The 227,972-nt window shown below is 45.4% G+C and overlaps 2 protein-coding genes and 1 long non-coding RNA gene across 11 annotated transcripts; 1 reads left to right on the top strand and 2 right to left on the bottom strand.

Moving 5' to 3' along the window:
* Window positions 1-9,750: 9,750 nt before the first annotated feature.
* Window positions 9,751-98,176, bottom strand: KANK2 (KN motif and ankyrin repeat domains 2). 3 transcript variants are annotated; one of them, XM_072991610.2, is made up of 14 exons: window positions 98,037-98,176; window positions 97,732-97,833; window positions 61,651-61,777; window positions 34,193-34,307; window positions 30,977-32,542; window positions 24,303-24,434; window positions 24,119-24,215; window positions 23,401-23,631; window positions 22,445-22,532; window positions 21,844-22,063; window positions 20,941-21,083; window positions 19,495-19,695; window positions 14,491-14,589; window positions 9,751-11,834 (listed from the first exon to the last, which is right to left on the bottom strand). In XM_072991610.2, exons 4-14 carry the CDS (start codon window positions 34,227-34,229, stop codon window positions 11,775-11,777), a joined length of 2,874 nt encoding a protein of 957 aa, XP_072847711.2. In that variant the 5' UTR covers window positions 34,230-34,307; window positions 61,651-61,777; window positions 97,732-97,833; window positions 98,037-98,176; the 3' UTR covers window positions 9,751-11,774. The 3 variants fall into 3 exon arrangements, with proteins under 3 accessions (XP_072847711.2, XP_072847714.2, XP_072847712.2); XM_072991613.2 differs by having other exon boundaries at window positions 24,312-24,434; XM_072991611.2 differs by having other exon boundaries at window positions 97,776-97,833.
* Window positions 98,177-98,519: 343 nt separating this feature from the next.
* On the top strand, window positions 98,520-113,054 carry LOC144587140 (uncharacterized). Its single transcript, XR_013542331.1, has 3 exons — window positions 98,520-98,651; window positions 101,752-101,860; window positions 112,947-113,054. It is a non-coding gene; the product is annotated as an uncharacterized LOC144587140 (long non-coding RNA).
* On the bottom strand, window positions 108,935-226,258 carry DOCK6 (dedicator of cytokinesis 6). 7 transcript variants are annotated; one of them, XM_072991604.2, is made up of 50 exons: window positions 226,074-226,258; window positions 200,156-200,243; window positions 194,758-194,933; window positions 193,748-193,816; window positions 190,170-190,299; window positions 186,839-187,051; window positions 186,058-186,143; window positions 183,788-183,854; window positions 182,621-182,770; window positions 181,292-181,372; window positions 180,905-181,061; window positions 180,151-180,275; window positions 179,358-179,451; window positions 178,281-178,443; window positions 170,540-170,657; window positions 169,781-169,851; window positions 169,302-169,440; window positions 168,755-168,856; window positions 166,947-167,033; window positions 166,190-166,421; window positions 165,089-165,247; window positions 163,738-163,913; window positions 161,798-161,902; window positions 156,698-156,787; window positions 154,604-154,699; window positions 147,308-147,448; window positions 145,541-145,654; window positions 142,811-142,981; window positions 141,470-141,609; window positions 140,179-140,348; window positions 139,566-139,717; window positions 138,082-138,264; window positions 136,889-137,015; window positions 135,963-136,047; window positions 135,359-135,455; window positions 132,886-133,020; window positions 131,764-131,916; window positions 130,215-130,373; window positions 128,146-128,246; window positions 127,219-127,411; window positions 126,105-126,248; window positions 123,948-124,079; window positions 123,444-123,458; window positions 117,694-117,819; window positions 116,011-116,100; window positions 115,218-115,454; window positions 114,476-114,619; window positions 114,082-114,188; window positions 110,407-110,574; window positions 108,935-108,994 (listed from the first exon to the last, which is right to left on the bottom strand). In XM_072991604.2, exons 1-50 carry the CDS (start codon window positions 226,115-226,117, stop codon window positions 108,952-108,954), a joined length of 6,345 nt encoding a protein of 2,114 aa, XP_072847705.2. In that variant the 5' UTR covers window positions 226,118-226,258; the 3' UTR covers window positions 108,935-108,951. The 7 variants fall into 7 exon arrangements, 6 of the variants coding, with proteins under 6 accessions (XP_072847705.2, XP_072847706.2, XP_072847707.2 ...); XM_072991605.2 differs by lacking the exon at window positions 123,444-123,458 and having other exon boundaries at window positions 117,694-117,828; XM_072991606.2 differs by lacking the exon at window positions 123,444-123,458.
* Window positions 226,259-227,972: the final 1,714 nt, after the last annotated feature.

The raw sequence follows: 227,972 nt of genomic DNA, 5'->3' as shown, positions 1-227,972 counted from the left end.
TAGGGATGCCAAAGCTATGTACAGCCAGAGAATTGAGCAACATCTTGAGAGTTCTGACACTCGTCGAGTATGGCATGGCCTACGACAAATCACGGGGCAGAGTAACAAAAACAGTCTGTGTAGCAGCAGTGATTTGTTGGCTGAGCAGTTAAATCAATTTTTCAGCCGTTTTGAGGTGGAAACAGGAACAACCATTATTCCAGCACCTACTGTCTATAATACATCACTAGAATCTACCATCGACAGACAACCACTAGTACTGCAGATTTCAGATGTGAGATGCGCTTTCCAGAATATTAATGTTCGAAAGGCAGCTGGACCAGATGGAATCATGGGACGAGTTGTTAGGGGCTGTGCTGCAGAATTAGCTGGAGTTTTTACGGATATTTTCAATCTATCCTTGTTGCAGTGTTCTGTCCCCACTTGCCTGAAGACATCTATTATAGTGCCAGTCCCCAAGCAGTCAGCTATGGTATCTCTCAATGATTATAGACCAGTAGCTTTAACATTTGTTATTATGAAATGTTTTGAGAGATTGGTGCTGGATTACATTAAGGCTAGTCTTCCACCTTCTTTGGACCCATGGCAATTTGCATACAGGAGAAATAGATCTACTGATGATGCTGTGTCCATTGTACTCCATACTGTATTGAGCCACTTAGAACAACAGGGAACTTACGCGAGGCTGTTTGTGGATTATAGCTCTGCTTTTAATACCATTCTACCATATAGGTTGTTTTTTAAAATGATCAACCTGGGATTACCTCAGGAGATCTGCATGTGGATAAAGGATTTTCTGACAGATAGGCCACAGTAAGGATGGGATCTCACCATTCTTCAACCCTGGTACTAAGTACAGGAGCTCCCCAGGGCTGTGTGCTAAGTCCCTTCCTCTATTCCCTGTACACACATGATTGCACCCCACTATATAACACCAATGCAATTATTAAATTTGCGGATGATACGACAGTGGTGGGGCTCATAAATAAGAACAATGAGTCTGCTTATAGAAAGGAAGTACAAAGGTTGATACTTTGGTGTAAAGAAAATCATCTCACACTTAACATCAAAAAAACTAAAGAACTCATAATTGATTTTAGAAGGAAGAGAAATGTACATTTACCACTGTACATAAACGGTGAGGAAGTGGAGAGAGTTGGTAGTTTTAAATTTCTGGGTACTTACATCTCAGAGGAGGGACGTGGTGGCGCTGTGGGCTAAACCGCAGAAGCCTGTGCTGCAGGGTCAGAAGACCAAGCAGTCGTAAGATCGATTCCACGTGACGTAGTGAAGCGCCCGTTGCTTGTCCCAGCTCCCGCCAACCTAGCGGTTCGAAAGCATGCAAATGCGAGTAGATAAATAGGCACCACCTCGGTGGGAAGGTAAACAGCGTTCCGTGTCTAAATCACACTGGCCATGTGACCATGGAAAAGACTGTCTTCGGACAAACGCTGGCTCTATGGCTTGAAGAGCGGGATGAGCGCCGCCCCCTAGAGTCGGACACGACTGGACAAAAAATTGTCAAGGGGAACCTTTACCTTTACCTTACATCTCAGAGGACCTCTCATGAACTATAAATGCCAACATGCTAGTGAAGAAGGCACAGAAGAGGCTCTCTCAGGGTTTTCTAGGTGCAAAGTACCTGGAATGGATCTACCAGTCCCTCTCCGTATATGTGGTTCCAATCTTCAAAAAAAAGGGGGGGGAGTGGATACAGGAAACTACAGAACAGTGATGGTGAACCTTTTTGGGGCCTGAGAACCCAAATTGAAAAGAAAGGGGGAAAAAACCCCAGTGGGCAGTGGTGGCGGAACTGGAAGTGGTGCTGGAAGAGGGAATTCCAGGCATTGAGGTGCCTTAAGACCCCACTCCAGATCCAGTGTCAGCTGCTCTGGATCCTGGTCCACCGCCTGTTGGGATGCCAGCACCATGGCTGCAGCCGCCTCCTGATGTTTGGCTGCAGGGATGGAGGGGAGTAGTGATCTGGCGACTTATGGCTTGCATTCCCGCAGAGATGGCTCTGCATGCCAGCCGTGGCACTCGTGCCATAGATTTCCCATCACTGCTACAGAACAACCAGCTTGACATCAATATCTGGAAAATCCTGGAAGAAATAAGCAACAGATGTTTGAGCACCTAGAAAATAAGATGATTACTAGAAGCCACCATGCGTTTGTTAAGAACTGGTCATGCCAAACAAATCTTACTGCCACCTTTGATAAAGTGACTAAATTAGTGGACCAAGGAAACACAGTGGATATAGTATACTTAGACTTCAGTAAGGCATTTGATAAGGTAGACCACAACCTACTTCTGTGTAAGATAGTACAAAGTGGGATAGACAGCACAACTGCCTGATGGATTTGCAGCTGGCCGACCAACAGCACTCAGCGTGTGGTCCTCAATGGAACCACATCTATGTGGAGGGAAGTATGCAGTGGGGTCCCCAAAGGTTCTGTCTTGGGAGTGCTCTTCATTCTTAAATGACCTGGATTGAGGGGATTGAAGGGGCACTCATCAAATTTGCTGATGACACAAAGCTGGGGGAACTGCTCATACTTTGGAAGATAGACTCAACATTCAGAAGGATCTAGACAGACTTGAACATTAGAACCTATCCAATAAGATAAAGTGGTGGGAAAAGTAAGGTCCTGCACTTAGGCAGGAGAAACCAGATGCACAGGTACAGGATAGGTGGTCCCTGCCTGTGAGAGGGATTTGGGTGTCCTAGTGGACCACCGCCTAAGGATGAGTCAGCAGTGTGCTGCAGCTGCCAAGAAAGTCAATACAGTCCTTTGCTGCATCTACCAGGGGATAGGATCAAGATCACAGGAAGTGATAGTTCCACTCTGTACCTCGCTGGTGAGGCCGCACTTGGAGTGCTGTGTCCAGTTCTGGTCACCACAATACAAAAAAAGATGCTGAGGTCCTGGAAGGGGTGCAGAGAAGATCAACAAAGATGATAAGGTGACTGGAGGCTAAATCCTATGAAGAACAACTAAAAGAACTAGGCGTGTTTATCGAAACGTGATAGCTGTCTTCCAATATCTGAAAGGTTGCCACAGGGAAGAGGGCATCGATTTATTCCACATTGAGCCTGAGGGTAGGAGAAGAACCAATGGGCAGAAACTCATCAGAGGGAGATCCAACCTGGAAATAAGGAGGAATTTCCTGATGGTGAGAACCATTAAGCAGTGGAACAGAGAGAGTGAGAGAGCGAGAGAGAGAGAGAGAGAGAGAGAGAGAGAGAGAGAGAGAAATAAATCATTGAACACTCACTATCTATATCTGACAAAGCTGCTCCTCTGCCATTGATACCTGTCCAAATGACTGTCTGCCTTGACTCTCCTTCGGGAGAAGACGATTCTAATCTCCCACCATCAGGCCAACTGCTCGGGTGAGGTCATGGCGATAGCTCAGTCAGCACACACTATTTGAGCCCCAAATCTATGGGTTGCTCTGTCTCTGCTCCAGACTCAGATTCTCTGCTCCAGACTCAGATTCAGCTTCTACATTAGCTGATCCACCACTTCCTCGCAAATGACCTCGGAAGACCCGCTATACACCAGAGACTTGCCAACAACAATGGGGTTAATAGATCGCATGAAACTGTGCCCAAGCACAAAATAACCCTATAGTGTGAGTTCACAGACAGCCACTCGAAGGACTAGAGTTACAGGTTAAGTAACCTCTCCCCCCCCCCATTTTGTTTTTCCTGTAGCTAGGGAATCGTCGTCCATCCCCCCCTCCACCCATGTCCAATTCTTTCTGTTTTCCAAAAATAAAGCAAGGGGCTTTCTAGGTGGTGCCTTTTCCCCTGTCAGGCTAATGACATTGCACGGACAAATAGATGCCTGCAGGCTGCCTTGCTGTCATGTCAAACGGACGCTTCCTGGCTTCTGACTTCCTGCTCTGAATTGTTCTCCAGAAAAGCACTCTGGGAACTTCACAGAAAAAAAAACTCCAACTCTGGGCCACCTCTACCTCAGTCTACCACTTCTCTGTGGAAAGAGGTGGGTGGGCAGTGCTGAAGAGTTAGCGTAGCTTTCTCCAGCGGCTTTCCTTCGAGAGCAGTTCCCTGGGCTTGAGAACTGAGTTGCCACAGCCAGTCTGAATGCCAAGGCTGGGAACAATTCGGCGTTATTCAGCTGCTGCCAAGGCCTTGTGCCAACTCCTGAAGGCTCCAGAGTAGCTACTTAGTTACTCCTGCAGAAATAAGCCTCTCACTCAGCAGCATGAGACCACTTAGAGGCGCCTAGGAGCATGGTAAGTTTCATTCAGAGAAATTGGCAGCTTGTGTTCCTAAGTTGCTCTTTGCAAAGGGAATTCCTTAACTGATCAAAGCATCTGATCATGACAGCAGGAGCTTTTCACACTGCCTGAACTTTGCAGATCAATCTACTGGTTGTGCGATTGGTCTTCTGGATACCAATACGGGCTTTTACAGGTCTGCTGATCACATGCAGATGTGACGGAATCACGTATTTGAAACATAAACATCACTCCAGTTGGAATGATGGGTTATCCGTACAGCACAGTTTGATTCAGACCCGTATGCAGGCCCCAGAGGCCACGGCAAATCGTTCCCCTACTCCAGATGTCTCTTCCGTCTGCTGGGCTGGAGGTTTATGGCATCTTGGAGAAGGATTATCTTTTCTTTCTTCAGCTTTCAGAAAAAGAGACCAACATTTATTTCTTCAAGCTGGAACTGATTTATAGCAACCCTAGCTGGGTTTTCAAGGTAAGTGACATATTAAAGGAATGGTTTTACCAGTTCCGTGCCCCACAATGAGTTTCCATGGCTGAGCAGGGATTTGAACCCAGACCTCTTGAGTCTTTAGTTCACTTTGTATTATTCATAGAATACATGCATTATATGTATGTCACATGGTGGCCGACAGTATGGTGCAAAACTCATTATAAAATACAATATTATAGTGAGGTAGGTCAGAGAGCGAGGGACACACACATACTACAGTGACGGGTCCAAAGTTTAACCAGTGCTTCTCAATTATTTGGGACTCAAATATGGCTCTCCTACGTTCCAGCCAAGCACTCTTAATATGGATCAGGAGCTAACCCTGGCTTCAAGTCTGGGTGGGAGTCAATAACTCATAAACGGATTAAATCTTTTGAAAATAAGTCTGTATCTGATACTAATGCCATCTTGACAGCTTTAGAATGTAAATGTAAAAGGTCCAATTAATTAGAATTCTAGGGTTTAGATTTATATTGGTGGGTACAGTTTTTGATGCATTGGCCAAAATCTGTTCTGTTCTGTAACATTGGCAAAAGGGAAATGGTGTAATTTTCAGCAGCTTGTTAGGTAGTGTGTTCCTGCACAGATTCTTGGCCATTTTCCAAGCCACCCAATTGGCGGGCAATAATCAAGGCAAGTGGGGACTCAATAATTAGCAGCAAGTAGCCACTGTAAGGAATTGCTGTTTCTCTTCTCCCAGTGCCATGGAAGTACAGAAGAAAAAAATTGTTAACTAAGTTAAACCTTAGAATGTACATGGAGTTATTCATTACTGTTATGCAAATCCTAGAGAAAAAAATGGCATTTCTTACTGTAGGGGACACTGTTCCTCCATTTGGATTTTATTCCAGAGCCTTCAGATTGGTTCTTTCTGTATTTTAAGTTGGCTTCTCAAACCTGCTGTTTCCCAGATGAATCCCACAGTTCATTTACTAGCTGCAGATAATGGGGCTTTATAGTCCAACAGATCTTGACAGTGCCTTCTTTAGCCATTGTGAAAAATGCTGCTCCAAACCATGGATGTATCTGTTTGCCCTGCTCCTCCTCTTCCCCAATCCCCAAAATATACAGTATCCCAGTATCTAAACTGAGATAGTTTGTCATTAGTTACTTAAAGGGGTAACTTAACAAAGAATTGGGTTAAGTACAGAGGAGGCAGGAATTAGTTGCCAAAAATTGCAGAAGGAATCTCTCTCTCTCTATTATGGAGGTAAACAACAAATGTAAAGAAAAACATGTAAACCTTCATAAAATAAGTCAGGGGCTGTATTTATTTTTTAGTTCTTTAAATGACATCATTTAGTTCTTCTTAATTATTATTTTTGTGAAAGGCACGTTTTACGTTCTAAGGCTGATACCAAAAGAAATAATATGTTATTGACATCTGGATTTATTTATTTATTTAAATGTCTCTGATCATCATTACAAAAATGTATACTCTCCGAATGTGTTTTGGCCAAAACAATATCACCACCTCATTATGGATGTGCCTCTCTCTTCACGGTATTGCTCATCACTCCATGATGTTAAGCAGCTGATGATGCTCTCCCCCGTCTCTGAGGATGACCCTGCTGGTCTCCCGCAAGACCCAATCCTGCCCCATGCTCAGGCTGGAAACTGTGGCAACCCCTAGTCTTGGGGCTCCTTTCAAGGCTTCTTTTTTTAAAAAAACAGCTGGGGCCAGCCATGAGGCTGGGCTCATGCATGTGTGAAGAAGGACCAGCGTGACGAGCCCCTGCTGGCCCAAGGCCTTCTGAACTGGCAGAAGGAACCACTGGAGAGGGTGCCCGGCGTGCCCTTGGGGGCCTATGGAGCAGAGGTGACTGCTCTAGAGGCCTAATATCACACAAGGCCTAGCACCCCTGGCACTGGAGGAAAACATCCAGTCCCTATACAGTGGTGCCTCGCTAGACAGTTACCCCGCATGACAGTTTTTTTGCTAGACATTGACTTTTTGCGATCGCTATAGTGATTCGCAAAACAGTGATTCCTATGGGGGAATTTCACTGGCCAATGTTTGGTCCCTGCTTCGCAAACTGATTTTCGTTAGACAACGATCTTGACAGCTCCCTCCACGCTCGCAAAACAGGTGTTTGCTGGACCTAAGCTTTGCAAGACAGCGATTTAAACAGCTGATCGGCAGTTTGCAAAGCGGCTTTCCTATGGCCGATCTTCGCTAGACAACGACGATTCTTCCCCATTGGAATACATTAAACAGGTTTCAATGCATTCCAATGGGGAAATGCTTTTCGCTAGACAATGATTTCGCTAAACAACGATTTCAGTGGAACGGATTATCATAGTCTAGCGAGGCACCACTGTACTAGTCACAATAAACCCAAGCCGTAGCATAAGACCTGAAAAAGTCTCCCATGTGCCGTATGTCCTGTATATACATTACCTGTTGGAGCGTCCTTCCCCAGTGCCATCTTCCCAATCCATCAGATCTTCTCAGGCCAAGGTCCTCTATGTAGCCACCCCAAGAGTGGCCCCAAAGTCATCAACTAGAAGCGGGGCCTTCTTGGCGATGGCACCTACATTATGGAATCAACTCCCAGAGAAGCTATGCCTGGTCTCCTCCCTGTACACATTTAAGAGGCAATTAAAAACACTACTATTCAGGGAGGCCTTTCATGATGACCCGGGTTGAACGTCTCACCTCCAGTCTTGGCTCACTCTGAAAATTGGTTGCCCCACCATTTAAGTTTTTAAACTAAGTTTTTATTATTTATGTTATATATAACAGTGGTGCCTCGCACAACGATTGCTTCATACAACGATGAATTCACACAGCGATGGGTTTCTTTGAGGAATTTCCCCCATCGTTTAATGATGTTCTCTATGGGGGAATTTCACTTAACGATGTCCCTTTTTCGCTCCTGTAAAAGTGTCTTAAACTGTTTGAAGCCTGTTTTAAATGCTTGCAATCGTTAGCCCACCTCCTGAAACCTAAGCAAACTTAATTTAGTGTTGTTCTGAGTCTTCGTTAATTTTTGGTGATTTTTTTTCTGTCTCATTGAAAAGCATTGGACGGAGGGTCCAATGCTTTTCAATGAGAGAGAAAAAAAACACCAAAAATTAACGACGACTCAGAACAACACCAAATTAAGTTTGCATAGGTTTCAGGAGGTGAGCTAATGATTGCAAGCATTAATCTGTTCCAATTGGAACGGATTAACCGGTTTTCAATGCATTCCTATGGGAACTGGTGTTTCACTTAACGATGTTTTCACATAACGATTTTTTATGGAACCAATTAACATCGTTAAGCGAGGCACCACTTACTTCTGTGTAGTTTGTTTTACAGTAACTGTCTTTAAACTGCCTAGAATAGTGTTCAGGCACTAATGCGGAGGTACATAAATCAAAGGAAGGAAGGAAGGAAGGAAGGAAGGAAGGAAGGAAGGAAGGAAGGAGCGAGCGAGCGAACGAGCGAACGAACGAACGAACGAGCGAGCGAACGAACGAACGAACGAACGAGCGAGCGAACGAACGAACGAACGAACGAACGAACGAACGAACGAACGAACGAACGAACGAACGAACGAACGAACGAGCGGCCAGCTGGCCAGCCACTCAGCCAGCCAAACAGCTAGCTAGCTGCCCAGGATGTAAACTTGGTAGGAATGGTGATGGTGGCATTTTGTATCTGGAGTTTGTTGAAAAATGAGACTGCTCCATCCTTTGGCTCTAAGTTGCCATAATACTTGGCTAACTGGCTTTTACCAGAGGAGGAGGTGGGGCAGGGAAGACTGGGGTATGGCCTCTGAGTGGATGCCTGTGGGAGGAGGTGGGGTGGGGAAGCTTAAGGTGGGTCTGATTCACCAAGCAACCCCGATGTGCTGAACCACAGTTCGTGCCCATCTCTACAGAACAAGACTGAGACTAAGAAGGGCAACAATACAGGAATTAGAACAGATCCTCAAGTGCAAGGATGTGTCTCCAGAGACCAAGACCAAGATCACTTTGGTGATCTCTTGTATTTCTTATCACCATATACGGGTGTGAAAGCTGGACAGTTAAGAAAGCTGACAGGAAAAAAATTGATTTGTTGTTTGAAACGTGGTGCTGGAGGAGAAGCTTTCCAGATACCCCAGAGTGCCAGAAAGACAAACAAGTGGGTCCTAGATCAAATCAAGCCTGAACACTCTCTCAAGGCAAAAATGTTGAAGCTGAGGCTGTCCTACTTTGGGAAGGATTCTCTGGAAAAGACAAAAAAGCTGGGAAAGGTGGAAGACAGCAGGAAAAGAGGAAGACCAGATACGAGATCGACTGACTCACTGAAGGAATGAGTTTACAAGAGCTGAGCAGGGTAGTTGAGGACAGGAAATTTTGGACATCGCTCATATAGGGTAAATATAAGTCAGAGGCAACTTGATGGCACGTAACAGTAACAACATCCACCCCATTAAAATATAAAAAGTACCCCTGATCGATTTGGTTATATTTCCCCCTATCAGGGCATGACAGCCATTACACAGCTCGAAAAAGTGCTGTTTTAATTTTCACCCATTTTAACTTTTGGTATCTACATGGATAAAAACGCATATAGGGGCTCCTTACAGGGTTTATGTGGACTATTCCCTTATTCTGGAGGACAGGGATACAAGAAGCCCACATGTACCACTTGTCTATTACTCAAACTCCAAATAATTATTACAGTCTGCATAGTGTCTGCATCCAGTCAGAAGGAAATGAGGGATGGGGATATGGGGGGGGGGCGAGGAGCTGGAGACTAAATCTCCTGATTCCCATAACAAGTCATGAAGGCAAATGTGTTGAGAGGGGGTGTGTATCTCATAGAAACAGTGTTGTGAGCTCTGCTCTGTGTTTCCCCCCCTGCCAAAGCCATTTGGTGGCCTGTGAAAAACCAGAATGTCTTTCTGTGTGAGAAGGGATGTTCATATTAGTACAGACTCTCCCCCCCCCCGCTCCAAGTAACTTTTAATGCAAGACCTTTTTAACTTTAGCACCCACAGAAACAGAAGCAATTGTATCGGATAACTTCATTTTATTTTGGTTACGATTATAAATGGCATTAACTTCATTTAAATGTGTAGAAATATCATATGGCAATTGTATAAAGAGATTACACATATATGAGGCAATATCCCAAATATAAGATTCAGATGCTGTTCTAAAGACTTAGGAGGAAAAAAAGGCCCCCGTTGCCCATTTAAAATGCTTGCTTTGGAGGGCGCAACAGGGAAGAAGAAAAAGGTGTACCACTGGTTTGTTCAGCGGGAAACAAGAGCCACGTGGCTCCAAAAAAACAGTTTTTTAAAGCCCAACTGGTTTCTAATGGCTTTGACACAAGGCAGAGTACAAAAATGTGCAAAGACCCCAGCCATCAATGAAGGCAGCAGCCCCTTCCTTGTCCTGCTGCTTTTCGTCTTCCTCCTCTTCTTCATCATTTCCGACACTGGCTCCTTTAGGATCCCTAAAGCATGTGCGCTAAAATAATTTATATATAGTCCTTTTCTTGGTGTATATTAATATATATCTATATTTATATTTATATAAAAATACAATGTACCTTTTTGTTGTTTCAAATGATTGGTGGCTGAAACACCAATAACGTTATGGTTCCTCTTCCTTAGTATTCCTATTTAATTCCCTGGTTGGGGGCTCTCTGATGGTTAGGAGAAAGAGAAGAATGTTTTTGGCGTATAAAAACATAGAGAATTTAATGGCGAAAACCTTTCAACTTGTACTTTAAAGGGGATGTTAATGTTCTTTGAGGCGTATGAATGAATGAATGGATTTGGTGCTTTTTTTTTTTTTAAAGCAAGTGGTATACTTGGTTTTTTTACTATGGTTTTTCCTGTGTGTTTTCCCGAGATCTTAAGCATCCCAGATTTGCAGTTTTATAAAGAGACTGAAAGAAGGAAAGCGACATTCCAGGCAAAATGTCCAATAAACTGGGATAATCTCTCCTTCACAAACTACATAAATGAATAAAAATGAACAAGAGTTGTGGTCTTGAACTACTCTCTCTTCCCTTGTGCAAAAGAATTTTTTTCCAGGATCTCAGCAAACATTGTTAATTCTTTGGGCAGAAAAGAGAACGTGCATATCGAGAAATCAATTTTGCCAAATATGTAAAATCTACTCCCTTGAAACATGCCAGCAATGATTCATTTTAGTTCTACTGCAACATCACATTGTTTTTTTTCTTTTTCTTTTAAATTACTAAAACAATCCTGGAAATCTTTCTAACTCTCTCCTCAAATGAAGAAACAATCACACAGGACAGGGGCCCCCCAGGTGGTTTCAAAAAATCATTTCAAGTAAATGTATGCTTAAGCAGAGACTTCTTGCCCTACAAGGAACGGAATGTCTAGTTTCTTTGGAGTTGCATTAGAGAGAGACAACGCCTTCTTTGACCTCTTAGCAATAAATCACACCCTTGTTCTGGTGGGAGGAGAACTTAAAATGTAAAAGCAAAAAGCATGGGGGTGGGAAAAAGAGATTTGTCCCAGGATCACTGTGATATCTGAGTCAGAAGTGTACGCCTACAGTCCACTTTTGCTTCTCACAACCAATGGAATAGGACCTTCCTATGCCCAGAATTACCCAATCTGCCCCCCCCTCCCCTTAGTGGTCTTTGGGACAGACTGGAGGAGGAAAATGTCTCTGTGAAGCAAAAACACAGTGCCAACGGTTGCTAAGAAGCTGTATCCAGAGACCGTTCGCCGATCTTCTCTTTGGCTCACTGATGGGGACCCAGCTGATCAAGTTCAGTTGGGTATACTGCCACTGGTCCAGAACAACCGGCCAGGAACCCTATCCAGGGCAACTTCTTCTATTCCAAGATCATTTGCATCCCACGTGTAGCACGTTTAGGTGGGAAGGATTCCAGCTGATGAAGGAGAACAGGCAGCGTTTCTGAGGAAATGTCCACACTGGCAGGAAAAGCTTTTCTTCTTCTGCCCTTGACAAGACTTCATGCGCTTCTTCGAAATGGGAAAACGTCTAGGACTAGTAAAAAAAACTGACACTCCTGTCCTTGGGACTACTGAGTATCACTGGATGCCACAGCTCCATTCTCAGGCTTCGGTTGCTTTGGGGTCCCCTGGAAAAAGAAGCATTTCAGGGTCAATTAATTACAGTGCTCTGTCTTCCTCCTGCATCTTGGTGCATCTTTTCCCTTGTCTGACAGTGGCCACCTCAGACTAAAAGCTTGTGTGGGTCCCCGTGCATATTCTCTTCCCATTTACAGCCCCATGGGTGTAACAGCTGCGGGTGGATTATCAGAGCTTTGGAGGCCCTGTTTCCCCAAAGGGGCAAAATGCTGCACACCTCCATACCTTGTATTTGACTCCGAGCCAGTTTTTGAGCTCTTGAGGCATGAGGTGGGGGTGGGGGGCAACAGCACAAGCATATGTGGTTTGCTCATGCCAGTTTAAAAACCAGCCATCCAATATCAGCTTGAGGTGACACCGCAAAAAAACATCTCCTGTACTACTGCTGCAAAGTTCCGACAGTGATGTAAACAAGGATTGGCTGCAAGTTTAGGTCCCAAGGACACATGAGCAAGGATTTCTATATTATCTTGGCAGATCCTGAAATTATGCAACCTTAACCAGCCCCCCAATTACTTGCTGAAGGAATCGACAGCCTCGTCCCAAAGGAAGAAGGATGTTGTCATCCTCATCAGTCTCCTGCAGAGGAGGGCTGGTGGACTTGTAAGCACTTGTCCCAACGGTGTCATGTGGATCTCCAACAGTGTGGGAGACACGAGGGCACGCAGTGGCCCCCTGCTGAGAAGTTCTCATGCAGCAGAGAACCTTTCGCTGACATCTGCCTGTGAAGCAATGACTTGCTTCTCAGCAGCAGCTTGCACAGGCATGTGGAACAGAAGGACCCTTTGAGTCAGGGATACCGACAATTAATGAAAGCTCCAGCAGGACCCACAGGAGCACCTTCTCCCTGTCCCTCTCACCACACAGCTCTCAGCCCCACCAGCGTATCTTTTTATCCTCTCCTTGGTGTTATTATGCTTTAAGAAATAAAAGCTTGAGGTTGGACTTTGGTGAGAAATTTGCAGATGCATTCTGTTGGACACCAGCCTCTAGTTCAAATCACCTGTCATTTCTTGTGATTTCAGCAAAGATTTGATAAAGTTCCACATGATAGTTTTGATTAGCAAGCTGGTTAAATACAGTTTAGATTACAATATTGCTAGATGAATTAGGAGTGAGGCAGAAAAGGATATAGTCTCAAAACTTGTTTGCCAATAGTTCCTCATCGAAGTTTTATTTTGTTTTAATGAGGTGCAAGAGAGCAATTCTCTTCACCAATCTGATTATTAATTTTAGAGAGGTGTGCGGAGAGAAACTGGATCAGATTTGCAGATGACATAAAACTGAGAAACATCACCATAATCTCAGAAGAAAATATTAAAATACAAAATGATCTGGAGAGTTTTAGTCAACTTTTAATCACATTAAACAGAAGTAAGTGCAGTCCTGAACTGAGGGAAAACTCAAGCACCCAAAAAAAGAGGCTGGAAGTGACATAGCTTGGGAATTGTACTTGTAAAAAGGATTTTAGGATTGCAGTCGATCACCAACAGAACATAAGTCACAATGTGACAGAATCATAAAATCATAGCCTAAGGGAGTTGGAAGGGACCTATAAGGCCATTGAGTCCTACCCCTCCTGCTCAAGGAAGGAATCCAAATCAAAGCAGATCCAACAGATGGTTGTCTAGTTTTCTCTTGAATGCCTCCAATGTTGGAGCACTCACCAGTTTCCGAGGCAATTGGCTCCATTGTGCTACTGCTTTAACAGTTAGGAAGTCTTTTCTGATATTCATCCTAAATCTGGTTTCCTGTAGCTTCTGCTACATTGTCCTGCACTCTGGGATGATTGAGAAGAGATCCTGCCCCTCCTCCGTTTGACTACTTTTCAAGTATTTGAGAAGTGCTCTCATATCTCCCCTCAGTCTTCTTTTCTCAAGGCAAAACATGCCTGGTTCTTTTAGTCTTTCTTCAAAGGGCTTAGTTTCCAGTCCCCTGATCATCCTTGTTGCCTTCCTCTGAACTTGTTCCAACTTGTTGGCATCCTTCTTAGAGTCTGGTGTCCAGAAGTGGACACAGTACTCAAGGTGAGGCCTAACCAGTGCTGAATAGAGAGGGACTAGTACCTCACGGGATTTGGAAACTATACTTCTATTAACATATCCTAAAATATCATTTGCCTTTTTTTTTTTTGCAGCCACATCACAACTGTTGGCTCATATTCAGCTTGTGATCTATGACAATTCCAAGATCTTTCTCACTAGCGGTATAACTGAGCCAAGTATTCTCCATCTTGTAAGTGTGCATTTGGGTTTTTCCCCTAGATGTAGAACTTTGCACTTATCCCTATTAAATTTCATTCTCTTGTCTTCAGCCAAGCATCCAGTGATGTGGCTGTAAAAAAAAAAGTGCATGGAATTTTTAGACTGCATTAATAGAACCACGGTTTCCCATGTCCTGGGAAGTAATGGTTCCACTTTATGTTGCACTAGTCACACCTTATTTGGAGTCCTATGATCAGTTTTTGAACAACATATTTGAATAAGGCTTTAGATAGTTTGGAAAGTGTCCAGAATACGGCAACAATTATATGGTAACAATTATTCTACAATTCTAAGAACATTAGAGGTTCAGCTGCATGTCCTACATAAAAGAAGCCCCCCCAACTTTACAATTCTGCCATTCTTTGACTGTGTGTCAACTCACCGGAGATGTGGGTTTGGCAAAGTTCAGGTGAGCATACAGCATGATGGCAATATCATTTTGACCTGCTTCTAGTGCAATGGAGAGAGCTGTGCTGCCATCCTGCAGGAGAAGACAAGTAGACAAGATCACCAACCATAGTGATGGAAGCTCTTGCTGGAACAATCACTGGTTCTGTCAAACAGCTGGAAAGGGGCTAATTTTACCCTTTCACAGCCTTCCTCACCAGCATCATAGGAGACAAGCACCCGTAACTAGACCAAAGGGATCTAATTAACACCTGTTTGTCATGATTAGCTAAATAGGATATTCACGGACTTCTGAATGCTGATGACAAACAGGGAAGGTGCTCGTTTCCTTGTCCTGCTTTTACATGCCTTCTTTAAGCAAAAGGTCTCTAGAGACACCTGGCTGGCCAGTACTGGGCACAGAAGGCCCCTTGGGTCCTTCATCTGTTGCAGTTGGGCAACTATAATTCATTTACAGTCTATGATTCTAGGATTACATTCACTTTTATACTAGAATCTAGCACAAAGCTACATTCTCCTTCACTCTCTGGGCATAACTAAGCCTCAAGTATAGACCATTTCAGGATTTTAATGCTCAATTCCTTCCTTCCTTCTGGTATCAAGGCTAACATCTGCTAAATGAGGTTGAATGCAGTTACCCAATGGTGTGGAAGAGGCAATATTGCTTCAGATAGTCCAGTGCTGGAACCTGGCACAAACAATACATGTTAATTTTGCTGGGATACCATTGCTGCCTTGTCATGGTGAAAGGGCTTGACTAAGTCAGAGAAGCTATGGGCTATGCCGTGCAGGGACACCCAAGATGGATAGGTCATAGTGGAGAGTTCTGACTAAATGCGATCCACCTGGAGCAGGAACTGGCAAGCCACTCCAGTATTTTTGCCAAGAAAACTCCATGGACAGAAACAAAAGGCTAAAAGATATGATGCTGGAAGATGAGTCCCTCAGGTTGGAAGGCATCCAACATGTTACTGAGGAAGAGTGGAAGACAAGTACAATTAGCTCCAGAGCTAATGAAGTGGTTGGGCCAAAGCCGAAAGGACGCTCAGTCGTGGATGCGCCTGGAAGTGAAAGGAAAGTCAGATGCTGCAAATAAAAATACTGCATAGGAACCTGGAATGTAAGATCTATGAACCTTGGGAAGCTGGATGTGGTCAAACAGGAGATGGCAAGGATAAACATTGACATCCTGGGCATCAGTGAACTAAAATGGACGGGAATGGGCGAATTCAATTCAGACGATTATCGTATCTACTATTGTGGGCAAGAATCCCGTAGAAGGAATGGAGTAGCCCTGATAGTCAACAAAAGAGTGGGAAAAACTGTACTGAGATATAATCTCAAAAATGATAGAATGATTTCAATACGAATCCAAGGCAGATCTTTCAACATCACAATAATCCAAGTTTATGCACCAACCACCAATGCTGAATGGGCTGATACTGACCAATTCTATGAAGACTTACAACACCTTCTAGAACTGACACCAAAGAAAGATGTTCTTCTCATTCTAGGGGACTGGAATGCTAAAGTAGGGAGTCAAGAGATAAAAGGAACAACAGGTAAGTTTGGCCTTGGAATTCAAAATGAAGCAGGGCAAAGGCTAATAGAGTTTTGTCAAGAGAACAAGCTGGTCATCACAAACACTCTTTTCTAACAACACAAGAGGTGACTCCATACATGGACGTCACCAGACGGGCAACACCAAAATCAGATTGATTATGTTCTCTGCAGCCAAAGATGGAGAAGCTCTATACAGTCAGCAAAAACAAGACCTGGAGCTGATTGTGGCTCTGATCATCAGCTTCTTATAGCAAAATTCAAGCTTAAAGTGAAGAAAGTAGGAAAAATCACTGGGCTAGTCAGGTATAATCTAAACCAAATCCTTTAGGAATACACAGTGGAAGTAAAGAGCAGATTTAAGGAACTAGATTTGGTGGACAGAGTGCCTGAAAAACTATGGATGGAGGCTCGTAACATTGTACAGAGACAGCAATGAAAACCATCCCAAAGAAAAGGAAATGCAAGAAAACAAAGTCGCTGTCCAGCGAGGCCTTACAAATAGGAGAGAAGAGAAGGGAAACGAAATGCAAGGGAGATAGGGAAAGTTACAGAAAATTGAACACAGACTTCCAAAGTAAGGAGAGACAAGAGGGCGTTCTTAAATGAACAGTGCAAAGATATAGAGGAAAATAATAGAAAAGGAAACCCAGAGACCTGTTCAAGAAAATTGGAGATATTAAAGGAACATTTTGTGCAAAAATGGACATGCTAGAGGACAAAATGGGAGGGACCTAACAGAAGCAGAAGACATCAAGAAGAGGCGGCAAGAATACACAGAGGAATTATACCACAAAGATCTGGATGTCCCGGACAACCCAGATACTGTGGTTGCTGCCCTTGAGCCAGACATTCTGGAGAGTAAAGTCAAATGGGCCTTAGAAAGCATGGCTAACAACAAGGCCAGTGGAGGTGATGGCATTCCAGCCGAACTATTTAAAATATTAAAAGATGATGCTGTTAAGGTGCTACATTCAATATGCCAGCAGGTTTGGAAAACTCAGCAGTGGCCAGAGGATTGGAAAAGATCAGTCTACATCCCAATCCCAAACAAGGGCAGTGCCAAAGAATGCTCCAACTACCGTACAATTGCACTCATTTCACAAGTTAGCAAGGTTATGCTCAAAATCCTCCAAGGTAGGCTTCAGCAGTATGTGGACCGAGAACTCCCAGAAGTACAAGCTGGATTTCAAAGGGGCAGAGGAACTAGAGACCAAATTGCTAACATGCTCTGGATTATGGAGAAAGCCAGAGAGTTCGAGAAAAACATTTACTTCTGCTTCATTGACTACGCAAAAGCCTTTTATTGTGTGGACCACAGCAAACTATGGCAAGTCCTTAAAGAAATGGGAGTGCCTGACCACCTTATCTATCTCCTGAGAAATCTGTCTGTGGGACAGGAAGCAACAGTTAGAAATGGATATGGAACAACTGATTGGTTCAAAATTGGGAAAGGAGTACGACAAGGCTGTATATTGTCTCCCTGCTCATTTATATGCCGAATAGATCATGTGAAAGGCTGGACTGGAGGAATCCCAAGTCGGAATTGAGATTGCCCGAAGGAATATTAACAACCTCAGATATGGATACCACTTTGATGGCAGAAAGTGAGGAGGAATTAAAGAACCTCTTAATGAGGCTGAAAGAGGAGAGCGCAAAAATGGTCTAAAGCTCAACATGATAAAAACTAAGATCATGGCCACTGGTCCCATCACCTCCTGGCAAATAGAAGGGGAAGATATATGGAGGCAGTGACAGATTTTACTTTCTTGGGCTCCATGATCACTGCAGATGAAGACAGCAGCCACGAAATTAAAAGACACCTGCTTCTTGAGAGGAAAGTGATGACAAACCTAGACAGCATCTTAAAAAGTAGAGACATCACCTTGCTGACAAAAGTCCGCATAGTCAAAGCTATAGTTTTTCAAAACTATGGGCTTTTTTGAGGGGAGGGTCCAGGTGGATGAACTATGGATTTACACTAGTGAGAAAATAATTTAAAAATGTATACATACTTATTGGAATACAACTTCAAGGATGAGAGGGTGAAGGAGGCGATGGTAAAACGGGCAAAATTTTTTTGGGTACATTATTGATATTGATGAATGGACAAAGATGTGGAAAGGGAATCATAAAATGATTAAGCCAGTGAATCTTAGAGAAAATGTCCTTAAAATGTTTCATAGATGGCACTTTACCCCTGTAAGGTTGGCAAAAATGTCAGAAGGTAACAGTAATGTTTGTTGGAAGTGTAAAAAAATCCAGGGACTTATTATCATATGTGGTGGTCGTGTGAAAAAGCAAAAAAAAATTAAAAAAAATAAAAAATGGATACAGGTTTTGGAAATGGTAAAAGAGATTGTCCAACAAAAATTAAATTTTTAACCTGAAATGTTATTACTGAATATAATGCCAGAAATTAATGACAAGAAAATAAAATATAGTCTACTGTATATATTCACAGCAGCTAGGTTACTCTGGGCCCAAAAATGGAAGAATGGATGAGTTATTAAAAAAGCTATTGGACATTGCAGAACTAGACATGATTTCAGAGGCACTGGGGGATCAACCAAGCCACTTTGTAAAGCAAAGCTGGAAGCTGATATATAACCATGCCCAGAAAAGGACAGGAACTTAGGGGGGAAATTAGTTTATAGCAAACTAGTGCTCACCGGAATCCACTTGTGGATATGTCGATGACCAGACAACGGTGAAATCTCCGATCCATAGGGGAAGGACGATACAGTGGTGCCTCGCTTAACGAGCGCCTCGCTGAGTGATGAAATCGCTTAATGAGGCGCTCTGGGCCATCGCTGGAGCATTCGCTCAGCGATGGCCCCTATGGCGATTTTTCGCTTTGCGATATTCGCTAAGCGAATCGCTTAGCGAATATCGCATAACGAAGCGGGGGAGAACAGCTGATCAGCGGTTCCAAAATGGCCGCCGGAAAGTCCGCGCCGCATTTTCGCGCCCTGCCCTCACTTACCGAGGGCGCGAAAATGGCGGCGCTATGGAAGAACCTCGCACAGCGGTGAGTTTTCAAGCCATAGGAACGCTATGAAGCGTTCCTATGAAGTATGAAGGCAAGAGAAGAAGAGGATGACAGAGGATGAGATGGTTGGACAGTGTCACCGAAGCAACCAGCATGAATTTTACCCAACTCCGGGAGGCAGTGGAAGACAGGAGGGCCTGGCGTGCTCTGGTCCATGGGGTCATGAAGAGTCGGATACGACTTAACGACTAAACAACAAAATACTTGTAAAACATATGGGAACCTTGTTTGCATTAATTTTACTTCATTTCAGTCATACAGGGCAAGCAAAAGCCAAGTAGTGAGGCTGTGAGCATGCAGATGGAAAGAAAGCCCCCCACCCACCCCCCTTGCAAAACCCAGCCATTGCTACCAAGCAGGACTCACATTGTCAGAGAGGGCAACGTCACAACCAGGCGTGGCCAACAGCAGGCGGACAATCTCAGCGTGGCCGTGTTCGCAGGCGCACATCAGTGCCGTAGAACCATCATCGTCTTGCAAGTTGACGTCTGCTCCATTAGCCAAGAGAGCACGTACCATATCGAGACGGCCATGGCTGACAGCCAGCATCAGAGCCGTCTGACCAGCCTGCAGGAGTGGAGGCAAAGGAAGCAATGGGGTTACGTGAGAGCTAAATACCCGGGAAGGGCGGGCACAGCCCAAAGATCTGGCTCATAGACATGAGCATTAAGCACCAAAATGTGAAAGGAATGAATCCTGTGTTAAAGCATGATTCTGCCCCCAAAAAATCAGTATTTCATGTTCAACCTGCTTGGAATCTCCCCATCCCACCCACTCTGCTCCAAATGTGGTGTTAGAAAAAGGATATCGAGACTAGAATTGGGTGTGTTTAGCCTGGAGCAGAAAAGATTGGAAGATGACATGAAAGCCATCTTCCTTGCTTCCTTCCTTGCTTCCTTGCTTCCTTGCTTCCTTGCTTCCTTGCTTCCTTGCTTCCTTCCTTCCTTCCTTCCTTCCTTCCTTCCTTCCTTCCTTCCTTCCTTCCTTCCTTTTTTATACTGCCCATCTGAGTGAAGGCCACCCTGGGCGGTTCACAACAAGCACAGCAACAACATACCGTATTTTTCGCACCATAAAACACACTTTTTTCCCACAAAACAGGGGGGTGGAAAGTCTGTGCGTCTTATGGAGCGAAGAAAACAGATTATATTTTCCTGTTTTCTTCTCCTAAAAAATGGGTGCGTCTTATGGAAAGGTGCGTCTTATGGAGCAAAAAATACAGTAATTAAAAGTACCAACTTGACAGAAGAGAAAATAAAACCAGTAAACCACAAATAAGCCATTCAATCAAAACTTTTGAAATACATTTACAGAAATAAACATTTAAAAGGGCGGACTTGATCAAATTAGGCTTCAAACATTTGAAGGTTCAATCATTTCATGCAGAAGATGGGGCAAACATATTTTCTGCAGCTCCAGAGGGCAGGACCCAAAGCATGGGATCCAAATTCTGAGAGTCATTTGGCCAAACATTAGGAAGAATGCCCAAATAGTAAAATAGGGTTGACAGCTGAAAATATGCTGAAACTGTACTGGAAGGCCACTGGCCAGTGACGCTTCAGTTGTGGATGTCCTGCTAATGACCTCTGGGGTCCCTTTTAGCTGTGCAAATTCTACAATTCTGTGATTCTAAGAAAAACTGAAAATATTCTGTACAGTGTACATGCGTGTTTGTGTGTCTGTGCACTCACATATCAGCTCAGAGTGGAAGAGCTGATAGTTTTGGCCCTTCTCCCAGGCAATATCAGGAGCCTTTACCTTGCTTCCCACCCCTGACTTGCACCTCCACCTCCTTACTGGTGTTTTCGGTACCTGGCTAGCTTTGGCATTGACATTGCCCATTTTCAACAGCTGCATGATGGTCTCCATATCACTCTCTGAACGAGAGGCCGCCAGTGCCGTCAGCATGATGGCGGTGTAACCGGCCTTGTTCTGTTGGTCCACATGGCACAAACCTAGAACCACAAAAGAATCACTGGAGACGCCCCATGGGATCTAAAAGGCCCAGCAGTGCCAACAGCCACCCACCTACCTACCCTCTTTTTAGAAATCTTCAAGGAGATCTCACAGGTTTCCTGGAGAGCCAACGCTCACTATGAGCTCGTTCTTTATGCTCTTTTATGTCTTCTTTCCATTGCTTCTTGCTCGGAAGGTCCAAGTCCGTCCTTGAACCCACCTCCCCTTTCCTTAGCCTGGCGATAGGCAACTTTGCTCCTCCAGACACTACAGGATGGCACCTCCCGCCACCTGGCACCACCAACTGTGCTGATGAGAGTTGTAGGAGAAAAAGCACCCAGACGAGTTCTGCTTTAGCCCAGCCCCTTTGCCCACACTTCTGAAGACGGAAGATATCAGCTGCGATATAGGAGACCCAGATTCAAATCTCCACTCAGCCACGAGGCTCCACTGGGTAGTCTCCAGGGCATTTCTTTCCTCCCCTCATACACAACAGGGCCGCAATGAGGGCTGAAAGGCCACACCCAGTTCCTTAGAGGCGGGATGGATAGGAATAGAACCAATCACTGAACTTCCTCATTGGTTAATCCCAAATATGAGCTTCCTCTGGTGCACAGCACTTCGGAACCCAAGGTCACAAAGTGTCTCGGAGGCTGTGGGGAAAGTGCTGCTCTGGGTAACCAACCCCCCCTCCCCCCCCAGCCCTACTCAAACGAGACCGCCCAGGATTCAACCTCTCCTTCGTTCCTTTGCGCTCACCTGTTTCGAGAAGCTTTGTGACCACAGGGAAGTTGGAATGCGAGACGGTGTAGTGCAGGGCTGTGTTGCCGTTGGCGTCAGCCATATTGATGATGAACTCCAGCAGTGACGGGGAGATGGCCCGGAAAGCCTCCAAGTGCTGTGAGACCAACTCTGAATCGGCTTCGATGTGGCAGGAGAGTCTCAGCCAATAAGGGAGCACGGTGGTATATGCCACTTTCTACAACAACGTAGGGAAGGAAAGGCAGCATCTGTCAGGTAGGGAACGAGGACAACCTGGCTCAAATAACAGCACTTCTTATTTCTCCAGGGCGTGAGTACGTATGTCTTCAATGTGGGTTAACTAGCATGACTAGGACGAGTGGCTCTATGTATCGCAGAAGGTTCCTGTGCAGATATCAAAGAGCAAGAGATTTCATTCCCACCATTCCCACTCCTCTCCAAACCATCGCTTTAAAGGAACGAACCTCAGCCTATAAAACCAGGGACCTGCAGCATGACAGACACGCCGCATGGGGCTTCGCGAGCAAAAGCTATCTAACCTATTTAAGTTCTTATCCACACCCCCCCCATTGCCCAAGCTCTGGAAATGGAGGGATACCATCTCTTCGTCCATGTGCACACTGGGGCTCTCCAGGTATTTCTGAAGAACTTCACAAGCTGAGAGCAGTTCCTTGCTGAGTCCCATCCTAGTAATGGAAAGGAAAAGAAAAAAAGGCATGATATTAATTTTTGAAGAGAATCTATTGGCTGACAATGGCCATTTTTTGCACAATACAATGCTAATGAGCTTCTGTGAGCCTGTGAGAAGCAGCAGATTCAGGAGTAGCTTCTGGACCTTGTAGGGAGAGGGACAACTTAGTGTTTATATTGTGGGGGGAAGAGGGGGTTCCTTCCATGAGCTGCCTATGCTTAGGCTTGTGGGAAATCTTGATTCCCTCTTCCCTTCTTCTGAGGCCAGAAGGATCACCTAAGGACCTAGGTTCACTTTTTCTGATTTTTGGCTTGTTAACTGCAAACCAGAACTTATGGCTTACAATAAATTCAGCAAATAAAATAAAATGTTTCTGCTTCAAGCCACCATTCCTGATTCGTATCTAATGGAAAGCCAGAAACCGGGAAGACGAGAAGAGAATATTAGTTTATTCATCCTCCCAGACATAATATGGGAAGGGAAATGGAATGTGCAAACCTCAGGCATTGCTTAGTGATCTAAGACTTGTCAAGGTAATGCTAAAGGCATGCCAAGTTGGCACCAAATGCAAAACATGCCACGGAGCTTTTCCAAGCAGAAAGCCGACATCACCGAAAAACATCATACAGCAAAATCCTTCCTTCTGCCCACAGTGCCAGGCTCGAGGCCTGTCCCTTCTATCTCTTCTGACTACCTCAAGATCTTAGAATGTTAAAAAGATTTCTTTAAAAACAGCAATAGGTGACATGCATGGGTAGACACCCGGTTATCATTGATTCAGGGTGTTAAATTTGGCTTCTCCAGGGAAGCAAACGCAGAGCCCCCTTGACCCAGCACCGGAAGAGGCCCACAATCACGGTTACCCAGTCTGGCTTGCTGGTTCGCTCCTGGGACCTTCGGTGGTGGGTCCTTCGCTTCCTTCACTGGGAGGGCCCGGGTGAGACGTGGCAGCCCCTGAAGGCTTTGGGAGCTCTCCTCCAGCCGCCTGGGCTGCCGGCAGCCCCTCGCTAGCCTCGTGGTATTCGCTCTCCGTGCTCTCATTGTCAGAGACGTTCTCCGCTGTGCTGGAGTCCTCTGAGGAGGTGGATTCGTACCTTGGAAGGAGGAGGAGGAGGAGGAGCAAGAGTGGATGAGGAGAGGGAGGAGAAAGAGGAGCTGTGAACGATGCCCGCTCTCAGAGGGAAGGAGAATCTGGCTCCTTTCCCTTCTGTGTGAGTGAAGGACTTCAGAAAAGAGTATTGGGGGCACCTGTTTGGGAAACCTGCAGGTCACACAGGCATTGGAATTTAATTTTTCAGGAGACGATGAGTGATGTTAATGAGGGAAGGGCAGTCCCAATGAGGGATCACAGCCCACCTGCTGTGGAAAAATATCACAACCCCTCATTACTGTGGTGTACCTGGGGGTGGGGCAGGGATACAGCTTTCCTACATTCCAGATTCAAAGCTAAAGCAAAGAACCTGGGAGGTGGGGAGCTGCCTTCTGACTGTTGCTTTCCCGAGGGAGACTCAAGAGCGGACCAGTAGGCCAAAAGAGTCGCCTCCATTCCGCTGTCAACAAAGAAGGGGAGCTGTCGTGTACCCGCCATTGACGCCCACAAACTGGAGGCTTTTCTTGCTGGCCAGAAGCTCCGTAGGCTCCTCCTTCTTCTTCATGATCGACCGTATCCCTGGGGATGCTGTGGGGAAGCAGAGGGAGGCAGCAGCGGTCAGTGGAAAATGGCAGCACAGAGGGATCCCAGGGCCCCCTCTCTCTCGAGACCCACCTTTCTCACCTTGGTCCTTGCCCTCACTTTGTGCCTCTGACTGATGCTCCCGGGACGGGGAGGGAACTGCTGGGTCCACCTGGAGGGAGCCAGGAGCTGAGCATTCAGCTTCCTCTAGTAACACGTCTGGCTCTGAAACAGGAGGAGAAACAACAGCATTAGCTCTGGCCTCAGGCTCGTCACACACCCCTGTGTAGGTGTCTCATGGCTCCCGTGTGAAACCGAGCCAATTGCCCTGGCCTCCGTCTCAACCTTCAAACTTTTCTTCTGCGGAGAACATGGAGCTTTACCCACTTGCCCCACCTCCACCCTGTAGTCTTACGTTGCAACTGTGGAAAGTAAAAGGACCGAATTTTATTCTCACCGTTTTTTATTCGATTCATTTGGTGAGAGGGCAGTTTGCAAGGTTTGGGTGATGCAGATCTCTACCGAACGGAAAAGCCAACAGGCTATTCCAACAACAATGGGTTGGCAAATAAAAGGAAGGGAAAGCAGCCATTTCAAAGACTTTATTCACTGGCTTCTGCAAAGGTGACCCATCCAGGAGTACACCCACTTGTCAGCAGCCACTCTGAGCAACAGGCAGCTGGCGATGAAGGTGAGAAAGCTCCAGAGGTTGGAAAAGTGCTGCTACTTTTGGCCAACAATGTAGCTGTGCATCCTAGAGGATTCTGCATGTTCTAGTCCAGGGGTCAGGGAACTTTTTTACCATTTACCCCCCCCCCCAAATTTTTTTATATATGCCAACATTACCCCCTTGATTTGAAAGGAAGGAAATCATACATTATTTGAATTCAAAATCTTATTGAATCTATTCAAAATTACTTTGAAAGCTTCAACGTGCTTGAAAACTTCAGGTGTTGGAGAAATGATGTTGCTTCATCTTGGATATGAGAGCATCAATATTGGGGCTCTGCTCATTCTCATTACCCCCAGGATTTTCATTTTTACCCCATTTGGGGTAATTTACTCCTGTTCCCTGACCACTGTTCTAGTCCCAAAAACAAACCTCTAAATCTCTGGGAAGTTGCATGCTCAAGGGAATTGGCACCCCCAAATTTCCTGAGAAAATGAACCCCCCCATATCAAGCTCTAATTCTCCCGTCCCCTTAGATCCCACTCTCACAGCAACGATAAATGTCTCTCTGTAGGGACCAGACTGGAAGGTCAGGTGACCTCAGTACTTTCCCTCCTGCTTGGCCCCAGCTAGCCTGTTCTCCACCTGACCCCTGCCTTGCACACGCCACTCAGTGATGATGCAAAGGACCCAAGCCAGATGGAAGCTTAAGTGCCTGTACTATGGAAGTGCCCAAAGAGGGTAAAGTTGTCCTTCCTTCCTTCCTTCCTTCCTTCCTTCCTTCCTTCCTTCCTTCCTTCCTTCCTTCCTTCCTTCCTTCCTTCCTTCCTTCCTTCCTTCCTTCCTTCCTTCCTTCCTTCCTTCCTTCCTTCCTTCCTTCCTTCCTTCCTTCCTTCCTTCCTTCCTTCCTTCCTTCCTTCCTTCCTTCCTAACTCCTGTGATCCATGCACCTGAATTTTGCCTTTTGCGCCACATCCTGTTCCCCAGGGCAGCCTGAAGAGAAATGAGAGAATTCTACTTCTATAATGGGGGAGCCCACAGCCTTCCATCGAATGTGGGCTCCAGACGTCCATCTGCCTTAGCCAGCCTGCCCCCATGGCCAGTGAAGATGGGGGTTGCAGTCAAACAACATGAAGCCACGTGTTCTCTTCCCTGATTCTAATCCCTAAAGTAACACCAATGCTATATGAGAAATTGTCCTGCAGGTCCCATTCCCCTGGCACACTCAGGTCCAGGTAACCAAGGCAAGAAGGGTGCAACCTGTAGCCCTCAAGATGATGGCCATTGAATGCAGTTTCTTCCTCACTCCTAGCCAGCCTTGTGCATGGTAAAGCACAAGGGCAATCTCAGCTTATTAGCATCCCAAAGGAGGAAGGAGGAAAGAGAATGAAGGAGAATCCACTGCCTCCCCTGAGGCTGTCTATTTCTGCTGTTGAATAGCTTTTACTGTCAGTGAGTTCTTCCTAACATTTAGTGGAAATTGCTTCTCTTATCATTTGGACCCATGAGTTTTGAGCCATGTCTTCTGAAGCTAGAGAAAGCAAGCTTGCTCCATCTTCCACATGCCAACCTTTCAAATATCTGAAGATGCTACCTCTCAGTGTTCTCTTCTTTAGGTTAAACATGTCCAGCTACGTATGTCAAGTGTTCATCAAAGGTTTGGTTTCAAAGACCTTTTACCCTCCTCTGGACGCATTCTACCTTGTTAACATCCTTCTTAAATTAAGTGTCCTGAACCGAGCGCAGTATTCCCACTGAGGTCTAACGAAAGCAGAACTAAGCCCTACTATTGATTTGGACACGATGCTTCTGTTGATGCAACCTGGCATCGTCTGCATCAATACCAAGCTCTAGGTCACCAACTTCTAGCCAAGGACTTTTTTGGACCTGTAGCCCTTCAGATGGCACTGCACTAAACTTCTGCCTCAATCCTTGCCAGCCCCCTCAATGGTAAGGCAAGAAGGCAAGCACGCTCCTCTGCATTCTGAGGGCCAAAGCTCCCCCAGTCCTTCTCCAGGCCTTTATCCCAAGGTGGCTACCAGTTGGCCTGCAGCCTGGAGGGGGAGCCCTGCCATGATCTGCCCAGGCAGGGCGCAGAACACACCCAGCATCACGGCAGACCACTGGGAAAGACCACGGCTTCTCACTGGGTTCTCCGGAGCTCAGACTGGTTCCCGATTTGTGAGAGCTTCCCCATTTGTTCACTGGAGCTTCCAATAATGTTTTCACTCCAGAACCTTTGATCTCACCCTGGGAACTTCACAGGCTATTTTGAGAGTTTCTCTTCCCCCGGCTCTTGCTATAAACAGCTGGTAAAAATCAACATCTCGGATACACCATCTTTTAATAGAAGAGCTGCTGTGCAGGAGGGGGCGGGGGGAGAGAGGGAGAGCTTTGCCATAGATTTGCAGGTCATAGTATAAACACAAAGACAACTCTTTTTTTTTTTCTTTTTCTTTTTTTACGGTGGGCCCAGACGAGGGAGAGAAAAGGATACTGGTTGTAGCTTTTTTCTTTCCTTGTTGATTGGCCAAAACTTGAACTCTTCTTCCTGGGAGACCATTTGTTTGGCAGATTTTTGGCAGCAGGAATGAAGCCTGTATGGGTTTATTTTAACCTGATTTTACAGTTGTTGAGTGTTTAATTCTGTGGGTCAATTGTAAGCATACACCTAACATTCTTCAAGATAGTGCTGAGACTTCCAGTGCAAAGGCAAGCTTGTTGCCAGGTGTTTAAAGTTATGCCACATAGGTTCAAGGCCCCAAACTGACTAACAATTACAAATGCTAATTTGGATATCTAGGCAGAAAAAGATACTGGCACACTGAAAATTGCTAGAATTTACTTAAATCTGACAAAAACAAAAGAGCTACAGAGAGGGCCTCTGAGAATATACAGATTGCTTTCCCCTCATCACTGTGCGTTTACAGTTTTCTTTGTTCTCCATGTATGTGCCACATAGTATTACAGGCTTCAGTATTTCCACTTTAGAGACCAAGCATTGACCACACCTCTTGCGAGGCTACAGTATCACACACATTCTGTTCCCTTCTTATTTTTCCTTTCTGCAGCCACTCGTTGTAAGTTCTAGTATTTTGTGACTGTTTTGTAACTTTCCTATAATCCCTCCTTGTTATGAGCAAGCTTTCCTTGACCCCCTCCTCCCTTCAGCCTAACTTGTGCCAAGACTTCATCGACATTTAACGACAAAGTCTGTTTTCAATACTACTGTTTTCAAGGCAGAAAACACGCAGTTCAGTCTCTGGGCAGATCTTCGTGCTTGTCCGCCACTGCTGATGCTAGAGTCCATGCAAAACAGGGGAAACACAAATGACAAAATGTGCATATGAGAGAGGGGAAAGCACCAAGTCTGTGGTTGGAAAAGGGGTGTATATGTTTCCCTTGAATTGCACAGGTCTGAATGGCACAGTTTTGGTTATACACAGATTCTTTTTTTCAATAAATGAATATTCAATAAATACCGTGTCTTTGGTCACCCAGAACCAGGGACATGAGTTCAACACTGAAGGTGTCGTAATAGTGGTCTCCTTGCCCCCAAACACAACAGCTCTAATTCAGCCTCTAGAATAGATCGAGGGGTCATCAGGACCTTTAAGGCCCATGACATACAGTACTATATGGAAACTGCAGTACGGAAAAGATTGTCAGCGCAATGGAAGAGAACCTTGATAGAGAGAACTGGGGTGTGTGTGTGTGTGTGTGTGTGTACACAATTTAAACCCTAATGGCATGCACATACTGGAGGACTGACACCTGAGTAACCATGGAGCAGATCAGGCTGCAAACCACACTAAAATGCATCTTCAGCTGGAACACTACATGTATGATTTATTTATTTATTTATTTATTTATTTATTTATTTATTTATTTATTTATTTATTTATTTATTTATTTATTTATTTTGGAGTATGCCCTGCTGAACACAGCGTTGCAAACAGAAGCTGTACTCATCTCTCCCCTTCCCTGCATACTGATAATTAAGTCCCAGGTGGTGATGTTTAAGCTTGTAATTCCATTGCTGGAGAACTATGGCAAAAGAAGTAGCCAAGAACTCTTCCTCTGCAACTGCATGGAACCACTTTCATGGTTAAAGGCCTTTAACCATTCAGAGTTGGTCAAGGAGGAGGGTGGGGGGAAAGGGCTTCTTGCTTGCCTGTTGAAAGCCATGTAAAGCAGTTGTCCCCAACCTTGGGCCTCCAGATGTTCTTGGACTACAACTCTGTAGTCTGTTAGTGGGTGCTTCGCCGGACAGGTTGGAGGGCCACTTCCCTGTCCTGAATGGGGTTACACTCCCCCTAAGGGACAGGGTCCGCAGCCTGGGGGTGCTCCTGGACCCCAGTCTAACTTTGGAAGCTCAGGTGGACTCGGTGGCCAGGGGTGCCTTCCTTCAGCTGCGGAAATTATACCAGCTACGGCCCTACCTGGACGAGTGGAGTCTCATGACAGTTACACATGCACTGGTAACATCTCGTATTGATTATTGCAATGCACTCTACGTGGGGCTGCCTTTGAAGACGGTCTGGCACTGCAACTGGTTCAGAATCGAGCTGCGCGGCTGGTGAGTGGTGGGGCCGCCAGAGAGCACATCAAGCCGATTCTGTATAATTTACACTGGTTACCAGTTGCTGTCCGGGCCCAATTCAAAGTGCTTGTTTTGACATATAAAGCCCTAAACGGCTTGGGCCCTGGATACTTGAAGGACCGCCTCCTTCCATATGAGCCTACCCGGCTGTTAAGATCTAGCCAGGGGGCCCTTTTGAAAGAGCCATCCCTCAAGGAGGTAAGAGGGATGGCTTGTAGACAAAGGGCCTTCTCGGCAGCTGCCCCCAGACTATGGAACGCCCTCCCAACTGAAATTCGCCTGGCGCTGACACTGATGATATTTCGGCGCCAGGTCAAAACCTTCCTGTTCCAGAAGGCTTTTAATTGAAATAACATTAACTGTGGGTCTTAATGATGGCAATTTTAATTGTATTTTAATTGTATTTTAATTGTATTTTAATCATTTTATTTTATTGCATTGAATTTTAATTGTTGTAAGCCGCCCAGAGACCTTTGGGTAGAGTGGGCGGCATATAAATTAAATAAATAAATAAAATAAATAAATAAACTCCCAGAAGCCTTCACCACCACTTCTGCTGGCCAGGATTTCTGGGAATTGAAGTCCAAGAACATCTGGAGGCCCAAGGTTGGGGACCACTGATGTACAGCTCACAACTGCTCTTACTTGACGTTGTTCTCTCTTGAGCTACTACGTTCAGAGGTCTTCAGAGTAGGTGGCCATGCTAGTCTCCTGCAGCAAAAGCAACTAGGAGTCTCTTGGCACCTTAAAGACTACGTACTACGTTTTATTTGGCACAGGCTTCTCATATACCAGAATCCACTTCTGCGTGCATGCATGTATTTGAAGAAGCAAGCTACAGTCTGCAAAAACTAGTGACAAATGGGGGTTGGTTGTAAGATGCTACAAGACTCCATGTTGTTTAAGTTCAGAAGGTTGCATCAAAGCAGTTCTGTGGAAGAGTTTTGAAACTTTGGGGCAGGGATTCTGGCATGTATTTTTTTCCTTCCCCACCAGTAATGGTCATTCAACGGGACAGTAACATATCTAGGCCACATATAATAGATGGGGGAGCACAGACTTAGCAAGAGAAAGAGATGTTATTTCTTCTCCCCTCATGGCAAACTTTGTGTGTGTGCGTGTGTGTGTGCACATGTGTGTGCGTGTGTGTGTGCACATGTGTGTGCACATGTGTGTGCACATGTGCATGCGTGCGCGTGCACTCATGCAACATCTGCATGTCTGGCATAGGAGAAAGTTATTGAAAAGGCCATTAACCATTCAGATATTAAAATTTCAATTTTGGCCTACAACAACTCTCAAGTTCTACCTAATGCCATTATTTTGTTGTATCATTACCTCTCCTGAGTACTTGATGGAAACACAATTCTAAAAAGAAGTCGCCGTACCAAGCAGACACCCAAATATTCTCCTGCCAGTGGTGTGACTACATACTCCTCACCTCTAATTCCACCTGAGCAATACATGCTTCACACACCCAGACCACTGGCTTACCTGCCATTTCTTGTTTTCTATTCCCATCCTCTTCTGTGCCAGCGATGCTGATCTTCTTCACAGAGTGAAATGTGGAAACTGTACTGACTGGTCCAGCATGGAACGGGAACGTGGTCTCCATCACCTCATCACTGCGATAGGTGGCACAGAGTGGCATTTTCGCTTCCTCGGACACTGTATCTTTGCTGGCCAAAGCTCTGAGACTAGCATAGGGCTCCTTGTTCTCCAGGGTTTGAGCCCTCTGGGGTCTGTGGTCCACCCCTGTGGCCGTGCTGGCCGCGATCTCTGGCTCCCTTTCCACTTGGACCACCTTGACCGAGTCCACCAGAAGGGGGGCCTCTGGGGACCCCTGGAGAGCTGCATTACTCCATGGCTCGGGACCTTTCCCCCCTGCTCCCCATCCTATCAGGCCACTGTCCTCTGTGCACGTTTCTTTGTCTTCCTGCTCCCGGTGTTGGTGCTCCAGTTTCTGGTGGGCAGCCTGGAGTTCCTGGAGAGCCCTTTTCAGTTGCGTCTCCAATACAGCAATCTTGGTGGTCAGGGCCTGAACCGCCTGGCGCTGCCGCTCTTCCTCCGGGGAGGGCAATCCCAGCTCCTCCTCTCTCACCACCACCCCTATGTCGCACTTCCTCACTTCCTTGTTCGGCTCTCCATCCTCAGCCAACATCCCCACACCTACGGACCTCACTTCCTTCTTGTCGAGCTTGACCCCCGTGTCAGGCTTTGCGCTGCCCTCTCCTGCGTTCCCCCCTGCCCCCTCCTCGGGGATGTCTATATAGAGTTCCCCCCTAGATTTGCCCTTCCCCAAGCCCCCCGGATGCCCCAAGAACTTTTGGCTCTTGAGCTGAACGCTAAGCTGCCGCTTCTCCTCCTGGAGCACTGAGATCTTCACCTGAAGCACTGGGATCATCTTGACCTGCTCTTCCAGCTGGCGTAATTTCTTCAAGGCCACGGCCATCTGCTCCCGGACATGCTGGAGGTGCCCTGGGGTCGGTGAGACTGGGGTGGACAGCCCAGAACCAATGGGTGTGTATTGTCCAGAGACCCCTGGCTGCGAGCCATTGTAAGAGGTCTGGCGGGAAAGGCACTGACTTCCCACCAGGGAGCTGGTTGATCCAGATACGCTGCTGTGGAGGCTTCCGAGGCCACCTGCCCTGGACCTTTCCCCATCTCCTGAGTCGGCCTGGTCTTCTAGCTTCTTCCTGGCATCTAGCAAGGTCTTCTCCACGCGGGCATTGAAGTTGCCTGCTGTGGCGGCGGGGTACTGTGGGTAAAAGCTGCGTCCACAGTAGGAATAGGAAGAGTGCCGACTGTCCATGCTGATGTTAGAGCAAAGGGACTCCGTGGAGGTCCACCATGAGCCAGTATAGCCATAGCCCCGTGGCAGTGAGCTGTACCGTGGCCGGCGGTGGACTGGAATGCGCTTGATGGTGTGGCCCTTCTCAATGTCATCAACATACTTCAGAAAGTCCAGGTCCAGCCGATAGCCATAGGGAGTCTCTACTGAGTAAGGCAGGTCCTGTTCCTTCCCATGAAAGGCAGCAGCGGAAGTGGGATTGGGCTTCCCTGAAGAACACAGGAGAAAGCCATTAGTTCACTACATTCTCTTCCTGTGTAAATTTAACTGTCTTGTGAAGATACTGCTCATTTTCAAGGCTGGGGTCATTAGATCTTTACTTAACAAAAATGCTGGCAGTGTGTGCAGATCTATTTTCAGAGGGCCAGACCCATTTGCTCTGTGTCTTGTTCATGCACCAAATTCCCTTTGAAGCCGTTAGAATGTTTATGATTATCCTGTGGTATCACAGCAACTTTCCCAATGAAACAGCATAAATCAAGTGAAGCAGAAGTCTTGCAACATCATTCAAAGACTGCAACCTGCACTATCCCCATTTTAGAGCTAGTTTTTTGCTGCTTTCTTGGCAGATCACCCTTTAAAAATATATGTATATAGACTTTGCAAAGCTAAAATATTCAGAATTTCAGTTGATAAGCTTCATCTTCACCTTGAGTTCTACCATATATGCCTCACTTGGTTTTGAAATCTTCATGGAAGACCTTCTCTCTATCCAGACACCCTTAGAAATAAGATGTGGAACTCTCCTCCAAGAAAGGCCAGGCTGGACTCCTCCCTGCTGTCCTTCTGCTCGCAAGCAATAACCTTTGCACTGGCTAACTGCTAAGGATGAGCTGGCTAGATAGCTCAATGGGACAGGCATCTGGCTGTGGAGGCAGAGGCTGTGAGTTCAATTCCCCCATATGTAGCCCAGCACGGTCAGCCTATGTGGCCTTGGGCAAGCTTCACCATTCCAGGGTGCCCCCAGAGGAAGAGAATGGTAAACCTTGTCTTAGAACCATCTACAGCACTGGTTCTTAACCTTGGGCCTCCAGATGTTCTTGGACTTCAACTCCCAGAAAACCTGGCCAGCAGAGGTGGTGGTGAAGGCTTCTGGGAGTTGTAGTCCAAGAACACTTGGAGGCCCAAGGTTGGGGACCACTGATCTACAGTACCTAGAAAATCCTGGAAAGGCTCGCCATAAGTCGGAATTGACCTGACGGCATACAATTATTATTTACTGCCAAGCACAGACTTTTGGGACCGTGCATGCTTTTTAGTTTTTATTCATTTTAAGGTGACTTTAAGCTGTTTAAATTCATGTTTTAATGTTTTAATGCTTAATTGTGCTTTAATTTTATAGCTTACTTTGTTTTTATCAGCTTGTGATGCACCTTGGATCCCAGTTCTGGTGAACAGAATTAACTGATTGATTTGATGCATCAATTAAATCCCTCTAATTGGATGTCAAGTGCCAGAATAGCTTATTAGAGATAAACACCTATACAGACAGAATATAATACACTGTCAGCAGCTACTAAGGTCCCTTGATTTTATTATGGATTTGCCTTCATGTAGAAGCTTTGGAAAATACTAGACATCTTTCAAGAATGGCATAAAAGCTCAAGAAATTTTAAATGTGACAAAATGCACATTCAGCAGAAAAGTTCTGAAAATGTTTGCACAAACGTGGTTACACATTGCTAAAAATACAATCTTTCTTATTTAAAACCAGTACTTCTCTGAGTACTAGGTGCTAAAAGGGAAACAAGAAGAACAAGAATACTTTTTATGGTTAGCTGGCTGGCTACTGTTTGAGGAAATATGGAGACAGGCAGAACGTGCCACTTTTCGTCCAAAGGTACAGTCCACATGCTCACCTGGGAACGCAGTCTCCATGTGTAGAACCTGGGCCATTTTTAATCCTGGTTCCAAATCACAGGCACGTTCAAAACAGCCAAGAGATTCTCAAAGGACAGGCGCAATCAGCTTAGCCTGCAAAAAAGAGAATTACAGGACATGTTAGGCCAATTCGCACCTGCCTGAGGCAGAGAAGTCTGGACGAAGAAAGGGCCGTTGGCTTCCTGCATAAAATCTTGTCACGATGGGCTGCTATCAGGCAAGTTTTGACAGAAGCTCTGGCTAGTGCCCCTCTGTTATGACACTCAATAGATTCCCAAAACTGGGAAAAGTAATCCCTGCCCCTCCCAAGTTATAACTCCCGGAGTCTCCCACTAAGCATGGATGGCGTGGAGAGAAGGCAGGCTCAGAGTGGCAGCTTCAAAAGGCCTTTCTCTCAAGAACTGCCTTCCGTCAGGGCCAGGCTTGCCACCCGGCGCCACCCTGAATTGGGGGAGGGGAGACCTAACTATTCCCTTGTCTAGAGTGTTTTTTGCACACTTCCCAAGAAGCTTCCACTGGGTTAGTTCCCCCACCCACCCTGGTCACCATTTAGGTCCTTCTCTTTTACAAGGAACAAGAGCTGTCTAGGAGAAGCAGTGTAACCGGCTCCAGCCAGCTTCCTGGCCAAAGGATAACATGGATTTAGTTCCAAAGCAGAGCATGGAAAAGTTACCCTTTGGGGTTGCCAAGACCAAAACATTGCCTACAAGCTCTGGTCACTAGCTAGAGAGAGCAAAATAATCCTCACACTGTTTCTGACTCCACTGTCAGCACTCATCCACATGGAGAAGGGGGGGAGGATTTTAGCCCCCTAAACCAACAGGTAATTCGGCTGGCTGCATAAAATGTTGTTAGGAATGGTGAACAAACAAGCTTTGACAGTACTAACAGATGTTAGTCGCCTTCCCCATGTCATATGCTGTTACAAAACATGCACCAAAATACACATACCAGGTAGGCATTACACAGCACTGGTATTTGAAGAATTAGAAACAATGTCTGGAATTTTATTAAGTGTTCATGTAAGGTTTGTGTAACCTCTCATGGCTGATTGACAAGGTGCCAGGGTACATCTCAGGGCACTAATACACTGATGATAAAACTACTTTGGAATCAAGTTTTGCATAACTGAAATTGATTTGAAAAATCCCAGCTATCTGACACATGGCAAAGCCTGCTCTCTTTTTTTGGCCACAAAGCAAGTTTTTTTAAAAAGAGGCTGGCAGGGGCTTTTTAATTTAACAAACTTGTGAAATCAATTCTTTATTGTGGGTTTCAGAAGTAAAGCCACTTACAATTTATTTTTTAAAAAAGGAGAAAGAAAGCACGCCTTCCAAAGGATGCCCGAAAACTGAAGAAATACTTCACAACTTTGTAAACAAAATGGGAAAGAAAAGGTTGCAATCATTGGCAATGCTCCAGGATCAATGGCAATGGTAACCACAGGGTTCTGCAAACATGCAGGTTAATGAAACAATTTAAAACCTCACATGTAGTTTCCTGAAGTAGTTTTAAAGCCTCTACTGTACTTTATATTGAAGTAACAATTTTCAAAGTGAACACACACAGCGATACAAAAACCATGTGACTGAAAATCAATTTAAAATACATCAGAGCTGAAACCGATACCGATCACGCCCTCAGTTGGTACAATCAAGCACGTGACTGAGAACGTGACCCAGGAAATGTAACTGCGATGTGCTCCATCACTTAGCCGCAATTAGCTATGCCAAGATACACAAGACCCCATGTCACCAATAAGAATATGGCCACTCAGCCATTTGCCATGTATAGATTTTTCTCTTTAAATTAGACTAAAGGGGCTGTGACAAAACCTGTTTAAAAATACTTTGCTTTTTGCCACTAGGCTATGAGTAAAGAAGTGACACTCTGTATTTATCATCAGGTTTATCATCATTCTTCATCCCTGCTCAGACCTGGAAAAGTGTGTGTGTTTGTGTGTGTGTGTGAGTGAGAGAGAGAGAGTGAGAGAGAGAGTGAGTGAGAGAGAGAGAGAGAGAGAGTGAGAGAGAGAGAGATGGTAGAACCACTCCTTAAATAGCTCACATACTGGAAGAACCCTATGAATGAGGACCACTCAAAGTCAGATGTAACTTGATTGCACATAACAACTATCTTCAATATATGAGAATCCTGACTGTGTCCAAAAACAGAACACAGCTCAGTGCATTTGTTTAAAAAATAAAAATAAACCACCCAGATGAGTGTTAGAGAGTGTAAAGCCAGCTTAGGAAGACCAGGAGACATAACATGTCAGATATCTGTGAAGATTCTTAGTCATCCAGGTATGGTTATCTGGAAGCTGAGTCAAAGCAACTGGACTTCTTTCTTGTTAGGTTGAAATGTTTCGCTACTCATCCAAGAAGCTTCTAATGAGCCTATTTAGACCAAGGAGAAGTGAAACCAACATGGAGGATATACTGTATCAGGGATCTCCTACCAACTCTCCTCAGTCTGAAGAAGTTTCTTGGAGGAGTAGCAAAACATTTCAACCTAACAAGAAAGAAGTCCAGTTGCCTTGACTCAACTTCCAAATGGCCAGGAAGGTGCGTCGGCAAGGCAGAGGTGTTGCTGTGTTGATCCCATTTGCACCTCAGCGTCTGACCTCTAAGGTTGCTGCCTCACTCTGCCTCATGTTACGCCACCTCTACCACCTTATGTCAGCTCCACCACACTGCAGGACTTCAGTAATACTAAACTACTCTTTTAGGGCATGTTAAGAATAACATGACTAAACTAAGACCTTTCGTCAAGGGTACCTCACTTTCTGAGTTGAGGAAAGAATGACAGTACTAACATGGGGTGGAGGGCTCACTAAAATTTTGGGGGCCCCTTTCTTGTTCTGGCCACAAGTCACCTCGCCCTTTCATAACCAAGTAATAATCAAGCAACTATGTGAAACACTTCGAAAATAGACAGGAAATCTCTCTCTCCTCCTCCTCTGTAGACACACAACTATTGGTGGGAAGGAAAGAAGAGAGGTGCGTGGAGCAGTGGAGGCGTGAGAACAAGCGGCCCATCAGCATCCAGACAGGGCAAGGAGCCCAAGGCGTGGGACAAAAGAAAGGGGAGGAGGGGTCTTCAATGGTGGTCATTGTTTCCCACTAACTAGCCCTATCTTAGGTTGCATCTTGCTCGTATTCTTGCATTTGTGGGAAAATCACAGAAAGCCATGAAAATTCCTTGCCTCTTTATCCATGTTCTCATTTCTGACCTCACATTTTCTGGCTAGAAAGTACGACCACAAGGAAGGCTGAGGAAGGGGGTGGGGGTGGGCCAGGAGGATCCTTCTGCATTTTCTCTCCTCCCCTCCACCCCGTTTCTGAACCCGGCACTCCAGCCGTGCCGCTGGGTCAGCAGATAAAGTCTTGTGCTTTCTCCAGCTTCCTTCTGCGCCAAACCCTCAAAGCACCAGACAGTCCTGCTGCCTCAGCCTGTTCCAGCCGCCCCACTCCCTCAGCAATTCCAGCCAAGGCCTGGCAGATAGGAAGGCTGTGGGACCCCTTCCAGTCAGAATTCCTGTGTCAAAGGAGGAGTGCCTCAGAGTGAAGAAGAAGAAGAGCTGAGGCCTGGAGTGGGAGGCGCCCCGGGACTCCAATTCCAGGCAGCTGGCCAGGGATGAATCTCGAAAAAAGGAAGTGCTGGATCTCATGTTTGCATTGAAGTTACACAGCATATCCTCTGGAAGCTCTAATTTCCCCATATGAACATAATGTGTTGCAGAGTTTTTGAGTCACTGCTAAAATTCTCTTTTTACTACACTGTAGAAGTACAGAGTTCTAGAGAGAATACCCAGAGTCCACCCTTCTCTCATTAACTGGCACTTACAACTCTTAATGACTCACTCTGAGACATTTGTAGGCAAAAGAATAAAAAATGTTTCTTTACATATACAGTGGTGCCTCACATAACGAGTGCACCGTTTAACGACGAATTCGCATAGCGATCCGTTTTTTGGGATCGCTAATGCGATCGCATACCGATGCCTAGATAGGCAAAAACTCGCTTTGCGACGATCGGTAAGTGTTTCGCTTACCGATCTTCGCATAGCGATTTTTTAAAATCAGCTGTTCGGCGTTTCCAAAATGGCCGCCAGAACACCCAAAATGGCCGCGCGCAGCGTTTTCGCGCCCTGCCCTCGCTTACCGAGGGCGCAAAAATGCCTGCGCTATGGAGGGACATCGCATAACGGTGAGTTTTGGGCCCATTTGGAATGGGCTTTTCTGTTCCGTATAGCGATGTTTCTCCATAGCGATGGTTAATCCGGAACAGATTAACCTCGCTATGCGGGGCACCACTGTAGTTGCTTGAAATTACAGACTTGTGTATACTACTTTCTTTGCGGCGCACATACTAGCAACCGACTGAACAGATCAACAGTCACAAACAACTGCCACCTGTCAACCAAAGAGGGAGACAGAACACTCAGCAGATAGGCGGGGCTCTCTTCTGAATCCAAAACCTGGAAGGAACAATTGGTTAGTGCTCGATACACTCACCCTAGCCTAGAAAAAGTCCCTCCTAACCACTCAAACTACAGAGGATGTTCAAGGATGTAAATAAAATTCCAACAGGATGTTGAAGATGAAAGGGGACTCTTAAAAACAAATCTGCCAAATGATGTAACAAAAAATAATGCCAGTTGTACACATGGACGTGAATCCTGAATGTGTTTTTTGTTTTCTGCATTTTGTGCCCTTTCTCAAAATGTCAAATTATGAATTTGGGCAAGGTTGCTCAAAGCAGCCAAACCATCTGGATGAAAGGACATATGAATCCCATCAGCATAGCTCATGAGCAAGCAGCCTTTAGCTTCCTTGACCTTATTTATTACTAGAACCCTGAGATTCCAAAGTCAGAGCCAGGATGCAAAAATAATAGCTTAGGTGCACAAACATATGTGACAAATCAAGGAGCAGAGAGCCTCTGAGCATAGGTTCCGCCCAGAAATTTTAAAAATCTGTTTCAGCACCAAGTTTGCCAGTTGTTTTACAGAAGTGAAGTCAACTCACCATATGATTTTCGCTGAAAAATTTTAAGTGGAGTGTGTGTGTAATTTTCTGCTTGCTGCTGTGAGACATCAGAGATCAGAAGGCCTATCAGAGTGCTGTGTAAACCATTCATTACAAGTAGTGCTGGATATCCTGCACATGCCTGGCTGTCATTAGGAAAGATGCTTTTCCTCCCGCTTCTCAAATTCTTAGGAGCTATCCTTTCTACACTTGTCTGAATAGCTCAGGGAGTCAGGAGTTTAATTCCTCACTATGTGTCTCTTTCTAGAGGAAAGAGCCAGCCTGGATAGCCTTGGCCAAGCTGCACAGTCCCAGCACCACCCTTAAAAAAGGGAACAGTAAACTACTGAGAATAGTGTTGCACACTAAGTCAGTGCTACAGAAATACACATTTTTTTTTAAAAAAACTACCTACCTGCCTGCCTGCCTGCCTGCCTGCCTGCCTGCCTGCCTGCCTGCCTGCCTACCTAGAAAATTCTGGAAAAGATTGACCTAACTTGGAACCAACTAGGCATCACAAAATTAATTAATTGGCCATTATATCATCTGTTAGTCTTCAAGGCCCAACACAGCAGTGCTTAGCCCACCAGGCCAAACAGGACACTGCCCCACTTCAGCCTCAGGCCACCCCCAGCCAGTTGTGTCTCCAATCTGCCTCTTCACCTATGCAGGGCCTCACCTATATTCCCCATCCTTCTGAAATCCACACTTAAATCCTAAGCTTCTGTGTGCCTATTACTTACGCTATGCTTGGCAGGAAGAGGTGGAAGAAAAAGAAAAGCGGAAGGAAGGGATGTTGGTGACAAGTCCTGCCCAGCTTTGAAAGTGGCACTTGGGGGAAGCAGAAGGGAAAGGCGTGTTTTGCTGCTGCTCTGCTGATTCGTGGAGCACAAGGCAGCGTCTGAAGGAATACCTGCCCACGTAGAGAGAGACCGAGAAGGAGAAATTGCTCCTGTCCTTGACTTAGTGTCTATGTGTTTGTGGATATTTAACTTTTACCCCCTAGTTCTCTCTATCACCCCTGGCGCCATCCAGCATTGGGAAGTATCCTTTCAACCTCATAAACCATTGGGGGAAAATATTGATTGCTTTTTCCTGTAAAGAAGACTTACTTCTGAGTAAATATGCACCAGTTTACACTACCATTCTAATCCTATGAACACATTTCCTACTACTTAAGTAGTTAAGCCAACTGAAGACCTGGCTATTCAGACAGGCCTTCCCTCTGGGCACCACGTAATATCTTCTGATTTCTATCTTGAATAATTATTAATTTTCTGTAAATGGTGATATAACTGTTTTATATGTTAACTGTTTTATATTCTCTGTTGTGAGCCACCCAGAGTAGACCGTGTCTAGATGGGCGGCATATAAGTCCAATAAGTAAGTAAGTAAGTAAGTAAGTAAGTAAGTAAGTAAGTAAGTAAGTAAGTAAGTAAGTAAGTAAGTAAGTAAGTAAGTAAGTAAGTAAGTAAGTAAGTAAGTAAGTAAGTAAGTAAGTAAGTAAGTAAGTAAGTCTCATTGAACACATGAGTGAAAACCTGCTCTTCTTTATTTAATTAGACTTATAGGAGAAGTTTGAAAAGACTTTAAATCATAGAATCATAAAATAATGGAGTTGGAAGGGACCTATAAGGCCTTCGAGTCCAATCCCCTGCTCAAAGCAGGAATCCAAACCAAAGACAAAAGACTGTCTAATTTTCCCTTGAATTTCTCCAGCTTTGGAGTGCTCACTACCTCCTGAGGTAATTGGTTCCATTTTTGTAGTGCTGTAACAGTTAGGAAGTTTTTCTTAATCATCAGATGAAATCTGGCTTCCTGTAACTTGAGCCCATTATTACTTATCCTGAACTCTAGGATGATTGTGAACAGATCCTGCCGTTCCTCTGTATGGCAATCTTTCAAGTGTATCTCCCCTCAGTCTTCTTTTATCAAGGCCTGGTTCTTTCATTCTTTCCTCATCAGAATTGGTTTCCAGTTTCCTGATCATCCTTGTCGCCTTCCTCTGAACTTGCTCCAATTTGTTGGCATCCTTATTAAAGTGCGGTATCCAGAACTGGACACAGGACTCAAGATGAGGTCTGACCAGTGCCAAATAAATGGGGACTAGCACCTCATGGGATTTGGAGACGATATTTCTGTTAATGAACACTAAAATAGTATTTCCCTTTTTTCTTTCTTTTTTGGCAGCCTTATCACGCTGCAGGATCATACTCATATTCAGTTAGTGCCGCTTGGAAGGAGGGTGTCTATTGTGGCGGTCTGGTTGTGTTCTGTCCACGAGATGGCCCACAGAGGCGCCTCACCTGTCCTAGAAAACTCAGTGTTGACCCCCCACCCACCCACTCACCCCCCGGTTTATTCCTGGGGTGCCCATGGGAACCATTGTTAAAAGGGGGGAGGTAACTTAAGGCGTTGAGAATATAAGGGGAGGAGAGAAACATGAGAAGAGATTCAGTGGGAGTGATTGGCCAAAGAGGGTCTTCAAACAAGACTGCAATTGTTTGAAAGGGGCATATTCCCCACCCTGATAAGGTTTTTTTCGTAGACATCTATGTTCAACTGAAGTGGACATTTATCATCAGCTTCCTTGAGAGGGGCTGGACTCAAAAATTTATTTATTTATTTATTTATTTGATTTATACCCCGCCTATCTGGACCAGTACCATTCTTGGCGGATCCATGGGGTCCCTTTCCAGCTCCACAGTTCTAAGATTATTATTATATTATAATTTGCCACCTCCAGCTCTAACTAACGCCTCTCTATATTAGCTCAATAACAGTTGGCTAAACTCTCTTAACCCCCTTTCCTACTGACTCAGCCATCTTTGCAACTGCCTGCATGAACAGACCTCGGCATGTACCACTTTTTCACTCGGCTGCAGTGGATGCTTTTTAAAATGGACGGGGCATATTCCTGGGCCAGAACATGCTTCAGCCACAGTCATAAAGTTCAAGTCCAGCCTATGCTCATTAACAGAAGCAGGAGGAACTGCCTATAGTATGCAACGGTCAGCCACCTAAACGGATCCAAAGTTTTGATTCCGTAACTTTTCTTTTGTAAGCAGCAGCTGGTTTCTTTCATTCACACGGCAACAAAAACAGCCCACAGCATAAATTAACTACTCAGACACAGAAAGAAGCCAGATCCCACGCAGCTTTATGTTGGGAAGTGGGGGCCGGGGGGTGGTGGTATTATGATGTGGTGGAGGCTTTGCGTCTCAGGGTCTTCCTGCAAGATCTCCAATTGACCTTCTCTGCTGAAGTAACAACTGCATCTTGTCAAACAGCTCACCACCACCCCACCCCGCCACCCAATCTCTTCCTTAGTTTGGTTTCTGAGGCTAGTAGAAGACTCCCCCAGCAGTGGCTGGTGTGCTACGAAAGGCTGCCAGCCCTCACATTATAACCACACCTCTTGGGCCATTCAGACAAGATGCCTGGCTAGATGTGAGGTCTGTCAAACAAGAGGCCGCGTGAGCGTGAGAAAGACAAGGGGACAGGATGACTGTGTGTAGCCCGGAGAGCACCCAAGAACAACAGGAACCCCCATCTGCAGGGATTCTTTGGGCCTCTTCTCCAGATAAGGGCTTTCTGGAGAGAAATGTAGAAAACAAGTGCTCAGGAGACAAATGAGCTAAGCAAAGAGACCAAGGGTTTGAGATGGCTACTTAGGAAGAGGGAAGCTTTGTGCCACCCGCCATGTTTGGTTGTTCTATGGGAACGAGCAGAGACGTTTCACAGCATTAGGGACAGAATGAATCCAAGCTCAGATGACCTGGTTTATTCTCCGCTAGGGTGTTTTTTAAGAAGAGGATCCATCCTTGAGAAAACCTCACTTCCTACTTGCCATAGAACTGAAATGCTCGTGTGTGTAGTAGAACTGGAAAAGATTCCCATGACATCGATATGCAAGTGTAAATAAATCTGTCACAGAAAGGGAGATGAAAGATCCTGACATGCTTATTTCCTCCCAAGGGGCTCTCCCTGTCTGACAGGACTTAGGTTGCTGAGAAGCGTCTGCGCTAGAGTCAACAACTCTTATTGTTATAAAGACCTCTGAAGAAGGCTCTTAATATTTACCTTCTCTCAATGAACAATATCCTTTGAATAGGTGCTGCAGACTTAGGAGGATGCTGAGTGACAGGCAGCCCTCTGTCTACCAAGATTGAGAAGGACAGTGAAACCTATGTCCCCCGAGAGCAGTGGTTCTCAACTTGTGTCCCCAGATGTTCTTGGACTACAACTCCCAGAAATTATGGTCAGCACAGCTTGTAGTGAAGGCTTCTGGGAACTGCAGTCCAAGAACATCTGGAGGCCCAAGGTTGGGAACCACTGCCCTAAAGTAAAACCAGAAACCGAGCACCTCAAGCTGATTTTACACACTATCGTCTCCATTCTGGAACTTGTTTTGACCAAGATAGCCTGGCCTCAACATCTGGCCAAGATGTTTTGGGGGACTGTTCTCTTCCTTCTGTGTCCCCACTGCTCTGTATTGCTTGCCTGTTCATGAGATTTAGTGGTCTGATAAAGGCATTGTGTAACCTTGTTTTCAGAAATGCAAGCAGGACCATATGCGGGGGGGGGGGGGGGAAGAAAAAATCAGGAGGCGAATGCATGGTCACAGATATGAATTCCAGGACCGACTGTGCTCCCGGCCTTGTTTTTTAGAAACCAACAGCTGGAAAAGGGAAATACATAACTGGAATCAGTAAGAGAAGGATCCAGGAGTGTTGGATCACGTTATATATCCTTCTTGATCACTAGCCTTCAGCTGCCGTTCCAGACAATGGGGGTGGGGGGGGGGGAAGAGATTCAGTCGCAAATTCTCCCCTCTGCCAGCAATTGCTCTGCAGAGGCTGGGATAGTAGCCTGGTCGTCAGGCACACAGTGAACAAACCACACTTCCTTCATAGCAGAAGGGCATGCAAGGAATCTGGGCTTCAGTGGCATATTTAGTAATATGGACTAAATCTGTAGCCTGGAGCAGGGAGGAACGAGGCTTCTTCCTATGAAAGCCAAAAGAGGCAGAAGGTTTCCCACCCCCGCCCCAAAGCTGCAGCCAGGGAGACCTGCAACTCAGAGCAAAATTCCATGCGGTTCGGTCACATCCACGTCTCCCAGTGCCATTGCCAAGGCTCTTCTGGAAACTCTGAGGCAGAGCAGGCAGGCAGGCAGCGGCGGGAGACTGAGTCACGGTTATGGATTTCATGCTCCTAAACTATATTATATGAGATCAACAGGCATCCGACCTCATGCAAAAGGCTTCAGTCTGAGATGTCTGTGTGAAGGAAACCCGGCCTGCAGAGGTGGCTGAAAGGAGGGACAGGCCTGTCACGCCATGTGTGCATTCAGTGGTGGGAGAAAAGGTCTGCAAATGCAGCTGGGCAACTGGACAGAAGAAGAAGAAGAAGAAGAAGAAGAAGAAGAAGAAGAAGAAGAAGACCGCATTCAATCAGAGGAGATGGAGGCGAAGGATAAGAGTGAGTCCGGGTGAGTGTGCCTCTGTGTGATTCTGTATAACCGGGGGCTAAGCAAAAGTGAGCAAAAGGATTTTGCCTCCAGCGTAGAACTGGAGTGTTCGGCACACAAATCCTCCAGCAGCAGTCACTCCATCTGATGAAGAAGAAGTTCCACGTCTTTTTAACCTGTAATCACCACAACACCCTGGCAGCAGACTGGCGCCCTTGCACAGGCTTATTCCTCAGGAGCCAGACTTGTAAGAAAGATTCTGGGGCAAGATGCAGACTGGGAATGCAGTATATGAAAGGGTGCCTCTGAGTATACAGAGCAGACCTCCCTTCATCACTCAGTAAACGCTGCGAGATTTACCAAGGAAGCCAGGATTTTGAGGCTTGTTTGAGCCTTGGCGTGTTTGAATTAAGAACCTGTTCTATTGCTAGTATACTCCTGAAGCTGCCTGAGAGACCTTGGACAGGGTTGGGTCACTTCTGGCCCCTCCGTACATGGTTGGGCTGCAACTCCCATAAAGCCTAGATTACCAAGTCATTGGTGAGTGATGATGGAAGTTGCAGTCCAAGCACATCTAGAGGACGACGCATCACCTGTCCCTGATACTCAGTCCTCCATAGGAGGAGGAGAGGAACTCAACCATGATCGGTCCACCCTTCCTTCTCTAATTTGCTTCAATCGTCAAAAAGAGGTAAAAGAACAGATTTCCCTGTGAGCAATATGCGTGGCAAGTGAGCAAATAAATAAGCAAACAGTTATCTTGAATATGCAGAGTGCTACGTACATAAAATTCAGAAAGCAGCACAAGCTGACACAGAGCCAGGGGCTGCCACCTGGACTAACAAGAGTGCACCAGACTGATCCGGTGGGCCAGGAAAAGATGGTGGGCAGAAAGATAAAAACATAAAGATCTTGACAATGAGCACACAAGGAGAGTTGCGTTATGATAAAACCTCACTCACAGAGGGAATGTACTTTTTGGAAGAGGGGACCCTCCCCCCCTTCCAAATAATTTTTTTTAAAAAAAGTGGTTGGCTGAGATAGAATAAGGCCAACCAAAACATATACTAAAGAGCTTAGTAAAGTCTCTTTTTAAACTATGACTCAGAATCTGCCCGGCAGTTCGGCCTGTTGCTGGCTGTGGAATTCTGGGAGTTGTAGTTTTTTAAAAAACTTTTCCAAACTCTGGGACTCAGTAGCGTGTCCCTACAGTCCTACTTTGGGCACATCATGAGAAGGCAGGATTCTCCGGGGGGGGGAGGGAACCCAATAATGCTGGGAAAGGTGGAAGGCAGCTCCCTAAAAGAACCCACAGTTTACCAGAGCTGAGCAAGGTTGTTGAGGACAGGACATTTTGGAGATCCCTCATTCATAAGTTACCATAAGTCAGAGGTAACTTTACGGCACATTACAACAACAACTCTACAAGTCATGGAATCTTGTATTTAGCATAACACTTGGCATTCTAGCACTCTCAGGTTTTGTGTGTGTGTGTGTGTGTGTGTGTGTGTGTGTGTGTGTGTGTGTGTGTGTGTGTGTGTGTGTGTGTGTGTGTGTGTGTTTGGTGGGGGGGAGGTGTCTCTAGGGTGTATGGGAACAATGTGTTGCTATTCCTCTAAAAGGCAATCTCCTAGCTGTTAACTGTACATCTAAACTGTGCACGTACTGCAGTTAAGAGGGAACAGTAAACTTGCCTTACAGCAAAGGTTTGCGCTTTTTCTCTTCCTTTCTTGGTCTTGTATTGTATTACTCTCCAACGAAAGTCTGAAGCCACACGATGTTCTAGTCTGCCAGGCCTGTGCTGTGCTTCCCAGCCTCTGGTGGCTGATGGGATTGGCGTCAGGAAAGCGTTGGTTAAAAATCCCAAATCCAGGGCCAAGTCTTCGGTACCGCTGGTTCTTCTCAGGCTGGACACAAGCATTCCAAGCAAAGAATCATCCCCTGCTCTTGCAATGTTTTAACTCCGACAGAGATATCCTCTTTGTGATGCACGAGTGTGCAATCAGGTCTATAAAGAACGCCTGTGCTTACCTTTAACGACCTTGTGTGTGTGTGTGTGTGTGTGTGTGTGTGTGTGTGTGTGTGTGTGTGTGTGTGTGTGTGTGTGTGTGTGTGTGTGTGTGTGTGTGTGTGTGTGTGTGTGTGTGTGTGTTTAGGAGGACACGGATGCTTAGCTTCATCTGCCTCTTCTGTCCAATGCTCTCTCCAAAACACACTCTCTGGGCACCAAGGAGAGAATATTCCTTTCTTAATGCCACAATGAACAAAGGAGTGGGCGTGCATATATAGGTACACTGATGCTTTCTGACAGTGTCGTCTCTTTCAGGGGCGAGGAAGCGCAGGCTCATATAGTTGAAACAAATCTGGGGAAATGCAAGATACATAGCTGGGGAAACTAACATATGTTTACCATGACACTTCCAGAACCCGAGGGGAGACTTGCTTTCTAGGTACAGTATCGGCATAGCAATGTTTCGGTTGCTATGCTCTCCAGGTAGCTGATGAGTTCTGCGACATTTCCCAGATTTTTAAAAAAAAATTTAATGGTGATTCTGGCACAGTGAATGCACAGTAAAGCACACCCATAGGCAACCTGGGCTCCACGGTCCCAAAATTTCTACTCCACCTCCATGATTCAAAATAAATCAATCTTACATCCAAGTTAAAATAAACAGTCCTCTAGTGCAGTGGTTCTTAACCTTTGTTACTTGGATGTTTTTGAACTGCAACTCCCAGAAACCCCAGCCAGCACAGTTGGTGGTGAAGGCTTCTGGGAGTTGCAGTCCAAAACTCCTGAGTAACCCAAGGTTAAGAACCAGTGCGCTAGTGGAAGAGTAGAATACCTCGCTTTCCAACCAAAAACATGCTTCTCGGGGGGGGGGGGGGGAGGGGAATCTGCGCTTCTACATGTGTTGTGTAGTCACCTTTTAAAAAGTTGTTTTAAAACATGTTAAACCTGATTTAAATATGGTTTTTCCCCTTTGTGTAACTGGCCTCTATCTCTACTCTGTTTTATTCTGTGTTTGTAAATGAAGCAATGGCATTACTTCTCTTGCATCTGCATTTTTCTCATTGCTCTTTTTTGGAAGCATGCTTTTTCATCGCTTTGATGGTGATTCTGGAAATTTTGTGGCTGCAGATGTTTTATATCAAACTTAAACCTCTCATATTCTACTTCATTTAACAGAATGGATGTTTGCTTTAGCTCATGTTCCTAAGCATTTTTTAAAAATCTGTTCAGACTCCCCCCCCCCCCCGGATCAATATGGACTACTTCAAGGCTAGCGCCTCTTGTTTAAATAAGAGACCGCTGGCAATCTACCAATGCCTTAACAATTTTACTGAATTTTCAGAGTTTCAGTGTCTGCTGGAGGGAAAGAGATGAACCCCACAATATAAACATGTTGGTTTCCTGAATGCAAACATGATTAATGTTCATTAGCAAGGCAGACTCTGGTAGATCAGGTAGCTGCCAGGCATTTTTTGGCATTAAGCTAGAGAATATAAGCATGAGACCAAAGAACTAAGCAGCTGGGAATAACACCATCCTGAATCCTGGGGATTCACAGCCGAAGGCCAAATGCTGATCACTCGAGACAATGGTCCTTAGTTCAGCAGCTGTGGGAAAACACCCTTCTCGCCGTCGCAGAATAGCTTTTCCTGGGCTGGGTCTGTTCTCAGAACTCCACATTAGTCAGTGTGCAACAGAAGACCCTCCTGTGATTTGTTTTTTTTTAAACGATTCTCTTAGACTACAGAGCTCCTTCCTGACTGCCACTGTTGAGCAACATTCATCTGCCTCTCATATTGCAAGTACTGTATCCTTAATACAAAACCAAGGTCTCCTTGTTGCTTATTGCAGCCTCAAGAGCCATTTGCAGTCTTCTAAATTTAACTTTCCAGCCCAGTATTTGCAAGGAGATCAATTTCACCTTAGGGAACTTTCATTAGATTCAGACCAAGGAGACATATATAAAAAAGACAGGCACTGATTCTTCTCTATTTATTTGTTTATGGAAGTACTTAATTCTGCTCTGTGTAAAAGTTTTACTGACACGATTTGTGTGGGTTTCCAAATACATGCGTGATAGTTTCATGAAAACAATCCTGCCAGTTTTGAGACAAAGTCATTTTCAGCTCTTCCACCCCCCAAAAGAGTCTGGCTTTTAATGAAAGATGTGTTCTAACAATAAATAGTTTTACTTGCAATCCATTGAAACGTGAGTGTGTGTTTCATTTCAGTTATTCAAACACCTTCTTTACCCATGATCTCCACTCAAGAGCCTTTGCCTTACTCATAACATAACTTGCCGGGAAAGGAGAGAGCCCAGCGCAAGACACCTGGCTAGCTTTTTCATTTTTACTCCAATGTGCTCAACTCAACTTTCAGCCTGGAGAAACAGAAAAGCTGAGACCGCACTGAAGCAACACTGAAGAAGACGCACTGCACGCAGATGTATAAACCACAACTGCGAACAAAACAGAGGCAGTGATGATATTCACAGCAACCAAACTGCTGCCACCAATGACAGATGACTTGTGATAGCAAACCATGGGTGCTGTTTATTAAGCTTTCCCGGATGGAACAGTAAGTGATGAAGAAACAGATGTTTCAACCTCTGTCAGCTGCACAGGATGAGAGTCAGGTTAATCTGATACAGAAATCCCATTGGATTTCCTTTCTCAAAGATTCAGGCTTTGTGCTCGGAATTGATTCACTTTAAAAGTAAGGCAGGCCCTCCTGGCCAAGTGATCCCACAAGAAGAAATTTCAGTGCATACCTGCAGTCATGTTACTGTCTCTGATGAAAACAGGATATATGCAGAGCATTTCCCACAAATTCTACAACAAATGCACCATAAATGCATTTTATGGTGCATTTATGCACCATAAAATGCACCATATGGTGCATTTATGCACAATATGGTGCATTTATGGCACACATCATGAACTGTTGTACATGATGTGTGCCAGTGCATGTGCCAGATTACACCATCTCCCAGCTACAGTCCCACCTTTGCACATGTCTGCAGAAGTAGACTGGAATCCATGGAAGCTCAAACTGAAATTGAGTTGTCAAGTGGTAAAGGTGCCATAATACTTTGGCTTTTCTTTTGGTTTTATTGTTGCACTTTTGACTTTACATTAGGAAGTTCTGTTTTTTTTAAAATAAACATTTTATACTAAACAGGACACTACTGCTACCTTTGGGGTTTTTTGTGTGTGGTCTCTCTGTGGACACACAGATGCACAGCTATTGCTATATGAGAAATCTGCATTTCTTCATTGATTCCTATGGCTAACCCCCATGAATATCCCTGAGAACATTTAAAAATAATTTCTCAATGCAAAACAGGAAACGCCTGTCCAAGTAATAAGACAACTCCTGTTCTTTTCATATCTATACAGCTCTACCTTTTGTCTTCTTTGGACATTTCTCTTATTTTCTGTCCACAACATTCAATGCGAGCCAGACTTGCTTGACTGAGACCTACTCACAAGCAGCCAAAAGGCAGTTTTTGTGGGAGTTCATTCTTGGTTTCCAGCAGATATTCATTATGAGAAATAACACGCCACAGAGGACACTGCAAGTGCCACGGCTGGCAGAAATCAAGGGAATCTCAAAGGTACTTTGAAGACCGAGTGGGAGTCAAGCAGAGACGGAACAGTTGTGGTTATCATGTGGCTACATATAATCTTCAACCTCTTGGTTGCCCATAGTAGGGACAGTCATATCCAATATTGTCCAAAAAAAAGAGATGAGGGGAGGCAGAGACAGGCAGACACACATGCGCACCCGTACATACACATTCACTTACTTTGATGGTGAGCATTTTCAGCGTATAAGAAAGACCAACTCTTCCAAAGCTCTCCCCATTAGTGGCCCTTCCCCAGAGGATGCAGACTTCCATATTCATTCAGTGATGCTCTAAAAAGTCCGCAGCCCTTTGCTTGGACCTGCTCCTTTATTTCAGAAGTTGCAGTGTGGCAGGAAGTTCTGTGGAACCCCACAACCCAGAGTCGGTAGACTGTAGCACAGCTAGAACACAGCCACGGCGTCCTGTGTTGCCCTCCTCCATGTCTGTCTCAGGAGGTGGAAAAGTCTCTGCCGCTCTTTGGAGCACACAGATGATACAGCTCCATTGGGGGGGGGGGGAAAGGGGAGGGACAGCAGTTGCCGCCCCAGGGCTATTAGCCATGACCCATCGCCACATCGGATTTTCCATGTCATGTTCATGCGTAAACTCCCTCCCGCTGCCCCTGTTACAAGGGCACAGAGATCACTTTCTGCATCAAGACACACAGCATTGAGAGGCAGTGCTTGTGCTCTGCATGCGAGTCTCCGATTACTGGTTAGAAACGCCCTGTCCCAGATCCTTGATACATGCTCTGAGTTAATATATACACCATCAGATCTTAAATCTCTTTTGGGCCCCCAATGGATTTCAGTGTCTGCTTCTCTGTCTTCTTTCACCGTACATTTGCAGCAGTGCTGTTGCTGCAGCCCACTCTAGGTCAGGCTGTGGCCAAAGAGTAGCCTCAAGCACCAGCGGAAAGCCAGTGACATGCAAAGAAGACTGAGCTAGATGGTCAAAGTCATTGGACTTTGTCTGAGGCCAATTCCTTTGGGTAGGGAAGAGAACTAGGGTTCTCTCGGCAGCCCTCCACTCAATGTTCTTGAGAGGCAACATATGAGAAAGCTTTTAGCCATGGAACCCATCACTCTCACATACATACAAAGAGGAATTACTATGGCAAAAAGTAACAGCTAGGCTGTTGTTATCTCATGCATAATCTCCCCAGATTTGGGTCAAGTAATACTTCCCTATTGTATTGATCGTTCATAATTGGAATCATAGAATCACAGAATACTGGAGTTGGAAAAACCTTGATGCAGAAATCCAAGTTAAAGTATATCTGCCCGACGGCTGTCTACCTTACTCTTGAATGCCTCCAGTGTAGGAGAACACATCATCTCCTGAGGTAATTGGTACCACTTTTGTACCGCTCTGACAGCTACCGTGTTTTAGGAGCATCTTGGAATATCATGCTAGGGCTTATTTTCAGGTTAGGTCTTATTTTCGGGGAAACAGGGTATTTGCTTTGATTGCCAGCAGCTGGAAATTGTTTAAATGTTGTTTATTTTTGAGCCAGGGTCATAATGAAGCTATATATATGCAAAAAAAAAAAAAGAATAAGTGGGTGCAAAGTTATTTTATGGTATAATAAATAGGTAAAGGCTCCCCTTGACATTTAGTCAGTCGTGTTCGACTCTAGGGGGCGGTGCTCATCCCCGTTTCCAAGCCGTAGAGCCAGCATTTGTCCGAAGACAATCTTCCGTGGTCACATGGCCAGTGCAACTTAGACACGGAATGCTGTTACCTTCCCACTGAGGTGGTCCCTATTTATCTACTCGCATTTACATGCTTTCGAACTGCTAGGTTGGCGAGAAGCTGGGACAAAGCGACGGGAGCTCACTCCGTTGCATGGATTCGATCCTACGACTGCTGGTCTTCTGACCCTGCAGCGTACAAAGGCTTCTGGGGTTTAGCCCGCAGTGCCACCACGTCCCCGTCGGTATAATAAATAATGATTTGCAATTACTTCTGAAGGAAATTTCCAGGCATTTTAGAGCCATTCTGATAGGAATTTTTAAAATTTTCAGCCTAGTTGCTCCTGGGGACAAAAAAAAAATTAAAAAGAAATGCAATTAGCAACGGAAATCGTTGTTTTAAAAACATTTAACAAGTAATGGCAAAGAATTACTTTCTAGACCGATTGATGAATAATGGGAACACAATTACTTCTAAAAAGTAACTTCTCAAGCTTTATGCAAATGTGCAGCTCAGACAAGAGAGATAATTATAGCAGGCCAAAGCAATGACCAAATACAAATTCAATCCCAGATTGCTTGGGTCCAGGTTTAATATCTAACCACTGACACACACTGTCTCTTAAGTCTGGTTTCAAGGACTCCATACAATGTAGAGATGTTTCAGCCTGTCTGTGGCTGTTAGCTTTAAACAAGTAGCACGGGGGAAGAGATGTACCTGCCGTGCAAAGATAGTGAGAAGAGAAACTATAGAAGGTATAGAAGGTAAACATTACTAGGAACAAAATCCAGGTGTTTGCATTTTAAATAAACAGAGCTTAGCTGTCCGGTTCTGCCTTGTACAGGGCTCAGCACGACACTCTCCAGGGAGTTAGGTGGTTTGGGTGGAAAACTACTTGGATTGACATCACAGATGAAACAATGCTGGGAGAGAGACCGCCGCAAACGACCCAGATAAGGGAATGGGCTAAAAAATTCAAAGCAACAGCATCTTCCCAAAAAGAATCCCAGAACTGGAAGAAAATACACAAAAAAGGTCTCACTATTAGTGGGTTGCAGCCTGATCTAAAGTGGATGATTAGGACAGTACTAGCACTATATGACTATATGGAATTTTAAAAAGCAACAGCAAAATTTAAGGCTGCAGAGGGCCAAGCACCCAGCCCACAACTCATATTGAAGAGGCATCTGGCTGACCACTTCTGGAAATCCAGTGCTGGGCTAGAGGGAGGGCTGGTCTCATCCTGCAACCGAGGTGTTTTTGTTCTTACTCAAAATGGAGATTTGGAAGATAGAGGCAAACAAATGAATTTAACAAGGACCAATGGAGCGTTACTCACAGGAGAGGAGAATTACAACATGCTCAACAGGCAAGGCAGCCGCAGCATCTCCTGTGAAAATGCTGGCATTTACAGATACTGTACAAGTGAATGAATGTTAATGATGCCTCTTAAAAGGCATCCAGCTGGAGCCTTACTGCCAAGATGAAGGAAACGATATCATAGTGTTGTAACTCTGGGAAGACTTCTTAGGAGCGATGTGTTCAAAGGGTGGCATCCAAAAACGAAGGAGCCAAAGGGCTTCAAGAAGAGCTGCTCAGCAGATAGAAAAGGATCTAGACAGAGCACAAATTCTGTATGAATACTTTGAAAGAAATGGCTGTGCGGAGGAGACGCAAGTATTGAACTGTTACAGGGAGTTTTCAAAGCCTGAAAGTTAATAAAGAACCTTGCTGGATCAGACCACAATCTACTCTAGCGCAGCATCTCGTTTCCTACACTGCCTAATCAAAGGTCTCTAGGAAACAGGACACAAGGAGCAAAAGCTTTCTCTTGCCAAACAGTCCTCCACCATCCAGAGGCATATATCCTTTGACCCTGGAGGCAATGTAGGAACTTCATCGTGGGTGGTAATTTGATAGCTTTTACCCTCCATGGATTTTGTCTCATCCCTTTTCAAAACAACTAACCCAAATGTTGGGAAATCCACAGGATCTCAGGATGTGAACACTGAACTGCCTGCCACTGGTGGTTTCTTCTCCTCCTGAACACCAAGTGCCGTGGCAGCTTCTGGCACATTTCCTAAAACTCCTCTCAATGTGCTGGCTGGGATTCACCACACCATTTCAGGAATTCATCAATGGCCATGCACACTCAGCAGGAGACTGCCCTTCAAAATGATTCTGGAAATGGAATCAGCTCCAAAGACTGCTCCCCACCCCCACCCCATCCTATGGGCTTTGGCAGAAGGGAACAGATTCATCTACCTGGTGTCTGTATCAAATACCAGATGCCTGCAATCTTCCAGGGCCAATTTAAGAGGCTAGAGGGCTGCCTAAGGCTCTAAATACCTCTGGTACCTTTTTAGGCCAGGAATGGACAACGATTGTGGCTCTCAATATGATTTTGGATGCACTTCCCACAATTCCTCCCTTGCAGGCTAGAACTTGAAAAACTTGGGGTTTTTTTTGTACTATGACTCCCAGAATGCCTCAGCCACCATATCTGCTGGGGAATTCTGGGAATTGTGGCCTCCAAAAAAATAAATTTCCTAAGCTGTGATTGAATGCAAGTCCTTCCTACTATCTCAATTACAGTACTCTGTTCTGAAGACTGGGGGCAGATAGAGATTTAGCATACAGAGAGAGACCGCTCTGCCAAATATCACAACACAGCCAACACAGCAATACTTTTCCAGTCTAGATCCCAGCAAAAGGCCACGGCATCATGCAAACTATACCCCAGAGGCCATTAGCAGAGACAAACAAAAGCAGCTGATTAGGAGACAGGAAGGGTGGGTGGGCATCCTGACCCCAGGGGCTTCCTTCCCCGCTAAAATAAAGAAGTGTAATCCATGATCAACAAGCATCCAATGGAAAAGGAAAACAGAAACATGTAAAAATAGTAGCATGGGTTTGGAAGGGAGAACAGCTCGCCATTGGAGATGCAGAAGGGCAGAAGCAGCTGCAGCATCCCTGTGGCACACTGCAGCCGGGAGGGTCGGGCTTAGATTTAGTGTTTCAAGGAACAAGAAGATATGGGAAACCACAGATACAGCCCCTGCACCCCGTATCCAAAATGGAAAATAAGGAGCAAAGATAATAATAAAAAAACAACAACAGAGAGAGATAGCAAGGCTTAGCTCCCCTGTGCCTTTCCCAAACAGTTTCAAAGTACACACCAGCCATCCAACTCAGTCTTCTTGAAGCATGAAATATATGATCTGGTAGGGAATCAGTGGCTATCTTCAGCATAAACATTGCAGGGCCTGTGGCATGATTACAGGCTTACCCATCTCCCAGGCGAACTGCACTTTACTACAAGGAAATTCCTATCACTGCTTGCCTGCCACAGAAGCACCTTGCCACATGGTGGTGACCAATATTATGTCGGCTCATTTCACAAAGATCTCTGAGAGAGTCTGTCAAGCTGAGAAGGCACCCTCCCCATCTCAACCCCTCAGCCAGAAAATTCTAGAGCTGGCTCTGTTCTTGGGCAGAGTAGGTCTCTCTAGGGGTTGGGGTTGGTGGGATTCGCACCTGGGAGGATATCTTCCTCTCTTCCAATAGACTAAGTACCCATCGCATGCAGGACAGGCAAAGACAGAAGTCAAGTGGTAGCACGGGAGAGGTGGGCATTTGGAGTCAGCCTTCTCCCAGTAGACAAAGATCACGGTTGACTTGCACACAAGGAATTCAAAGTAAAATGGAAGGCCCATAATTTAGTGGGAGAATGCATGATTGGCATGTCTGTGGTCTTAGCTTCCTTCTCTCTCATCTTTAGTTAAAACAAGAATGGACAAAGCATGACCTCTGAGGGCATTTTTGCAGCCCCCCCATTGTCAAACACACACAGAGAGAGAGAGATTGTTTTTCCCCCAAGTTAACATGACTGGTAGGTTTTTGCTTCAGGTAGCCCAGGGAAGATTATTACCCATGGCCAGCCCCCAAACCTCAAGATCAAAACTAGAAGTGGCCATCTAGGTACTTCTGATGTAGACTCCTTGTTTTTTATTGCCATTTTGAGGCCGTTTCTAGAGTTGGTGCAACCCCTTGCAAGTGCTCAAGATGAAAATTTGGGCCCTGGGCCCTATCAAAGGTGTCTGTTTCTGAGTTAAAGGACCTTTTACCTGAGACCTTGTGGCCATGACTGGACCAAGCAAAGATGATACAGTATCACGATTTAATGCAATGCCTTCCAAAGACACCACTTCTGAATAAAGTTAAGGGCTGTGGAGACATGTTTTAGATCCACAACACAAATGAAAGGACGTGCTCCAATATGAGACTGGGTGAAGCATGCAGAGTGGGAACCCCATCATCGGCAGGATTCCCCATAGCTTTCAGGGAGAGCATCGGCTCTGTTTAGCAGAGCCCCAAGAAGTAAGCAGAATCTTTATTTACTGCAGCAAAGTGTCTCTGGAAAAACACAAGTGACTAGCAAACAGATCCATGGCTAGGCCGGAGATGAATAGTTGGGGTTTCTTGGACTACAACTGCCAGAATAAAAAAGCCAGCATGGCAATGGAATTCTGGGAAAGCGCCAAATGTTCCCCCATGTCTCAGTTAGACCTCGTTTTCATTGGGCTGGGAAAATCTGCACCTAGTTTGTACCACTCCAGACAGTAAGTGGGATGCTTTGGGTCAGAAAAGGAAAGAAGAAGAAGTAGGGATTAGGGTTTAAAACAAAACAAAATCCAAGAGTGGTAGCCACCAGTTTCAAATACTTCCACCCTGGGCTGGTTAAAATGGCAATGTTCACTCCACTTTCAAAAGAAAGTTGGATGTTGTTATTTTTTGTGTGTAGATGCACTGAATGAAACTTCAGGGGTTTGGTGTTGGCTTCAGATGAAGAGCTGAGCCCACACCCTTCTCAGGAAGTACGAGAAGATGTGGGAGTGGGGAAGGAGAAAACAAAAAAACCAGCTCGGAAAAAGCCCTGGCAGACTTGGAATTGAAAATAAAGTGCTGTATTGTTCAAAGGGCTAAACCGAATTTTGCCTAAGTTGGGAAATACAGATCCAAAGAAGGATGGGAACATTTTTAGACAACAGGCAGAGCTGGCACAAGGTAAATCCACCCCCATCATCTCCAGAGTCATCTGGCATGGTTTTGAAGAACCATGTGATAATGGCAGCTCAGGAGGAGGGCAGGGGACACCCTCCAAAACTATAGGTGCTCCCCAGTTGTTCATAAGTGTCATATGGGGTCCTTCGCAGTGCTGCATGAATGCTGGTCAGACAGAGTATTACATCCCAACATCTTTTTCTGCTTTGCATGGGATAAATATCCTTGCTTAAGTGACAGGCTTTCATTCTTGAATAAGCCCAAACCCTGTCTGATTTCAAAGAGCAAAGCCACAGGCTGCATAGATAGAAAGAGTAGGTCCTTGAGCTGGGGAGGGTGCATCTGAGCACAGTATGCAGACAGAACAGAGGAACACAAGAGATGAAATGAGGATATACGAAGATTTGGACATTCAGGAGAGCAATTTATTCGTTTCCATATCGATGGCATTCATATCTTGCTTTTTCAATGCCATCTCCAGCACAGTTTACAAATTTTATATGCTATATTTATATTATAAATGTAATTAAACAAAAGAGGCAAACTTTAGCAGGAGAACAGTAATAAAAGGAATGAAAGTCAAAGCAGTAGCACAGAACCAACAAATAACAACATATTGGCCTGAACCAAAAGAGAAGGCATTCCAGAGACTGGGTGCCATGATTAAAAAGGCCCCGTCCCTTCCGGTCACCTATTTGACCCACAGAAGGGCTTCTGAAGATGGCCAGTATGTTTTAAAACTGTTTTGTTTGTTGGTATCAAACCCTGAGACATATGGAGGGTTGTGAGCGTAAATATGTTGTATGTTATACCACTACTTTGAATTAAGTTTGGCAGCCGGTAAAGCTGTTATACAACAAGCAAACTATTGACCAGTCCTATTGAGTAACTGAGCAACTTGATTTAAGTGAGGTTCCATTTCTACATATTCTTCAAAGGCAGCCCTACCTGCAGTGGCTCAGGGCCTTCGTTACCAGAACATAGCTCACGTAATGTAACTGCAAGCCTATGAGCCAAGAGGGTGAAGACCGTGCAGACGGAAGGGGAGCTAGGCAAGGGAAGGAGGGAACGAAAAGCTTCAGCTCAGGGTGGAGGCGCCTGCTGTTTGTGAGAGCAGCATGAGACTGAGCTCCAGTCCTCCAAGAGACAGGAAGAAAAAGGCTCTGGCCCTCTCCCCCTAATATGGAAGCAATTTTCTCCAAAAATAAACAGTTTTGTAGGCTGCTACATGAGAACTTCCTCCTGCCGACTACGGAGAAATCTCAGCTGTGGTGATGGGGGTTGAGGAGGAAGAGGAGGAGGAGCGGAGGATGAAACATCAGCTCAGTGGGACAGCGAGGAGCAAGGAATCCAGCCACCAAGCCTTTCCTGGAGCAGGAAGGGGGGAGTGTGCCTCTCTCTCTCTCTCTCTCTCTCTCTCTCTCTCTCTCTCTCTCTCTCTCTCTCTCTCTGTGTGTGTGTGTGTGTGTGTGTGTGTGTGTGTGTGTGTGTGTGTGTGTGTGTGTGTGTGTGTGTGTGTGTGTGTGTGTGTGTGTGTGTGTGTGTGTGTGTGTGTGTGTGTGTGTGAGACAGAGAGAGAGAAGCGCAAAGGGTTCGCAGGCGGAATGGAAGCCAAGCAGCAAACGTTCAACTTGGGATAGTAGAAAGAGGATTTCCCTTCCCTTGAGGTCAGTAGGACAAAGGAGGATTGGCCAGCTGAGGAACAGGTCATAAAACCACTTGACTCTTCTAAGGGTCAGTCATGGAAAGCTACTAAATTTGGTACAACCGGGACCTGCCGCTCCACTCCTGTCCAGGATGCTGGCCAACCAGGGCCAGCCCTGTGGCAGCTGGAGGCTGGTCCCTTTATTTCGGCTCCTGAGGAAGAAGCCTCTGAAGGGTCTCTCTCCCGCCCTGGCAATGGAAACGCAGCCGTCATACATTCAACGTGCTGCCCTCACATGACTCTGAAAATCAGATGTCTCCACTGGCTGCCTCACTCAGAAAAACGGTAGCGCTGGCCCAACCGGCTGTTATTCCTTCTTCCAGAAAACTCCATACCAACGTTCCCCCACCTTAGCTGGTTTTCCACTCCCTCCCAACCCGTGAGTTGATGTTCTGTGTTCACTGGGCATGCTCAGGACTGCTTTTCTTATCCATGCAACCCTTTGTAACCCCTACTTCTGTTATACAGATGCTGCTATTTTGGTGACATATGAACGCGCGCTTCAGATCAGGGCCCAGTTCCTTATCAGAGGCCTCATTTTGATTTCTGGTCCTTCAAAGTACTGAGAGATTCTTCCCCCCTACCTTGACATGTGGGGCAACCACAAGCAAATGGCAGACTTGCAGAGTGCACAATTCCGTCAGAGCCGCTACATCAGGGCAAGAAAGAAAAGTTCTCCCTTCGGTTGCAGCATTATGGGCTCAGGCAAAAGCATGTAAAAGTTCAGTCGAATTGCTAGTCCCAGCTAGAAGAGACCTTTTGAAATGGGACTTGGTTCGCTAAGTTCTATGGATTCAAAGGGCCTACTCAGACCTAACCATGGGATATAGTTTCAAGACCCCAAACTGGAGAACTGTCGTGACTTTTGGTAAAGGCTACCTGAATGGCACTGTTTCTTGCACCCCTTAAAAGCTGGTGGAAGGGCAGGTGAAACTTCTGCAGCTGTTGGGGGGGGGAGAGAGGAAGTGACAGGTATGCAGACCTGGGCTTGTGGATTACTGCAGGAAGGAATTCTGCCATAGCAAGGAAAAATGTTGCCATAAAGGACCTGCTCTTAACCCTCTTTCAGCTCTACAACACTATGAACAAGCTCTTGACCGGGTTGTCAGGAAGCTGGAGTCTCAAGCACTGAATACTGGACCAGCAGGTGGAGTCAGAGACCTGCACCCACCTATTTCATCACTCAAAGCATCCTGGCTGAATACAGCCTCATGAGACTTGTGTGAGGGCATTGAGAGAGAGAGAGAGAGACAGGAACTGGGAAATTCTTGTGCCAACTGCATATCTTCAGCAGACACAGAAACTTTCAGGTTGCCCAACACGAAGCAGACCAGTCGCTAGAGCAGCTGGCCTCCTCTCCTCCATTCTCCACCTCATCTGCCCACGTTTACCGAACAGCTAGCAGCATTTGTGCAGAGCCCAGAACATGTAATTTTTTTGGACTGCAAATCCCAGAATCCTCCATGCCACTGACCATGCTTATTGGGAAGGGGGTAGATTTGGGGAACTGTAGTCCTAAGAAGGAAGTCTTCCAAATTCTGATTTTGTTTGGAAAATATACTGTAACATATCAGTACCCCAGCATTGCTATACTGTATATGGATCAGGCAGGGGGTTTGCTTTACAATTTAAGGATTACTTTCTTTCCAAATAGCTCCCACCCAACCCTATAAAATCACTAGGTCCAGAGTCTCGTGCTGACTAGCTGCACCACTGCTTTCTACCAGTGGCAGCACAGACAGGGGAATCTGAAGGGTCACAGTTGCCCATCTCTATGGTGCAGTACCTCTTGATCTGCAGAAAGAAAAGCCTTAGTCAACAGGCTGGTCAACACATAGTCATTTTCTCTAACCTGCTTTTTGTTCCCCCACAAGAGACTTCCTTGTCCTACGGTCTGGTCTTTCTTCAAGCTGGCTGCAACCCTCACACAAAGGTCAAATTCTCCAGAGTCCTGGGAATTCTTGGCCAACAATGGTAGTCAAGACATGACTTCCAGAATACTACTTGCCTGACAGATATTTTCAAGCCTTTGGCTTCTCTGACGGTTCCCCACTCTGCTCTAAAATGGCCTCCTCACGTACTGATCTTTGCTTTCCCTGACCTGACCATAGAATCCCTCTCCTCCTTAAGGGAATCATCTACAGAGAACTCATTAACCAAACACAACTCTTGACGCACACCCCACACCCCCAAACCACAGGCGGATGAATTCCTGCCATTAGCCCAGAAGCTGTGGGTGAGACTTCCACTTTTGATGCTGATATAGGCAAACATCATTTTAAAAAAAAAGGCTAAACAGGTTTCAGGAGGCCATGTCCCTCACTCCAGGTGTTGGCATTCAAGTTCTGCCACTTAATGATTTGAGGACTTTAGGTACATTGAAGCCTCAGCTGCAATATCCTGTTGACTGCATGCTCTCGGCCTTATGAATCCATAAACGCTCATCAATCTCGCCTTCTAAAGCGGTGACAGGACCTAAACGCGTCACAGTGGAATGGCAGATGCAGATCCCAAGGCAGTAGCCTTTCAACAACCCTATCTCACCCACCTCACTCCACTTAAAATATTATTACTGGAGTCAGACAGATAAGAAATCAGCTGCTGCCTCCTTGTTTCTTCCAGGAATTTCTCCCAACAGGGCAACAGAACAAGACTGACAGCCTGCCCTTTGAGATTTAGGCAGAACCAAACAATTGCCATCCACAGCCATGGGGGGTGGCAATTGTTTTCTTCTAATGCGGGCAAGAACAAATACACCCTTCACAGGAACAACAAGTGTGATGCAGAAGGAACTCCATAAACTTCTGGCATGGAACGTTTTCTCTCACCTCAGTCAGTGGTGCATTCCTATCTCTCTGCTGCCTGGAGGGAGAAAGCAGACCGCTCATCCCCACATGTTCCTCTCTCTTGTCCTCCCTTCTTTTCCAACCGACGGTCGTGCTGTTATCTCGGGTCCTGCAAAATAAAATAAGGAACGATCACCTGACCTCCTGCCACTGCTGCCGAATAGCCACCGTCTTCCACTCACATATTTATGCCTGCAGCTGCCCATTTATTCCAGCAACTGCAGCACCTGCAAAAATGCTCTGGGCTTCAGGTAAAGGTGGTCTTAGCAATCCGGGGGTCTTGTCTGCACAATAAAGTCTCCGTGGTTGGATTCTCAAGGTCAATGCTCCCAGCCTAGGATATTTCATTCACACCCACTAGACCAGTGGTTCTTAACCGTGGGTTACTCAAGTGTTTTTGGACTGCAACTCCCAGCAGCCTTCAGCACTAGCTGTGCTGGCTGGGGTTTCTGGGAGTTGCAGTTCAAAAACTCCTCAGTAACCCAAGGTGAAGAACCACTGCACTAGACCATGTACAGGCCACTGCAATGAGGGCTGGCAATTTTTTATTTTTATGTTTGTCAAAGATGTATCACTCCCGATTGTACCCTGAACTTTAAAGAAGCTATCCAAGGTATTGAAACCTATGTTAAGGCTAGGTTTCGGCACCCTGGGGTATACTACGAAAGTTTGGACTAAAACCCAGAGCAGAATCACTGCCTACCCGCCCCCCCCCAAAAAACCGAGTTGCCCCCACATCTCTCCAGAAAAACCTGCAAACTTTTCTCACCACGGACAGACACCTCGCTGTTGCTTAAACTTCATTTCCTGTACTAAAAGACAGCAACCTTCCTCCAAGAGATATTTTCCCCTTAGGATATAGACAGAGAAAACAAGTGCATAAATGCTGGCTATCTAGCCTGCTTGCTTTAGAGAAGTCTTTCACAGATTCCTGGATTTTCAAAACCATAAAGATATTTTTGCCACTAGGCCTTGTGCTGTTGTTATTCCTACCCACATAGCACTGTGTTGCCATAGGACGACTTATCCTGCGCAGCTTGTGTTTCTGTGACCTGGCACTGGCAGTTTTGAAAGCAATGTCACTGCTTTGCCATCCAGCTAGCTCTGCTGAAGGCGCTAGAGACCAGGAATTTGGAATTCATGTTCTCTCGCAGCTGGGTCAGAGCTTAGAAGTAACTAGTTACAAATAACCAGTGACTTGTAATGAGGTTCCCCCAACAATTAAGGTAGAACTACATCGTGACTGTAACTTGTGGAGTGGCAACTTTGCTCCTTCTGCAGAATAACAACTGGTACAGTGACAAGGTGTGGCTTCACTCAGTGATGGAGGAGGAATGTCAAATCATTTCAAGTGTAACTCAGTGCTGTCCTGTTGGTGCTAAGATAACAATTAACCAAATGGAACAAGAACACATTTTGCCCTACAAGCCGGGAGCACTCAGAGATGGGTTCTGTTTATTTGTTGGTTTAAACAAAGAATAACAATACAGGAATTATTTTAGGATAGTATCCTGTTGTCTAAACACAGAGTGGAAAGAAAAGCAGAGTAGCCCTCCCCTTCTTGCACTGTTTGTGAGATCCGTCACTCCCAGAGCAGGAGGTGAAGCGGTGAAGGTTATGTGACTTCCCCCCTCTGCTCTGCATCTGGCAACAGGATACTAGACAATAACTACAAATATTTTAGTTACTCTTGAGAACAGAAAAACAAAACATTTTTTAAAAATCTGCAGCCACAATGGTAACCAACTCGTCTCTAGGGATGGAGTTTGGAATTCGAACGGCAGCCGAACTGATTCAATGCAGCACATGCTGAGCCATTGTCACTGTTTGCAGGATTGCTGTGGCATTTGGGCTGGAGCAGAGACCCTTGACTGCATATAAAGACACAAGTCAAATGTGGTCAGGGTAGCAGATAGGCAATCACACCAATGCAGTGTGGTTTTTTTTTCAACATCAGATGACTTAAAATTATCCAGACTTTAACCAAACATGAAGCCAGCGGCAGATCAATGCAAATATGCTGAGCTGTACTTTTTTTTTTCTAAAGGCTGATGATCTTCCTGTCCCACTTGGACTCCTAACAAGGAGCGCAGAAGGCATTCTTGAGTCATGGTCAAAGCTGGCCTGCCTACTGTGTCCCAATCTCTTCCCCAACGGAGGCAAGGGAGTCCCACCACAGGATACGTTTGTGTACTTTCTGTGCTTGTTATTGTGCATGGCTGGAACGCAATAGCTCCCCAGACCAGACAGACTTTGATCATACAGGGAAATAGATTGTGTTTAGGACCACTTGCAGAAAGGTCCTGTCTTGTCTATTTCCCAGTGATCAGATGACAGGAGCTCCAGTCTGACCCCGATCTGTGCCTAAGCTCGAACTTTTGGATCCAGCTGTACAGCTACTACTTTGGGGGGCCAGACCAGAATGATAACCCAACAGACAGAGGATGGCTTCAAGGGAGATCACTCTTTGCAAAGTGACCCTTTCCATTATGATTGGAGGCATGCTTTTTCAGCTGTCTGATCACACCCTAAGTTAGCAAAACAAGCAAAAATTATTTGCAAGGCTTGAACACAACATAAACCATGCAGGGCAGACTGACTGTCAAACATTCAGCATTTGTCACAGTTGTGTCCCTTCTAACATTTCCCTGAACTCTCCTAATTGCTCCTTTGGCCTTCCTACCACACCACTCAACTCATCCACTCCCTCTTTCTCTCCCAACTCTCAACAGCCACTACAACAACTTCCTCAACCGCCTCCCACAAGCATTCCAAGGGCTGTGACAGGCTGATCCCTAGAGAGGGTGGATGTCAATGCCGTCCATCACTCTGGATAAAAATACTTCCTTTTGAAAACTAATCTTCTAAGTTGGACGAGGCTAGAGCAAAAGCTATCTTGAACCATGTGATTTTACCCTCTTGGCTCAGGCCAGGGGTGGACCCACGTAGTCAGCTGGCACAGCAACACTTTCTGAGCTGCCAACAAAGCAGTGTGTGTGAGTGAAGATGTGCCTGCCTGTGGATAAGGTGTCTACCTTGATGGCAGCGCCCTTTTTCTACACTCCTAAAGATGGCTTTTTTGGGGGAGAAGTCCAATTCCTCTTTTAAGTAAGGTGAGGCAGCCACCTCAGGGGGCACAGTAAAGGCAAAAAGTCAGAGAACAAAGTGACACAACCCACCCTACACACACACACACACACACATACACACAGAGAGAGACAGACAGACACACACACATGCTGCCCCCATGTATGTATGTATGTATGTATGTATGTATGTATGTATGTATGTATGTATGTATGTATGTATGTATGTGTGTGTGTGTGTGTGTGTGTGTGTGTGTGTGTGTATGTCTGTGTCTGTGTCTGTGTCTGTGTCTGTGTCTGTGTCTGTGTCTGTGTCTGTCTGTCTGTCTGTCTGTCTGTCTGTCTGTCTGTCTGTCTGTCTGTCTGTCTATGGTATGTAAAACAAATTTATCCCGCCTTTCTCCTTAAAAAGGACCCAAGGCAGCTTATGTCATTAAAAGACAATATCTGAAGTTAACAAAACAATAAGTATACAAATATTAAGGAACAAACAACTACAACTCCAAGAAATGGTAAGTACAAGCAAGGCAAAAAAAAAAAAAAAAGGAAAAACACGAATGTGTAACAATCCATCTAAATATCCCACTCAAGCAGCCAGCCGCTGAGGGAAAGCTTGCCTGAAGAGAAAGGTCTTGGCCTGCTTGTGGAAGGACAGCCAAGAGCCAAGGCTGTGTTGTCCTTAGGAAGGCCACTTTAGACATCACAAAGACCAAGGGCATGTGTCACCATAAAGGATGACAAAATGGGGGCTCTTGTTGGCATACATGTTTCTTTGTACAGTATGTATAGATGCAAAACCAGAAACAATTTTTATAATTTAAACAGCCATGTCGTGCATCTCCCTTGAATGGGGGAAAGACCGGCAGCCGTGACTTGCACCGCCTGTGGGCCTATTTTCCAGGTGCTCCCTGTGGACAGGCAGATTCTGTGTCCCTGTTCTCCCTCCTTAGGGTTCTTTGTCTTTCAGTCAGGCCTGGTCTGGCCAGCACTTCGAATTCAGGGCACCCGCAAAAGAATGTTTGCTCTCTGGTAACCTTTCCAGTGGAGGACCGTTCACTCTAAAAGAGGACATACAACCCACCTACCCACGATGTGTGCTGACACACAATTCAGCTGCCAGTCCAGTTGGCTTCTGTACATGGAAGGTGGGGGGACCTTTGTCTCAGGCAAGAAAATTTCTTGGACCAGCCATGCAAAATGGCATATGCCACAAAAAATGACTCAATGTCAGGCAGGCAGAAGGAAGGTGCAGGGCATGGGGCAATCGACAAAGAAGCAAAGTAGGCAGAAAGAGAGAAAGGGCCAAGAAAGAGGGGAGCGTCTCCGGCCATTCTCTCTTGGATGGCCTATTCGGGCTTGCATTACTCATGGCATGTGCAAGATTAGTAGACCTTGGGGAATACTGCTCATGGAGTATCCACCCCAGCAATCAAGCAAGTTGAAAACTGTAGTCCCAAATAATCTGATTGCCACAGCAACCAAAATAATATATCCAATAAGTGAGCCTTTTTAGATAAAAGGAAAACTCAGAAGCTGCCTTGGGAAGTTAACGCTGCAAAGAAAGAACCATACAACATTTCTGGTTTTCTTTAAACAATAACATAGTTTAGAATGCCTGAGATTTTACAAGCAGACAAAACATTAACAAACGATCACAACTTGAGTTGCCCATCCAGTCCTCTTCTTCTGACTGGGCAATTTAAAGGTTCTCTTATCGCCCATTTCAACGCTGAGCTTTGCCGGTCGTGCTAGCTGAAAAATGTACTGTGCTCTCAATAAATTCATCATTTTCAAATTCTAGCTAGTAGTTCTGGCATAGATGGGCATGAATGAATCGCACACAAGACTCTTTGTGAAGACATGAGATCAATGAAAGATTTTAGAGTCCAGGGGACAGATTTTCTTTGTTCATTTTGGAGTGTTGGTCTGCTGTTCCTGAAACATCCTCAGTTTAATTCTGCTGATCTTGTCAAATCATGCTAATTGACCAGTTGTTATTGAGGTTGATCTAAATATATTTTTTCTATTGATACCACAGTATATTATTTTGCCTTGGGCACAATGAATTGGAGGGAAGGATGTTATTTTCCACTCACTTAGAACAGTGGTTCTTAACCTTTGTTACTCGGATGCTTTTGAACTGCAGCTCCCAGAAACCCCAGTCAGGACAGCTGGTGGTGAAGGCTTCTGGGAGTTGCAGTCAAAAACTCCTGAGTAACCCAAGGTTAAGAACCAGTGACTTAGAAGACAGCTTGTTTAAACAGTAATGATGGATATTTAACGGATTCATCTATAGTAAAAGTAAGTAAGTAACTAGACATCCTGATTTAAATGCTAACATTGAGTTATTACTGCTAATACTGCACCAGTGCCATTTGTAATTGTTTTATTACAAGGGAGAAAAAGTTTCCATCAACAGTTTGGAATCCTCACTGCTTGCTATCCAGAAAAACAGAACAGTCACCTGGCTTTTCAATTTACAATGCAATGAGTGTGAGAGAAAGAAAGTATGATGTGGGTGGTGTCCCAACCCTAAAACAGGGTAGGGCTGAGATCTCTGAAGAACTCACAGAATGTCAACATTTCAAAATCCAGAAGAATGTAATGGCAGTTCATGTCCATGGGTAGGGCCAGCCTAAGATATTTTGCAGCCTGAAGTAGAACACCAAAAGATGTCCCCCTCCCTCAATCAAGAGGCGGAACACTCAAGGCTAGCCAAGCTATTTTGGCACCTGAAACTGGAAACCTCTCAAGAACCTCTTCCTGCCTGGCGGTAAAAAAAAAAGCTATAATAACCAATTAAATAGCAAACAATTTGCTGTCCATTTCATCTGCTGCTTGGGGCAGATGCCTCATTCACCATAATGGTTTGTTGTTGTTGTTTAGTCATTAAGTCGTGACCGACTCTTCGTGACCCCATGGACCAGAGCACGCCAGGCCCTCCTGTCTTCCACTGCCTCCAGGAGTTGGGTCAAATTCATGTTGGTAGCTTCGATGACACTGTCCAACCATCTTGTCCTCTGACGTTCCCTTCTCCTCTTGCCTTCACACTTTCCTAACATCAGGGTCTTTTCCAGAGAGTCTTCTCATGAGATGGCCAAAGTATTGGAGCCTCAGCTTCCGTATCTGTCCTTCCAGTGAGCACTCTGGGTTGAAGCATAATGGTAAGGCTAGCCCTAACTATGGGACAAGTGAAATCTGCCTTAAGCATTCCACCCTCAACCCCATGGAAGTACTATTCATGGTGACTCATGGATGCCAAATGTTTTTTTCCTTGATGTTATCTTGGAAGGGGACAGGTGAAAGAGGCCCGGAGTCTCCAGGCAGCTTCTCTATAGCCCTCCTATCCACAGCTCTGAAAAACCCCTAAACCAACAGCTGCAAGGTCTCAGTGCAGTGGGAGTCCCTGGAAATGCAGCAGGCTCCATTCATTCTGGACACAAATGGGACTTGGGCCATGCAGCTTTTAAACACTGATACCCAGCGCAGGGCAGTAGACAGAGCGAGGGACTAGGACTCAGGAGACCTGGGTCTGAATACCCACGTAAACTTGCGGGAGGGGATGGCGCTGGTAAACACACTCCTTAAATATCTTACTGATCTTGCAAACCCTATAAGGCCACTACAACTGGGATTCAACATGATGACATACACACCTTCGGAGCTGGAAAAGGGTAGGTAGAAGGGGGGGGGAGCTCCAGAACCCCATTCAGCCCCAAAAACAAGAGTCTACCTTAGCACAATCTGAAGTATTGTTTGTAAAAGTATGTTGTAAAGCACCCCAGAGAGTGCCTTAGCACTATGGGGTGGTAAATAAATCGAAATAACAACAGCAATGACAAAAGGAAGTAAGATTCATTCCTTTCTGAAGGTTGGTTAACGCTATTAAGTCTAACATTATCTAGTACACCATTGATTTTAGGCACTGTTGTATTTTGTTTCCTGTGGGGGAACAGCCAACCCATAGGATGCTTTTTGGCCAATGCCCATAGTATTTCCAGAACAAGAAAATGCTGAAGGATGATAATGAGAATGTTGCAGGTTGTTTTGAAGGGAGAAGTCTGAAAGCTACAATGCCTCTGTTCTTAAACTGCCCTCAAGAAATCATGAGAAACTTGCTTAATCTGTAAATAGTATCGGGGGGGGGGGGGGGGAGTAAATGGAACCATCTGAAGGCCAGAAACCTTCCTTATTTGCCACGCCAGCATGTGGTGATTTGACCAGATACTGCCCAGGTATTTCCGATCAAACCTAGGCAACCATAAGGGCTAGCAACTTGCTTTTAAAAAATAAAGTTAAAGCAGTAATTCACTTAAATTCTCACCGAATAAATGTCTAAATTGTGGAAGATAATAGATGTGTTAAACTAAAAGAGGTCTGAAAAAAATTCTGAAGAGGTTCTGGACATCCATCCTGATGCTTCAGATGTTGAGATGCTTCAGAGTGCCTTGTTTATTTCCTGTGATTATCATGTAATAATAATTTAATATAGTACACATAAATGCAGAAGTAATAATTGTAATACTAATACTGCCTCTAATATTGGCAATCATGAAGCACTGATTCATGACTCCTGCCTACACATTCATCTGTAATCTTTACAACATTGCTGTAGTATAGATCATAATGATCACTGTCCACATACTGCAGATGGTTGGCTAAAAGTTGAGAAAGGTCTTGCCTAAATCCATCTACCTGGTTTATGACCCAGGTTAAGAACTGTTCCCGGGAGGCAGTGGAAGACAGGAGGGCCTGGCACGAAGAGTCGGACACGACTAAACGACTAAACAACAAGAAGAACTGTTTCACAAGAGGCAGAAGAAGCCTGTAATATTTTCCCCTATCCCACTGTCCAGCACAAAAGTGGTTTTAGTGTGTGGAATACCTAGACGTCAGGTAGAGAAAGGACCTACCGACTACTGCTACTTCTCAGCATCTCCTTTTGGCTTCTGCCCAGCCATTACATGCATTGCACTGCCTTTGTTTCACGAGGATAACTAGAAAAGTCTTTAGACCTATTTTGTACTCTTCAAACAGATGCAAAGAAGATTCACTACACTTCCTTAGGTTCCACAAACTGACCACCCCCGTCATCCCACTTTTCAAACATAATGCAATTTGTCCATTGCTGCCTACTGTGATCCACTTTGGGCAGAGTGGCATATCCGTGCTTGACTGAGTTCAACAGGGTTGTCTATCCCACGCGAATGTGGGTACAGGGTTACGACAGCTTTATTTTCACCTTTGAGACACTACATGATCACAACTATTTCTTAGCTGACACGAACATGTCAAATAAAGAACTAGTGACCAGTTTTCTGCTTTAATTACCTTTGCTTTAAAAAAACAACAACAGGTCTGTGAATATATAACAAAGGTTGTTGTTGTTGACGCTACATGATCACAACAAAGCCTCTGGAGTGGTCTGGAAATAAATCTTTTTCAACCCCTTGTCAGACTAAGCAAGAGCAAAACTGCTTATAAGTAAAGATAAAGGTTCCCCTCGACATTTAGTCCAGTCGTGTCTGACTCTAGGGGGCGGTGCTCATCCCCGTCTGCAAGCTATAGAGCCAGCATTTGTCCATAGACAGTTTCCGTGGGCATGTGGCCAGCGCAACTAGACACGGAATGCTGTTAGCTTCCCACCGAGGTGGTACCTATTTATCTACTTGCATTTTTACATGCTTTCAAACTGCTAGGTTGACAGGAGCTGGGAGAAGCGACAGGAGCTCACTGCATCGCGTGGATTCGATCTTACGACTGCTTGGTCTTCTGACCCTGCAGCACAGAGGCTTCTGTGGTTTAACCCACAGCACCACCACATCCCTAAACGGCTTATACCTTGACATAAATTGCCTATGGCTGGGAGCTCAGTGAGCCTAGCTAAAGCCTCAATCAATTGTCAGAGCGTGCTTATTCCTTCGGTTATTAAGCCCTCAATATACGTGACTGTTTATATGATACAGATTAGTTGCAACTTGTCATGTGAAACATGAGAGAGTGTCCAATGGGTGTGTATCTTTCACTTTCTTAAAAAAAAACCCAATCAAGAATACAATTTTATAAGTAGCAGCTCTATTTCGTTAAAAAGAGGAGAGATTTACCCCCTTTAACTCCAATCCCCACCCATACGAGAGAGTGAGAAACTAACCTTGCTTTACAATACTGGGCTAAGCTATGAATACTGACACTCACCCCTGCAAAGAAAGTGGAACCATTTAAAAGATTCCAGAGTTGTAGTGTACCCTTTGGAGAAAGAATTCCCAGACTCCCAGCTTTAAAGGAAAAGGGACCCCAGCAGTATTTTATATAAAACAAAAAAAAGAAGATGAAGGGAAAGACAACCATGAAAGTCTGGAAAGACATTTCTTGATTTGTTTAGCTGTTGCCAACAGCAGGGCTGGGCAGTAAGTGGGCGGGATGCATTGGCGTACATGTGTTTGTTGCCGACAATAAACCAGATTTCTAAAGATTTCTGGCTTATTGTTATGTGCTAACTGATTCACCATATGTTTCCAAAACAGATAACATTTAAGAGACATCAAATGGGGCTCTTCCCTTCCTTTTCTTTCCTTTTTATTTCTACAAACTTCTCGCTTTATTTCTAGAAATTCAGAGTGGTTCCAGTTGTGTTAATCTTCCACTAATAACCCATCTTGTCTTCCCACCCTGCCTTCTTATCTTTTCTTTAACACACACACACACACACACACAGAGAGAGAGAGAGAGAGAGAGAGAGAGAGAGAGAGAGAGAGAGAGAGAGAGAGAGAGAGAGAGAGAGAGAGAGAGAACAACAACACAGAATAGCTGCACAAAACCTTCCATGCTTAGGAATTCTCTGCCTCAAAGCACTGTAGTAATTTAACAAAAAATTAAAAAGTAAAATAAAACATGATTCTGTGATAAAAGTACCCTTAACAATGTCAATAACTGTATAGAGATCTATATGAACAAACCAAAATTTGCTACATGGATTAGCTGTGATTTTATACTGTAATGGCTTTGAAGGAAGTTGCAACTTGTTAATTTAGGATTTGTGAGAACACACTCATAACACCAACACAGCTTTGGTTCTACTGTGTGCCTATTTAGAAATCCCTCCCTCTCTGTTGTTGCTCACTCCATCATCACAAATGTGCCTCACACCTGCATGGCAACAAAATGTGCCAGGTTAAACAGGAACAGGATGCAGCATGTGTATTTGGAGATATATGGTTTCACTCTACATTTTTCTTACACATTTTATCTGAGGAAACAGTGGTGAGACACGTAATGCGAGAGCAATTGTCACAAGCACTCTATAGCGACCAATAATTCTCTTTTGAGCAAATCTTTGTAAGTATTTCTCCCCTGGGACCAGCCAACATGCCAAGAGACCTGGTATGGTGAAATGTCTCTGTTTTTGAAGCTTCCCATAGATCAGCCTTATAATGAGATCTCTCTCTCTCTCTCTCTCTCTCTCTCTCTCTCTCTCTCTCTCACACACACACACACACACACACACACACACACACACACACACACACACACACCACACACACACACACACACACACACAGGTGGAGGATGCAGTCACATCTTCCTCTCCTCCAAACTGGTTGCTTCTATGCCTGCTGGACTCTAATTCCCATTATCCCTAGATAACTGCACTCATGGCTTTCAGAATGTGAATGACAAAAGGCACATTGGCATTGTTTCTCCTTGTCTCTCGCATGGGGCTGCAATCCCTACTGTTTGCCTTCGAGGGACATCTCAGCCAGGTCTGCCTTCCCAGGACGGAGGAGAGTCGATGGCAGCAGCTCAGAGCTATTCTTAGCATCTGAAGAGTGAAAGGCAGCCAGAATTTCGCAGGACAGAGGCCTGCTGGTAGGTGGAGGAAGAAGAGGAGATGAAAAGCAGCTTTCAAAGCTCGGTGTTAAGAGAGACATGGGAGAGGTTTGGCCTGGGGTGAAGGAGTGGGAGGCGTGCAGGAGCTTCTCGAAGAAAAACACATCAGGGAAAGAGGGAGAGGACAGAGAAAAACAAATCCTGAGCAAGGGATGTTTGTGGGATGTGGAGTGGCCACGCCCGAGAGGCAACCAGAATTCCAGCAGAGACTCTTATTCCTCCAGTTTCCGCCTCTGAGTCACCCCACGGCTCTTCCCTGGAGACGGGCCTTGCCCAGAGGCTGGGAAATGAGCACTGCCTTGCGAGGGTTATGGAGTCCTGAAAGCAGGGCCAGCCCCTTGCTTTCCTAAAACCCAGCCTTCCCTCTAGAAACAAAGTCACTTGTGCTAGGAAAAGAATCTCTCAACAGCTGTCACACGGTGAAATCGACCACACCTTGACTTGTTTGGATTTTCTGTTCTACGAGGTGTTGTCTTTCTTCCAGGTAAGGTCATCAAGCTCACTTCTCAAATCAGATTTTTTGCTTCTTGTTTGGATACATAAAATAAAATAACAAGTGGATTCCTTTTCTTGTGCAAACTATGTCAACTCTTGGACCACTGCGCTCTCACTGGGTATCAGCAAACTGGGTAAAAATCATTCGTTTTTGATCACAGTTTCCACAGATCCATTGGTGATGCTCACCGGGAGATTCTGAGAGTTGCAGCTCAAAAAGTAACTTTTCCAACACTGGGATAAAGCAGTTTCATGGAAATCTGCAGCCCTGTCTGTGCAAGCAGAACTAACAGCATAGAATATCCGATGGGCAGAATGTAACGTTATTTAACTCGAAACCAAGGCAATGCAAAGCTCCTCCTATTCCAGCCTGGCAAAACATATCCTCAAAACCACTAATTAGAAACCACATTTATGATTCAGAAATGTGGTGAAGAGATAGCACGATGCAGCCTCCAACTGCTTTTCATGCCCCAGGTAACTTCAACCCAAGTTTATCTCCAGCGTTTATATCCTGCTCTGAGTTTCAGTAAAAAGTGTGCTTTGTGTTTTCCCCCTACGCTTTTGCAGAGGTCTCCATACCTTGCACAGCCTCCTGTTGCTGCCCTGAGTTTTCAGCTGGCTACAGACAGGAGTCCCGGCGAGGTGGGCATGGCCACGTCTTTGGATCCTTGAAATGTTCTGGTCGTCTTTCTACATTTAATGGAGAAATTTGAACTGAAATTTTCTCCTCTCGTATCCAGCAAAGAAGGTCAGTACAAGCAACTAAGAGTGCCTTGCATGATGCTCCAGGAAACAGCACTAAACTCTGCTGAGTTTAATGAATATGAGAGAGATGGTGCATTCTTATCTATGGGTGTGGGGATCTGTGGGGCTGCAAGCCAGATCTTGGGAAAGAATTGGGGTGTGTGTGAGGTGAGGGGTTGGTTCTGTTTCCTTCTTTGTTTTCTAGATTATAACTTCAGAACCACCACCACCTCGAGTGTCTCATTCTGGCTACAGGATTTTGGTCCAACAGATAAGTTTTCCATGTTTTGCATGAACCATACACAGCAGAAGTGTAACTAGCGCTGTTGTGCTGGAGCATGTCATTGTTCAAGACACTCCTCAACACTCTTTTTTTTTTAAAAAGCAGCTCTGCCTCACACTCTTCTATCACCTCCATGACTATAACGACACGTCCTTTGCAGGAATGGCACCCATCATAACCATCTTGGTTGGGAAGACTTGGTTGATTTGGAAGGTACAGGAGATGTGAGTGTCAACTTGCCAAGTGGACAGCATACCAAGTTGTACACCAGCCTGTCCCAAATACTTCTCTTTTTGTACAATTAAATGAGACTCAAGTATGTCTTTATTCTGCTTGTCATAGCACATTCCCTCCCACTGAAGGTGCTAAGTATGAAGGAGGATATCAGATTCATTGCCTCCAATAAGCACATAGGTGGCACTTTGTTCCACTGTATTGGTGGCTCATGTCCAACTCCCCTGCCAGACAACACAAAGACTCACACACACCCCGCGTGGGTGGTTTTCCTACATGTGAAGTAGAAGGAAAGAATAGAAGGAACAGGATGTCAGAGGGAAAGCTTTTGTGTGGCAAATGGAATGAAATTTGCCCCAAATCCTCATTGCTCCAGATGTAATTAAAGTTCGTTAAAGGAGTTAAAACAACATGGAAAAGCACAGAAGCAATACAGCAAGTTGTATCAGCAGAATCCAAGTCAAGGTTCAGCCCCAGAATATCTTTCCTGCACAAGCTCCGAGCAGGAATTAACAACTTGCAATTTCCCAAGACTTAAATCCACAACCTGTTGCATCTGTGAGATAGAAAAAACTTCCCCAGAATCACACATTTGTTGAGAGGTATTGTAGGCTCTTAGTGGAGTTTTGTTTTTAACATAATCAATACACAAACGACCCAATTCCTTTCCACACCATAGAGTTAGGCAAAAGGTAAAAGATCCTAGGCATACATGTCGGTAGAATAGGCCTTGGTCCAATGCAAAGGGACAGCTGCCTTTTGCCTCTTTTGCCTCTTCTCATGGTTGAATCCTGGCTAAATGCTCGCTCTCACCACCTACTAACCAAGTACAGTATTTGGCATTCTCCTGTCTTTATTGCATGGAGTGAGAGAGACAGCCAATGAACTACATGTATGTTACATAACTGACTTGCATAACTTTGAACACCACAAACTGCTGCCACAGGGAAGCACAGGCCAGTGAATGCTTTGGCAAATGGCAGGTTTCAAACTGGCAGTACAGAAAACCATGAAATTAATGTAATTCGACAGGGGCTAAAGGGAAGTATTTGACTCAGTTCTCCATTGAACTTTGAGGACTCCACTGGACATTCGGTTCGGGGAAAAGAAACAGCATAGGTATCATCTATTATGCAATCAAATGTAAATAATTCATCCAATCCCCCCCCTCCAAAAAAAGATCAGTTCTGAAGATCCCATGGAGTGGGATTCATGAGGTCAGCAGTTTTAGCCATCACTTTTCAATATACTAGCAGGTCTGATGGCAAACACACAGAACCAGTTCCCTCCTTGCTTGATCTCAGAAATCAAAAATCCACAGTTGACCAAAATGCAATGAATGCATTTCCACTGCCCAGATTATATAGGTGTGCAAAAAGTCCAAGCAATTGAACTCATTTCTCTGAAAAACATTGTTTTTAAATGACGTGCAAGGTGGAGCTTGTATTCTCATAGCTCAATCCATCAGCAGTCCTCACCTAGGGCAGAATTATCATTTGCATATTGCTGCAAGCAACTAATCCCAGACCATCCTTTTAATTACAAAAAAAAAAGCTGCTTCGGAAGTGAAGCCATTTGAAGTGGAGAGGTGGGTGCAGGGCAGATGATGACTCCTTAATTTTTCCCCAGATAGCCATGAATTGCTACATCACCCCCAAAGTCTTTCAAAGGCACATTTGCAAACACACAAGCCTCCTGTGGAATTCTACAGTAGAGGAGACGGCTGTAGGAATGCAACAAACTGTAGAATGGTTTAAAAATCACGGCCTCCTTCCTCTTCATTCCAGGTTGCCCCACCTTGAGGCACTTCACTCTAGTCATCTCTGCATGCTATTGCTTTTGTTCAATTGGGCCGTTTGCGTGTAGGCATCAAGCAAACACACAGAGGGACCGCACAACATTTTTACAATGCTATTATACTGTACCATACTTTGGGTATGGAACCAGCTGACAAAGCTGTGTTTGCTCTTCGGTGTTCCACGCTCTTATGTGCGTTTTGGTGGTAGGCACAGCATTAAGCTACAGGTGAGCTTTTGGTATATGTGGGCAAATCCGTAGTGTGTGTTTTGATAAACAGCAGAAACGTTGGCCTTTAAATGGCCCATAATGCTTGGGCAGTCCAGGTGGCTGGGAAACTAAAGTAGGTCTTAATGCCACCTTGTTTCAGGTAAGTGTCAAGATAAATTGCTTCAGTCAGTCAGTAAAGGACACCTGGAATAGCTTATAGTTATAGGGAGGTGACAACTCGAAACCAATTTGCCTCAGTGCCATCAGTGTTCTAGTTCTCATTCTCAGCAGGTATGGCCTTTTCATAATTTAAGTCTGTTTTAGACCTAATATTACAAAATGGCTAACAAAACAAATAAAGAATCTGTGGGCATAACACAGCTTCAGTCCTGAAACTTCTGGTGTGGTAATTGGTGATTTTTCACACTTCCTTGAACATGCTTCCAAAACAGTAATGGAATCACTATCTGACAGGGTGAGGGAAAGTGCCTAGGGATGACAGCTAGCTATGTAGCACAAGCTACTCCCTGGTCGGAGGCAAATTTACGGGGCTGTGATGCCTTGCGGAAGGGCAGAGCAGGCTTCTGAGTGGCTAAACCCTGAGGTGGGTAGCCATGTGGGGGGGGGGAAACACACCAAAAAACAAAAACAAGCATGAGAATTAAGGTACTCCCTGGCCATCCCCCCATGGTCTGTTGCCAGAATTCCTTTTCCCTCACCCCCCCCTCCTAGTGATCTCGCAAGTGGAAGAACAAGAACAAGACCCCTTGCACACGAGGAGACTGCAAGCTGCCAGGCTTTGTAGGGCAAGGCCACCTGCCCTTCTAAGAATCAACTGGGAAAGAAGAGCTCATGTTCTTGCTGGTCCTTACGGAAAAGATGGCTAGTGGTAACTAGAGACCCCAATTGTGTTTCGAGGAGAAATAAATCATGTCCACTTCCTAAGACTATAAACTGAGCCTTTTCTTAGCTGAAACCAGAGAATGCCAGTGGTGCTCTGTTACAGGAGGAGGCAAAGCATGGTCTATATGAGCTTCATAGGGCTCTAAATGAGGTCCCAGCACACCCAGACTCCTTCCAAAGTGTTCTAATTAAAAACTGTGCAAAAACAAACAAACAAACAAACAAACAAACAAAAAACCCATCCACACCAAACCCTTACTCCTTCTAGGAGTTGGGATGTGCAGTCCTCAAACATCTGGAAGTTGCCTGCTCTTGCTCTACCACAATAAATCAATTATATTCATAAACTTCATGGACACACATTAAAAGCATAAATAGGGTTTCCCTGTCACCTTTGTGAGAAGATGCACTTTTGCATGTTTGCCTCCTTGACATCCCAAGCAACCTCATGACCCACTCAGAAGTCGGTGAGTCATCTCTGAGGAAGAACGGACTTCCTCCCACCTCAGAACAAAACCCAGGCAGGAAGAACTAGACATCTCCAGAATGATTATGTTACGAGACAGATTCCCTGACTGGGGAGCCAGAGGTCAGGAATTGCGTTCCCACTGTGCCTCCTGGAAGAGGAGCCAGCCTGTGTAGCCCTGGGCAAACTCCATAGACCCATAAAACACTTGATAAGAAGGAAATGGTAAACCACTTCTGAGTACTCTATGCCTAAAAACCCTAGAAAGGGTCACCACAGATCAAATGGACTTGATGGCGTGTTCTTAGTTATTAATAAGATTTTCTTGGACTCCAAGCAGCCTCAGTCTCAGATAACATGATGAGCAGTCAGAGATGATAGAATCCAGCAGCATCTGGAGGGGGGCACATAGTCTCCTATATAGGATGGGACCATCCTGTAGTTTCCACTCATAATGTGAAAATTAGACCAAGTACGGTAACTTCCTTGTATTCTAAAAAAATGAAGGCAACTAAAAGCTATTTTACAAAAATTCCAGATTTGACTTACTATAAGCACTCACATAGGTCCTTATAGTAAGCACCTATGAACATTTTAATTTGGTAGCATTGTTCTGCAGATATTAAGGTACTCTAGAACACAGGTCTTTTGGTTTCCCAAATACATAGTATTTGTCCTGTTTTATTTATAAAACATTATAAGTAACATTTTGGAAGGATAAATTTCTAGGGGGAAGTGCAACAGATATTGCAAAGGTGACCCAGTATTCTGAGTTCATACCCCTGACTAAAGCTGCCTGTTAGATTTAGGTTGTTGTCATGTGCCACCTGATTTATAGCAATCTTATGAATTAATGAATTCCAGAAGGTCCCATAATTAACAGCCATTTACCACACAGAGAATAGTAGAGTAGAGAAAATGACCATCTATCTTGGAAATGCTGATGGCCCTTCAGTGCTCGTGTGTTATGTTCATTTTAAAAGGTGAAACATGTATTTAATTTTACTCATTCATTACCCACCAGATCTTGACATTTTCCTTGCTGAAGGTATGATATACCACAGTAGATCTATCACCATCTGGTGAACATGAGTTAAGCACCTACCAACCTTTTTCATATATGCTTGTAACACTTCATGTTTTTAAAAAGGTTAGGTTTAAATACATATGTAACCAAATTACCATCTTTCAGATACAGTTTCTTTGATGCCATGGTGTTACCATGTTGAAGCAATTTTAAAACAAAAATGGTAAAAAAGAGGCCCTTAAAGGAAAGTATCCATAGTTCAGGAATTATATGGAAAATTGTATTGTGATTGATTACAACCCTTTATGATTACGGTATACTAAAAAGTGTTAATGACTGTAAAGAAGTTGAGTTGTAAGAGCCATTTCTTTTAGAATGCCATGTGTTTTGCTTACTAAAATTAGAGCATAAATATATATATATCCTTTTGCAATGTCTGTAGTGGGGAAAACGAATGTTAAGGAAACACAATTAACTTAAAAAGCAGATCATTGTATTGCTCTACATGGAACTTTCTATGCTTGTACATTTCTTTGCCATGGGCCCTGTACTGTGTCCATACACCACCTCTTATACCTTCTAAGCGTGTGTGGCATAGAGCAGTGGTTCTTAACGTGGGCGATAATGCCCCCCAGGGGGCGATTTCATTTTTCAGGGGGGCAGTAGAACGAAAAGGGGCGGTAGGGGGGCGCTGGAGCAGAAGGGGGCGGTAGGGGGGCGCTGGAGCAAGCCAAACCTGTGAAGATGGCTGCAGCCTTTTTACAGTGTGCATGAATATATATTTTCCTCCAATCTTAATTTAGTTTCAGAGTTTTCGTCTTGAAAGTTTTAGTTCCTGCATTGCAGTTTGTTTTTATGCCCTTTTTTATATTTCTTTTTGCGTCTTAAAATTCGCTTGCAACTGAATCATTACTTTTTTGGGGCATTCCATTTTCTTGGAATTGAATTTTGTTTTCAGGGGTCATTGGATTTAAGTGTCATAAACAAACAAACAAACAAACAAACAAATAAATAAAAAGATATCATCACCGCAAGGAGGGGGGGCGATGGTAACTTCCTCAATGGCTCAAGGGGGCGTTTCTTTCAAAAAGGTTAAGAACCACTGGCATAGAGGACAGAGGTGGCTGGGGGGCTGGTATCTGGCTGCAGCAGCGGGAGTGGGGAGTTTAATTCCCCACTGTGACTCCTAGGAGAAGCACCAGCCTGTGTGGCCTTGGGAAAGCTGCATCGTCCCAGGGTACCCACAGAAGAAGGGACTGGTAAACCACTTGTGTGTACTTGATACCTAAAAAACCTCAGAAAGAGTTGCCGTAGGTGAATATCAACTGGATGACACATCACTGACTAACGGTAGTGAACAGAAGATTTTCCCATTCAGCCAGCAAGACCAGAGTTCAAATACCCAATCATCCCTGAGGGATTCTTTGTATTCTTTGGCAACTCATTGTTACCCAGCCTACCTCACAGGACTCTTGGGAAGACAAAAAAAAATGAATGGCATATCCCTTGCGTTCTTCCTTAAGACAAAACCGCGACAGCTGAAATGCTCTTATGCTTTTGGCTTCTGATGCTACAAAGGAAATGCCCTGTTTGTATTATATTCTTAGCATGCTTTCCCCAAGAGAGCAGAGACCAGCTAGTTCGATAACAAGTAAAATATACGTTTTGCTCTGAGAGATGCTGGACGGGGAAGGTTAGATGTAGAGAGAGAGACTCAAGAGCTCGCTGGAGACATCATGGCAGGGGCCACATGTTCGGCCCCTGATAGACCTCATTTGTCTAAAAAAAGGGGGGGTGGACCAAATCACTTATGACCCCTTGGAAACTCAGCTTGCTAAACAGCCATCTCAGAGTAGCCCGATGGGGGAAGACAAAGCCATGGACTCTCACTGCAGCGACCTCTGCTCTTGCCCGGCTGATCTTTGACATTTTGTAAAAGCTACTGATTCCCAATCTTGGGTTACCCAGTTGTTCTTGGGCGGCAACTCCCAGAGGAAACCTTGGCCAGCACAGTCACCAGTTCTCATCGGATACGCACAAGAGCTACATGCCCAGATCCAAATATTCGGATTTGCTTTGGCTTGTAAGCAAACTGGATTTGTCCTGTGGTTTTCTTGTTTCTGTTGATTTGGCCCCAAATGCCAAAACAGGTGGCAGCAGCCATGGTGCTAGAGGTTAGTATGGATTTCCCTAGGGCTTTTCAATATCTTACAGTTGGCTGTATTCCTGTTCCTGTGACACTTTAGTGGTCTGCTGTTTTACTAATATATTTTCAACTGTATTGACATTTCACTGTTGCAAACTACCCCTCTCTCTCACACACACACACAGAGAGAGAGAGAGAGAGAGAGAGAAAGAGAGAGAGACTCAGCCTTCCATCCTTCCAAGGTTAGTAAACTGAAGACCCAGGTCATTGGGGTGGGGGGGAATGTGTAGTTTGCATAATTTAATTGTAAACTACCCAGAGAGAGCTTTAAGCACTTTGGGGCGGTATATAAGCAGCACATTTTGCTTTGCATTGATTAATGAATAATGTGAGAAATGCTGTGGGATTGGGACAGTCTGATTTACATTATTTTCCACTGGCTACATGATATACAAATTAATGTGAATCAACCCAGAGTCCTCTCTCCCTGATCTGCACTTTCCCCCTCTACTTCTGGGGCTTATTTTTGCTTTTTTCCACTTTGTATTTTTAGAATTGAATGTATTCACATTGAAAACTGGAGTTGATGCAACGGGCAGCCAGAAGCTGCTCTCCCAGCATCCTCATTTAAGGTGGGGAGGGAGGAAGCAAGCAAGGGGACAGTCATGCGGGTGGCAGTTCCCTTCTTTCAAGCACCTCTGTGTCTTGAAATAATTCATCCCCCCAAAGATTTAGCACCAGTGATGGTATGCTAGGGTAACTGGAAATCAAGAGTGAGGAGGAAATCAGTAGAGAGGAAGAAATTCAGTCAACCCTTATTTGCAGCTTGTTAAGTAGCTCTGCAATTGCCATGCCTCCTGCAAATCTAGATGGCTGCAGTAGGGAAATTGCCAGTCTGAACTTGTTAGCAACCTTAATAAAGTGTGACTTTACAGATCACTTCACATCCCTGCTGAGTTGTCATATCCTGAGTTAGTTTCTTGAGCAACAGAAGGGTAACTTGGTTTAAACTGTATTTGAACTTAAACTATGTGTTAACAGTTAGAAAAATGTTAGAACTCAAACAAGTCTAAGTTAGAACAAGTGTATTCCCACTTAAGAAGACTTGAGAAACTGCACTTATGGCTGGAAAGTTCCCCTTCTACAGTCCCTGCTGGCTTTTCAGCATAGCACAGCCCCAGGACTGGTTCTGCATGCACAGAGAATCCTTGAGCAATCCAAATTTGTTTGGGACTGTCGGGGCTGAAGTTTTGTTCAGCCTCAGAGGTATGTCTTCTCTCTTGTCCTGCAGACCTGATCCCAGTCTGGGAGATGGGGTGGGTATAGGTGAGATTTTGATCCCTTTTCCTCGGATATATTACCTTTCTCCGGTTTGAAAATAGTAGTTGTGCAGATATATACCCTTAGCAGCAGCACACGTGTTATGCTCATATCCAGGTGATTAAAAGAGTATGCAGTTCAGTCACATTTAAATTGCATTCTTGTGGATGAAATGAGGATTACAGTGAAATAAACAATTCTTCACATGTATGTGCAAAAGTAAGTTCTACCGAGTTCAACGCGTTTGTTCCCAGGCGAGTAAGTGTTGCGGTCTTGATTAATTATGAGCTCTCAACAAAGTATCTGTAACAGATGCCTCTTCAGAGCAATCTTGTGCATGCTTGCTCAGCCCAGTGGGAGCTATTCCTGGGGTTATGATGCAGAACTGCAGCTCAATCAACTTCTAATCACCTTCCTTCCATGCAAAGTATCACTAGAAAAATATATTTTACTGAAAAATATGATTTCAGAAAAATTAGGTGTCTGGATAAAAGACTGTACATATATTAACCTATGTATGGGAGTAAGGACACAGCTGGATTCATATCCGAGTGAATTTGCATCAGTCCCACAGCTGCTGCCCTACAAGCACTTTTGGGGGTTGTAAGCCTATACTGGTGGTGGCGTCTTGGTGCATTTGCAAGTAAGAGGAAAAATGACACACCCTAGCAAACCTGAGTAGAGTCTCTGGAGGCTGAGAAGCAAAGAGATTCACCGCAAGGAAAGCTGTTATCTCCGACAAGATGCCATGCGACTCAGTGGAGGAGTTACTCCGGTTGGCCACAATCCTGCTCATTCCTCTGCCAGACTCTAATTGTCTAATGATGCTTAAAGACTCTATCTCTGCGGTTTGGTCTGTGGTTGGAGTGTTTCTGTGTGTCTGTAGGAACTGGTTATGTTCAAAAGGGGGACCGGGAGGAGCTGAGCTTATAAGGGAGGGGGCGAGGGAAAGCAAGCAAAGCGGGGCTGGGGGGGGGAGGTGGACGGGGAAGAAAGGCTTTTTGAAACATTCCTGCAACCGTTTCCTTCTCCCCAGAGCTCAAACCCGGGATGTGGGAGAAGAGGGGGGGGGAAATACACACACGAAGTTCATTACTGCACATTATCATCAATTCCATGTAACTGATAATGTTTCCTGGACGTTTGTGTATGGGCTGCAGTTCTGCTCTCAGTGCAAGAACGGCCTCTCTTGAACATTTAAAAAATGGCATGGAGCCCAATTTTTGCAATTACTCACCCAAGCATCAATACCGGCCCATTTAATTTTGTCCCCTTCCTCCAAAAACTTCAGCTTGAGGGACGAGAGCAAGTCTTGGGAATCCCCGCAGAAAGATCTCCAGGCTTGGCCCAAAGAGAAAGGCACTGATCCCACCCACCTCCATTCTCATCCCTCCCCCCCCTTTCCAAAAGGGAAAATAGGCTAGAAGAGTCCCTAGCTATTTGCTAGGGGAGACGCTGAACTTTGATGGGGGTGAGATAACACGCATTCTTGCTATGGCCCAAGAGCAACCAGAGGCCTTGTGGCACCTTTGAGGCCTTGTGACGCCTTTGAGCCTAACTAGCATTACTTTTTCATAAGCTTTTGTGTGCCTGAACATACTTCACACTTAGCCGCCCCCCTCCTTTATCTGAAGACGTGTGATTGGACACACACAAAAGTTTTTGAAAAATCAAAACTATCCTTAAAGGTGCCTCAAGACGTCCGGTTTCTCTTTGGGTTTTCTATGGCAGAAGAGCCCTACGGTGAACTATAGGGATGCTACTATAGAGTAGCATCGAACTCGCAGAGACTTCAGGGACTAAACCTGAGACTAGGGTAGGAGGCCTTTGTGATGTGTGGGGTGACCAAGGTGGAGTTCTGTCCTGTCACAAGGCAGGCAAGGAGCCCAGAGCTACTTCCTAATTGTAGAAATGTGCTTAATAGGTAACAAACTCGCCACAAGTCAATGGAGAGTTTCCCTCTCCCCCCCCCCCCCCAAATGGCAGGTCTTCTGAGACAAAGGTGGCTCAGGAAACATGGAGCTCCACTCCCCATATTGCTCCAAATGGAAAGATGGGCCAAAGGGTCTGTGGTCTTCAGCATTCTTCCTGGTGCACTCCCCTTGTTCCTTCCCTTCAGTGGACTATAACAAGACACATATCAAGAGCTTTAGGCTGAGCCATTGAGGTCTGGCACTAGCTGGAAATGGGTGAAGGTGGATGCCCAAACTTGAAAGGCTACTTTACACACAGCACTCCCCTCCCCTTGTATGGCGCTCCCTGCGGCGTTTTGGCTCCTCACCAGGAGACCCAGAAATGCACAGCAATTCCCTGAAATTCCATCTGGTAACCTCAGATCTGGGCAAGTTCAACTGCACTATAGTTTGGTTTAAGCGTAGCACCCCCTTTGGATCCTGGTGAGTATCTGCCCTCAATTCAAGGACAGCACAGAGGTGTTTGAATGAGCTGGCAAGTTTGGTCTCCTGCTCTGCTCTGCTCTGCCCTTCTACATGGGGCATGTGCTGGAGAAATCCCCTCTAGTGCTCTGGCTAGAGTGGGTTCCAACACTGCTACTTACTGATGTGGGTTTTCCGGAAATTTCTAAGATGCAACATTTTCTGGAAAATAAATGTCCATTGCATTAGATAGAGTGTGATTTGACTTAGCCCAGTTAATTTCTATTTTCTAAACAACATATTAAATTGCTTCAACAACCCATAAGTGTTTAAATTGAAATATTTGGTGTAGAGCAAAGATCTAGTTTCAGATCCCCACATGGCCATGAAACTCTCTGCATGACCACAAATCGGTTGCTCACTCTTCCCCTGATCTCCCTCATGTCTGCAATTCTTCCTGCCTTGTAAATCTAAAACAAAATCTAAAACAAGCTCAAGAAAATAAATAAGACACTGCTCTGTGTGTTTTCTAAAAGTGAAAGAAACGTCAATCACAGTCTGGTTTTGATTTGTCCTGCACTGTCCAAAGCCGGATGCCTATTGGTCTGGATTATGTATGCATATGTATACTTTTCTTTTACCCTGTTTATAATAAAATATACAGTATAGGTACTCTCATGCACACATCCTACAGGTACTCACTTGAAAAATGTATCCATTTATTGCTGCTGATCACTTACAAATTAGGTATGTTTAAACCAATGGAAAATTTCTGCTGAAAAAATTAGGCACCAAAATCTTTACACTTCATATCAGTGCACGTACCTCTGAACTGGGGGTCTAAAAAAGTAACTTTTCCATTCCCTGAATTCCAGTGACCAATTGCAGATACTGTGTGGGTAAGGCCTGTTGGAAATTCCAGCTGACATTTTTCCTCTGTAATCCTGGCTCTTTTCATTGACCAAGAAGGCCTGGATCTACATAGGAGGAGATGCAAAGCACTGCCTAGGGTAGAGAGAGTAGCAGAGTCTGAAGCTTCAGGCCTCAAGTCACTATTCTTCAGGGGCTCTTACAGTTCACTCAGTCTACAGTGGCTGGTTTTCCACTTGTGTGTGTTTTTGCAGCAGTTACCACAAAACTCCTAGTTAACTGATGCCTTGCATAAAGCATTTTCAGCATTAAAAAAAAGAGGTTTACTTATTTTCAATTACTCTTGCTTTAAATAAGAAAATGGAACAGGATACCAAGTGTGTATGCTAAAGGCCCACCTTTATTTGGTTTTTTGTTGTTGTCCTAAATCTTGCTTATGGGAACCTTATTAGCACAGCTCAGTTATCCCCAGACACATCAACTGTTCTTAAAATACACCTTTCCCCCTCCGTTTAATCTTAATCTTACTGTGCTGAATCCGAAATGTCGCACTGAATGTCGGGAAGGGAGGCCACAGACGGACGCAACATTCTAACTGCAAAACAATCCACCACCCTGGTCGACGGAGAACCTTCCTTCCAAATCCCTCATTCGCCCTCGTCCCCTTTAAGGCGGCTTTATTCGGCTGCTACAAGTAGACACATGGATCCAATTAGGGGCTGCCTGCAAGACGTGGAAACTCAGTGGCCGGATGGGGTTGCCTTTCTGGATCAGCATCTTTGGCTGAGATGTGGCATGGGGATTCCCCCCCTCCCCAGTCTTTATTGAAACAGCATGGCTCCCAAACAGAGAGGGGTGGGTGGGGTGAGGGGGGGGTCATCAAGAATCTGCAACTGAGCACCAAGACCCAACCACCTCCTGGAGCGGAACCTTTAACAGGGAGACTTCACCCCACAAGAAGATGGGGGACATCCCTGGGGAGCAAGGTGCCACAAACAGAAGCAGCCCTTAGCATCCCTAATGAGGAGGCGTCCTTGAACGAGCCTCTTCTCACTCAAAACCTTCCTTGGCCTTTCTGACCAACCAAGCCACTTCCAGGTCACACCTGAAAGCCAAGAGAAGGAGGAAAGGCAGGGGCACATCGTCTCCGCCCCCTCCTCTTTAACTCTGCACGGACTGGAGCAGGAGCCTGTACTTATTCCTGAATAGACGGCATTCGGGATGACAAAAGTCACCCTTGACCACAGAGAATGTCGCCAGTCATCCTGTGCTTCCCCTTTCTTGAACCTGCTCCACTAGGTCTGGAAGTCGGAGGCCCTAAGGTAGGGATACGAGGTGGTTTGCTCCTTGCCTGGGGATGAGGACTAGCTGCTCCTCCGATTCCAGGGCAAACAGCAGGGCAACAGCATCATTATCTGCTCTCTGCTTACTAGCAACAGAAAGCAGTTCTGGGGTGCTCTGGAGGGTGCAAGGCACAATCTCCCCGAAAGCAAACCTTTTTTCGCCTTGTTCACACTGGCATCTAGTTAGGGTGTATGTTTCCCTGACAGCCCCGTTTAGCATCGAAAAAAAGACCTTTCTGTTTGTGTTCCACCCTTCCCCTTTCAGAGCTGTCTCGCACCAAGCTGGCAGAGGGCTCGGGCATGCAATCTTTTGGGAAAAGTCCACTGAGATAGAAAATAGCTCTTGGTTCTGCCTTTGCGCATTGGCACCGAGAGAAGATAAAGACCTTTTAAGTACGAGCCAGACGGCACCAAATTTCGCAGTGTGGCTAGACCCATGCCAGTACAGGACTCCAAGGACCTTCAGCCCGGTAGCTGTAAAGGCTGCCTACTGATCCGAGAAAGGAAAAGTGAGCACGTTTTCGAAGCTCTCATAATATAGGGCACCACCGAAGGAAGGGCTAATGCAGGCATGCATGGCCAAGGTGACATGTCAGGAACATTAAGAAGGATGGGGTTTGCTGCTTACAGGCAAACATTATGCAACGCCCTCCCTACAATTAGCAATTGCAACTTTAAAAAGATATAAACAAAACCAACAACAAGACATGAAGATGTAATCAAGAGTGAGATTCCAGTGAAGCAAAGGATCCCACATTCCATTGCATTTGCCCTCTTCCCTCAAGGTTTCAATCCAGATCAGGTCCTGCATGCAGCATTTGCATTTGAAACGGTTCACCCTACTGTCAGTGATGTGAACAGGAACACCAGGCCCTTCCCCATGCTCAGTCCTGGCAGCCATTTAAGTTGAGAGCTGCTCCTGCAGTCAGGCCGTGGCCTCTCCACCTTCACTCGCCAAAGCCTGCTGGTTCAGTGACTTGCCTGCCCAAAAGGCCCATGTGTGGGGAGGCCATCTTGGAAAACTGGTTAGATAATTGCCATGGCGCCTCTCTAAAAGCAACCTTGTAAGAGCCCCAAAGCAATGAGGAGCTTTCATCTGGAATAAGAGTGGGAGGTGATGGGTCCCAACAACTCCCTAATTGAAAAAGTATGTGCAGATGGGCTCTTACCTCTTGCCATGAAGATTGCAACATCCGAATGGCAAAGGATAAATGAGCTGCACCAGTTCAAAGGCTGGGAAAGTTACTGTTTTGAACCGCAACTCTCCGAAACCCCTCAGCCAGCCAGGATTGTGGACTGCCTGACTAGGGGGATGCTGGGAACTCCAATAAAACGAGGTTCCCCAAACCCTGCAGGGAATCACAAGTGGGTGCCTCTGGAGGGTGTGGTGCTGTGTTGTGAAGACTCCCTCTGCCTTCCTAACAATATTGCTACATTTGTGAAGGGTGGTGGGTTGGGCATTTCATCCAATGGGTTGCACCCTCGGCACGCTACGGACAAGGGGAAGCCTTTGTTTCAGGGGAAGAATGTCCCCAGCACAGTGGGGTGGGGGTAGGAAGGATCGGAGGTGGGGGGGGAAGCAAATAGTTTGAGTTGTTTGCTGGAGTCGTGGTAGGAAGGAGCAGGCTTCTAGCTCCCGGGCTGCAGGAAGGGAGGGGGGCAAAAGCCCACCGGAGCTTGGCAGAGGTTAAGAGCAGCTGGCCACACCACAACCCCTTCCTACAGTGGTGGCAGGGGAGGAGAGGGGGAATTTGGGGAGTTGTGTTTTTTTTTAATAAGAGTCTCCGGCTGGCATGAAAGAGCCAATTGTGTGATCTTGCCGAACTCCCCAGGCCCACTTGCACAATGCGGCCCTTCAGCCCACCGCGCTGGAGCAACCCACCACCTTCTTGCATCGGGAGCTCTGGGCCGGGATTTTCCGGGCACGCAGCAGCTCGTGGGCATCCTGCCAATCTGGTCCCTGTGGCTGCAGAGTTCTTAGAGAGAAGCGGGCACGTCCCCTCAGGGAAGAGAGAGACCCTCTGGGGCAACCCTGGTGCTCAGCGTGTCGGGAGAAGGAGCAACGATTTCAACACCAAACACAACCAGGGAAAATAACTCTTGTCATGTCTGGCTGCTCTTGAGTTTGGCATCTCTTGTGGTGTGAAGCTTTCGGTGGGTATTGGAAATGAAGTCAATCTCTGGGGTCAGAAAACAACTCCTTTGCCCCGTCCTACAGGCACAGCTTCAAAAAGGCATGTTTGGGGATTACAACTCCCAAAACCGCCACCATCCCTGACGGGACGCCGTGGATCCCATTTTAGCAATGCTCCTGCTGCTCATGAGGGCTGGCAGTAGAGCAGCAGTCCAGAAAAGTAACTTCTCCAAGGAAGGGCAATCTTTCACAGGCCTTCCAAGCTCTGTTTCTGTGTAACTTTGGTGTATTCTTTCCCTTCTCTGCGCATCATTGGCAATCACACCAGGAGAGACAACACCTGTACCCGGGCAAAGTGCCACTCAGAAGCAACACTGCCTTTGAGGAAGGCCTCTGGAAGGGGCCATCAGGCTCTGCAGGGTGGGGGTGGGGGGTGGGCGACCTGGTGAAGAACGGACTCTCAGACTCCACAGGGGCCGCGTGGCTGGCACCTCTTGCCCCCAGTTCTTCCCCCTGCCTCTCTGCTCACAGACTGCTCCTGGCACAATGAAACCCTCTCTCAAACTCAGATTAAAAATAACCCTTGCAAACTTGAAGCAGCCGAGCAAAATTAACCTGCCTGCACATACCACGTTGCCTTGCATAATTTATTATAAAAGCATAACCCCTGTTTCCTTGGCGCTGAATTTTGCGCTTCCTTGGCACAATAGTGCCCATGCTTTGGTACAAAATAATTTTTCTGAATAAATCTCTGTCCTAAAGAATAAATCTGCATTTATAAAGATAAAGCCTATGCTACATTTAATCTTCTTTGTTTTAATTCCAAGCCCAAGTGCAACTTTTGCTCTAATGTCAATAAAGACATAACTTGTGCGTTCTTAACGTTTGCAGTTAGCTAGGCATTACATATGCCTTCGGCCTTACACACAGTGAGGCACTGCATATGTCTCGCCATCACTTGCACCCTCTTTCAAGGAGGCCCAGGGTGGACTGGCAAACACACAGCTCTACTGTATATCTGTTGACGAAGAAAGCCATTCACGCTCTATCTAGAAAAGCCACAGGATGGAAAGGAAGGCAAGGCTTCCTCCCGATATAGGAGGGATGGCCAAAGGCTACTGCCCTGCAACCCCCAGCGGCCCTGGTTGCCATAGTCAAAGACAATGAGGGATCATGGAAGACACAAGCCAAGAACCTCTGCCATAAGGACCCCATCTTCCCAAACAGAGAGACCGAGCATTGTGGGCTGGATAGCTAGCTCAGCGAGTTAGGTGGGAATCAGAGACCGGGGACCCTGATTCCCCACGGTGCCTCCTGGGAATGGAGCCAGCCTGTGTGGCCTTGGGCAAGCGGCACAGTCCCAGGGCACCTCCAGAAGAAGGGAAGGAGTACTCTCTACCTAGAAGACCCTGAAAAGGATCACCCTCAGAACTGACTTGACAGCAAACAATTATTATTTCTATCAGGGCGCTAGCTCACTTACTGACTCGCTTACTTCCTTTGTTATGAATCCCTGCTTTCTCATCTCTTGCCAAGGAAATCTCTTTCCCTTGTTGAGTGCTGCCCCACGAAGAACTTGCTGACTGCAAAATGTAGGCATCCAGGGAAGCAACAACAGTTGATGGGAGACAGGTGGACCGCTCTTAGAACGGCAGGGCTGGAAGGGGCCCCGTGGACCATCCAGTCCAGCCCCTGTCAAGGAGGCTCAGTGGGGAATCGAACACCCGACCTCTGGCTCTGCAGCCAGATGCCTAAACCACGGAGCTACAAAACCAAGAGAAGAATAGATTTTAATGGCTTGGTGGGCTAGAGTTACAAAGACCACTTTTGGCTCTCTCCTCAGGATATCTGGGGGAAAAAATCCTAAGCCTCTGCTTATGAACTTTGCCAGCCAAAATCTTGGCCATTTGAACTCCTCTATGAATGTCTGTCTGGCAAGAAGTCTTTATGTTACAGGTGGACACAAGAGCCTGCTCTCCTCAGCACAAAGTTTGATCTTCGACTGGCTTGCTGATAGGCCAGATCCATGTGGTTAACCAAAACAATGCATTTACAAAGATTCTAGCTGTGAAAAGGGTCTTCCTGGGTCTAAGTGGAATTTCCCAGGCCGATCCTCCCCCGATGTGGCGTAAAAGCCATTTTGCGAACAAAACACACTACACGGCAACAGACAGATTCCAGCTCTTTTCAGGAGGGAAGAGGGGTATCTTCCTCTTTTTCTCTGTGTCATCTACTCTTGCTGCAGATGAACGAAAATGGCCAATGTTTGCTGGAGTTTTGCTGTTATTATTGTCTCTGTGTCAGCAACATGTTCTTTAATACAAAGCTTCAACACAGAGTCTCTTGGAGACATCCAAGATTGAAGCATTGGCATCAGCTCAATTTGATCCTCACTAGATGCTCTAGCCTCTGTAGTATTATGATCACACACAGTTATCAGGGTGCTGATTGCGATACTGATCACTCCCTGGTGTGTAGCAGAGTCAAGCTGTGAATAAAGAGATTGTTTCACACGAAAAGGGAAGGAAGACCACGTCTTGACATCAGCAAGACTCGCGATTAGAGAAAAGTGGAGGAATTTCGCCAAGCACTTGAGGAAAGTTTTCCAGGACCAGCTGATGCAAATGCACCTGAACGATGGGAACATTCCAAGAATGCTGTTTATAACACCACCTTGTCCACATTCAGCAAGAAGACCAAAAAGTTGGCAGACTGGTTCGAAGCCCATTCAGAGGAGTTGATGCCAGCCATCGAGGAAAAGAGGAGAGCTTTAACAGCATACAGAGCCTGTCCTAATGACTACAACTTGCAGGTTCTTCAAGTTGCTCGTAGCAAAGTCAACAGACTTCCAGGAGATGTTCTAACGATTATTAGCTTCAGCTCTGCTCTCAGATATAGATAGCACCGGACACAGGTAGCATCAAGGGAATGTACGACGGTATCAAGCAGGCTTTAGGTCCAATACAGAAGAAATCTGCTCCTCTGAAGACTGCTACAGGCGTGATAATCCAGGACCGAGCACAGCAAATGGAACACTGGGTGCAGCACTACTCTGTGCTATATTCCAGAGAGAATGTAGTAACCGAAGAGGCATTAAGTAACATCGAGTGCCTGTCTGTCATGGAAGAGTTGGACAGCGAACCAACTTTAGCAGAAATAAAAGCAGCCTTGGATTCCCTCACCTGGGAAGGATAACATCCCTGTTGAAGTGCTGAAGTGCTATAAAGAGATCATCACCACTGAGTTGTATGAAATATTCTGTCTTTGCTGGAGGGAAGGTGGAGGATCCAAACATTGTCACATTGTACAAGAACAAAGGTGACAGGGGCAACTGCAATAGCTACCATGGCGTTTCTTTTCTCAGCGTTGTAGGGAAGCTGCTTGCCTGTGTTGTACTGAAGAGACTCTGGGTGCTTGCAGACAGAGTCTATCCCGAATCACAGTGTGGATTCCGAGCTAATAGATCCACCACTGACATGGTATTCTCCCTCCGACAGTTGCAGGAGAAATGTAGGGAACAATGACAGCCACTCTTTGTGGCCTTCATAGATATTACAAAGGCCTTTGATTTGGTTCGCAGGGATGACTTTTTAAAAATATTTCCCAAGATTGGATGTCCAGCTCGACTCCTTAACATCATCAGGTCCTTTCATGAGGAAATGAAGGGCACTGTAGTTTTTGATGGCTCAACATCAGATCCCTTTGACATCAAAAGCAGAGTGAAACAGGGCTGTGCCCTCATGCCGACCCTGTTTGGGATCTTTTTTGCTGTCATGCTGAAGCACGCTTTGGGAACAGAAGGTGTCTATCTCTGGACTTGATCAGATGGAAAGCTCTTGAATCTCTCTAGATTGAGAGCGAAGACGAAAGTCCAGCTGAATTGCATGCGGGACTTCCTCTTCGCCAATGATGCAGCTGTTGTTGCCCATTCTGCTGAAGACCTCCAACAACTCATTAATTATTTTAGCAAGGCCTGCCAAGATTTTGGATTAACAATCAGCCTGAAGAAAACAGAAGTCATGGGGCGTGGACTCACCTCCCTCCATTCCCATCTCTGCACAAGAATTGGAGGTTGTTCATGACTTTGTGTACCTTGGCTCAACCATCTCTGACACCCTGTCTCTGGATGTCGAGCTGGATAAATGCATTGGCAAAGCTGGTACCATGTTCTCTAGACCAGTGGTCCTCAACCTTTTCCAAACTGCAGAGCAGTTGAGGAGGCGGGGTCCATGCGCAGGGGGGCAGGGTACCCCCTGTGTTCATGGGAGGGCGGGACACCTGCGGGCACATGCGCAGGTGGGCAGGGTGGACTCATGGGTGGGTGGGATGCACTTGCACACATGCGTGGATGAGTGGGGGTGCTCATGGGTGGGTGAAGCGTGCTCGTATATACACACAGGTGGGTGGGGTGTGCTCATGCATATGTGCGGTGGGTGGGCCATGCATGCAGGGGGGAGTGTGTGCAGGAGGGTGGGAGATCTGTCTCCACGGCCCAGTCCTGCCAAGGCCACAGACCGGCACAGAGCCGTGGACCGGGGGTTGGGAACCCCTGCTCTAGACTCACAAAGAGAGTATGGCTTAATAATATGCTGACAGCATATACCAAGTTCCAGGTCTATACAGCCTGTGTCCTGAGCACACTCCTGTACTGCACTGAATCCTGGACCCTTTGTGCATGGCAAGAGAGGAAGTTGAACACATTCCATATGCGTTGTCTCTGACACATTCTTGGTATCACCTGGCAGGAAAAAGTTCCAAATAGATTAGTCCTAGATCGAGCTGGACTTTTTAGCATGTATACATTACTGAAACAGCAACATCTGCAATGGATTGGGCATATTGTGAGAATGGCTGATGGTTGGATTCCAAAAGATCTCCTGTATGGAAAATTTGTGCAGGGAAATCACCCCAGAGGGAGTCCACAGCTGTGATAGAAGTATATCTGAAGGCCTTAGGAATGGACCTCAACAGATGGGAAACCTTGACATCTGTGCGTTCAGCCTGGAGGCAGGCATTGCATCATGGCCTCTCCCAATTTGAAGAGACTCTTGTCCAGCAGGCCGAGGCAAAGAGGCAGTCCTGAAACCGGCAAAACCAGGGACCTGGACAGGGGACAGATTGTATTTGTCTTCAGTGTGGGGTTGTCACTCTTGAATTGGCCTTCTCAGCCACACTAGACACTGTTCCAAGTCCTCCAAACAGAGCAGGTTACCATAGTCTCTCGAGACTGAAGGATGCCTACACTTTTGCCACTGATCAGCATAGCTGACAAGATGAGCTCGATTAGACCTTAACTTGCAAGCCACCAATATAAGGCTCTTAATTAGTAAATTGCTAATCACCTTCTAATCAGCTTGTCTCCCCATCCCATCCCCGGCTGCTGTGATCCTCCTATGGCATGGGATTAAATACCTGTGAGTTTACCAGGGCAGGGTGAGGCTGGGACACAGAAGGGCGGCTCTGACCCTTGGGAAACCCCCTCTCCCTACCCAGACCCCCAAGAGGCTCCTCTGCCCCTCAGAGGACGATGTTGTGAGCAAGGCCTCTTTTTCTATAGCCCCTGAAGTCATTTTGTGTCCTACAGTGGCAGAGTTTAGAAGCCGTAGTCGCTGTGCTCTACCTGTAGATGTAGTCCAGAACGTTGCTGAAGTGAGAAGCTTAGTGGAGGCAGGGAGAGACGGGGTGTCTCCAGGGTGGATCTTCATGAGGAAGGAGACGATGAGCATTAATGCTGAGAACAAATACCTCGGTTCCCAACTGCTTAATTCTAAGTTCTAATATTTTACATCTAGCCCTGGTTGTGCTGGCTGCTATTTTGGGAGTTGCAGTCCAAGAACACCTGGATTACTCAAGGTTGGCAACCACTGCTGTAGAGGCAATACAAGCCTAGCGTCATATCCAAATGCAAGCCAAGGAATAAACACAGAGGCAACTTTCAAAACCCTTCTAAGAGTAGCCGTGACAATTCCAGGACTGGTCTTATGGCACAAATGAAATGCAGGGAACTTGCTTAGAACAGAGTAAGCTTTCACTGTTTGGCCACTGCAAGCTGGAGCAATAAACCGCAAGCCCTTCCTAAACAGACGGGGGTGAAGGGTATCCGCGCTCGGACTGCTGCTCACTCCCTATCCACTCTGCTAACCGAGCTCCGTGCCTTATGCCAGAGTCCCTGCCTCCTCCCTGCCCCTTTTATGGCTGAAATGCAGAGGCACGTTCTGTAACAAGAAGATTTCATCTCTAAAGCGTAGAAGCACGAAATGCCCTCCAAACTTCCTGCAGAATGGCTGTTTTGCAGATCCTCCTAGAAGACAGAGGCCTGGATGAGATGCTTTCTCCTACGTTTCATATAAATATGCCTGCATCAAGATCTAATTACTCTCTAAGTCAGGGTGGGGAGCATGTGGCCTTCCAGATGTTGCCAGATGGCGACTCCCATCTGCCTGAGCAAGGAGGTGATCTGCTTCCCGACGACTTCCAGAAGGCCACACCTTCCCTATTCCCACTGTAAAAGAGCATTCAACTGGAATCTGGAGAGGCTTGCTTTGTGACCTTGTACATATTTTTGTGTGTGTACATTTACTACATATCTGCACCAGAAAAGATGTAGTGGACTACTCTGTTCTGGTGCATTCCCAGGTTTTCACAATTTGCCAACTTTCAGGTCCCCGAAAGTCACCCAGAGAAGAGACTGAAAGACCAACTACAAGACCGGCTACTCCACTTGGCACTGAATCTCCAAAGATGTGGACTAGAAACCTGACCTTGGGCATCAGCTGCCAAGGTTCCGTCTCAACCATCTCCACATTCCATCCCTCTCAATAGTGATTGTCCACTGGTGTGCTGTGGACATTTTGCAACCCTTGCTCTGCCCACAAGGTTTCTGCAATGCTCCAAACCACCTTCACCCATGGAACATCACCTGGCAAGACAACCAGGACTTTACCGGATGGATAAATGTATGCTCAATGTATGCAATTCAAGTGCAGCAAAGTAGGAAGGAAGGACAGTTCTCTTACACACAGGGAAGTTTCAGGATTAGAGATGGGCACGAAGGACTTTGTTGCATGCATCACCTCGGTGGCTGTCCAGTTTGGGCAGGAGCTGGGGCTTCCCTTCCCCACCTCCCCCAGCAGCTGACCACTCAGATGAGGAGGTGGGGCAGGGATTCTTGCTGTACAGCCATTGCGTGCCACTGGTGTAGCCCGCATGACTATTGATGGAGCCCTTTGTGCTCATCTCTATTCAGGATACTCTACCATCAAGGTGTGTGCAAAGAAGAACACTCACAGAGATCTGAAAGGACTAGAGGCATTTGAGAACACCAACCATAAGACAGGAGGCATCACTCACCCACTCTGAGCTAACCTCCGTCCTTGGGTGGTTAAGGAGACTCATACACTCAGCCCAGCTCATTGGGGAAGGAAAGGTGGGGGACAAATTAACTAATAAAGGTTCTGCTCCGGGTGCTGCTCACGGCCAAGCTGTCGATACAGAAACTCCTGACACACAGGTGGGCTACTGCCAATCCATCCTTCTTGAAATGGGGCAATGAAGCATCTGACCAGCTACCCAGATGTTCCTTATTCAAGTTCATTTTCTCAGTCCCCCACGTGCACCCCCCCCTCTCTCCCAGATCTCAGCTGGCTGTTCTTCATTCAGGGCCAACAGATACGCTATGCCATCCTCCCCACTGCTGTTACTCCTGCTCTTTGGGAGTGTTGAAAAAGCTCTGACAAGAGGCCTGGCCTGGCCTTCCTCTTCCCCTCCGAGCTTGCCATTCCTCGGGTGAACCTCCAGCCTCCCAGATGTTTATTTGTTCCTTGCCCCGCAGATTCTTGTGGGCAGAGGACTTTGAAATCCAAGAGGCTGGATCCCTGGAGGTCCCCAAAACAAGGAGCCTGCCAACACCAGCCTGACAGCCCGGCTGGGGGCGGCGGGGGGGGGGGGAGGGAGGCGGGAGAAGGAAGCGAGTGGGGAGGGGGTTAGGGGGAAAGAGAGAGAGAGACAAGAGCGAAGGAGGCGCACCAGAAAAAAAGTGGAAAACAACTCTTCAGCCCACAGTTCCGATTCCCAGCCACCGAGCAGGGCTTTCTCTAATGGCAAACAGCTGTCTCCCGACCACACGGTGCCGCCTCGCTCCTCCATCCGCTCTCTCTCTCTCCCCCCCCCCAGCCCCAGCCCCAGCCCGCCAGCCACCCGCCTTCGCTCCTGCCTTTTTCCAACCCGAAAAGCAGGCGCGGAGAAATGCGAGGCAAATCACAAGATGGGAAGGCGAGAGAGGGAGGGAGGGAGGGAGGACGGGAGCAAGACACAGATGTTGTTTGTTCTTCCTCCCCGTGATCCCCCCCCAGCACAACAGAAGCGGCGCTTTAATTGACATTTAAAAAAAAAAAAACCCTCTCCCAGAGCGAGAAAAAGGATTTGGACAGGATCTCTCCGGAGAGGGGACCCTCGCTTTGTGTGGAGCTGGAAAGGGGGCCGGGGTAGGCAGGGAGGGAGGGAGGGAGGGAGAGACGCCGCGCGCCCCCTCGAGAGAAGCCCCGCGAGTCCCGGCGATCCTCCAGGGGTCCAGCTTCGGCGTGGGGCGGGCAACGAGGGGCCCGGAATGGCAGGGGGGGACATTGCTGGATCTGCCTGGCCAAGCGGGGGGTGGGTGGGGTGGAGACGGCCGGGTGGTGTGGGGTGGGGAGTAGAGCCGGGAAAGGGTCCGCGGAAGCCCCCAGACACCTCCTGGGCTTACCCGGAGCAGGAACCGGTCTCTGTCTCGCTCTCTCTGCGCCTCACCTTTCCAGAGCTGGCCGGCTTTGGGGTTCCCTCCGCCGTCACCGCGCAGGATCAGTCCCTAGAATCCGGAGCGGGTGTTAGGAGGGGGGGGAGGAAGGAGGAGGAGGACGAAAAGGAAGACAGTTGAGATGCAGAAGTTTCTCTTTTTTGGAGGGCAGCGGGGAAGCAGAAGCGCCCCGTTGGAAGCCGGGGCGGGAGCTCTGCCCGCGCCCACCACCCAGGGAAATGCCACGGGGCAGCTGGGCAGCGCCAGCGCCGTACCTTCGCCCGAGTGCCTGCCCTGCCCTGCCCGGTCCTGCCAGCCCGCGGCGCGCCGCTCCGGGCTCCAGCGCAGCCTCCTCCGTTGGCCGAGCGGGGTCCCGGGCGGCTGCTCGGGGCTCCGCCCCCGATCCGAGGAAGCCCCGCCCCCTCTCGGGTGGAAAAGGACGGGGGGGTCAAAGCCCCGCGACGGCGGCGGGAGGGAGGGGGGCGGCCACTTGGGTTCCCCTCCCTGTGCCGCCGGCCTCTACGGGGAGCGAACTCGGGGCGGGCGGCCCGGACTCGCCCCGAGGGAGAATCAGGCGCCGCCGCTTCTGGGGCGAAAGCCCCCGGTGGCCCTTTCTTGGGACGGGAAGTCGCGGGTTCATAACACGGGCAAAAAAAAAAAACACACGTCTGCTTGCCGGCGGCGGGGCACACGCGTCCCCGCAGGCTCCCCGTTTCAAGCGGAGGCGGCCTCCACGTCGGAAAAGGGCCCGCGGCTCCCCAGGGAGAGAGTCCAGATGCCGAAGGGATTCATACATCAAACCAGGGAACGTGCAGGAAGGAGAAAAACCTTCGGCCCCGCGAAAAAGTGATGTCCTTCTCGCGGATCGAAAGATGGTAGTTTTGAAACGGGTGAGCAAAGCCACCCTCCACGTAACCAAACCGTAGCCTCATATATTTATTTATTTATTTAATTTATATGCCGCCCACTCCACCCAAAGGTCTTCTGCAGCCCAAACCAGCGGCTCCCTCTTCTCCAGGTCCAGGCGCAGAAATCGGCCGGATGTAGCCGAGGAGCCTTCCTCCGTTCACGCTGGGGAGGAGATGCCGCCCTGCCCCACACTTGAGGACAGCCCAGGGAGTGCAGAGGGTTCGGGGACAGGCCGGGTGGCCCACCCAGCTCCACCGTGACACCAGTCCCTGGACCCGGTGGGCAGCTGCCTCCCTCCGCCTAATAGTAGGGCCGGCCCTAGTGCACTGTTTATGGGGCAGGAGGGAAGCACGCTATGGAATCGGTGCCCCCTCACAGGGGAGGGGAGGGCAGAGGGCAGGACCCACCACTCTATGCCTTTTGAGCCATTCCTTCCATTGGCACCCCTTTAGCTGGGGAATGGCTACCCCACTGGGGCATCCGGTCAGTGTCACAAGGGCCTCCACCCTATCCAAAACTTGGGTTACTGGTCTCTAAATTGCAGCCTTAGCACTTCCTTGAGAAGAAGTTACTCCGAAAGTAGTGGGACTTGCTGCTGTGGAAACAAGACATAATTAGACTGCACATGATTTAGTACTGGGTGCCAGTGAGCTAATTCCAGATTGTCCCTATGTTTTGTTTTATGAAGACCGGTAATTACATTTTGGGTACAGAAAACACAAAGTACTGAAACAGGGACAATTTTTCACAGCACTTCCAAGCGCAAGGAGGATGCATTTATTCCAAGCTGCATTTTCTAAAAATATATTTTTGTGATACTCCTGATTTTATCTGTTTTAAGATTGATTGATTGATTGATTTATGGCTTCCTACATTTTAAGTAGGTGTATATTAAGTTCATAGATCTGATTCTACGTTTCAGTGGCCATACAGTTACTTGTGTGATGACGGGTATGTTTTATTTGGACCTGTTAATTGTATTTTGATTTCTCTGGCAACCTAAGGTTGGTGAAGGCTGATCAACTTACTTTAAAAATGCTAAAAACACTTGCTTCAGAGTTACACAGCACACTTGATCGAGCAGAACAGAACCTAAGGTGTTCTGCCATTTGCTAAGACATATTTTGCATTCATGTTTTGACAGCCCAAGAGAAAATGTGCTTGAGCCATATCTGTTGTGAAGGATGCACATGTATGCAATGCTACTGTTTTTCCTAGAAATGACTTGCAAGCAACACTCCGTGCTGATCTGTGTGTGGAGCAGCGCTAGGCGAGCTTGCACTATTATTTTTTACAATCCTCTTCACCTCATGCCCTCTCATGATCAACCGCATAAGAATGCAGGAAGAGCTGGATTTTAATTTTAGAAGCCCCTTCACATTGCTTTCCACATTGGTTTAAAAAAAAGGAGGGGGAGGAGGAGGAACTCTTCAAATAACTAAGAACTAGAGCCAGAATATGCACAGCTTTAAGGATGGCGGAGAAATAGGTTGTTGCTACAAAATTCAAGATACATTATCTGAGGCTGCTTTCAAGCGAGATGCCTGCTCTCCTCCCTCTTCTTAAATGCTACATTTAGTGCACTGCAAGTGTAACAGCGTCCTGGAAGAAGGGTCACACACCAAGGGACATAAACTTTTTAGTTGATTACTGAAACATCAGATGTTGGTTTTCCGTTATGGACATGCATTGTGGACACCATTGCAACAATGCAGAAACAATCAGCTGCAAGACTTCCACAATCAAATCACACACTTACCTGCCATCATTCAAGTGATGTATCTGTGCAAAGGCAGCGGGACTGGAGCTCAGAAATGTTACTTTTTGGACCAAAGCTCCCAGAATTCTCCAGCCAGTGTGACTAGAAAAATTTTGTTTTTTCTACAAACTCTTGAGCATGAGGCCTCAATGAAGCCATGTTTTCCCAGCAAGAGAACTTCTCCAATCAACTGAGTGCCAGTTGAGTCTAGAGGGACTGTACAACTCCACACAGGACTCAAACCTGCCTCCCACCCACTCCCGCCCTGGGAGAAGACTGGTAGGGTGGAGATATAAAGAGAAAGGACTGGTAGTTTATTAAAGCTCATGGAGTGTTGCTTGCAAGTCATTTCTAGGAAAAACAGTAGCATTGCATACATGTGCATCCTTCATCAACTAGACCATATTGTGCCACACAATAGTGTTACTTCAAAGATGGGAGGTACATGTCACTCCTCATTGCTTGCCAATAAATCAACCCCTTAAAAACATATTTGAAAAATGTTTTGCAATCCTTGCATCCAAAATGGCATGCCACCTCAAGCAACCCTGTTTAGTTCACATCAGCCCACTGCCAATTTCTCTGTATCTTGGAGTGGCTTAAGAGAGCCACTTCAGGATATTGGCAAATGAAACACTTATGTGAGTTTGTGGAGGGGCCAAGGAAGTGGGGTGTGTGGGGGGGGGCAGGGAAGTGTATTAGATATGTGTATTACAAGTTAGGTATGTGTAATAGGTATGTGTACATTTTTTTCTTAGATATTTGGTTGAGAGCCTGCCCACAGCTGAATTGGTAAGTGGATTCAGCTATGAGCAGTTTCTCAAACTGGCCCTTTTAGAAAAGCCAAAACAATAAAAATTAAAATATTTAAAAGTATTGCACAACTTTTTCATGCCCTAATTGAGTCTTTAAAAAGCCTTTTTAAAAAGCTTCCACTTCCCCTCCATTGAGGAGCAGAAGAAGTGTTTAAATAGCCAGTATTCTAATGTAGCTCTTTTAGCAAGCCACTTCACAATATGGGCAAATCCCAGTGATCACACACACAGGAAATGAATCAAAAGAGAGTAATACTACCCATACCTATTCCATCTTTAAGAGCAAACCATCCCATCCCTGCAGTGGACCAAATACAGTAGTAGGCTAAACACCCATGTCATCAACCTCTTGAATACACTTGTATTCACCCAAAGGGACTATGGGACAGTGTGGAAGGGAAAACCTGGGAAAATATGGTGTCATTACATTAAGATAAACAAAAGGAAACTACAACTGAGGCTAAAAGATGAGTGAAGTTCACCGTATACATCTCGTACTTCTTTAAGGGAAAGGAGAAAGCTGGCTCGTGATTTCATGCTGACAAAGAGGACCACAAAGCACATCAGATTACAATCTCAATTTCCAGGAATCACTTAAGACAAAACCATTTGATTGGTAAGCGACTGTACAAACGGAGCTGGGGGGTGGTGTGTGTGTGTGTGGAGGGGTGAGGAGTCAGATTAGCTCATGATTTCTCTCTGTCCAGAACTCTCCTGCAAGATCAGTGCCTGAAGAGGCTCCTCTATGAACCCCTTGCCCTTTCTTCATTGGGAAAGGCAAGGACATACAGAAACTTTGAGATACAAGGAGCACCGGGGAACAGTGGCTCTCAAAAATGTAGCTTAGGTACAGTAGGTGAAAATGCTTCTATGTAAAAATGACAGTGTGGCATTGCTGCTGGTATTCCCCCCTCTCTCTCCCTCTCCCCTCCAGCTCTCCTGGATGGAAGGCCATAAAGTTTCCTGTTGAATCCAGGGATGTTGGCGAGTCTTTGGGTCTAAATCCCAAGTGTCAGTCCAAATCTTTGATACCAAGTCCAAGTCTGAACCTTTGGTACCAAGTCTCAAGTCTGAGTCCCTATTTAAAAAAAAGCTTTTTCACAATGGAACCAATTACCTCGGGAGGTAGTGAGCATCACTCCAGCACTGGAGGAATTCCAGAGAAAATTGGACCACCCTTTGTCAAATCTGCTTGGACTTGGCTTCCTGTCTTGAGTAGGGGGGGTTGGACTCAATGGCCTTCCAACTCAATGATTCTATGATTTCCCATGGAAAAAAGGGAGGGGTGGGCGGGCTCGGAGGTCATGTGTCAAGTCTGAGTCATTGGAAAAAACAACTCGAGTTGCACTTGAATTGAGTTGTTGGTGCAACTGAAGTCCCACTTGATAGCAAATCCAATAACTCCCCATCTCTGGCCAAATCAATTCCAATCTATGGTGACGCAATCCAGGGTTTTCTAGGTATAAAGTACTCAGATAGGGTTTACCACTCTCTTCTTCTGGGGAGAATTCTACGACAGTGCAGCTTGTCCAGGGCGGAACAGGCTGGCTCTTCTCCTACAGTGCACAGTGGGGACGAGAACTTGTGACTCTTGTCTAGAACAAATATCTTGCTGCTTTGTGCAGTTTGGTTAAACATGGTTTGTTTACAGATGTCAACACTTTACCAGTGTTTCTTTAACTGATCCTTAAACTTTGCATTAAACTAGCTTTCTGCCTATTTTAAATGTTTTTAAAGCACACACATCCCACTGCTTAAAAGAAAAACCAATTTCACACAGGTTTTAAAAATGGATACACTATGGCTGAAACTTTGCTGCACAGTTCATGCAAACATAGAGGCGAATTGCCACCAGTGAAGAATCCTCCATAGACTCTATGGGTTGCATGCTGAGTTGTGTGACTCAATATGCAACAGATATCTACAATTTCTTACGCTTGCGCAAATTTGCTTCCAACTGCATAACTGTACAACAGGATTGCAACCTATGTTTCTTCCCTCCCACACTGCTTGGTTAATTACTTTTAAATCACATCGTCCTACCTTATGAAAACGACTATTAAGACAATTATACAATAATGCCTGAATGAAGTATTTTAGCACAAATGGAAAAATGGTGGAATTCAAATGCACTGCGTAACTGGTTCTTCAAGTGGTCATCTGTGGAGTCACAGTAATAGTTTTGTACCTGTGAGGAGCTGATCTTCAGAACCTTCTAGAGCTGAGGCCCCTCCCTCTACTGTTTTGGCAGGAGCCTCACCTACTCCCTCCGCTGCCCATGTGTAGCTCACCCTAGCAGACTATCTTCAGTTCCAATCCACCAGAAAACGATAAGACACTGTGGGGAAGCAGGCAGGATGTGTGACTCCACAGATGACCACTCAAGGAACCAGCTACACCAAAGGCACACAACCCGTTCTTCTTCATGGTCTCTGTAGACCACACCTTTGGGAGAACCACTGCCTTACTGGAGCTGGGGGTGTCATTGCAAGACTGGAAAAGACTGCCCTGCCAAATCTGATGTCTCAATGAGAAGCCAGGTCCATCTATGATAGTGCCTGATAAACATGGAAAGCTGTGCCCTGGTTACTGCTTTGCAGATGTCCTCTAGTGGAATGCTTTGGAGGGCAGCTGGTGGCGATGCCACTGATCTGGTTGAGTGAGATATGAGTCTTTGAGGGTTTGGAGACCCAAGTGAGATAGGTCACAGAGAGATCCACTCCATGACCCAGTGAGTAAAATGTAGGGAGGATCCTGGCATGCCCTTCTTGCAGCCCCCGTAACAAACAAAAAGAGGCACAGATTTCTTGAAATTCCTAGATGTATAGAAGGCAAGAGCTCTCCTAATTTACTGAGGGTGTGGGGCATACTCTAGAGATGTAGATGGATTTTGGGGGGAAAAGCTGGGAAGACTCTCTTGATATAAGCGAAATGAAGGTATCACCTTAGGTGGGAAAGAAACATCTGGATGAAACACCATCTTGTCATCATGGAAACAAGATAAGGAGAGTAGAAAGCACAATTCTCAGACGCCCTCCTGACTGTGTTGAGAGAGTCCGTCTTCCAGTTAAGGAGGTAGATGGGGAAGGTAGACATCATTTCAAAGGGTGGGCACATCGGTGGCACCAAGATCAGTTGAAGGGCCCCAAGGAGGAATAGGGATGAGAACATAATCTGTGCTAAGAGCCTGCCACTAGGAGCCAGTCACTGATGTACAGAAAAATGACTATGCTCTTGGTCCATAAACACTCTCTCTTTCAATACGTAGAAAGTCCATTAAAATTCTGATGAAGTTTACAGAGGACAAGCAATGACTGTCTCTAGTGCTAGGCCTTCTGCAGCCCACACACAATGAAGGGTAAGTGCCTCTGTTCGGATTATGGAACAGCAGTACAAAAGTATGCCTTCCACAATTGCACTACGCTGGGGTGGGTGGGCTCTTGGCTGGGTCTGGCAGCTTAAGCTTCGCAAGATGGGCTTCCCCATGACACTGTTGTTTGGTGGCTTCCCAACTTTTGTACATTTTCCCCATTCTTAAAAGTTAAAATGCCTTTCCTAAAGCTTAGTTACTGATAGGGTACAAACAAACATCGCCCATTTTCTCATACAGATAATGCCCTTAAGGGCAAATGACAGCTTTTAACACTTAATTTCAGCTCCCCTGAAAAGGGTGGTCACTGCAGATTCAAATTCCAGAAAGGGGGTGGGATGGTGGGTCAGGGATCTCTGCTGTGGGAGGTTCGCGTTTCTTGCCAAAGTAGGCAGACATTTTCTTAAAAATCAATGATTAGTCATTTGGACACAAATCAAAGGCAAGTTGTGTGCTAATGTTAACAAGCACTCTGTTCTGATCTGGTCCAGCACAGCCCCTCTTCCACTGTTCTATTTCTGCTGAGATAATCGGACAAACACAAGATGCTATTTTCCGCATTGCTGTAAACATCTCAAGTCACAGGGTTCCCTTCAACTGTTCTGGGCCAGCAACATAGATTAACTCCTACATCACTTGAGGCTGCTTTCCCCAGATATGAAAGCTTTCCTTCTGAATCACACACCATGGTCTCCAGTGGGACTTTTGAACCACCACCACATCAATACCCACAGAACGTGCCTGTCCACATTCCTGACACCTGGGAATCTGCTCTCTGGGTGCCTGTAATTCTTTCCCACCACCATCTCGAAGGGAACAGTGATCTTTACCAATTCTCCGTCCTTTTCTCCCTGTGGCTCAAGACCTTCAGACACACACTAAGTATCTTATTGGCTGGAGTTTCCCACTGAATATAGAGAGCTGCCTGCACTTAGTGGTCCCCTCTAGGTTTGACAGCTGTGTTGGCATGGAAGGCCCAGTGTGGGTACAGAGGCCATGATGGACAGGTAGGTTTGGGTGACGGCTCCGGTTATAAAACTGCCCCTGTTTTTTAAATGTTTGCTGGGTGTGCGCTGCTATTAAGACACCGTCATCAAGACACTCCAATAGTTGCCTCCTCCTGTGGGATTTCATGCATGGTTCTTCTACCAGATATGCTTATCAAGGCTACCCTTGCACAGCCACCCTATCCAGGTTCAGAAGCCTCGGTTAGCAGCAATCTGTCATTTGTGGAGAGCTGGGCTCTTGAGCTTCCTTACCCAAATACTCGTGACCAAATACTTACCAGAAGGCATACTAGTCTTTCATGATTAGTCCACACTTCTCCTGTTTTTGTTTCTGAAAAACAGAGAGTGCTTACTCTGATGGTACCAGGAAGACATTGCATAGCACAAGGCTTCCTTGTTTAACATCTTGCTTCATTACCACTTTCCTAGAATTCCTTAACCCGCCTTTGGTGTCAAAAGGGCCCCTCGTGGTCCTCTTCCAGCCTGAAGGTTCAGTTGTTCTTGACAGGGTAACACTGGTGATTCTGAACTACTGGCACAAAGAAGGCAGCCGGTAATAAAAATAGAGGATGGCTGATGCTAGGAGACTGTATTAGATGCTTCAATCGTGGAGCCATTAGGATTTCAGAGTGACAACATTTGTATGTCATGGGGAAAAGAGAAACTGCTATGTCAAGGACTGGGAACAACCATTAGCTCAAGTACGCCCTGTAATTTCCAGCAGTTCATTACATCTCTCTACATACTTGAGCTTTTGTTCCCACCAAGGAGAATCAGAAAGTTAGCCTGTTCCAAAACAGAAACTAAGGTTTTCAAGATTTACTGAAGCCTTGCCTCTTGGAATTTATGGCAACACCACAGTTTGTTTTCTGTGGGCTCCATGGCATCTGAATGGCAAACAAATAAGACCATTTTATTACTCATTAAAAAAAAAAGAACAAAACACACACACACACAAACAACCTTAGAGAGTTTCTTCCCATTTGTTTTAAATGACATTATAAATAAAACGCTTACATCTTCCTCCACTAAGGAGTAAGACAAACAGAAATCAAGGCTTGGCCATCCACTAAAAGCCTGGCCATGGCAAAAAGGTAGCATTCCCAGCAGGAAAAACTGGCTTGGGGCAAGACAGGAAAAGGGAAACTCTGATTGGGGGAACAGGGCAGGGGTACGATCAGGATCTAAACAGCTGCAGCTTTGGTTGTAGGCAGACGACGGGGCCCTAGCGCTCAACTCCTTTTGTTTCCCACTGTTAAGGACCAACTGCGCCATAGAAAGGCTGGCAATGCAAGGGGAGAAGGACGGAAGCTCACCTGTGCCGATGGCCCATCGCCTATAACAAATCCCTGGAAAATGGAACAGCCTGAATTTGATATAGCTTCAAGCACGCCTATGCACATTTACCTGCTTTAGTGCAGTTTGGTTTAGCTGGATGTTAAAGTCAGCATGGCTAAACATATTTAGTGCAAATTAAGGGAGTCCATCCAGTGTGGGTCACTCCTATCTATTTAGATGAAATATTCACCATCATATTCAAGTAAATCTGGATTTATCCTCTCTGCTAGAAAAAACATCAAAGCTCCCCCCCCAATTCTCAAAGGAATGGGATGCACCCATCCCCCCCCAAAAAAACCCTCCACTCTACCTCTGTGGGAAGGGGACTCCCTGAAAGAGGAATGTCCTCCGTCTTACAGCATAACAGCCGACTTGAGATGCAACTCTAGTCTGCAGAGGAAAGGTTCCTTTCGCTCCTTGCTTGGGAAGGTGGGCGAGAGGCACTAAGATGAGGAAAGCAATATTGATACACTCATCTCTTTAAGAAACAAGTGCACATCCAGCCTCCCCCTGGGATGTGGAGGAAGGGAGGTGAACCAGAACCACCCTCCCTCCTCTGCACTCCAAACTCACTCTGCTCTAGAAGGCACTGCTGTGGTGTGAGCGTGTGTGAGCTCTAGCTCTGCCTTGAACAGGATGTAGCGAGAGGTGTGTGGAATAGAAAAGGCTCTTTGGTCCGTGCTGCAAAAGACAGAAGGGGAAGATCCCGGGAGGCAGGTGACAGGAGGCCATCAGCTGGGAAACAGCTACAGAAAATCGATGGTCAAGATCCCCTGAGAAAGAAGTGGAGGGAAGGGCACAGCTGGAATGTCTGGGGCTCAGCCCAAGCTATGGGCAGGCAGACCAACCTCCTCACAGAAAGATATGCCCACTTCCCAAAGACAAGGAACGGATCTCCCTGGTCTCAGTCCTCTAACGCAGGGGTCCCCAACCTTTTTAACCTCGCGGACTGGCTGGGGAAGGTGGGGCACCCCCTGCGCTTGCGTGCATGCGTGAGGAGCACTCTCTCACACACGTGCACACAGGAGCAGGAGGGTGCTCATGCGGGGGCGGGCACAGCATTCATGGCAGTGCTCACTCACTCATGCGCATATGGTGGTGTGGCGCTTGGGGCAGGCGCTCTCTCGTGTGCATGGACAAAGAGGTGGGGGAGTGGTCGTGGAGGCGCTGATGCGCGCAGGCACAAAGCAGCGGTGCGGAGGTGAGTATGTGCGGAGGGGTGGGAGGCCTGTCTTTGCAGCCCGATCTGGCTCAGGCCATGGACCGGCACTGGGCCGCAGACCAGGGGTTGTGGACCTCTGCTCTAACTCACTCCCGGATATGCTTGCCTTCTTCCCTGAGTCAGGAATAAGTCTCAAAACATGGACTAGTTTGTTCTTGCGGATCCATGAATAACTTCCAAATGGCTGGCAGCCAAAAGGAACAGTAAAAGCAGGAGAAAGGGGGCAAAAGAGTGGGAGCAAGAAAAACGCAAGGAAGAGCCGAAGTCCTTAGGCTGAACCCAGCCATCAAGGGGGGGGGGAGGGAAGGACACAGAATCCATGGGGGCTTAGCCTTCATCTGCAAGCACACCCAATGTGTCTGGGTCTAACTGTTTCCTTTGGAAGCTCTGAAGCCCATGTGTGTAGAATAAATCCTCACTTCAGTAGGGAAGAAGGTCTGCAGAAGGTCTTCACCTTAGAAAGTCTATGTGGAAGGCTACATGGCGATAAGCTTCCTTGGGGTGGAGCAGCCTTTCCCAGCACCCTCTTCCACAGGTGTTCCTTCTCCCTGGCAGCGTGACCGACCGGCTGGCCTCTCCCCCTGGAGAGAGCCTGGAATGACACAGGAAGGGGACTCTAAATCTCAGGGCGATCTCCTGGTGCACAGCAAGCAACGTGTTCCCAGTAGGGCTGAGCCGGAGGTCAGATTTCAGAATCAGCAGCTGCTTCTTGCAATAGGAAGGAGCCTGTAGTTCAGGCGGTCCACTTCTGTCCATGGGAGGGAGACTTGCTAGGCTTCCATCTTCCGCAGACTCAATCTGTTGAAGGAATTTCTGGAAAGACATATAAATACAAGACTGGCGGATTAATTGATTCTGAACTGGCTTCTGAACATATTCATATGGTGATGTTGAATTCTAACAGGCCTTAGAAAGGAATTTCTTTATGGGAGGGAGGGATAGCCAGAGCAGCAAATGCAAACACGTAACAGTTTGAATCTATTAACCAGAAAACCATACCACTAAAACCACAAGCCGAGCCTACAAAGCCAGCTGCCCTCATAAAAGAGATTTAAGACATTTCCAAAAGAGGGCATAAAATTCTGGAGGTCACTCATTCATAGGGTTACCATAAGCAGGAGGTGGCTTGCCAGTATGTAACAACAAATGAAAAGCACCACTCTATGGCACAACAGTCCATGGGATACTCCAGGCTTCTAGCATAAGAAACCAAGCAGGTCAGCAGCAGCAAGCATGAGAAAAATCACTATAAAGCTAATAGTCAGATGGGAGTTTATTATTTATTTATTTATTTATTTATTTGATTTATACCCCGCCTATCTGGTTCGAAAGGACCACTCTAGGCGGCCACTTGCAGAGTTCACTTGCAGTAAGTTGGAACCCACTGCATATTCCTGTTTGGTAGAATGCGGGAGGAGCTGTGGGCAAGTTGGATTGTTCTTCTTTACCTGATGTCTATGCCCTTTGGTGAGTAATTTCTGACAGCATATCCAGGCAGAAATTCAGAAGTCTCTCTGTTAATGCTGTGGGTTTTTCGGGCTCTTTGACCGTATTCTGAAGGTTGTCCTTCCTGATGTTTCGTCAGTCTCTGTGGCCGGCATCTTCAGAGGACAAGAGTAGGAACTCTGGACAGAGATCCTACTCCTGTCCTCTGAGGATGCTAGCCACAGAGACTGGCAAAACGTCAGGAAGAACAACCTTCAGAACATGGCCAAAGAGCCCGAAAAACCCACAACAACCATTAGATCCCGGCCATGAAAGCCTTCACGAATACATCTATCTGTTAATGCTTTATACTCAATCAAATTCAAATAGAGAAATATCTGATAATATCAGGAACAGAGGTAGCTGGACAGTGAAAGGAAGGCATTTCAAAAAATCAGTTTCAAGAAACTACGACTGAAAGGTAGTATAAAAAAGCAAGAGACAGTGGTCTGTCAGAAAAATGAATTCAGCGAGTAAGACAAATAGAATGGACACTTTCGGTACCACTAGGTGGCTTTTTAATAGGATATATGGGAAGTAGAGACAGCAATTAGGCACAGGAGAGGATGCAGTTTTTGCTCATTTGATAAAATGTAATTAAACACGTGCCTTTTTGCTAATGCACAAGAAATGAAACTGATGTCATTTCGTATACAAAGCCCTTCCTGGAGTGTGACCTTGCACACTGTTGCTCTTTTATTAATCCAACCCTATATACCGCCCACGCCACGCAGCCTCACCTGTGCGCAGAATGCGGGGCAACGGGGTTGTAGAGCTGAGGGATTTTGCGGTTGAGAAGGGGGTTCAGGGCTTCCTTTAGGCGCTGGTAGTTCCTCTCCAGCTCCCGGAGGAATTCGCGCTGGTCTGGCAGAATCAGCGTCTTGCTCTTGCGAAGGGCGTCTTCACACCTGAAAAGTAGCGGCAACACGGATGAGACTTGGAGCTCCTGCTAAAGGCAGACTTGGAGGCATTCTTCCTCTCCTCTTCTATCGCTGACCAGAGACCACAATCCAGAATCGCCATCCGATCCATGCTTGACAGGAATCACAGTGAGGTGTCAAAATGAGGTCATTGGGGAGAATGCCTGTTTCTCCCCCCTCTCTCTGCGCTTTTTAGCAGTCCAGAGACCATTCACCCTCCTCCAATTATTCTCAGTCTTGGTATTTACCTGGGACAAAATGGAATTGAACTCCAGGAGATTTACCTCTGAGCATACAGTGAAGAACAGCTATTAATGGAATTACCTAAACTGTTACATTGCGATCCAGAATGTACTTTTACATCTTTAAAAAAATTAGGGAGTATTCATTGAAAGCACCACCTTCTTGAAATTTACAGAGGTGCCCTGCATAACGAGTGATTTGTTTAACGACGAACCAACATAGCGATGAGGTTTTTGCGATCGCAAAAGCGATCGCCTAACGATGTTCTCAATGGGAAAACATCGCTTTGTGATGATCAGTAAGCGTTTTGCTTACCGATTATCGCATAACGATGTTTTAAAAACAGCTGATTGGCGGTTCCAAAACGGCCGCCGGGGAAAAAAATGGCCACCCACAGTGTTTTCGTGCCCTTTCTTCGCTTACTGGGCAGCGAAAATGGCGGCTGCATGGAGGATTTCCGCAGAACGGTGAGTTTTTTGCCCATGGGAACGCATTGAAGGGGTTTCTATGCATTCCTATGGGCTTTTTTGCCCCACATAATGACAAATCCATATAGCAACAATTTTTTTTGGAACGGATTATCGTCATTATGCGGGGCAGCACTGTATTTTCACCTTTTAGGTTTTTTTCAAAAAAATAATAATAACTAAATATCATCTTTATAAACAATTCCAAAACTTCTCAGAAGGCTTTTTAACTTTGGTCAGGCAAGGCTCTGGGGTGCTGCCCTTCTAAAACACCCTTACTACGTCTGTCAGCCTTTTGCCTTCTATGCTGGCAACTTTTCGTATTGGTGATCTGTAGTGGTTTTAATGATTGGACTGACCGATTCTAATATTGATGGCTCCCAGCCCTCCAGACTACTGCATTTTACAGCTGTCTTAGCTGCTGTGGGAGCCCTTCAGCAGGGAATAAACCTAAATCTAACAACAAAGAGAGACAAACCAAACAAATACAAGCTTTGAGCAATTTTTCTCCCCCTCTCTCTGATTCATAGCCTAATCTCTTGGCTACTATGCTATACCAGCTGTCCCAACTGGAATTCGCATTAGCCACTGTTGGGCTGCTCTTGCAGGAGGCGGGAGTCAATCCTCAATTTTCACAGTTATTCCGGCATCCAGTTAAGATTTTTTCACATACAGATCATTGGACATTTTTGCACTGCTGTCTCATCCCACGTGGAGATCGAGGAGGTGGCACACAAAAACAGCAGCTGCAGCTGGGAGGCCCCATGAACACCCAGGCTTTCTCTGCCTGCAGCACCGCCCCCCCCCCCCCAATGGAAGCAGAGATTTTTTGGCTATTTTGTGTCCAGGGTAAGGAACATGGGCGAAAAAGATGAGTTTTCAGGGGTTGATCAAACGGTCCTTACAGGCTTGTTTAGCTGTACTGAAACCTTGTTGTTGTTGTTAAGTCGTGTCCGACTCTTCCTGACCCCATGGACCAGAGCGTGCCAGGCCCCCCTGTCTTCCACTGCCTCCCGGAATCTGGTCAGATTCATGTTGGTTTTCTCTCTCTTTGTACAGACGGCCAATGTAGTCAAAAAGTTGCTAGTCTGTCTACTTTTTGCTTTGTAGTGATAACGTGTACCTTTTAAAATAAAAAGGCCTCACATGCCCTCAACCGCCATTTCTCCAAAAAGGAACACAGAAGAAAAAAAAAAAGGGAAGGAAAGGCTTCCTTTAGCAGAATTAGGAATAACAGGGATGCCGTCATGACTGATGCATTTACATAACAAAGGGAATCGCAACCGAAGTGCCTTTTTTATATATAATAGTCTATACCCATCTCAAGAGTCTCCATCTTTGTAGCCTCCCCACCGTGAGGTGCCCCTCTGTTCTACCCAGAGGCAGAGGCCATTTCTTATCCCGCTCCTCTGCATCTCTTCACCCTGGGGTTGGGGCTGCTGGACACCAATGGAAGCAACTCGGTTCTTCTCGCAAAGGAGACAGCCTTCCTCTACAAGAAGGGATGGGGAGGGGATCTAATGCAACTTTTAGCCTTGATCCGGCAGGCTTTTGGCTCAGTGACGTTTACAGATATTCAAAACCATCTTTGGGGAGGGGTACGCAGCTATCTGAGCCTCTCTGCCTTCCTCACAGTGATGTTCTTTCTAGCTTCAGGGGACAGAACACAGCGCACAGGGCAAGTGGACCGGTGTGAACGACTGTCAAACAACCAGGCAGACGTGGGACAACAGCAAACAATCTGAAGGCCACACTAATAATTCTTGTGGCCTCTGGAGCTCCCACAGGAGGTGGGTATTTGAAAATATCGCATATTTTGCTCTTAGAAGTGTGTTTCCCTTTAAACCAAATTGCACCAGATTCTGTTACTGAAAAGCAACAGGAAAAGAAAAAAACATGCTTTTGAAAATATAACTTGGGGTGGCTTGTAGTGGGTCTAGGGGTATGGAAATGTGGGTCCTGGACCTTCAAAGATGCTCAGCACTGCTTTAGGGAAACTATTTTATTTATTATTAAACTTGTAAACCGTATCCTTCATAAACCAATTTAAATCAACGAAAGCAACAAAAAGTAAGCAAGCATATTCATATATTATCATATGTGCTGCACATCTGGCTGCCATTGACAACTGCCCCAAAACTTCATTTAGTCCAGGTTAGTCTAGTAAAACTATTAAAAGAAAGAGGAGTTTTGGTTGATTTAAGCTGTATCATCTACTTACTTACTAAATTTATTTAATATGCCACTTTCCTCCCCACAGAGGACCCAGTGTACAAGAAACGAACCATGAGCCTCAGGTCTGTTTGGGGAATCAATTCAAAGTGTTGGTCATGGATTTCAAGTTCCTGAAGAATCCATACCACACACACCTACCTGGATCTTAAGACCAGAGGCTCTTTTCAATACAGAATTCCTGTTTTGGGGAGGCATACGTGTCGTGCTAGGGGAAAAGCCAAAAGCTGTCTGATGACTTTTTTTGTGGTCTCTTCAGCGACACACATATATCATGTAATTTTTCTCCACACTTCTTATTCTACTAAACCTCTGAATCATTAGATTTTAGACCTGGAGGATATTTTTATGACACAACTGTTCCGATCTCCTCTCCTGAAAGCAGTATCCTAAATGTTTGTGTTAGAATTTGTACACTCTTTAAAAAAATATTTATTAAAAATAGCTGTTTTTAATGTTTAGGGTGGCAAGCCAACCACAGAACATGGCTAGATGCTTGAGATTAATCTACTGGTCCTGTGTTTTGGTGCTTGCTGCTGAACCTGTGCAGTACCTCTTGGTGAAGTCCTTGAAGCAGAGCCGCAGTTTATTATGGTGCCGATACAGCTTGGGGTCATCTGGGATCTCAGCCAGAAACACCTGCGCTACTTCCAGAGGGCCCTGGAACACAACAAGCCATGGGATCATGAGGAGGAAGGAAGGCTCTAACTAGGTCCAACGCTTGCACACAACCCAATCACTCCGTCTTAAACACTGTGAAAGACACTTTAACCAAGTGTCATGCTTCTACCTCTTGCTCTTCATTATAATCTGACTTTGTGCATTCCCTCTCTAAGGACTAGACCCGACTCCTTGATTTTCCAACATCTCACGCCCCTAGTGGGCTTGCTAGCTTGGCTTTAAGCCTTCTTCTTAACCCAGTAAAATACTTTTTTCCCTATAGGTACCTGGTTGACTATGGTGCCAACACAACCCTGCAGCACCATCTGTAGCATCTTGGCATCAGCTGGATCCTGGTGTGTGGCAAAAGCCAACTCTTGGGTCTTCTTCTGCATGTCCTCGATGGCAACCTCAATTGGAATGAGAATGATCTGGGGACAACAAGCCAAACAACAGAAACATCAGCAGAAGTGCACCTAAGAATATGCACTTGGTTTCTTCAAATAATAATAATAATAAATTAGGACCACGCCAAATTTTTGATCAAGAAAAGCTAAATTCTGTGGCGTGTATATGTTATGGAAACTCAAGAATTCTGCATAGCTTCTCTCTCATAACCTGTTCTGCAATGTTTACTGTTTTCTATAATTCATCCTGCTTTTGCTGATCGTGTGGGAAAAGGTGAAGGAATTCTGTAGAACACTAAATCTGCACCCCTCCCCACCCAAATTCTACCCCCCTGGCCAATTCAAATGTGACCCAGCTATTCTCTTGGCTTTTAGAGTTCAACATGCATTGCTTAGAGACTTTCAAGAATTTTAGAGTCAGTGGGGCTAAAAACAGACTTTATCAACAAAAATATTTAAAGGAAGATGAAAATAATATTTTTAGGAAGCAGAATTAGCAGTATGAAGCACCACCTGTAGTCCCTCCTCCCATTCTTCAGAGGGGACTGTGCCTGCGCACTGGCCTCCCTCCCAACCTCTTTGCATGCCTCTAAATCTCTCCCGCCACCATCCCCACAGGCACCTCCTCCTTGTGAATGACATTGATGCGGGTCTTGATGTAGGGGAAAGCATGGGAAGTGGTGAGCAGTGACTTGCGCTTGTACTGCTCATGCAGATCACCATGCGCTCGTCCGTCCAGTGTAAATGGCGTACAAAACATGAAGGTGCGGAGGTTATAGTTCTTGTCAAAATAGGTGACACGATCCTTCAGCTCATACGTGTCAAAAAATGGTTCCACGTAAGTCAACTGGATGTATGCCTGTAAGCAGGGAAGAAAAGAGAAGGAAAGCGTGGGCAGCAACATTCTCCGTCCATCTCCCCCCCGCCCTGGGGTGTAGTTACCCTGTGCTCAGATTCTCTTTCTGAACCATCAAAACACGGGCCAACTGACTGTGGGAAAGAGCATCTCCCATCAAACCTACATTAAGAGAAGTTCTCTATTGTCCAAGAAGCCTGAAGGAAGAGGAAGAAAGCTCAGCCATTGCCCTCTTGCTACTTTTCAGAATATGCAGCTGCAGTTGCAGCCATCTACGGGCTCTAGTACTAACAAGAGTCTGTAAGTCATTTCCACTCTGCGTACAGGACGAGGAAGGAGAAATGCAGGAATTCAGTGCTCATCTACAATACCCTATGGGAGATCATCAGGGATCTCTCCTCCAAGAGCTTCTCAGGTCATGCCTGCTGAATGTGCAACACAATCCAAACCACTCAGGGTGAAAGTTCCTTGGATATTCCAACCCAACAAGTATCCCAGGTTAGGGCTTCAGTGTCTTTGCAGAGGCCAGCAAAAGGCTCAAACACATGAGAGAAACTACCTTGTTAGGATCCAGCTTTGCTTTGTCTACAGGGTTGGAACCCTTGATGATTTCTACCATTTCATGCCCAAAACGCTCAGCATAGAACTCCTGCAAAGGGGAGGGTGGTGGGGGAGGGGAAAAAAAAGACAGAGATGCTCTTTTAAATGCGAATCTCCATTAGCATTATTATAAATATTATAAATAAGTACTATTATAAATAAGTCTTACCTGGTTGGCTACCAAGAAAGCACAGGGTCCAAATGTTATATTAAAATGAGCATGTGGAGGAGAGAAGCAAAGCCCACTCTCTACCCTGCTCAGTTGCTTTAAATAATTTCTTTAGCTCAGCTGAAGTACTGGAAATGAGCTCAGCTGAGGGAAAGTGGCTCAAAATCTTTCGTGTGGGTAGAAAGGCAGGTGGGCTTTGTTGACCCCCCCCCCCCCGCTTACTACAATGTAAAATGAGCCTGTCCCCCACCCCCATCTTTTAACTGAATGGGCAAGTATGTTTTTAATTACACAAACATGTCTGGTGGGAAAACCGGACGGGCACAGAACGGGAACAGCGCAGAGATGGGGGACTGGCCACAGCACAGCCTCCTCCCTCATGCACATGGGCAACATCTACTAGCCAAGCTGGCCCCAGGGCCACTGCCTCTACACTCTGCAGCCCTATTTGGCCATGCCTCGGCTGCAGCTGGGCAACACCGGTACCAAATGCTGAGGCTGTCATGGAGAGAGAAAGGAAATGAAGACCTTTCTGGAGAGAGTAAATCATAGACCTTGTTCTTACAGTGGAAGGGGATTCCAACAGGCAGTCTTGACACAGAGAGCGACCCCACCACCACCTTGCCGAGCAATCTGGAATACGGCTGGGGGAACCCAGAGAGATCAGTGGTGGTGAAGGGTGGGGTGGGGTGGGAGCTAGCCAGTTTATAGAGGGGGAGGAGATGAGGGGAGGAAGAGCCGCCTGTTATAAGTCGCAAGAGTCTTTTGACACTGTTTCAGCTACGCTAACTAGTACATGATAAAAAAAGATGAGCTGCCTAGAAAGAGAAAATATTGTGCCAGCTAAGCACAGACTCTTTCGCATTTGCTGAAACTCTTACACAGAAGGAGAACAGAATGCGTACGGTTGAGCTGAATGCCTCTTCCTTCCTTGAATGCCTTCACGGAAGGACTTCAAGGTGCAATCAGCCCCACCACCATTTTTGTGATCTTCCATTCCAGGTCCTATGGAGTCTCTCAGATGGCAGCTCTTGTCTTGGGGGGAATTGCAGGACCAGATGTGTGGGGAAAAACTGCCCCTGGCCCCATCAAGGCTGCCCACCTCTGTCCTATACCCACCCACCCCCGCAGAGCCATTTTGGACATCAGCTCCTCTGAACAAAGAACCTTCACGTCATTTCTCATTTTGTAAAACACCAGGCAAATCAACAAGGGTTTCTAAAAAGCTGGTAATCTGCATGTAGAGCAACCTCGTCTGACCAGCATATACGCTTGAAAGCCAGTATCTCTTTTCAGCATATATACACCAAGTGTACAAACAATAAATACATGTAAATACACCAACTCATTAACCTCTGTGTCGGTGTGCTCCTCTTCTGCATCTTCTCCGCCTCGGCATGATCTCTCTTCCACATTCACTCGTTAACCTCACTGCTTCAACCATGCCTCCTCCAAGTTCACTTCAGTTCTTACCTCAAGGCGGTGAGAGATCTCAGCTAATTTGGTGATAGAAGGTTCCTTGTAAACAAACTCTTGCTCATCCAAGTCCCCAAACTTGCTGCCATAAAAACCAACCCGGAAATATGTTCCGAACATTCGCTGGTTGACCTAAAGAGAGATACCAATAAAACCGTGGGGCTGGGAACTTAAATAACGTTGCCTGTAAAGTGCAGTAATAGCACAGCCCACACCCAGCACGTCTTTCATAAGAGATTTCTGTATCTAGATATACAGTAGGACCCCCATATCTACAGGATCAGTATCCATAATTTCACTTATCCACTCTCTGAAAATATTAAAAATAATAAAAGAAAAAAAATCCAGAAAAAACTAATTTTCATATGTATTACCAGAACCAGCCACAAGAAGGAGCCATAGACCATGTTACGAATACTTGTTAGTGGCAAATACATGGCATATTCACTGGTGCCCTCTAGTAGCCAGTTCTGGTAATGCATGGGATTTTTTACCTTTTTTCCTCTTCTATCTATCGAGAGAGTTCACTGTTATCCACGGTTTTCAGTATCCACAGGGAGTCTTTGGAACCAATCCCCAGCAGATATTTGGGGGGGGGGGGTCCTACTGTAATTTAACAAGTGAATCTAGTGCTTGAAAGCAAGAAGGCCTGGATCCTTATTTCCATTTTCATGAGGTCTATGGCAAATGTCTGCAAACACTGCTGTATCCTGAAGGTACTTTGCTGCTTTCACAAACTCTGTATCTGTGCCCTTGACTCAGAAATATAAATAAGGCAGCCAGTGAACCCCAAAGGCCAATTTTGTGATACCCAGAGATGGTGAAAGAAAGGAGATAATCACAAAAAAACGTATTTTTAGTCCCTCCCTGAAATTGGTAGGATTTTTATTTCATCAGGATTTTTTTTCCATCTAACTATTAAACCCATTGTGTTCTGTGGGTAACTTCTGGTTTCATTTTGAAATGCCCCCTGGACTCCCAGGCCTTGTTCAGTCCTATCCTAACAGAGATCTGGACATCTGGAACCATTAGCTTCCCTAAGCCCTACAATTCTACCATCTCTCTTAAACCCCCCTTTGTGGTGAAACTAGCCGTACCCCTTAATGCATATGAAGGAGCCACTTGAATGCCCCCACTGAAATATTTCAAGAGGTATGCTCCAACTTACCAAAACCAGGGCAGGGACGAGAGAAGGCAATAGGATTGATATGTTGAAGGGGAAGCAAAAGAAGAAAGAGACATTAAGAAGAATGCAACGAAGACTGGAAGATAGCAGCTAACATCTGCATACTGCATTTGCAGACGGGGGCACACTCTCTCTCAAAGCCCTAGACATCACTGAAACCAACTCTTGTCCTACAAAAAGAACTGCTGTCACAAAGGCTCGGTACAGTCTCCGAGAATCACTGGGTTTATTGTAGAGTTACTACTGCCTGCTGCACACAAGCTCTTTCACCACCCCGATCTCCTTTGTTTTTTGGTCAAATCAGCTTCATAGCTTTTTCTACCAGTCCAAACATTATTTACAAAACACCAGAAGTTGGGGGGGGGGGAGGATAAGCAAAACACTTTGTTTCTCAACAAAGTTCCTAATTTCTCCGACAACACTGTTCTAATTCACAAGGCATCATCATCATTATTTTTTTTAAAATCAGGGCTAATGCCAAAACAATTTTAAGAGGGACCTCATGCATCCTGTCTTGCAGAAACAAGTGCACTTAAAGTGAAGGGCCTCCTCCGTTGTGTCAGCCTTTTAGGAGTTGCTTGGCAGGCACAGAACTTCCCTACCCTGCAAACCAACCAGGCTCTTAGCTGGAACATGCTTTGCATGACTGGACTGGGAATATTTATTGCAGGGCTATTTCAGTCACCCTGAGATATGGTGATGCCCACCTTAAGCTTTCAAGACAGAGGCAGGAATGCAAGGAATAACCAATTATTTCACCCCCACCACTCTAAAAGCACAAGGTAATTATAAACAAACAAACAATCCAAAAACACTCTCTAGCTGCCACATCCCACCTGAGACTCAACACTCTCTGGTCCTTAATTCTTCCATGCATTAACATCCCTACAAATAAACCCCCCCCCCGGCAGTATAGTGTATGGGTATCTGGGCTGGGAAGCATCTTCTGAATTCCTCCCTACCAAGCTGTGAGGGGGCAAAGGGAAAAAAGCTGCATTAATGAAGCACACTGTGCAGCCCCACAGAACCAGAATGAGGCCCAGCGTCTATGTGATCATCAAGAGTGTGACGTGAGCTATTCAGAGAGGCCGTTCTTCAGTCCCCAGTTCCTTGCCAAGAAAAGACAGCATCCAAGTGGAGGGAAGACAGGAAAGGGATCCAGAGTGGGTGTCTTCCTTTGAAACCCACTTCGGATGTTAGGGTTCCTTACCAGTGTGTTTTGGAAACGGATGCACGAAAAAATCTCTACTCCGTATAGTGGTCAGCCCCTTATAGCATAATAAATGATGATGAGATGTATTAAGGAACATGACAAGGCACAGGAATTAGATCGGTCACACTAACCTTGGACACACAAGCTAAATTCATCTCCACTCTGTGCAATCTCAACATTCCCACATGGCAAGAGGCATTTTTTTTGCACATGTTGGAAAAAAAAAGAAATTTTCCAAGCAGCAGCTCTTGGGAAGATTTTAAAAGTGTAGCGTCTGCAATCTGCATAAGCCTGAAAAAACATGTTTCTCAGTGGAAGGCTCTGTAAGGGAATCCGTCCACCAGGCACCCAAGACGGGATGTCGACAGTCTGCAGCCCATGGGCTAGAAAGGGAAGTATCTTGAAGAGAGTTAATGAAGAGGTGGAGAGAAAGGCAAGGCCTCCTTGAGGGACAAGGAAGGACACAGCCTGACAGACTCCCAGTTACCCAGCAAGGCAGTGCTTTCCTAACAGCAGGCAAGCAGTTGGAGCTCAATCTGAGTGATGGCTCGTAAGGTTTCACCTCATAACTTTTTTTTTTCCCAATGGCAACACTCACTTCAGGAATAGGTAAAGCGGAAAGTTAACACCTCGGTTAAGCAGGAAGTGATGTATGGTGTGCACTCTTGACCTTTATTGTTTGGACTCGCTCCAAGTGTGAAAGCTATGATTCCAACAACTCCCCTATTCAAAATATTGCTCCAAAGAGAATACCTCTCTATTTTTCTTGGTTGAACAGAGACACTCAACCAGAAAAAGGGGGCGGGGGAAGCTTGACACTCTCTGCATGCACAGAACTCAAGGTCTGTGCACATTTCTCTACGAATAAACATACAGAGGTGCAGCAGCAATCTTTAAACCAGATGGAACTCTTGCAAGTGTCTTATAATGTGGTTAAAGTATTTTAGCAGCTGGGGGGTAGGTTACCGAGTGAAGAATAAATATTTAAAGTGATCTTCTGAGACTTGAAGAGGCCTGCTTATCAACATCAGAGTTCTAGATCCTCGAACCAACATGGGAAAACAGTGAAGGGAGGATGCAAACCTATTGAACAAGATTCGCAAAACGCAGGCTGCGGCTAGCAACTGGCCCACACCAGGAGTTTCAGTCACTGCCGCTGATCCCCACTGCATGGATTGATTTCAACCAAGACAAGACGTAGCCAAGGTGATTAGTTAGGTGCATGTGGCTGTGTGAACTGTGAAGTCATGACTATTTTGCTCCTAGCTGAAAGGCAGTAGTGCAACCTGGTGCTGCACAGAACCAAAATATTTTACTTCTGGTTGCATATCGAAGCTAAGTTGTACACACAAGCCTTGGGAGATGCATGCTGAGATGCAAGATGTGTTTCATCGAGTGGGAACTGTTCCACCTGGGTTAAGCTGACTATCTCCTTCCTCTGCCATCCCAACAGATGGCGTACCAGCTTTAGCTCAGGAGTCCTGTTTTAGCAAGGGTGTCTGACATTTAAAAAACGTTATCATGGGTACAGCTACAAAATGGCTGCTGGTGTCATTGAGAGGACTGAGTGGACTGCATACTATTAACTCAGCTGGTTGATTAAGGACTTCAAAAATAAAAAAAGGAACATTAACTATTGCCTTGGCGTAATCACTATTCCCTGGTTTTGGGTACAGGAGAGCCGAAGCATTCACTTGGGGCTCTAAAATGAGTGTCTCTGAGCATGCACAGAATGCCACTTCCAGAGTGACCACAGCCAGCTCCAAGGCATCTAGGACAGAAGGGAGAAGCTTCTGGAAGAAGAGAGCAGGGCTCACTGGCAGGTATGAACCTCAGCTGCAGCCATTTTGGACATGGGGTGGTACTGATTTAACGGTGGCTGGGGAGCCAGCAGGACAGAAAGAAGCCACCCAGGACTGTTCCCCTTTAACATGCCATGACTGGCTGTGGGAGAGCCCCACTCTCTGAACTTCACCGACACTGCCCGAGGCCTCAGCAGTGGACAAAGCCATCCCAGAGAAGCTTAACACAACGGCTACACTCAAGAAAAGGAAGGGAAGGGTGGGCTCTGCGAGCAGGTAATTCCTCCCTCATCCACCAGGTGTAAGGAACGGCACTTCTACTCACTGTCCCCAGGCAGGGGAAAAAGGCACCCCCCACCCCCACCCCCAGGTACAGACCTGTGTTGTGCTGTTTCCATGGGAACACTTCCAGGAAGTGGGAGGTCAAGGCACACATAAACATGAGCTTTTCGGAAGATGCTCAACCTGTACCTGTACAGCAGTGGTCCCCAACCTTGGGCCTCCAGATGTTCTTGGACTACCACTCCCAGAAGCATTCACCACCTCTGCTGGCCAAGATTTCTGGGAGTGGAAGTCCAAGAACCTCTGGAGGCCCAAGGTTGGAGACCACTGCTGTACAGGATGGAGCTAGAGGGCTCTTGGGCCCAAGCACAGAGGGGCTGCAGACTGTTCAACCTATATCAGTGGGTGCTCCTCCCCCCATTGTAAAGGTGGTATGTGGGAGGGGGGAAAGTAAGAAATCTGGCCCCGTGCTTCATTCTGAGCTGGTGTAGTCGTAAGAGGGAACCACCATGCAGGCACGCTTCAAACACAAGAAAGGATTCCTGACAAGAACAGTCTCGCAACTGATTGGTGTAGATACGACCCTACTACTGCCATGTGGCCTCGTGCGCTAAATAAACTACTCAGCCAAAGCCTGCGCCACAGACATTAAGTGGAAAGAGCTCCAGAGGTGTGGGGAAAGCTTTCATGATCATTCTCCAGGGCTCTCTAGAGCTCTCTTGCCCACACAGGTGAGTCCTCCTTTCTCAGAGACTCAACCTTTGTCGATGATATTCTTGTATACTTACATGGCTACCTGAAAATAGTATTTTTCTGAAAAACAATTTTATCCCAGGCCCAGTATTTTATTCCACAAAGGTTCCTATATCCAGGCCCTCCATCAGCACTCAAAATCAAGTGCCTCTAAATCAACATATATTTTTATGCAAACATGTGCAGATGTGCCAATGGTGCAAAGATGGAACTGAGATCCAGGGAACCATTTTGTCTGTTCTGTTTTTATTTGCCTCTGTGGATCAATGCCATCTCAAGGCAGGCAGCCAGCCATACAGCTTGCTCGGTGTGTAGAGAAAAGATCTGGGACTCCATCCTGGTGCTATGCAACTGCACTGGAAAGGCCAGGTAGAAGTGGGAGGTGTTGCGAGGAGCACACAACTGGGTGGCAATTACTAGGAACCAAGGCAGCATGCACGCTCACGCAGACATGCACACACACACACACACACACACCAACACAGAGAAAGCAAGACATGTGGTAGCCTACCTCCCAACCAGAGGCCTGATTGACAGAGCAGAGGGGACAAGAGAGAAATAGAGAAAACAGGAAGACAGTGGTTAATTTATTTGCAATTTGGCACCTTGTTGCCACAAGTTGATCACTAGCACGATCTGAATGTTAAACATGCTGGATCTTTAAAATGCATGTAGGTGGGCAAGAAGGGGTTGGAGGACACTGGAGTACCACCTCTTCCCTTCTAGCAAAGGTAGACACTGGCTGTAAGAGCAGGTGTGAAAAAGGAACTCCATGCCAGAATCCGAGACCCAGTTTAAAAAATTCCCAAGAGAACATTCTCTGGCCCCGACACAGAGAAGGCATTATCTCAGTTGCAACCATTTCCAGTCCCCAAGATCGACCTCTGACATGGACAGTGAAATGGAAGGCAGACATGGAAGGGCCAGCATGCAGGAAGAGGAGTTTCTTTCTAACTTTCTAAGCCGGTCCCCCCAAAATGAGCCTGTCAACAAACTCTGGGAGACTTGCTCTCACCTGGTTGGTTATCTTGCTGAAGGCATCTTGCAGTTTGCCGTGCAGCACTGCCAACTTCTTGAAGTCGCGGTTGGCTTCGTGGATGGGAATGAGGATCTTGTAAACCTCATTGACAGCCTCGTAAAGCCCGCCCTGAAGAGAGCAAGAACACAGAAGGTCCACTGAGCCATCTGGGCAAACATGGCACAGCAAAAAGCAAGGTAGGCAGAGCAGCTGGTTTACTTGTCTGTTTTTGTTCTACAGTGCATGCCCAGTGGCCATGCTGGCTGGGACATTCTGGGATCTGTACTAAAACAAACAAACAAACAAACAGACAGAAAAAAGGACCCTGTCCAGACTTTTGAACAAGAGCAACAGAGGGGAATGGGAGTGTGGACTGCTGTGCACAGCAGTATCAGGAGTGAGGCTGCAGCCTGTCAAAGGGATATTAATTAGGACAGAGAAACAGTCTACGATGGGATGTGCAATGCATGGCTCTCCAGAAGTTGCTGGACTGCAACTCCCGGCATTCTTAGTTCACACAGCCACCAGAGAAAGCGGATGCCTTTTAACTTCTAGGCGGCCATATGTTGCCCCTTATGCACAACTAAGGCTGTACCCAATGAATGGCTCGGACTGACAAGCAAGCAGCTTTATAAGACCAGATGGAGCCTCCAAGTACCACCTGATTCCAGAGAGTTGAAAGTTGCAGGTTTCCACTTTCCACTTATCAACAAGGATGGCTGTGTGTTACATCCCAGATCGAGACAGCTGCTACAGGACCATCAGAACAGAAAAGGCACACATGGCATAGGTCCACCGGGAAGGGCTGGAAGCCCCTACCAAGGAAGGCAACAGCCCTTTGCAAGACAATATGATTTGCACATTTCCAAGCAGGGCTCTACAGAAAAAGTAAAAAGGAAAGGAAAGGAAAAGCAGGCTCCAAGTCCAAGACTGATGGTTTAGCATGCTGCTTTACAAAGCAATTGTGGCTTTAATGAGATTGGCAGAGATTCCTTCAAACAAGAATCCGTTTTGATCCATGCAAATCAGAAGTCGCTTGGGGCACTGGAATTCCAACTGAAGAATCACTCTCTTCAGATTTTTGACACTTTGTTTCGCTGGAAGAGACGGTTTGGAAAAAGAGACGTGCAGTGCTGCATCCTAATGTATATATGACAGTCCCACTGAAGTAAAATAGGACTGAAATCTAGTGTCTTACAAACTCCCAGTGCATGTAGAGATTTTTCAATATCACTTTGTGGCTCAGGGGAAAAGGTAAGTAATATGATGTCTTAGTTTAGGTGAAAGTCAGAGGTGACCTTGGGTAGAAAAGATACATCTGGATGGAGGATCACCTTGGCTTTGGGAAAGACTAGATATGGCAGGCCTACACGGAGCACACAGATTTCACTGGCACCGTCTTGCCGATGAGAGGACGACAAGACAGGCACTTTTGATGGTAAATGAGCAGAGACTGGTTGGGACCAGAGGTTCAAATACTTTAGCCCTCTGGTTCTGAGGATAAGTTTGAGGAAGGTTATCTTTGGTGTCAATGGTGGGAAAATGTTGTCAAGTCCTTTTAGGAATAATGAGTGACACAGTAGACCATGGACACACTGTCTCTGGACAGGGTATGGGTTGAAATTGCCAAGTATACATATACAAGTTGGAATTTTTAGCATGTATACATTACTGAAACAGCAACGTCCTGAAAAGATGTACCATCAACGGGGCAAAAGAAGGGAAAGGTTAAGGCAAATGGAGAAGGCACATGGAGAGCTTCCTATACATACAGTATGTTACCTGGGTGGTGGACAAAAAGGAACTGGAGAGAGACCAGGTAGTACGCGCAACAGAGATGGCAGGGCTCTCATCAAAACTCAATGTTCTGCACTAGCAAAGTCCTGGAACATGCTGTGCAGGTGCAGGAAAACCCGTAAGTGGGAGTCCACAAAAGCCATGAAGACAGCTGCTTGATTTTTGTTCATGAAGCAGTACCTGGTGCCACTTAAAGCCAAACTGCTACCTAGATCTTGGGATTTTGCCTCTAACACAGCAACGGCAGCAGCAGGGGGAGGCTGGCACCCCCAGACACAAGGGATGTTGTCACACAGTGGAAATCAATGGTTTGCTTCTCCCTTGCAAGCTACACAACATCACACACTGAACTCTCACCATATTAAATGAGGACGCTGCCTGCTCAAGCAAGCCCACGAGTCCTTGCTCAGTGAAGTACTTCCCGGAGCAGATGCCTTCTTCGTCAGGGGACAGGACATCATCTGAGACGGCGGACTCTTCCAGCACATTGGAAGATATGTTCTTAGAAAGAGAGAAAAGTGGATTGCAGAAGGAGCACTGTGTCTCTCACTCTCTCCTCCCTGCCTAAGAGTCCTCCTAATGGGCACGACAAATGTTCTCATGACCTGGGAGAAGCCAGGTCTCTTCCCAACCACTCCCTGTGCCTGCCATGAGCACCATTCCAGGTGGAACGGGATAGGACGGGAAGATCACTTCTGGGATCTTGGTTCTTCTTGCAGTTTCCTGGTGGCTTCTGGAGATTTGATTGTCTTGGTGAGAGAAGGTAAAAGTAAAGGTTCCCCTTGACATTTTCAGTCCAGTCATGTCTGACTCTAGGGGGCGGTGCTCATCCCGCTTTTCAAGCCATAGAGCCAGCACTTGTCCGAAGATAGTTTCCGTTGTCACATGGCCAGCGTGACTAGGGAATGCCGTTTTACCTTCCCACCGAAGTGGTCCCTATTTATCTACTCGCATTTGCATGCTTTCGAACTGCTAGGTTGGCAAGGAGCTGGGACAAAGCAATGGGAGCTCACTCCATCACGTGGATTCGATCTTACGACTGCTGGTCTTTTGACCCTGCTTCTGCGGTTTAGCCCGCAGCGCCACCACGTCCCTTTTTTGGGGAGAGAAGAGTGTTTGCAAATTAAATAAAAATAAATAAATACATAACAGAGGGAGGCCCCGGAGGGTCACAAAACAATGTTTAAAGTACTGCATTTCATCCAGGACCTCAATAAAGCACTGAGGCTTTACTGGGGCCAGGAGCCCAGCTCCCAGTTATGATGAAGTCAGTGCCCACTGTTTTTAAGAAAGAAGGAAAGCTGCGAGCTGGAACTTCTGTTCCATTAGTCTTCCCCTCAGAAGGCAAGACTGAGGCAGGCACCTCAAGCCCCCAGCTAAGAAGGAGCTGAAGAGAAGAGGAAGAATTTCTTGACTCCAAAGACCAACCTCTGTCCCAGGGATGTCCTGCTCTTGCTACCAGTCCTCTTACCTGGAAAGTTACACAGCCGACAGGAAGGTAGCGGCAGTCCTCCAGCATGCTCAGGTACTCTGCCACCAGTGCCGCGCAGTGCACCAAACACTGAGCTGCCTCTGCATGGTTCCCACGCTCAGAGTGCTTTGCCGCCATGTTCTGTAGCCACGTCAGCCTCAAGTCTGGGGAGGTCTGGTACCCCTTGGCTATCCTGAGGGACAAACAACAGTCACGGATAGTAGGCGCCGTGTCCGAGGGCACTTGTTTTCTTTTTCATTCACACAGTTTGTGAAGCATTGTTCCGTTAGGGTTCTCTCAGAAACTGGGGTTCATTTCTGGACCCTTTTAAAGGCACTTTCAGCAAACAAAGAGTTTTCTGTCACCACAGTGAGCAATCCAAGGCCCCCTATCTCCATTTTGTGCTTTTCAAACAAACAAAAAAACCACACACACTGCCCTTTAAACCTGCAAACCCCACAAAGGCTCAAAGAGATGAAAATGAGAAGTCTCGCTTAACCCCGCAGATCCGTTTTTATAATTTTTCTCTTTAATTTTCTCCAGAAACAGTCCACCTTTTTAAAACCCTTTAAAGAAAGGAAGCACTGGTCTCTTGCTGGCTTTCATGCCCTATAAGGCTATGTGTAATCCATGCTCCTGTCAATGGTTGAAGCTTCTTTCCCCCTGTTAGGGACAGGTCAGCATCTCTTGCTGGACAAACAAGGGTTGCCAACCACCAACTAGTAAACTCAGAGGTGAAGCAGGGCAGAACTTTTTTGCCTCCTGTTCCAATGCAATTTCCATATTTTATTTTGTTTTGGTCTTGGCTCATCCTTTGGGAAGTGACCAAGAAAGCTGTGAGGCTTCAAAAAAAACACCAAACAAACAAACAAACAAACAAAAAAGTTACTCTTTGCCTCCGTGTCCTTTCCTGGGACACTGGCCTACCTGTACATGAGGTCTATTAGCATCTCGGGATCCTCCTGGTGCTCCTTCATCTTCACTGTATCAGTCAGGATCATGTGCAAGTTGAAGACAAGATCTTGAACCTGGGCAGGCATAGGAGGAAGCAACCTCTCTTGACAACCATAGGTCACAGGCACAAGAACATAATCACTTCTGCAAAGAGCAGGGATCGTGTGTGTGTGAACGTGAGCAGGGTGCCTGAGGAAACAAGTACACCTGCTTGAATACTTCTAAACAAGATGAAGGTCAGCAGAGCCTAGTCTAGGAAGCAGGATGGGGTTCACCTGGATCCCTTAAGACTTTTTCCTCCACTGACTTTTCCTGCCTTCAGCTGCAAGAACTTAACCTTTGGAGTAAGGCTGGGTAAGGACAACACACAGATTTGTCTCGACGTTGAAAATTTCATTAACAACAATTTGCCAAAGCTCAATTATTTCCATGCATATGGTAAGTATTAGGTTACGATTGTTAAAATAGTGCCACGTTAGCCATTTTCAGATTTACAGTCACCAAATTCTTTCCAAGGCACTAAATGTCACCATAGAGCCATTTTAAGCTCTTTTTATAAAAAATCCAGTTGATACTGAATACTGTGATTGTTTTCCAAAAAGGGAACATTTTCTGATGCAGGATGTGATAATTTCCCCCATTTAGATGTATTATCTGCGTCACATATTTTAGACATTATTTTTTAAATCTGAGATGATCAGTGTTCCAAAATTAATCAACCATTTTATAGTATTATAGTTTGGTTTTTACAAATACAGTAAAGATTTTAGTTGAATGCATGGGCAAAATAATATATATCATTTGTTCAAAAGAAAGCAGTATATATCAATGTATCACAGACATATCCCTGCAAAATTAAAAAATATTAACTGTAAATTAAGATTGACTGGTTCATAATTAATTAATTATGAATAAATTAATAAATTAATTATAGAGGTAACAGTAGAAAGGACTACCCCGTGTTATATTTTTAACCTATAAAGACCTAACCTATAAAGACCTCGGATCCAAGATATCTTGAAGACCACATCTCCGTTTATGAGCCTACTCAGGTGTTAATATAGTAAGGGATGGTCACAGTAGATAATTTTTTCTATTAGCTTGTTTTGAGAAAAGTATAAAAGTATAAAATGCATCTATAATAAACAGGACAGTATACTAGTACTATCTGAAATTTGAGACGTTGAGCCTCCTTTGTTCCACAGACTATGTCTCATAATAACAGGCTTTGCTCGTTATTTTGAACAACACTGAGCCCAGAAATTGTTTCCTCCATACGTCAACTCAAAGCACAGCTTCAGGTTTCCTCCACACACTCACATCCAACCCCCCGGCCCCCCCACGTATCTGTATGTTCTAGGGAGAGGTTGTGTTACCTGAGACATCCACACAGAGTACCTACCAAATTTGATTTCTAGGCCAAATAGATGCACAGTTCGTGTTTTCCTTAGTCACACAACCACTAATAAATAATGCTTCACCTCCTTACAATTCACCCTCTTGCTTTTCTTGAATTTCCCTTCATCTCAAGCTGCTTCTTTCTCTTCCTGTGTGAATGGCTGCCAACTGGGTTTTTAAAAAATGACACGACCAGATAGGCGGGATATAAATAAAATAAATAAATAAATAAAATGGATTGTTGTGGTTTACGGCATCTAATGTATTTTGATGTTGCTTATGTTCTTTGGTTTTGTATTCATTAGCTCCTTTAGTACTGTATACTCATTGTTACTAACTTAAATACTGTCTTTTAATTGGGTCCTTTTCAAGGAGAAAGGTGGTTTAAAAATATTTTAAATGAATGAAATAAAATAACGGGCAGCAAGTTCCTACCAGGCAACACTCTGAAAGAAACCAGAAGAACGAGGAAACTCCTGGACAGAGATAGCAGAACCAAGAGCATGCAGAGTTTTTCACCCTTGAGCTGTTAAAGGCGAAGTTGCCACTGCCTCTGAAGAACCTCGTGCCCTTTAGACATGGGCCCAGTGAAGCCAAAAGCCTCTGGCCTGACCCCCACGGCCCGTGTCTGTCAGGGACAATACCTGCTCAGCAAATGTAGTCTCTCGCAGCTCTGGGTCCTCCTCAGCATAAGTCAGGATAGTCTTCAGGGAACGCCGCAGGTGCTCCTCATTGAAGTTTTGAGAGGTTCCCACAAGTGAGGAGAGGGACATGGTGACCTGCATCTTCACTCGGGCAAAGTTCTGTACCAGAAAGGTGGCCGCAGAAATGCGAGCTGTTACTTCACATTATTTATGGGTGACAGTTCTAGCTACAACAAAGTCAAAAACAAAATTCCAAATATACACAGAAAGAAAAAGACAATCTTGATTATTCCTTATTTTCCTGACTATGTTTCGCCTTTTTCGGCAACAAAACCTGTCTTCGGACAGTTGCCAAAGGGAGGCGTTCAGGCTGCATGCTGGCTTCCTGGAAGCGTCTTTGAGAGGATCCGCCCTCACTTCCCACATGAGAGACCCAGGCTGGCAGTGACGTTTTATTATTTTACTCATATAACACCATCGGTGTACATAGTGGCCTAAATCAAAATTGCTAATCCCAACCACAGCAGACCCACTGAATAAATCCCTAAATGTTAAGTCAACACTTAGGTAATTCCTATGGGTTCAATGGGTCTAACAGAATATACTAGTTCAGACTAGCTTTTGATTTAGGCATACATAATTTTGAAAAGCAAAACAAACAAACAAACAAAAACCAACAAAAAGTAGCACAGCAGTATAATCGTACAGGTGGAAAGCACCCAGAGGATCACTGAATCCATTCTCCTTCCAACGCATTACATCCACAGCTAAAATATCCCTGACAGGGAGTCATCTCATCTCTGTTTAAAGACCTTCCCTGAACGAAAACCTATCACCATGGTCCATTCCATGGTTGACTAACTGTTACCATCAGCTATTTCATTCTCACATTTACTTGAAAATTCCTTTCTTAGAATTTAAAATGATGGGGGGGGGGGGGGGCGGAACCCAATAGAACCATTTCAAAGTTCATTTAAAAAATTCCTTAAAAGCCAGGAGTAACTTACAACATTAACACTCAAGAAAACCTGGAAAATCATTATTATGTATTCGCGAAGGCTTTCACGGCCGGGATCTAATGGTTGTTGTGGGTTTTTCGGGCTTCTTGGCCGTGTTCCGAAGGTGGTTTTTCCTAACGTTTCGCCAGTCTCTGTGGCTGGCATCTTCAGAGGACAGCAAACTGTGCTCTGTCCAGTTTGCTGTCCTCTGAAGATGGCGGCCACAGAGACTGGCGAAACGTTAGGAAAAACCACCTTCAGAACACGGCCAAGAAGCCCGAAAAACCCACAACAACCAATCATTATTATAATTACATATGACATCCCATATTATAGTACGAGTCCTGGCTCCGAAAAAGTTGCAATCTAAATATCAGCAAAGGGGAAGAAAGCAAACAGAGGGTAGGGAAACCGAGAAATGCTCCGGAATTCAGTGGGCCGATTCAGCTGCTTGGACCTAGTGATGGTCCAGCTGCCTCTAGAGGAAGTCATTTCCTGGCCAAGCAGGCTGAGGATCACCCTAGCACTTCCTCACTCTTTACCACACTTACATTGCCAATCTCAAAATTCTGCCGCATGAGAAGGTAGAGCGAGGTGCTTGCGTGGGTCCGGATGGTGGCCACCCTGCTGCTGCAATGGCGCAGAAGACGCAAGCAGAGGTCAGCGCACAGCTCCGTGTCCTCCTCAAAAAGCATTTCGGGGAACTGCAAGCACAAGCCTGATGTTATTTCATTCTACCATGATTCAAAAAGTGTGCTTCTATTGACTGCAAACCAGACAAAGTACAAAGCAAAATGTTCAACATAGTTCGACAACTTCAAAAAAAGAGTAAGGTATTAACACACAAGAGAACAGTGAGAGCTAATAGATGGGACCTTTGCAGGCTGTACCTCTGCACAGAAATTGTACAACAGGAAGGAGAGAGGGTCTGGCAGGCATCTATATAGAGGCAGTTCTATACCTGAAGTGCCACAACGGAAAAGACTGCTATGGGCAGTACTGCATAATTTAACCTTTCAAAAAATAAATCTACGGTTTATGAATGCGTGGTGTCACTTTGTGAAGAGTAATGATGCTGGAGGACTCCTTTCAACACCTTGACCATTAGCCTGTAGAGTGTCTCAGGGTTCCATGATTATCCATATTCACATATATATTAAAAAAAAAAAAAGAAAGAAAGAAAGAGGATGTCCAGTATTTTTGCGGACTGGTACCACCAGTGTGCTGATGACACCCAACTCCATCTACTTTTTAAGATCTTCCAGGAGGCCCTTCTCTCAGTCTCTCAGGTCCCAGTGTGTGGTCACCCGCTCCCACCCCCAATTTCACCATAAAATCTACAAGGGATGAAATATTCTATTTTAAATGGAATCAGCATCTGGGATTTTCTCTTGTATGGTGTCACTTTGTGAATAGCCGTGAGAAGAAGAGGTTCTCCTGTAGACCACCTTGACTGCTGCCATGGGTGTTGTCAACATTCAGGCTGCCCTTTGCTATGAAAAGCTTGCCATTCATTTTCCTGCTGGCAATGCGGGCATGATTCTGTGCATCCATTTCCTGGCATTTTGAATTTCAAACACTGAAATGCTAATTAGCGGAACCAGATACCTGGCAAACAGAAGCAGCAGATTCAATAGGAATTTGTTTGTGCTAAGATGACCCAGCACACTCACCTTGGTCACTAGTGCCCTTTGGGTAGCAAAGCAGTGTTCCAGGAAGGAGGCACTGGGAGTGCAGCCCATGCTGTGCAGAAGCACCCTCATCACCCCACTCAGGACACTCTCCTTGGCTTCTGACAAGATCACGGTCTGCAGAGGAAGGAAGGAAGGAAGGAAGGAAGGAAGGAAGGAAGGAAGGAAGGAAGACCATTTAAGAATTCTAAGAGGAAAAGGAATGCAACTATGCTAAAAATTATTCAATTTATATACCGCTCAAGGGACGTGGTGGCGCTGCAGGCTAAACCGCAGAAGCCTGTGCTGCAGGGTCAGAAGACCAAGCAGTCGTAAGATCGAATCCATGGGACGGAATGAGCTCCCGTCGCTTTGTCCCAGCTCCCACCAACCTAGCGGTTCAGAAGCATGCAAATGCAAGTAGATAAATAGGGACCACCTCAGTGGGAAGGTAACAGCGTTCCATGTCTAAGTCGCACTGGCCATGTGACCACGGAAGATTGTCTTCGGACAAACGCTGTCTCTATGGCTTGGAAACGGGGATGAGCACCGCCCCCTAGGGTCGAACACGACTGGACAAAAATTGTCAAGGGGAATCTTTACCTTTACCTATATACCGCTCATCTAGCAAATCACTACTCTGGGCAATGCACAACCGAGAATGAAATGTAAATTATGAAATTGCCCTAAAATACTAAACTATTGAGAAAATAAACACACCAACCAAGAAGGTGGCAATTTAAAAATTTCAGAACACACACCACGCAATATTGCTCTCCTCCTTTCCCAATTTTCCCAATTAACGGAGAAAACCTCTCAAAAGACTTCTCTAAACAACTCTGTGCCCACATCTGCTTTTCCCAGTCAGACTCTAAGCTGCACTCACTCAGAATACATGCAAGACACTTCACGTAAGCAGCTGTTGTAGAAATACAACCCTTCTATGATGTGGGAAATCTTTCTTTGGGAACACATATGTCTATTGACATGAAGGCCTTGTTGCAAGAAGTCATTAAAATCAGTGGCAAAAAAACCAAAGTCTTTACTCTTGTAAAATGAAATTCTGCAAGTGGGACAATTTGTGCTCACTAAGCCAAACTGAGCTGTTGATGGCCTTCTCCCTACCTTTCTCCACTCCAACACACCCACCTCCCCATGATCTTCAAAGACAGGTGCAGGAGGGCCAAGAAAAGAACCAACACCAAAAGAAAACAAAAGAAACCCTACCCAAGGAGGTACAGTTACCAATCCATTTTAAACAAACTTTTTATCAAAGGAAACGTAAATGCTTCTTCAACAAAATCCAACCGGAAAAAAATCCACTCCTCCACCTCACCTTCTCAGCACGTTTCAAAGGAGAGAGAAGCTGTGCCAAGCAAATTATTCGTTCATAAGCCTTGCATTTCCTTCAAAAGCTACTCTGAAAACACACTGGACTGAATCCTACCAGGTAGATATGTTAGGAAGGGTACCAGCAAGCCCAGCTGGCACATGACAATGGGATACAAACGGCAACTTGTTGACTAGGGACCATTTGCCACTGCAGTTTAAGCCAGCATAACTAACGTCTAGGGTTCTAGCTACTGGAGTCCGACTGAACCTCTTCTATACGTAGGAACCCCTCTAGCCAGTGCTTTACAGACGGCCTTCCTCACCCAAAACCCACTTTTAAGGCTCACATTCTAGTATACAGTTTAGAAAGAGAAAGCCCTGTTCCTCAATGTGCCAAATTCCATTGTTGCATTGTGGAATAAAAGCCCCAGGCAGACCACCCGGGGGGGGGGGGAGGGGGCTTGCAAGACCTCTCTTCCCTCTGTAGCAGATCCTGGCCTGGTTCTTTCCTTAAATGTTTGCATTTGTAATGGCTAAGAGATGAGAGTTCTTTTCTACCATAACCATTTCTCTTCCTTTTTGGGTCTCTTCTTCCTTCTGTCTTGGCTTCTGCATTTTATCAAACTGGGCTACAACCCTTTTCTGCCTCCCTTGCCCCCCCCCTTCCAGCTCAGCCTTGCTTTGGCCCTACTGCAATTCCAAGAAGAAGACGAAACAAGAAAAGGGAGACTTTCAGAGTACTGGAAGAAAATAACCAAAGTCATTATTGACCAACTATTCACTAAATAGGATTATTCCTTATTCCACGATACTATATTTAGATTCCTGCATTGAGCAGAGGGGTTGCACTCAAAGGCCTGACAGGCCCCTTCCACTCTTCTATGATACACATAATAGGCTTGTTCTTTTCCTATTGTCCTCACCCACTTTCCTGCTTCTTGTCATCTTCCTCCACACCCACTGTTTCTGACCAGAAGCCTGCCAGATGCTTGTGCAAGATCCTAAACTAAGCTAGAAAGCAGCCTACTGTCTTGGGGGTATTTGAGGGCCAGTTCTGAGGGCTCCAGAGCCAATGCAGTGGGAAAGTTTGCTTGCTGAATGCCCTCAAAAATAGGTGCAAGGCTGGGGCCTCAACGGGACCTACCTGCACAATGATTTCCAGTGTGTCTAGGACCACCATATTGGCCTCTGTGGCCATGTTCCCATCCACGAGGGCATCATGCTCCATTTCATCTTTGGACCTAAGAAAAGAACATACATTCACATGCTTTTTACGACCCAACGCCTATTTTGGCTTCCAAGCTTACTCGGCCGTTTTCTGCTCACTGGGCCAGCCAAGCAGCCTTCAGGATGAAGATGAAGAGCCCCATTCCTCAACATGGGAATCCAACGACAGTCGGCTCCCAAAATACACCTTGCTGCTCCTTTCCTTTAGTCCATCCTAGAATCTTTCACCCAGGCAAAAGGGGTCAAGAGGCTGCAACATGTTCCTTATGAGGAAAGGTGGAAGGAGTTTGGAAACACAGTTATCAGAGATTGAGGGCAGGTGTAGTGAGAGAAGAGTAAAAAGCCATCTTGTTCCGAGCCAAATATACAGGCAGGCTCTACCGCACTGGCCTTGTAGCCCAGTGGTTCCCAACTTTGGGTAACCCAGGGGTGCTGGGACTGCAATTCCCAGAAACTCCAGCCAGCACAGCCGGCGGTGAAGGCTGCCCTGCACCCCACCAGAGCTGCCCACAAAAACGCACTTGTCCACCTTATCCGAATTCTGCCTCCAGTGGGCAATATTCTTTCTCCAGCGAACATTTTCTTGATTTCCAAACGGGCTGCGCTCTGTGGAGAAAGGGAACAAAAGGGCTGTCAGAGCATTTTGGGCTTAAGAGCAGGTCCCAGACAGTCAGTTTACCAGGGATTAATGAATGCAAGTGGACAGAAGCACCTAGAGAGCCCTTGGATTTTCTCCACAAAGATAAGGATTTTTCTTACAGCCCACAAAGAAGAAATTAAGGATCCCCCCCCTTTTTAATAAGGTTTTGTATTCATAATCAGATTTTTTTTGTTTTCATTCTTCACCATAATTTTATAACCTTTTGTCATATTATTCCTCTCACCCACCAGAGTGAAATGGCAGATTATACTGATTACAGGTCACACAAAATGCCCCATCTTTATAACAGCACAACAACAAAATCAAGCTACTTTAGCAATAAAAACCTTTTCATTTTTATTTATCTAAAATCTACCAAACAACCAAAACCTAGAGAAAAAAAACAAACCAAATGTTTCAATTAAATGAGGCAAACATCTTCCCAGATTATAGAAAAATTGTTTTCAGAAAAAAAAGAGGAGTGTCTTTTCCTCAGTTACAACTTTACAATACATTTATGCTTTCAGAAGTTGCAAAAAAATTCTTCTGAAGACTCCAAATATCTGAATCAAGACCAGCAGTATAAATGATTTTTTAGTTAAAGCACAAATGAACAGGGGTCTATAATAAAATGCTTCCCTACCACCTTAATCTCAGGAACCAACACCCAGACTGGTATTTCCAGTGGCATTTTAGCACGGTGACCCTTTATCACTCCCAGCATGCTTTGCTTACATGTGTGGAAACTGAAAGAAAGCAGAAGCAAGCGAAGGATGGCTGTCCCCTCCCCGTTTCAATACTTCTCACCTCGGCTACGTCGAACCATCTCCTGTCGTGCCCCGATTGTGCCCAAGATGGCTTCCTCCAGTCGCGCTTTCATATCCAGAGATTTCTTGAAGGTTAGGCTGTTGATGCGCTCAAAGGCTTTCCTGCCCTGTGGGACAAAAGGACATCTGGTCTCAGGAGCTGTCCGTAAGCAAGAGGAGGCAGTTTCACTGCCCTAAGAAGCAGAGATTGGAAAACTTCCATTTTTTGGAATCCGTTCCCAGAACCCCATAGCCAGAGGCCACGCCAACTGAGGGGTAATGAGTACTATGGTACAATACTCTTTAAAAAAACTTTTCCAGCTGTAGCTTGAAGAAGTTCGTTTTTAGATCCCAGAGACCATGGGAACCTGATACACAACTGCTTTCTGAAGGAAGTACCCTTTTCAGGAGGGAGCTGAGCAGTGGAATACAGAAGTCTTTCAACTCCCTCACAAGGAAATATATCTGGCTGGGGTGGAATCACTTGGTGTCATAGCTCAGCACCAAATACTCCAGAAAATACTCTACTTGTACCTGCAAGCTGTCACTCCTCACTTGGAACAAAAGAGATATTTCAAGACTCCAAAGGCCATGTTCCCCTCCACAGCTCATCTACCATCCATCTGGATGGGGAACCATTAGAAATGCTTTTTAACCTGTTGACTTCCTGCCATCAGCAGGAAATGCTTTGGTGTGAATCTCCTAAATTGGCAGAGAGCTGGACTGGAACAACCTTCAACGTTCTTTTTAATGCTACACTTCTCTGCTTCATCTGGTTTTTCTCACTGTTTTGAGATCTGCAGCTAGCGGGGGGGAAAGCAGTATTAACATAGTAAATTTTTCAGTGTTTTCCTTCACTTTCTTCCTCTTACGGTTCACATGTACTCAGCTAGTATTGTAAACTAAATGTTTCGGCATGAATTCCAACCTGTCTGTGGACTTCATTATTCAAAATCTTGGACCCATGTAGGGGTTTATAATCCCTGCAGTCCTCCTTGTCTTCCCACCCCAGTAAACAAGGACTTTTTAAACACAAGGTGCCAGCTTCTGTCGCAAGAGTGCTGAGCAGCGAGCTCTGGCTCTCCATACTAGCCTATGGGAAAGGAAGTGACTTTTGCTGAAGGTGTGGAACCTAGGGTTCTGCCTCTGGCCCTGAGATAAAGCAGCAGACTAGGACGCCCAGACAGGTCTAACCTTGTACTCAAAGCAGGACACACAGAGGTAGAGAAGGTCAAGGAGCCGGTTGACTTGCAAGGCAGAGAGGTCAGCCAGCCAGCGATGCAGCATAGACTCATCTGCATTCTTCAGGACCCAGAGGAGACACACCAGAAGGTTGCGACTGGCCTCCGCGGAGAGCATGTTGTATTGGCGGGAAGGCTGCAAGCCAGAGAAAAACCAAGCTCAGGGCAGCTCATATGCTTGATGGGACACAGTCACCCACCCACTCCCAGGCGTGACAAGGCTCTCAAGCGATGCAGGACCACACGGCCCTGGCTCTACCAACTTCAGATGTAACAGTGATTGCAAGAGGCAGGGGTGGGAGTAGCACTACCCAGGGCACTATAGATCCTGCCCAACATAAATGGCCTCCAGAACCTTGGGATTGGTTTCGTTTGTTTGTTTGTCTACCCTGACAAGGCTTTCACCAAGCATGGATGGGGGCCACCTCACCTAAGAGGATATCACTGTGACAGGATCCCTCTGAGATGCATCCTCTTTGGCCACTCCCGAACCCCCCCAAGGAAGGCTCTCCTTCCTCCTCTGAACGTCTCACAAAATACTCAACATCTGATCATGGTTTCTTTGGACTGTGAGGTGGATGCTGGCACGAGATGTTCTCATCTGTGCTCCACATGTTTGTTTGCTTTTTTAAATTGGCTTCTTTCTGTAATTTGATGAGGAAAAAAGAAACCACAACACACACACACACACACACACACACACACACACACACACACACACACACACACACAACCCCCCCCATGGGACAGAATACTGCTGCCCCTTCAGCATAAACAGGCCCATGGAACACTTATAAAATGCCACTTGTGTTTATAGGATGAGCCTTCACTACAGGGCTCATGACCAAGTAAGGAGATAGACCACAGACAAAGGGACAATGCACTGTTAACACAGAAATGGGACTATCAAGAGAGTAAATACTTAAAATTGCAGGCTATAGCCAGGGTGATTAGCTGTATGCTGGGCAGGTTTGACTGCAAGAGAAATGCTGAAAAGATAAAAGTGAAGGGAGCCAACTAACCAGTTGCATGTTCAGCCTTTCTGTTCAAATTTGCTAGTTTTTAAGGTGCCACACTATTTTGTCCTTTTTTTTGCCAGTTTGCTGAAATTAAGCTCACATGGCGACCTCTTTGGAAACTTTCAAATCTACTTTCACAAGTGTGCTACAAACCTGAACACGTGCAGTCCTTTCTGTGAAGACACTCCTGAGTTTATTCCACTGCAATTCCAACAAGTTCCTGATAGATCTTGTTTGTTCTCTATGGGGGAAGCTCTCTAGTGTTCTTAGAACTGCAGAGCTGGAAAGGACCCTATGGATCATCGGGTCCAGCTCCTTGAGAGGTAAAAGTCTGTCTCTTAACACACAGAGACTTCCAATCCCAATGAGCCTATAACTCTTTAATCTCGTCTTCCCACAAAGTCAAAAAAACACTCACCACTGAAGGCATTGGGAAGACTGTGGACCGATGAGCGTGGGGCAAGGGGGAGCCAGCAATGGCCAAGGCGACCGAGGGGCTGATGGTGCTGCCATCCCCATCTCCGTCCTCGGCCATCACAGAGGCCAGGCGCCCTCGCTGGCTGTGGTTCTCTGTAAAGCAGAAACCTTTCACTGTTTTGCCTTGCAAAGGGAGGCATCACAGTGGGGGAGTTGAAACAGCTATATATGCAAAGCACCTTTTGAAACAGCCAACTCAACAGGGCTTCACTAGGTACAGACAGCACAGTGTTTTTGAACACTGTATCAAAGTGGTTGGTAAATCAAGCCTTAGCCGCTGAAGTTCATACCCTAGGTATCTGGATATGCCCTCCATCGAGAAGGTAGCCCTTAATCGCCCGATTTGAGAGAACTGGATGGATGCCCAGAATACCAAAACCTTTTGGTTAATAGGCTCCTCTCTTAAAATGTGAAAAAGAACAGAGGACCCAGGCTTAAGTTTTCGGGGGGAGCAGTCATCTTTTGGACTGACTAGGAACCTGTACCTATTGGCCCTTCCATCTTTTATTCCCCAACAGGACCATCTCTCTGCCAGCGATGCTATCTGGACTCACCTGTGAAGTCGTAGAGCTGAGGGAGGGCATCCATGACGATGCCAATCAGAGGCAAATAGAGCTGAGCCACGTGCGCCCGCACAACGCGGTCCATAAAGCGGCTGTCTGAGTCATGGCTGCACAACAAGTTGTGCAAAGCGCTGATTGCTTTCTTTTGCAGGAAGAAAGCCCTGAGGGAAGAGGAGCAGTGTCAGAAAGGAAAGGCTGTGACTTCAAAGGCCCTGTGGACCTAACCACTGAACTGTGCTGCCCTAGTTATTCAAGAGATGGGAAAACTCCAGCCTCTATTTCCTGGGTAAGGAAGTGGCTCAGCATGTCCTCTCTCCACAAACCCAGATGCATTGGTATCGATTGGGATTAATAAACAGTTATGAAATGGTGCTGTGCTCTTCCATTAATCCAGGGCTCAGCTCTGCTGAAGCAGACATTAAACTGAAACTCAGTCAAGGTAAGATGGACAGTTAACCTCAAGACAATGTTCAGCCTCATCCGGAGAGAGTTATCCTCCCCTTGATAGATCAGGTCCATTGTGACCTGTGGGGAAGGTTACTACATCCAACCCTAACTTTAGCAGCTCAGTGACACAAAGCATCATCCATCAGCTGCGGATGGTGTGCCATGAAACAGTGAGCCATGCATTCGTGACACCTTGTTAAAGCAACTAGCATGCATTGCGTGGAGCACTGCTGGGGAACCACAATCCAAATGCTCACCGTATTTTGCATTAGCTGAGACTGGACATACAGAACATTTTCTCACCAGTTTTGGAAGAACTATACAGAATTCTAATCCATTCCTGGGCTCCATTCAAAACTCTAGCTTTAACCCGAAAAGCCCTAAACAGCTTCAGGCCATGTATCTAAGGACTGCCTACCCAACCCTTCCGTCCTTGCTTTGATTCCTTCACATCATGTCAAGAAAAATGGACGGTGACTATAGACGGGAGCCTTTCCAGTTGCAAAGGGAGTACCCTTCTCAGTAAGTCTCAGCTTACACCAGTTTTGTTCTCTGTTTAACATCAGGCCAAAAAACAACAACAACAAAAAAACAAAAAACAAACAAACAAACAAACAAAAAAACGCTTCCTCCTACCCTTCAACTTTTAATTACAATTTTTTTTCCATAGCTAAATTTCATCTCTGCCTCTGGGTTTGCTTGGTTTGCTGATATTCACTTTCTCCCATGATTTTATTCTTGTACGCTGCTCTGAGCTCCAGCTGAAGAGCAGGTAATAAACAACAAAAACCAGCAAACAGCATCAGGCACAAACCAGCCAAAGGAGCACACCTACCCCTCTGCCTCTGGCTCCAGGATGAGTGCCAGTTCCATCAGGACCAGCCCTGCCAGGAAGTGCTGCTGCCGAAAGGCCACGGAGAGCTCGAACATGCTGGCCACTCGTTGGTCTTGTGTGTGGCTGGAGAAAGCCGAACCCTAGAAAAAGTGAAGGCCTGCGAGAAACCTGGAGCAGAACTGAGTCTTCTCCCTGCTAGCACGAGGTCCTGTTCCTACTATCAAGAGTGCAAACTCTAACACCCAGGCCTCTTGTTAGCCCGGCAGCCCTTTCCACATCAGTTGCAACACAGTACTATTGTCAATGCATTTAAACCCTGAACCATGGGGGCGGGGGGAATCAACTGGTTAAAGGGTTGAAACTGTTCAGAAAATATCACTAAATTAATGAACAAATTAACACACCAGTTTAGTAATTAAATAGTAAAACACACTAAAGAAATGATATTTAAAGTGATTTTTAAGTGGGCAATAATGACAGTAATTACAGCTGATAAATGCTAAAATAATAAATGTTGACACCTTTATTTAAAATATTAAGGCACAAGCTGCTATGAAATACTGCAGGGAGAAAGAAGCCTCAGCTTGAAGGCTTGTCAGAGTATAAAATTTACAGGCCTGAGCAGAACAAATGTATTAATGAGCAGCCATGATGTTCAGATGTGTCAAAATGCTGAGTCACAGTGACTCAGGAGGGCTGGCTCAAAGATGATGCAACATCTGCACTGACTAGATACAGCCAGAAGCATAAGTGTATATATGTGGACTGTGTAGAGAAGATGTATTCCTGCTCTTCTGATGAATTCATGGTGTCATGCTGTTGCTCTGTATATTTGTAAATATCCTGTAAATACACATCGGGTGTTGGAAGAAGCTGATCGTGTCTGAGTGAGTCATTTTGCAACCAGGACCTTGAAGTTACTCCATGTGTTCATGCATTAACAAGGCTGGACCTAAGTCCATCAAGGTTCCTGAACCCATATGTGAGCCTCCTTCCAGCACTGTGAGAGGAACCCAACTTTCTCATCTTCCGATTTCTTCCTAAAACAACTGGTTAAACCTTCCTTAAGCCATCCGTCTTCCATTTTGTCTCCCATGTCGGCCCAGCCACGTGACTGAGGTGCCCAGTAGGACAGACCAGATTCACAGAGGAGAGTTCTCTAAGGATGCAATAAACAACCTGCAATGTCTGCAGCACCAGCCAGGACAAGAAGTGTGTGTGTGTGTGTGTGTATGTGTGGGCCTTCCAGGAGCCTCTCGCGAGTAATTTTGAGCCCCTTGGCCTGAGCCCACCCACCCCTGGAGCGTTCTCTTCTCTGGTCCCTTTGGCTGGCCCACTTACCTGGGAGGTTGCTGAAGAGACAGACGGAGACGGGGAAGCAGGTGGGGAGAGGCCACTGCAGGGGAGGTTCAGGGTAACGTAGTGCTCGTGGCTGCAGATGATACGGATGAAGTCCATCCTCAGAGCAATGAGGACGTTGGGGTTCTGGGTGGTCAGCAGTCGGTTATTGATCTGGGGGAGAGAGGGGGGACCCTCTAGTTATCTTGGATTGAGCATAGCAATCACCATCACCCTTCCGGCTCAAGTGGCAATCATCCTAAATTGCCATCTTCCTCTTCAATGCCACATCAGAGCATTGATTACAACTGAGTAGCAAAAGGCTCAGAAAAATTATTATTATCATTATCATTTAAAATATCCTGTTTCCCCAAAAATGAGACCTAACCTGAAAATAAGCCCTACTATGATTTTTCAGGATGCTCGTAATATAAGCCCTACCCCAAAAATAAGCCCCAGTTAAGTGAAACCCTGCTCTCCACCATTGTGCAGCAACCAGATGACATGACTATATTTGAATAAATGTAGGTTGTATATAAAAAAAATAAAAATGAAATATCCCCTGGAAATAAGCCCTAATGCATTTTTGGAGCAAAAAATTAAAATAAGACCCTGTCTTATTTTCGGGGAAACACGGTATTATTTCCCCACTTTTCTCCTTAAAAAGGACCCAAGGCAGCTTACATCATTGAAAGGCAGTATTTAAAGCTGAAAACAAAGATTATACAATGGCAGATTACATCATTAGAAGACAATATTTAAGGCTAAGAACAACGAGTATAAATTTTATTTATTTCTTTATTTAAAGTATTTTACCCTGTCCTTCTCCTCAAAAGAACCCAAGAGGCAACCAACATCATTTAAAAATAATATTAAAGCTAAAAGAGGAAGTATGCAAATATTTTAAAAAGAACAAATACCACTCTGATAGTAAACACGAGTAGTGTGAACGGCCGAGTCAGAGCAGTCATGCATAATTAGTCCATCCAAACATGCCAAGGCAGCCCTCTTGACTCCTGGGGGCTGCCTATGTGTCAATGTGGCCACCAACCATGGACATTAAATGGAGAAAGTCCACAGATAGGAAGCAACTCACTCTTGCCGACTGGAAGGAGGAGTGGGGATTGTAGGCTCAGAGGGGCATGAGAAAGGGACCGCTATGGAATAAAGGACACCACTGTTGCCCTCCTTACGGGACAGTCCCAAACTCTGAAAGGAGCCACAAGAGCTTTCAGAACTTTCCTCTAAAATAAATGAAGAAACCCAATTTGCAACGACAAATTCAAACACAAATTTGGGGATTCCAATCAAGTATGAATGCTACCAAACAAAATGTATCCTAAACCATATACACTGCAAACTCTATATTGAAGTGATATTTTTCTAGGCCGACCAAAAATGTACAAGCAGTCTGTGTACAGTGGCACAAAAAACAAAAATTAAAAAAATACACAAGCACTTGAGAACGCTTCCCTTTCCAGCAGTGTGGTTTGTGGTTGACCCAGAAAGGGATCCCTTCAATATGGAGTTTGCATTAATTTTTTTGTGCCAGCACAGCTATCACTAATTCATGTACACTATCTTCTGATTGAACTGGAATCATTTGTTTGCATCTATGATCGGATTTTCGTTCTGTTTTTTGTGCTCCTCTGCTGGGGACCATTCACCTCTTTTGTGTTTCAAAGATCATGGAGACTGCTGTTCCATCACTTCCAACAGTCTCACAGAATTTGCTTTGTTACAGGATGTGAATGTTTCATTTCTGCTTCTCTGAACCTTTGTAGCTTGTCCTTTTATTGCATGTAGACATATACTCCACTGTTTATTTCTGTTCTCTGCATTCTCTGCCTTAATGATAAGATCTAGCACAGTCTTCCCTAGATATACTTGCTCTCGTCCATCACATGTGCAAACAATATATATATATGTATAAGAAGGACTTAAGATCAACCTTCTTCAATCTCACCAGAAGAAGGAAAGTGTGTATTTTTATGTGCCTCTGAACACTTTTTAGTTGTCCTATATAAAGGTATCACCACAATATGGAGCAATTAAAACCAACATCCTTGAACTTAAATTTTCTGGGCTAACCTTTTTCAAAATTTCAATCGTCATACTGGGAAAATGGCGTCACCGTCAGGATTTTGTTCTTTTGGTGAACAGGGAGTTAAATTTTAATACCGTAATGAAGTGAAGAGTCACTAATGTAAAGTAAAGGGCAATGTAATGACTAACAGCATGGAGATGTAACAAGTTGATGTAATGCTTGATTGTTAACAAGACCAGCTGTAATGGAGAAATGTGATTGGTTGTTCTGTGTATAAATGTAACAGAGACAGAACAGAGCTTACCACTCAGCAGTAAGTCTGGTGGTCACCTACTTCTATGTCAATCCTCTGAATGTTACTATGCCAAATGTATCTTGCCTTTTATATATGTATATATGTGTAGCCATAACCAATATATTATAATCACTAAGAACTCATGTTGTTTTCTCCCCACATCTAAGTCTCTTAAGTCTCTTACTTTCCTAAAGTTAAGTGGGAAGAATGGAAGCTGTCTGATAGGAGACTCTGTATGTGTCCTTAAATTTCAAGGCTTGTCCTTTAAACAGAGTGCTCTTGCCAAGCTTCACATTCAACCATACTCTAAGAAGTTTTCTTGAAGCCAGAGCCTCATTAAGACTCCAGAGTTTTGGCCCCACACCAACTGTCCCAAGGTTCCCCTAGTTACCTGCTTGTAATAGGAGCGCAGAAGGTTGAAGACAAATCCACGATCCATAAAGGACAGCAGATCATTGAGAAAGAAGGCCAGGCTGCTGTTGAGATGTTCTACCAGCTCCACATCCTAGGAAAGAGGCACAAGACTCAAATGTGAGACGGTGACAAAAGGATCCTCCATGTGTCCTTGGAAATTCCAAGTTATGGTAAACTTAGAAAACAAATAAATCTGTTCTTAAAAGCAAGCTCTGGAAAATAAATAATTTGTATTCCTATGTAACATCATGCCCGCTGGCTAACTTAGTGAGTCAAAACTCCTGGTTGCATAGCCAAGGACTGAGAGTTCGATTCCCCAATGTGCCTCCTGGGAGAAGTGCCAGCCTGTGTGGTCTTGGGCAAGCTGCACAGGCCCAGGGTGCCCCCGGAAGAAGGGAACAGGAAACTTTTTCTACCTAGAAAACCTATGAAGGGTCAGAAGAAACTTGACAGAATGTGATTGAATTTGTTCCCCTGTTGGATTTGATAAAAGAGAAGATATACTGATGGTTGTTGTGGGTTTTTTTGGGGCTCTTTGGCCGTGTTCTGAAGGTTGTTCTTTCTGACATTTCGCCAGTCTCTTTGGCCAGCATCTTCAGAGGACAGGAACTCTGTCTGTGCTCTGGTGCAGTTTATTTGGATAGTTGATTATAGCTGTGGGATCAGCTTTTGTCCTTTTCAGGAGATGGATGATTGTGGTGATCAGCCAGTTTTTTGTCATGGGTGTATTGTTGTGATAAGAGGGAGATGTTATCTGTCACAGTGATTGATGGGTGTTGTTAGCTGGTCTTTTGTGTGCACTGATCACTGGTCCTTGCGGCTGGGTAGAATTCGTTGACCTTTTGCAGGCTGTATTTTTCAGTGCTGGGAGCCAGGCTTTGTTGAGTTTTAAACTTTTTTGTTGAAGCTCTGCTGGTGTTTGTGGATTTCAATGGCTTCCCTGTGCAGTCTAACATAACGATTGCATGTGTTGTCCAGTACTTCAGTATTATGAAATAGAATTTCATATCCAGCTTGTTTTAGGGCATGTTCAGCTACTGCCAATTTCTCCGGTTGTTTTAGTCTGCAGTGTCTCTCATGTTCTTTGATTCTGGTGTGGATGTTGCGTTTTGAGGTGCCAATATATACTTGGGCACAACTGCAAGATATCCGATATACTCCTGCAGTGGCTAGGGCGTCCCTTTTGTCCTTTGCTGATCATAACATTTGTTGTATTTTTGCAGTGGACTTGAATACTGTTTGCAGGTTGTATTTTTTCAAAAGTTTCCCCATGTGGTCCATGACCCCTTTGGTGTATGGCAGAAATTATTTGTGGGTGGCTGTTTTTCCTCTTCAGTTTGCTGTTGTTTTCTTGGTTTAATGTTTCTTGTAATTTCATTTTTTGAGTAGCCATTTGCCTGTAGGGCAAATTCAGATGGTTGAGTTCAGTGCTGAAAAATTGAGCTTCACAGTTCCGATTTGCATGGTCTACCAATGTTTTGATTAGAAGAGTTACTGTTTGTAACAATATCCAGGTTGTGCTTCTGTGAAGAAAACAAATGTTTTCCCATCTCTGACAGTGGCTTCTAGATCAAGGCTCAGTAGACAATGTGGACCTAGTCCAATACACTTACTGGATCATGCAGATCCAAAACAAGAGATGTGACTTAAGTCTTTTACTTTGCTAGAAGAGTCTGGCACAAAGCAAATTATGAAGAGCAGAAGGGGTAGGCAGGAGGTCACTAGGAGAAGCCTTAGCACAAACCTTCTGGCAACGGCTCGCAATTTCAGCACTAATGGTGCACACCAGCGCTGAGATGTCATCGACAAAACGGCCTGGGAAGCGTTGTTTGCGAGGTGCTTCTAGCTTGTCACACAGGAATAGATGGTGTGCCATACTCTTCACCTGCAAGAAGAAAGAAACATACCAGCAAGGAGTGACCCTTGTCGACTAGCAAGAGCACCCTAGCAAATCCACTCTGGGGCGTCCCATCTGGAACTGAGCCAACCTGTATGACTGCTGGTTACAAATCTTCATTTAATATTAGCTCAACCAAACTCAGTCTGCCGGAACACTGTACAGTATAACTGACAATCAGTTCTGCCAGCTAAAATCTATGGTACCTACGTTACTAACATGAGTGGTGACGGATGTAGTTTTAGAAGAGGTAGATGAGGTAGCATATCGGGCAAAAACAAAAGTTTAAATTTTTTTTTTAAAAATAAAGTAGATGTGGCAACTTAAAGATCAATTGCTATATTTTAATATGAGCTTTCATGGAAAAGTCCACTTCCTTAGACATAAGAGTGGGACTATGTGCCAAATATTTAAAGACATTGTTTGTTTCCTGGACATAAGATGTTAGTAGTGCCGCACTTCAAATCTTTAAGATCTCAGTTGATATTCAGTTCTGCTCACAGGAAGCACTGTTCTGTAAATGACAGTGATTGGTGGCTAAATTAATCCCATGCTATAGATAATAAAGAGGATCAATGTGGTGATGAATATCTCTAATCACCTATGGGTCTCCCGAGGGAGACCATAGCTGCGTTACAAGGACATCTGCAAGTGGGATCTGAAGGCCTTAGGAATGGACCTCAACAGATGGGAAACCTTGACGTCTGAGCGTTCAGCCTGGAGGCAGGCGGTGCATCATGGCCTCTCCCAATTTGAAGCGACACTTGTACAGCAGACCGAGGCAAAGAGGCAGTCCCGAAACAAGCAAAACCAGGGAGCTGGACAGGGGACAGATTGGATTTGTCTCCAGTGTGAAAGGGATTGTCACTCTCGAATTGGCCTTCTCAGCCACACAAGACACTGTTCCAAGACCTCCATACAGAGCACGATACCATAGTCTCTTGAGACTGAAGGATGCCTACACGGATAGATAATAAAGAGGATCAATGTGGTGATGAATATCTCTAATCACCTATGGGGCTTGTGAGGTGGCACTGGTTAATTAGTAAGGAAATGTAGCTGGGAATTGCAGCATATACAAAGCAATATTTTACATCTGATAATGGCCTAAGAAACCCTGGCTTATACTGAGTCCACTGAGATGAGTTTTAAACATATGTATATATTTTATCTCAGCTATTTTTCTCTGGATTCTTGCCCTCTAATTTTTCTTCTACAGAATGGCATCTTTCAGACCTTGTGCAGAGTATCCAGGCAAATAAAAAAAGCCAAGCACTGCTTATATTATATTAAGCAAGTTTCTTTGCAAAAGATGGTATAGAAAGCATTGTAAAAGTACAATGGAACAGGAAAAAGTACCCTTGACGTTGTGTGTGACATTGTTTAGGATCCCTGGAAAGCACAGCCTAAGAATTCTTACCTGAAGTATAACTTTACACAGCTCTAGTCACTAACCTTACCACTAATCATGAGCTAGGGCAGGGGAAGAGGGAATAATGTGATGCCATCCTATAGATCAATAAACAAAAGTTTTCTTTGGCTACCTCCTGTGGTTCTCTCAGACAGTGGAGTGGGTGGACGTTTAAATGAGAGAAAGGCAGATGTCATGGGGGCACTCTGACTGCACCAGATGCACTAGGAAGGGCTTAGCATACCGTGGAGGACATGGTCTTTGCCCACTTGCTGCTTTCCTGCCTCAAGAGCCATTGGGAGCAGAGTGAGTTACAGAGACCTTGGCTTTTCAAAATTACTTACATTTACCTTTCATTAACCATGGACTTTCTCAGCCATTCAGTTTCATAGTTTGTAGAGATGTAGAAGATGTGCTTCCTGTTTTTTCTATAGCTCTGGAAACTACATTAAGGCATTACCTGGGTAGTGTAGGTTTAAGGTGGTGAGGTCTGAGAGGGCAGTTGATGTGGTACTTTTGAGAGGTTGCTGTTGCTTTTTAATGGAGATAAATGGGTTTGTTAGGGGGCAGCCAGATGTGAGCTGGATTTCAATAACATACTTCCCACACGGATGCGAAAGAGTAGCATTTGTGGGGATTCTTTTCTGGGTGCCCCCTTTCTGATGGAGCCGTGGGTGTAGTTGTTGGAAATGAAACAGAAATGTTTCATTTATGAAACATTTGCCCACTCTGCATGATTAATCTGTGTATTTCATCCCTAGTATTCATCAGATTGTATTTGGCTAATCTCCTTCCTTAGTAACCATAATTAGAGCCTTGTGGCGCAGTGGTTAAACTGCTGTACTGCAGCTAAAACTGTGCTCATGATCTGAGGTTCAATCCCAGGTAGCTGGCTCAAGGTTAACTCAGCGTTCTATCCTTCCAAGGTCGGTAAAATGAGTACCCAGATCGCTGGGGGGGGGGCAATGTGTAGACTGCGTAACTAACTTGTAAACCGCCCAGAGAGTGCTTGAAGCGCTATGGTGCAGTATATAAGCAGCACACTTTGCTTTATAATTAGAAAAAAAGAAGTTTTATGTTTTCAGAAATGAACAACATACCTCTTTACATATCGTTTCCCAGTCTGAAGGGTTACAAAGATTATTATGTCTGACATATTTACCCATTTAATGTGTTAATATGCCAGGATCTATTGACTTGTTCAGCTTAATAGTTCTCTTTCTGGGTTGATTTCTCTTGTACAGTATTTATTTCCATATTCATAGTGTTAATTACTTGCTCAAAATTTAAAGAGATAGTGGTTTATAAATGTTAATACATATCACATAACTAGGTAAAACAGCATATCTTACAGTTAGGCACTGACCAGATAAGGGATCAAAACTCAATTTAGATTTATTTTTTACAACCTTCCCTTCTCATACAGGCCAAAACACCAACCAGGTAAGACATCAAAACTAATTTTGGTTTATTTATTCCTTTTTAACTGCCTTATTCTTATACAGGTCAAGACACCAATCAGGTAAGAGATCAAAATCAATTTTGGTTTATGTTTTTCCATTTTCACTGCCTTCCCTCCTTATGCAGGTGAAGACATTGACCAGGTAATGCATCAAAACCAATTTGTGTTTATTTTTTCCGTTTTAACTGCCTTCCTTCCTTATTCAGGTAAAGACACTGAGAAGGTAAGAGATGAAAATTAATTTTGGTTTATTTTTTGCATTTTTACCACTTTCCCTCCTTATACAAGTAAAGACACCAACCAGGTAAGAGATCAAAACTGGTTCTGGTTTATTTTTTCCAGTTTTACTGCCTTCTCTCCTGTGCTGTGATGTTTTTTGTGTTTTGGTTTGGTTTTTTTCCCAGCCCCATCACGTCTGGGCTGGCTGTGTGTATGTGGGGGGTGTTTTTGTGGTTTTTTCCCCCCAGCCCCATCATATTCCGCTAGGACTGGCTGTGTGTGGGGTTGTTTTTGAATATTTTTTCCTCGCCCCATAGCGTTCCGCTGAGGATGGCTGTGTATGTGGGAGGGGGGTTGTGTTTTTTTTTTCCCAGCCCCATCGCGTTCCACTGGGGCTGGCTGTGTTTGAGGGCTTTGTGTTTTTTCCTCCAGCTCCATGGTGTTTTGCTGGGGCTGGCTGTGGTTTTTGTTTGTTTGTTTTGGTGTGTTTTCTGGCCCCATTGCATTCCTATGGGGCTTCCAGTGTTTTATTTTTACTTTATTTATTTTTTGGTAATTTTTTTCCCAGCCGGAATGGATTAATGGGGTTTCTATGTGTTTTATGGGAAATGGTGCTTCGACTTATGACCATTTCGAGTTATGCACATCTTCTAGAATGGATTGTGGTCATAAGTCGAGGCACCACTGTAGTGTGGTTGCTGACCCTGAGCCAGATATCCTGGAGAGTGAAGTCAAGTGGGCCTTAGAAAGCTTGGCTAACAACAAGGACAGTGGGGGTGATGGCATTCCAGTGGAACTATTTAAAATCTTAAAGGATGATGCCGTTAAGATGCTACACTCAAAATGCCAGCAAGTTTGGAAAACTCAGCAGTGGCCAGAGGATTGGAAAAGATCAGTCTACATCCCAATCCCAAAGAAGGGCAGTGGCAAAGAATGCTCCAACTACCGTACAATTGCACTCATTTCACAAGTTAGCAAGGTTATGCTCAAAATCCTCCAAGGTAGGCTTCAGCAGTATGTGGACTGAGAACTCCCAGAAGTACAAGCTGGATTTCAAAGGGGCAGAGGAACTAGAGACCAAATTGCTAACATGCGCTGGATTATGGAGAAAGCCAGAGAGTTCCAGAAAAACATCTACTTCTACTTCATTGACTACGCAAAAACTGTGTGGACCATAACAAACTATGGCAAGTTCTTAAGGAAATGGGAGTGCCTGACCACCTTACAGTATCTATCTCTTGAGAAATCTATATGTGGGACAGGAAGCAACAGATAGAACTGGATATGGAACAACTAATTAATTCAAAATTGGGATTTTGCTTCTTGGGAGGAAAGCGATGACAAACTCCAGTACTTTGGCCATCTCATGAGAAGACCTTGATGTTAGGAAAGTGTGAAGGCAAGAGAAGAAGGGGATGACAGAGGACAAGATGGTTGGACAGTGTCATCAAAGCTACCAACATGAATTTGACCAAACTCTGGGAGGCAGTGGAAGACAGGAGGGCCTGGCATGCTCTGGTCCATGGGGTCACGAAGAGTCGGACACGACTTAACGACTAAACAACATAATAGGTTGTTGGCTGGAGAGGTAAGTAAATGTTTGGGAAGAACACAAGGTCCTTTCCAGACCTGCTCTCTCCCATATATACTTCACACACTTTAAGTTAACCTGCCCACCCTGGGTCCAGTGTGGCTGAGGTAGTTGCTTCGGGGCTGGATAGGAATTTTGGGTCCGTCTCACTTGATAGGCAAAAATACATCCGCCCACTTTTTATATGCCAATCCCACACTGTTTACCCATGGGATTCCGAGGGCTATTATAGGTTTGAGTCACGTTTAAATAGGCCAAACTGTCAGGTAGTGTGGAAGAGAAGGTGAGTTTCAGTGAGCTCCCAAAAAGCACATGGGGTTCTACTGCACCCAGCATCACAGCATTTCACTTGCTGGGATGACGGATGAATGCGGTATAGTCCCATCCACTGCATGTCTTAGTTCTAGACAATTGGATGGACAGCAGATTGGGAGGTTTTTCTTCCCAGTCTGTAGCCAGCTAGGTACAAGCTGTTCAGGGGACAGCTCTGACCAGGGGCTTGGGACTCGCCTGCTTAGGATTGGAGAGGGGGTAAGAGATATCCCTAGAGCTTGCCCCAGGGATCCACATGACATCCAGGCCCCTCTGCAGGAGGAGAGTGATTAGAAGTTAAAAGCAATAAAGTGTGGCCCTAGTTAACTTCAACACCTGTGTCCGTCTCTTTATTTCGGGAGTGGGTGGGCAGAGATTAAATAACAGTGGTGGAGGAAAACATTGAATATTAATTGAATATTAATATTAAGGACCACCTCCTTCCATATGAGCCTACCCGGCAGTTAAGATCTAGCCAGGGGTCCCTTTTGAAAGAGCCATCCCTCAAGGAGATAAGAGGGATGGCTTGTAGACAAAGGGCCTTTTCGGCAGCTGCCCCCAGACTATGGAACGCCCTTCCAACTGAAATTCGTCTGGCGCCGACGTTGATGACATTTCGGCGCCAGGTCAAAACCTTCCTGTTCCAGAAGGCTTTTAATTGAAATAACATCAACTGTGGGTCCTGATGATGGCAATTTTAATTGTATTTTAATCATTTTACTTTTATTGTATTGAATTTTAATTATTGTAGCCGCCCAGAGACCTCTGGGTAGAGTGGGCGGCATATTAAATAAATAAATAAATAAATAAATAAATAAATAAATAAATAAATAAATAAATAAATAAACAGACAGACAGACAGACAGACAGACAGACAGACAGACAGACAGACAGACAGACAGATATTGGGGCAGAATTGGCAACTGGGTTTGCAGCAGGATTTAGTTCCCATCTTGGTATCAGTGTTATGTAATCCATTGTGTGTCAGTAGTTTTTTTGAGATTGAAGGTTTGTCTGAGAGCAAGAATAGGTCTGCTGCTAAGCACTTGGAAGAGTGAAGTATTCTTGTCAAGGGTGGGTTGGAAAACACTTACGACGAGTGTGAATGGTCTCAATTGTGGATTGGAAGTGACCACTAGCAGATTTCAGTCATTTTCTCCTCTGGACCTGGCCTGCAGTAGGGTGCTTCTGGGTACTTGTCTTGCCCTGTTAATTTGTTCCTTTATCATACTGGATGGGTATTGTAATCTGAGGAGTGCATTTTGTAGATCCTTGAGTTTAGAATCTCAATCTTGTGGGTGTGAGCAGATGCGATTGTACCTGACGGCTTGGCTATAAACAATGGATTTTGTCCTGTTTTCAAGATGGAACCTAGATGCAAGTAGGTACGTATATTGATCAGAAGGTTTCTGGTACAGCATGGTCCACTAAATATCTGATCATCAACAGGGGCCTTAAAGGTCATTGTCAGGTGTGAAATGCCACACTATCAACAACTTGTGCCCAGGAAACAAACAATCTCTTTGTTTTGGGGCTACCATACATATAAATGTATAAATATTGCCCCACTCTAATCTCTGAGGAAGTAGACTCGTCCATGAAAACTCACACTGCAATATAGCAGTTAGCCTTTAAGGTGCCACAACATTTGTGTCTTCTTTATTTTACTTTTGGTTTTGCCGGATTAGGGACGAAATCTCTCTGAGAGCAAACTGGTCACCTAGATTTCACTTTAAATCTAAGAACTCTGACGTCAAGGATCATCATAAACAGGAGGTACCACCAGTCAGATTCCTCTTCCTACACTGCAGCTACTCCCTTTTCCTTCCAACATGGAGAAGCACACACCTGAATAAAAACACCAACCCAGAACTCTGCACAATCACTTACTCATTCTTCTCACATTTTGGAATTTTAGTGCTTTTTAAAGAAGCCGATTAAGATTAGCAGAAAAGTGACAACAGGAAGCCCTGTCTGCCTAATTTTGGGGACAGCCCAGTTTTCTCTAACTTTCTATTTGCTGTGATGCAACGGATGTCACAAAACAGAAATTATACAGCACCATCTGGATTGGACAAGACAAAAGCAGGCAACCAGAGAAGGGGCCACATGGACAATTCAGTCTGTTCAGAGACGCTTGCAACATACCATCAGCTGGAAGAAGAACCAGGCTTGGTGCAATGCAGCCTCCCGCACAGAGCTAGTGCTCACCACCCACTGCAGGGCCAGTTCTTCGTGGAGCAGCTGAAAGCCCAAAGAGCAAGAGAGTGTCATGGAAGGAGAAGGGTTTGGTATGTCACCTTCTAAAAACTGAGCCCCATGTTTGCAGGATCAGTTCCCTAGTCACAACCTGATGGAGTCATCCCAACATTCAGAGTGAGAGAGGAAAGGAGAAAGTAGCTCAAGTCTACACTCCCAGTTCCTCAACTTTGAGTTGATTGTACAACTCACCAGCCTCCCTGCTTTCCACAGAAACTGCTGCTAGAGACTAGCAACTAGACAAAGGACAAAGGAACAGTGGACAAAAATGGGTCACATTTAGTAATACAGGCTCAGTTTTCAGTACAAAATTATCCTAAAGAGATTTTTCTTTGAGTCATTCATGTCTAGTCAATTTGCATTGATCCTACAACTACCTAATGCCATCAAAATAATCTCTCTAAGCTCATTCTCGCGCCTGTATTAATTAGCTCCGGTAGCCAAATGTTCTAGCTCAGTGGTTCTCAACCTTGGGTAACCCAGGTGTTCTTGAACTACCAATCCCAGAAGCCTTCACCACCAGTTAGGCTGGCCAAGATTTCTGGGAATTGCACTCCAAGAACACCTAGGTTACCGAAGGCTGGGAACCACCGTTCTAGATGAAAGCATGCAATAAAAACAGACTGAAAAAAACAATGGCAGGATTTATTCTAGGCTTTCTATAAACAGAGGCTGAGGATACATGCACACGTACGTAAATCTATGTTGTTACAGCAGGGTTTTTCTACACACATTTCCTTTTTAAGTTGTTAGAACATCATTGTCTAGCTCTAGAGCACAGTCCACATTCAAATCTGGACAATCTTAACCTACTTCTTTCTGTTTTAGCTTCTCGGCTGGATCAGTGCTTTTTCCATCTACGTAAGCGCTAGGTTCTGATCCACATTAACCCGCTCCTATGATGTCTTCTCGGAAGCATCAATAAAACACAGCCACAAGGGCACTTGGGCCACAGTATATCTCCTAAAGCAGTCCAAAGACCGAAGCTATCTTCCTTCACATACCCAGTTCAGCTAGCCAGAGTTCCAACCTCAAATTACCTAATATTGTATGTGCTAGGGGGGAAATGTGGTCTGTAGGAACTCTGTACACTCCCCCCCCCCGAAACTCTTCAGTTTTAGTTTTGACCTTAAAGGAGTCCTTCCATCTTCTATGAGGGCAGGGATTTGCTACATTTCTTGGGGGTAAGCGCGAACCTTTTTATGTCTTTTGCCCTCACAAAAATGCAACCCCTGTACCTAAAATAAGTTCAGTAACAGGGTGAAAAGGTGGAGAAGGTGCCCCCACCCGAGACCCCAGGGGCCTTTCTAAATTAAAAGAAATGCACACAGCCCTTTGAAGTCCAAAAGGGTGTGTGAGAGAACCCCAGATACACAGATGTTGTCCACTTCTGGCCCATGTGACTACTCCTGTCAGACACTTTGAATTCAATCCAGTCCTGGTTGAGGGTAGTGGCTTAGCAGGAAAGTGCAGATGAATTGCACATTATGAATGGAAGAACCGGAGGAGCAAGGAAGAAAAGCAAGGAACATCACAGATAGCAAACAATGCCGAAAGGTTAGGAGTGTAAAATAGAAACAGAAGAACGACACCAAGAGGAACAGCTTTTACAAAGACAGCTGGCTTTTTAATTATCACTAGGTGATTTGGTCCCCACAGCTGGCAGCATCTGGAATTCTTGATGGCAGGAATCAACCATGGAAATAAAGGATGCCAGACAAAGGGCTTAGCCAGAGCCATGCCATCTTCTAGATCTACCTACACTTAGGTTACACATTCACAGCACACAACATTTTCATCATTTCCCATTATCAAGCGCCACTTTCTTCTGGTCCGCATCAACCCGGCCCTACAATAACTACCTGGAAGTAAATCCCACCAAATGCAATGCAATTAACGCCCAGGTGTGCATCAGATCCCAGCTGACGGCTGCCTTCTCAGGCAACCCTTTTTTTTTTTAGGTGCTTCCCAGCCCTTCTCTACCTTTCTGGTCGTTGGTCTCATCGGGGTGGCCGGAGGAAAAGTGGAGCCCTCAAGATAGGAGGAGATACGATTAGATGCTCGCTCTGCAGCCTGTGAGAGGAGGAGCAGCGAGAGAGAAAAGAAGAAAAGATGATGGTGGTGAAGAGGCATTTCTCAGAAATGGAAGAAGCGTGAGGTGATGGTTGAAGAAAGATAGCCGTGGCCTCCTTACCTGAGAGGAGGAAGCTCAGAATTGAAAGGCAGATGGTGTTTCACCAGGAAGCGAAAAGGGAGCTGCCAGGCTGATAATCTCAAGGGGCTCCAAGGACTGCAGACAGCAAAGCTGGCTTCCCAAAGCTGGCTTCCCCCACTAGGAAACACACTCATGACAACACCTGTCTTCCCCTTTTATTTTTTACATGAGACACTCATTCAGTTTCCTAACGAAATCATGCCCACTCTCGCCTAACACGCCTTGCAAAGTTCTCATCCCAGCCACACAAAATAGGTCCCTCCTCATCTGCAGGAGTCCTGCCTGCTTGTCCATAGAGCAAACCAGGCAGGAAAAAAACAAGGGATACCAGAAACACAGATCATGCTTGCTCCATTGACCCATGACTGGTTGGCCCAGAGGCTCCAGAATTCCCTGCTGGGGATGACTCCTCCGACACATCAACTAAGAGAGCCACAACAATCTCACCTTGGCAGCAGAGCGACCACACTGGAAATACATGTGGTCAACGGTGTCATAAGGGGAGCACCTGTCACCTACGGGCCGAAATCCTATTGCAAAACACCACAGATATAATGGGGTGGTTTTTGCAATATGTCAGCTGCAAGTCACGTCCCCAACTGCATAACTGCACACACCCTGCTGCAGAACTAAACAACTATGGAGGATACAATAGCCAGTAAACTGTCTCCGATTGTTTGCACAACTGCTGTTGTGCAGCTCCTTAACACACTGGCTGAAAACCTGTTGCTTCTTGTAGCAAGCTGGAACTAAAGTAGGCCCACTGAAACAGTGGGATTTAGCGAGTTAACTCCTACGTAGGTTCCACTGATTCAAACAGGCCTACCTCGGTTGTAATATACTACATTAAGTAACAGAATTTCAGCCAATAGGTTTTTCACCATTAGTCATCTGAAACAATCCTAAACTCCCCAGAATTTAGAGACAGAGACCTGGAAGGGATGGGGAGCTGCTCCATTCTAGGTTGCTTGTTCCTCATTCCCTCTGATCCTCTTGTTGAGGCCCACCTGGATATGAACAGCATGTTTTCAGGGGCTCAGGCTGAACAAAATCTTATTTTCTTCCTCACCTGCTCTAGAAGGATGCTGTTACACACAGAACTGCTTCAGAAATAATGCTTAGCATTATGTGAATGAGCCTTCTCTTTTTAATCAACCACAATCAGCATTATGTCTGAACCGCAAACTACAGTTTGTCTTGACCATGGTTTATCGAAACAAGCCAACTTCACAAACCATAGTTTTGTAACTGCAATGTTTCTGCACACCATAGCAACTAGCCACATTTTCAGTTTCTCAGTAAATTCCAGTACAACTAGAAAGTTCCTTCACTGTATTTTTTTCCAGCCATAAAGTATTACGGCCGTAAACACAATTCATAATAGTGCAACATTTTAAACTGAATAAATTACAACCTTCCAGGCCAAAACTATTTTTAGAACATATTGGAGCTGCAGATACTCAAAGAGTAATGATCAAAATGTCTGTTTCATGGATGTTTTAGAGCAACAGATATCTGTCCAATAATACAATTTCTGCCATTTATATAGTTTTATCCTGAAGAAGGATCCAAAACAGGATTGCACCTGGAGGTCTTGTCAATACAGTGGGGTCTTGACTTAAGAACGGCTCGAGTTAAGAACATTTTGACTTAAGAACCACTCTCATAGGAAAATATTGACTTGACTTACATACTTAGATTTGAGTTACAAACTGAAAAAAACCCACGTGGGAGGCAGGGAAAGTGCAAAATTTGAACTTTCAGTTAACTGTTGGCCAGTGAAAAGGGTGCCTGTCTGCTTCCTCACTCCTCCCAGCGTTTAGAGAGTGGACTGGGAGACAGTCTTCAGACTGCCTGGTACTGAACTGCCTGGACTGTATTTTCCCTGCCTTCCCTGAACCTTTCTTGACCTAAGAAAAAAAAGAAACAAAATATCCCCCTCTAGTGGTCGAAGGCGGAATAGCAGCTTCCCATTAGTTTCTATGGACGGAAAAGAGCAGATACGGATCAAATGGTTCTCAATGCATTCCTATGGGAAATGCAGATTTGACCTGCAAACTTTTTGACTTGAGAACCGCCTTCCAATACGGATTAAGTTCTCAAGTCCAGACCCCACTGTATTAACTATCTGGATTTTGTCTGCTGCATTGGTAAAGTTGTATTTTACTAATTGTACAATATACCCATTGTATTGACCCAATATTGCACTAATATGAATCGTATGGATTTCTGTAATATTTTATATACAATAAGCATCTTTAAACATTTATGTCCCTTTAGTACTCTTTTTTTCCTCTTTGGCATACACTCGAGTCACAGATCCATAGCACTATAATTCCATGTCCAAATACATAAGGCATGCAAATCAATGAAAGCAGAGGACTCAGTGCTATACAACAGGAGAAGCATGTTCAAGAAGTTCCATACATCATGGGTGAGTAGGGTAAGCTTTTGTTTTACATCTGGGGAAGAGCAGGGCAGTTCATATGATGCCTTTAGGCATTGACTGTCCAGCTCAGCACAGTATATATATTCTGTGGCCACACACACAATGTGTATTTCCTTTTGTGTTGCTCTGTTCATTCATCAAAATGGTCTTAAACAACCTTCCTTCAGACCATTTTGATGAACGAACAGAGTGATACAAAAGGAAAACCTATCAGTGCACCCCGTACTTAGAAGCTGCATATAATAACAGTAACAGCTGACTTTTCTTTAGTTTCTTTTAAGGATTACAAGAGTTACAACACCTCCAAAAACGCTGCTGGTGGTGGCAGGGAGCCAGTTCCATCATCTCAACTGAGCAGTGGCAGAAGAGAAAACCTTGGCTTGGTCAACAAGCCATGGTACAAATGGAGGGAAAAGCCACCCAAGGTAAGGATCATTCCTGATCTCACCACAGATGAATATGCTGGAGGGGAGTAGAGTCTGGATGCAAAGAGAACCTTGAAAATCCGGTGCCAGCCTCCAGCCAGGCCGAAAATGCAGGTTCTATGCTGCCATTGCTGTTGATAATTTTCAGGATTATTGTTTCATTTATCTATCAGGCTTCTACCTCATCCTTTTTCCAAGGTGCTCTAGACAGGTTATCTTTTTTTAAACAACATTTTGCAGTCACTCTGTGATGTCAGCTAGACTGAGAGATGTTGACTGGCCTAAGGCCATTCCAAACAACCTCTTTACCACTGGGAGGATACTCAAATTCAAGTCTCACTTCCTTCCATGCCAGGCCAAGTCACACAGTCTCTACATCACTCCGCTGCCCCGATGACCCCTTGGTCTCCTGAGTCCCATCAATCTGCTTTTCTTTGGGGCTTGGGAGTTGTGCATCCTCTAGGTAGCAGCTGTGCTCCCCTAGCCTAATGACTGTAGTGACTAGAAGACTATGAACCCGTTCAGAGATTGTTCTGCCTGCCGCCTTCTCCAATTCTGCTTCCCACCCACAGCACGGCCAAGTGCATGGGTCTAAAGTCCACAGAATGCTACAACTGTGACTTAATATGAAAGGCAGACCTAAGGCTGATGAGATGGCCAGTGGACCCTTACATCTGATCATCTTGCTGAGGAGCCAAGATAGACTCTTTAAAGTCTCAGCAACTGAGAGGCTGCTCAGAAGCAGCAACAATGAATTATATTAATTCACATTTTTACAAGTATCAGTACAGTCGTGCCTTGCTTTATGATTGCCCCGCATTACGACAATCTTTTTGCGATCGCAAAACGATGGTCTAAATGGTTTTTTTTTGCTTTGCGATGATCAGTTCCCTGCTTCGGGAACCGATTCTTCACAAAACGACGATTTTAAAACAGCTGATTGGTGGTTTCAAAATGGCGGCCGGGTAAACAAAATGGCTTCCTGCTATTTTCTGGGATGGATTCCTTGCAAGACAGGCAGCGAAAATGGCTGCCCTATGGAGGATCTTTGCTGGACGGTGAGTTTTGACCCCACTGGAATGCATTGAAGGGGTTTCAATGCGTTTCAATGGGGCTTTCTTTCCCGCTGTACAATGTTTTCGCTTAACAGCAATTTTCCTGGAACGGATTATTGCCATTAAGCGAGGCACCACTGTATTTATCTTCTTTGTAGGTCAACCTGAGGCCCATTTGAGTGGAACAGCAATAAGTACATGTGCCTAAGTAAGGACATTTTATGTGACCTCTGTTTGGAAAGGGAAACATATCCCTCCAGATATTTTGAGACCACCATTTCCACAATCCCCTGACACTGGCCATGGCAGATGGTGCTGATGGGAAACATCAGAGGTGCCAAAGCTTCACCATACCTGATTGAGAGAGATGACCTGAACCTAACTGCAGCCACAACACAGCCATGATTAGGAGGCGGCCGTTAAGAGACTAAGGCTGACTGATCTCCTAACTATGTCTAGATGATCAGGTCATACTGCACCACACTAGGCCCAGAGAATCTCCCACACCGTAGTCTAGAGCAAACACAAATTGCATGAGGAAAGTAAACAAGGCCTTGCACAGACTTTTGCAAACAAACCTTTTCCCCGACAATGCCAAACCTGAATGCTTCCAATATCTAGGCTGTTCTCTTTACCTCATACAGAGGACTCTATTTCATGCCACCTCAAGCTACTGGGGCTCTTTTCTTGAAGGCACACCTCCTGTTCTCCAGACTGAAAACTTCCTCCCCTCCAAAATGGCAAAGGAAAAGTGGGCAAAGCATTAAACTGCCCTTGGTGCTGGCTGTTGTGTTGAAGAGCCACCCACCCTAGGCTTCTGGAAAGCATCCTTCTTTCACCTTCCGCTGGCTGCTACGGCAGCTGTCCTCTAACTAGCAAGCAAGTCAAGAAAGGAGGCAAGGGAAAACTCCAAGCCCAAGGTTAGGAGACGAAAAGCACCTGCTTCAGATCCGTGCTGGAGTTCGGATGATTCCTGCGAAGCACAGATTTGGGGCCTCCAGGGGCATAAGCTGAATTGACCCAGGAGTGAGAGCGGTCGATCCCCTAGGCAATATGCAAAAGAAGATTATGGAAGTAAATAAATCAATCGCAACAGAGTCACAGATTAGAGCAAAAGAACCCAAACTGCTTCAGAAAACCCACAACTGTTGCTGCTGCTGAAGAAGAAAGTGGGGCCACTCCAGAAAAGGCTATGCTAAAGGCAGCTGGTAACTGCAAAGCAGAGGATAACGAACCTTAGTACCAGAACCTTGGAGTTCAATTTGCATTTCTTAGTAACTGAAAGGAAGGTGCACAGACCATCAGGGAGCTTTCGGTCCAGGTTCTTCACAACCACAAAGTACTCGGGATTCGGGAAGCAGATATTCAGGTCTCAGAATGCAGCACCAGCATCCAGCAGAAAGGACAACGAGCAAAGGAAGTGATTAACAACAGTGGAGAAAGCAGCAGGGAGCACTCACCTTTCCGGACACTTTGTGACACTGATTTATATCTTGGAAAATACTGCAGAAGTACTTTGCAGACGTACTCTATTCTAGCCCAGGTCCTCTTGGTGGTGATGGTGGTGGGAATGCTGGGGTAATGCCCAGACAAAGGCATATTTGAAGTTTACTGGGGACAACAGCTCCCCAAGTCACCGCTGTAGCAAAGTCCAGGCCTGAAGCAATTACTTCAGAACAACCACTGGTTCCAATTGTATGGACTAGTTTACGGTCCTGGCTATGCCTAAAGTAATCACTCCTAAGGAAAAAATGAAAGTCTGAAGCTGGCGGAAAAAAAAAACCAAACTCCAAACCAGGATTGGGGGAAGCTGGTGTAAATTTGTACTGGGTGAATATGTAAGCAGTAACCTCACTTTTCACTCGCTTTCTCTACAGCTTCATGTGATGCAGTGTTTTCATTTTTCTTGCTGGTTTTATCTTGATTTTCTAGCTATCAGTTACGGTTTACATACTGTATTTTCTCAGGTTCACCCAGAAAGCATTTGTTATCATGATGTTGTGAAAACTCTTTTTTATGTCAGTAATAAATTACATGTCATGTGTTTTATCCCTTTCCTGTTTCTTTAGCTCACATATGTAGCCCGGGAGAAGCAGAAGGCGGGCACCATTTTAATCTAAGAGGCTTATCTCGCTTCCAATTCTTGCCATGTTACACGCACTGGACAGAGTCTGGCTCAAACAAATGGTTCACTTGTAGCAGACACAAAATGGTATGGACTTCCATCATACGTGCACAACAACATAAGCAGGAAGCTTTCTGAAGTCCCTGAAACAATCTTGGACACTCACATGGTGACTTTGTCAAATGGTCTTGCTGACTGTACTCTGTAACAACAGAGTTTTCTAGTCTTATGAGGCAGATATTTGGGGTGAACTACAACTCACTGTCTTCTTCCTGGCATCAATCACACAATCAAAAAAGCCACACATGTGTTGACACAGGGCTTTTTCTGAACCCAGTCTCAGCTGCACAAATGCTCAGACCAATGCATGTCACTGCTTCTTCCCCTGCCCCCTCCCCCACGGAGGTGCGATCTCTCTTTCACGTAACATGTAGCTTAGCTAAGTCATGCTGCTGGAGTGGATTCTCTAGTTTTAATGAGAACACTAATGTTGCCATTTAAACATAGTGTAAAAACATCTGGACGTGCTATGGTCCGCCTGCTGCACCTTTATTAAATTATTAACACTATTAAACATCTGGAAAAAAGAGGTACAGCATAAAATAAAAAATTCACTCTCCCCATATGACTGGCATAATGTGGCACAGAGCAGTGGAGCATGGGACCTTTTGGGGTGGAGACACAAATCCCCTGACAATGCATCCCCCTGCGTTGCAATGTATTCCCTCCTCCCCTCGTCTCCAGCCACGCTTACCTTACTACTTATGATCTTCTGCACCTCCTCATCTGGGGAATTTGGTGTGGTGGTCAGGTCAGGGTTGCTATTGCTGATGCTTTTGGAACGAGACAAATTAAGGCTGACTGGACGTCCTGTTGCACGGGACACAGTGGCATACTGAATGGGGCCACTGTTGGGAGTTATTCCAGTCTCTGGCAAAAAAAACACACAAACAAAATTCTGCCAAGCTCTACAGACTGATGCCAACTTCAAACATATAGCAGTACCGGGAATCTACATTGTTACTCAGAGACAGGGAGACAATCCAGGGATCACTAGTGACCCCTCAGCTAGCTTCTTCTCAGGCAGGATGAGGATTTCTGGTGCCAATCATATAGTAAGCAATAAAGACAAAATGCAAGATAGTCACCCAACAAACTATGCTCTGAAAGAGGTTCAAGGAGCACACTGAACCCATATCTTTAAAGATCATCTCTATGGATATAAAGGCAGACGGCAGACATTCATTCATTCATTCATTCATTCATTCATTCATTCATTTCATTCATTCATTCATTCATTCATTCCATTTATACCCCGCCCATCTGTTCATCGCGAACACTCTAGGCGGCTTACATTTGGCACACCTAAGATGAACAAGGCAGCCGTGTGCCCGCCCGCACCCCCCCCGGCACACCCTACTAGTACATCACACCACGGACACGCAGTACAGCCTCCAGGATATCCCCCACCCTCTTAGGAAAAATATACCAGACAACCAAGATAGTGGTTGTCTTATCTTTTCAAGAGGATCTAAACTGCAGTTGATATTTTATTTTATATCTTAGGCCGTTCCTGATCTAAGGAATGGGATCAACTCTTCTCCTCTTCCTATCAAAAGAGAGAGAGAGGTGATATTCAGACATGCACGTGACCCTCAGACTATACACTCCACTACCTTATCTTCACCTAATCTAAAAGAGTCAGTTCATTTTCCAAACTCAAGTTTTTAACCATGTTGTGACAACACCTCAAAAGTAGTCAGGCGCTATGGACATCCCATCCCAGAATTTCATGTAAGTAACAAGTTCTCTGTCTACAATCTATTTTGCTTTCAATCAGCTGGTTCTTAGTGGGTGGTTAAAGGAAAACTTTACTACGGAAGTGCCAGGACTTCAGAATGTCTGTCAAATTAGTTCACTACTGATCAAGAGACAGACAGCCATTAGTATGAGGAGCAAATGCTGTGGAGATAACCCCTCATTCGAACTCCTATGAAAAACATGCAGCTTCAGAACCGTAGACTGGGGGAAATGGCACACAGCTGATTATGAAAGAAGACCAGGGATCTGTTCTCTCCCTCTCCCACACAACACCAGACATCTACCTGGCAAGCCCGGCTCTGCCACAGGCAGACGGAAAACATAGAAGATGTAAGAGGCCAGCAGCTGGTTGTGGCCATGTTGGTCTTGATTGCTCTCCAGGCTCTTGTGGATCTGGTTCACCATCACAGCCATGGCTTCAAAGGCAGCACGGCCCAAGTTCACTGCAAGACCCAATGAAACAGAAGTCTGAACCTGCTTTAACCCACGAAGCCACGTAAACAGTAGGAGATGGGATAAAACAGTGCAAGGGGAAAACCAGCTTCCATTCAAAACTAAACGGCAACTGAATAGTCTTGGAAATTCATGTAACAGTAAGATGTATAAACAGAAATATCCAGGAAAAGGAGATGGAGGCTTTTCTTTAACCTCCATTTCTTCTCCCACCTGATTCATCCAAAGACACATGAAGAGACTGCTGAAGAAAATGTTTCCAAGTTCAACCCCAGGAAGACCAATGTTCCTGCACCCCATCTGATGTGACAATAGGTGTGTTTTATGCCTGTGGTCATGCAGAATGGCCAGACCGTGGGACAGTACAGTGGTGCCTCGCTTAGCAACGTTAATCTGTTCCAGAAAAAACGTTGCTAAGCGATTTCATTGCTAAGCGATATTAAAAAGCCCATAGAAATGCATTTAAATGTGATTAATGCGTTCCTATGGGCTAAAAACTAACCTTTAAGCGAAGATCCTCCATAGGGGCGGCCATTTTTGGCGAGGAAACACAGTGGGCGGCCATTTTGAAACCGCCGATCAGCTGTTAAAAAGGGTCGCTTTGCCATGATCGCTTCCCCGCGATCATCACAAAGCAAAAAAACCCCATAGGGACCATTGCAAAGTGATCGCTTTTGCAATCGCAAAAACTCCGTCGCTAAGCAATTTCGTCGCTCAACGGAGCGATTGCTAAGCGAGGCACCACTGCAGTAGGAAACAGTGGCTTTTCCAAGCTCCATTTTCGAAATTGTGAGGGTGCTGAGGTTCCACGATTTGGAAACACTCTGCGAAGTAGCCCAGATGCCAAAAGAACCCAACAATGGAAGGGGAGGGGCAGAAGCAACCGAAACCACAGCATAGTGGCAGGATAGGACAATGGCTATGTCACTCACCAATCTGCCCGGCGATGACAGGGGGGTACACAATGAGCTGGATCAACTTGTTGAGGATCTGGTGGCTAAAGGCAACGAGGGCCTCCAGACTAGCCACCCGTAGGTTGCCCACACTAGATTTCAACTCAGACTCCATGTTGTTTTCTGTTAAGATCACATCTTTTAGCCGAAAGGGAAAGGTATATTCTTCCAGCACATGGATCAAGGTGAAGAATTTATCCAGAAATGGGTCCTGCCAGAACAAAGGATGAGCCGTCAGGGGCATGAGTTTTAAGCATCTCTCATCTGCTTAGCTTCACTATTCTATTTTTAACAGTGGGGAGACTAGGACAGGGAAAACTGGTGCAAGTCTAAACAGAAGAACAGGAGCTGATCTCTTCTCTCAGGACTTCCATGCAGGAATTATTCTACGAGACGTGACCAAAAGTGAATCCAGACCTGTGTCCAAGGGTCCAGAGAGATGGACCATTCAGAAACACAGTTTCCCATCATATGCTGCTTAGCAGAATCCATAAAATCTTCCATTTTCTCAAAGGGGAACTCTTTGATTTACAGAAAAAGGATTGATTTAAGGCTCGGGGGAATACTCTGTGTGTACTTCCAAAGCATGAAAATAAAGGGGTTTTGCACCAACAGTATGCCTAGAAGCTTCCTTTCCCAGACTTGCAGACAGCACAGCTAATGCAGGAGCAACATTCCAAGTAAACTGTGGAAAATGACACCACCTCTTAGCACCACCTTCCTCTTCTCCACTCACCTGAGTGTGGACAGAAGACACTGCCAGCACCTCCACATTGAAGACACCCTTGTGATTATCCACCCACTTCATACCAGGCAGCTGTACCTGCAGAAGAGCAGTAGGAAGAAACTGGGCTGCCATGAGAGCAACCATACAAAATCCTTTTGGGAGTTAAAAAGCCAGTTCCTTACTCTGGTCAAAGCTAATCACCATCATTCATTCTTTTTGTTAGAAGAAACGCACACAGTCCCCACAGAGCAAGGGTGGGCAAAGTGTGGCTCTTCAAATGCTGTCTGATTGTAATTCCCAGCATTCCCTAACACTGGCCATGCTAGCTGCAACTAATGAGAGTTGCAGCCCAGTAACATCTCAATATCTTAATTTTGCCCAGACCTGCTCTGGAGGAAAGGGCAGACAATTCCCAAGGAGGAAGGGACACTGATCCCTGCAGATCCCCTTCCCCAACAAGCTTGATCAGGTTGCCACGGAGGCCCTAATTTTGCCAAGCTAGCCACGAAATAACTCTCTGCTTTAAAAGAAGGAAGTAAGGACAGTACTCATGTACATGTTTTCTTGGTGCATAACTCAGGTTTCTAAATCAGATGGGAACAGATTGTAAAAAACATGTCTGAAAGCACGAAAGGACACTGCAAACAATGGGAAACAATTAATTCTTGATTTTAAATTTTTTGTATGCCACCTTGGGTCCATACCAAAGAAGAAAAGTGGGATTAAATTAAATAAAAATACTAAGCATTAATAATCTCAAAGGAGGATGAAGCACGGTGTCTATAGTGCATGTAGATCTATTTCACATGCAGTAGAAAACTCATCCCAGAGTGATTCTAAACTATGCAGAAGGACAGCTAATTAATCTAATCCTTTTGAAACACTGCTGATAGGGTAAGACGGGCCTCTTTCTATGCCATTATTGTGTACTACAGCCCATAAGTCAACTACAATGCGTTGTCCTCACTATTGTCAGGCCCTAAGAAAAGCCAGAAGTGACCTCTTTGTATGTGGCCCATTAGTGAAGGGGATGTGAAGAGGAGATCGCTTTTCATTTCTTGTACACCCTGGCAACTCTTCCTGGAGTCAGAGGCAAGTAAAAGAACAGAAAAAGGAGAATGCTGGGGTGGAGGGTGGGGAGGCGGTTGGAATTGCACCATCAGAGATGCCACTGTTAAGAAACCTACCAAGATATACAGTTTATCTCATCGTTAATGCAGTGAAGACGTCCGCTTGTCATAATAAAAATAAACATCCGGTCGATTCAGGTTATGGCCTTGACTATGTCTCTCAGTAGTAATACAACAATCTGGTTTTTGTGAGGTCTGTGATTTTTTTTTATTTTAGTTTTACACACACACAAAAACCCAACCCTTTAAAAACTCATCATAAAAGTGAAAGTGTGTTCACACTACTGCTCCTTTCTACAACATACATATATTGCGTATACAGATTTCATTTTCATGGACTTCATTTTCTTATTTTCAACCCCTCCTGCGGCTTCCATGTACTTTCTTTAAGAGGTAAACTAAAGTTCAGGAGATGTACAACTCAGAGGTAAAAAATGGCGTTTCGTTTGCATATTTTAGCCACCCTCTGCAGAAGAGAAAGGCTAAATAGCTTTACAAACATAAAACAGACACTCTTGCATTAGAAACACTCCTGCTGCAGAGAGTGTGACAGGAAACATGGAAGGAGGGTTGGCAGGGAGGAGAAAGGGAGTGTTTTTTCTCCATACAGAACAAGCAAGGAGGGGCTCTCTAGGGGGACTCTGCATTCACCAAGCTGCATAAAACCACACAACAGTCATGACTTACATCAGGGGTGAGTACGGAATAGCTGGGCGGAGGCTTGTCAACTGACACAGGCAAGCAAAACTGGCCTGTCCGTAGCCGCCCATGTTGCATGAGGGGGATCCACTAGAGAGAGAGAGAGAGAGAGAGAGAGAATGTCATGTTTTCACTTGTCCTTCCTGCTCCACATGACAGAGGAACAAGTCATAGTTGCAGAAAATAACAAATTGCCATTCTTAACCCACCTTTCTGTCTGCAATATTCATTGGCAAGCTCCAGAAAAAGCAACACTGACCATCGGTCAGGATCCATCAGCTGAACTGGAAAACCCACACAACCCAAATGTAGCATCCAATACTGTACTGGGCCTCAGATATGTCTAGCACAGAAATCTCTCGCACTGCAGTTGCTCTGCAAAGTTTCAAGACAAAGAAATCCCCCAGTCCTGTGACGAGGGACCCTCTGTCCTTGGAGAGCATGCGAGTGGGAACAAGGGCCATTCTGTAGAAAATAAGACACACTTTCCTTCTTCCCATGCTATGGACCTTCTCCCGTTCTCTGAAGGGCTCACCGTGTAGCCAACTGGAGTCTCCAGTGGCGTGTTCTGCTTCTGCTGGCAGCTGATATGGTAAAAGGTGAAGAGCAGGTGGTGGTTGTCGGTAAGGTTGGCTGGGATCTTCAACTTGAATTCCTCGTAGAATTCAGGGGACCTGTGCAAAAGGCAGAAGGTGTTGCAGCCACCTGCCAGGAAGGAGCTGTGAGCAGGCAAAAGCCCCAACCCTACCAGACATGTGTGTCCTTCCTAATGAGAACTGGTACGGGCTGCAATTCATGTAGTTTCTAATTCACTCGGGGACCATCACTGTCATGAATAAACAAACAAACAAACAAACAAACCCCATCATAGGGGATCGGTGACATTTTACTGAGAAAGTTAGATGTGGATAATCCTCCTTATCCAGAGAAATGGTGTTTTGTGAATGACCAGCCAGTGGTTACCTCCACTGGCAGCCTTATGCCGCCACCCCAGCACAGTTGTTTTACACTCACTTGTTATGATATACAACCGATGTATAGGCCTCTTTTGTAAACTCACTGCAACTCGATTTTCCAAAGATCACCTAGGCAAGACAGAAGAGCATTGGTCAGAGACAGAGAGAATGAACGGAGTCCAGCCAGCCACAGGGCAGGAGGCCGAGAGACGTGCCAGGAAATAAGGCACCCAGAAATAGCTACTGTATGCAATTGTCAATATTTGCTTACAAAATCAGACCAGGTGTATCTGGATGCCTTCCATGCTGGCACTTGCCTCAAGAAGTGGAGGAGATCCATAAGGACGTCCCCTCTCCCCCTCCCCCGTCGTATTCAATTTCATTTTCTGTAGATCATGAGTCCAAAGAGTACCAAACAGGACATCTATTCTTTTACACGAATCCCCCTGAAATACTGTTAAGACATGACGGTGACAACAGCGCCATCAGCCAGCCTGCAGAAGACCTCTGGATTTAGTTGAGCATTAAATCTGCCACCAAGGCACCTGCAACACATGCTGTTAACATGGGGTTAGGGCTAGGAACTTGGCCAAAAGGAAGAATGGTTCACAGGATAGAAACTGTGACAAACACACCCCACCCACTGTTTACTCACTGTGTCAGTAAAGAAACGGAACCTCTTGAAACAGAGAAAGCTCAAACATTTCAGGAAAGACAAGGTCTGGAGGCCTAACAACTCCCCAGCCCAGACGTGCCCTTCTTGTCCCACGGTTCCCCCTTTGGATCCATCCACACAGCCAGCGCACGCCTCACTCACCGGCATGGCGTGGCTAGGGTCCTCTCCCGCCATGAACTGGAGTTTCACAGCAATGTTCCTCACTGAACCTTGGCGGCTGCTGAAGTTCAGGCTTTGGGGATAAACGTAGAGTAGGTTCCTACACAAGAAGGAAAACCTTTACAGCTGTGGATATTAGACAAACATGTGTATGCATGTGTCTGCAAACCCAAAAGTGATGGGACAGGTGGAGTGCCTTTTCTTTTTGGGAGTGGAAGAGAATCCATGTATCCCGGCTTGGAATCCACTGCTAATTGGTCACCCACAGTGGAAGAATTAGGAAAATAATTACCAGGATGGGTTCAGGGCAGGTCTCACAGATCAGCTTGAACAATGTTATGGGGCAGAAGGCTCCATTCCATGTTCCAGCCAGGCAACCTTGCCATTTTCTAAGATAACCCCCATCCCATTAGCCCTCTTTCCTTTAGTTTTCCTCCCCACCTCATCAAACGCTTAATATTTCTAAACCACTTAAGAGTGTATTCAGTCCTTCCTGGGCCATTTTGCAATTTCCCAAATGGTTCCCCCCCCCAAAAAAAGTACAGTGGTGCCTCGCATAGCGAGGTTAATCCGTTCCGGATTAACCTTCGCTATGCGAAAACATCGCTAAACGGGAATAAAAAAGCCATAGAAACGCACTGAACTTCGTTCAATGCGTTCCTATGGCTTTAAAACTCACCGTTAAGCGATGTTGTCCCATAGCGCCGCCATTTTCGCGCCCTCGGTAAGCGAGGGCAGGGCGCGAAAATGCGGCGCGGACCTTCCGGCGGCCATTTTGGAACCGCCGATCAGCTGTTCTCCCGGCTTCGTTACGCGATATTCGCTAAGCGAAACGCTTAGCGAATATCGCAAAGCGAAAAATCCCCATAGGGGCCATCGCTGAGCGAATGCTCCAGCGATGGCCCAGAGCGCCTCGTTAAGCAATTTCATCGCTCAGCGAGGCGCTCGTTAAGCGAGGCACCACTGTAGTTCTGAATATCTGCTAATTTTTGAGCCTGGTGGTATTTCCCCTTTCTGCATGACTGAAGCTGCCTAAGGCGTTCCATATCACTTGATCAGATCTCAAGTAGCATTTATAGTAAAAGAGAGGGGCTGGTTGTCATTTTGGTGGTGGGAGCACAGGTGGAATAATACACCAACATGACCGAGACAAAGCAGGAAAGGTACAGGCGGGGGGGGGGGGAAGGGACCTTTGGAGCCCTGATCCTTGTATCACGCAAGACCTCCGTGTCACCTGCTGCAAGGGGAGAGTGGATTATGTAACACCGCCCCACACTTGCCCAGCCAGAATAAACGCACTTAGCGTTTCAGCAGGACACCCACACCGCTGCCCTCTCGTTACCCACACACACACAGCCTGGCAGTTTCTGGAGATGTCTGACAGGCCAGATCCCAAATGACCCCAAGCCAACTTTCAGGAGACGGAGCATCTCTGTTGCAACCGGCTCTCACCTGCCAGCCTTGTGCAACCTGGCTGTCCCTGGGTCGGGAACTTTGTGCCCCAACCATGGAAAAAGCCAGTGCTGAGACAAGAACCGACATTTTAAAGTATTGTTGACTCATCACCACCTGGAGGCGGGGCTGCTCAGTAGATCTCTCGGGGCTAATGCCACTCATCCCTCCCACTCCGTTTATAAAAGGCATAGACTGGACATTTTGTTTGTTTTTTTTTAAAGCCTGGGTTGAAATACAGCCATGCCGACCTTCATATTGCTCCTGAGCATCTTACTGCCTCCTGTGGCTATGCCTGCCCCGATCCTCACAGGTCCTGGGCAGGTGGCTCAGCAAGAGGACGTGAACATCCTAGTCTATGGCGTACTGCAGTTCAGTGAGGCGCTGCGCGACTTCTATGACTCCACAACACAGAAGCTTGACAGAATCAGGCATAAGGCTGGCATCTATGAACAGGGTCTGAGGGGGCTGCATCACCAGACTGAAAATGCCCGGCAGGGCCAGAAGGAGATCGGAGGACTTGTAGAGAGGCTGAAGGTAACCATGTTTAAACTCTAAAATGGAGGGTGGGCAGCAGGATTTAAAAGTGTTATGCTAGCCATCAGCAGTTACAGGAGCCCAGGTTTTGCAGATTGGATCTTGGTATGAAAATCGGTCTCAACGCTAGAGATGAGCATGAAGTGCCTGGTTTGCCACTACAAGAGGTAAAGGAGGAGGCAGGGCAGGGAAACTGAGACACTGCTTCCAAGTGGGCGTCTGCTAGAGGGGGCGGGACACTGAACCGCCAAACACCTGTAGCGGTGGTAAACGAACCAGGCAGAACTGCTGAACGGGTGGTTCGTGCCCATCTCTACACAACACCTAGCAAGGAATGACATTGCCTAAAATGCATAATTTATTGGGTTACTTTTTATATTAAAACTGACATAAGAGCAGCTAACCTTGTTCAGTATGTGTGTAAAATGAACACTTTTAGTGTTGCTTTTATTCACCACAGGGTGCCTGTGACACTGTTTTTAGGGAACATTTCGAGAGTGCTTTTGTTTCACATTTTACAGCCTTTCATTACTAAAAAGCATCTAAATAACTATCAGAGAAAAAGAGCGAGGATTCCTTTCCAAAGGCAACTTTCCAGCGCTGTCAGCAGAGCACCAGGGGCTTTACTCTGGGTCCACACCTGACCCCACAATCCTGCAACCTGCTGCCTACTGTAAGATTCCCAATCCCAAGGGCCGCCACCCCTGTAGGCATCCCCTTTGGCCTGTCTTCCCTTCCCACCTCTGCTCTTTCCCTAACAGGCTGAGGATGTGCAGCTGAGGCAAGAGGCTCAGGGCGGCGAGAAAGGCCTGCAGAAGTTGCTTGCAGACCATCGGCACCTGGGGCAGCGCATGAAGGCACTGCAAGCGATGATGGATATTGTGGAGAAACAAAGTTTGCAAAACAGGAAACAGGGACTGGCTGCTCTGAAGGTAACTTGCCACCTTTTTGCTCTGCGCGGGATGCTCTGCAACAGGGCATCTTAAGTCTCCTACCTAAGTCCCTTTGTGTCAGGCTTGGGGAGGACCTGGGGTTCACCCCTGGAAAAGCTTGCCTCCAGAGGCCTCCAGGATGGAGGCCTCTGGTAGGTCATACCCTGTAACTTTCTCAAAACCACAAAACAATGTTCTGGTCACTTCATTTTTCGGGAGTTTCTTTTCAGGAGAGAACCAACACAGTGATTTATTTGGGACTTGTACATCCTGGAGGCCTCTGGAGGCAAGCTTTTCCATTTCTATTTTTTCCCTGGTGATGGAGTATTGGTGTGTATGTGGGGGGTGGGTGGGCAGTATGGTGCTCTGGCTTGTATATTTTACTCTCCTGCTCTATTCTGTTCACAGAACTAGTCTCTAAGATCCCTATGAGTCTCAAACTAGTGCCTCAATATGTGTGGACTCTATGCTTATCTATAATAAATGTGTACAAGGATCAGCCACATTAAAACTACCTTCCTAATATTGTGCAGGTCTCCCCTCTGCTGACAAAACAGCTCTGATGGCATGGACTCCACATGGACTCTGAATGCGTCCTGTGGAATCTGGCATGGTGCATCCTGCTACCATCTCTTCCCGGGTGAATGATGTGTGTTCACCTGGCCATCCACCTGATTCATCTCCTTCCATTGCTCCATAGTCTGATTCTGATGCTCACATCCTCCCTGAAAGTGCTTTTGGCAGTGGACAAGGGTCATCACGGACATTCTGACTGGTCTGTGGCAACGCAGCCCCATATACAGCAAATTGTGATGCACTGTGTGTTCTCACACCTTTCTATCATGGTCAGTGTTAAGTTTTTCAGCCATTTTAGTTACAGTAGCTCTTCCATGTGATTGGACCAGATGAATTAGCCTTTACTCCCCACGTGCCTCAATATGCCTTGGGCACCCACAACCCTGATGCCAGTTCACTGGCTGTCCCTCCTTGCACCACTTTTGGCAGGTACCAAACACTGTGTATCAGGTACACCCCGACAAGACTTGCTGTTTTGGAGATGCTCTGACCCAGTTGACTAGCCACTGCGATTTGGCCCTTGTCGGAGTCACTCAGATCTTTTCGCTTGCCCGCATTTCCTGCTTCCAACACATTGCTTTCAAAAATACTTCCATGGATCCCAGTAACACTTTCAGCAACACAAGAACTGACTCTTCCCTTGCTGCCTAATATATCCCATCCCTTGACAGGTGATATAATCAAGGCTACTCACTTCACCTGTCAGTAGTTTTAATGTTGTGGCTGATTAGTGTATGGTTATAGAGAGGGCCTCCATTTAGTTCAAACATGGCCTGTGCCTTCACAACTGTGGCAGCTAGAGAGAAGGACCAACCCAGAATTAAAAGGTATGTGGCACTGGTTCAAATACTCATAAAGAAATCTGCCCCTCCTTACTGCGGCCTGATCTCCTTGTAGATAATTAAACCTTATCTACAGGAAGATACCCAGTGAGGCACAGTCATTGTGTAATGGACTAAGACTCAGGAGGCCTGGATTTGAATCCTGGTTCAGCATGAAAACTCACTGGGCAAATGTGGACCTGGTAAAACCGCTCCTTAGATTTCTCACTTACCATGAAGGCCCTATTAAGGTTGCTTATAAAGTGGTGCCTCGCTTAGTGATGTTAATCCGTGCAGCAAAAATCGCTGCTAAGCGATTTCGTCGCTAAACGATTTTTAAAAGCCCATAGAAACGCACTGAAACCCCTTCAATGTGTTCCTATGGGCTCCAAAACACACCTTAAGCGAAAATCCTCCATTGCGGCGGCCATTTTCGGTGCCTCTAAAGCGAGGCAAAACAGCAGGCGGCCATTTTGGAACCGCCGATCAGCTGTGCGAAAATGGGGGGTTTGCAATGATCCCGGGGAAACGATCATTGCAAAGCCCCCATTTTCGCACAGCTGATCGGCGGGGCTTTGCGATGATCATGGGGACCCACCGATCATCGCAAAGCCCCGCCGATTGGCTGTGCAAAAATGGGGGCTTTGCGATGATCGCTTCCCCGCGATCATTGCAAAGCGAATTTTCCCCATAGGGGCCATCGCAAAGCAATTGCTTTGGCAATCGCAAAAACAGCGTCGCAAAGCGATTTCTTCGCTATGCGGAGCAATCGCTATGCGAGGCACCACTGTAAGTCAGTTCTGACTTGAAGGCACATAACGAAAATCTACAGGAAAAGACATCCAGCTGATAGCACCAAATACACACCAACTCATCAGACAGAAAATATCACCAACAGAGTGTGAAGGAAAAAAAAATTGGACTCTAAAGACACAAGGCTGCTTCCCTGCCAGTATTACCCTTCACACCTAAAATTCTTGGCACCATGAACTGGTGCCTCATAATAATAGTGCCCTGAGCTCTAGTGCACCAAAATCCTCTGGCCAAACCATGCTGGCTCTGTGGGACTCTTTGAGCAGTTATCCAAAGATTTCCAAACTCATGCATTGTATCAACCTTCCAGTCCTGCCAACAGCAACCCTCTGCTGATTGGAGTTGCAGCCGTCACCATCACCTTCTCCTCGCTTTGAAAAAAATCAAGCCAGATCGCAACCAGTTTTAATCTCATAAGCTTATTTTCAGCTTATCCAAATCTCTTTTAAGGTGCTGTCCGCTTTAACAGCATGAGCAGCAGGGGCAAGGATTAGGTGCGCTAGAGCTCAGGGCACTATTATTATGAGGCACCAATTCATGGTGCCAAGAATTTTAGGTGTGAAGGGCAATACTGGCAGGGAAGCAGCCTTATGTCGTCCTGGTTCTTAAAACTGTGTTGCTGTAAGACAGTGATAGCTTTGCACGATTAGGCTAGCCCTGCTAACAGAAGAGATAAATGCATAATCTCTTCCAAAAGGCCCCACTCAGAGGATTAGAAGCTTGCCGCATTACCTTCCTGGGCTAGAAGGCCAATTTGCCACATTAATTGTATTGCCTGTACAAAAAGCCTTGGTTAAGCAGAAGAGATAACACAGTCGTGACAGTCAAGAGGGCTTGGGGAGGTCAATCTATTGGGACCTCAGAGTGGACAGGGACAGAGGTCAGAGATCAGGAGTCCTTCATGTGTATCAGACGTTCCTGGCAAGGGGCAGGAATGCCCTCTATTAACCAATTGCAATTAACCCACCTGCCCACTGACACACATACAACAACAGAATGGCCCCATCTGAACCCTAATGGGAGCAACTCAGCAACAACGAATGGTTCAACAAATGGAACAGCTGCACTGGACCCGACAACAGGCAGGCAAAAAGGGTGAGGTTCTCCCAGGGAAGGGTGCTTAGATGTTTATCCAATGAGTGTCTGGGCGGCAGCAGCAGGGGGAGGTCCTTCTTCAAAGGCAGACCTCTTGCTCCAGACATCTATCCACCTGTGTCACTACCAAAATGAAACTACTTGGAAGGTCTAAGGGGAGGGAAGGAACCTGTCCCAGACCCCTGGCAAATGGGGGCGATGCATCCACCGTCGTATCAAATATGTACATATGCCTTACCAGTCTATGCTTCCATGTCCTATCAACAGGCCATAGCACTTTAAGAAAGGGAAGTCTGTTACGTGGCCTACCTACCTAACCATGTCTTACCTATCCCCCCCCCTTTTCCTCAGATCAAGAACCATGCAGTTGTCAGACCAAATGCAAGAGACAATGTAACAAAACTCAAGTCAAGCAGAAAGAGAGGATAGTGATCACTGGTGCAGAAAACCACTCATCTTGGAAGGTCATGTTGGCCTCGGGGCAGCTATTCAACTCAGCCTTCCTACAGAGAGTTGACCATGGCAGCCACAGGGTTATCTCATAAGGGATCAAGGGTAGACTGGGAAGACCAGCCAGCTTCACCAAGGAGGGCTTTCCTTCCCCTGATGGACATGGCTAAACATGGAGACCAAAGAGGAAGTCTACCCCCTGCTCACAGGAGGAAAAATGCAAGTGCTCCAAGCAGCTCTTTCCTGAAACCAAGGAAAAGAAGCAACCCTTCTGGAAAGGACATGGCTTTGGCCAAAAGCTGCTCACTTGTGGCACCGGAGATGGTTCTCGGGATGCAACGTTTATGACTTGAGCATCTGTTGCACGGTGTTCGTGAGCATCCTGTGCTGCAACTCTGCCTTGGCTACCAAACTAACCAGAAAGAGAAGCAAGACCATTCGTCTCCCATTAGAGAAGCCACTGGAAGGAAATGGCCATAAAGGTTCCTTAAAGACGGCGGCATCCTTTTTACATGCTGGGAAAGGACTGGATCACGATGACACCAGGTAAACAGTCAAGACCAAAGCCTTGGCGTGGAACCCTTGATGTTTATGTGCAGTTAGGACTCCAGACCCATCTATGCCTTGACAGGCAGTAGAAAATGGTTTTCATGAATCAAGATAAAGTTCCCTTTCACACACTATTAAGAAGCTACCATTCTGCAGCATAAACAGAGACGTCTTGTTGGCAACAAGCAGAAAACAGACAGAAAGGATGAACTTGGGTCAGGAATGGAAGGTTTTGCATGCCATCATGCTCCAGTAGAGAACGATCCCTCTCTTCTAGGTGTGTATGCATTATCTAGAACTTTGCACTTTTCACCTTCATTTGAGCCACTTGAAAATACACAGATGATTTTTAGCAGGAGAAGACCAGAAGAAGCACAGCTCGGCTGGGGAAAGCTAAGCACCATCAAGCACCACCAAGCCCACAAAATGGAGCTGATTTTCTCAATTCTGCCCACCAGCAGAGTCTTACTCCTATATTGTGACATGAAATACACCCACCTATATGTCGTGTGAGGTGTGTAGACCTCCCTGACTGGGAACTCAAGGATCTCCTTAGTGGGTCGGACACGGAGGTCTGGATAGGGTTTGACATGCAAAAGTTCAGGGGACAGACAGTAATGTGGGCTCTCCGGCACGGGTGAAATGTCGATCTTGAGTTGGGCTGTGTTGCAGAAACAAGAGACACACAGGTAAGAAGGTTTTGCATAAACAACACAACGAAGACTGGCAATGTGACTAAAGAGTGGGACGGGCAGTTACAGAGCCCCTGGGATTCCTGCTCCGGCTGGATCTCCCTCACATCAGAAGTCACTCTGAAGCTGAAAACTGAATATTAGGCATTGGACTCTTTGTTTCCCCCCCCCTTTACAATTACCACAATTCACCAGGAACTCCCCCAACTAGAGCTTCAGTAGCTTTAGCCAAAAAAATCCAAGTCCTCAGAGGAGTTTCACTACACACACATGTGGCTTGGCAGGTTTCTCTCTGCAGTGACAGTCATTAAGCAGCAATCGAAGTATTGCTACACAGAATTTTGCAACTTGACAGGTGATCTGCAAATCAACATTAGAGAGAAGGAATTCAAGCCTATTTCTCTCTGAATGTCCTGGGATTCTATCTATTAATGGGGTAATAGTCTCCTTTCGCACTGCTTCATACAATGGGCAGGTGAAGAACATGTGCTCTATGGTCTCAATCTCCCTCAAGTGGCAGGAGCATAACCTTTCAGCAAAATGAGTATTTTTATACTTCCCTTCTAGTACAGCAGAGGGGAAGGCCAAACACCTTGCCAATATGTTTTCGCTTCATTTTGTTAAAAAAAATCTTGGAAACATATACCTTCTGTGTCTTTGCAGAATAAATATGTTTATACCTTTGTGTGACCATTGTACATTCCTAACAAAATAGCTTTGATCCACCAAAACCCAAACCAAACCTTTCATCTTTTAGTATGCCACAAATGTCTTTGCTGGTTTTGTTGCAACAGACTAACATTCCTACTCCTATGGAACTCCCCACTCCATCGCAAAGTGTAACTGAATTACCCGAGACTGGCATACAGATGTCCCAACTCACCTGTGACAGGTCGGAGCCTCCTAAGAACAGATGATGGGCGTCTCATATCTGCCAGGAACTTGTAAAGGTCCTCATCACTGAGGCGATCACCTTCCTGCACGTTGAGTGGGGCAAAGAAGAGAAAAACGGGGAAAGTTCGTTGAATTAGAACAGGAGGGCAACATACAAACAAAGATTCTGTGCGTCCTTTGGTGACCGCGGCACATCTCTTCACATCGTGCCTTGCCTTCCTAATACTTCCAAGCTGCATTCCCATGGCAAGAGGGCATGATCACCACGTGATAATCCTAGGAAAAACACAACTGCTCAACCAACCAAAAGCAAGTATTCAGCTTCAGTCCATTCCTCCCATCTCATTTAAGAACTATAGCAACACTGGGGAAGTTAAAGGCAGTAAACCCTAATACACACTATCTGTCTTCAGCTCAGAGGTAATACACCTGCTTATCTCAAAGACACACTCTTCCTGCCTCTTAAGAAGTATTAAATTCAAAGGAGAATGATGTTATGACCAAAGTCCTGTTGCACTAGAGTAGGCCCACTCAATCAGTGGGGATTTAGTGAGCCAATGCCCCTATCAGTTCCACGGATTTAAACTGACTACTCTAGCTGCCACTTACAATGCTAAAGTAACTCACAACTAGAGTGGGCCCATTTGATTCAATGGAACGTATAGAGTTGACTTACCAAACCCCTACTGATTCTGTGGGCCTAGAGTAGCACCATTTACTATTCTAAGGAACAGAATTTTGGCCAATGATTCAGCTCAGCAAAATGTATCCTCCATCCCTACCTGCTTGAAGAAGTTGGTTACTGTAAGAGTAGCTGGGCGGAAGTTGCTGAAGCTGCATATCTCTTCCCCGACACTCATGCGCTCATATGCTTTCCTCTTGCGCTCATTCCAGGTGCCTTTGCGGTCTAGGAAAGAGGAAGGTGTGTCCAACAGGAGAGAGAGGTGTGTGCATACCTAAGCATAACCATGGACTATGCTTAGGCAACAAAAGAGAAGGAGGAGTGAAGAGAGCTGATTCCCTATGGACTCATGGCCCCAGGCCAGTTGTAATTGCTGCTTTTCTATTTCACACCTATGGCACGGTGACGTGCCTTGCAAAAGTAAGGAAAACAACAATGGTGACTGTAACACAGTCTGCAGACTCATTTATATAAATGTTCAACTGCAGCAGACATTTTTCAAGATCTATCCATGAATCATCAAATAATTCTCAATATTCTAGAGAATTTATCCACTCTGATTTTAAACCACTGATGTGTTAATGGCAGCAATGAAGTCTGGTATCACTTTGTGATAATAATCACAAATCATTCTGTCTCTGATCTTGTAGCACAATGTCCTCTGCAACCTATTTCCCGGATCTCTGGCTATAAATACACGTTTCCTTTCCTTCAGCAGCCCACATTCCCTGTAACGCTCAGTCCCCAAGGTGTGCTTCAGAATCAGTGCCACTGGAAAAAGTGGCAGCACATTCTTCCAAAAGGGAAACCAGACATTCCTTGTTTTGCACGTGGCTAGACATCATCACACCCACCGCTCTCAGACTCAGAAGCATCCCTCTCGAGCAGGCCAGTACTGTTGATGATATTCATTAGATGAATGGCTGTCCAGGCAAAAGGCATGCGGTACCGCCCCAAGCGGGTGCAAAACTGTTCCCCTGCCACCCTCAGCTTCTCTAGTTTCTCCTTGTTCTGCAAACACAAGGGGGAAATGTCACTACTACTTCCATAATTTCTGCACATAAAATATCCTTGTGTGGCACATTATTCCTATTCCTGACAAGGGTGGTGGAGGGGGAAAGGGGTGATCACCCAAGAAATGAATAATTCTGCTATAACTGAGACCTAAGGCTCAATCCAACAACCCCTGCCCCCACCGCTCCCCACATACAATGATTTCAACCCTCCTTGATTCCATCTACCTTCAGAGCATCTATTTCCTTCATGACCATGTATGGCTCACAGCATTCACCGATGTCCCCCTGCTGCAGCACCTTCTCCAGCTGTGCAAGTAGAAGAGAAACTGGTTACCGGAGAGGAAGCCTAGCAGATGCTACAGAACTGATCCAAGTCTATTGTGGACTCTTTCTTATGTTCAGTCCCTAGTTTTGGCAAGAGATGCTCCCATTCATGGCTCAGGCACCTGAGGTCTGCAACCTGAGAAGAGCTCTATCCACAGAATTGGACTTGCTCAGCAATAAACAAGAAGCCCCATGAGAAGACAAGACCAACTTCAGCCCGTACAAGTGCCATTCAAAAGCCTTGGCACATTTGTTTGTTCTGAATTGCCCAGCGCAAAAAGAAGCACAGAGAAGGACTCTAAGGCCGAATTCTCCTGACTACTGGGATCCTCCCAACTCCGCAATACCCTTCCCTCTTTCTTAATATGTCGGTTTCTGGTTTCATGCTTCTTAAAAGGCAGCCGGGATTCTTAAGACGCTACAGTTTGAGCCTCGTGGCGCAGTGGTTAAAACGCTGTACTGCAGCTAAAACTGTGCTCACGACCTGGGGTTCAAATCCCAGGTAGTCGGTTCAAGGTTGACTCAGCCTTCTATCCTTCCGAGGTCAGTAAAATGAATACACAGCTTGCTTGGGGGGGGGGGGGGAATGTGTAGCCTGCATAATTAACTTGGAAACCGCCCAGAGTGCTTGAAGTGCTATGGGGTGGTATATAAGCAGCACGCTTTGCTTTGTTTTTTACATTTTGTGAATATTTACGCAGACCACACAAACATACTGCAACGTTCAGCCCTGCCCTCACCTGTCCGTCACAGCTGGGCAGTGGAACAGCAGCCAATGAGGGGACGGAAGGTGGTGCTAAAGGGGGAGGAGCTGGGATATAAAGGGGTGTGTATGGTGTTCGAGAGGGAGATTGAGATGAGAGTAAAAAGTGATTGTTAGGAAGAGTGAGAGAGAAAGCCTGTCAGTGAGGGAAAGTCTGTGAGAGCTAGTGTCTGAGAAACAGTGATAGATTAATTGATTTTACACCTGTGATTTACTACTTTTATTTTTTTTGTGAATCAATAGACCTGTTTTGTTTGAGAGAAACCCTAGTCCTTTTTGATTTAAAGGACAGGTTGGTGGCAGCAGTGATTAAAGTGAAGTAGCAACCACCCTCTGAGGTTTGAGGGTGGCTGTTACACATACATACAGAAAAAAAAGTATTTTCTTGCCCCTAAAAGAACTGTATCCCAGCATATTATTTATTATACTGGGCTCTGGAAATGCAGCGGAGGGCCAGGCAATTTTACCTTGATCACCAAGAAGATATCTGGAGAAGGATGTGTGAGAGAGAAGATAGCTGAACGAGCCAGAGTGGAGATGGCAGGATGTGCACTGTGAGCTCGCAGGAGGCCTTTCATGTGCTCCGAATTGAGATCGAAGTAAAAGTTTTCAGAGATCTAGAAAAGTAGAGAGAAATAAGCAAAAAAGTTCACACGCTTTATGTGACCTGACACAATTTATTCCCCACCACAGCCATAAACAGAACAACAACCAGGCAACCAACCAAGGAAAATTTTGCACATCACATCTCCTGGAGAAGGCTTGTTTGCTACAGTTTTAGAAGCTAGCTTACTGCTGCCACCACTATTTGCACAAGATAGTGGATTAGTTCGTTCACACAGACATGGAGAAGCAGCACTGCTTCTTACTGACACCTGCTAGATCCTTCTGGTAACACACTAACTAAACTCAAAGGCCATGAGCAATGTGGAGGAAAAAAAAAGAGTTAGCGCAGGGAACCAAGGGAACAGGGAAGGAAACCAGCAGGCCTCCTGTTGTCACTGAAGCCAGCAGATATCCCTGAGCTGAGAGGGAACAGGCAAAACATAACCTTTGGGAGAGGAGGGCCCCACTGTAGCACCTCCCTATGCAATGCCCTGATCTCCCTGTCCCTCAGGGCTCGGCTCAGGAGACCCAGCCTGCTTTCTCTAGAACTCCAAACTAAAAGGGACATTTTTCTGGCATGAACCCAAGAGGAACACCTGAAGGCAGGATAATGTCTAGAGAAGGAGAAAAGTCCAACTCTTTCAGACATCTGGAAATAGGCCCCACTTTTCTTGGGGGGGGGGAGAAGAAGGGGCAGAAGGTTTCAGTTATATGCGAAGAAATGAGTCCACATCAAGGGGCCCTCTGTATGTGTCACTATCCCCTGCGACATAATACAGAGGAGAATAAACCCAGTGTTCTCCCTGTCTATCAAACCAGTGTGTATCAAAAAGACTTTGATAATTCCAGGCAGCTTTCCAACCTGCCACTCACGGGCAAGGCTCCCTCCCTTGTCTCCAGCTGTGCTTCACCCTTTGTCTGTCTTACAATCTGAATCTTGTTCTAGTTGAAAGAAAAGAGATGCCCAGCACCAATGATTGCTCCAGCTACTGAGGCTCAATAGGAGAGCAGAAAGGGGGGGGGAGTACCTTTTTCTTCTCTTTCACATCATAGAGTGCCAGGGATCCAAAGATGGGCTCAATTTCTATCTCAAATCTATTCCATGGAGGAGGAGGGACGAAGGAAGAGAGAGAGAGAGAGAGAGGAATGTCATTAAGAAGACTGTTTAGAGAGAGAAAACGATCAAAGCCGAAGACTTTGTCTTGATCCAGCAAGGTAATTGTTTTATATATATATGATTGTATTATTGTTATGTTGTTAGCCGCCTAGAGTGGTCCTAACAAGATTAGATAGGCGGGATATAAATTAAATAAATAAATAAATAAATAAATAAATAAATAAATAAATAAATAAATAATAGTAAGACATTTCATTTTGACTTCAAAAAGAAAGAAGAGTCCTGTGCTGCCAGCCTTCAAACCAGTTTATGCAATACAAAGCACAATGTGTCACAAGCAAAGAATTGTTCCTATAGAACAAATAACGTCACAATACAAAAGGTAGCCAATTTCCCCCCTTCTACTAGTCAAATGGATTGTTGGGCAAAGGGGGAAAGGATTCTCTTCTGGTCAAGACAACTAATAATTCCAAGAGATATTGGAGCTTCACAGCACATAAGACACTGTTCTGTATTATTGGAGCCTCTAATGATCCACAGGAAAAAAAATGGCCCTCCTTCTCCCCTGAATGATGCAGCTCTAAAATAAATGACCCGAAATATTAAAGAACTGGAATATTGGTGGTTATTCTGCACAAAGCAGCACCTTTTGTAGCTGCCTGTGTTACATCTTCTTTTTGGCAAACTAGGTCTTCAGAATCTTATAGAGCTATCTAAAATGCTATGTGAGAGTCACGAGACGAGTCTCCACTTAGAAAAAAAAATTAAATGATGCTGTTTTGAGCAAAAAGGGAAGACACGAACTCTTCTGAGCAAAAAAGCTGAGCAGGAAAACTGGATTTGTTCTGCTATCAGCCTGATGGCAGCTACATGCTCACAGCTAAGGTCCACTTACACCCAGATAGACGGCTTATGAGAAAGTTTACAATTGCACGTGGCCAATTTCCAAACACTGCCAGGGACATACACTGAGTAGAGGCATGGATGGCATAAGCCGTGTGCCTGGAGCGGATTCTATGGGCTGGACTGCCAAGGATGTGCAAGGGATCAACGACACTGTTCGCATTCTCCATCAGCTGCCAAAGCCAAGCAAAGGTGACCCAAAGAGGATGGCCTCTCTAGGGTTCCTAGGTTTCATGTTTTGAACCGCACGTCAATTGCCCAGGGGAGGAAGAGAAAGGGGCTGCTGTCATTGAATGGTGGTGGTGGTGGTGGTGGGTGTAGGCAGGTGAAGGACCGGCTTAGAGAACACTTCAGTGGTATTGGCTGGAATGCTGTGCAGGGGAGGAGCTTCTCCTGACACTACGCTGGGAACACTGGGAAACTTCTGGAGCATCTGGTTTCTCAGTGGCTGCCACTGCCACTGAGCTGCATGGATCTGTTGTTCTCCTACTAGGAATGGCAGGCAGGTGATAGGACCCAGGGGAAGCTTGTGTGGCAGGCAGCAGCAAACTCTGCCTCCAGCTGCTGCTGGTGGTAATGAAGCTGCTGCCACCACCACCGGGCAGAAGCTGTCAAGATGAGCCGCTGCCTCACATGTGAGGGATCATTCCTCTTACCCTGGCCCCAGCATTTGGAATCTGGCTGTGGAAAAAAAGTGGCCTTTCACAGCTGGGGAAGGGACCGAGGCGGCAGTCTGTAGAACCTCTTTAAAAATGGGCAGGGAAGGAACAAAGGAATGCAGCTTGCTGGCCTCCACCTCTGCCTGAGGTGGCACTAGTTATCTAAATGTTTTTATTAAGAGGGAGTTCTATTTTAAAAATTAAAAACCCTGCATCCTACACTACTGGGATAGGTTGGAACATCCTGGTCGCAGTGGCTGAGCTACCCTCCATTCACTGCTTACTGGAAACAAACAGAAAATATCTGGGGTGGGGAGTAGAGTAGGAGTATCTTTAATCCTCTTTTGCCATCTTTTCAGCCAGCATGGCTATTGCAGCCGCCATTTTGTTTCAGGGAGACTCTCTACTGGGAAGGGATGAAACGAATACAAAAGTGAAAGCTAGGCACTTTTTTGGTCTGCCCCCCCCCCCTTTGTTGCAATATGAAAGGCCCACCCCTCGTGGACAACCACCCCATTCCAACATCCCATCCTGAAGCAAAAACAAAACCCTGACCTACGCCCAAAGCTCCGGGTATGTCCTGATGGCTCCACGGCCATTCTACTGAATGCCGACTTACTTCAGAGACAAGCACTTCACTAAGATCCTCTGCCCAAAGTGCTCCTTTGGAACTTCTGGGAGGCCGCAGCGCTCGACGGCTTCATCCTGAGGAAGGAAATGGAAACACGCCAACTCTGCCATCAGGGGTTTGCCGCTGGGAAAATGCTGGCAGAACGGCTCAGAACGACGACAGCTCTAACGGGAACGGCCTGGGACAGAGGAGACCTCGGAAGAAGAACTGAGAGCCAAGGAAAACTACCTCCCACAGGTCCTGCCCCTCATCCAGAGGTGGGCATTTTGCAACCTGAGCCTAGCATGCATGCATGCATGCTCAGAGGGCCTTTTGTGTGGCTGGCTGCCAAAGAGGTGACCAAAACCAGAGATTTAGGCCTCCAGCAGATGCAACTCTTCGTTTAATGGTTACCTCCTCTGATCCATTTACATAAAGGGGGAGGCGACAAAAACCTGCAAGTGACCTTTCAGTCACTTCAGGTTTCAAGAAAATGGTGTGGGCGCAGCCCACAAGGGTTGGGGGAAACGGTGTGGGCACAGACCGTGTGCCCCTGCTTTAGGCACTTTTTCATATGTCTCAACCCCACTCCTGCTCCCCTTTTCTGATCAAACCACTCTTCTCTTGACCAAAAACGCATCGTCATTGCGGCATGTGTGTCGCATTCTCCACACAACCAGTTCTGTATATTCTGGCAAGCTCCCTAAGTCCACAGTTGAACACACTGCCATCTCTTGGGCTATACAGGATTCCACAAAAGGCTGACAGGATCTCTGGGTCTTGGGCTCACCTCATCAGGAGCGGGATAAAGAGCCAGAATCTCACTGTGTCGGTTCTTCTTCCGCAGCTCCTCATTGGTGCGGTCTGTCTCCTCAATGGCAGTGCGCACCAAAAGCGAGCGCAACAAGAAGTCAGCGGCAGAATTCTTGAGGTCAAAAATGCTGGAGGCCCAGCTCCCCCTGGGTGTATCATCCAAGGAGGCAGAGCAGCGTTTCAGGTCGTCCTGGAAGGGACAGAGAGAACCTGCTTTGAGAGGTGACCCACCACAAGGCCTCACGAACAGCCACCACCGCTCCTCCTGGTGGCAACAGCAAACTTCTGAGAGCATTGAGCAAATGCCAATCAACGCAAAGGATTTACCTGCTCAGCACATGTGACTGCAAAAGGAAGTGCAATGTTAGTGCAAACATACCAGCCAAAACAGTGTCATTTTCTGCCTCTGCTAGCCTTGCCTTCTCTTCAGCTGCTAGATCAGACCACATGCACAGCAGTGGTAACTGTGGTCCTCCAGATGTTGAGCTTCAAGTCCCATAATACACCTTTCCCTGTCTGTGCTGGCAAGGGCTAATCAGTCTTGTAGGCCAAGACCACCGGCACGCATACACTTGCATACCTCTGATATACACAGCCTAGCAAGAATTAACACGTTATAATTTCCATAAGAGTTTGAAGGGAATCTCTTCTGTAGACCCCCTTGTCTTTCATTGGGCTACACATAATAGCAGTTAATTGGGTTCAAAATTTTGTTGGGTATTACTACCTTTTTCCCATTCAATCATGGGAACTAGAATCCTGATTGCCTTGAAAGTAATTTCCGTAGAAATGGTCTATACCACAAAAGGCTTTGCATTTTGGAGGCCAACAAGACAAGGATAAATGGGTATAACTGACACAGTCTGTCACATTGTCTGGAATCCTGTGTCTCTAATGGGAAGATGATGATGTTCTCAAGTCTGTTTTACTCAGAACACTTGCCCCCACCCCCAAATAATGCACAAGTGCAAGGATTTGCAAGGAGCTCCCTTCTACCAATCTTCTCTAAAATTCCACCCCCTCCCACATAACCCAGGTAAAGATGAAAATGTTGGATGGCTCTGCAAGGGAGACTGAATGATCTAAACATTCCTCCTAGCCCCACCAATTCTGTCCTACACAGGGTCCTCCCACCTTTACCTTCTCTCAGGAAATGCAGGTTTAGAAATGTACATGTTCCGCTACAGCAACGTAGCTTAACCATGGGACTCAGATTCTTTTGATGGCCTTCATCTATGACAATTTGTAGATAACTTAAAAGCTAGAGAGGATCAAGGCATAAAGCTTTGCTGGCCTGCTTTGCTGGCTCCTTTATTTCAGCTTCTGCTGCCAACTGAAGCAGATAAGTTTCCCTTCTGCACTCTATGGACGACAAATAGGGCAATCTCTATGCAGAAGAATTAATGGATTCTAATTTGGCATCAGGAACGGCAACACACAAGAACTGATGCAAGAATAGGCAATGCCTTTATAGTCCACTAATAAAAAAGAAAAAAAACCATACAATACACAAGCTTTCGTGGTCAAATCTCACTTCTTCAAAGCAAGTACCAAAAGTCCAAATGTTCATGACAAGATGAGGTTTACCAGGAGGTAGGTGACTCTTAGATGTAAACTTTTTGGCAAGATGCATCTGTCTTAAGATGAGGCAGTATGGGTGTTGTTTTAAAGTTACAGCTGAGGCAGCTGTAGTTTGGATTTCACACCCCAGTTCTTCAAACAAAGGGGCACAGACCATGCAGACAAGAACCTATTTCAGAACATTTCAGTCTATCTGGACACTCTTTGAATGACTTGAAAGTCACCATTTTGAGGGGGGGGAAAACACTACAAAGCTGAAAGAGAAACAGCTGAGATGAGGTATATTCAGTCCACTTCAAAGGACTGAATATCAATTAAGGGTTCTTAAGTCATTATGAAGTGCAAAATCCTACACTCATTCTCAGTTTGCCATCTGCGTCAATTATGCTATTGTTACCTTGTAGACTAGTAACTGAATTTATTTACTGCCCGATCGCCTATTTGATTACTAATGATAGACGGCCATTTTGTCCATTATCCACATCCTCACCTGGTCATGGGACCATATACTAAATATGACAATCACACAGTCTCACTCTTATGTTTGGGGAAGCGGACTTTGCTTTTCTGAATGATATGCTTTCCTCTTCTCCCATGCCTTTCCTTCCATTCTGCCATTTTACACTTTAGATTTATCTTCAAAAAAAGGGGGGGGGGAAGGATTTCCCCTTAAATTAAGCTTTAATTATGAGAATTATGTAAAGTAATCAATTCCCAAAGATTTCTACAAATAAAAATAGAATTCATGTAGACCCCTCTTAGTAGAATGCATCCTTTCAAGCACTTTCCATGCTGTTGAAGGGCAAACAATGATGGAGAAGACCCGGACCCAAACCTTCCTGTTCCATCTCGGGCCACAATCCAGGCATCTTCTGCAATATCACCCTATTTTAGCTCTGAATAATTTCTTTCTCAGAAGTTTCTCTCAGAAAATGCACACATTTCTTTTTTAAACTATGACCTTTGAATGTCGCCTGTATTTTCAGTTACTGGAATAAGTCTGAGGTTTACATGGATTTCTGCCTACATTTTTGATGCAGAGCAACAAAAGGTTTTTTTTTCTCCTTCTCCATTCATAGTTCACTCGCCTATACTCCCAAAACACATGGGGAGGACCAATGGAAAACAAAAAAACAGGTTTTCAGCACATAGCCAGCTTTTCAGAAATGTGGTTATTACATGTGGAATTTCTAAATCCTTAATTAAAATCAAAGAGATCAGTCCAACATACTGCTGATACATCTGAACTTGAATCCCTCTTTGTCAAGAGCACAAACCTAGAAATGTCGCAACACATCCAGAAGCCTTTTTGTGTATCACAACACTTCAAGAAGCGATGCACTGGAACAGCACTGAACTTCATGGACATCGAACCCCCGGACGACAGTTGAGGTCAAGGAAAAGTTTCTGCACACATCCAAAGCTCTGGCCACTTCTGGTCAAACATAATCTGATTGCCTTGACATTTTAATTGGTTTTTGATTTTGTCTATATTTCACATACCTCTATGATTCTGAATTGTGCAACACTCCGATATGAAGGAAGATCACATTACTAGTTGTCCAGGAGTCACAGACTGAATCTTATATTCTGAAACCAAGTGATTCTCTCTCAATTAAGAAAAATAGACTCAGAAACATACTGCAACCCCTTAGCTCAGGCTGGCAATAAAGAACATAAAATCAGCTGAGCCAGCAAACGACACCAACAATGCTGATTTGACATACCGAATCCGCCTGATTACTCCGCTCTTCAGCTACTTCATCAAGCTCAAAGACTTGCCGAGGCTGCCCTTTCTGCCTCTCCCTCTGTCTCTCAGTAGTAATAGGATTGTACATGGTGCTCAACTTTTGGTACCTAAACAAGGACGGTAAGAATGGTTGTTACTGGTTGCTAGGGATGAATGACACAGGCAGCATGAACGCAGAGGACAACTGACAGACAATCACATCCTTCTCTTTAAAGGGGGTGCTCGGCTTTCTGTGAAGGGTTCATAGAACTGTACAGCACTTAATCTAAAAGGAAATAATATCATGGCTATGACTAATGTGGCATATTTAGCCTTAACTAATTATATGGCATATTTAGCCTTGAGAAAAGAAGACTGAGGAGAGATATGATACCACTTTTCAAATACTTGAAAGGCTATCATGAAAAGGAGGGGCAGGATCTCTTCTCAATTATCCCAGAGTGCAGGACATGCAACAATGGGCTCAAGTTACAGGAAGCCAGTTTTCAGTTGAATATTAGGAAAAACTTCCTACTGTTAGAGCAGTACGACAGTGAAGCCAATTACCTCAGAAGTTGGTGAGTGCTCCAGCACTGGAGGCATTCAAGAGAAATTTAGACAACCACCTGGCAGACATCCTTTGATTTGGATTCCTACATTGAGCAGGGGGTTGGATTTGATGGCCTTATAAGCCCCTTCCAACTTCATGATTCTAAGACTACAGAAGACAGGTTCAGCTGCCAGAACAGGTTTTCCTACTAGAGGAAGTGCACACATTAATGCAAGCATGGCAACTTGAGCAGAAGTTGCCTGTGCTGCACAATTCATGGAGGGAGACGAAGGGGACGTTTGAGCCAGCAAACAAAAGAATTAACCACAAGGTTCTGAAATTGGTGAGCTGATCAGTTCTAAAACATTCAGGTTCTAGTGTTGCCCAATTTTCCTAGATAAACAGTTTTGAAATATTTATTGAAAAGTGGCATAGAGAAATGCTTGGCACCAATTGAAGGTGAACCCACATGACTGTGGAGAGTGGAGTTTCTTTTTTCTTTTTACTTCATATGCACACTTAATAATGATATTAATAGTGACAATGGGTGGAGAAGGACTGCAGAAGTGGGATTATCCCTCACTCCCAGTCCTTTGTCCTTCTAACAAGCCTATTGAGATCATTGGGAACTGGAACCAGCATGGAGGGATCTCCTACCATCTCTCCTCAGACTGAAGAAGCTACTTGGATGAGCTGCAAAATGTTTCAACCTAACAAGAAAGAAGTCCACTTCCAGATAACCACACCTGGATGACTAAGAATCTTCATAGATATCTTAATATCACTACCTACGGAAAAACAAGCACCGATGCCCTCTGGGCTATATGCATCACTCTTGACTCCTTAACTAGACATAGAAGGGGTAAAAGGCCACCTTCACCATGTGTGCCCCCAAGGGCCTACCTCCTCAGTAACATGCAGTGAAATAAATGTGACATGGCATAACCATGGGCAGGTTGCAGCATCCTCTCTGCAAACAGCTTCTGACAATTTGCATTTGGGGGCCAGTGAAAAAAGATGTCATCATGCCATGCCTTATTTTACTAGGCATTCCAAGGCAACTAAAGATTATCAACTTCTAGATAGGGTCTTTATTAGCTTTGCACTTAGAGCAGTGCCAAAGAAGATATCTATGTTATTCAAGAAAGGATCACATTTTCATAGTTGTGCTATCCTAAGAGTCCCAATTCCACTAAATAGGGGAACTGTAGCTAATAGCTAACTTCTCAGTGGATATTGGGAGTATCCACTGGAACAACGCAAGGGTGGAAGAGGCCTGGGACAGAGGGCAAGGCGATTCCAGCTCACTCCGGTATGCATTTTTCTGCTACTATAGCCAAAGCAAAGCCTGGGAAAGCTACTATTTTGGACAAGATCAAATCAAAAGTGGCAAATCTCCACTGTGGCAACGTTCAACTGTGGCCAGAACAAACTTACACCTTCCCCCCAACCAGCCTAATCCTAGTAGAGCACGTAACAGCTGACCTAGTTGTTTGCTTGCTTTCTGTACTGTTGGAGCAAGGTGTGGCTGGCACTGGCCTTGCTCTGGGCTGCAAAGAGCATCACTCATTATATGCTGAAAGCAGAACATCTGAAAGTGATGCTTCGCTAGGGCAGGAAGCCATGACTGCTTCTGATGTCACCCACTCTGTCAACAACAGCGGATGCACTCCCTTGGTCAAAGCATGCTGAAATCAATTGGAATCGCCTATTGAGTGAGGCAAGTCATCCATCACAGGGTACGAGGTGGGGCGATGAAATGCTTATTAGGCAGAAGCCAAGGTCTATCTTGCCTGACAGAGTGAGTTCTGTGTGAAAGGCTCCTGGAAAGCAAGGCTGACATGCCGTTACCCAGAGCAATGATGATGGCACGTCAGAGAGAAAGAACTCATCTATCCCTGGGTGTCTGTGCAGGCAATAATTACACAGCTGCTAAAAATACTTGAGCATCTATGGTCGTGTGTATAACATGCACCAAAAAAGCCTTGACAGAGACTTCAGTGCACTATTAAGTAAATAGCAAACAATTTACTCCAAAGTGGTTCAAAGGAGCTTCTCTAACATGTTTTCAGAGTTTGCCCATCTCCCTCTTTGCCTTTTCTTGCTCCTCAGTGAGGACTCAATGGGACAGATGAAAAAAACAATTGGTGTGGAGGAGCAAAGAGCTGGGAAAAGCCACTATACAATTAACTGCATTAAACAATGAAGCACAAGGCTCAGCTGACAAACATAAATTACGTGGGTTTATTTTAGTAAAAGATGTGGCACTTTCAGCTTGCAGGCCACATCGGACACACAGGAAAGACCCCTATGGGGCATCAAAGGTGGGCATGCCCTAAACCCCTCCATCTCAGAAGGGAGAGGAGGCAAGAGAACAACCGACCATAGGATGAGAGTGGCAACTGAATTTTCTGGGAACTCAGCAGAAGCCTCAAGGAGCACACCTGACTGCCCAACATTTTATTCCTTGGTGGACTTTCCTTGCCAGGGAAGAGACCGTAAGAGTGAAGCCAGGAAGGACTCAAGTTCCACCTGGAACTGTAGCTTCTTCAGGCACCAGCCAAGTTCCTTCTCCCTCCCACCACCTTGCCAGGCCAACTGGAGCAATCAATAGGCCCGAGAGCTGGTGCATAACTCAATGAGCATCTGGGGCAAAGCAAAGGTGGATGCCTGCCTAAATCCTTCTCCCAATATTTGCTATCCTGCAGGCAAAAGTCTCTTGACTAATACCTAAAGGAGCCACTCCTCCAGTGATGTGCTTTTTCTCCGAGTAGAGGAGAACAAAGCTCGGTGCCATTCTCTGTGAGAAGCCACAATGGGCTGGATGGTATCAGGAAGCCGAGCTTCCGAGAGGGCCTTGCTCTCTGACTGCATCTGCCCCACTGTATTGGTCCGAGGGAACCACCTGGCCCCCTGGGAGCAACTGTGTTCCTCAACCCCGATCACAGACAGATGATGACACTCAGTGTATGTCATCCAACCCACAACAACATATCACAAGAAGAGGGCTGAGTTACCAAACCTACTTCCTCTGGACAATGACCCAGTCTTCCGTGTAGACCTGGACAGCATCTCGTACACGAGCGTCCTGTTTCCTGGAAGAAAAGAAGATGGAGAAGACTGTAGACACATGAGGCTGACTAGCAGAGTGGATAATCAATTGATTTGAATCAACGTTTAAACAAAATAATGGTTTTAAATTTAAATCATTAAAAACAATTTAAAAAATTAAGTCATGAATTACATTGTGACCTGAATCAATTTGATTTAAATCAAATCTGCCCTGCTGACCAGTGAAAATGTTCACAAGCTACGGATGCCCAGAGACATATTTGCAAGGCTAATTTACAATGAAGCTTTTATTCACATGTTTTGCGTCCATACCTTTAATAAAACAAATAAATCTCCTTGGATTTTTTTTTCTCCCATACATGTCACAAAACCCTAAAAATACCTTCTCCCGTTAGATGCAAACTGGAAGCTAACTCCTGTAAGCTACTGACCTTAGGATTTGCTCATCTAAAGACTGGCTTCTGAACAGCAAGATCTTAATTTGAGGACCACCCCCACCCATAAAATTTTACTTATCACATTGTCGAACAGGTTTCCCCTGCCCTTTCCTTTCCTGTTTGAAAGGGAAACCACTGCTTGTTAAGCAGCAGAAAATGGGCAAGTGCTAATATAGAAAATGCCCATGGACTATCTGACCCTTTGTCCTTGTATATCTCCATCCTGAGCTGAAGGGTTACTACAGCAAAACCTTGAAAATGTAAACAGAAGCAAATGATGATGATGATGATGATGATGATGATGATGATGATGATGATGATGATGATGATGATGATGATGATAATAATAATAATAATAATAATAATAATAATAATAATAATAATAATAATAATAATAATAATAATAATAATAATAATAATAATAATAATAATAATAATAGTACAGAAAGAAAAAAACGGGGGGAAAAAGAGAACTGTTCCCAGTATCAAAATATTCACTATCCACAGTTGCTATTAACACCATTTACCCATCTTCAGGGACACCAGGTTCCAAGGTCCGACAATCCCGAGGTTCATGGACCACCTCCAGATCATCAGGAGGAAAGTCAACCAGGTCCCGAAGCGGGCCAGGCTCAGCATCCGGCGGGTGGCTGGCAAGGTACTCCTCGAATTCTACTGGCTCCACTACTTCTGTCAGAGGCACCTGGGGGGAGGGTGCAGGGGTGGGGGGTTAGGGAGGACCAAGAGAGAAATGATGCAAGAGGGACCTGCAGATCAGAAAGGAGCACTGGCTACAGCTTGCTGCTACTCATTAATGAGGGAGTAATAATAAAAGTCGAGAAGGCAAGGTGTCATCACAGTTAAGAGAAGATGGAAGGGCTGTCTGAAATAAACTATGCAGCCTTCCAAAACTTGCCAGCACCATCAAATTAAGGTTCTACTGATACTGTACCTAATGTACTTTCTAAAATAAGAACTAGTTTTCTTGATTTCTGCTCAGATCTCTTTTTTACAAAAAAAAAAAAACACCTCTGCAAGTTCCCACCACATATATGGCTTGACTTTGGCTTTCATACTTTCAAAGGAAGCTTTCTCACTGCTTCACTGCCCCATAAAACCTCCAGTGCAGCTGTGCTGCCAGAGATCTCAAGCATAAAGGACGATTCCAATAGATTTACAGGAGTTATTTTCATTACAATCTTAACTTTGGCTCAACTATGGTTGCTTGTTACCCTGGGCTCCTGTATGGGCTATAAATCACATAAATTGTTTTAAAAGAGTTAGCCTTATCCGTCTCCTTCAAAATGTATCACAGAAACAAAACAAAACAAGTATTTTGGAACCTTTGAAACTAATCAATTTATTTCAGTGTGAACAGTGATGGATTACAGTCTGAATCAGCCCCCACCTCCAACACAGGCCATCTACTATTGTTAATTGAACGGCCACAATTCTGGGGCACTCTAAACAAAGTGCCAGCACTGGCATTCAAGGTTGGAACTCAATTATGATGTTGATACAGGGAGTTGGTGGACTGAAAAAGAGGATGCTAAAGGAGGATGTAAAGAACCAGGTATCTGAAGCCTGCATGCCCTGTATAGGGGCTGGCTGTAAAGAACTGAGCTCAGACTAAGTCAGCAGAGAATTCAGAACTAGAAAGGTATATAAGCCAGTAACTTCCTTCTTCTGAGAATGCCGCAGATGACTGAATGAAGAAACTATTTACTCCAAAAAATGTCTCACTATTTTGGATTGTATTTATCAATTTTACTATGATAATGCAAGGATAACTGATTCCTTCAATAAAGAATCATGGGATGGAGAACCTTCAATTTCAGAAAATGAAGTGAAAGCTGCTCTCATAACACTTGGAAGAAATAAATCTTTAAGAGTAGGTAGCATGTCATTCATTCATTTACATTTCTATGCTGATTTTCTCCAATTAAGGGACCCAAGGTGGGTCACAAGTTATTAAAAACAATGAACTAATTAAAACCACAACAAATTATAACATTATAAAACAGTTATACCAATACTGAAACAACTAGTTTAAACTGTTAAAAACATATTTAAAACCCATTAAAAACATCCATAAAATACTAATAATAACCAGCACACAGAATCAAAACCTGCCCAATTAGCCATTAAAAATTCTCTAAAAAATAAGTCTTCAACTTTTGACCACAGAACAAGAGGGAGGAGGAAAACCTAGCCTCCCAGGGCAAGGCTTTCTAGAACCTCGGAGCAGCCACAGAGAAGACCCTTTCTCATTTCCATACTAGACATGCTTCTGATGGGGATGGGATTGACTCCACTGAAGATCTTAACTACTCAGAAGGATTATATATAAAATACTTCAAATAGCCTGCACCCAGAGTATACAGGGCACACCAGCACTTTGAATTGGGCCCAGATACAGACTAGCAGTCAGCAAAGCCACTGTAACAAGGGAGCAATATGTTCCCTGTAACTGAACCCAATCAGCAGCCTGGCTGCAACGTTTCGAACCAGCTGAGGTTTCCAAGCTACCTTCAAAGGCAGCCCCATGTAGAGCATGTTGCAGTAATCCAAGAAGGATGGAACTAAGGCACATGTCACCATAGCCAAATCAGACACCTTCAAGAACACGCACACCTGATGCACCAATTTTAACTGTGCAAATGCAGTCCTGGCCATCGCCAAGACTTAAGCGTCCGGGCTCTGGGATGAGTTCAGAGTACAACCAAGCTGTGAGCCTGAATTATCATGGGGGGGGGGGCGTAACCCCTTCCAGCATAGGCTGAATCACTGTTCCCTGATCTGTCTTTTGACTGACCAGGAACTCCTCTGTCTTGTCTGAATTAAATTCAGGTCTTGAAAACTAAAGGCCATGCCTTCCTTTATTGAATCAATGCATCTCCCATTTGGTCTGCCTCTTTTTTCACTCCTTTCAAATCTTCCTAGCATTATTTGTGTTTTCCGGAGAGTCTTATCTTCTCATGACATGTGCAAAGTATGATACCCTCAATTTTAGCTATTTTAGTTTCCAGTGAGAATTTAGGCTTGATTTGACATCTAGCAGAGGTTGACCTCCTTCTCATCTGTTTTATTCAACACTGATTTTCAAGGAGTTTTATTTTTGCATAACGCCAAAACGTATCAGTAAAATGCGCTGCTCATGTATGATTACACTATATCTCCATCACTTCTTATGGTTTATCCAAGGTATGTCCTTGATTTTGCAAGGAGTAACACGCCACAGATTATTTTTAAACATTACAATTACCTTTTACATTCATTGCTATTAATCATCCTCCAGCATTCTCCCTAGCCCCATCCAAATACCTGTAGGCAATTCTTCTTCTAGATTTTATCCCATTAAAATCACGACTGATTTCCGCCTCTCCCATAGATGTACATATATCCTACCTACCATTCCTCTTCATGGTTTATTTGAGAACCAGGTCTTGACTACAGCTAATTCCCTGAGCTGAGTGTGTGTCGCCGCCGTGGTACTGCCATTTTAAAAGACAGCAAGAACACAGGGGGAAGAGGAAGGTGCTCATCATCTTAACCATTTCAGGACTGACCCTTCCCACAGCGCAGTGACAGAAAGGGCAAAGCCACTAGGAACCCAACCTTCTTAGCCAAAGCAACCACTTGAGCAGGAGTGGCCAACCTCCACAGAGGTAGAGACCATAGAGGCCCATCCTTGGGGAGAGGAATTTGCACATACTCCCAACAACACTCGCTTCAGGGTGCTGGGTACCCCCCCACACACACACACACACACCTGCTAGAGAGCATACAAGAAGACTTTTAAAGCCTATTTTCCCCAGAGGGTTTTTTTCCCCCCTGCAGAGTCTCAGAGACTGCTGAGTTTGCATTTGGGCCCCACGGGGCTGACCTTGCGGGCAAATACTTCTGACCCTTGGGCTTGAGCCTGACACCTTTTCTCCCTAAGGGGAGAAAAGAAGAAAGAGAGACACATTCTCAGCTGGCAGCTTCAGACCTGCGCTGCCCTTATGTATAAACAATGGCAGGGGGTTTGTCTCCCCTCTAATCCATATATATGGGGGGGGGGAATGTGGGGAAAGGTGAGAGTGAGAAGCTGTATGTTAGCCTTGGGTCAGAGATCCACCACCTCTACCACTCCTGGAGGAATCATTTATCCCAGTGTCTGACCATCCACCCGCTCCTGCATTACTCGTCTCCCAGCCCTCAACCAGGCCAAGCACCGCTTTTCAACCATTACAGTGAAAGCGGGTCTCAAAGAATTCTGGAGCTGCTGAAACACTATTGTTCAGAGGGAAGCCAGGGGAAACAGCTGCTGCAAGGAGGATTCTTCCCTCTCTGGAGACACAATCACAACTTGGCATGCCACGCAGACCGCTTGGAAAGCTGCCGAAAAACAAAAGCATTTGTTCTTCTGACAAATGGCAAGAGGAGTCAAGGCAAACGATTCTCTTTCCCACTTGGCAAATTACATCCACTTGGAATGCCAGGAGCCGTGATTCTTTACTGTCCCAGTGTTGCTGGTCAAGAAAGACGACCAAAAAAATACCCCCCCAAAAAAACCCACCAGCCAACAAAACAAAAAGAAAATGAAACAAAAAGAAAACAAGTCACATAGGCTTTTCCTGAAAAGCAGGAACTCGGTTTCTGACTATTTCTCGGCATTCTGAAATAGCACAAAGGAATACTTTTAATTAGTTCAAGGCTAGAGGATGAATGACCTCAAGTGGGGCAAAGCAGCAGCAGCAATGACCTACAAGAATGGTGCGTTTGTGTGTGGCACGTATACCAAGAAAGAGGTCTCTGCAGCCACGTAGATCCTTTCACAAGCATCCACATCTTTCCAGCCAAGCCTGACTTGTGATTTTCTTGTTCCATATTTTTCCACTCTTGGGAGCTGGAAAACCAACCCATCCTTCCCAACCTCCTCTGCATGCATTCCTGACAGCTGCTTTGAACACGCTCCCCCCCCCTCGCCCCAAGCAGGGCTTTGAACGTTCAACACTGAGTAGAAACCCAGCAGCATTTAAGACAACAGAAGCTCATCATAGCTGAAGCCCAGAAATCACAGTACAACTCTGCAGCTGTTCTGGTCCTTTGCACATTCATAAAGAAGAGACAAATCTAGCAGATTCAGGAGATGAAACAGCTTCTGTTCACTAAATAAAAACCCAACAACACTATGCTCCTTTCATTTCTTTCCTCCATGCAAACTATGTCCAGCAGGGGTCAGCAAATGGTGGCCTATGAGCCAACCAAGACGCAAAAGAAAAGCAGCTGGGTTGGGCTGGGCTGGGCTGGGCTGGGGGAGACAAGAACCACCCTCAGCCTCACACACACCCTCATCGCCAGTTGCACTGGCCCTTCCATTATTGAAGGTCTGCTCCTCCAGGACTTGGAATACATGTGAACTTGAGGAGCAGTCGAAACCATTTATGTCCTACCATCATTTTCAAAGGAAATCAAAGTGGTGGGAGCTGTCCGTGCTTGCCCTACGTCCCTACCATGCTAAAAAAGGGGCCTCAGATTAAGTGTGTGCAGAACCACAATGAAAGTGCACCCAAATGAGAATAAAAGCAGCAGCCCAGGCACATCCGCAGTCCCTTAGCAACAATTTACTAGAGATGAGGAGAGTCTAAGGACCATCCTTGCAGGTGCAATCCCTGGTGTTTCCAGAGGGATGAATAATATTGCTGCCTCTGCTATAGGCTACATTTCCCAAATACTGTGCAACTGGTAGTTCCCAGACAGGGACTCTGATAGACTCTGTTTGTCTTCTTTAGGTATCCAAGCTCCCTTCCTCATTTTATCTGCCAGGTGCTATGATATTTTCTGGCACAGTCCTCCAATTCACAGAGACTGGATTTGACAATTCCTTCCAGTTCTTCAGTTCTAAGATGAGGAATGATAATAATAATAATAAGTACTCACCGACTGTGGGATGCCCCGCTTCTTGGAAAGCTGGGGGGAACTGCCATAGTCTCGGGACACTTGCTTCCTCACTTCAGCTGCCACTGTCCTGTGAAGAAGGAAGAAAATACTAAAATGCTCGCTTTCCTCTCATCATCCTGAGATGAACAACCTGTTGTGTTCTTTGTTTAAGTGTAAACGAAAACAGAAGCAAAGCCTCTGTGTACTCCCAAAATACACTTCTAAGAAAGCTTTCACATCAGTGACATTAAACATGGGGAGCTCACTTATGCAGTAGGTTAATCGTCAAATTAATTGATTTGTGAATTACCCACCCTATCGACTCTATTTACTCTCCAGTTACAAGAACAGAAAAGGACACACAACTCTTTTTACCTACATCTCCCATCAGTTCTACCAAAAACAGCTGTTGGTAAGTAACTTGAGAAGTTGCAGATTTATCTGGATTAAATTCATGTAATTTCCCACCCCATTTTCCACCTACCGTGTTTCCCCAAAAACAAGACAGGGTCTTATATATTAATTTTTGCTCCAAAAATGCATTAGGGCTTATTTTCAGATGATGTTTTATTTTTTTAATAATAAACTGTAATGTACAACAATCTACAATAATAAAATAAATGTACAACAATCTACATTTATTCGAATACAGTCATGACATCTTCTTCTGGTTGCTGCACCATGGTGGGGGCAGGGTTTCACTTAACTGGGGCTTATTTTGGGGTTAGGGCTTATATTACGAGCATCGTGAAAAATCATACTAGGGCTTGTTAGGTCTTATTTTCGAGGAAACAAGGGTACTCCATGACCATTTCAAACACCAGTTCAAAGTCTCCGCTTTGTCCCTTGAACAAGAAGAGAAAAATTAGAGACACAGCAAGATGTCAATCTTCACATGAATATTTCTCATGTTAAGTGACTGGGCACCATGGACTTTTATTGAAGAAAAAGACATGAAACACAGAACTCAGAAACATCTTTGTGGTGCAAACAAAACCATCCCCAATCTTAATTCTGAGGCTGGATGGTTGGTCCCTTATTTCATTGACAGGGAAGCTACTCGATGCAGAGGACCTTACTCTGCTCTTCACCCTAAGGAAGGAAGACATCTTTCACCCACTGTTGCAGAAATATTCACTAAGATTTTCATGATATCCAGTCATATATACTTCAAATGGTTATACACTTCCTTTTAGTTATGAATAGAGATGGGATATTTGTATACGAATATCCCGCCTCCTGGAACCAACCCAGCCACTTACAGATCACTGTACAGTGCGCAGGGCTGGCGTTCTGCTCGTTGTGTCAATCTTAGATGTAGCTGTTGCTTCTCTGCCTTCCTGCGCTTGTGGTCATTTCAGCCAGGGGGTGGGATGACGAGTCTCCCCGCTCAGCTCCAAGTGGCCCAAAGTGCAGGAAGGCGGAGAAGGCGCCAGCCAACGTCAGAGATTGGTGCAACAAGCAGGATGCTGGCTGTGTGAGCTACTTAACAACCTGTAAGTGGACAGGTCGGTTTGGGTAGGCAGGAGTGGAGATCCTGGCCACCTGGGTCCAGGGTATTCATATTCATATCTAAATATTGCATCGCTAGTTATGAACAGGAAGAATAACATGACAACATAACACATGTTTTGTTGTCTCAAATATCAAAACCAGTTTTGAATTTGAGATGATGTAGACTGGTAACATTTAACAATGTGGTTGTGAGAATTATGGAGTGGTCCCACACAAAATGAAAAAGAGAGCTGGAAACAACAAAAGGAGGGGGGCAAGTAGATGTCTAAAGAAAGCTAAACAAGGAAAAGCACCCCCATGTTTACCAATGCCAATGCAACAGGAGAGACAGAAAGTGCTGCAACCTGGTGGTCCAAGAACAGCTGGAGGGGAACTGGTTGGGATGGTGGCTGCCCACCTTCCAAAGGTAGACTCTCAGGTAGGCCTTTACCCTTGAGGAGGGGACAGGAGCACACATATCTCCTTTTGAATCCTGAAAAGTTTGCACTCCCATTCATACTACTCTTCAAATTTCCAGTCCCAATTTTCGTGTGACCACGAAAGTACTGACTCGCTGAATTTTAATTTACAAATGGATCGGGACTTTCCCTTCTACAATGCAGGATGGATGGATGGAGCTCAGGGCTGCAGAGAACCAACCGGCTGTGAGCTCTGGGATGTTTTATTCGCCTTGATCAGGTTTAATCTGACTTCAGTTCAACCACCTGTTGAAAGGTCAGTGCGGGTCACCCTGCTGAACTTCACCAGGAACCAAATGGAAAGGGTATACTTTCAACACTCTTTGGCTCTATTCATGAAACCAAGACAAAATGACTGGGAGGCATCATGACACACCAGGCACAGGCAAGCACTACAAACAGGGTAGGAAAGGAGTCTATTTTCTTTTGGCTTTCAGAACAGACCTACAATTACAGAACTGTTGTGTAAGACTGGCAGACATTGTTCTCCATGCATTCAGAAAGTCGCTTGTAAAGCAAACAGACAAGAGAACCCTCAGATTCCCAGGGCTTCTACTGTCACGGAGCTGGCAGACAGAAACTCATGTCCTTGACCACTATGAGCAATCTTCCAAGTAACACACTGAGATGCAAGTTATTCAAACAATGAACAAACACTGTACCTGTGGCAAAACTACCCACCCATATCCTGTCTTCAGCAGAGATTCACCTTTTTCGCGGGGAGTGGAGGAACTGAGCTCCAAAACTTCTGGATTCATGGCCAGCTACTCCAACTCACTCAGCTATCCAGTCAATAGAGTAGGTACATACAAGTACAAAGAAAGCAATTTAGCACCAATTAAGCCATTTGCTTTGTGATGCCAAACTGATCCAATATTGTGAAAAACAATGGCCTATAAGGAAGAAGCAGACCTGATGACCTTGAAGGATAGCATTAAGCCTTTTACAGGTGCTACACAGTGTATGACCCAGAATGTCCCATTTTCTCTCCTTTTTCAGACTACTAAGGGACGTGGTGGTGCTGCGGGTTAAACCGCAGAAGCCTCTGTGCTGTGAGGTCTGTAGATCTTCAGCTGTAAGATCCACGTAACGGAGTGAGCGCCCGTCGCTTGTCCCAGCTCCCGCCAACCTTGCGGTTCGAAAGCATGCAAATGCGAGTAGATAAATAGGGACCACCTCGGTGGGAAGGTAACAGCGTTCCGTGTCTAAGTCGCACTGGCCGTGTGACCACGGAAGATTGTCTTCGGACAAACTCTGGCTCTATGGCTTGGAAACAGGGATGAGCACTGCGCCCTGGAATCGAACACGACTGGAGAAAAATTGTCAAGGGGAACCTTTATCTTTACTAATTATTTGCACATGATATATAACAAAGAAATTAAAGGCAGACAGTCTAATGAGCTAGAAGGACTTACTGAGTAACCACTCTACCAAATTCCTGTTTATTTCAAATGCCTACTTTACATCCCTCCAACAATATATGCCAAACTTAATTAATTTCCATTTAACAAGACTGAAGTAGATGCACAGATTAGCAGAAAAAGGGAGGATTGTTTTATGAAACTTTCTACTTAGATATATGTATATAATCTGCAACACTGCTGAGAAAACATGGCCATATATAGAATACACAAAAAAACTATTTAATACAGTGGTGCCTCGCATTCGCATTATGACATTAATTCGTTCCAGCAAAATTGCTGCAGAACGAAAACGTCACAATGCAAAATAAAAAAGCCCATAGAAACGCATTAAAACGCGATTAATGCGTTCCTATGGGCTTAAAACTCACCGTTCAGCGAAGATCCTCCATGGCACGGCCATTTCTGGTGCCTCTTAAGCGAGGAATCCGTCCCAGAAAACAGCGGGCGGCCATGTTTTTTCCCCGGCGGCCATTCTGAAACCGCCAATCAGCTGGCCGAAAATGGTCACTTTGCAATGATCGATCATCGCAAAGCGAAATTCCCCCATAGGGACCATCACAAAGCGATTGCTTTTGCGATCGCAAAAAATGCATCGCAAAGCGATTTCATCGCTAAACAGAGCGATCGCTATGCGAGGCACCACTGTATATTACGAGCATCCTGAAAAATCATACTAGGGCTTACTTTCAGGTTGGGTCTTATTTTCGGGGAAACAAGGGTACTTCATGACCATTTCAAACACCAGTTCAAAGTCTCTGCTACATTTGGAACTGTGGCACCAATATATGTAGAAACTAAGTAAGGAAATCAGAACTCAACACATGGAGAAAGACTTTATGAATACCCTAGTCAGGTATTCAGGACCATTTTCATCTGAATGGGTCAGCATTCATACCTCTGCCATTCTGTCTGACTCTCTTCCTGTGGAGAGTGATTACTGAACAAGCGCCACTACATGTGATTCAACACTCTGAAAAATCAGGGCTCTGAACTGTACACAGGTGCTCCATACATACGCGATCGTATCCTATTCAGACTATCCCTCTCCAGTGTAGGACTAGATTGTTCCCTTTCCTCACTCATTCAGATCAGCCCAATTCTGACTGCCTAAAGATGTCTTTCTTAACAGTTTGGTTTCACTTTGCACAATACATCAATAAACAAACACAGAACAGAACACCTCCATCTTCACAGGGCCAGCATTTTCATGCATTGTTCAAGCAGCGAAGAGAAAAATATATGCTGAATACTAATTAATTTAATGCACGTTTGTTTTTATAAAATTACTGCTTATATTATGCAGTAACCACTGTACCATCTGAAAACAATGTATAGATCTCATCATCGTTATATTTAGGAATGTTTAATGAAGTATAAAGGTAAAGGTTCCCCTTGACATTCAGTACAGCCGTGTCCAACTCTTAGGGGGTGGCTCTCATCCCCATTTCCAAGCTGCAGATCCAGCATTTGTCCGTAAGTTTCTGTGGTCACGCGGCCAGCGCGACTAGACACGGAACGCTGTTACCTTCCCACCATGGTGGTCCCTATTTATCTACTTGCATTTGCATGCTTTTGAACTGCAGGTTCGGTTGGCAGGAGCTGGGACAAGCACAGAGGCTTTTGCGGCTTAACCCACAGCGCCACCACATCCCCTTAATGAAATATACTATTTTTAAAAACAAATTCTACTGTAGAAAGGATTTTCTGTGCCATCTGTGGAGGTCTGAATAAGAGAAAAAGCTAACAATCACACGTTTCAGCAAAGCTCTAGGAGCAATGCTTCCAAAAAGTAAGCAAGAATAACATATATTTCACAAGTAAAGCCAAACTCAACTAAAAATGACATACTGTAGTTTTGAACCTTTGTATAAGAATTAACATGAGAGGGAACATGCATCTCAGCAACTGTGTGTGCATTAGGAACAGAGTGAAGACACAGACTAAACGTTCTGACTATACAAGAGAACACAAAGATACAACTAAAGAAAACAGTGCTTTAAGCAAAAGGTGCTGCAATACAGAACCTTAGCCTTTAGGAATTTCTTACTGGTATAGTGGACACAATGAAGGTAGACTCTCAGATTCAGCATTCACAACCGTACAGGCAACGGGGAGTGGCAAAGGCACAATCTGAGCAGTCACTTTCTTAACCAGAGAGTCACAAGGGCTGAGAATCCCTTCCTGTACAGCAGACCTGGGCAAAGTGTGGCCCAAGGGCCACATACAGCCTGCAAGCTGCTCCTGTCCGGGCCGTGGACAGTTTTGAACATCAAAACCATTTATAGATTTTGTCTAAAGTTCATCAGTTGCTTATTTTTAACATACCACAAAAAAACTCTTTCGTATTTGTGAAAATTAACAAGTTTAAAATAAAAACAATCATAACATCACTTTTTCATTTTATTTTTAAGTAAAGTTAGTTTTGCCCCCGAACACAGTTCAGATTTTTCCTGTGGCCCCCTTACAGAAATTAATTGCCCACCCCTGCTGTACAAAGAAGTGGAGAAGCCAAAGAAAGGTGAAACCTTAATCAAGTCTTTGGTTTCTGTACAATCAGGTTTCTGTGTTTTTCAAAGGCATTAATAGGAAGTTGAGTTTGACTATTACTGCTTGTAGACACTTATATATGCACCACCAAGCCATTTACACTAAAAATATAACCAACAAATCATTTCCCGCACCACTAAATATGAGTGAAACAATTCCTCTTATTTGTCTTATGCCTGCTAGCTCCACTTTCATAGATAGCCACGAAAAGAAAATCAGGTGAAATCCAAAGAAACAAAACAAAATAAAAATATGTGGCACCTTAAAGACCAACTACACATTACCGTATTTTTCGCTCCATAAGACACACCTCTCCATAAGACGCACCAAATTTTTAGGAGAAGAAAACAGGAAAAAATAATAATCTGTTTTCTTCTCCTAAAAATTGGTGAGCCTTATGGAGAGGTCCGTCTTATGGAAAACACCCTAGGACCCTTTGGAGGCTCACCCAGCCCCCTCGGAGGCCAGAGGGGGCGAAATCGCCACCTTCTGGGACTCTTCTGAAGCTTCCCAAGCCTCAAAAGAGTCCCAGAAGGTGGTGATTTCGCCCCCTCTGGCCCAGCAGGGGGGGGCAGGGTGAGCCTCCAAAGGGCTCTAGGGTGTGTTCCAGGACCCTATAGAGACTCACCCTGCCCCCCGGGGGTCAGAGGGGGCGAAATTGCCACCTTCTGGGACTCTTCTGAAGCTTCCCAAGCCTCAAAAGTGTCCCAGAAGGTGGCGATTTCGCCCGTGCTGGCCCCGTGGGGGGGGGGAGCGTTGCAAGGGTCCTGGAAGGCTCACTCGGACCCTTGCGACGCTCCCCCACCTCCCCATGGGGCCAGCGCGGGCAAAATCACCAGCTTCCAGGATCTTTTGTGAGGTTTGAAAGCCAGTGGGGGAGAAATCACCGCCTTTGCTCCATAAGATGCACAGACTTCGCCCCACTTTTTGGGGGTGTGTGTGTTATGGAGCAAAAAATACTGCATATTTTAATGTGAGCTTTCATGGATCATGTCCACTTATTCAGACATATGAAAAAAAATGGAACACAGAATGAAATACAGAAATCACAAGTAAACATTCAAAACATTTTCTCTCCACACTGAAATACAAACAAAGAGTACCGCATTGCTGGTAAAAGCCGAGAGACTAGTGGAAGAAATTATTACTTCAGACTTCTAGTGAAATGCAGGAGAGATTTCTACTTTTACACATAGCTTGTATTTTAATTACTGCTGCCTTTTAGGAACAAATCCTCTCAAGGAAGCTTAAACCTAAACAGTCAAAAAACACAAGATGCATGTTTATCTGTTTGGGATTTTTGTTTGCCTCTTTGTGCCATAGCTTCAAGACTATGTAACCCAAGCATATGAAATCTACTATACACACTACACCACCTTTGTGGTATAATCTGCTTTTTAAAATCCACTGATCAGATGTAATTTGTCTGTCTTTTTGGCACCTGTAGTTGGGGCTTGAAAAATGCACTGTCACTTGTCTTTGACCAGTGAAAAATGCTGCTCAGCAAATCACAGCTCCCTCTCTGCCTGCCTCCTTCCCCTCTGCTTCTCTCTCTCTCTAATCTCGCAGTCCTCCCCTCCTCTCTCCCATTGCAAAAGGAAAACTGCCTTCTTCTCAAGAGAAGAGAGCCTGAGTGGTACATAGAGATACAGCTCTGCAGGAGAATGTATAGTCCCATGCTGGAGATTCCCTACTCCCAATTTCAACCGAACAAGGACACATTCTGGGGTGGTAGGGAACCGTGGCTCCTTAAGAGGTCGAGCGCTTTTGCTTTCAGTTTTATTTTTGCTGGAGACATTCAAAATAAAGGCATTCAAAATACAAGCTTCATGACCCCACACGGAGGTAAGAAAGCAACCCAAGTCTGAGGGTATAAATCAGTGATTCCCAATCCCAATAAATTGCAAGGCTATAGTCCAATCATGCTGACTGGTGAAATTTTTGACTGACTGGTGAGCCATTCTAAAATTTTTCAAGCCCTCCTTATAGTACTATCTTCAATCAAAAGCCATAGTGTAGGGTCCCCATATCCATGTGGGGGGGGGGCGACCGTTCCATGATCTACCATGAATGATTGAAACTCTGGTCAATAGTGAATGCTGTATACAACATACCAGGATGTGGGGACAAATACCACAAGGCCCCCAACCCCTGGTATGTTGTATAGAGGGATGTGGTAAGCCATGGAATTGTTGAAACCGAAGATACTGATTCTCTGGCTGCTGGAGTTCTACTGTACACAGTTTTCCATTGAACTAGACTATGGGGTGTGGGAGGTGTGCATTATAAGTTGTACCTGCTGAAATGTCCTCTTTTAAACAGCAATTAAAAGTATAGGGACTCTGTCTCTCCTTTTAACACAATCATGCTAGGGGAAGGTCTAAGGTATAGAGATATCGCAGTGCCCCTGGTTCTCCACTGAGGGTAGCCCTTGTTCATAGGCATGGAGCAGACAGATCCCCCCTCCCTAAGGGTGCACCATGACAAAAAGGGGGTCATGGCGCCGAGGGGGCTCATTCAAATGGAGCAGACAGACACGTTCCAGCCAGTTCTGACAGCTGTTTAATTTTGCTTGAAGACTTCAACATATCAAATTAGGGGCTAGCTATTCCTGCTCACTTTTTATATAACATGGAAAAACATGATTCCAATAAAATATAATCACCTTTTACTTGCAATTTTAATGACCAGGGTGTGTTTTTTACTTCTGCTGTCCAGCTACCACGGAAACCATGTGTTTCACTTAAGAACAGAGACAGATGCAAGTAGCAGCTGAATGTTAAATTCTCAAAAATGAGGGATCCACTTCAGCAGTTCCAGGGGCATCCCAGGAGCAATCTGAAATGTATAGAACACTCAGTAGAGCCTGATCTATGAAACACATCTGTCTCTTTTCACATTCCGTCTTCAGACAATTGTGACCATATGCTGAAGACTCCCTGAGTTTGTCTTCCCATCCCCCCCCCCCAAAAGAAAACACTCTGCTTTTCCTTCTTGATAACTTTCCTTCTTCAGGTCTAACAGAATTTTAAAAATACAATACGAAATTAAGAAATATCTTCTACATAAAATACCTAAAAACTGGTTTACAGAAATGAATATGTGAGTTATTCACAAAGTAGTCATGTTAATCTGTGCAAGCGGGGGGGGGGCAGCGGGGAATAAAAAAATGTTGTGCTACCTCAAAAACTAATTATTATACTGCATTTGTACGTATGTACGTATCTACGTGTGTATGTACCATTTCCCCTAAAATAAGACCTAAAATGAAAATAGGCCCTAGTATGATTTTTCATTTGACCAAACTCTGGGAGGCAGTGGAAAAAATGAGACCCTGGCGTGCTCTGGTCCATGGGGTCACGAAGAGTCGGACATGACTTAACGACTAAACAACAACAAAATGATTTCTCAGGATGCTCAAAATATAAGCTCTACCCCCAAAATAAGCCACAGTTAAGTGAAAGCCCGCCCTCCACCCTTGTGCAGCAACCAGAAGATGACATGACTGTATTTGAATAAATGTAGATTGCTGTACATGAAAAAAAAAACATCCCCTGAAAATAAGCCCTACTGCGTTTTTTGGAGCAAAAATTAATATAAGACCCTATCTTATTTTTGAGGAAATAGGATATACCAGTTCAATGTAATAAGAGTCTGGTGATTGTCTCATGTTGGGAAGTCATAAATGCGTTTGAAGCACAGTATAAAATTGAACTTTTATTTGTGTGTTGCAAAGAAAATTTAGTAGCAAAATGAAAATATGCAGTTATATACCAAAATATATATGTAAACAAATACTTATTTTTAGTGTAACACTGCAGCTTTGTTATGGGAAGGCAATGGGGATGGGAGTGAGGTAAAATTATGTGTTGAAATCATTTTTTATTGTCCTGCTTTTAGCTCATGGTTTCCCTCCTGCTAGAGATTGCATGCAAGATAACAACAGCAATGAAATGGGACATCTTTTATTCCTATGTGATCGCTCCATCATTGACCTTGATGCCTATGTGTTTCAAGATTTTAGACAACTTTGTGTTGCTTGGCTTTGTTGCCATTGATCTGCCAAAGCATTGTTGCCACTTAAAAGGCCAGGTGGCCTGTGGGTCTGCCTACTGGATTCTCGTGGGTCTCTGCACATGCAGGGTTCCTCCCAGACAAGCAGACAGTTATGTTTAGCTACCTGTCAGATTATTTCCAAACAACCTGTGATGATGTTCCAGCCATTTCTCCACAATGTTTTCTTTGTTGTCAGGAGCTGTGTGCATTGTTCTGCGTTGATTCACTGATAAAGCAACTTCCTTAGCCAAAGGAAAGGGTGAGGTAGTTTCCTGGACCAGTTCCCAAAAAAAAACACGAAGGCCTTGCGTGTTTCCTTCCAGGCTGCAAAGTTCTCTCTTAATTACAGCTTATTTACAACCTTCTGCTTCCTCTCTAGTCCAAATGCCCTTTGATCCTGTTAGTGGATTTAGTGGCACATCTGCCTGTTTTTCTTAAGCAGCCTATTTGGAAGCAAATATGTGCTGGTTGTGGATGGAATGTGGGGTGGGAAGAGGTACAGAGGCATATGGTGCCTATCTTTGAAATGTGCTCTCAGCCCTTTTTAATATACTCCGACTGTCTAGAAACACATTTCCTACAGTAAATGAATTTAAATTCTTAAATTCTTTCTCTTGTTGGAAATTGCATGGAAAGTCATCTCAGACCCTCATTACAGAAAGATCCCTCCTACACTGTGATTTGAGATGTATGTTCCATCCTGGGACTATATAGATGGTTTATGTGATGCATAAGAAAACAACACCAAAAAATTGTAAGAACCCAGTTTGGTCTGTTACAAAGCAAATAAAAATTCCCAAATCTGCAACTAGGCAACAATTGTATTAGGACAAAGCAAGGTATCACAGAATTGGAAATTAGCTTTCATGTTTATTAAGAGCAGAAACCTACCCTGTTTTCCCGAAAATAAGATAGGGTCTTATATTAATTTTTGCTTCAAAAAAATGCACTAGGGCTTATTTTCAGAGGATGTTTTTCTTTTTTCATGTACAACAATCTACGTTTATTCAAATACAGTCATGTCATCTTATTCTTATTGCTGCACAGTGGTGGAGGACAGGGTTTCACTTAACTGGGGCATATTTTTGGGGTAAGGCTTATATTACAAGCATCCTGAAAAATCATACTGGGGCTTATTTTCAGGTTAGGTCTTATTTTAGGGGAAACAGGGTGGCTCAATCAGGGCAAAACTCAACAGCAAATTTCTGTAAGTTAAAATGTTAGTGTAGACGTTTGTTATTGTTCACCGAGACATGCAACACAACAGATAACAGCAAATACGTATGCTGACTTCTTAATTTGTACTATTCATTGCTAAGATTTACACCCATTGAGTAGCACCATCGGCCATTGGCTAACAAGATTCAGGCCAATGTTTCATAGGACACAACCCAAGCAGGTTAAAAGACTGGAGGATAAAGAGTGTAGAGTAACACAGTACCATCACCAAGACTGGACAGACACCTGTCAGATCTGACTGTTACATGAATCAAAGAAGCAAGTTTGCAAATCAGTCTCAGCAAGCATTTTTCCATTTGATCTTTACTGCACGCACTCCTCCAATCTAAGTTTCTCCATATCTTTGAAATAGAAAGTTCAAAAGTTACAAGATCTTAAGAATTACAGTACACTGTTTAACGACAAACCCGCATAGCGACGTGTTTTTGCGATCGCTAATGCGATCGCATTGCAATATTTAGATAGGCTAAACATCGCATTGCGATGTTTAGAAAACAGCTGATCGGCGGTTCCAAAATGGCCGCTGGGAGCAGAAAATGGCCGCCCACAGCGTTTTCGCACCCTGCCCTCACTTACTGGGCAGCGAAAATGGCGGCCGGATGGGGGAATCTTCGCTTACCTGTGAGTTTTTCCCCAATAGGAACGCATTAAACAGAGTTTGATGCGTCCCTATGGGTTCCCCCCCCCCGCATAGCGACGAATCCGGATAGCAACGTTAATCCTGGAATGGATTAACGTCGCTATGCGGGGCACCACTGTATTTTGCTTCTATGTCCTTTATGTAACAAGCCGTTTTTCTCAGACTAAGATTTCTTTTCTATCACCGCTATTACCACATTTGCTACCATGTCTTTCAAATATTCTTCATATTTCATGCACCATCACATGAAGGCAATTCATAATCTGTGGACAAAGATTCTCCCTAATATCAAATTTGTCCCACAATTATCTGCAAATGATGGGCTATGTTGAACTCACTGAAGATATGTGAGCATCAACTGTCTGCCTGTCCACCTACCAAAGTGAAAGAACTCTGCAACTATGGAGTCAGAACAGCTACCCAAAGGCTCCTTTGGCATCTGGTCATCAAAGAGACATAATATTCTGTTGTTGTTACTGTATGTGCCATCATTTTCTGACTGAAAATGCTTAGAGTTTAAGTATTCAATTATCTAGAACAAACCAGCTGTTGAGACTCTAGTGAGGATACTGCCAAGCTGACCCACAATTTCTGTTTCTCCTCCTCTCTTTCTCCAAATATATATAAGGTTGATAAGTAACTACATATCTGTGGATAAACAGCTACCCATCACTGTCTTGAATAAAATAGACATTCCATTTATCCTATGATAAATTTACATTTGCAATGCTTCAATCTTTTCTGCAGTAACTTTGGTTAAAGCCCACAGTTCCATGTCATGTGGTAGAACCAAGAATACAACATTGATTTTTAAAGCCAATGATAAATACTATAGTAAAGACTGCTAAAGAAAATGCATCTGGCACATCTCTGTTCCCACTTTCTTACATGACTATGATTCTATTGTTCATTTAATCAAATTCCAAGGTACTTATATTTGTCAACATGATCCACATTTTTATTTTGGATCCCACTATCTGCTATGTTTATTTAAATCTCTTTCCCAGCAACTCAAGTCAAACACAAGCAGCTACATAAACAACTACTATACTGTACAGAGTCATATAACCTCTGACTAGTTCCATAAAAGGGAACAGTGATCTGTTCTAACAATACTACTAACAATAGCAATAACAACAACAATAACGTGGTTTTGCGAACACTACCAAGAAATTTCACACAATATTATAAGCAATGACAGATTCCAGAAATAAAATCATCAGAGCTACAAAAACCAGCAATATTAGGAACAGCAAATATACTACTACATTGACATTCAACAGTATCTGTTATGTAATGCCAGCCAATGTTTTTATAATTTTGATTGTCTGTGTCTGGTATTTTTTAATCATCATAATTACTCCTTTCCCCCACCTGAAGATAATCAGAAGAGTTCAGAAACTTAGCTGAGGTCACAACAAACAGGTAGGCAGGTTACTTTAACAATTAGACCAAAAAAAGTTCTTAAGTGAATTCTAAGACATATGCTTTTAAAAAACTCTTCTAGCAAATGAGTAATTCAATCACTATGAAGACAGTTTAATGGGCAAAGATACCTGGAGATTTCCAGGTTCGCAACCTCCCAGAGGTCACAAAACCTGCCATGAATAAAGAAGGCAGGCGGCTATACAGAATCGCTACACATGAGAATAACATAAAGTCTCCTTCCCCCTACCATAGCTTCCTGTGTAGGCACCACAACATGTTTGGAGCCTTGCAATACACTTATTGCTCGAAGAGTTGGTATACTGTGGTCTACCAGATGTTATCAGAATGTAATTCCCATCAGCCTTCAGGACTGGCCGAGAGACAGGTGTCGCAGGAGCTGGAATCCAACAGCATCTGGAAGATCACAAGCCACTCATAGTAAAATGTCCAGCGGTTTGCTCATATATGGACTTGTTCCAAACATTTTCTCTTAGAATTTGGTCAGGAAATGAGGCCAACTGGCACTGTCCAAGCTCACTATCCCCTGTGGCAAAGTTGGGACTCCTCTTTCTCTCTTCCTTTTTAATCTAAACTAAAGAAACACATTCAGACAAAGTGCCATGCCAAGCATGCTTATCTTGAGGGTGAAACTTTGTAATACAAACATTCGTAACAAAAAACTCTGACATCTGCTTTTATTACAGAAGAGCTGTAGCTGGAAGGGGCAATTTGGAGCAGAGAAGCATCTGCCACTTTGCCCTCTGCAGCGTTCAAGATGCACATCGACTGCTTAAAAGCAACCCCCAGCATCTCAGACCTCATGGAGAGCTAACTCGGGGAGAAAAATGGAGAGAGAAAAGCAATAAGTAGGGACAAACTTCATCAGGATCATCCTTCGCTTTATACGTCGAAGACGTCCCCTTTTCCTAAAATGTTAACAGAGTTTTAAGTAAATGAACATTTCTATTATTTAAAAAAAACTATTAACAGTTCATGGAAAGGGGTAGTCTTGGAAGTATAATGTGAAGGATGATGCTGAAGTTCTACTCACACTGGCAGAAAGCAGCAATGACTTTGACCAACTTTAAGGGAAAGAAGAAAGTGCCCAAGCAGGATTCCCTGGAAAACACGATAATGCTGAGAAAGGTGGAAGGAAGCAAGAAAAGAGGAAGACCCAATACAGGGTGGATTAACTCTAAAGGACCAAGTTTGCAAGAGCTGAGCAGGGCTACTGGAGAAAGGACATTTTGGTGATCGCTCATTCACAGGATTGCCCTAAGTGGGAGGGCAACTTGACTGCTAATTTTACTAGGATGCTTCCTGCCCAAGCAGCCTGAAACAAGAAACTAGGGATAGCAGTCCTGATTTTTTTTAAGTCTTTCTTTGAACTTGGACAGACATCAATTACAAAGCCACAAACCATAAATTATTATTTGTATGCACTGTTGCTTGCCTAAATGAATAAAGGAAAACATTTTCCAAAGTGACACCAGGACACCTTTGTATGCTCCAAAGCACTGTGACCAACAGAGTAAGGACTCGTTCCCTTGTACACATTGGGCCCCCGAGAGGGAAAAGGGCACCACCCTCACTAAGGTGGATGGCAGGACTTCCCCAACAGGACTCCATTGGAGGGCACAGGATGGCAGCCGAGGGAAAGGAAGAGGAAAATCTAGATCTTTCTAATGGTCTCTCAGTGACCTGAAGTAAGATCAGAAAGATAAACAGCACCCCCTTTTTTTTTTACAGCAGCAAAAAAAGCAATCCGTCTCCTGCTCTAGCCTAAATAATACTGCTGAAGCTAAGAAAGCTGGGATGCCCAAGAAGCCTAGGAGGGCACAGCTTTGTGGGGGGGGGGGGACTCTGGACACCATTTAGTGGAATCACAAAATAAATTCCTGGACTCAGGATTCTTTCTTCACATTTAGGTGTATCATTTTTATATCTGGATCTAGCTGGTGGGTTTTATGTTTCTAGTAAAAAGCTAAAATAGACCCCACAAGCCTGAAATCAGGTTGACCAGAGACTCAGGAAATATCAACGGCGCTTTAGGGGACACTAACTTCAAAGTAACATGCTGGGAGCTGGGATGCCCAGAGCAACACAGAGTCTCCACACACCTTCTCCCTGAAGCTACTAGCTAAGCCTCTTGGTCCTCTCCATACCAGGCAAAGTCTCAACGTATGTATGGCAATGCTGAATCCCTTTTGCCAGCCTTGCCAACAGAGTCTCAAGAGGATCAGGAGCTATGAAGCCCTAAACCATTTCACAGGAGGCTCTCTCTCTTTTGCCACCAGCACCTGAAACTGATGGCTAAATTCAATCCCAGTAATAACACTGCCCATGCATCAAAGACAGGGAGCGATTCCTTATGTATGTCTCAAAATCAAACTTTTATTTTAGCAGAAGACAGATCACACTGCAGTTTATTTATACCCATCTTTTCTAGTCAGTTTTGAAGTATATTATCCACTGAACTGTCAAAAGCAAGATAAGTGGAGGCTGCCAACAAAATACTTTTAGCCTTGAATAGGAGTCCTCCTCTTTAGGGCTCCAGATGGCTTGGAACAAGAGCCTTCATAATTGTTCCGACACCTCTTTTCCTTCTTTTTAACATCTTTCTGAAATCAGGTGCAGGATGGCCACTAACCATTAACTGGACAACTCTATTGCTAAGTAGGGAGTGTAGAAGGTAGCAAAGAGTTTGCATTGCTAATGCTCATCCCATCTGATAAACCACTGCAATCTCAAGCAAGTCAAAGCCATGATCACACCACCCAAATGTTCCCTACTTATACCCCAGTTAGATCGCTGCATAAATTTCCAGTCATGTAACACACTGCCATTATCAAATCATATTCCTGGCCAGCGGCGTAGCTGCAAAACATTTACCCCTTGCTAGGAGGGTTGTTTTACTTTGTACCAACAACATATTGAAACAACCCTTACCGGTATTGTTTGTGTGAACATCCCTATCAGTTCATTTCCCCCTCTCCTCTCCATATCCTCCAAAGCTGTCACAGCTTGTCAAGGCAAGCATAGAAAGAGGGGAAGGGGCACCCCCGGCTTCATTTTTGCCATGCCCACCTGGCAGCCCTTCATCTGTCGGTCCACCCACTTCCCCGCCTTCTCACTTTGGACAGGGCTCAAGGTCTAGAGCCATTTCTGGACTGGGATCCTTACCCATCTGAGATCCAGCCTCTGGCAGTGACAATTGCACTCTGGGAGTAATGGTGGCCAGCCAGGCTGTGCATAACCATACAGCCTCTGCAGTGGTGGTCCAGGCCGGCAGTGGTGTATCTAGGAGGCCTGGGGGGGGAGCAGGTAAGGCGGCGCCCAGGCATGTGGAGAGGCATTGGCAACAGAGGCAGGGGGGGGGGAGAGAAAGAAAGTGCAGAGGCAGCCCTACCACAGGGGAGGTCCCTCAGCCTGTCAGCAGAGGTTTCCACTCCTTCCTCTCTCAGCCACCCTCCTGCATGATGCCTACAGAATGGCCCCTGGGTGGAGTAGCCATCCAGACAGCAGCAACAACAGTGGAGGGGGGGAATGTCCTTTGGAGCGGGAGGCAGCTGGTCCACCACATGCCCTCATCCGCCAGCACTGGCCATGCTAGTGAGGAGCATGGGGAGACGGAGGGGAAAAGAGAACTGCAAGAGAAAATAAATCAGTACCACATTGTAGCTGACCTTCATGATTCAAGCTGGAGTAAATGAATCGGTAGCGTTAAAACAAATTGGGATATTCACCCCGGTATATATACCACGTGACCACAATTCAGTACAGCAAAGGTATGAAAAGTATCATTAGGACAGCCTCAAGCACTCCTTTTTGCTCCCATGTATTTGCTTGCTTGCTCTATTCCTCTCTCATCTTTTTTTTTTCATCTTCAGCATCCCTACTGTCAATCAAAGGCTAAATAAAGCAAGAAATTTGTATGAAAGGTGGTTTCATAAGGGTAGAAGATCATGTGTGTCACATTAACCAGGGGAGCCTCTGGCCTTTCATTTTATTTCTTTACCATTTCTGCCTTTAAATATGTTTACCCTCTCTTTCTCCTCCAAAGGACACCTCCCGTGCTGAGGAACATCCCTCCCCTCCCAGCACTGGGCCAGGTGGCTGCAGCTACTTGAAATCCGAGTCAGCTATCACGTGAGAGCCACAGCACCCGGTCTTGACCTACAACTGATGGCTGGAGGTGCAGAGACGCTTGTCAAGCCAAATAAATTAATAATTGACTAGGCAGACCCTGGTCTGACTCAGCAAGGGTTTTTTTTTTATTGCTGGTAAGGAAGCATTATATATTAAGGATCATCATAATGGTTAGTTAATTGTTAAACAGAGGTCGAGGAAGCATTGTAATATATTACAATTTGTAGGCCACAAGGATCCTAAGTCACAAAGAATATATATAAAAAAAGGTTTGATCACTTTGCTTGGAAGTCATCCGATCCTTGTGCAAGGACACAAGACATTACTTGATCCTGGGTTTAGCACTACAGTATTTCCCTTCTGCCCATGGTTGAAATAATAATTCCTCCATAAAACATAATCTTACCAGTGGGGAGCAGGGAAGTTGAGGTCACTTTAAACAGCAAATCGGAATGTCAATACTGTACTGTGAAGAACAGGGTAAGAAAGGATTCTGCAAGTCAGTCAGCTATGGTGAAGGCAGTGTGCAAGATCTACTACTTCAGCTAAGAGGTTTTGCTGCTGTAAAGTTTAAAGCACACACTGATGAATGGATGGATATGATGTGTGATTGACACACACACCCTCAGGGTAGGCCTTCAAACAGGCTTTAGACCCACCAATTTTAACTAGAAAGGTTTTGTTAAGGTTTCTGCTGGTGTGTGTGTGCACCTGTTTGTTAAGTACTCTACTGACTGCTTTTTCCTTCCCTGTGATCATTTTTATTTTGGGTCTAACAATGTTTTAATATAACGATGGTGAGCTTTGGCCCAATAAATAATAACTCTGTAACTCCTATCAGCGACCCCACTGTGACCAGTGCCATGTTATTATGGGAATTATAGTCCAAAACATATGCTATGTGGAAGTTATTCTCCTTTTAAAGGATTGGTTATCAGCAGTTCCTGCTGACTGACTTTTTCACACTTGCTCACTATGAATTGTGCTTTTAAATTTATATTTTTATGTTTTATTGTTCTATGTCTGTAAGCCAGTTAAACAAAAAAGTATCCTATTAAAATATATTTTTTTAAAAACTTATTTTGAAAAACAAATGAAAATATATATGTAAAATAAACCATTCATTACATATAGCAACAGATGGCATTGTCAAATTGAAACTTCTTTCACCTCTTCTGACCGTCTCTTTGATAAATTCAAGATAAGCTCATTTGGTGTCACAAAATTTTTCACACCTTAGAACCCAATTCCTCAGATGCACAAATGGCTATCCTACATTAGCTGGCATATATCCACAGTTGTGGATCAGATGCAGGTAACATAGGAGACATGCGGTCTTTATTTTAATTTTGACCCTATACTCCCCACATGACCACATTTCAGTAGCAAATTGGGAACTTCCCTCTAAAACAGGGGTGTCCAACCTTTCACCTTCCCTGGGCCACATTAGAAGATGAAAATTTGGTTTGGGCCGCACACACATTTGGTTTGGGCCGCATGGGGGGGCAGCCCTAGCCGTCCTCCGCAGCCCCACTCCAAGCACGCTTACCGGCAGCTGCGATCTCAGACAGCAGAGGCTGCCAGCTTCGACTCCGGCGGGAGGGGGTCCACCTGGCGCAATACAGTCATGCAGCCCCCCTGTCCCTTCCCCTCCCACTTCTTCCTTCCTTCCTTCCCTCTCTCCCCCTCTACTGTTGTGACGTGCCCTGGCCACATTCCGGCCGCAAGCGCCGGCAGTGTAACTTCAAACTTTGGAATTTCTTTAAAAATAAAAAATTGCACTGGGCCGCATTACGAGCTGACCTGGGCTGCAGGTTGGACAAGCCTGCTCTAAAATGTGAGAAATGATACTGTTTCCCTGAAAATAAGACTTAACCTGAAAATAAGACCTAGTATGATTTTTCAGGATGCTCTTAATATAAGCCCTACCCCAAAAATAAGTCCTAGTTAAGTGAAACCCCACTTTCCACCATTGTGCAGCAACCAGAAGATGACATGACTATAAAATAAAACATGCCCTGATAATAAGCCCTAATGCATTTTGGGGGGCAAAAATTAATATAAGACCCTGCCTTACTTTCGGGGAAACACAGGTTGTTTTAGAGACATTCTTAGTATCTGCTGCTGAAATTTAGTGGCAAATTGTGAAAACTCCTTTAAAATATTTTTTTTTTTGCTTGTATCAAAGCAGTTGTTGTAGCCTGCTGCCAAATTTTGGTGATGGAGTGGTAGTGCAGTTAGTTCCCACTGGGGCAAAAGGTCATCCCCAGACCCACTGAAGATCCTCACCCCTGTTGCAGATGGGGAGAAGGGTGTTAAAGCAACGAAGTGCAAGAAATCTCTCTCTCTTTCTCTCCTCCTCTCAGGAGTGGATAAGCAAACTTGTCTCCATACATATTACTCTAGTTCATTTTTATATGCACATCACTGACTTGACAAGAAAAGTACAGGCCAAGAACAGTCACTGAAACAGATGGGAATGCCAGAAGCCACTTCTTATCAGCACTGAAACTGGCCCAAGGCACTGGAAAGCATGTCTGTTTCACAAAGAAGCAACCAGATGCTTTTGTGTGTGTGTGTTATTTGTTGCCCACTAGTATTTGAGGATTCAGAAGGGTAGCAGTGAAGGAAGTGAAGATCAACTGTTAAGATGTGTCACTGGAGACCAAGATCAATATCATCCACACTATTGTATTTACAGTCACCATGTATGGATGTGAAAGCTGGACAGTAAAGAAGACAGGGGGAAAAACTGAGGCATTTAAAATAAATGTGGTGCATAAATGTGGAGATTTACAGATAACCTGGACTGTCAGAAAGACGAATGAGTAGATCCTAGATCAAATCAACCCTGCACTATCTCTGGAAGCAAAAAGGCTGTCCTACTTTGGGTGCATCATGAGAAGGCAGGATTCCCTGGAAAAAAAATAATACCAGGAAAGGTAGAATGCAGTAGGAAAAGAGGAAGACCAAATAGGAGATGGATTGGCTCCTGAAAGGAAGCCACAGGCTTGAGTTTGCAGGGGCAGAGCTGCTGAGGACAGGACATTTTGGAGACTGCTCACTGCCATAAGCTGGACATGAATCGATGGCACACAACAACAGCAGCAAGTATTTGAGGGGGAAAAAGGGGAGAACAAGATAAAATGGGAGGGAGGGAGAGTCTTGCTTATAACTCAGGGAGGTCAGACATCAAGGATTGATGCTCGCCTAAATAAGTTGCAGGAGGAGGAGGTCAAGACAAGAGTTGCTCAAGCAACAACAATAAACATTAGGCAGAGTTCCAAAAGCATTAGCTTGAACTTTCCACTGTTCGGTCAAAAGGAAGGAAGAGCAGGAAACAAATAGGGAAAAAAAATTACAGACAAGAAATTCACAGCACAATTGGCCAAAAGTTCTCCCTTGGCAAGAAGAGAGGAAGATGGTTTTCTTGCTTCCCACAAAGTGACCGACACACCACAGGATTGAACAGACTGAGATTTAAGCATGCACGGCTGGTTGCTTGCTAAGGATCTGCCCCCACAACTGTGTCTGCTCTTGAGTTTACGGTGTGGGAGAGTCCACAACAGAGTCTAGCTCATCAAAGCAGACTCTCCCAAAGAAAAGCCCAGCCTCTCTTCTCTGAGAGAGAAAGGGGTGTGTGGAATACCCCAAAGCTTCCTCTTGCTCTCCTTCCTCATCAGATTTTGAAGCAAGGGTGGGGAACCTTGGGCTCTCCAGATGTTTCGGATTTGGACTCCAACTGGCCCGCCCAGCATGGGCAATGCTAATAGATTATGAGAATTTTAGTTCAAAATATGTGGATGGCCAAAGGTTCCCCATTCATGCTTTACAGCCCAGCTTGAAATACATTTCTGTCCAAGCCTCCCTCCAGCTCTTTCGGTGCTTCTTCCAGGGCAGAAACTGCACATCTTTCTCACCACCTGCAAACAAAACATCTCACATTAACTCAGACCTGTTTGTCAGCCTTCCTCCTCAGTTATTTGCTTTCCGCAGAGCTGAAAGTAAGCGGCATTTTGAACGTCCATAAATACACCTTCTGAATGACACAAAGTGGCATATTTGTACTGTGGTGTTTCTTTTCCAAATTCAGCAAGACACATGGGCGCAGACTACATGGGGTGAGACATTTCCAACTGCAGACATTTTAGCCCAGGCACTGTCTACCTTGCTGTTTTAAAATAACAACAGCATCTAATGGCAAGTATTCCAAGCAGAAATGAGGAATGTGCGGCCTTCCAGGTATTGCTGACCTGCAATTCCCATCATCCTTCACAAAATACTATTTTTGTTGAGGGCTAATGGGAGATGGAGTCCAGTAACATGGGAGTGTCTCTTTTCTCCTCCCTCCTCCAAGGAGCTGAAACTTCCGGTGGGGACACTGTACTTATTGTACATATTAATAAATAAGTTTGTGCCATCAATTCCGACTTATTGAGAGCCTTTCCCAGAGTTTTCTAGGGAAAGAACACTCAGAAGTGAGAGTGCTCTGGGACTGTGTAGCCTGCTCATGGCTTACACAGGCTGGCTCCCAAAAGGCACAGGGAGGAATCAAACTCCCAGAATCTGGTTTTAAAGCCAGATTCCTAAACTTCTAAGATATACACCCAACTACTCATTTTGCACGTTGTTGTTGTTTAGTCGTTAAGTTGTGTCCGACTCTTCGTGACCCCATGGACCAGAGCACACCAGGCCCTCCTGTCTTCCACTGCCTCCCGGAGTTGGGTCAAATTCATGTTGGTTGCTTCGGTGACCCCGTCCAACCATCTCATCCTCTGTCGTCCCCTTCTCCTCTTGTCCTCACACTTTCCCAACATCAGGGTCTTTTCCAGGGAGTCTTCTCTTCTCATCAGATGGCCAAAGTATTGGAGCCTCAGCTTCAGGATCTGTCCTTTTTTTTTACTGCATACCTGCAGTAAATTCTCTCCAACTGTGCTTATTGTATTCCTCCACTATTTCAGTTCACTGTTTACAACAGTGTTTACAAATCTTTTTTCCCCTGCCAAATTGCAATAAACCTTCATGCCTTAGATGGTGTGGGTTCTAATTCGTGTCATTATACAATTTCTACATCAGATACTACAAGACAGATTTTCCAAGAAATCAAACTTACAGGCAGAAAAAAATGTGAGCTAACAAATACAGTGGTGCCTCACATAGCGACGTTAATCCATGCAGCAAAAATCGCTGCTAAGCGATTTCATCGCTATGCGATTTTTAAAAGCCATAGAAACGCATTAAAACCTGTTTAATGTGTTCCTATGGGCTTAAAACTCACCTTAAAGCGAAGATCCTCCATACGGCAACCATTTTTGCTGCCTCTTAAGCGAGGAATCCGTCCCTAAACACAGCGAGCGTCCATATTTTTTTGCCTGGTGGCCATTTTGGAACCGCTGATCAGCTGTTAAAAAATCATCACTTTGTGATGATCGGTAAGCGAAATAGGGAACCGATAATCGCAAAGCAAAAAAAACGCATAGGAAACATCGCAATGCGATCGCAAAAAGTTCGTCGCTATGCGGTTTCGTCACTAAACAGAGCACCCGTTAAGCAAGGCACCACTGTAATTTTAAAATTATTGCATGCTACCCTGCAAAGACATACTGAAGAACATTACAGACAATAAAAGACAATTTAAAAATATGAAACAATTATATTATGAAGCAATCATATGTTCCAACCCTAGAGAAAATGGATCTTCTGTCTGGAAATCCAAGGAGGAGACCTCGACTTGAAACTAAGTTAAGGATATTTCTGTATATGTGTGTGTATACATATACAGAAATATCCTTAACTTAGTTTGTGTGTGTCCGTGCGCACGCGCACACGTACGCGCACACACACACACACACACACACACACAGATCCTTAACTTAGTTTCAAGCAGAGGTCTCCTCCTTGGATTTCCAGACAGGATATCCATTTTCTCTAGGGTTGGAACATATGATTGCTTCATAATATATATATATATCAGGAATACCCTGCTAAAGGCCTCTTTTTGTTTTACCTGTCAATTCAAAATGTGCCTATCCTGCCTTAATCTTCATAGAAACAAAGGTAATGTACACCTAAATAAATAAATGCCTTCTCAGTCTACATGAACATGTGAAGCTTCAGGCCACAGGTCTGTGAAGCCAGTGCTCCAGGGTTTCAAGCCCTACCTGGAAATACCAAGGACTGACATGTGTTGTGCCACTGTATTGGTTCCTCTGCTCAGCTACTGACAGCTGGAACAAACTTTTTCCCCCTCCCTCAGATATAACTGGAAGCACAATTCCCTCCTACAGCTGAAAACATTTGTGTCCCAAGTGTATGAGTGATAAGTAATCACTCTCCCATCCTTCTGTGCTTCTAGGTGCCTATGATCCAGGCACAACTTCAGACTGGAAGGACACAGATCCCTACTCCACTCCACCCCTCAGCCAGGGCCACAGGTTGCACACCTTGCCCTGCAGGCTCCCCTTTCCCAAATGTTAGCTTGCGGGGATCTAATGGAATGGGCATCTCACAGAAAGCTTTATTAATCATTCCACATATTAAGAAAATACTTTTTGACCTTAGGGACAAACTTTTAATCACACAAAGAAAAGAAGATGCGGAAAAAGTCTCTCTCTGAGTGGTAGCAGCCTCCGGGGGGGGGGATCCCAAACCTCCCCCAAGCCAGCCCCCAAAGTACACAGGAGCTACTTTTTTCACAGGATGAGAAAAATGCCAAGACCCTGCTAGCAAACCATTGTTTTTACAGTATATGACCACACAGGGAAATAAAAACAATACAGACTATGAATCATATTACTAAGTCAAACAATCTAGACACCAAGGACATATACAGTACTTGGATCCTGGTAGTATCACACAGACATCCCTTGCCTCCCTGCCAAACCTGTTCCAATCATGCAAACTTAAATGAATCAAAATGGTTTTTCTGCCAGGGCAGGGAAAAGACAAAATGGTCCATCATCCATCCATCCATCCATCCATCCATCTATCCACTACTACAAGAATGGAATCAGCTCCTCTCGAAAAGTTGCTATTCTACCACACTTGTGTTGGTTCCATCACAGAGGCTGTTCTTCACACAGAAGAGGGTGCTGAAGAGGGAAGCAAGCTCTCCTGCTTGAAGAGGAATGAAGGGGAAGTGGACATGAAGTGCCAGCCTGGAAGAGGGTAGATCAATCCATCCGTCTCCAGTTCCATCCTCCCCATGACAGTGATGCTCAAACACACCTAATGTCAACGGGAAAGGCACACATGCCCTTCTGTTCTCTGTTTTCCATACTTGAACATAGGAGGATGTGGCGCCCAACCTTCCCTCCCTGCCCACTGACAAGGGATGGTGACAGAAGTGGAAGCCTCTACCCCTAGCCATCTCCAACAAAATCTATGTTTTCCCAGTGCAATCCGAGAAACGTAGCAATGGCATGGCCCCCCACCCCACCCCAGCCAGGGCCACAGGTTGCACACCTTGCCCTGCAGGCTCCCCTTTGCCAAATGTTAGCTTGCAAATAGCTGGGGGGGGGGGCGCTCCGACTGGTCCTTTCGCTGTTGCTAAGTGCCTCCGACGGCATGCTATAAATAACAAGGACAATACAGACCCCGAACCGGGGGGGCGAGCCCGGGTGCATACAAAAGAGCACACTCCCTTTTGTCGCGACCTAATGAACCTGCAAGGGCCATTAATTAGCCTTCGGGCCGGGAGGAACCTGAGACACCCTTTCTGTAGATTAAAAAAAAAAATACATCCAGGCAGCGATTGGGGGCGAAAAAACGGCCCGGCGAGCGTCCCTCGCCGGGTTGCTGCACCGATCCACCCACGGCAGGCGAGCGGGGCGCGTAACTGCGAGGCGCGCAGGGAGCATCCCCGGAGCTCCGAGCCGGGGTGGTTGGTGGGGTCAAGCGGGAGCTCGTGGGGGGGGGGGCGGCGAGACTGGGTCGGTCTTTCAAACCCTACCCACGCGGTCTGCCAGGGAAAGGAAGACTCGCCTCCTGGGGAGCCGGAGGGGGGGGGGAGAGACGGGGAGACACAACAACACCCCACCCTTCCCCTGGCTCGCCTTTCGGGGGCCCTCCTCCCGCCGACTTCGGCGTGGGCGAGGACCGATCCCCGCGGGCGAGTAACTTTGGGGAAATCTCTCGGGAGGCGGAGAGGGCCCGGCCCAGGCAGGCAGGCAAGCAGGCAGGGGCGCTGGTTCCCAGACTGGAGGGGGGGGGAGGCGAGGAAGAAGCACGACGACCTCTTTGGGGTGAGTCTCCCTCCCTCCCTCCCTGGGTGACCAAAGGGGTGATGGGGAGCGGGCGCCCCGGAAGGCAGAGGCGGGAGGGTCCGGGCGCGGGAAGCTAGGCGGGGCGCCCCTTCCTCCTGCAGCCGAGTCCCCGGGCAGGAGGTCCCACTCCCCTTCCCTTCCCTTCCCCTCCCCGGACCTTCCCGCCAGGGCTGTGCCTGCGTCCGTCCGGCCTCTCACCGGTTAATACGGTGCGCGAAGGCCCTTCGCTCCGAAGCCGCCATTCTCTGTCCGCGTCTCCCGCCCTCAGCGCGGCCGTGCCCGGCGGTCCTCTCGCCGAGAGGGGCGGAGGAAAAGCGGACAAACTCCCTCGCTCGCCGCCGCCGCCGCTGCTTCCCGGCCGCAGACGCCGACTGCCCCGAGGAGCCCGCGGCGGAGCGGAGGCGAGCCCAGACGAGCCCCTCCCACGAGCCGGAGGCGGAGCCGCGGCGGGGCCCGCCGGCGTCTCCACAGCGCCCCCTCCTGGCGGCGCCGGGGCCCCCGCGCTCGCTCGCTTACCGTCGACCCGAAGGAAGGCCGGGGTGGGTTCTTGGGCTTTTTAAAAAGACACCGGAACTGGGGTCCGTTCTCTTTTAAAAGCCAGAGGATATTTGCTTGAGGGAGACACATGCTGAAGAAGGCAAGCGTCGCCCGCAGAAAAAGCCTGCCCTTACTGCCTAAGCTCCATCCTAGAAAGCGTGGAGTAAATGCATAACAGGAGTGCCTCTGAGCATGAGCAAAAAGCAAGGCCTGCGTCTCATCCACCAGACATTTTAGACGAGGGTGCTACTAAACAGAAGGCTCTAAACATGAAAGAAGCGTTTTTTTAAAAAAATGTAAGAGCCCAATCACACAGATCATTTGAATCCCTTTTCCTTCCTTCGTTCCTTTTTTTTTTTTTTGCATTGGTATATTTGTATGTATAGTCACGTGATGGATATACCGGTGCTGCACATGTTCACATGGTTGTTAGGGTGTAATCACACATGCCAAAGGAACCTCGGTTATATTGATTTCGTGGTTATTTAAATAGTTTTACAGATTTCTGTTCACAGTGCATGTATATAACATGGAGTCATTTGGCCAGCCAATTGTGGGGGGGGGGGTTTCCACCTCACAAGCATAGCCTTTTTAAAATAACTGGATCCTTGTATCAATTCAGTCCTTTTCAACTCATCCTGTGCAAATGCAGCTGTTGATTTATTTATTGTTCTACATGGCCACTGCGCTTGTACCTTTAAATATTTTTTTTCAAAAAATAAAATGCTTAGGGTGAAGGTTCATCTTTCATCCCTTGTACATACATAAACAAGAGACTCTTGTTCTGCTTTCAAACCTCCAACATGTATTTTGGGGACATTCAGAAAATTATTTAAACTAACCTTATCATTGAACAGCTCAGCTGCACCCAATGGGGCATAAAAAGGGTTCTTCTCTTGAACTAGGAAAGGGTTCTCAAGGTTTGCTCCCAATGGCCTCCTACACCCTTGGGCTCCCAAATCCATTGACGTTGGCCCTGGGGAGAGCGGCAACAAGGCCAGCTGTTGCCCTGGGTAGTCTTGGGTTCCCATGGACTTATTTCCCATGTGTGAGACTACCCTGGATCCTGGGCTGTAGATTTCACCATCTCGGGCCTAGTCATCCATCTGGCCTTCTCTCTTTTCTCCCTCTCTGTTTTGGCCCTCTCTTCTCTGATCCTTCGCCTTCAACTTCGTGCCTCCTTCTCTTCCCCAATTCAGTATGACAGTTCCTGGGAAACTGTCTTTCTCCTTCTCCTGTCAGCTTCCTCCCATGGGACCATCAGCTTCTCCCATTTATGGGTCCACTGGTTCTCAACCCAGATCCATTCCCACCCTGAGGTAAGGGTCTTCCTCTCTTTCTTTCTTTGTTTCTCTCTCCTGCTCGGGGCTCTGCCTTCCTCTCCCCTTTCTCAACCTCCTCACATATCTCCCTCACTTCTTCTCCTCCCGCTTTTTCTGTCTGCCGATCCCCATCTCCTCCTTTCCTGCCTCTTTTAACTCTCATTTCCCTTCATTCTTCTCCTTGTCTTTCTCCTCCTCCCCACTGGGGTTCCCTTGTTTTTTCTCTCCTTCCTCTGCA

Source organism: Pogona vitticeps, chromosome 2, assembly GCF_051106095.1.
Source record: "Pogona vitticeps strain Pit_001003342236 chromosome 2, PviZW2.1, whole genome shotgun sequence".
NCBI lineage: Eukaryota > Metazoa > Chordata > Lepidosauria > Squamata > Agamidae > Pogona > Pogona vitticeps.
Note: the sequence above shows the minus strand (reverse complement) of the source record. Positions and strands in the feature narration are given on the sequence as shown.

Coding starts and splice junctions, on each gene's coding strand:
- KANK2 (XM_072991610.2), bottom strand. CDS start 34,229: ATGGCCCAGGTTCTACACATGGAGACTGCGTTCCCAG. Junction 24,216..24,302: donor CAAGGACCAAGGTGAGAAAG/GTGGGTCTCGAG, acceptor GCTTCCCCACAG/CATCCCCAGGGATACGGTCG. Junction 21,084..21,843: donor CACAAAGCTTCTCGAAACAG/GTGAGCGCAAAG, acceptor TTGTGGTTCTAG/GTTTGTGCCATGTGGACCAA.
- DOCK6 (XM_072991604.2), bottom strand. CDS start 226,117: ATGGCGGCTTCGGAGCGAAGGGCCTTCGCGCACCGTATTAACCG. Junction 193,817..194,757: donor CCTGGTGTCCCTGAAGATGG/GTAAATGGTGTT, acceptor CTTTTCTTCCAG/GAAACAGGACGCTCGTGTAC. Junction 180,276..180,904: donor TGCTTCTGAGTCTGAGAGCG/GTGGGTGTGATG, acceptor CCTCTTTCCTAG/ACCGCAAAGGCACCTGGAAT.